The following is a 288,358-nucleotide window of genomic DNA, read 5'->3' on the forward strand; positions in this document are numbered from 1 at the left end:
ACTAAGTACAACCCCTTTGAACCATGCGCCCGGTGCTCGGACCCTTTTTTCCACCTTAAAACTAAGCCCTCAACGCACCTGCGCCAGGTGCTTCACACCGTGCGCTTAGATCAGCGGTGTCAAACTCAACTTCACTGAGGGCCACAATGAATAAGAATCACATCAAGGGCCAGACATGTTTACTTTATTGATATGCTTTTATTTAATCAAAAAAGTCAAATAACTTTGACTGTATTATTGCATGTGTCATATAGTCTTCTCACTTACAGTTTGGTCGACACAAAGTCCTTAAGAAGTCAGGAAAAAGTTCCTCAGCCATTATAGGAAAAAAAGCGCCCCAAAACGTCGAAAAAAGTGACAAAAACGTTGGCAAAAGTGACAACAACGTCGGAAAAAGTTACAAATCGTCAAAAAAAGAGAGACAACGTCAGAAAAAGCGAGGGGCTGGATTTGGTCCACGGGCCTTGAGTTTGACACATGTGGCTTAGATTGTTAAAATAGGGCCCATAGAGTTGGCTTCTTGAGGCTGCTAGAGGTTTATGTAAAACCAAGAAAGGAGATCACACGACTCTGCCTTTAGCATCCCTGAATTAGTTTACAGTTTCTTTTCAAGATCAATTTTTAAATTGTATAATTGAAGTCAAAATTGAACACCCTCATCATTTAAGGCTTTTAATTATGAATGAACACAGTCACCAAACTGAAGTATTTTTGTATCTAATAATTCATGACTAAGTGCTATTAGTGAGCACACTTTACAGTGACTGTATGTGTTTGTTAATTAGCTCCCTGTTTGCTGGCTGAGTTGTGCGCTTTAAGCGGTTTGGACGGACGCCGTGGTCCTTGTCTCCTGGTGTGGGTGTGACATGTGGGGGTGGGCATGGGGGCGAGCAGGGGCTTTGGGGCCTGGTTGGGGGGCAGCACGTGGACTCCTTTACGGGACAGGAGGCCAATCTCTCTCCTGAGGGCCTCAGCCTGCTGCGCTTGTATTTTCACCAGCCCCTGGAGCCTCTGGATCTCCTCCTGGTCCGCACGTCTCCTGTAGTCCTGGAACTGTTTGCCCTGGATACACACAAACAGACATCTAGAAAGGCATGCGGTATACAGATGGAAACAGACATTTATGTTCATACACCGCAATATTCACAAATGATACTTCACTCTGTTGTGTGCACATAAATAAAGGGAGGCAGGCTAAAGTGCTGACATTATTTTATGTTTTAAAGTGCTCATATTATGCTTTTTGGCTTTTTTTCCCTTTCCTTTATTGTGTTCTATATCTTTTTTGTGCATGTTATAGGTTTACAAAGTGAAAAAGCCCAAAGTCCCCCCCCCAAAGGGACTTACCATCTCAAACAGAAAACACTGTTCACAAACTGCTCCAAACAGCTCTATTGTAGTCCAGCCTTTACTTCAGAGACAAACGTGGTCACTTTGTAACACACGTTCTAATGCTCGCCTAGCTGCTAGCGTGGCACGCCCTCATACTCTGCTTCTGACTGGCTAGTAGTCCTTACCTTGCTACTGAGCATGTGCGACTCCCAACAAAGATGGAACAGAAGTGTGATGTCTCACTCTGTAGCTAAAACAGAGAGCTCAACACACAGGGTGAAAAGAGGAGCTGCAGCAATGTGCAGTACAACAAAAATAAGATGTTTTTTGACAATTAAACCATGTAAACCTATTCTGATATAACCTCTAAATACAATTATGGACCTGAAAATGACCATAATATGAGCACTTTAATATATCGTTGCTGCCGGGTAAAAAAAAAAAAAAAAAAACGTTTTTCAGGGAATGAAAAAGGCAAATTTAAAAACATTTTATTGAGCTATTTACCTCAGATGAAGTCAGATGAAAACGCCTCGTCACTGTTTAAATATTTGTGTCATGTGAAAGGTGTCACATGCAGTGCTGAACCTGCGGAAAATCCTCTCCAGCCCTGCAGCTCTGCAGAGCCTTTAAGCTTTCTTTGGTTTTACAGCACAGTTTTAATTGGTTCAGTCCCAGCCCTTTCTTCAACCTCAACCAACAGAAGGCAGCTCTAAAACCACTGTACACTAACTGCTCAGCACCAAACAGCAGACACAGACACAGTTAGAGAAAAGCTGGGAAAGAAAATGGAACATTTAGGAGCCAGACATTTTCCTCAGGAGTTGGTGAAGATCAAACTAGAGTTAGAAGAAAAACTTGTGCTCTCAGATGGACACAAACATTAATCACATGGATGCTAATGTTGCCCTATGTCTGCTGGATGTGTCAATGGCTTTGCAATAACAACTTAATAAGGTGATATGTCAGAGTGTGTCTGTTGCAGTAGTTCTTCTACCCCATAGAGGCTAAATAATCCAGGTAGATTGATTCTATTGGTAACTGAGATTCTGTGTGAACAGAGGTTTAGCCCTGCTGCTTATCGGAATCGGATTTAAAAAAAAAGATACCCACATTAAATTGTAACTTTGGTATGTTTCAACCTCAATTTTTCCATGTTTTTGTGTCTAAGTGACTAATGGGAACAACATTTCTTTTAAATTAACAAGCTGCAATGTAACATTATTGGGCAAATGCACACCTTCAATTTACGTCTACTAAAAGTGCTGTTTTTGCCACTGACATTATGGAAAGGATCCCTACAGAGATAGACATTTTTGTTAGAGTAAACTCACCAGACTCCATGTAAATAAACAGTTCTTTTTTGCGTGTATAGAGCCAGCATATTTTCACAAGAAAATGGGTGAATTATGTTTTTATTTCAACCAAACCAGAGTGATGTTTGTTGGAACAGTGGGGACGAACCAAGACGGCTTTTGATGGTTTTATTTTGTTTTTGTCGACTTTAAATTAAGTGTGTTTTACGATGATAAAACTCACCAGACTCCATGTCTGGTGAGTTTTGCGATAGTGATTTTGGGGATGTTTCATGTTAAACAAAAAAGGATCTTACTCTTTAACAGAAAGCACAACTTCTGTAGGGATCCTTTCCATAATGTTGTCAGACAGACATGAGCATGTCAGTGGTAAAAAGAAGCACTTTTAGTGGATGGAAATTAAAAGGTGTGCAATTGCCATACAACATAACATTGCAGCTTGTTTAGCCGCTGTTTCCTTTTAACGTGGATCCCAGCTTTGATCAATATTACATAAATTGTAATTGTTGCACAGAAATTACCATTTTCTTTTGCCTAGAGTTGAGCTTATGCTCCAGTTCCTTTTTCTGGTCGAAGAGGTTCGTCATGTGGCGGAGACGCTCTGTGTTACACCTGGTCACCTCCATCAGAGCCTGGCGCGCCTCTTCTACCTTCGCCTGAATATCACACACACGTGTACACACACACACACACACACACACACACACACACACACACACAAAACCACAAAAAGATCAATAATCGTAACCAATCTAAGTTGTTCTTAAAAATGACACAGGGGATCAGAACAAAACAAGGCAGAGATACAGATATCTCACATGTCACGCAAAAGCGCACACAGATTTGCAAAACACACACACACACACACACACACACACACAACACACACACACACACACACACACACACACACACACACACACACACACACACACACACACACACACACACACACACACACACACACACACACACACACACACACACACACACACACACACACACAGGTCAGCGTACATCCCACTGTTTGATTTCCTTGGCGTACGCAGCCTCACGGACGAGTTTTTCCTGCTTGAGCTCCTCCATGGTCCTGTTCCCTGACAGCGTCTGCAGAGCCTCCAGATTCACCGGCCTCCCGAACTTCATCCTCATCTGCTCGTTGCACACCTTCTCCAGCACTACAGCAACACACAGACCAGTATCGAAGAATGTTACCTCCTGGCAATAATCATTCCTGGGGGCATTTGAACTTTTACTCTCTCTTCAACTCTCTTTTTACCTGTTTAAAGTCCCACTCAGACTCACAATTGCAACCTATTAAGAACTCAGCAGCCAGATTGGTATATTAACTAAGTCTAGGAGGTTCTTTCATATTAACTCCAATTTTAGCATCACTGACTGCAGTGGTTTATTTATTTCAGGTTTATTTGTCAGGGACAATGCTCACTAATAATAATACATAAAAGTAAAATGTACCAGAATTAGCCTAGAGGTTATTTTACATCCGCTGTCCCTGGACTGGTGGTAAGAGGTCACCCTAAAATGAGATTAAACGATTAAGCTATCAATAATACATAGAGATTTGGGGGGGGGGGGTTTAACACTAACAAGGCCGTGTATCCGTGTCACATTATCATTAGGGGCTGATCCCCCCTAAAGGTGTGATCATAGAATCGCCCCTGGTTTTTGGTTACGGCCCCTCGGCTTTAGAACAGCCTTCCTCTCAGTGGGACACCGTCTGACTCCACTGCAGCTTTTACACCAAGTGCCTCCTTAAAACTCATTTTCACAAGATGGCCTACACTTAAGCATGTCTTGTATCCAGTGGTGAAATGTAACTTAAGTACATTTACTCAACTACTGTATATAAGTACACATTTGAGGTACTTGCACTTTGCTTGGGTCTTTTCTTTTCATGCCACTTTCTACTTCTACTCCGCTAAATTTCAGAGAGAAATGTTGTACTTTTTACTCCGCTACATTCATCTGACAGCTTTAGTTACTAGTTACTTTACAGATTGAGATTTTTGCGCACAAAACACATGCAGTTTATAAAATATGATGTTTTATTATGAATTAAATTACTCAACAATAGCCAATTAAACACTTAGTTGATTGACAGAACTGTTTGGATTGTTTTACTTGTAACAGAGTATTTTTGCAGTGTGGTATAAGTACTTTTAAAAAAGATTTTTATAGTGGCATTTTAGGCCTTTATTAGATAGAACAGCTTTAGACATGAAAGGGGAGAAAGCGAGAGGGGAAATGACGTGCAGTAAAGGGCCGCAGGCCAGAATCAAACCGTGACCACTGCGTCGAGGACTTAGCCTCTGTACACGGATGCACGCTCTACCAGGTGAGCTACCCAGCCACCCTGGTATAAGTACTTTTACTTGAGTAAAGGATCTGAATACTTCTTCCACCACTGCTTTTATTCCATTCCATCGCAACACTGCGTATTTCCTCTTTTTGCTACTTTTTTAATGGTGTTTTGTATTATCATTTTAGTATTTTTAGATGCATGTTTCTTTTATTGACATTCTATCTTGCACTGTCACTGTTTTATGAAGTGCTGCTTGAAATGTGTGCTCTCATGTTCTAATTGTTGTATGTCATGGGGAGGGGGGCTTATATGGGTTTCTGATTCCTAATTAATATCCTGTAAATCTTTAAATCTGGAAAGCACTTTGTGCTTAATGCTTGAAAAGTGCTATATAAATAAAATGATTATTTTTAATAATTTCACACGTATCTAACATATGGCCAGAGCTTTCAGGTCAAGCTGGACGGGAGTTCTTGGAGTTCTTCTAGGCCCAGGTTTTGGCCTGTGCGGGTCTTACCCTGGATTTGGGCGACCATGTCCTTGCGGTCGTGGATGAGCCTGACGTGCTGCTGGCGGGCCTGAATGTACAGATCTCTCTGATGGCTCTTCTCCGCCTGCAGCTGCCTGATGCGCTCCCGCAGCCTGTTCAGCTCCTTCATGTCCAGCACCAACACCGGGCTCAGGTCACACGGCACCGAGCCGTTAGCGATGAACTCAATCTGGTGGACCAACGGAGAGGGTGGAAGGAAGAGAAGACTAATCACAGGAGGAGATCAAATGAGAGCATTTACCGAGTGACGTCAAACTTCTATAGTACCTGATAACCCTTGTGTTATATTTGGGTCAAATTTGACCCTTTTAAAAAAATGTCTATATCAGAAATATGAGTTTCTTACCTAATTTTAATTGCCCAGAAAATAACATAATGATTCCATACAACGCGCTTCACAAGTAGAACAAATGATCGGATCTCTACTTATATGGAATTTTGGGTGTTTTATAAAAAATTTTAGCATTTGAAAAAAAATAGTAAATGTTTTGAAACTGTGTCCCAATTGAACGTTGACATACCAGTCCTTTAATATTAGTCTAAATAATTCATAATGTCTGATTTTTTAACAAAAAAATTTCCTATAAATGAGGTTTTATTGACCATGAATTCCAAAAATATGTGTAAAACTAGTAATAAATTGGTGTTAGTGGTCTATATACATGGAAGTGAAAAGAAGTGTAAAACGTCCAAAAAAGCATCAAAAACATTGAAAAAAGCACCAAAAGTGAAAAAAAAGACTAAACGTCAGAAAAAGTGTTGATTTTCAGTTTTGACCCAGGAGGACGACAAGCAGCACATAACTCTGCCATAATGATAATAAACTTGAATGTGAGATTGAGTTTTTATTTTCAAATTGAAGAAAAAAACAAGTTAAACTTGAAAATGAAATTGTAATAGAGCTGCGAAACGAACAACAGAAAATTAATTGGCAACTGTTTTGATAATCACTTAATTGTTTAAATAATTTTGAAAACAAAAATGCCAAAAGAAATGACTAGTTCTAGCTTCTCAATTCGTAGATTTTCTTAGTCCTCTATTTATTAAACTAAGTCAGGGAAAGCAAACTTTTTGATTATGTCAAACTGGGCATATGGAAATTGCAATGGGGCATTTTTTTTTTACTATTTTCTGACATTCTGGAACAAACAATTATTTCGTTAAAAACAAAAAAAAATAGGAATCAAAAGTGAAACTAATTGTCAGTTGCAGCTCTAAATTGGAAAGTGGACTTTTATTTAGAATTTTAGTTCTGATTTTAGCTAATTTCTAATGAAAATCAAATGTTCTTCCTTAGTCAATTTCATAATGGCAGAATTCTTCCAGGCCTCTTAATTGAAATGCTGGGTATTGGGCACCAATCACAGAAGACAATTCCACTGCTCTTGTTTCTGGCCAGGGTTGCCATGTATGCCTAATATTAGCAAATGTGGGCTTGTTTTGCTTGGGATATGCCCGAAAGTAAAGGTAGGGTGGTATGGTTGCAGGTTAGGCATCATTTTTACCTGTCAATTTACCATGCTTTCTTTGGGCTTGTACTTTGTGTCTGGCTCTGGCACAGGACCACCTCCAATGAAATATAGTGGCTGTTAATGAATGGCTGTTCACGAAATATAATGGCTAAGGCAGTGTTGGTAAAACAAGATGCCCACTGTGCGAGAGGTTTTAAATGTTCTTGATGATTATAATAATATCAGCAAGCTAAATATTGCTTTATTTCACATCAGGGTTATCTTGGTCATACTGCACTGACAACCATCAAAGTTACCAACATGTGCTTATAAATCTGTTGACTAGAACTTTAGTTCTACCTCACACTACCTTTAGTCAACCTCCACAGTTTTGGTCTGTTCACGTGATGCTAGTCTCACTTTGCAAGACCTTCCTCCACAGCGCTGCAAAGGAGGGTCTGGCTAGTCCACACAGCATTCCGGGATGGGAGAAAAACTGTGGTTTATTTGCATTTCTTTAAACCAATCACAATTGTGCACAGAGCCACGGTGCCTCTGCAAAATAGCCTCAGGAAGGAACATGTTTTGGTGGAACGTGTACGTTCAAAAGTTGTTTTAGTTGTGCAACAGAAAACTCAGATTGGACAGATAGTCTAGCTAGCTGTCTGGATTTACCCTGCAGAGATCTGAGGAGCAGTTAACCATAGTCCTCATAAATCTACCAGAGTTTAGAATTCCAACATAAAGAAAACAAAGGGAAACGGACATCTGGCCGAAAAGAGTAACATCCGGCGGAATTTACGGCAGCAACGGAGCAATCCTGGAAGTGGAACGTCGTGGATATAGACTAACCTGATGCAGTCTAATAGGAACCACCACATCCAGCTCATTCATTTTCTGCTGTTTCTCCCTGTTCACCAACTCCAAGTCGTCCTCTGCTGCCTTCCGACTGCTCTTCACCAACTTCTCCTGCAGAGCCAAGCAGAAACACACACACACACACGCACGCGCACACACACCAGGATGTGAGTGACAAAAACAGCACACGACAACAGGAAAACAAGTCAGATGAGATGAGGCGAAGACGCAGAAAACAAAAGCAGAGTGTGACCTTCTTGACGAGGGTGTCACACTCTCTCTTCAGCGCTTCAGCACTCTTCCTCTCCTCCGCTAGCAGTTCCTCCAGGTCCAGCCGACGCTCACGCAGCTGCACTGTGTTCTCAAACAACTCTGGCTCACAGCCTGAAAGAGACACACACACACACACACACACACACACACACACACACACACACACACACACACACACACACACACACACACACACACACACACACACACACACACACACACACACACACACACACACACACACACACACACACACACACACACACACACAGTTATAGCCAAAGCTAAAGTCGAAGCCTGTAAATGCAAGGAGTTACTGCAAGTCTACTGGAGAATGGAGGAAAAAACTAAATAAAAGTGACCACTGCGACCTCTAGCTCACCCCGTGAGAGCGTGCGCCCCATGTACGTAGGCTCTGCATGTAGAGTCCTCTGCAGCGGCCCGGGGTGTCATCGCTCTCCCACCTTTCCTGTCTATCCACTGTCACTTCCAAATAAAGGGATAAGCCCTAAAAAATTATCTTAAAAAAAAAAAAAAAGTAACCACTGCGTCATGGTTGACGTCCTGCTGGACAGGTACGGGGGGAGGGGGAGGGAGGGGTGAATGGTGTGTGTATTTGCAGATCTGTGTGTGGGTGGAGCCTCAATGTCAATGTCAACTCTAGCTGGCTTTTCAACATTACCAACCCTGCCTTTAATGTGGCCAATAATATATACAGGTGATTTGGACAGCACACCAATAAATACTTTTTATTGCCACATGGAAGTTTTGGGCAAGAAGCCCTTCTTCAGCGTGTTTTTCTCAACCTGAAGAGTTTTGCGCAAAACATCTATGTTCCAATAAAAAAAGTGTTACTTGGAGAGCTGTCCAAATTAAAAAATAATTCCCAGCACAAGACTGACCTGGAGGGCAAACATTGTTGTCCAGAGCAGCTCCTCCCTCCTCTGTGCTGTCATAGTCATCATCATCATCCCACTCATCGTCGTCATCAGAGTCTTCGTCGCTGTTCTCCTCTTCTTCTGCAAACACACGTTTAGATAATAAGGGAGACATTGATATACGCCTGCCACAGCATCGCACAATCACGCTTCCTGTCCCGCTCACCGCCACCTTCCTTCTGCTCCTTCTTCTTAACACGTTTGACCTTCTTCTTGAAGACTTTGGTCAGAAAGTCTTCAAACTTGTTTTCTTCGCCCAGCGAAGCGTGGAAGGCGGCGATCAGAGCCTTCTCTCTCTCCTGCAGCTTGGCGATGTCTCCCCGCCTCAGTTCCAGTTGTTCATTATACTCCTCCAGCTTAGACTGTGAGGAGAGAAAGGGGATGAGGAACGATACGATACAACTTTATTGTCAGCCAGGGCTGAAATTCTTTTTGCACCCCTGGGTAACTCATATAAAAGAGGACATAGACATACAGTATCTCACAAAAGTGAGTACACCCCTCACATTTTAATAAATATTTCATTATATCTTTTAATGGGACAACACTGAAGAAATGATACTTTGCTACAATGTAAAGTATTAAGTTTACAGCTTGTATAACAGTGTAAATGTGCTGTCCCCTCAAGATAACTCAACATACAGCCATTAATGTCTAAAGCGCTGGCAACAAAAGTCAGTCCACCCCTATGTTAAATTCCCATAGAGGCTGGCAGATGTTTATTTTTAAAGGCCAGTTATTTCATGGATCCAGGATACTATGCATCCTGATAAAGTTCCCTTGGCCTTTGGAATTAAAATAGCCCCCCATCATCACATACCCTTCACCATACCTAGAGATTGGCATGGTTTTAAGTCAGTTAGCCTAATAGCTGCATTTGCATTGAGAGATGATTTTATGGAAAGTAGCCCATGCCAATCTCTAGGTATGGTGAAGGGCATGTGATGATGGGGGGCTATTTTAAGTCCAAAGGCCAAGGGAACTTTATCAGGATGCATAGTATCCTGGATCCATAAAATAACTGGCCTTTAAAAATAAACATCTGCCTGCCTCTATGGGAATTTTAACATAGGGGTGTACTGACTTTTGTTGCCAGCGCTTTAGACATTAATGGCTGTATGTTGAGTTATTTTGAGGGGACAGCACATTTACACTGTTATACAAGCTGTAAACGTAATACTTTACATTGTAGCAAAGTGTAATTTCTTCAGTGTTGTCCCCTTAAAAGTACTCACTTTTGTGAGATACTGTACATACAGATAGATATAAGATGAATAACACCAAAAAACATTCATGAAACATTACCACAAATGACATAAACACCCAAGTAAGGAAACAAAGCATACATGTACAACAATTAATCCTGGACAAGAAACCAAGCATTTTTCATCATTGTCCACTATTACATAAACACAGATTACTCAACTGGGAAAACATGGTCAAATATTCAAATCTATGTCTTGTCTATAAAATTATTCACGGTTTATCATCCACTCCTCTCCACTAGTTTGTCAACATCTCGAACAGCTGATCACAGCAGAACCAGAGGTGCAGCGAGGGGAGATTGTATCATTCCATTCGGGAAAAGTGGATTTGGAAAAACTGCTTTTTCTGTTCGAGCAGCTACTGAGTGGGACCTCACCCCAATAACCATCAGAAATCTAAACACATACAGTACATTCAAGATCCAGTTAAAGAAATGGCTCATTGATAATCAGAGCTGTCAACATTACCATTAACTTCTTGACCTGCTCTCGCTTCCCCCTGCTGGCTTCTTGCCTGGTGTGTTCATGTCTTTGTCTGATTGTTAGTCTGCTATGTTTCTATTGTACATTTTAGCTTAATAGTACTTTTTACTAAATGTATTGTAATTGTTATATTGTTATGTAAATATGTTATTTTACCTTTTAAGGTGACTTTTACCATCTGTCTAGGGACTGCAGATGAAAAATAGCCTTCTGGCTAGCTCTGGCATAATGACAGAAATGTTTATTAATATGCACTGTCCCTGTAATAAAATAAATAAAAAAAAAAAAAAAGAAAATAACATGAACATACACACAGACAAGGTCTTGGAGACTTGTAAACCTGAATACATATTGCACTGGGTTTAATGTAGCTGATTTAATAATAGGATAGATTGATGTATGAAAGAGTTTTTAAGTCTGATGCGTTTGAAAGAATGAACTCTAAAGCGCCCGTTTGAAGCTGATATTCTCTGTGCAAAACATGTGAGGAGTCATTTGAAATATTCCTGGCCAGTCTGAGCATACTAGTATTGTGAGCTTCCTAAAATGTGCTACAGGTAGTCCTGTAATCTTTGAACAAATTTGAATTTCATCAAATAGCTGTTACCGGTGAGCTGAGGAAGGAAATCCCCTGCAGTGTTACCGTCGCTGCGTTTCATTAGCGTTTCAACATGCCCTCGTTCTGTTCCCCTCAGCCCTTGGTATGATGTAATAGCATACGTACGTCACATGGAGGCCACTCACACGGAGAGCAGAGGGACAGTGGGCGGGGGAGTGAAATGAAACGCACCTGCCTTTGTTCACTTTCAGCCCAAACTATACGGATCGACCGGGAGTTGTAGGCTTAGCGCTACTGCGTCAAGTGCGTTTTATTTTCCATCTTATTTCCATCAATTATGGCAATCTATCCCCGTTTTTATGTTCATTCTATGTCTGCTTATGTCATGCAACTTCTTTATTGTAAGGCATTTCTTGTATGAAAGGCGCTATACAAATATTGTTTATAAAAAGTATTGTTACTGCTTTTTACACATCATAAACACCTGCAGCCTCTTTTAAATGAGGCTTGGTAATCAGCTGCATGAGTTTGTGATTTAGAAAGTTTGCGGCCCGTATCATCATTAATCATATTATCACTTATGTCTTGCAAAAACTGAATTTCTTCCATGCATTTAGAGATAATGCTGGAAATAAAGAAATCCCACCTACTATCTATCTAGTAGATAAAAAGCATAAAGTAGATATTAACTGACATTAGTTTTATTACATTACAATATCAGGCACATAAACTCTCTCCCACCGTGATGCTTTTCTCCTCCTTGATGCGTGCGCTGAGATTCTCCTGCAGCTTGTCCTCCCTCCTCTCGAACTCCTTGAGGAGCAGCAGCTCCTGGTAGAGCGTCATCTGGTGGAGGTCGGCCATCTTCAGCTGCCAGTCCAGACGCAGCTTCTGGTGACGCAGCAGCAGCAGCTCGGCGTCAAACTGACACACACAACTCTCCATCTGAAGATTACAGAAACACATCCACAGATTACACGGTATAGTGTTAAAGCTTTAGTGAGTAACATTTTGATATTAATGAACGTCCGTTACATTCAAGCCATTGCCAAATGAGTTGATACAAAGCTAATTAAGACCACCAGCTCCACACAACTCTCTCTGTATTCCTCAGTATGGCTATGTTCAGAAGATTGTGTCGTTCTGACGACTTTCCTGCCTAGCGCTACCTAAGACGAAAGCGATTGGTTCAAAGAAATAAACCAGAGCACGTTTTTCTCCCATCCCGGAATGCTGCGTGGACTAGCCAGACCTTCCTTCGCAGCGCTGCGGAGGAAGGTCTGGCTATGTGAGGCTACCTTTTATTTAATCACAGAGTCATCATTCACTGGAAGACAGACCTGCTCCAGCAGAGAGTCCTGCTCGTGCAGCAGTCTGATCTCCTCCTCCCTCTGGAGCTCCTTCTCCAGCTTGCTCAGTTTTGCTTCTTCCTTTTCTTTTTCTTCTCTGGTTAAATATGAAGCTGACAGACCTGGAGTCCCTTCCTCTCCTCTCTCCTCTTCTTCTTCTTCTTCTTCCTCTTTCCCGTCCTCTCCTTCCATCTCTTTCTCCAGCTGCTCCAATAAACTTGTGGCTCCCTCCTGCTCCTCTTGCTCCATGTTCTTGAGCCTGTTTGAAAATAAAAAAAAAGTCAATATGTGTCTTTAAAAATATGCCATCAGCAGCTAATCAAAACATTCTGAGGTTCAAGTTCAGTATAAGAACACATTTTTACAGCTCCTTTCATTATTTTATAAACCAAAATAAAACCGTAACAGTGCAGCAACACATATACAGTGATGGTAACAATCAGTGTGTTAACATGCGCACCAGTGTTTTCCCTAGCTTTGTGGAGGACTTAGGTGCACGTATTTGGCGGGGGGGTTAGGCAAGAAAATGTTAGGTTTTTCAATAAAAAAAAAAAATTAGTCATTTCCCCTATACATTTTGTGTCTCTTTTGGGGATTTTGCGTCTCTTTTTCACATAATTTCGGACGATATTATCAGCATATCTGTGTCTAAAACGTTTGAAAAACTAGAGCACATAATAACTAAATAACTCTCAAAAAGCTTAAAGCTCTAGTGCGCATGTTTTTTAATCCTCCGTGTCCTCCTTGGCTACTAGCAACTGCATGGAGGAAGGCTTGTATCAGGTGGACGCACCAACAGGGTTGTTGTCATTACTTAGAATTCCTCATGAGGGGCGACAGAAACTACGCATTATAGCTTTAAAGACAAAACTTGCTAAAGAAGTCCAACGAAAATCAGTATTACATCTTAGAAAAATTAATTTGGCTTAGGTGGATCCCAAAACAGCTCGGGTGCTGCACCTAAACCTTACAATGTCAGGAAAAAACCCTCAGCAGTAACCGCGGTATGGTCTTACCCTGGTTAAATGAATAACCGGGTTACGCCAGTTCTCCCCGTATACATGAGCAGGAAAGAATGGGAAGAATGACGAGAGTAAGGCTTGGCGTATGGTAGCCGCTGTGTTCCCGGTGCGAGGTGTGCGAGCCATAAAGTGACGTCACCACGGCTTGTCGTTTCCAGCACGAAGGCCCCCGCGAGCTGTCGCGGCGCGTGCACCTCTGAAACTTTTGTAACTATGTGCCCACTGCGTGCGCTGTGCTTTCAGTTCAACATGGTCGGCTGGGAAGAGCAGGGTTCGCCTCTACAAAAATCTGTGTGATTCTTCATTTGTTGAAAAGAATTCTGGTACAGGATATAAAATCCTCTATTCCAGACTCAAGCAACACAAAACAAATATATACTGTATATTCACATTTTAACATGTTGTTTTCATAAAACATTCATTCCATGATTGAAATTTTCTAACAATTGATAAATAAATTACATAAATTACTGACAAGCTTCATAATTATGTTAGAAATTTAGGAGTTATCTTTGATCAGGATATATCCTTTAATGCCAATCTAAAACAAACCTCAAGAACAGCCTTTTTTCATCTTCGTAACATTGCCAAAATTAGGAATATCCTGTCTCAAAACGACGCTGAAAAACTAGTCCATGCATTTGTTACTTCCAGGCTGGACTATTGTAATTCCCTACTGTCAGGTTGCTCAAATAAGTCTCTTAAGACTCTCCAGCTGATCCAGAATGCTGCAGCGCGTGTTCTCACAAGAACTAAGAAAAGAGATCATATTTCTCCTGTATTAGCTTCTCTGCATTGGCTTCCTGTTGAATCCAGGATTGAGTTTAAAGTCCTTCTCTTGACCTACAAAGCTCTAAATGGTCTAGCACCATCATATCTAGAAGAGCTCCTAATACCCTATTGTCCCACTAGAGCACTGCGCTCCCAGAATGCAGAGTTACTGGTGGTACCTAGAGTCTCTAAAAGTAGAATGGGAGCTAGAGCCTTCAGTTATCAGGCTCCTCTCCTATGGAACCAGCTCCCGATCTGGGTTCGGGGGGGACGAAACTGTCACCTCATTCAAGAATGAACTTAAAACTCTCCTATTTGATAAAGCTTATAGTTAGGGAGTGAGGAGTTTGCAGTGTTCACCTAACTGGCCCAACTGCTTCTCTTCATAATTGTTAGTTTAATAATACATAACAAAGTAGAGGGGGTCAGGCCAGCCAAGCCAGATCCGGCAGGGGGAGAATTCTAAGCCCGAAAAAGCTACCTCTCCTTATGACCTGTCTCTCTTAGTTACCTGTTATATTTACGCTGTTATAGTTCTAGACTGCCGGGGACTTCCTTCCTTTGACACACTGAGCTGCTCTCTCTCTCCCTTTCTATTACTGTTACTATTACTATTACTATTTGTGTGCAGCCCGTCCCAGAAATGCTTGTTACTAATCCTAGCTTCTGGGAGTTTACTCCCCGAGTCCTTATGCTTTTTCCCCAGCGTATTTCCTTGGAGAACGTTGGCACCAAGACCCTGGTCGCAGCTGTCGCCGTCGTCCTGCTGAGCACTCCCTGCTGAGCTCAGCGACCCCCCTTCAATGCCATGCTGCGTCCTGCTGAACCCTGCAGCTCCCGCTACATCCAGTCACTGTTCCATTATTAATGTGACTACTATCGCCACTGTTCATCACACCCCCAACCGCACGTCAGACAACGCGCTACCAAGAGCCTGGGTCTGTCCGAGGTTTCTTCCCAAGAGGGAGTTTTTCCTCGCCACTGTCGCACTGCTTGCTCTTGAGGGAATTACTGGAATTGTTGGAATTGTTGGGGCTTTGTAAATTATAGAGTGTGGTCTAGACCTACTCTATCTGTAAAGTGTCTCGAGATAACTTATGTTATGATTTGATACTATAAATAAAATTGAATTGAATTAATTATACATTACACCTTTTGACAGGCAAAATGCATCCAACCTATTCTTAAAGGAATACGCCACCATTTGTTGAAATAGGGCTTATCACGGTCTACCCTGGCTGTAGATAGGTGGGCCAACGCATTTTTTGTCTCAGTGCAAGTAATTAGGTTGTTTTTTTGTCTTTTGTTGGCTCACTTTTACTCACAACATGCTAACCGGCAGCATATGATTCCATTCACTACGCTAAGCTAACTAGCGGTGGTGCTGCTGGTGTTGCAGCGGACTAAAACTATTTCAACAAACGGTGGCCTATCCCTTTAAAGGAGTTATCTAGGTCTGTTTATTCTCTTTGTCTGGGAAAGCACTTCCTTCCTTTGACACACTGAGCTGCTCTCTCCTCTCCCTTTCTATTACCATTTGTGTGCATCCCGTCCCAGAAATGCTTGTTATTAATCCTAGCTTCTGGGGAGTATAGCTTTTATCATCCAGATAGACTACTTTGTGTGTGTGTTTGTGTGTGTGTGTGGTTTTTTTTTTTTAAAGGAATCCAAAAGCCTACATAAAAATAAAGGGTCTGCCAGATTTGTGCATTCATATACATAATTTGGGAAAAATGACCTTTGTTCCCTCAGATGCCGATATCGCTCCAGGGTAGCGTGGCTGTACCCCAGCCTCTTCTCTGGGGTTTCCTCGGGCAGTATGGTGGGCAGGGTGGGTTTAGGGCGGTGATGAATGGCCGCCAAACGCTGCTGGACCTTCTGGACCTGCTGAGCCTGAGCGTGCAACTGAGACACCAGGCGAACCTTGGAGTCCCGCAAGATTACGATCCGTCTATTCATCTCAGTCTGCTTCTCACGCGTCTAGAGGGAGGGAGTCATGAAATGAATCTGCTATGCATGCAACTAATGTTCTTTCAATCATACATGAATCTAGTGAGTATTTGTATTAGTCGGTTAAAAGGCGCAGTAAGCGATGCTGCTCAAAGATTGTCGATATTTGAACTCAGCTGCCAAACAAATATAACACATAAGCTCCGCCACCCAGATTCACGGACATAACATAATGCAACTCCTGGCCGGGAGGTACATTCACATGCTCTCTCCCTGCCATCAACTGACGCCGCCTGTTGCTGATTGGCTGGAATAGTGTTTTGTGGCATGTGCTCTCCTTTCTGTTTGTTTTCCATTTACAGAGCTAGGGCTGTGTAGGCACACCAGATTTTTTTGTCAGCGCACGCAGAAATAGAGAGCTAGGTGACAGTGATTCACTGTATTTGACAAAAAGTGTATTATTGGATTAGCATCACTTACTGCACCTTTAATGCTTTCTGGAAGAAGTTCATGCTGTGAATGAGCTAAGATCTGTGCGTGTGCGTGTGCGTGTGTGTGTGTGTGTGTGTGTGTGTGTGAGAGAGAGTACATTTTCCTCCAGGCCTATCAGCTGCGCTCTCTTCCTCTCAGCGTTCACCCTCAGGTGTTTCGGCACCGTGAAGTCTTTGGCTGACTTTAGTTTTAAGTCTCCAATGTTCTCTTTGGCTTCGCGGATGGCCTGCACATCCTGCGGATCCTCGCAGTTCTCGTCTGGCTTCTCTGCGTAACTGAGACACAACAATCCATCACAGTTCAGGTCAACGGCTCGGTTTTTGCACCTGAGACCCCTAGCGGCAGAGATGGGAAGTAACGAAGTACAAATACTTCGTTACTGTACTTAAGTAGATTTTTCGGATATTTCTACTTTACTTTACTATTTTTTTTTGTGGCGACTTTTTACTTTTACTCCTTACATTTTAACACGAATATCGGTACTTTCTACTCCTTACATTTTAAAAATTGGCTCGTTACTTTAGTTTTGTACAAGAGGTCGTAATGTCGGAGAATAGGCGCGGACACGCGCCTCAAACCGCGAGCGGGCGGCCCTACACAGAAAAAAGTGAGAAAAAAGAAAAAGACTGCTGTCCGGAGGATAATCAGTTGAGATCGTGTGTGTAACGGCCTTTGAGAACTCTAAGTCGTATAACTTATGTTGTCAGTTAATGTAAGCCTGTTGTTGTATTGGTCTATAGTTCCTGCACAGTTAAAGTAGGTTAGTTAGTGATTTAGTTGTTTGTGTTCTTCACCTGTTAGCTAGGTTTCACGTTGCTACACGCAACGTCATTCCCAAGCATCAAAAGAGAGAAGTTGTCCGTGTTTTACAGACACACCTGGGGGGGGGGGGGCGAAGTTTGAAACCAGCATCAGCTTTAAATACGGTCCTAATCTAGTCCTCACTAGCAAATTTCAAATAATTTCACTGGAGTTACCGTTATTATTTTTCACGTGATCAATACTGAATTCAATCTAATTGGATGGGAATATACTGTAGACTACGTTGCATGTAACGCACCACTACAAGACGACTCGACAGATTCGGCCGCATTCTGCATTCATTTGCAACAAATAATTGCAGCATGATGGTGGTAACGTTAGCACTAGTAGTATGGACGGCGACATGATTGAAAATGAAGAAAACGGAGATCCCAGAGATTAGGCAGACAAGCAGCAAGACATTCCCAATCATCCCTGGCCTTATCTGAGAGAGATGTTTGAGATAGGCTAGGAGGCATCAGGTATGACTCCTGGCCAATGTGCTGTGTAACTCTAAAAGTATGGGGAACTTCTTAATTAATCTATGTTTAGTAATTCATATTGTATCCTTTATTTTCTTTCTATATTTGAGCACACACACATACATGTAGATTCCTTTACATGTTAAGGGGACGATTAAAAAAGAGAAACTGGATCTGTGAATTCTCACAGAATCACAATTGAATTTGAATTGAATCTTATTAAGCTGGAGTCCCAGTCTCTGTCACAATAATCATATATGTGATGTTTGGCAGACATCCATTTAAAATGTAGACAATGGCATATAAAGAGCCTGGTTTTTATGTCCACTGAAGTTTCTCAGCTTGCACTCTAGTAACGTGTGTGGTCCAGGTAGCTTTGCATAAAAAGTGGTTGTCATTCGCAAGGCTACTTTTACTTTTATACTTTAAGTACATTTCAAAGCCTGTACTTTGTTACTTTTACTTAAGTAAAGAAGTTAAATCAGTACTTCTACTTTTACCAGAGTATTTTTTAACACAAGTATCTGTACTTCTACTTAAGTACGGGAAGTGAGTACTTTTGCCATCTCTGCCTAGCGGGTTACTCTGGCACTGCATTTTCAGGAAACAGGAAACCAACCATAAAACAAAATGGAGAATGCCATGTAAATCTAGTTAGAGCCCAGAGGACCGAGGTGAGGTTGTTGGACATGACACTCACAGTTGGGCCCATTCCTTCTTCCTCTTCTCTATCTTGGCTCGAGCTTGTTCAGCTTTCTCTGCAGCCTTTCGGAGCCTCTCGACCTGCCGATCCGCCAGCTTTATCCCCGCTGGACGAGCCGGCGGGGGGCGCAGCACCTCCTCTTCTGGAGAAGACAAACAAGTGATAGGTTGAACATAGAGACAGAGCCCATTGCGTCATAACTCTGAAAGCCACTCCCACCGGAGAGGAAAACAACTCCTCGCTCTCCATTGACTTGTATTAACGGTTTCTTCAGGTTTGACCAAGTCAAATTTAAAGTGCTCATATTATGCTTTTTGGCTTTTTCCCTTGCATTGTGTTATATATCTTTTTTGTGCATGTTATACAGTACAGGCCAAAAGTTTGGACACACCTTCTCATTCAATGCGTTTTCTTTATTTTCATGACTATTTACATTGTACATTCTCACTGAAGGCATCAAAACTATGAATGAACACATATGGAATTATGTACTTAACAACAAAGTGTGAAATAACTGAAATTTATTTATATTTTAGATTCCTCAAAGTAGCCACCCTTTGCTTTTTTGATAGCGCTGCAAACCCTTGGTGTTCTCTCAATGAGCTTCATGAGGTAGTCACCTGAAATGGTTTTCACTTCACAGGTGTGCCTTGTCAGGGTTAATTAGTCCATCAGTTGTGTTGTGCAGAAGTGCAGCCCTAATGGACAACTGTTAGAATTCATATTATGGCAAGAAACAATCAGCTAAGTAAAGAGAAACGAGTGGCCATCATTATTTTAACAAATGAAGGTCAGTCAGTCCGGAAAATTGCGAAAACTTTGAATGTGCCACCAAAGTTTTTATAAACTGCCGACTGGAAAAACTGAGCTTTTATTAGGACAAAAGTGAATACAGACGTGAGGAATCATCAGGGAGAGACTGTGGGATCCTAAGCTAACGATATGTTCAACGTTATTTGCAGCAAGCATTTTTGTTACAAAGTCAACTATGTCTGTAAGTAAGGCTCACACACGTGACGTCGAACATTCATTAGGTTAGAGTTTTGTCTTCATAAAAGCTCAGTTTTTTCGGGTCGGCAGCTTAAAAAACTTAAGTTATGGTTTCTCTACATTGTTGATAGTAAACATCACCACACAGCAGCTTTTAGGCATTTTTCTATTGTTTGCTAGCAGGCGGAATTGATGAGGATGAACCTTCACGCAATACAAGTAAATTGAGATTGAGTTGTTTTCCCTTTCGATGGGGGCAGGACTTAAATGCGCTCTGTCTCTATGTCTTTGACAGGTGAAACAAACGCAAAACCACTTTCCTACCTTCTAATACGCTGCTGTCTTTTACAGGCTCGGCTCTGGATTTTCTGTGTTCTGGTGCAGCAGCTTCGTCTTCGTCAGGCCAGCCGGGTCTGTGATGTCTGAGACCGGTTGAAGGTCTGGCGAGCGCCGGCAGACGGTAGGTGGACACTCTGTGGTCGCTGCGGATAGCGACCACAGTGACCACGTTGGCCTCCAGAGAGTCCTTGAACCTGAGAACAAACACTAGAGGTGAGGGCTTCAGTCCGGGGGATGGTTCACTTTACCTGCCACATGGACAACACGCCTCTAGTGACAGACTGTGCACAGATAAGAGTCAGTATAGTCAAGGTCAGACATTTTAGGGGACATAAACATAAGAAAAACTCATATTTGAGTGGCGAGGATCTTTAGCTAAAACATGTGCAGTAACTAGAAAAAAACTAATACTTATTTACCAAAGTCTTAATATAGACAAGTTTCAAAATAGCAGTATCCAAGCATTAACAGACAATAATGATCAATTATTATTAACTGTATTTCGGCTATGATACAGCAAGTATGCTTTGTGTGTGTGTCATCAGTACCAGTCCTGTAGTTTGCGGAGTGCTATGCTGCTGCGCTCCTCCTCCCAGGCCATCTGCTTTCTGACCTCCCTCACCCGCTGGGCCTTCACCCTCTCGGCCTGCTCCCTGAAACGCTGATCCAGCTGCAGCTCCTACACACACACACACACACACACACACACACACACACACACACACACACACACACACACACACACACACACACACACACACACACACACTTGGGTACATTGCACTGACATGCATAAGTTTCCTGATATAACAGTTTTCCCATAGGTTTGCGGAAGGCTTACGTGCACGTATTTGACGAAGGGGTTACGGGGAAAAAAACATATGCAATTTTGGATCATTTTGGAGCGTTATTATTAACATATCTGTGTCTAAAACGTTGGAAAAGCTAGAGCAGATAATAAATAAATAACACTGATAAAGCTTCAAGACAAAGCTTTCTAAAGAAGTCCAACTACAATCATTAGATCTGAGGAAAAGTCTTTTAGTCACGTTCATTCGGCTTAGGTGCTGCCCAAAACGGCTCGGGTGCTGCACCTAAACCTTACAGTGGTGGGGAAAACCCTGGTATCTGAGGTTTAACTTAAACCGGATGCAGAACTGGTTCAACTAAGGTTCAGGTTCAGTATAACTACAGTCATTAGATCTGAGAAAAGTAATTTAGTTAGTTTTGATGCTCACACTGATTTTACATTCATTCGGCTAAAGGGGTGCCCAAAACGCCTTGGGTGCTGCGCCTAAGCCTTATAACGGTAGGGAAAACTCTGTTCTAATATGCCTAAACCTAACCCTTACCGTCAGCACTTAAGTAACCTAGTTGCAGTTGGCTTTCTACAGTAAACATATCAACAAGAAACACATTTCCACAGCTGGGAAAGGGGACCCTCTACTGTTTCCCCCCGCTAGATTTGCAGATGAGGACAGATAATGACATGTCAGGATGCTTTCTTGTTTTTAAATAATTCCATCCACTGAGTATTTAACAAACTATTTGTGCCAATTGAACAGACCAATAGAGGCATATCTGATATTAGTCAGCCTGTGATGACAGTTGCTAAGGACAGCTGGTTCTGAAGGGCAGAACTAGTTCTGTAATCGCAATTATTTTACATAATCATCATTTCTTTGTTTAACCGCAATGAATTGCTAACGTTAGCTAAGGTCCTGAAGGGTATGGCTGTTGATCCTAATTGTCGGTTTGATGTTCATTTAAAAACCAAAATAGGTTTTATGATAATAAAGAGGCGTGGTATAACATATATAGGCATATTTTTACTTTTTTATTTTATCTGATTGAAACAGACCTATTCTCTGTCGAAATATATTGTTAATCGAAATCATTTCTGAGACAATTAATTGTGCAGTCAAATTTTAAATTGTTACAGCTCTAGTCAGGACGCTGTGTCTTGTTTCTGGTGTGAATTTTGAGAAGCAGAAACAGAAGCTGCAATGTCAAACCACATGAACTGTCATACCAGATGACAGTGGATGACGGAGGTGTGTGTGTGTGTGTGTGTGTGTGTGTGTGTGTGTGTGTGTGTGTGTGTGTGTGTGTGTGTGTGTGTGTGTGTGTGTGTGTGTGTGTGTGTGTGTGTGTGTGTGTGTGTGTGTGTGTGTGTGTGTGTGTGTGTGTGTCTGTACCACAGGTTTCAGGCGAACTTGCTCCGGCAGACTCTGGTTGACAGTCAGCAGCTGTTTAAACTTCTTTTGGAGCTCAGCCAGCTTCTTCTGCTTCGCCACAATCTTCAGCTCGGCCTCTCGACGCAGACGGTCATTCTCCAGCTTCTGCTTAGCAGTCTCAATGCTGGAGGGAGACAGCAGGGTGGGGGCAGGGGTTGGAAAGTCAGATGAGATAGAACTTGAGTTTGATTTTCTTAAGTTACAGTGACACCTAAATATATTTCTAAAATCTATTATAATTAGTGGCACAGAAAAAAAAAAGACAGATACACATAAGACACAAATAGAGTGACAGGGAAAAAGAGGAGGACCAAATTATCCATAAACAGATTATTCAAGCTCACCTGTAGGCTGCTGGGTCCTCAATGTCCTGGGCCAACGCCTCATTCTCAAGACCCACCTGTGTAAAACGTGTAAAATAAAAAAGATATTACTTTTACAAGCAACCATGCATTTGGCTTCCCTGCACCATACCTTCTATAAGTTTTTTTGCTCCCAAAAAGTTTCTAAATCATGTGCTAAACACATTTTTTAACAATCAACATCTTACAATCTGTACAACATACAACACCCTCCATCCTTGGAGCCCCGATTTGGATCTAAAACAAACAGACAAACAAGACTAAAGGCCGTTTTATGGTTCTGCGGAGGCTCCACGCAGAGCTTTCGCCGTAGCCTACATAAGTGGCATGATGTTTATACTTGTGCGCTGGTGTGTGCGTCGAGCCGGCATGTGTGTGTGTGTGTGTGTGGGGAGTGTGTGAGTGAGGGAGAAGTGACAGAGTGATGGCGATTAGCTTCGGAGCGAGTAGCGACTCTAGAGTCATAGTGAGAGGAACAAAGTGTCTCAACTGTTCTTTCTGACCACGGTGGGAAATCTGTAGCAGGAAAAGTTAACCCTCTCCTTGAGCTCATGTTGTTAATGGAGAAGGAGAACCAGGAAATGAGTCAGGGGGGAAACGCAACGCTACCAAGCCACGGCCGAGCGACGTGTAGTTACATTTCGAGAGGTACACGTCAGGCTACGGCGTAGGGTCCCGCGTTGAAAAAAATGAATGTCTACAAAATGTCTGAATTGGCAGACCGACTGATTGACTTTGTCATCCATAGAGCCCCCGCTGCATAAAGAGTTAATAAAATGCTGACCCTGGGTGAAGGAACCCTGGCCCTCGTTCTCTGCAGGCCTTTCTGCAGCTCCTCTGGAGGAAGCAGGCTGAAGGAGAAGATGTTCCCGTCATCTCCCACCGTCAGCACAAAAAGGTCGTCATGGCTACAGCGGATGTGCCGCAGGGGTCCGTACTGGTTGTCGTGGACACTGAGAGCCCAGTAGGCCTGCATGGAGGTGAGGCTGTGGTCAGCGGGCTGCAGAGGGAAAACCCTGATGGAGCCGGAGTGCATGCCGCAGAGCAGCAGCTGCCTGTTGGAGCTACAAACAACAGGAGGGGAACTTATACAGGGAACATGATTGTGTTTTCTGGCTTTATTTCACACTCCTTCTCCTTCTTCACAATATTCTGCACTAGGCGTATTTATTACTCTGTGTCACCTCTTACTGTGCAATATGCCATTTCTATTAATCTCATCAGTATATCTGTATTTATTTTAACTTTTTTACCTGTCTGTATATAATAAGGGTGTTTATAATGTATATATTACTGTTATTTTTTTATATTTCTTATAATACTTCTTGTATATTTGTCCTTTGTCTATTTAATGTGTATTTGTCTTATTCTGATGTGTGTGATTTTTTTTTTTGAGCTTCTGTAACAAGGGCATTTCCCCAGTTTGGGATCAATAAAGTATATCTTATCTTAAGTTATATTATCTTGAGGTAAATTTTTGTGTTATTTTTATTTTGAAGATTTTTTCTGTGCTGACTCTTGGTAGATTTAAGCTGCATGAAATGATTTTTGCACACTCTGCAACTCCAAAACAAGCTGGCAGACACACAGCCCTGACCTTCTAATGTTATGACGGCTAACATTTAAGCACACTGTTTTTTACACATCCAGCAGACACAGAGCAACATTACAGTTTCATCTGATTGGTGTTGTGTTTGTGTCCAAATGATGCACGTAGTCCAATAGCCACCGTCCTTTTAACACTGTTTTGGTCTAAACCAACTCCTGTGATAAATTTCTGGCTCTTTCTTCACCAGTTATTCAATAACTGTTGTCTGTCTGCTCTTCGGTGCTGAGCAGGGGTTCCGCCATCCATTCCGACATACCCCCACTCCGATAATTAGACGTCAACGTCGGCACCGTTTTCAAATGTCCCACCACTCCGACAATTTTTGTTTCCATTAGGGTTAGGGTTAGGGAATAGCAGCATGTCGGACTGGCAGCATGTAACCCTGAGCAGGGGTTGATAAGAGAACCAGCCAGCTGTAAAACCCAAACAATGAGCTATAAAAAAAAGGGCAAAAAAGCTCAGCAGCGCCCCAAAGTTAGTGAGAATTATCTGTGCGTTCAGCACTACGAACTCCATTTTTCACATTGCATTCTGTCATTTGATTCATTGTTGATATACAGAATACTGATTTGTAAGTTTCTACCTGAAGGCGATGGAGCGAATGGGGTCGTTGTCTGTGCTGTGGACAGGCAGGAAGTCAAAGGGCTCATCCTGCCGCTGGTCCGGATCCTGGTCCTGCTTCTCAGAGAACTTACAGTGGTACAGGAAACCTGAGTCATAGCCACCCTGCACCAGAGAGAAGAGAGATAAGTGGATTCAGTCTTTAAGTAAAGAATTGTCCAAAAGTCATCTTAGATTGTTTCTGTCATTAAAGGACAAATCCGGCGCAAAATCAACCTAGGGGTTAATAACTGATGACTAACTTTATAAGCTAATTAGCGGTTTGGGCTAAAACTGGTCACATTCAATTAGCATGAAAACATATCCCAGAGAACGGTTGACTCTGTAATCATGTCTTATTAACCTCTAGGTTCATTTTGCGCCGGATTCGTCATTTAAGTGTTATGATTAGTCTTGTTTTTAATAAAGTGTTGGGCTGGGTATTGTTTGAGCAATTTCTGATAAAAGTTTTGAAACTATACCTGTGTTTTGGTACCGGTACACTGTATGATTCGGGAGTGGATTACAAATAGCATTTTGGCTACACAAGTTATCAGACCAAGTAGAACTGCATGTGCTCTAGTCTGGAACAGCTGGTGTTGAGTAAGGAAATACAATCATGCAGCATGTGGTGTTAAAGGACTCTTAAATGTTTGTCTTTTGATCCAGTCGCACTCTTTGTAGAGTTTCCGGGCCATGTTTCTCTCATCTCTCATCTCTCTAGCCACTATCTCATCCAAATTTTGTTTTTCCTCAGTTTCTTTATTTTTTTTTCCCACAAGGACCAACTCTCATGGTGATTATCTATTTATAAATGTGTAATTGTGGCCTACCTAATGCTTAGTGTAATGTCTCTGTATTTAGTCAGTTGTGTGTGAATTTTTATGAAATCAGGAATTGTCGGATGACAATAACAAATGAATACTTTTGATATTGGACATTTATCGGGATGTAAAAAAGTAGTTGTGTTCCATGCCCGGCAATGATAAAGCGTGGGTTCTCACTTTTTTATACTGATCGATTAACAAATTGACTGCTTCAGTTGATTATAGTGTGTGTGTGTGTGTGTTTGTGTTTGTGTGTGTGTGTGTGTGTGTGTGTGTGTGTGTCTGTGTGTTTCTGTGTACCATGGAGAGCCAGAATTGGCCAGGCTGTGAGTAGAAGCCACAGTAGAGAGGACTGGGAGACTCGGGGATGTAGATAGAGGGCAACTCTTCCTCTTCCTCCTCTTCTTCTTCCTCTGGCTCTATGTCCGGATTCTTTGATTGTTTCAACCTCTCTTCTCTTTCTTTCTTCTTCTTCTCCTTTGCGGCTTGACGTCTTGCGATTTCCGCCTCTCTCTGAAAAACACAAACACACAAATGAAATTCCAAATGGTCTGAAACCGACATGGAGTTAGTTATTCACAATGAACATGCAGATTTGCTTTTAAATAACCTTTAAGACAGCAGGAAATGAAGGAAAGATAAATACTTAAATGAGACCAGAGAGATAGGCCACAGAGAGAAGTAAGGCTGGGTATTCGGTACCGGTACCGATACAAACACTTTGACTTCGATACCGGTTCCTAAACAATCTTTTTTTGACACTAATTTTAAAAAACAAAAAGAAATTACAACATTACACATAACCGCAGTTAGTTTTTCCTGCGTGCCAATCACCAGAATAATTAGATCTTGGTAGAATCATGCTGAGTGCTTATTGGCTCACTGACACTGATGAGATTTACTGGGCAATTATATCGACATTGATATACAAGACTAGATATCGTCTTACATTTTTGATATCGTAATATCGTGATATGACACAAGTGTTGTCTTTTCCTGCTTTTAAAGGCTGCATTACAGTGAAGTGATGTCATTTTCTGAACTTATCAGAGTTACTAGCTGTTTTATTATTTGCCTTTACCCACTTAGTCATTGCATCCATGTTATTGATGATTATTTATAAAAAATCTCATTGTGTTAATATTTTGTGAAAGAACCAATAGTCAAACATGCAATATCCAACATCGACATTTGATTTTTTTCCATATCGCCCAGCTCCACTAAAAAGTATCGGATTCGGTACCCAGCCCTACAGAGAAAACATCAGGTGTAAATATGATGTAGATTACAAACAAAACATGCAGTGTAATGTAAGACAGCAGTAAAAGGCTACAAACTAAAGCTGAGAAAGGGAAAGCCCAGACCTTGATTTGTGATTTGATGCTCCTGAACCTGAAAGATCTGCTGGACAGGTCCGGCAGCTGGAAGGTATTGGTCGGCCTCTCAGCCTCTGGATCAGGGCTCTGCACTTCGACCACGTGACCGCTCTGACACAGGATGAGCAGCCTGTTTTCACTCTGGGTAAAATCATGAAAGAAGTCGGTTGAATCAATAAGGTTCCATCGCAGAGAGTATTTTGGGTGCAGGTGGGTGTCGGAGACCAAACATACGTGGGAATGAGGTGACCACTCCAGCGCCTGCACCGGCCCGGGAACGCTGACGAAGCCGATGGGGTTGTATTTTTCCCCGACGGTGAAGAAGAACACAGTGCTGTCGGAGCTCTGAGCAGGAGGGTGGAGGCGAGAGGTCAGAAAGAACAGAATAGAATAGAATGCCTTCTATACACATGTACCAAGAGATTAAAAGCAACTCCTTTTCCAGTGCCAACTAATATCAAAAGTATTAGATATTAAATATTGCACAGAAGGTGGGTAGAAGAAAGTCCGGGGGTTAGGGGGTTAGACTGTGAAGTAGAGCTGGGCAATATATCGATATTATATCGATATCGTGATACGAGACTAGATATCATCTTAGATTTTGGATATCGTAATAACGTGATATGACATAAGTGTTGTCTTTTACTGGATTTAAAGGCTGCGTTACAGTAAAGTGATGTACATTTTCTGAACTTACCAGACTGTTCTAGCTACTCTATTATTTGCCCTTTCCCCACTTAGACATTATGTCCACATTACAGATGATTATTTATCTTAAATCTAAGTGTGAAGATATTTTGTTAGAGCACCAATTGTCAATCCTACAATATCGCCTCAATATCGATATCGAGGTATTTGGTCAAGAATATCGTGATATCTGATTGTCTCCATATCGCTCAGCCCTACTGTGAAGTTGAGACTAATAGCAAAAAAGGAGAAAAATAACTAAACTATGGATTAATAACGTGTCTATAGAAACTTCTCAAACCACTCCTGTGGCATAATTAACATCTCACAGTTCTAAACACGACACCAGCTCACAGGATAGGTTCAAGTATTCCCATACTAAGATATTCACACCAAAGTAAGCAGGTGGTTTATTCCCCTTGGTTTGTATTGTGTCTTTTAAAGTAAAGACGAGTTGTGGTGTTTCTGTCGAAATTTCGCTGTCAGAAATAAGCGAGTAGAAAAATGAAATCCATGTGTGTTTAATGACATTATGAGATTGAGGATGAGGCAATAGCAAGAGTTGTAGTCATTTTTTCTGTACCTCGTGAATTATATTCATCATTACCACAGGCTGAGATCACCTGTATCAACAAAAACTGTCAGACTAAGGTGGAACAGGAACAGAAATAACTTCTTTTTCCCTCATATACAAAAAAAATTGATGTGTGATTGTGCATATCTGTAATTTGTTCTCAGGTCTCTGTTCTAAAATAAGATCTAACTGTAATCTTATGGAGACTTTCTCCTGAAAAATAAAGGTTAACTACCAAAGGACAAACTTCGAGAGTCCAGGCTGACCAAAGCTGCCGTCTTTAACGAAGGAGCAAAATACCAACCTTACAGAGCCACCTTTCTAGTCCACAGGCAGTGAGTGTTCATACTGAAAACATAGCGATTTGAAAAAAGATAGATTTTTAGGTATTCTTTCAAACCTTTAAGCCTATTTAAAAACATACATTTTCCAAAATCAGGTGTTTTCTTGGGAAACCTCTTACCCCCGTGGCTAAGATCTCTCCATTTCGCTCATACGCAACAGCAGTTACAGGGGCATTATGGGGTTTGAAGGCCTGATTGAGGCGTAGCATGGCGTCTCCTTTGGGGCTGCGCCCGCTGACCATGTGCAGCCTCTGAGGGTCGTACAGCTCCAGCAACCGGACCACCCCGTCCTCGAAGCCCGTCACCAGTAAACTACCACTCTGGTTCACCTGAAGACAAACACCAGAGCCTCAGGGCTTAATTGTTCTGTCAGTACACATAATATTATAGATGATACATTTTTTTACACTGACACACTTACCACAGGTGGAGCCCAGCCGAGAGCAGTTCCACCCTGATTGAAGCGAGTGGTGGTCAGCTCTTTTTTTGCCAGGAAGTCAAAAACTCTGACTGAACCTGGAGAGCAGGGCCAGACGCAGACAGAGTTACTGTTATGGTGTGTGTGTGTGTGTGTGTGTGTGTGTGTGTGTGTGTGTGTGTGTGTGTGTGTGTGTGTGTGTGTGTGTGTGTGTGTAGGTGTGGCACTCACGGTCTAGAGCGGCCGTGGCCATCAGGTGAGATTTCCTGGACGCGTCCATGGCCTGGATCGGCCCGGCGTGGAAGGTAAACAGGCACTCTGGATCAGGAGTCTGCACACACAGACAACTGATATTTCACTTGAACACTTGCCCAATTATTCATGATACAATACGGTTTGCACTATAGTTTTCCATTAGGACTAGACAATGTTACCTAGATCACTATAAACATGTATTCACCTCAATAAGAATACACGTAATAACTTTATACCTTTCTCGGCTCACCTCTGATTCCAATTAAAGATTCTGGATGTCGGGACAGTGGACCAATTGGCTGACTGAATTATTGGTGAGATGTTATTGGTAGTTAAAGGCATTTTTAGTTTAATTATATGGGAAACAGGCAATTTATTAATAGATAATTTGCTTCATGAGTAGATTTAGGTCAGTAAGAGTTTCATTACATTGGTAATTAAATAAATGAGGCTCATTATACAACCCTATTTTCCAGTGGCTTTGTGCAGTGTTTTGTTCAGCACAGAAGACACTGGAAGGGCAGCCAACCTCTGTACTGAGCCAGAGGACAGCTGGCTCCAACAGGAAAGTGATGTTGAAAAAATAATATATGCATGGCAGGGTTTTTCATTCCATTATAAGAATTAAGGATTTTGGGCACCACCTAAGCCGAATTAATGTAAAAATGAATGCGAGCATCAAAACTAACTAAATGCCTTCTATCAGATTTAATGATTGTAGTCCTTCCCCCAGTAGACTTCTTATTATCTGCTCTAGCTTTTCCAACATTTTAGACACAGATATGTCAATAATAACGGTCCAAAATGAGCTGATATTGAATCTTTTTTTTATTGAAAAACGTAACAATTTCTTGAACGGAGGACCCCTAAACTCCCCGCAACATATGTACACCTGAGTTTATACACAAACCTGGGGAAAACTCTGCATGGTATACATTGTTGTTGTTATACCCTAGTCTTGCTTTGCCAGACCCTCCTCCAAAAGCGGGCTGAAGGAGGGTCTGGCTACTCCACATAGCATTCGGGGATGGGAGGGAAACGTGCTCTGGTTTAATGGCATTTCTTTCAACCATTCACAATCGTCATGGACGGTGCTAAACTCCACACAGACCCGCTGCAAAATAGTCGTGCGAGAGAGAACTCAGATTGGACAGATAGTCTAGCTAGCTGTCTGGATTAACTCTGCAGAGATCTGAGGAGCAGTTAACCGTAGTCACCTCACAAATCCACTGAATTTAAAATTTCAACACAAAGGAAGCTGAAGGAAATGGAAAATACATGCATCCGGCGGAATTTCCTGCGGCACCGGAGCAATCCCGGAAGTGGAACGTCAAGGATATAGACTTTAAAAAAAGGTGAAGATCAGTGGTAACTACTTTTTAGTTAGATTTTTTTTCCTCACACACCCAAAAGATGTTGTGGTCCCGCTGCAGGAAACACTGTTCGGTCAGTTCACAGTAAAAAAAGGTGTTGTTGATCACAGTGGAGAAAATCTTCCGATTACACAAGATGCAGAGAAAAACCCAAAGAAGCTGCTGATTATACATAGTAAGTAAAAAACCAAGAATAGATTTCTATCCAGTATAGTTGAATTATTTATTTTTTTATCTGATAGTTATCTGATATGTATCTATATATTTATATATGGGATGTTTTCCCTGTTTTAATGATCAAAATAAACACAGATAAAGTCCTTCGTTTTGGAAGATGATGCACAACGCTCAGGAAAAGCTCATATAAGGACCCTGATTTAACATTTTCTGTCAACAAACTGTGTGTTTTGTCTTTAAAATAATGATAATATTATATCAATAAGTTCTACATACTGTAGATGTATGAAGGTAAAATCAATGATTGTGTATAGAACATTTGTGCACTTCACTGTGATTTGAAGAGTTTTCTGTTTTACATCAATCACAGAATTATCCAAGTGTTGAGAGTGACACCACAGCTAGCCAAGTATGGAGTACATGGCATCATGCAAAACTTATACAAAGTATAACGTACACTAGGGCTGCAATCGCAATTTTTTTGAAATATGGACTTGGACGCTCAATACCCGAATTACTAGCCTGACGTCATCATACTCAGATTCTAGTCAGAATAGGAGTCTGATACTGCTCCATTGGGCTGTGATTATGGGGCTTGTTTCAACCGAACCAGGAAATAAAAGGCCTCTGCGCTCAATTGGATAGACCTACAACCAATCAGAGCAACGGAGTATGTGACGTACGTTGAGCGATCTCCACATCGCAATTCTCCAGCAGCAGCCATCTTTGTTGTAAACAAATTCAACCCAAGCGCTCTTTGGTGACGGGGTTGATTACGTTACTGTTGATCATCTGTCTATCATCGTATAAAGCCCGCCCTGAAAATTTGTTTGGTCCAAACAGCTCTGGTTCGAGCATAGTTGCTCCACACCGGATCAAGTTCAGACCGAACTTCACGACCTCAAATGTTGTGGGCGGGGCTAAGTTCGGCTGCCATCCAGGCTACCAAATCACAGGAGGGGCGCAATGTTTGTTAAAGGCAAAATATTGTATGTATCAAACCATTCTAAATATAATATTGTGGTGCTGCAGAGATGTCTCGGCCTACAAATCCTATCCTGCAGACTAAAGAAAAAAAACTTTGTTTGGTTCAGATCCTCGCACTAATCACTTTAATTTTGAATATTTTTTCAATGAAAATGAGAATAATGACAGAAAGATGATCATTCCCTCCAATATCGTGAATCATATCGCAATCGCAATATCAGTCAAAATAATCGCAATTCGATATTTCCTTCCCATCGTGCAGCCCTAACGTACGCATGACATAAATATTAAACAAACAGTCAGTGTGAGATACTCACCGTGTAGGTGAATGAGAGATCCAGTTTCCAGATGGCTCCGTTGGAATCCTACAAGACGAAAACCATAACAGAGAGATGCGTTTTGATCGAGGTGAGGCTGGATCACGTACTACAAATGTTTTTGTGACCTTTGACCCTTTTGCCCTCTGACCTGAGCAAACCAGACGCAGGACTCGGGCAGGGAGCTCTTCACCAGAGACGAGAGGCAGACGTTGTGTCCGACCACCATCTCATTCATGGGCTCCAGCTCAAACCTGCTGCCGTCGCTGTTACTGTCGGCGCTGTCGATGCTCTCAAAGTCCCAGCCCTGTGTGTGTGTGTGTGTGTGTGTGTGTGGGGGGCGGGGGTTACAAAGCCATACTGATTATAAAACTGATAACAGGAAATCTCTATTACGATCATCATTCCTGCTCCATAAGGTTTATTACAAATGCCAACACGGGTCAATTAAGTTTTCAAAAACCTAAAATCAATTAGGATCTTCTGATTGGAACCTGATGCCAACCCACAGTAAATACATACAAATGCACACACATATATACACACATACAAAGAGCAAGTAAAACATATTTTAGAAAATAAATAATAATAAAACTTTTATATAGCGCTTTTCAAAGTCCTCAAAGATGCTTTACATTGTAGGATACAAGTAAAAATATGAAGATAAACAGGAAAAGAATGAGAATGGTGATGCCTATTTTGAGATTATATATATATATCAGCTCCACACAACTCTCTCTGTATTTCTCAGTATGGCTGAGAAAATGGTGTCGTCCGGTGACTTTGTTGCGAAGATAATGACCTCTTCTGAAGAGTCCATCATGTTTTTTTAATCCTCTGTGTCCTCCTTGGCTACTAGTAACTGCGTGAAGGAGGGGTGGGGGTAAGGCTTGTATCATGTGTATCATGTGGATGCACCAATACTTTTGTTGTCATTACTTAGAATTCCTCATGGGGGGGAGACAGAAACTACACGCTATAGCTTTAATGGAGTGGAGTAAAAAGTACAATATTTCTCTCTGAAATGTAGAAGTAGAAGAAAGTGGCATGAAAAGAAAAGACTCAAGTAAAGTACAAGTACCTCAAATTTGTACTTAAGTACAGTACTTAGTTACATTCCCCCACTGCAGACACATTTTGATGTTATAAAGTTGTATTACTGCCAATATCTTACCCGGACCGCACCATCAGAGCCAATCGTCATCAGCTGTCCATCCTCCAGGGCAAACGGCTGGACCATCCCAGCGTGGCACTTTTGCCCCCCCTTACGGCACATCTCCACCTTGATGGCATTCCCGTCCCACAGCAGCAAGTTGCCCCAGTCTGTGCCGGACACCACCTAACAGGAGGACACAAAGAGTGACGAGGGTCAGAGGTAACTATTTGTTTTCTTGAGTGTAACAGAGGATTTTTGGAAAACTAAATATTTTGGAGATTGAACGTTTGACTTTGCAAACAGCAGCTGACAAAAACAATCTCACAACAAAGTCCACCCTGTAGCTGTCCTGACTGAAGCTTCCAATCGTATCACACAATCTTCATCAATTTATGCTCAAACAAGCCTGACAGCTCCAGAACAGCTACTGGGTGAGATTGTTTTTGTCAGAAATATAACAATAAAAAAGACAATGATTATATTGTGTGTTATTTCACTTTTTCCAAACCTTAAAGCCTAGATTTGACTATGACTATGGTCTATGATGTATGTTTAAAGTCATTTTGTTGCCATAAACGCATCATTCATGATGTCAGATTTTTGGAGGGATCAGTCATCGGACCAAACGTGGCAGTAAACTCCAAGTCATGTTCCATACATTCCCAGGCCGTCCTGACCTGTCAGAACAGCAGGGAACACACCTTTCCATCAGGAAGTTCCACATAGCCCTCAACATCAGTCGCTGCAGTTTTCCCAAAATGTCCCATCAGCCCTTGCAATTTAAGACCTGTGAATGTGCTGGCCATTTTCCAGAACCTGATAGAAAGAAGGAGGTAAGGTATAAACAGAAATATTCAATATCAGTGTAAGGGAATAATTCAACTTCTGATGTCTGAAGTCATTTTAATTGCAGGGCTTTAAGAGGGTTAAAGGGTTTTAGGAGGACTGAGTGTAGGGCTGGGTATCGCCAATGCCCGAATCGATTCAGTCCCAATTCGATTACATTTCCGATTCAATCAATTAGGTTAGGGAAATTTCAGTTACAATACTAATTTTACTTAGATATAAAAGAGATAATCAGAGAACTCATGCTGTAAATTGTAAAAGCAAGAAGCAACCCTCAAATATTTTTTATAATGCACCAGGTTACTGTAATGTTTACATGAAGAATTGACCCCCGAACAGGTGAAAGGGCATATATTAAAAGATCAATTTCTGGGTTTAATGAATCAATATCAGATCACTCAACAAAGATGGATTTTAATTGGAGAATCGATTATTTGAACCCAGCCCTAATTCAGTGTGTCCTTTACTTGATGTGTCCAGATCCTGATGATGTGAGCTGTCCTGGGTTGTACGGGGAGAAGCTGACTCTGTAGACCTCCTGAGAAACGGCCTTGCAGCTCAGCATCACTTCCTCCTTCCTCCAATTCCACAGAGACAGCATGTAGTCGGGTGTGCTCCCCACGCTGGCCAGCAGGCTCCCGTCGCGGTTAAAATCCACAAAGCTGTACGCCCGCTCCGTACCGCCTTACAAACATGAAGGTAAAAACATGAGCATCAATAAAAAAAACATTTTTTATTGAAAAACATTTGAAAAAGGTATGACTCAATGCATCTTGGTCCCATTTTACCTCTGAGGACGCTGAACGGTTGTAACGAGGGATATTCATATACTATGATCTTGGGCTGGATTCCCTTCTCTGCTACAACAAAGTACGTCTTGCTAGGGTGTGCCTTCTCACACACACACACACACACACACACACACACACACACACACACACACACACACACACACACACACACACACACACACACACACACACACACACACACACACACACACACACACAAAAAGATGATAACAGCACAGCATGGGTTGCAAAATGGTTACCTGGTGGTGCTAATAAGTTTATGAACCCATGCTAAAGTTGACTAAAAAGAGGAATAAAAAAATCATCTTTTGGAAATAGATCTTAATGCCTTAATTAAACAAATTAGGAAAAATCCAACCTTTAAGAACACCAATTTTCTTTGTGATTGAATAATGTATCGTACATAAATAAATGTTCTTCCTTAAAATACAGGGGGCATAAGTTTACACACTCCTATGTTAAATTCCCATAGAGGCAGGCAGATTTTTATTTTTAAAGGCCAATTATTTCATGGATCCAGGATACTATGCATCCTGATAAAGTTCCCTTGGCCTTTGGAATTCAAATAGCCCCCCATCATCACATACCCCTCACCATACCTAGAGATTGGCATGGTTTTATTTCAGTTAGCCTAATAGCTGGTTTGATTTGCATTGAGAGATGATTTTATGGAAAGTACCCCATGCCACTCTCTAGGTATGGTGAAGGCTATGTGATGATGTGGGGCTATTTTAATTCCATCATTATTTATTGGAGTGAGCTAATAATTCATAAAATCCAGAAATTGATCTTTTAATATATGCCCTTTCACCATGGATGTATAAGTGAAAAGTAGTTTAAACTAACTTTTTGGGGATCAATTCTTAATGTAAACATTACAGCAACCTGGTGCATTATGAAAAATATTTGAGGGTTGCTTCTTGCTTGTACAATTTACAGCATGAGTTCTCTGAGTATCTCTTTTATATCCAAGCAAAATTGCTATTGTAACTGAAATTTCCCCTAACCTAATTGATGTAGAATGCAATCGTAAATGTATTCGAACCTTGTGAATCGGAATCAAATATATTGGGGATACCCAGCCCTAGTACAGTTATCTGTCTGTTTATCCATCTCATCAGTGTTTCCTGCACTCAGTCACAGACGGACTGGACACTCAAGAGTGACTCTTCACTTAAATGACGTGTTGGTCACCTATCTTACCGTGATGGAGCCAATTCCTCCTCCGCTGCAGGAGCGGAGGTATCTCTGCTCCTTGGTGGAAATGTCCAGCAGGACGAGCAGGTTACCTGCTATAAAGATCAGAGTTGTGTCATCCAGCAGCTGCAGGTTCCCCCTGCGCCTACTGTCGTAGCCAAAGGAGTGACTGAATGCAGGACGGGTTAAGGATGAAGATCAGATTCCCGTGCTTATTTGCTAAGTATGATGAGAGAAAATGTTAGAGATGGTGGTGTTAAAATGTTTCTCATTGAAACACATTTATAAGGATACGAGAGGAACAGGAGGTTCTCTGGGATTTCAGAGTCTGGTGTGATGAAGGGTCTGGAGTGAATATCCTCATACTTGTAGTATGTGTCTGCAGAGAGCTGCTTGTTTGATCCCTCCTCAGCCTGCTGCTGTATCTCAGAGTGTTCACCATCATGTCCTGTGAGGGAGGAAACGTTTGACAGCAGCTTTCAGGCACCAGCGATTTCACTTCAACTGCTTGTACCGCTACACATCAACTGACAGTTTCACTGCTTTCATTTCTTATTCTTTAAATAACGTCAACTGAGAGTTCATCTACTTTAAGAGAGTACACTCCACCCAGTGGTGTAGTCTACGTGATACGCAGGTATACGCAGCATACTCACTAAGAAAGCTCCAGGATTTCCAAATACCCACTTAAAAATGTGCAATGATATTTTTGACATATTTTGAATTTTCATGTTTTTTTTTCTTTGCATAGGCTAAATAAAGTTTTTTTAGCTGTGAATTGGTGCATGAAAGTGTATCAAAATACAGGAAATGAAGTCTTTGACGCTCAAAATGTCCCTGGGGGAGGACAGCCCCCCCCCCCAAAAAAAATGATGTCCCTTACATATACATATACAGTACAGTATATCCACTACAATACATAAGACTACACCACTGACTCCACCTGACATCTCAACTTTAAATGCTTAGTTACACTTCTACTAACGTTTTATTCACTTTATTCATAATCTCATAATTAAATTGGAATCATGTCAGTTATTGCGACTGCGTAACCACAGCATTTCATTAACTTAGCTAACGTCAATTAAACTTTTTTTTTTTTAAATGCCCTTTTTGTTGTTGTAATGTAGCTATGCTAATTCGTTTTATATGTTGTTAACGTTATGGTCTCCAGAGAATCTGAACCTGAAGGCCTTTAGCCTCACGCTAGGTGTGATTACAGTTAATGGTTACCTTGCCTACCTTCGCATCAGCGTGACAGTTAACGTTAAATCTAGCTAGCTAGCTAGCTACATCAACTTAATCAAACACTGACGTTACCTTCGGTGTTTTCCTGTGAAGCTGTCGGTGTGCTCTCAGTCTGTTCACCAACACAAATAGTGTTTTCTTCCGACATTCCTGCTGTTAAACCATCTGCTGCTCTGTTATTTATTTTTTTATCTGTAAAATAAAGAGGGTATATACATATTCAAAGGTATTTCCAACTTGACCAAACTGACGTTAAACAAAGTAAAATACAGCGTTAGCAAATATATTTTCACACCATCTTAATTTGGTAATTTTCTGACTCCGCAAGTCCGTTTTAGTTTGGTGGCGTTGCCAGGCAACAAGGAAAGTCACCTGCAACTAGCCTGCTGCTGGTTAATGTAGTTCTAAACCCTTTTTTTCACTACGTTTTACGGCAGCGTAGGTTCAGTTTGATTGGACGTTTTGTGCCGTAAACCGTGTTGGTTTACAGAACGCATGGGACGAGCGTGTGTATCTGAAATGTAAGTTACACCAGTAGAAATGTTTTATACCTTGTTATTGTTTGCGTTAACAGTACGGATAAACTACAGAATCACGCGGCGTTATCGATAGTATACCGGTAATCAGATTTGTTGACATATATAGCTATGCTATTATCGTTAGCTTCGGCAAAAGTACCCAAACCCTTTAACGTTATCCGAGCGAAAGAAGCGACAACACAGTCTAAAACTAGGCAGTTTGGAGTAAATGTGCATCATTAAAATGTAAAATGATGTTACAATGATACAATGTGCTTAGCTAGCTAAGTATGAAACGTGTGAGTTAGTCGTGAAACGCAGTTTCTTCATAGTTCTGAGTGTTCACATTAGCTTATTTATTTCTGGGTGACGCTAGTGAGCTAACGTTAGTAACGTTAGACACAGGTATTTACTTGTTTGTAACGTTAGTCTGACTCTTTTCCTACTGCCTCTTATTGTAAAAACGTATTATTTCAGTTTAAAATCGACTAGCTAAATGATACATTTAACGGATTAAAAGAACATTTCCCTCTGAATTGAATTAAAAAAAATATATGTGGAAAACGTCAGTTAACGTTACTTAGAAATACCATAAGTTAGTATATGTAACGGTACGTGATGACGGACTTACTTTTGAAACAAACTGCTGTTTTGTGATTTTGGCATATACTGAACAAAATTATAAACGCAACACTTTTGTTTGTGCCCCCTTTTTCATGAGCTGAACTCAAAGATCTAAGACTTTTTCTGTACATAAAAGTCAGGTCGAGAGAGAGAGAGAGAGAGAGGGCTGAACCCTAACCCCACTCTAACTCCCTACATACTGGTCAAATCAAATCAGAATTTCCTGCAAGCTTTGTCCAAATCAGACACTTAAAAAAGACCCGATGCTATATGACATATGACACACCAAATAGGCCTGGAAATATGTGGGACTTTGGTACCGTGCAAAGAAAAACTCCTGCACTCTGTCTGACTTGCAAAAAATATATAAAGTTTTAATAATAGGAGACCTTTTTAGACCATCTTCAGGCAAAAATATATTTTTCTGTACTTTGCTATGTGACATTTTTTGGAGCCCAGATTTCTGATTACTTGTATGTCTCTTTTTCTGCTGTTGTCCGCATCTCCATTTCTCTCTGGGACGCACGTTAGAATGGAGGCTAAATCCAAAAAACCCTTTTCCCCTAAAGGTGGAAAGAAGTTTACACAGAAAGGAAAAGGTAAGATGCCGTTCACCTTAACCAGCTATGTACACAGTTACCTTCAACCAGGTTTGTAATTGGCAGGTCTCACTCTGTCCATAGATTCCATAGGGACCAAACTTGGTGGAAAACCAGGCGGTAAGCCAGGTGGTAAAAAGCCCTTCAAATCGTACAACAGCGCAGAGAGGAAGGGCAGACCGGAGAAGGGTGGAGATGGCGCCAAGCGAGGACAAAAGTTTGCTTTCTCCAAAGACGGGGAGGGCCCGCAGAAGAGAAAGATGCCATTTAAAGGGAAAAATACAGAAGCAGAGGGTGGAGGTGAGAAAAAACTGCAAGTGGATTTTTGCCTTCCCAGAAGCTGTAAGATTGTGGTTTTGCATAATTTTAGTCTTTTGAACCAGTTACGGTTCTCACTCACAGTCCCCTTCTCGTGTCTATTCTCGTCTTGGCTTCACATTTGGCCCTCATTAAGTGCTACATGTTGCACGTCAATGAACAGTGCAGGGGCGCCCTGGTAGCTCACCTGGTTGAGCGTGCGCAGGGGTTTGAGTCCGACCCGCTGCCCTTTGCTGCATGTCATTCCCTCTCTCTCCCCTTTCCTGCCTTTAGCTGTCCTGTCAAATAAAGGCCAAAAAATGCCCCCCAAAAAACGGTTTAACCAGCATCGCAAAATCAACTTGCGCAATAAACACATTGCGAAAGGCTTCAACGTATCGCGAAAGACACTCACTCACTGTAAAGGCTGTTTTATACTTCTGCGTAAGATCTACGCCGTAGGTACGTGTGTAGGTACGTGGAGAGCTGCGTCGTAGTCTGACGAGCACCTCTCGAAAAATGTAACTACATGTCGCGGCGACGCTCGGCCGTGGCTTGGTAGCGTTGCATTTCCCCCGGCTCATTTCCTGGTTCTTCTTTTTCATAAACAACATGAAATCAAGGAGAGGGTTAACTTTTCCTGCACTATGACTTTAGAGTCACAACTTGCTCCGAAGACTATCCCCGTCACGCTCTCACTTTCTCCCTCGCTCTACCACACACTCCCCACACACACACACACGCACGCCGGCTTGACGCACACACTAGCGCACAAGTATAAACATCAGGCTACTTATGTAGACTATGGCGAAAGCTCTCCGTGAAACTGAAAGCAGCAGAAATGCAGAACTGAGTACACTTTAATATGTTTATTTATCGCAAGTAATACTGCGATATTCAACAGCGTAATCGCATATTTTCCTCATATCGCGCAGCCCTACGACACGGCTAGTTAGTTCAAGTTGCAAGGAACAATTACAGTCAATACACAGTATACATGTAGTACAAATACAGCTTGAAATACTATATAAACTTGAAAAACATGAACAGGGGCTTGTGATTGGTTGCCTGTTTCGCTGCTCTGCCCCCGCCTGGATTCAGCTGGAATCCTTTTCTTGATCAATAACCACTCAAGTGTCAAAACATGGTAAGGAATTGCTGTGTGCATGTGTGTATGTTTGTGCGCGCGATCAGGTCCGGTGGCTAAGAAAATGAAGAAAGGCGAGTTCAAGCCAAAGACGGAGCTGACGGAGGAGGAGCTGAAGAAGAACAGGCAGCAGAGGAAGAAGGATCTGAAGAGCAGCAGACAGCAGGCGGAGAGGAAGGACATGTTTCAGATCATCTGTCAGTGCAAACGTGTGTGGGGAGACCTCAGGAGGTACACAAACACACTCTCTCTCTCACACACACACACGCACACACACACACACACAAAGTTAGAGTTGAAACCTTAACCCCACCCTTCTTTTAACAAGGCCACTGTGTTGACTGGGGGTGGGAGGGGTGGCCAGGGCCACGTTCACACACGTAAAAAAAAAAAAAACTGAAATGGGGGTGCAGTGAACCCCATTACGATGAGTTTACGTCTCTGCTGATTGGGTACCACCTGTGACACACCCACCAAACGAGAGAGAACTCATTCTAAAGCCGTTGCACATCTTTTCACACCGTCCCTGGGAAGCGGGTCGCTCAACCCGGAAACCGCAACAAAAACGGTTTGAGATTGAACTTGCCCCTATTGGTAAAAAAGTTGTTGCCGGCTCAACTTTAGCTGTCAAACGTTATCCAAGTAAACGTAGTAGTATAATTTATTATTATTATTTTGGTAGTGGCCAGTGTAGGAGTAGCCTGGTCCTACCAGACTCTGGTACATTCCATTTGTCCAGAGAGTCTGGCCTCTCTCCATTGACAAGTGTTAACTTCCTTGAAGGCGGGTACTCTGTTGAAGTTTAAAACTATTGGATCTGCCCAGAGCCACTCTGGGTCTGCCATAACCAATCGCTAACGTTTGGTCGTGACGTCGGCTTAGCATCGCTAGCGTTAGCCTTAGCCGACTCCTTCACCACTAACGGAGCGAGCTGGAAAATCAAATCTTTTCCTGAACCCCGTGGGAGGGCCACAACATCATGGCCACCAACACAACTCAGCAAAGATTGTTCTTGCTCAAGCTTTTAACTTCTGGATATTCGGCAGCGTTGCCACAACGGACCGAATGGCTTCGCTCGCATCTTTCTCCGCCGCCATTACGGAACTACAACTCAAACTAGCGCCGGACCTCAACGTCAATTCAACGTCCGTTCGCTGATTGGACCGGTAAAGACTGGCCGGAGAAAACCCGCGAATATACCGCAAACCCAGACGGTGTACTGAAGGAAAAGGAAAATTGAATGGAAGTACGTAGGAGGGCGGAGCCAGGCTAGTGTAGGAGCTGCTCAGAGCTAAAATCTCTGCTGCAGACAAAGGAGAGATGACACCGGGCCCTGATGGCAACTAAATTATGTTGCATGAGTTCTTAAACAAGGGGTGTACATAATAATATTACAGCTGTAGAATATCTGTTATGATTTGACAAAATTGAATTGAACTAAGAAAAAGACATCGAATTGCATTGACCGATCAAACACATGCAAGCCCACATTCCTGGTAGATGCAACGTGAATGTCGCTGCCTGCTCACTGACAGGTGTGTGTGTGTGTGTGTGTGTGTGTGTGTGTGTGTGTGTGTGTGTGTGTGTGTGTGTGTGTGTGTGTGTGTGTGTGTGTGTGTGTGTGTGTGTGTGTGTGTGTGTGTGTGTGTGTGTGTGTGTGTGTGTGTGTGTGTGTGTGTGTGTGTGTGTGTGTGTGAACAGGAAGAAATGCGAAAACGAATTGAAGCAGAAACTGATGAAGGAGCTTCATGATCTGATTCGCGGGAAGATCAAACAGGTGAGTCTCAATCCACCTCTTCATCGGTTTACTGCAGCTTTGTTATTTTGTTTATTTGACATAGAGCATCAGCTTTGGGTCGTAAACAAGACACCCTTTCCCTCCATCTGGAAGTGGTGCGTACAAAAAAAAAACAGTGTGGGACATGAATGTCTTAAGATTTTCTATGGATGCATTTTTTGAAATCCAGCTGCCATTCAACCAGGGCATTTTCACTTAAACAGCTGCAAATGTACCAATAGAAAGGGTTTATTTATATAAGTATCTTATCTTTAAAGAATATGTCTGGTTTATTACAACTTGGGCATTGTTTTCCCAGGTTTGGCCCATCAGTTCTATCAGTAGTAATAACATTGGACTCATCAAGTTAATCGCTGTGATTTAAAGACACAAGAGACACCATTAATGTTCCGAAGCAGACATTGTTGTAATGTTGTACTGTGTACGGGATAATATGAGGTGAAAATAGAGCTATATCTTGTGTTTTGGCGTATTGTTATGACATTGTGTGGACTGTCGTTTCTGACTGCTCTCCTGCCTCCAGATGGCGTTTGCTCACGACTCGGTGCGCGTGCTGCAGTGTTTCATCCAGTTCGGCAGCCACGAGCAGAGACAGGAAGTGTTCGAGGAGCTCAAAGGTGAGCACACGTGTTTTCCTCTTTCCATTTGCTGCCTTTGTAACTTTACTGTCACTGTGTCTGTCGACGTCTCTGTGATTCCCATGTGTTCACACCATAAGACAAACTGAAGATGGTTGTTCTGGTTTGAAAACAAACTGTGAGGGCTTATGGGTAGATAGAGACATAGAGAATGTGCGAAAAATGTCCAGTATCCTAAAAGGTTAAACTTGCTTGTTAGCTGTACACACTGCAGGCAATCTACTGGCTTTTTAAACTAACATATCCATATCCAGTATCTAGTGTCTGTGAAAGGAAACAGAATTTTCATACATGCTGTCATTACTATAATATAATCCGGAACTAGAAGGGCACCGCCAAGGCCAATAGTCCAGTCTTCTATGATATGCAAATCTGCAACTGCAACCACTATATATGTCTGGATATATTTCCAAAACTATAAGGACCAGTTTTTCCATTGCCAATTTATTTAGCCCCCTTCAGGACAGGCTAGCATGACATGAAAGCAATACCTTCTATCAAGCTTCAAGGAGTTGCCCGCTACAGCGAGTTAATGACGGCCGAGATCGCCAGCAGTCCCGCGGGTCTCAGAGGGCTATGGTTATGTTGTGATCCACTATTCATCAGAGGAACCAGCAGTCAGGACCACTATTAAAGCTATAGTGTGTAGTTTCTGTCTCCCCCATGAGGAATTCTTAGTACCGTAATGACAACAAAACTGTGGGCGCGGTGACCTGTAGTCTTTGTGCCCTCGGCGTGGTGACCTGTAGCCTTTGTGCCCTCGGCGCGGTGACCTGTAGTCTCTGTGCCCTCGGCGCGGTGACCTGTAGTCTCTGTGCCCTCGGCGCGGTGACCTGTAGTCTCTGTGCCCTACGAGTCGAGCAGCTAATTAACCTGCATTAACTGTTGTTGCTTTGCTGTCTACCGCAGATGACATCATCGAGTTGTGTAAGTCGCAGTATGGCAAACACGTGGTGAAAAAAATGCTGATGTACGGGTGAGTAGGCTCCGATTTTCGTTCTTTCTGCATATTTAAATCAGGCTTGGATCAGATTTGGCCATTTTAAGTCGTGTGTGATTTGTGTTCATGTCTTTCCTCCGCAGGAACAAGGAGCTGGTGGCGGTGGTGATGCAAACGTTTAAAGGCCACGTGCGGCCGATGCTTCGCCACGCCGCCGCCTCGTCCATCATCGAGTACGCATACAACGACAAAGCTGTGCTCGCACAGAGACTCATGCTCACTGAGGGGCTGTACGGGAACACCTTCACTGTCTGCAAGGTACACACACACACACACACACACCTGCGTGCCATAGCATTGGGCTGCTTCCAGATATTACTATACACCATGGTACAGTATACGATAATGTTGATGGTATCAGTGGCGTCCATATTGGATAAACTGTGGTTATGTTTGTGGAATATCTGCGACGCACCGATTGGCTGTTAACCTCTCTCTGCCCGTGTGTCCAGTCGACTGTGTGCAACACCATCGAAAAGGTTGCTGAGGCGAACCCGGACAAGCTGAAAAACATCATCGACGAGATGAAGCAGATTCTCACCCCCATGGCCCAGAAGTAAGACCGGAAAATCAAATCAGTGATCCGATAAGAACTGAAGTGAAATGAAATATAAGCAGCTGACCGCAAAAATAAAACTACAATTAAAACGTTGTTGATCCGTGCAGGGAAATAGGTTTACTTAATATGTTATCAGCTTTAGTTTAAGAGTAACCAGAGTCAATGATGAAGCTTTAAAGTCATTTATGCAGCAAAACGACAAACTTTATCGGCTCCCAGGTTCTTAAATGAGAGGATTTTCTGCTTTGCTGTGATTCATATCATTGTAAATTAAATCTCTTTGTCAATATTTGATAGAAATAATAATGGTTAGTTACAGCTCTGCGTTAGGGTAAAGAAATAGAGAACAAAACAACATCATGTTAAAGGTGCCCTGCCATACAAAACCGTTTTTACCTGTATTTTTTTTAAATATGTTGGGTCCATATGTGTTTGTGTTATGTGGTGAATGTGAAAATTAACATTACTATTCATTAGTTCGCCCAGTTGGGCTGGGTAAAGGATTCTGACTCTCATTGGCTAGCTGTTAGCCAATCAGATTCAAACAGCTTAGCTTGTTGAACATTAATGAGAACTGGCACAAATCGTCTTCCTGTAGGCTTTCTATACCACGCTAGAATGGCTTGAAACAAGGTAACCAAGGCATTTCTTCCACACAAAAAATTTAAGTCCATGGTAGAACTTCAGACATTACCACAAAGTAATGAAATACTTGTGGCAGGGCACATTTAATTGCAAGCAAAATAGCACCAACAAGGAAGAGAAGACAAAATGCCCACAGTAGAGGATAAGAATAATGTGGTCCATGTTACTTTTGTTATTTAACATTTGCTTTAAGTTTAGAACATATTTGAAAGCTGCTGGAAAGCTTCGATTGCGTTCATACGTTTTTCAAAAAAGTTTACTTGAGGTTTCTCAGCCGCAAAGTTGAGTTATTTCTTTCTTGGATGAGTTAAAGGTAATGAGAAACTCTGAATATACAGTATATATGCAGTTTTATTTCATTTAGTTCCTTTCCTCCCCCTTTTCCTTATCTAATTTGATGTAATTCATGTAATTTTTTCACTTACTTTGATAGTATTTTATAAATATGTAGAGTTGAAACCTTGTAACTGCAACCTTTGTTCTGTTTCAGAGAACAAGTGATCAAACACTCTCTGGTCCACAAAGTCTTCCTGGACTTCTTCCTGTTTGCGCCGGACAAACCGAGAACGGTAAGCAGCTCTTTGACATCTCACACAATGTTGCCAATATTTGAAAAGCAGCACGTTTCTCTAGAAATGCTTATATAAAAAAACAAAATGCATCAAACGAAAATCAAAGAAGTAAAGGAAGATAAACATCAGCAGACATTCAAGCTGCGAAGAAGACAAATATTACACGTTCATAGGAGCGCAAAATCATTTCAAAATAAAAGATTGATTAAAAGTGTATTTAGTGCTGGCTGCATTAACCATTTGTATTTGTTGTGATGTGAGCAGGAGATGATCGAGTCCATCAGAGAGGCGGTTGTCTACATGGCTCACACACACGACGGGGCCCGAGTGGCGATGCACTGTCTGTGGCACGGGACGGCCAAGGTGAGTTATTAATGTCCAGAACGCATCGATTACAGGACTACATCAACGGCAGTGAACACTAATCTATTGTCAGAAACACGGAAGCAATATCAAATATACAAAAAAAAATACCAATATCAAAATTATAAACAGCGATTGGGCGGGGGGGCGGACCAAAGTCCCGCCCATACACCCGCCTGACCAATCATGACGTTTCACCCCGTTTTTTACAACGTCAAATAATTCATAAAAAAACTAACTTATCAGAAAAGTGAACACTTGAACAAACATCAACCTAATAAGAACTACCTAAAATGACAGAAACCATCTTCGGGAGAAATGTATTTTAAAGTTTATTTGACAATGTATTTTTTATTTTTTGGCCCATGTCCCATCTGCTAACATTGAGAGGCGGGGGGGTTGTCTGTACTGTATAGACTCATACAGTCTATGCATCAACCCGTTTGCTACATACAGTACATCATCATCTGTGTAACATGAAATGTCTTCACTAAGTGCGTGTCCTAAATACTGCCTATATATTTTCTAATGTTACGGACAGAAAATTCAGTGAACACACTCTGTATGTGGGTCATTTACAGATATTAAACAACAAATTGTGAGACTATATGCAGAATATTATTAATTAAGATTTAGAAGATCGGCAGGAAATGAAAGTGTTGAAGTAAAATAAATGTTTTTTTCCCCCCCGTCTTTCAGGACAGAAAGGTCATCATCAAAACCATGAAGACCTACATGGTGAAGTTTGCCACGGTGAGTTCTCAACGCTGCTCCACTCTTTCATTCTAGAAACAAGCTGTCAAAACTTGATCAGCTCATTGGTTTTAAACAGTGATTATTTACCAGGAGAACCGAGGTTCAGTGTTTACCTTTTGTTGGTGTTCAGACCAGCGGAGAACACATGTAGAAATATCTGATCTCAATCATCAGCATACCTGCCAACACTCCCGTTTTTCCCGGGTTTCTCCCGGATTTTGAAAACCAAATGTTGGCAGGTCTGGTCATCAGTCCAGACCTGATTAGATAACCGGAACTCTTCAAGTCTCTTCTAAACTCCCTCCTCCCACTGACCGACTGGCTGTTTGTCCACAGGGAGAGTTTGGTCACCTGGTTCTTCTGGCCATGTTCGACTGTGTGGACGACACCAAGCTGGTCAAACAGGCCGTACTCTCGGTGAGTCTGACGCCATGTGCTTTTAATGACGCCTCACGAGACTCTATGATTATCCTGATTATTGAAACAGTGACTGCACTTTAGTCAAACCCAAGTACGACGTGAACGACAAGTTTAAAAGAAGCTGCCAGGTTGTGATTAAGAGTTTGGCGATGCAGAGATGATGTGGTTCTTGTTTAAAAAAAATCTCGTCTCCCCTGTTTCCCACCTGTGCAGGAGATCCTGTCATCTCTGGAGGAGGTCATCGGTAACAAGTACGGTAAGAAGGTGCTGCTGTACCTGCTGAGCCCCAGAGACCCCGCTCACCTGCTGCCCGAGATCATCAAGGTGCTGGAGCAAGGAGACGGGAACGCACACAGGTAACAGCCGTGGGGGGGTTGTAACAGCCGTGGGGGGGTTGTAACAGCCGTGGGTGGGTTGTAACAGCCGTGGGTGGGTTGTAACAGCCGGGTGTGTGGGTAGACTTGATCCTTCACACAAGGTTACTGTAAAATATGAATGGGTAACGAACAACTTGTGTAAAAATATATAAATGATTATTTCAAAATGTTATAACGGTTTCTTTAGAGTGCATTTTTATTTCAAAATTTTCCCAATGACACTTTTTATTCATGATGTCACTTTTCCTGACAGTGGAGTTCTCTCTAAGCTGCAGGGCCTCATCCTCGCAGCCAATCACACGCCTCCTGCTGTTTTTAAGTTAGCAAGCGCAACAACTGCTACCAAATAAGCCTCTCGACAGCAGACAGTTTGACTTGTCATAGAAGGAAAAGCACTTCTCCAGTGCTAATTTATAACGAACCGCTTCCCAATGGAAGGAAGTCAGTTGAATGGCGAGTGACGTGAATGATGAGAAACGATTGGAGGCCGCGATGAGCCCCAGTGACATCAGTGCTGTGTTCCTCTCGTCAGTAAAAAGGACATGGCGCTTCGGAGGAAGGAGCTGCTGGAAGTCGTCTCCCCCCCACTGCTGGAGCATCTCCGTGACAACGCCGCCGCCATGGTGATGGACAAGGCGTCCAGCGTCACCGTTAGTGACATCCTGGCGTCGGCCTGTGGGGACCTGCGGCCCGCCATGACGGCCGTGGCTCAGCTGGCCAACCAGGAGTTGGTGCCAGGAGGGACCAACGGACAGGTAGTGTGTGTGTGTGTGTGTGTGTGTGTGTGTGTGTGTGTGTGTGTGTGTGTGTGTGTGTGTGTGTGTGTGTGTGTGTGTGTGTGTGTGTGTGTGTGTGTGTGTGGGGTGTAGTGTGATTTATGGTTCTGCGGAGGCTCCATGCAGAGCTTTCGCCGTGGCCTGAAGTTTATGTTTGTGCGTCGATCTAGTAGCATGGCTGGCGTGTGTGGTAGAGTGTGTGGTAGAGTGAGTGAGAGAGTGACGGGGATTAGCTTCAGAGCGAGTAGTGACTCTAGAGTCATAGTGAGAGAAACAAAGTGTCTCCCCTGTTCTTTCTGACCACGGTGGGAAATCTGGAGCAGGAGAAGTTAACCCTCTCCTTGATTTCCTGTTTATGGCGAAGGAGAACCAGCAACGCTGCAACGCTACGGGGAAGGGCCCGGCCTCTCCACGTACCTACGCACGAAGCATAAATCACGCTTTAGTGGGATAGCTACCAGAAAAGCCAATCCTGGCAGCGGGTTTTCTCACAAACATATAATCCAACAAAATGGCGGTGCTGCTGTTGTTCATTGTGAGTTTTTGCTTGTGCTGCAGCTTCACATGGCGGAGCATCCAGCAGGACACCTGGTGCTGAAATGGCTCATGGAGCAGGACATGACGCTGGCAGAGGCCGGCAAGGAAGGTAAACAATAAAACACACATACACACGCACACATACTTCTTGTAATTTGGCTTCAGACTGCCGGGCGAGATGGAGATAATTAGCTTCTTAAAGCACTACACTGGCCAGAACATTCATTTCAGGTTGCATAAAGTTTAAATCACAGAGGAACATTTTCTTAAATAAAGCATGCTATGAAAAAGAATTTATAGAGACTTGAAGTCACTGAAAAACTTTGTTTTCTGGTGCACTGAAGACAATCACAAAAAATAACGCCATGTACTTCATGTTGGGCAACTGGGAGAGAAAATAGAATCAAATAATGGTAAAAACAGGGCGTTGCTGCCACAAATGATTGTGATTACCGGTATGTGAGAGTGCAAAATGATGGCCACAGGAGGGCGCCAACTGCACCAAAGACAGTTGACCCATGGCCCAGCCTTCCACCAAAATTGCATTGAAATCCGTGAAGTTTTTAAGACAAAGGGGGACCGTAACTTTCTCGGGCTAAATATAAGTTCAAATATTGATAACTTGAGCATTTTCTTCTGTTCCCCTGGCTCTCTCTCTCTCCCCCTTCCTTCTCCCTGGCCCCCTCAGAGCGGTTCAGCAGAATACTGGTGGACACCGTGGGAACAGACAAGCTGAAGAGCTGGGTCAAAGTCAACAGAGGAGCCATGGTGCTCTGCAGGTCAGTACACACATGGTCTCGGTCACGGCGTCTGAGATTTCTCACAACAATAAAAAATTACATTTACAAACGTCAACAGAAATGAAGTTCTTCCCACAACGTGCCTGTCAACAGTGTTAATAGGAACTATTTCTCTCGGTCTGTGGATTATTGTTGAGTGATTCAAAACTGCCCGCACCACAAATTAACTCCATTGCAATTGGGTTAAGGCAGAAACGTCAGACAGATAAAACCAGAACTATCTGCATGGATTGATGCCACTAGAGGGAAGGGAGACAGTAGGCTATATTTCTGTGTGCAGATCACAGTGGACACAGGGATGGATCAGAAAGAATATCCCACATTATAGGTGGGCGTTGTACAATCACGGCCAATCACTTTCACACAGGACTACAGCAGTTCAAATATACTGCCAAGAGCAGGTGGGGACTCTTTCACGCATTCAGTTCAGTTTGACTCTTTTACATGCTGACAAATAAAAAAAAATGAAAGTCTTTTGGCGAATTTCAACCCGAACAACCTCGATTGCATCCTGTCACAGCCACATGCCTTACCTAACGTCTAGGCCTGCGGCTGTGTGAGAGGAAACGGAAACCCGACAAACAAGCCGGTGTTCATGCTAGGCTGAAGGCTAACCAAAGCAGACGAGCTCTCCGGACACCAAACTAGAATACATTTTTTACACACTTTTGTTCCTCTGTGTCCTGTATATAGATTGATCACAATTAAAGTCTCAGTTGGCTACGGTAAACAGAATATCACTGCATGCGCATCTGCATTGGCAGAACAGCCAATAGGAAGGCTCTCTCTCTCCGAGATGACCTGTGATTGGCCAAATAAAACTTCTGCACCTCCTTCTTGGCTCTGTTTCCAGGCGCAGAAGTTTTATCTCATACCACTATTATTACAATATGCTAAAGGATTATTGTGGATTTGTTTTGCCCAACGAGACCATAAATGAAGTGCCTCCCCAAGCTTCAGGTTGTAGTTGATACTGTGTAGAGTAATTCATTAAAATGACAAGTTTGATGGGCACGGAGGTCTGACGCTGGCCGCACTAATCAGCGGGTCAGACATCATCACTCCAGTGGGAAACTGCAGATAACTTCAGATGGCTTTAAAGGTCCCATGGCACGAAAATTTCCCTTTTTATGGAGGTTTTTTTAACATTAATATGAGTTCCCCCAGCCTGCCTATGGTCCCCCAGTGGCTAGAAATGGTGATAGGTGTAAACCGAGCCCTGGGTATCCTGCTCTGCCTTTGAGAAAATGAAAGCTCAGATGGGCCGATCTGGAATCTTCTCCTTATGAGGTCATAAGGAGCAAGGTTACCTCCCCTTTCTCTGCTTTGCCCGCCCAGAGAATTTGGCCCACCCATGAGAGAGAGACATCATGGCTTTCAAACAAGCAAAGTGGCAGTTGGTCAAGGCCACACCCCCACCCTCCACCTTGCCCCCCCCTCTCTCCTCCTCAATAGCTAAAGACACAGAAATGGCACATCCTAAGGAAAGCTAAAAAAAGTGTGCTGAGTTGCAGAGCAGTTCTGCACAACATGACCCCAACATGTGGGTGAACTGACCCCTTAACCCTTGTGTTGTCCTTCGGGTCCCAGTGACCCGAAGGACAACACAAGGATTATGTACTTCCGTTTACTTTGTTGAGAATTGCTCTCTAAACAAGGGTTAATACAGCACCTTAGTTCTTGTTTGTACAGCATTTTGGTCAGCTTAAACTATGTTTAAATGTGTTCTAGAAATAAACTTTACTTACTTTACAAGAAACAGGGTTTAGAGAGCAATTCTCAACAAAGTAAACGGAAGTACATAACCCTTGTGTTGTCCTTCGGGTCACTGGGACCTGAAGGACAACACAAGGGTTAACAACCAAATCAAATGTCTAAGCCATGACCTCATTTGAGCTGCACTGTTTAAAGGTTACAAGGGACATAAACGGTTAACATTTTAAATAGCTGAATGTAAGTATGAAAAAAAAAATAATCATATTGGTCCCAATCTGACCTTTGTGTAATCTTTCCCTTTTTGTTTTTTGTGTGCAGCCTCCTGAACAGCTGTGACAAGTCGGTGGCAGCAGAGGTGAAGGCGGCGCTGGAGTCCATCAAACCGGAGCTCAGCAGCATCAGCAACACCAACAAAGGGGCGGAAATCCTGCTGGAGAACCTGAACAAGTAGAGACTTTGGATTTCAAACAGACTGGTGATGTTAAACTCATCACTTCCCATGCAGCAGTGGGCAGTTTTTTTGTTTGTTTTTTCTTCCAGAAAACGCCTACACGACTGAGCGTTTGCAGCTGCCGGCGGAAAACTTTTTCACAAAGTGGATACAACCTTGGAGCACCCGTTGTTGGACGTGAATTTGTGTGAAAATGTTGACTATTGTATCTGTGAATGATGAAATAAAGGTGTTTGGAGGAACGAGGCGATGCTTCAAGAAAACAGATGCCACAGCAACAATGCAACATAATGTAAACATACAACATACTTAGTTTTTTCTATCACTTGTCAAGCTGCTGTCAATGGAAGCATTTCTTTCACATTAAAAGCTTGCGTGGCGAAAGGAAAAACTAGGCCCTTGGAGCCGCTGAAGGCTTTTAAAGTGAAACATCTGCAGGAAGTGCTGAGTTTTATTGACATCCACTCAACACCAAATGGAAAAAAAAACCAACTTCAGTCGATAAATAATGAATTATAAAAAAGTATTTCAGTTAGAGGGGAGAGAAGAGAACCTGAGAGCAGCCGACTTGTGAATGTGACATGACTCTGTTGGATTATTCAACAGCGACATTATTTTTACAGGAACAGTGTCCTTGTGGCTCAGTACCAAACAGACCGACAGGTATATCTCAAAACCGTCTCTATGGCAACATACAACCTGAAGGCTTTCTTGTGTTGATTTGAGTGAACCAGGGGCCGTTTCTAGATGTCCAGTAGTCCTGAATGTTCGTGCCATCCTCGTTTCAGATTTTTCCTTTTTTTTTACCTTTTATCCCTGTATCAGCTGAAAAGAAAGTGTTTGCATATTAAAGATTATTGGAAGTACTTAATTGCATGATCTCGTGCTTTAGACCAGATGGGGAGCAATTAAAAATGTTGACAGTTTTCTAACTCAGCAAACATTAAAAGTCCAGGGCTGTCGCTATTACAATGATATGATTACATTTTCATTTTTATTATTCCGTGCACATAGTGTCTGACATTTGATTTAAATGCGAAGATAGGAACCACTATCACATCTGTCTGTCAAATAAGAAGCTACAGGAGGCAGCTTAGAGGCTGGAAGGGAGGGGAACAGTCTGCTTCTGTCCAAATACACACACCTCTAAATAGGGCTGGGCGATACGGAGAAAATCAGATATCACGATATTCTTGACCAAATACCTCAATATCGATATTGCAGCGATATTCTAGGGTTGACAATTGGTGCTCTAACAAACTATCTTCACACTTAGATTTAAGATAAACAATCATCAGTGTTGTAGATATGTCTAAGTGGGGAAAAGGCAAATAATAGAACAGCTAGAACAGTCTGGTAAGTTCAGAAAAGTACATCACTTTACTGTAATACAGCACTTCTGTCTTATCACGACATTATGATATCCAAAATCTTAGACAATATCTAGTCTCATATCAAGATATCGATATAATATCGATATATTGCCCAGCCCTACCTCTAAAGCTCACTGATTACCTTTCTGTATTTTTGTTAAATCTGTAATAAATGCCATCTTAAAGGTGCCGTAGGTAGGATTGGGAGAATCCAGGATTTAGCCAAATAAATTGAACATCAACAACTTCTCAGTCCCTCCCCCCCCTTTCTGCTAAAGCCTAAAACTCCTCAGCCTGTCAGCCCCTCCACCCACAAGGGAGAATGAATGCGTGTGCATGAGCAGTAATTGACAGGCAGTTAGACGACCCCCCTGGCCCTGATTGGTGCATCTGAACAGGAAGCGGTGGATTTTTGCAAATCACACTACAGGCTGTAGGTGGTGCCAGAGGAGCTGAATTTATTTTTATTTTTTATTACCTGCTTCATGTAGTTCTACTGGAACATAGGGTCAGTTTCAGCAAATATGACAGAAAGTTAGCTTTATAAGTCTTACCTACTGCACCTTTAAGATATGCTTTTTTTTGGTTCTGTCTTTGGATAACATTTTAACCAGGAAGTAACATATTGTTTATTACAGCAGAGCTGACAACTGCTAAAACTACTGATCGGCTGACACTGATGATTTAGTGTAATCAGCAGACCCAAACGGAATCTGCAGATTATACAGTTCTCAATATGAAAATCTGGAGAATTTAGTAGACAGTTTTTCTGCTTAGGATGAAGATGTGTTAAAGTTTGGAGTTTTTATTTATTTGTTTAAAATCTGCAGAGTTCTGCGTCCACAGATTCCGTGTGGCTCTGGTAACCACTTCTGCACCCGCACACACCACACACACACACACACACACACACACACACACACACACACACACACACACACACACACACACACACACACACACACACACACACACACACACACACACACACACACACACACACACACACACACACACACACACACACACACACAGCAGCTTTATGTCGACATGATAAAGAGACATAGGTTTATTATAAGAGAGAAACGCATGGGGAAGATAAACCGGTCAAATATCCATCGTCCATATGTCAGGTCTTCAATTTATGATTTATTTCTGAAACCTGGATTACTTGTGAGCTTTAGAGATTAATGGACGGATGGACTAGTGGATGGAGGAAGAGTAGAGGTCGGTGACGATGACAGCATGGACAGCTTTAGTATACAACTACGGTATGTAGATTAAAGAGTGTGTAAGATAGCATTTTGGCAAATAAATAAAATAAAGAAAAAAATGTACCAACATTATATATATATATATATTAGGGCCGCAACTAACGATTATTTTCATAGTCGATTAATATGTCGATTACTTTCTCGATTAATCGATTAGTTTGGTCTATATACAGAGTTTCCCAAAGCCCAAGATGACGTCCTCAAATGTCTTGTTCTGTCCACGACTCAAAGCTATTCAGTTTACTGTCACAGAGGAGAGAAGAAACTAGAACATGTTCACATTTAAATGGTCCCATGGCATGAACATTTCACTTTATGAGATTTTTTTAACATTAATAGGAGTTCCCCCAGTCTGCCTATGGTCCCCCAGTGGCTAGAAATGGTGATGGGTGTAAACCGAGCCCTGGGTATCCTGCTCTGCCTTTGAGAAAATGAAAGCTCAGATGGGCCGATCTGGAATCTTCTCCTTATGAGGTCATAAGGGGCAAGGTTACCTCCCCTTTCTCTGCTTTCCCCACCCAGAGAATTTGGCCCACCCATGAGAGAGAGAGAGAGAGAGAGAGATATCATGGCTTGCAAACAAGCAAAGTGCCAGTTGGTCAAGGCCACACCCCCACCCTCCACCTTGCCCCCCCTCTCTCCCTCCTCCTCATTAGCATTTAAAGCTACAGACACAGAAATGGCACATCCTATGGAAAGCTCATTGTGGGACTGGCTCTAGTGGCTGTAATTCTGCACCAAGGCTGAATTTCGGGAAAGAGAATTCAGATACAGTATTAGGGGACCACTAAGGTCTATATAAAAGAGACTTCAGATACAGTATTAGGGACCACTAAGGTCTATATAAAAGAGACTTCAGATACAGTATTAGGGACCACTAAGGTCTATATAAAAGAGACTTCAGATACAGTATTAGGGACCACTAAGGTCTATATAAAAGAGACTTCAGATACAGTATTAGGGGACCACTAAGGTCTATATAAAAGAGACTTCAGATACAGTATTAGGGACCACTAAGGTCTATATAAAAGCATCCAAAGAGCACCATGTCATGGGACCTTTAAAGCTATAGTGCGTAGTTTCTGTCTCCCCCATGAGGAATTCTAAGTAATGACAACAAAATGTTTGGTGCATCCAAATGATACAAGCCTTCCGTGATCGCGCTTCACCCCCCACCCTTCCTCAATGCATTTGCTAGTAGCCAAGGAGGACACGGAGGATTAAAAAAACATGGACTCTTCAGAAAAGGTAGTTATCTTCACTCGAGTTTCTGCGTGTGAAAGTCGCCTGGACGCCACGATCTCCTGAACACAGCCATACTGAGAAATCCAGAGAGAGTTGTGTGGAGCTGATAGTCTTAATTAGCTTTGTAGCAACTCGTTTGGCAACGGCTTGAATGTTAACGGACGTTCAATATTCTAAAAAAGTTACGCACTAAAGCTTTAAGAAGCTGGAATCTGAATTTGCAGAATCTTTGCAGCTCTAACCAACATTTGTCCCCCTCCCCTCCAACCTACTCCCAACCCACCCCACTGATTCGGAGGGTGTTTCCCTATGCAGTGCATGCTGGGATAGGCTTAACAGCAACGCACAGGTATGTAGGATGGATGGATCTGATGGGTGAAAGGATGCATTTTCAAATTTCTCTTCCGCAGAAATACAGTCCTGACCTTGGAGTTACATTTTTTTTAATCTCAAAAGTGTCTTAACTGAGGTCTAGACAGTTAGAGATTTCTCAGCAGGTAACTGGTTCAAACCGCCATGTCTGCTGCAGTCTGATTCTGCCACAGGGTTGTGCCAGGTTCATTTCACATCCCTTCCTGTCCCTCCTGCCTTTCCAGACACATCTTACACATCTACGACCCGGCTCACTGCAGCCGGGATGTCCTCGGCTGAGCGGCATCCTCGCAGCACTCGGCCCACTTCCTGGCCGCCCTCCTGGCGAAGTGCACCTTCCCGCGGGCCTTGGTGACGGCGGCGTACTCGTGGGACTTGAGCTTGGTGTAATAGTCGGAGAACTTGTTGTAGAGGATGGAGATGGGCATGCCGTTGAGGATGACGCCGAAGGAGATGCAGGCGAAGGCGAAGATGCGGCCCAGGTTGGTCTCGGGGAGCATGTCGCCGTAGCCCACGGTGGAAATACTCACCTGAAGGAGGAAAGACACACAGAGGAAGACAGAACATTCTAAATATAAGGACTGGATGAGATGTTGAGGACGTGATCATTTCTCTATATCAAATATATGATCCTATTCTGATTCAGTCAAAGGAAATGCAAAGCATTTGTTACCACAGTTAGCGCGGACAGCAGTCATTCATCTCAAATACGTACGAATTCTGGGATCTGTGTATTATTAATACCGTACTTGCTGTTACCACCAGTGACTCACCAGGAATCACTTGACCCACTAAATGTGTGGCGGTGTCTGCATCTTCAAAGACCCTGCTCTCTGCCTGGATTTTCTTTCGTCAGCAAAGAGCCTTAGGGCCCCACATGGGTGTGTAACCCATATAATCAATAATATAATAAAAATAGAGGGAGGCAGGCGAGTACAGCCCGATCCGGTTGGGGAGAGTTCTAGCCCGACCAGGCTCCTCTCCTTAACCTGTCTCTCTTAATTATGCTGTTATAGTTTTAGACTGCCGGGGGACTTCCTTAGACACACTGAGCTTCTTGGTCCTCTCCCTTTCTATTTGCGTGCACCCATATCCCAGAAATGCTTGTTACTAACCTAAGTCGGAGTCCTTATGTTTTGTTTTTGCCCAGCATACTTCCTTGGATTAGGGCAGCACCAAAATCTGCTGCGTCCTGCTGCATCCTGCTACGCTCTGCGGTGCCCTCCAGTGTCCTGCTACGTCCTGCTGTATCCTGCTACGTCCTGCTAGGCTCTGCTGTGCCACGCTGCATCCTGTAACGCCCTGCAGTGCCCTGCTACGCCATGAACTACTACGACTACTATTTCTAGTCACTGTTCCATTAGCTTTATTGTGACTATTATTGCCGTTGTTCATCACACCCCCAACTGGAACCGTCAGACACCGCCTACCAAGAGCCTGGGTCTTTGTAAATTATTGAGTGTGGTCTAGACCTACTCTATCTGTAAAGTGTCCTGAGATAACTAGTTATGATTTGATACTATAAATAACATTGAATTAATTGTGATCTTATGATGCTAGCCAACATTAGAATCAGTCATATCCCATGTAATTCACCTGGACCAAATAGGTTTCACAAAGGGCCGATATTCATTTAACTAAGTTGGCACGCTTATTCAGTCCAATATCTCAACGTTACCATTCTGAAACGGTCTGGACCTGCAACTGGTCGTACCTCTTCCAAGGGTCTTGGGGTGGCCCAAGGCAGACAAAATAGTCCTGTAACATCATGGAACCATACAGCCTGACCGCTGCCCGGTACGGTGCCTGTCCCCCGTTAGCTGCAGCGGTAAATCTCAATATTAACAGAAAGTAACCTCAAGGCAGAGAGTTCACGTCACAGCTACTTGTCTAAACTGAGTATACCGACTGCTGTATTTTGGAAAACTCCATTGGCTGAAGGTGATGTACACAGAAAGTGTTGGGCGCAGAGAACAGGTAGAAAACAGACAGAAAGCAGTTTAAAGTTTATTAACAGTTTGTTTGACTCACAGCAGCCCACCACCATGCGTGTGGGATGGAGGTGAAGTTGGTGTTGTAAACGTCATGCTCCACAGTGTACACCATGGCTGAAAACACGAAGATGCCCATGGCGATGAAGAGCAGTAAACAGCCCACCTGCACACACAAACACATTTTATTTTGTATAACTGTGAGGCGTCTTAGATTCATTAGTATGTATCCATACGCACAGGTTTTTCAGGCATTTAAACTCTTTCTTCATCGTTCCTCCTATACATTTCATCTAATTCTTACTAGATTTGGTGCCTACTTGAACCAGAGACTGTTTAGAATCGAGAAGCCCCACCTCAGAGTAGTTTCCTGTATCTGTGTCACATGGGTTTCTCTACGGCCACGCCTCTTTATTAGAGTAGCGGCAGGTCCTGAGTGAATTGATTCCAACTGGAGAAGTGAACGTGAACACAGATTATGATCAATTCTTTTGACCCATAGTCACCAAATTAAATATTGGACCCACAAACCTCCCAACATTCTGAACACTAAAATGGCATTTTTAAAAAAAAATTTTTTTATAGACGGCCAAATCAGGAGAGAATTAACTTGTCGAGATCTGTTTCTGTCTCAGGACTGAACTCTCGCGAGATCTGGCAACACAAATACACTAACATCAACTAACTTTAGCAAACGCCCTGACAAAATTAATTTTCGTAAGGCTAAATATGTCTTTTAGCTGTGTAAATACTAATGTTAGTGAAAAAAAGTATTCATAAATTATGCAAATATAACTTTTCTTCCATCCACAAGACGTTCACTACACTTTCAGACGAGGCCAGGAAGACAGGAAGTGTGTACCGTTTCTTTCATTTCACAGAGTGTAGTCTATATGCACGACGTTCCACTTCTGGGATCGCTCCGGTGCCGCTGGAGATCCCGCCGGATGTCCCTCTTTGATGTCACGCTTTGTGTTGTAATTTTAAACTCCGGTGGATTTCTGAGGACTATGGTTAACTGCTCCTCACATCTCTGCAGGGGAAATCCAGACAGCTAGCTAGACTATCTGTCCGATCTGAGTTCTGTTGCACGACTAAAACTACTTTCAAACAAGTTCCTTCCCGAGGCTATTTTGCATAGGCACCGTGGCTCCGTCCGGCGCTAAGCACCACCCAAGACGATTGTGATTGGTTTGAAGAAATGCCAATAAACCAGAGCACGTCTTTCTTCTATCCAGGAATGTTGTGTGGACTAGGCATGGGCCGGTAAGAGATTCTGACGGTACAATAACCTTAGGCGAAAATATCAGTATTGCGGTATTGCAGTTACAGCTTTAAAATGTATTATTTTGAAATGTCTGGGTAAAAAAACAACTACTTTTTCCCCAATTGAACACAATATATTTTATTTTAAAACACACTGCACAGTGGCAGGCAGAGGGATTTCTAAACTGCACTTTCTGTCCTTGAAGACAAAAACAGCTAATATCACGGTAAGAACATAAGAACGGTGTCACGGAAAATTGTAGTGGGTTTGAAACCGTGACTTTTATATATATCACGGTATACCTTCAAATCGGTAACCGGCCCATGCCAAGTGTGGACTAGCCAGACCTTCCCCAGCTGCGCTGTGGAGGAAGGTCTGGCAATGCGAAACTACGCAGCGTGTAATGCGCAATCTTTAGTTATAGAAAATCTTTGCTTGAACCCAAGTATGAAAAAGTAATCCCTCTGTTCTCAGCTGTAGTTACAGTCAGATCTAGAGCTGTAATCGGGCCTTAAAAGTTTGGCCCGACAAGGCCCGAGCCCGACAGAATTCGGCCGAGCCCGACAAGTACATTTTGATTAACAGCTTTTTAAAAGCCCGAACCCGTTTACAGCCCGACATTATTGCACATTACAAATGTGCGCACGCACACAGCTCTTTTGCCTTTTGTAAAGAATGAGTCATTTATAAATTTTTTAACATCACGTATTCATGACTAACGTAGGCTATAGGCCACTTGGAAGTTGGAACAAAGAAATAAAATAAGTCCTCCAGAGGCCAGCCTCCGTTTCACCTCCTCAGCATCCACTTCCACGCTAATCGGAACGCATCACCTGACTGCTCATTTACCGCGCAACCCGGAGCGCAAGCCCGAGCCCAGTCCGAGCCCAGTCCGAGGCCGTGTAAAATGATAGAAATTAAGACCGGCAAAGATCTTCAGCTCTAGTCAGACCTGCTGGTAGCACTGTCTCAGTGTGAAGCCGAACGCTCTGAGGCCTGTCGAGTGGCGAGCCAGCTTCAAGATCCTGAAGATTCGCATCAGACGCATGATCCTCAGGACCTGACCCACCTACAGAGAAGACAAAAAAAAAAAACACAGAAGAAAAACCAATGGATATGGGTGAGACCAAATCTATCCAATCATCTCATGCTAACCTCTCCCATCAGCCCCCCTCGTACCTTCCCGACACGCGCCACGGTCTCAATGTCCCCCGAGTGGAGGTGCATGTCCTGGTCCTCGAAGCACTCCAGCACCATCTGCAGGTAGTGCGGCAGGATGGCCACCAGGTCGACGGTGTTCAGCATGCTGCGTCCAAAACACTTGAGGTCGGGGGTGGACACCAGGCGCAGCAGGTACTCCAGGGTGAAGAAGGTGATGCAGAACGACTCCACGTACTCGCCGTAGAATCTGCCGCTGAGCTGGCCCGACGCCGTCTGGAAAAAAAAAATAATAGGAATTATAAAAAAAAAAAAAGTGGACTGCTGGATGAACTACTTGCTTTCTTGTACTGTTTATTTTCTTTGACATTTATGGTATGATTAGTGAGATGTCCTTAACTGTTTATGGAATATAATATTTTAACTGGGACTTTCTATGATGCCTGTTTATGTTGTATTCTTCTCTCTCTTTTTTTTTATATTTTATGTTTTTACACATTTGCTTTGGATTTCTTTGTTATATCAAATGCAAATTAATCTATGAATATAGAAGACATTCTAAACATAAAAATAAATCCTGTGTAAGTTTGCTTGCATTTAATGCCGTACTGCTCCGATCGCATTTGCTCTCTTACCCTGTGATGTGGAAATTCTAATACAATCTAAAATAAGGCTTCGGTCAACAAAGTCTTTTAAGAACTTATTCTTTGCGCAAAGCAGGTTCCGTTCATCAGGAGAGTCCGAGAGAAATGTAGCAGCATCCTTATGTAGTTTCTACAAGGCTGTGTGAGGGTGAGATCTGGTCGAAACCAGTTCTGAAATTTGTGAGAGAGACTCAAGCAATAACACTTAAAAACAAGTCAGTCAGATATGCAATTTTCTATCACACCTGCACACCCGCACACCTACACTCACACCCCCACACCCACCCACACACACCTACACCCACACACCTTGTACTGCATCTCCTCCACGGTGTTGAGCGTCATGGCGACCAGCGAGACCAGCACGAACATGGAGGAGGCGACGCCCATCAGCTTAGCGGTGACCGAGGAGAAGGGCTTCTCCATCAGGTTCCAGATCATCTTTCGGGCCGTCCCGAAGGCCAAGCCATCAAATAACACCTCGTTCTCCTCCATCTCCAGCTGGTGTCATCCAGGGGGCAGAAATACATCCCAGTCACACAATAGAAACAGAAGAAACATTATTGTTCATGGCAACAACAAAAAATTACATTTTAAAAAGTGGACAACTATGGAAATGAAAGGATTGTTTTTTTTTTTTTTCTAAAATATGTAACTTTTATTCAGGATAAAACACAAAAACAAAACAGAATACTTTTTAAGTGTAAAATGATACAGTAGTCTATGTAAAAAATAAAAAGTTTACATAGTCTATGTAAAAGTATGTATTTAAGCAATGAATGAGAGTTAAAGGTTTATGAAAAATTCTCATTTTAAATGAAGACAGCGCAAAACAAACTACAACCAATTGAATTCATTGCTCGTAGGAAACTGTTGGGTCTTTGTAAATTATAGAGTGTGGTCTAGACCTACTGTGTGTCCTGAGAGAACTACTGGTGTGATTTAACACTATAAATAAAATTTTATTGAACTGAATAGAAGCAAAAACTAAATGTCAAGAACACAACGGGGAAGAAGTTGGTACAACAAACAGAGTGTGAGTGGCGTCAGAGTGGGACCTCTGTGACGGAAACATCTGTCTAAATCTGTGCCAAGAAAAAGCTTATTCTGTGCTCTCCATCTGTTAAGACGGCGACGCGGCGCAGTGATTTATAATGTAGGTCAGCCAGCAGATTACTAACTTAATCAAGGTACAAAAACAAAAACATAAACTGCTGAACCACTGAGGCTAGAAGGGGGTGACTTCTTGATATCCTATTTGCAGCATGTATAAAGATATAGAGCCTGGAGGGGGAGAGTAAGCTAATAATTAGTGTGTACAAAACACCAATTCATTACATAGTTCAAGTTGCGCTTCTTTGGATTGTCTGCGGTAACTGGGACACTGATTTTATGTTTTTATTTTAAAATTTAAATTTTTCAATGACCGCACTACACTAATAATTTCCATTCACATTCATTGTTTTGGGGTGGAGGCAGGACTCTCAAAACCTGAATAAATAAAACCAAAACTATATGCATTGATAGGTGACACTAGAGGTAAGTGACAAAAATAGATTTTTTTTTAATCTTTTAAATAAACATGATTAATGCAGGAGGAGCTTACTTTGACTATTATCATTTTCTCTGATGGTGTTATACTTTCAGCCAGTGGTTCTCAACCTTTTCGAATCGCGACCCCCCCACAGAATAATAAGGTTATTGTGGAATCTATACCAGTCTGCAGGATTTCTTTTCACCCAAGGACTCCACCCACTGTTTAGCACTCCTTTAAGTTGAGTGGAGGAATCGTCTGGCCATCAGTGGGAATGAAAACCTGCAGACTGTTGGCCCTCCATTGCACATGGTTGGTCACCCTTGCTCTATTGTAGTTTCATATCTATGGTTTAGCATCATGATCACTGATAAAAAGCAGTGAGCAGATTGTTGACTGTAACTAATGCTGAGTTTAAGATGTCACTATCTGATAATGTCACAAACTTTATTGCTTCACGAAAAAGGCTCTCCACCCAGGAGACGGCCATTCACCAGAACACCACGTGAGTTTTTGCTGACAAATGTCGACATGTCAACAAATGGAACCAGGCTATCTTCTGCAAGTCTCCAGAGGTACAGGCTCCTCTACGTCCCCTTACAAAACAATGGGAAGACGCACACTGCCGACCCACCTCTGCTATCAGCTGCTTCTGTATTTTCAGTTGCTCGTTCAGCTCGTCCTGCCGCTCTTCAAAGGAGATGCGGCAGCAGCGTTGGCTGTTTTTGATTCTGACGCCCCAGTAGTTAATCTCCTCCAGGAAGCTGTGAGGACACAGCTCGTCTTTAATGCACAACACTCCAGTTCTGATGGAGAGGACAGAGATAGGAGGAAGGGGTCTGGAATTATTTCAAGAAGTCATATAAAGAAGAGCGAATCTCATTTCTTCTTTCATTTTGCAAAGTATGTTGTATGTATGTAACCTGTAGAAGTTGAATATGTTATGGAAGACTTTAGGGTCCCGGTCGAAGAAGAACTCGTTGCTCTGGACGATGTAGTCGTCGCACAGATCCAACTTCCTCCTGTGGTCTGTGTACGTGGCCAACTGGCCGATCCTTGTCTTCGGATACCTGGCAGCTAACCTGTAGGGCAAGTGGTACACCTGGGGAAGAGGAAAACAGAAGACAAGAAAGTTAAATATAAGGTAAACCAAAAAATTTAACCATTTTGAGAATGAACACACTAGGAGGCTTTTAAAATGTTTATCGATGTGTAAAGCATTTGCGACCAAGACAAATGTCTCTATGGGGGACAATGAAGTATATGGAATTTGTATCCAGCATGGTGCACTGGGGGTCCGGGCCTGTCCACTAAGTCAACTGTGCCCGCCCTGGACCATAGACTGTAGAAAATATGGATGTAGTCTCTGTGACGTCACCCAGAGGTTTCTGAAGAGCAAAAAAATTAAGCACAAAGTGGGCGGGTCCCGTGGCTCGAGCTGTCACCATCTTCAGTGCTTGACGGGGGGCTAATCCAAAAATGGGCAAAGAGTTTAACTTCGCTATAGACACCAAAATCGTTTTTTGCACTAGGCTGTAAACATGTAATTCTGCTGTAAAGTTGGGCATTTTAACAAGGGTTTCTATGGCGATTGATTCCCTTTTGGAGCCAGCATCAAGTGGCCAATCGAACTGCAGTTTTTCGGCACTTCTGCATCGGATTCACTTTTTGGCACTAGAGGTTGCCCCCTGCCCTGGACCAGCCACCGTCCCCGAACTAACTAAATGTAATTGGTATCACACACACACACACACACACACACACACACACACACACAGTGTTGCCAATGTGCCGACTATCTCACTAGACTTTGCGACTTTTCAGAACCTTTTTTTGTGACTTGCTAATGGTGATCCCAGTCAGCTGCTGCGGTTCCTCTGGCAGCAGCACACCCTGTCTCCCTCCATCTCCTCTCTCGCCGTGTGCGTGACAGGCAGGAGTGAGTTACTACGGTAACGGGCAACGGTGTCGCTAGGTCATTTTGTCAGGCCTTACGTGCTGAGTGCATAAAAAGCGGCAAACCAAATGCCTTGCCCACAGTTTTGTGTCTGCCGCCGGGTCTGTTCGTATCCATAGATCGTTTTGTATCGTGTGGAACAGCAGCTATAAAAGCAGAAATTAAAACTGCAGCTGTAACACACATTGCCAGCAGGTGGCACAAAAATAAAAAATGACAGGAGCTATTTCTTTCTTTGCCTGTAGAAGGCAACATCAACATCTGTACTGGAAATTCTAGAGCCTGTTAAATGCACACGAGTGAGTTTGTGTGCGAGTTGCAATAAATGTAGTCTCGCTTTGCCAGACCTTCCTCCACAGCGTTGCGGAGGAAGGTCTGGCTAGTCCACACAGCATTCCGGGATGGGAGAAAAACGTGCTCTGGTTTATTGGTATTTCTATAAACCAATCACAATAGTCATGGCCGGCGCTAAGCACCAGACGGAGCCACGGTGCCGCTGCAAAATAGCCTCGGGAAGGAACTTGTTGCGTTGTTTTAGTCGTGCAACAGAAAACTCTGATTGGACAGACAGTCTAGCTAGCTGTCTGGATTTACCCTGCAGAGATCTGAGGAGCAGCTAACCATAGTCCTCAGAAATCCAGAGTTTAGAACGCCGACACAAAGAAAGTGGAAGGTAACGGACATCCGGCCCGAAAAGAGTGAAATCCAGCAGAATTTCTGTCGGCACCGGAGCAATCTCGGAAGTGGAACGTCGTGGATACAGACTACAATAAAAGGTGGTGTCAGTCTGGTTTTCAACATATGTAATTAAGCAGTATGTTCATGGTAGAAGATGAGTAAAGTTACCGTTCCTCCAACGTTGATGTTGAGAGTAAAGTGTTTGGTTGGAGAGAGCAGCAGGTGGGAAGGAGACCCCGGGAGTCGATCTTCCTCCTCCTCGATTTCATACTCCGCATAAATATCATAGATGTCTCTGCTCAGATCCTTCAATAATAACACAAAAAAACGTTAAGTTGATGATGCATTGAGCATTTTTAAGGTGAGCTATTATGCTAATTCAGGTTCATACTTGTATTTTGTGTTTCTACTAGAACATGTTTACATGCTTTAATATTCAAAAAAAAATGTTCTTCCTAATATTTCCCATGGCTGCTGCACCTGTATCACCCTCTGTCTGAGATGCTCTGTTGGATACCCCCCTCCACCCCAGTCTGCTCTGACTGATTGTCTCCTTAAATTAGTCTGTTAATCAGAAAATGTGAAGGTGAATTTGCTGCTTTTCTCTGTTTAATAGCATTGTGGATTGAATATCTTTGGGCTATAAATGAAAAGAAATCAAGCTTGGGCTCTGCAACATTAATCAATAATGAAAATATTTGGAATTAGCAGTACTACAAATATTCTACTTTCTTACCAATGAACAGTAAAACTGTGTTGACTTTGAAACAGAGTTCTGTGATTCATCTAGTCACACGTCAATAACAATAAAATAGTCTTCCGTTTTGAACATTTTGCTTAGAGGATTTACCACGTAAATGTATTCAAGTTTAACTTGACAGAGGGACGTGATTTTTTCCTCTCGCATCAGAAAACAAAATCCTGTCTAGTGAAGAGCAGAGGAATTTAGAGAAAGACTGGAACATATGAAAAGAAACAACATACAACTATGAGTAAATAAAGTGTCTGACCTGCATGGAGTTCCATGGCTTGACAAAGGTGTTCGTAAAGTCCAGATAGTCGGCCGGTTCTTGGACGGCTTCGGTCCAGCTGCCGATCTTGTAGCTGGGGAACAAACTCCTGCTGCGGGCTCTGAGGTGGGTCAGCATGGTCCGCGTATGGTATGCGTATATGAACCGAAAATCAATTAACCTGCAAATAGAGACATGCTGGCAGCTCCAACACCACCTAAATCTCAGCAACACACTGGAACAGCTGGAATCTCTCTCTCTCTCTCTCTCTCTCTCTCTCTCTCTCTCTCTGTAGAAAGTGACTCTCGTCCTCTAATGCAGCTGGCTGAGATGATCTGGGTGCTTAAAGTTTTAAATACCGTTATCCTCTTTCCATTTCATTCATCCTTTGATCTCTCCCTTTCTCTCTCTCTCTCCTCCCACTTAACTCCAACATATAACTTTACCAATCTGGTTACTTGGTTACGGACTGGACAACATAGTTTGCAAGCAATGTCTAATATATCAAAATTATTTTTAATAATTTATTTTTCCTGCATCAGATCCCAGACAGGTCATGAAATAAAGGAACATTACTAAGAGTCTACAGCCATGGTAGTGAGTCTGCGAGGCTGTACTGGCAGAATGGGCCTTTGAGCTAAATGCTAATGTCAGCATGCTAACATGCTGATCCGTAACAGGTAATGTTTATTATGGTCCCCGTTTAGTTGAGTGTGTTAGCATTCCAACATTTGCTTTTAAAAAAAAAAAAAAAAAAAAAGCATGTTTGTGCGACATTAATTGGTGAAATTGGGATTAGTCCACTTTGTCCTGAATATCTGCGTGTGCGCTCCCATTTTAGTTTTGGTTATTCAACGTTGGAACTTCTTTGGTTTAGTGCCACTGGAAAGGTCCTAAAAGACATCCTATGTTGTATACCATGCTGCTCTTTTATTATTATTATTATTATTATTATTATTATTATTATTTCTATTTTAATGCATGATTATCTCACGCAGTATTTGTGATTGCGGTCATGTGTGTATTTTTTTCTTTCTTTATGTTCTAAAAACCTAATAAAATGTTGATTTAAAAAAATAAATAAATACTGGAAAGGTTCATCCTCTCAAATACCTATACACTACACTATAATACAATAATACTATATTAAAAAAACACAAATGAAAGGGCCCCTGGTTAGCTCACCTGGTAGAGCGGGCGCCCATATACATACGTTTACTCTTCGACGCAGCGGCCGCAGGTTCGACTCCGACCAGCGGCCCTTTGCTGCAGGTCATTCTCTCCCCTTTCAAGTCTAAGCTGTCCTATCCAAATAAAGGCCTACAAAGGCCCAAAAAATAATCTCTAAAAAAAAAAAAAGAAATTTGAATGGTAATATAGAGGAAGACTGACAGCTCTAATATAAAAGTGTATATACACACACACACACTTTTTTTATACACACATGCATGTGCATACACATACGTACAGTGGGGCAAAAAAGTATTTAGTCAGCCACCAATTGTGCAAGTTCTCCCACTTAAAAAGATGAGAGAGGCCTGTAATATTAATCATAGGTACACTTCAACTATGAGAGACAAAATGAGAAAAAAAAAAAATCCAGAAAATCACATTGTAGGATTTTTAATGAATTAATTGGTAAATTCCTCGGTAAAATAAGCATTTGGTCACCTACAAACAAGCAAGATTTCTGGCTCTCACAGACCTGTAACTTCTTCTGTAAGAGGCTCCTCTGTCCTCCACTTGTTATCCGGATTAATGGCACCGGTTTGAACTTATCAGTATAAAAGACACCTGTCCACCACCTCAAACAGTCACACTCCAAACTCCACTATGGCCAAGACCAAAGAGCTGTCAAAGGACACCAGAAACAAAATTGCAGACCTGCACCAGGCTGGGAAGACTGAATCTGCAATAGGTAAGCAGCTTGGTGTGAAGAAATCAACTGTGGGAGCAATTATTAGAAAATGGAAGACATAGAAGACCACTGATAATCTCCCTTAATCTGGGGCTCCACGCAAGATCTCACCCCGTGGGGTCAAAATGATCGCAAGAACGGTGAGCAAAAATCCCAGAACCACACGGGGGGGGACCTAGTGAATGACCTGCAGAGAGCTGGGACCAAAGTAACAAAGGCTACCATCAGTAACACACCACGCCGCCAGGGACTTAAATCCTGCAGTGCCAGACGTGTCCCCCTGCTTAAGCCAGTACATGTCCAGGCCCGTCGGAAGTTTGCTAGAGAGCATTTGGATGATCCAGAAGAGGATTGGGAGAATGTGATATGGTCAGATGAAACCAAAATAGAACTTTTTGGTAAAAACTCAACTCGTTGTGTTTGGAGGAGAAAGAATTCTGAGTTGCATCCAAAGAACACCATACCTACTGTGAAGCATGGGGGTGGAAACATCATGCTTTGGGGCTGTTTTTCTGCAAAGGGACCAGGACGACTGATCCGTGTAAAGGAAAGAATGAATGGGGCCATGTATCGTGAGATTTTGAGTGAAAACCTCCTTCCATCAGCAAGGGCATTGAAGATGAAACGTGGCTGGGTCTTTCAGCATGACAATGATCCCAAACACACCACCCGGTCAACGAAGGAGTGGCTTCGTAAGAAGCATTTCAAGGTCCTGGAGTGGCCTAGCCAGTCTCCAGATCTCAACCCCATAGAAAATCTTTGGAGGGAGTTGAAAGTCCGGTTTCTTACCCGCGACAGACCCCCCAAAACATCACTGCTCTAGAGGAGATCTGCATGGAGGAATGGGCCAAAATACCAGCAACAGTGTGTGAAAACCTTGTGAAGACTTACGGAAAACGTTTGACCTCTGTCATTGCCAACAAAGGGTATATAACAAAGTATTGAGATGAACTTTTGTCATTGACCAAATACTTATTTTCCACCATAATTTGCAAATAAATTCATTAAAAGTGAAATGTGATTTTCTGGATTTTTTTTCTCATTTTGTCTCTCATAGTTGAAGTGTACCTATGATGAAAATTACAATGGGGAAATGCAGAACAAATGGTGCTGGAATATTATGTTATTAATGTAACAGGTTGCTTATATATCCGAAGTAGGTTACATGTTTAAATTACGTTTTTAACACTATTAAATATAATAATTAACTGAACGGTGGCTGCTTGGTGTTACAGGGTTATTGAACAGATCTTGATCCTGACACTAGTGACGGCCTGCGGGGAGAAACCGTTCCTGTGTCTGAGTGTTCTGTGGCATCTACCTTCAGGGGAGAAGCTGAAACAGGTTGTGTCCAGGGTGGGATGGGTCTGAAGAAGTGTAGGTCCTGCCTGTTTCCTGACTCTGGAGGGGTATAAGTCCTGAATGGAGGGCAGATAGGCGGATTATCAGTTTATGGTTAGGTAACTTCTGGCTTTGTTTGCGTATGTAAAACAATACTGGAAAGCCAGCAAGACACTTCCCGTGAAATGTATGCATTTTACATATAACAATTATTAAAGACTGGGGTATACAGCTTCATTTATTTTGGTTAAATTTGACGTCAAGTGGTTCAATCTTGCTTTGTTGTTGAAGTTCTTTTTAAAACGTAGATGAGGCAGACTGCCGCAGTCCTTTCTTTCCATGTAACTTAGAGCCACACATCTGACCTCTGTTTTAATCCAAGTGCGTGTTTGACGTATATGTCCCACTGATGATAACTCAAGTATTCAGATAAGTGGAGATTAATCCTTTCTGCAGTTAAACTGGGATAATGAACTGATGGAGCCCCGACTCGTTCCAAATAAAACGACTTAACAGCTCTCCTACCGTCTCAACCCACTTCACAAACACTCCTCCTGTTCATCCTTCAGCTGACCGTGACGAGTCAGGATGGGGGATTTTATTTTTGATTTTTTGGAGGTTTCAGCTGTATTAGCTACATGAGTTTGATACCCGACAGTGGCTTTTGCCATTGTTTCACGTCTTGCTCTATCCTGCTCTCTTAAACCGATCCTTGAGAAGCGGGGGTGCAGCTTGTTTGAATTAGTTGAATTTTTCCTCGACTCGTCCTTGCCAGTCTCTGAACCTTAGTCACACTTCTTAACAACTTAAGACTCCATATTGTAAAGAGTCTTGATTAAAAAGCAGATTTAGGTGCTATATAAACACTGGCTCATAACCCATATTCAGAAACCTTGCCTTTAAACGAGCCGTCAGGACTTCTGTGCAGTTGTGATGTCACAATTATATAATCAGTCAACATTTATATAGCACTTTACAGCAACCAGCAGGCATCCAAAGTGCTTTACATCAAGAACCAAGAATAAAACATACAATAAAAACAAAGAGAAAACACACACACACACACACATCTCCATCTATCTATTTATATCAAGATCTAACCATATACAAAGTAGATCAAAGTAGGTTCACGTGGCACAACAGTAAAATATTTGCACATTGATGCATCAATATTAATGATCTAATCAAGTACGGTGCCTGACCAAAGTCTTGTCGCTTATCTAAGTTGTAGGAACAACAAATAATAACTTGACTTATAGTTGATCAATTGGAATCAGAAATGGCTTACATGAAAGGCAAATGCTTCTGGATTATTTTATTATACCAAAATAAAGTCTTGTATCATTCATTGAGTTTTATCATTGAATTAGGACAGGAAGGTCAGATTTGGCTTGGACAAAAGTCTTGTCGTGTCTTTAAAAGATTCAACCAATCACAGATTAGAGCTTCACCTGTGACAAAGACTGTAATCAACACATTCCCAGGTGTGTATAAAAAGAAGTCCAGCACACCAGACCTTCATGTGAAGTGCAACCTGACTTTTCACACTATGCCAAAGATTCAACCACAGACCAAAGTGCTGATCATCAACAGCCTGAAGACAAAGTCTGCTGCTGAGGTGGCAGACATCTTCAATGTCTCCAAACGTCAAGTGGAGAGGATAAGAAAAAGATTTGAAGAAACTGGTGAAGTTCATGACAAGGCCAGGTCAGGCAGACCCCGTAAGACAACTGTTCGAGAGGACAGTCTGTTGCTTGCTTCGACAGTCCAGGGCCAGCCCTTTCTCTGGGCTGGCCACCAGAAATCCCTGTATCTATAAGAACAGTTCGTGGAATTCTCTCATGCAGTGGTCTCCATGGCCGAATTAGTGCTCACAAACTAGCATTAAACAAAAAAAATAAAATTGTTGCATTTGCAAAGGCCCACAGCTTGGTGAAAGGACGGACAGTGGAAAAGTGGCAGGTTGATTTTTTCTGATGAATCATCCATTGAACTGCATCCCACTTGCCGCAAATACTGCAGAAGACCTGTTGGAACCCGCATGGACTCAAGATTCACCCAGAAAACAGTCAAGTTTGGTGGAGGAAAAAAAAAAAAAAAAAAAAGAAATCATGGTTTACATCCAGTATGGGGGCCTGCGAGAGATCTGCAGAGTGGATGGCAACATCAACAGCCCGAAGTATCAACAAATTCTTGCTGCCCATTACATTCCAAACCACAAGAGAGGGCAAATTCTTCAGCAGGATGGCGTTCCTCGTCATTCTTCAGCCTCCACATCAAAGATCCTGAAAGCGAAGTAGGTCAAGGTGCTCCAGGATTGGCCAGCCCAGTCACCAGACATGAATATTATTGAGCATGTCTGGGGTAAGATGGAGGAGGAGGCTTGGAAGATGAAACCAAAGACTCTTGATGAACTCTGGGAGTCCTGCAAGACTGCTTTCTTTGCTATTCCAGATGACTTCATCAATAAGTTATTTGAGTCATTGCCGAGACATATGGATGTAATCCTCCAAGCTTGTTTTCTTTTTCCCCAAGGCACCATGACTTTACATATGCTCTGATGTTATTGTAGCAAGTTTGTGTATTCAAAATAAAGTATAATTTCTACTGTACATTACTGTATTTTTTGTACGAGACAAGACTTTTGTCCAAGCCAAATCTGACCTGTCCCAATTCAATTATAAAAACTCAATGAATGATACAAGACTTTATTTTGGTATAATAAGCATAATCCAGAAGACTGCCTTTCAAATAAGCCATTTCTGATTCCAATTGATCAACTACAAGTCATTTTTTGTTCCTACAACTTAGATAAGAGACAAGACTTGTCAGGCACTGTAATATCTCAGCCACAAGAGCCCTTTTATGTACATTTTGCAGATAATACTTCTGTACTTTTACTTTAGGATTTTAAATGCAGGGCTTTTAATTTTAGATTGCTGTATTGGTTCCCTTTTTATGAAGTAAAGAACCTGTGTTCTTCACCTATGAGAGCATTGTCATGTTGAAGTTGGAATTACCATAGTCTAAATATCACTGGATTCTGTGGAACCAAGGGGCCTAGACCATGAAAACAGTCCCAGACCAAAGCTACATGTTCTAGTATGTAGACACCCCTGTTCATAGGGGATCCTCGCATGCATTCGAGAAAAGACAGGACGCCGTGTTTTGAACAACGTTGTGGACTAGGTTTTATTTCTCAAGTGGTCCAATCAGTTTCTTCACAGATACAGAGTTTTAGTTGTAATAGTATCCCCCTCACTGTACAAGGCTAGAAAAAGTTCACAGCAACAGCACACAAACCTACAAAATAGTTTTACCAAATTGAGTTGCGTTTTTCTTCCCGTTTTCAGCTTCTCTTTCTTGTTAAATACTTCTGATCTTTAACCCTGGTACGATGCCCAACCATAGCAAAAATGTATTTCAAGTCAAATGTATACAATCTTATTTACACGGAGGAACATTTGATCAAAGTGCATTGAAGAGAGTCCTGATTGACGGTCATGTCTGAGGGATGATGAGTAAATATTTACAATGTATACAAATGCTGTCACCATAATTATGCTTACCCAGCTTATTATAACAATAATAACAATAATAATAATAATAATAACAATAACAACAATAATAACAACAATGCACTGGCTGAAAAAACAGCTTGTAAGAATGCACTCCAGGAGGTACCATTGCAAAGAAAACAAATTAAATAAAATTAGCAAATAAAAGAAATTTCATCTTAGATATTGCTGCCCAAAACATGATCGAACATAAATATTAACACATCTGAGCCTGTTGGATCAGAGGAGGCAAGACAATAAAGTTTGGTTTATATTTTGCCCATGAACGCCTCACTTCCTGATGACCCTTGACCCCTCTGTACTCTGAATAATAATCTAAAAGTAGTCTCACGCTGTCTTTAACACACGTCACGTCGGATGCTGAGAGCTCAGATCCCGTTTTAAATCCTGTCCAGCAGAGTCGATCTGTTTGGATTGAAACGTACGCCGTCCTCTTGTCAGTTTGAGCACACAAAGCCGAGTAAGAGGTGATCAAATTAAGGAAATTCACAGTTTCTTTCATCCCTTGTGAAAAGATGGCGGACTCCTTTAGAAGAGCGAGGCAAAAGAAAAGAAAAGCTGTGGTCCGAAAAATAAGAAGGACCAAAAGGAAAAGAAATCCTGAACACTTTGGACGTACCAAGTGAAAAGAGTTATGGACACATAATTCATTGTAGTATTCACATAATAACATTTCCTCAAGTCATCCTCTCTAAAAAGGTAATGACATAATGCACTTCAGAAGGCATGTGGTCGTACTGTAAGGGCTGCTGCTGCTGCTACGGACAACCGTCGGCATGCGCCAAGCAACGCTCCGGCAATCATGATAAATCGTCATCTGTGCTCACTATCGAAATCTGGAGACAGAGAGAGGGAGGGGGAGGAGAGAAAGAGGTTTTATTTTGAGTTGACTGAAGACTGGAGGCAGGGAGAAACCGCTAGCCTGGCTCTTTCCAACGTCAGCACACCGCTACCAACACCGCCAACATTCATTTAGCAACGCGCTGCATCTCCTGGGTTACACATGCAAACAAAAAGGGAAATGTAAAAAAGCGTTCCGTTTGCTGCAGCTGGGAGTTTAACAGCAGAGGTGAGTGTCCCTCTCGTGGCTCTGGCCGGGTTTAGGTTAATCTCTTTAATCTGTGTACAGAGAGATGGGCTCTGTGGACGGCCCACAGTGCACCAAGGATTACTAAAGGCCACAAGGTCAGGGTGAGACGAGAGCTCATTGACATTCAGTCTCCATCCCGTGTCAGGATGAAATTAATTTAAACTGCATGGCTGCTCAGAAACTCTACAGCACCAGATTGATTTTTTTTTTTTTTTTTTTTGTGTGTGTGTAGCACTTTGTGCATTCCAGTTCACATATTCTCTACTGAGAATTATTGATGGGAGACGAGTGTTTTGGGATGAGCACATCCAGCCTCTGAGGTTGTTTGTCGACTATTCTTACCCATGATGCTCTATGCTCAGGTGGTTTGGTCGTTTACTCACCGCAGGGTAGGTGTGACCCACGTTGGCGCCGTGCCGGGTGATGTCGATGTTGAGGTCTTCTTCTGTGGTCTTCAGGTAGACGGGGTTGTCAAAGTTCATGCTCTTCTGGTTCCTCAGCTGCCAGTTTCTCCACATCAGGTAGCCGCCAGCCGCCGCCATCGCCAGCAGCACTGAGCGGGGGGGACACACACAAAGGGACACAAACTGTCAGATCATCCAGTATCAGGGCAGATAGGCTGTAGCTCCCACACGTGTATTAAGGTGTACTTGTGTGTTTCTATGCAGCCCATTAATTATTTTGGGGGGGGTAACCATTTAAAAAAAAATTCCATGCCTAAAAATTCATAGTTGCTGCCCTCAAATTACAAATCATTTCCTCAATGAATTCATTCCCTAAGTTTAGTCACCCTGTTTTTGGTTTTACACCCTTGCTTCAGTCATACTTTCTTGAAAAATATTTTGTCACAGCTAAACTGCCATTTTACCATTATAAATAACTAAAGGAACCAGTGGATCCAGTTATATTATTTGAAACTTTGATGTTAGTACAACTACAACGTTTACTGTATGTGATAGTGGTGTTTGGAATATATGACACACACACACACACACCCCACCCCCCCCCCGGTTCCTAAAGATATTTTTCCAGTGAAAGGAAGATTTTAGAAAGAATTCCCACTCAACCCTATTTACAAGGACACAAATTACTGCATGAATGCACCTACAGTATGATTAACTTTAGACCTATTACTTATTTGAGGTAACCGAGCCATGGCTGATGGATCTGTGTGAGCGAGCGAGCGAGCGAGCGAGCTACGTACAGACAGGAAGTATGGCCCAGGCAGCAGCAGATCCTCTGGCTGTGGAGTTCACCTGGATGGATGTGCTCATGGCTTCTGAAAAAAACAAAACCACAGGTCAACACTTTAAACCTCTACTTGTTTGAGAACGCACACACATTTCAACATGTTGAAAAGGGAAGAAGGTTTAGTCACAAGTTTGACTGGCATATTCTGAGATGGGCCTGAGAGGGATGGAGGCCAGGGAGGAGAGTGGGGTTGGGCGGGTCAAGAAGATGGCTGGTTTGGGTGCTGGAGCATTACTACGAAGTGCTGATCTAAAATGCCTCAAGGCAAGGGACGTCTCTATTGAGGGATACTGGCCATAATGATCGCAAACTAAGCGGATTCAAAATAAAATGCCAAATGTTAAAAAAAGAGCAAACCTAATAAAAACAGTTCTGGGTACAAACACTTGTTTCATTCTGGGAAAATGTCAGCTGCTGTAAATCTGATCTAAACTCATTTATACATCGTGCCAGGATATTGAAGTTGTGAATTTGACATTTGCTCCAAACTTAAACGTTGGTACAGCACTCCGTAAAGAACAGTCTTTTTTTCCCCTGGATCGTCGTAATCATCCAGTCTCCGGGTGTTCATGCAGCAGGCTGCAGGGTTTTGGTGTCAGCGACGAGTGAGTGACATGACTGGCAAACAGCTTGGCTGAAATCAGCAGCTGAGACTTCAGGACAAATAAACTGTTAAGTTGTGTTCTTCCCGCCAGCCTGTCTGCTGCCAAAAGGCTTGGCGATGTAATCGACATGCCTCTCAGCCAAGAAAAGGATCGAGAGACAGAGGAGCTGGCCAAACAATGTCAACAATTAACTGTACAAATACACCATACATTCTACTTCCACAATGATTTAGGCATCCACCTGCTTACACAAGTTTTAAAAATGGGTCTCTTCTCTAACCTTTAACTATAGTATCAGGACTTGATTGGACACAGAGACCCCTAGTGGTCTTTGCCAAGTTCACAGACCTTGCATCAGCAAGTCTCACAGTAATACAACTATCACACTCTTAACTAGAGCCATAGTGGAACTCTCGCTGATCCAGAACAGTTTTGGTGATTTGGGACACTTTCTTGTTGCTACCACTAGGTGCTGCTCCTGGGCTGCGCTTGCAGACAAACCTCTGCCAGCACAGAGTTGGGTGCTAAACTGTGGTTTGATATGCACACAACCTTTCCTCACCAGCCCACCCTAAAGTAACTAAAGACCAAAAAGTGAAATGGTCAACACACTGTGGAGATGCATCCACTACAGCGTTCCATGTGTGGAGAGAAGTGAGCAGACAGCTTTTATCAACATTCTGGCATGAACACAAAACAGAGGGTCCAACTAACTGAATAAAAGTCATGAGAACAAATGCTATAATCAGACACAAACAAGATCTCATCAGCAAACTTGGTCTGTGCTCCTTGTGTTGCTGATTAGAGTCCCTGTTGCTGATTAGAGTCCCTGTTTCTATGTGGAGCTCCTTCACCGACTGCATTTTTCAGAGGATTAGGACAGAGTGAGCAAACACTTCATTCTAAATCACATTTCGACCTTCTGAGTCAGAGGTTGATCAACATGCAGCTGAAGTCAAGCCAGAAATCTGACCTAAGACGGACAAAGCCCATACATGGGTTAGGCCCAACTAAATACCATGCACAAAATCAATTAATGAAAATGTGGTATCAGCCTCCCGGTTTAGATTCTGGTCTCACCTCAGGGGCTCAGCAGGTGTGATAAAAGCAAAAAAAAAAAAAAACTGAAATGTACTGAATTCACAACATAGAATACAGAACTATACTGCAATACCAGCACACAGCCGGTGTTCATTTTGTCTTTGGAAACATTAAAACATGAATTGTGATTAAATCCAAAGCGAAAGATATAGAAAGTAAGAAAGGAAACACATTTGTGCAGTGAGAAAGAAAGTAAATCTCAAAACCCCACCCCCCCCAAAAACAAAACAAGGCAAACCATAGCCTCAGCACAGAATCCGTTACTAGAAATCAAATCATCACACCAGTAAAGCAAGATTTCTTACAGCCATATGCAGCACTTTGGAGTTTTGGCTACTACAGTTCCATCATTCTTTGGGTGATGAAATCATGAAGTATAATGTTTAGTGGCACCGTTTGTTGCCTAAATAACAGACCAGAGGACAGCTGGAATGGAATTACTGATTGAAAACCTCAGGCTACTTATTAGAAGTGCACCAAGGCCTATAAACACATCTGAATGTAACTGTCAACTAACACCAAAGCACAGCCAGAAGCCATCATTAAAGATAGGTTGGACAGGAAAAAGACAGGAAAAAGGCATTCGACCCAGAAGGTTAAAAATCTCGATAAAGGCACGGTGGACACAAGTGATTTTACAGTTTAATTTAGGCAGTAGATTTAAGAAAGAAAAAGAAAAGAAAAAAGGACTGATTCAAGAGTAAATGTGCCAAAGAAAAAGCCAAATAAACTAAGGCTGCAGCCAAAAACAATAAAAGACAGATGTCCGATGAAAAGCACCTCCTGAATCCACAGTAAGGGAGGAAAACCGTAAATGTTATTTCATTTTTGAACAAAGCCCAACATGCTTTAGAGAGAGTCAAAGACTGCAGCGGTGCAGCCAACAGCCAATGGTTTTACCTGTGGGGGGCTGTATCAAGGCTTTTCCATCCTCCTTTGAGGGACCTTTGGTAGAATGTTCTGTCACAGAGAGGGCCAAGAGTCATCCTTTTGAAAACAAAAACAGGCTACAGAACTTGTCCCATTTTTAAACTGCACACACGAAAGTAGGCCTTCTTTGAAAATAGACCAGATCTCAGGAGACTAAACTAGTAAATAAATGCTTGATGAAAGCAGGATCCATTTTGTATAGTTGGAAAGAAGCAATAACTAAGCCAAGACAAACAAACCAACAGTCATTGACACCATTGGCAACACACACAAACAGCAGCAGCGTTACAGATTGACATGAAGACAATCCTTCTGGTTCCACAGTTAACAATCAAGCCAGATGTACACAAAAGCTGGAAAAGTAAGAAAACGACATTCCGAACCAACTCAATATGTGTAAAGCCACATCACACAGTAAACTGTATTGATCACAACGCCGCTATCAGTTTCTGTACAACCAGGACAGACGGCTGCAGCAACAATAAAATCCTTTCAGGCGATTCAATGCAGCATTGATTAGCAGAGGCAGCGCAGTGAGGCTGCGTTTACTGTAAAATCCAAGGGCAGTTAGGTCTCCTGTGTAGGAGTTGGAAAGGCTTACTGCTACAGGTAAATACCTACTGACAACCAATACAACAGCAAGCACAGTCTGAACAGACTAAAACAGTTTCCACAGCCTTCACCTACAGGACACTATTGTGCGTCATTGCACTCCTATAACATTGTCGGACGCACACTGGACTTTTAAAAGACAAAAAAGATCAAAATTTATTCAGCAGAAGCAGTAATTTAACTCCTAACTTAACAACAGACATCACTTGAGGCAAGTTATCAGACTTCACCAGGTCCTCTGGAGCCACAAAGTGTTATATTCCCCCCCCCACATACACAGTAGTGCTCCCCTTAACTTCAATTTGAAGTTATTTTTTATACCAACACTGAGAACTGACACCTTCTACTTACCACCTTACACGGTGGTAAGTTGCTAGCACTGTCCCCACACAGCAAGGGGTCTTTCTGTGTGGAGTTTGTATGTTTGTCTTGTGCCTGCATGTTTCCTTCCAGATGCTCAGTGTGAATGGGTCCTCCTTTTTGGGTCAGCCCTGTGATTGACTGGTGACGAAGGGCGTACCACCCAATGTCAGCGGGGATCAGCTCCAGCCAGCCCAGCCCCGGTTGTCAGAAACACAATCTGACAATGACTGTGTGAGACAATGGCCAAGGTTTGAAGCCCTCCTTTCTCATTCTCCTCATAATCTATTTGTCATTTTTCATCCGTATAGCCTTTGAGAACAGACAGTCCAAAAAGTGTGTGCCGCTTATTATACATTTATACAATTCATCATATTAAGAGTACAAAGACAAGTAAAACACAACATTCTCATAGGAAAAAACAGGGCGGCTGCAAGATGCAGCAAGGTTATGATGGCAGGCTTTTCGCCCTGCCTTTGAGAGAGAGAGAGTGAAAAATATCACTGGATACCAGACTGCTGAAAGCTAAAACTAAATAAAGCAAATAAGGATTGGAAGTCATTTGTATTTGATTAGCATTTTTGATTCAGAATTGAGCTTTAAGATATGGACAAACCCTCACTGTGAAAACCTTAATCTAAAACTATAGATAGGTCTGACTAATGATGAATAATAAAAACAAACTGGAGTCCCAACAGCATCCTGTATTTCAGCCTGAGATTGTTCAGCCTGAAGTAAAACACTCTCCAGTTGCCTCTAAAGGCGGTTATATAAATCCCTCACTGGTAGTTTCAGGTTCAACCCTGAAGTGAACGCATTGCTTATTACTTTCTTTTACTAACAAGATTAGAGCCAGTCAAAGCTACAACTGCACAATGCTCTACAGTTCTATTTGTTTCAGCTGCAATGGCTGTAAAATGGGATAAATATGTTAGCTCGAGGTTTAGTAAAGAGCTGCAAGTCTTTTGTCTACAGCCCAACTCTGAGGAAGGTGGAGGAGCATTCAGCAAGTGACAGGCATCCCTCTTTAACCCCTCCCACACTATTCTCACATGTAAACACTAACGCACGCAGATAGAAACAAGTTTGCATTAATCCAAATGCTCAGAAACAACCTGGAACTGCATGCATGCATGCACGTGCGCACACACACAGAAGAGACACACAAGCTGCATGAAATTATGCAGAGGAAAAAAAAAAAATGTCTGGGTGGTACATTCAGTCATCCCAGCGGCTGTAAAGAGCCTGGAGGCCGCCCCAGATTCCCAAACAGGCCGTAAGGAGGAGAGTCAGGCTGCACGGACATTCGCTATATAAAAGGCCATTACATTTCTGTAGACGAGGCAGGCTGTAAAACTTGATACAGAGCTGGCAGACTTTTATTGGCGTACAGAGTTCATCTCATCCTACCACCCTTGCTGTATCTGGGAAATTTAACGATTCAAACAGAACTGGTTGTTGTGGTAAAATAGAAATGGAGATTTGGGAAATTACATTAAACCACTGGTTGCAGAGACTGAACAAACCTGGTCAAACTAAAGCATCAGCTAACTGTGCAGCTCTACTTTATAATTCAGGACAAAGGGACAAAGAGGTGGGCGGGTTTTTTTTTCTCAGTACAACCTTGGCTACTGCAAAATAAGCTCCAGGTTATAAATAGTTGTAATGATACTTTAAATGCAGTAAGTACTCTCAGAATTTTCCCTGTACATCAGGATAGTCCAAATTAATTTACAATAGAGAAACTCTGAAATTACTTATTCCACCAATATACAACATGAGCCTGACAAACCCATTTGAGGCAGATATAAATGGAGCAGGAAAAACAAACAAAAAAAGACAGGCTGCACAAGTGGTCAAGAAACTCTGGAAACAGACCCCCAGTTCTCACTAGAAAATCAAGGAAAGTAAAGAACAGAAGTCTTAAAGAAAACCGAACAGGCTAACTAGGCAGACTTTCATTCAGGAAGGCAGGAGGACGGAGCAGAGCGTTGCTTGGGAGATGTTCCAGTACTTTGTGTACACCAGCGTCTCGGTCTAAAGTTTGAGTCCAATTAGGAGAGTATGTGCACAGAATTCAGCTGTCAGGTTCCTATCCAATGCTGCTTGAGTATAAAAAAAAAAGGCTAATCTGTGTGAGCGCAGAAAGGAGCTGGGCTGCTAAAGACAAAAACAACTGGAGCAGAGTAGATCGGGGGGAGCAGCATTTCCCCCACAACCTTTTCACAGGAAAGAAAAAGAGACTGATGGAGGGCAGAGTTGCAGTTTGGTGCAAAAATAATGGCGAAGACATGTCCGCAAATATTAAAAAAGTTTAAATTTGAGAAATTATTTGCACTTCTCAAACTGAAACGAAAGAGAGTCAAACAGCTTGAGGATAAGGGCAAATAATTTCTTCAGTTTAAACATTTTCAATATTTGCGGACATGTCTTTGCCATAATTTTGCACCACCTCGAGCTAATTTTGACCGCACACAGATGAGAGGAAAAAAGAGAAACTGGAGGAATATACCAGAACGTTAGTTTCTGGTAGGTTAGAGAACAAATTTGACACGTTGAGCTCCCCAAGGGTCCATTCTTGGTGACAAAGATTTACATGACATCCCCCATGGACTACGATCCCATACAATCACTAAGCATGTGGATTAAATGCATTGACTGGATGGGCCAACATTTTATCCAGTTAATCAGGATAAAATTGAAATAATTGGTTTTGCTACCACAGAGGACACCTCTGTCGTCACACTGTACTTTTGGTCTGGGGCTGTTTTTCATGGTTTGGGCTCAGCCACTTATGTTCAGTGGAAGGAAATCTTAATGCTACTGTATGCAACTATAATTTTGGACAAAGGTGTGCGTCTAACTTTGTGACATAAGTTTGGGGAAGGCCCTTTCCCGTTTCAACATGACAGTCACTGTACAAAAAAAAAAAAAAAAACACGGTCCATTTAGAAATGGTTTTCTCCCAGTTTGGTGTGGAAGAAGTTGACTATCCTGCACAGAGCCCTGACCTCAATCATCCAAACACCTTTGGGATGACCTGGAGAGCAGACTGTGAGCCAAGCCAGCTACAGGGAGCAAGTCCCTGCAGCCAGGTTCAATAATCTTGTGGAAAGCCTTGCCAGAATGTGGACCTGTCAGGCAGCAGATGAATAGCCATGGTTTGGGAATCACATGATCAACTATCAAATATATGGTAGGTGTTCAGCTGCATAATCTCAGCTGCTATGGTACCAACTGTCACAACCGACTCATGAGTACAGAGATTGGAGGCTGTTCAGACTAGGACTGAACCCAACAGGCAAAAACAAAGCAGAGGGCAGCGTTGCCCTAAGCCATTAAAAAAATAAATAAATAAAAAAAAGGAGTGGAAGAAGGATCAATCTCGGGAACCCACACAACTCAGCTGTCAGGATGAGACCACAAAGACACTTTCTAAACAAAGAGGAAGGAGACAGCACTGCAGCTGAGATGTGCAGTAGCATGGTGTTGAGGCTTGCCAAAGAGACTGAAAAGAAGAAAAAAAAAAAACTGGATCAAAACACTAACTGACTCAGCTACTGTTCAGCTGTCAGACTACTAACACAAACAGACAGCTGGGTTTGTGGCTGGCATGGATACAGATAGTCAAGACTCGCAGAGGGAACACTAACACCAAGGAAACATGTTTGAGCAGCTGAGAAGCAGAGGAAAAAGGGAGGGAGTGACAAAACTCTTTAAAAGCCAGTTCCACCCAAAGAATTAAGATGAATTAATTTGGTTTCTTAGAATTGATTCCGTTTTGGGGGATCCCCTGTGAAAGCCCAGCTCTCTTTAGCCTTTTCTTTTTAATCAATTCTTTAAGAAGAGGCCCATTTGAGGCAGGCAGCACAGTAAAGGGAAGATGAAGTAGGGAGGAATGCACAGGATGGTCTTGCAGTATGTCTCCAGCAATTGAAATGCACATTAACACGATTGACAGCTACAGGTTTACCATCCGTTTGGTGGTTTAACCAGACCCATTTGTGTAAAAATGTCCAGATTTGCCCCTATATACACGGTCATAATTCTCTATGGATTATAATCATGTTTCAGCTAAAAATAGCCAAACAAGCAAGATGACACAGGATCCGTAGAAGAACATTTCATTCTTATTTGGTGTAAATTCTTGTAAACATTACTATTTTTAATAACGTTAAAAAGGACTCTTTGTAAAGCATTAGTTCTCTGGGAATCTTATTCATATCCAAGAAAAAAAATAAAAAAATAAAATAAAAAAGTATTGTAAATAAAACATGCCTAACTAAATCGATTCGGGAAATCAGTGGTGATAACCAAAATTAATGGGATGAGAAATGATGTATTGAAAATTAGCGCTTGCACGTTGCAAATGTGTGCTCCTGGTTCAGGTGTAAACATGACATGAACACATGCAACTAAATAAATCAGTTTCACCACTGTGGTGCTGTGACTCACCAGGTCTGCAGCGTAAGCCGTCAGCAGCCAGCTCCTGTCCCTCTGGACACACACAGGTGTATTTGGGGGAGTGTTTGTTGATTTGCGGCGCAGGCAGACACATGTAGCTACAGCCTCCGTTTGCACCTTTCTCTGCACACCAGTTAGGACCTGCACACAAGAGTCAGTAGCTCTGAGTACTTTGACAAACACACATGGAAAATGTGCAATCAAGTTGTAGCACAGAAATCATTCATCCCATCTAACTATAAATCAAGGTGTGTGTGTGTGTGTGGCAGTACAGCAGCGGGGGCAGGGAGCTACATCCCCCTAGAAGGCTCATAGATGGCGGTTCACCGGCTCTGCTTTGAACCCCGGTCTCCTGGGTCAAAGTCCTGAGTTGCTGGACCCATCCACCAACCCAACCTGCCTCCTTACGCCGCCTTCACACTGGCACTTGAAATCAGCTCCGTAATACGCAAAGCGCCACCAGTGGACGTCGTACTACACCGTTGAAAGCGTCGGAAGAAGATGGCGGAGAGACTAGAACGACCCGTTCTGTTAGTGTCCGAATGTCCAATTCTCTATGACCTCTCATCTGAGGGCTATAGAGAAATAAACCGAAAGGCTGCTGCGTGGAGAAAAGTTGCCCAGGATGTTGACATGTCAGGTCGGTTAAATGTGATATAGCGGTATAACGTCAATAGTTCGATGTCTGTTGCTAACCAACTTAGCCATAGCATGCAAGTATCCTATGCATCGTTTCTGCACCTTAGAACTTTTCTTATACTGCAAAATCAAAATCGATTACATAACATATCGTTATGAAATAATTTATTTTATTAAAAGTTAAGAATTCAAATTTGTTTCAGTACCATAGCAACGCTAACTTCTGCTCTGATTGTCCGATAGGAACCGTCCGTTGCCGGTGTTACACCGTAAGCTGTGACCCATCAGGAAGTGTGACCGCAGAGGGCGCTGTTGCACATCGTCTGCTCGTGTGTGCTAGACAATGGAGGGCGAAGAAGAGCGCGTACGCAAACGGAGTAAACATTAATACATTACGTCCACGGATGCGAGCTGTATGATTATTCGCGATTTGTTATTGCTTCCTAAGGAGAAAAAGTAAACCGCTGTTTATCTGAAAGTAAATAAAATATATTAAGGTACATTTTCTCTGAAATTTATCTAAACGTATTTCTTTGTGACTTACATTTGTAATAAGCACATTGGCTAAGTTGTCATAATGTGTGACCCCACCGTAACTGCTTAATAAAGGAGTCAAACTTCATAATATTTTCTGGTATTGTTATGTCATGTCTTCACACTAATCTGGACCCATGTTTTCTTATTTGGAGTCATCACAGAGCCAGCATCTCAGAGGTCACCATATATGACAAGTAGCAGCTGTCAGAATGTGTGACCCCACTGTAACTGCTGAATTAATGAGTCAAACTTCAAAATATTGTTTGGGGTTTTTATATCATGTCTTCACATTACTCTGGACACATATTTTCTTATTTGGAGTCATCACAGAGCCAGTATCTCAGAGGTCACCATTTATGACAAGTAGCAGCCGTCAGAATGTGTGACCTTACTGTAACTGCTTAATTAAGGAGTCAAACTTCATAATATTTTCTGGTGTTGTTATATCATGTCTTCACACTAATCTGGACCCATATTTTCTTATTTGGAGTCATCACAGAGCCAGTATCTCAGAGGTTCAGGGCTCGATGTTTTTTCTTCCTTTCGTTTTTTTTTTTACTCCGTAACGGATGGGATTTATAATGTAGCGAAATACAATCCTTCACTCAAAATGTAATCAAGTACATTTTAAAATACCGATTTTAAAAACTACTTAAATATACACAAAAAAAACTACTCAATACAGTAACGTGAGTAAATGTATTTAGTTACTTTCCACCTCTACTTGTCATATATGGTGACCTCTGAGATACTGGCTCTGTGATGACTCCAAATAAGAAAATATGTGTCCAGAGTAATGTGAAGACATGATATAACAACCCCAAACAATATTTTGAAGTTTGACTCATTTATTAAGCAGTTACAGTGGGGTCATACACTACAATACAATCATACAGCTCGCATCCGTGGACGTAATGTATTAATGTTTACTCCGTTTGCGTACGCGCTCTTCTTCGCCCTCCATTGTCTAGCACACACGAGCAGACGATGTGCAACAGCGCCCTCTGCGGTCACACTTCCTGATGGGTCACAGCTTACGGTGTAACACCGGTCGTAAGAGTTACATTTTTTTAACGCGTCATGATGACCAACGGACACGATTCTTTTCACACCGCACTTGTTCGGACCCATTCGCATGGGGTCTGCGAATCTCCATAGGAAATAAATGGCTTCCGGTCATTTCGCAGCCATATCTACTGTGCCAATGTGAAGGCGGCGTCACATGTAGATTTCGGTCTCCCCTTTGAGTATTGTAGATGTGGTTGTATTATTTTTCACATCAACGCAGCAAAGAAAGTGGCTGGTAGATTTTGGAATCCACCAGCCACAATAGCAGGTGAACAAAAAAAATAATTTCTATCCCTGCTACCTGGATGTGTGACGGCTAGACGAAAAAAAAAAAAAAAAAAAAGGGCCATGCCGAATCAATAGATGAGCCTGTACATGTAGTTAAATCGAACACATTACTGTACACTGCTGAGAATACAGCAGTTGTCGGCTGTTACATCAGCTATCTGGCTATGAATAGTGTGCGAGGGGCTGCGTGCGTTTTTGCTTCGATAGAGATTAATGCAGCGCTACAGAGATGGAGAGGGTCGATGTGTTGATAGCCCATCAGCAATAACAAAAAGATGCAGATGCTGTCGGGCGGCGGACTTGCCGGTTAGCGTATGCCTAAAATGCCCAGAGGTGCTAGTGTTAAGTCAGTGCTGAGCAAGCTAATCTCTCACAATGCACGAGAACGTCTTCGCCAACCTCTTTTGCTTTGTTTGTCACATATTTGTTTACACATACATTTTTTTTTAAATCTGGGCAGTCAGACAGACATGCAGGACTTTAAGATGTGTGATCGGGTCTAGACCACCACGCGCTGTTGCTATCCAAAATAAAGAAAAACAAAGTGAAACAAGAAGATTTCAATGGCAGAGGAAAGAGCTCAAAATTGAAATGTGTAAGAAAGAAGCCGGGTTTGAAAGTTCACTTTAACCTTGGAAACAGCAGTCGCAATTAAAAAGGTCCACTTAGTAGCTTGTGTTCAATTGTATCACATAGCCTTTTTGCTCAGTTGGTATGAAATTGTAAATGCTAAAACTCAAAGCTTAAAAGTTGAACTTTCAAGTTTAAATCAGCAAACTCCAACTGATAGCTAGCGGACAACATTGTTTTGTCACAAAGCAAAAAACCATTTGCCCTTTCCTTCCATAAATCAGTGGCTAGTAGACCTGTGTAAATTATGGCTGCATGATTAAAGCTAAAATGATAATCCTCATTAGTACTCCCTGTACCTGAATCATGTGTAATTACAGTCATTTCTGATTAACTCTCTCCATTAACCTTCATTAAGTAACTGCAGCTACTGTTAAAAAAAAAAAGTCTGCAACGTCAGCTATCACTTGAGGTTGCGGTGATGTCACTTAGCCTACGGGACTGATGAATAGGATTTTCTGGCTCAACAACCATTCCACAACAACGTCCATCCTTTCCTCTCGCCTCTCTGCTCGCTTCCCGTCCCAGCAGCTTCTTACCCGACAGCTGGATCAGCTCATGGTACACTATGATGTCCTGGGGGTCATTCAGGTTGCTGGCCAGCGTCACCACGTCCGAGCCCGAGAACTTGTTTGCGCCAAAGATTGCTTGTTTTTCGCCATCCGTCCAGAAGACTCTATCCTGGAGAGAGGACAGAAAAAAATAAAAAATAAAAAATACAGCTTACATTCCAATTAATAGCTAAAAGCTTGAGTAACCACAATGCTGAAGCCGTCTCTATAGAAAAAAATTAACAGACAAGGATAAAGTGCACTAGGGCTGCCCCCTCTAAATTAATTGAGTAATTGGCCATTTTGGTCTTAAGTCAACTAAGATTTATTTCGTCAGATAGTCATTTTCTTATGCTTTTTCATGCTGAACATGAATGGTGCGTCACATCCGGCATTGCCCACATTCAGCACAAGTATTGCCTCGGCAGGCAATGGTCACTCGCCTGCATTCACGCATGTGTGACCATGCTTTAAAATCAAAAGTATTGTTGCCGTGGTAACTTGTAGCAGTTTGAAGTATTCCGATAAAAAATTTTGATAGACAACTGCAACCTAGTCAGAAACAAGAAGTTTCAGTGGTATTTATTATATTATGCAAATACAATATAATCAAATCTTTCTTCAGTAATAAATACTTTCAAAGATATTGATCTTCCACTAACTCGCATAGCCTTTTCCCTGCAAATTATATTTCCTATCTGAACAACAGAGTGAGGAGGAGATTGAGCAGAGTTTCACCAATATTGTCTTTAAAAAAAAAAAAAAAAAAAAAAAAGGTCCTTTCAAAAATATTTGAGTCGGATGTTCGGTCAGATGGTAGATGGGGATGGAAAGACTACATCACAAATTCAGCCAACTGTGTGCCAGGACCATGTGTGTGGTGTTCCTGCACTGCGTACGTTGCAGGGACCACCTGTCGGTCAAATCCACGTCTCCACTTGGATTTTCTGCCGATTGAGATTGCGCTCCGTTTTGGTCTCTTCAGCCTTGGCGGCTTTCACTGCTCATGTTAACACGTTAATCCTGTTCTTCTCAGGTTTATCACCAAAAACACGGAACTTCCTGAGGAGCAGAGGATTTTTCCCATGAAGCAGCGCCAATGCTGCATGAGATGAGAGCACTGAACCTTAAACGCTTCATGGACTCATTAGTTAGATCACACTTCTATCATCTGGAAAGAGTAAGACGCAAAAATGGCTTTAACAGTTACTAATTGTTACAACCATAAACCGTAACAATGGGCCTCATTCACCAACCGTTCTTACGAAGAAATGTGTTCTTAAACCCTTCTTAAGAACTTTTTAACGAAGATTCTGGCATTCACTAATGTTTTCTTAACTTGGATTTGTTCTTAGCTAAGAACAAAATGTACGAACACTGAAAAGCACTCTTACGCACATTTGAGTGATGGCAATTTGCTCCAAATGATTGCTTACTGCATTTTATTTAATTCTACAGTCGTTTACAATGATAGTATTGTATTGTAATGCAATTCTGATAATTTGTTGAAAAAAATATAGTATGCAAAAAAAACACTAACACTGCAATTTACATCAGCAATTAAACTGATTAAATCTTGCGTTATTTGGTGATTGATCGCTATTTATAGGGCCAAAATGCAGTGGTAGAATGTAACAAATTCGTCCTAACTGTACTTAAGTAAATTTTTCACGTATCTGTACTTTACTTATAGACTCAATAGTGCATAGCCTACTTTTGACTTTTACTTTGTTACATTTTGCAGCAATTATCTATACTTTCTACTCCACTACATTTCTACAATGTTCCGTTACATTTTCTGATCAGTTTCCCCCCTGCCAAAACGTCTTCCTGACCATCACACGTTTGTCTCACCAGTGAAGTTTGGTTGCCGTAGATACTGTATATATGGGGCACCGCTGATCCAAGCCGGCTCCGGTGCTCCAGAGCCCGGGCACAGCGCCGCTGACCCTCGGTAATACAGCCCCGGTAAAAGTGAAAATGAAAACGTTTGTTTTTATTATTCCCGTTTTTAAATCAAAGTTGCTATATCTATTTCTCTCCACAGCGTCGTTTACTCCTCCGCCAGGCTGCGTAAGACGCGTTCATATCTTATTTATTTGGCTGGACCTCTTCACATCCCCCCATTTGCGCTGCTTCACACACTTTATTTGCTTACTTGCATGGTTAAAGAAAATAAAATACATCCATGAATAAAACCAACCGCATTCCGATTCTAACAACACATTTCCGTTTTATGCTGGTTAGGATGAGAACTTTTTTTAAAAGCCAGGCCTTGTTTGTGGTAGTGGACACCTTCTACTTTTACTAAAGTAAATATGTCTCTGGTTATTTGTACTTTTATTTAAGTACTGAGATTCAGTACTTCCTCCACCGCGGCTCCAACAATCTCCGAAAACCTGTCTTCCTGGAGGTGCACAGGAAGTGTCATGTCCTTATATGGGAATTTGCGGGGCGTTTTCTTATGCTAATTAGGAACAACTGGCACGCGCTTTCAGTTACGAAGACGTGGGATTCATCAATCCTAAGAACACCGATGCGAACAATTCTGCTGTTTAAGAACACGTCATGAATCCAGCGTAGACTTTTCTTAGGAACTTTCTTAAGAACATATTTAAGAGAAAACTTAGGAAGATATTGGTGAATGAGGCCCATTGTGCACTAGGCAGTGTTCAGACATGAGCTGCATCTTAAGCACAAGCGTCTGCATGTGAATAAATGTCATCCGTCTGAGTGAGAGCGAGTTAGCAGTTGAGTGAGTGGGTGTAGGTGAGAGAGACCGCGAGAGAGCCACATGTCCATGATTCTATAATCCAGATAGATCACATGTAAGAAAGACCTATACATGCATATACTATAAGAAGACTACAGGTTTTAACCAGCAGATATCATTGTTGATACTTGATATTAAAAAACTATAGTTTTCAGATACAAGGAGTGATCCACTAGCCTGGATGCCAGCCGAACTTAGCCCCGCCCACAACATTTGAGGTCGGGAAGTACGGTCTGGACTTGATCCGTTGTGGAGCAACTATGCTCGAACCAGAGCTGTTTGGACCAATCAAATTGTCAGGGCGGGCTTTATACGATGGACAGATTATCAACAGTAACGTAATCAACCACGTCACCAAAGAGTGCTTGGGTTGAATTGGTTTACAACAAAGATGGCTGCTGCTGGAGAATTGAGGTGTGGAGATTCCGCCATTGTGTCAGTTATAGAAGATATCGACAGCGCATTCATTTAAAAAGAGGAACAGAGTACCGCAATCAAGGCATTTGTCGAAAGATGTTTTTGCAGTCCTTCCTACGGGATACGGCAAAGTTTAATTTATCACACGTCACATACTCCGTTGCTCTGATTGGTTGTAGGTCTATCCAATTGAGCGCAGAGGCATTTTCTTTCCAGGTTTGGTTGAAACATGCCCCATAATCACAGCCCAATGGAGCAGTATCAGACTCCTATTCTGACTAGAATCTGAGTAGGACGACATCAGGCTAGCGATCCACCAAGCGTACTTGCTTTCCATGAATTAATCCCCTCACTAGAAAACAGCTGACAAACTAAACATACTTCAACTTTATTAACTAACTTTATGAGTTTTTTTTAAACATTAATACACATTCCCCCAGTCTGCCTATGGTCCCCCAGTGGCTAGAAATGGTGATAGGTGTAAACCGAGCCCTGGGTATCCTGCTCTGCCTTTGAGAAAATGAAAGCTCAGATGGACCAATCAGGAATCTTCTCCTTATGAGGTCATAAGGAGCAAGGTTACCTCCCCTTTCTCTGCTTTGCCCACCCAGAGAATTTGGCCCACCCATGAGAGAGAGACATCATGGCTTTCAAATGAGCAAAGTGGCAGTTGGTCAAGGCCACACCCCCACCCTCCACCTTGCCCCCCCCCCTCTCTCCTCCTCAATAGCTACAGACACAGAAATGGCACATCCTAAGGAAAGCTCATTGTGGGACTGGCTCTAGTGGCTGTAATTCTGCACCATGGCTGAATTTCAGGAAAGAGACTTCAGATACAGTATTAGGAGACCACTAAGGTCTATATAAAAGAGACTTCAGATACAGTATTAGGTGACCACTAAGGTCTATATAAAAGAGACTTCAGATACAGTATTAGGAGACCACTAAGGTCTATATAAAAGAGACTTCAGATACAGTATTAGGGGACCACTAAGGTCTATATAAAAGAGACTTCAGATACAGTATTAGGAGACCACTAAGGTCTATATAAAAGACTTCAGATACAGTATTAGGAGACCACTAAGGTCTATATAAAAGACTTCAGATACAGTATTAGGGGACCACTAAGGTCTATATAAAAGCATCCAAAGAGCACCATGTCATGGGACCTTTAATGTTTTAAATTTTCCATCAACAGAAAGGAGCACATATTGGAGTAAATGCAGACACTCAACGGACAACCCATAGACTGATTATCGTCACATTTGCAAGGCAGCCAGCAAAATACATTTTGACTATGAGCGCACCAACACAAACTAATTAATCCAAAAAGTTTGCCGTGCTTAATTATACTGCAATCTCTGCAGAAAAGATACGAACGGAAAACAACATTTTGGATTAAAAGGGGGAGGGAGGACGGTAAACACGAAAGTGAGGTGAACTCAAAGTGAGCTGTGAATCTGCACAAAAATTTAGCTCAGCCCCGATTCAGGACAGGCCATGGGACTATAGACATAGAATGATGGTCCTCGATCAGGGCTACCGTTAATTAGTTTTGTTTTACATACGTTGGGGGTCCCGATTCCTGTCGTAAAAGAAACAAATACAATAATTATAATGATCAGAAGACAATTACACAACCCCTTGTCTATATTGACGACGATTCATTTGTCCAGTGACGCCGGATGTCCCTCATTTTCGTCCGGATGTCCGTCACTTTCTGCTTTCTTTGTGTTGGAATTCTAACCTCCGGTGGATTTGTGAGGACTATGGTTAACTGCTCCTCCGATCTCTGCAGGGTAAATCCAGACAGCTAGCTAGACTATCTGTCCAATCTGAGTTTTCTGTTGTACGACTTAAAACTTTAGAACGTACACATGTTCTGTCCAGCGCTTAGCCCAGCCCAAGACGATTGGGATTGGTTTAAAGAAATGCCAATAAAACCGAGCTTGTTTTTCTCCGCAGTGCTGCGGAGGAAGGTCTTGCAATGCGAGACTAGACGACCCCTAAACGATTTTATCTCCAGACTGTCAACACCAACTGACCCAGACTGCGGTTTCCGTCCAACTTGTTTCAATGAGTCAAGACTTAGTGACAATCATAACCTGTGAGCCACCTTTAGTTGGTCAGAAAAAAAAATAAAAAATGAAGAGTTGTGTGTGAAAATGAGAATATAACAGCAGCAGTACCTCAAAAACTGTGAGAGCGAAGGGATGAGCCAGGTAGTCCGGAGACTGGAGTATTTTCTTCCGGTTGTCTCCGTTCAGGTCAACACTACAGAGCATGTGCAGCTTAGAGTCAACCCAGTACAACCGGCCTTTGATCAGATCTGGGGGATGAGAAGAGGTGAGAAATGGAGATGGAAGAAATAACAGAAGAATGGATAATAAATGGGAACAAAGGAAAGGAGTGATACAAGGGAGAAGAATAAAAGTGTTGACAGAAGAAATGAGAACAGGGAGTTAAGGAATAGGGGGATGAAAGAATGCAGAAGAGTACAGAAAGAAGATGAAGCATGGCAGGATGAGACAAGGAGAGAAAAGAAATTGAAATCAATACAACATTTCATTAAGGACAAATCAATGGCTTTTCTACGGTGTGGGGGATGCAAGCACAGGAAGAGAAAAGAGACCGAACAAAGGAGAGAATTTCATTATAAAATATGATCTGGTCAGGTGTTGAATAAAAAGAAAAAACTTTTATTTCAGGAACAGGCACAACATTTAATTGGCAGATTAAATGTAAACACCGCAACAAAATGTGTTTGTGTATAAGCTGAAAGACAAGAAGAAGGAAAAACTAACAGAGTGTGTGCGTGTGTGCGAGATCCTACCCAGGGAGATTCCATTAGGCCACTGGATATCCGTCGCCACTAGAACCTGTCTGTCCACTCCGTTCATACCAGATTTCTCAATCTTGGCTGGCTCGCCCCAGTCAGACCAGTACAGGAACCTACAGGACACACACACACACACACACACACATTGTCAGATGGAAATTAAAGGTTTTCACCTGAAATCAAAACGAGCTTTCCACCCACCCAGACAGCGGATCTACAGCGATGGATGCCGGTTCTTTGAGGCCTCTGTTGAACAGAACTTTCTGCTTGGTTCCGTTGAAGTTGGCTACAGAAATGGTTTTGGTGCCGAGATCAGACCAGTACAAGTGCTTATAGATCCAGTCCACGGCGATTCCCACAGGAGTCTGGATGTTGTCTATCACTTTGCTGTGGATGCCGACTTCCCCTCGTTTGTCCAGCACAGTGCTGAGGAGAAAAAAAGATTAAAAAAAGCGCAGACCATGTCACTAAAATTTTAGATTCATATCATCTATCAAGACCGACAAACATGAATCAGTTGAATCTTCACATGGCCACATTAGTTTAACTAACATTTTTTCAGAAAACAATGCAGGGCAAAGTCTTAACCAATCTTGCCTCAAAAAGTCTGATATGAAAAAAGTTGGATATGTCTAACTTTGCTATCACAACAGCAAACTCCTGTAAATCTCAGGCAAATATGGATGCCTTACTTCAGGCAAAGTTAGTGGTTCAGATAAATATACCCAGACTTTAGCTTAATGCTAACATTAAGGTTTAAACTCACTAACGTTTAAAACATTAGCATGCTAACATTTGCTAATCAGCACTAAACAGAGTCCAGCTGAGGACGATGGTAATTTCAGTTTTGCTGGTATTTGGCAATTTAAAATGACCCGATGATGGCACTAGATGAAAAGTCAGGGGGATTACCAAAGTGATTACAAATCCTCCTGAGGGGGCCACAGCTGCGTGTACCAAATTTCATGACAAGCTCTAAAATATGTTGAGACCTGCTGGTGGCATTACAGGAAATGTCAGGGGATCACCAAGGCCAGTAGGAATCTCTCTGCAGACAACGGATTTAAAAATAGCATCTTAATCCATCCAGTAGTTATTTCAGGCTGGACCAAATCGGTGGACCACCTGACCAACATTGCCATCCCGAGAGCCATGCCGCTAGCATGGCTAAAAATAAAATCAGGATTCATGCTGTGGGAAGCACGGGCATGTACTCAACATCATAGTGACCCGTCCAGAGAGTTTTTACTCTGAACTTAGCGATGCACTTTTCAACTAACAAAATTGACATCTGTGGAACCACACCACTAGTATGGCTACAAGACAGCTACATGGTTTTGTTTCAAGTTAAAAAAAGGGACGCCAAGGTTAGATGCACTTTGAAAGAATGATCACTGAGTTGTTTTGAAGTTGCTCAGGAGCTAACCGGTCTTTATACTGACAATTATGTGTCACTGCTTTCATGCAGCCACCATGTTTCTATCATGTTAGAAAACGTGAAAATCTACTTGAATGACAAAGTGGAATCGTCTGATTGAAATGTCAAATCAGAGGAGACTCCGTGTTAGTGGTGTTCCTTCACATGCTCCCGTGTGGTGTGTGTAATCTACCTATAAATGGCCCTCTGGCCCACGTCAGCCCAGAAGATCAGCTGCTGGTTAAAGTCGGCATCCAGAGCCACTGTGTTCCTCTGCTGCTCCACAATCTGAGTGTACTCCTTCCTCTCCAGACCCAGGCGACGGATGTCACGGCGGTTGGTGAAGATCAGGGAGGGCTCCTTACCTGAGGACAGGGAAGGCTTGGTTTATAGCTCACATCTTCACACTGTACATCAGGTTGCTCGGTTCCACCTGCTGATGCTGGACCATTTCAAAACTTAAAAAAAAAAGGTTTTATCAAATGGTCAACACTTTGTTAAAGAGAGTGGGCTCTTCTTTTTGAGTCTTTATGTCACTCAGAATCTGAACAGAGCAACCCAATGTCTGAATATTAATATAGTGTGATAGAAGAGGAATTATGTTGTAAATAAGTTTATAGGATTGGATCAAGGACAAATCAATAGGAAAAAAACAACTTTCAGGCTCAAGGATACAATGATGGTCTTTGTCAACTGGCAACACAATAAAGTCCTTTTACTGCAGAAACAATCAGACTGCATGTGATCACCAGACTAGAGAATGGCATCCCCACCTCGAGCCTCTGATATTTGAATGGTTATCATTTATTGATAACTTTAATGGATAGTTTAAGTTTTTTTTTTTTTTTTTTTTTATAAAACAAATTAAGATTCTTCTGGCATCTTTTGTTTTAACTTACCCAGCTCTAGCTGTACAAGTGTGACTTTCTGTTCACTTTACTTATGTACTTGCCCATGTTTACAAAGCTGCTTTTTATGATTGTATCCATTAATTCTCAGGTAAAAAACTGATTTCAGTGTCCATACGGACAGTGGTTCAACCTGCCAGGTAGGTTAAAAATAGCACTGAAATCAGAATTTTGGCAGATTCAGAAAAACTGGATTTTCATTTCAAGGAGCCTGTTTAAGTATTGAGCTGAAAGACGACCCACCACTATTTAAACTTTACTTCATCTCTGACCAGAGCTGTAATTTAATCTTAAAGGGGTGATAGAATGATTATATAGGGCACGTGTCAAACTCAAGCCCCGCCGGCCAAATCCGGCCCATCGCACAGTCTGATCCGGCCCGCATATCAATTTAGGTTCACAATATATTTTGGCCCACCTAGTCGTGCGCCAAACCAAAAACATGGGAAACTGTTTTTCAACTTGCAATTACACAACACTCAAAGCAGAATTTGGCAAATTTGCAGACTTTGAGACACAGAAATTCCCCCAGAACCAGAGAGTTTACATATTGAGGCTGTGAAAGAGCTTGTTGTGGGTCAGCTGTGTGGTAGCCTACTTAGAAAATGTAATCATTGTTTGGCTCGATTTGCCAAATTCCAGGACGACTTTGGAACTTTTTTGCTCACTTTTTCAGGGCTTTATGTGGACCAAACTGTAAGTGAGAAGACTATGATACATGCAATGATTGAGTCAAAGATATTTTACTTTTTCTATGAAATAAAAGCATGTCAATAAACTCTACATGTCTGGCCCTTTGTGAGATTCTCTTTTTCCAGTGTGGCCCTAAGTGAAGTTGAGTTTGACACCCCTGATATAGGGTATTTCACAGTGTTCCTTAAGGTCTCCTAATAGGGTATGTAACATTGGTTTGGCCCTTATGCATCCCTGTGTAATGGCTCTATTTGGAACGACCGCTTTTCTTCCAAATATGGTATGCTCATGAATATTTAGATGAGCTGCGCGCTGATTGGTCACACACACACACACACACACACACACACACACACACACACACACACACACACACACACACACACACACACACACACACACACACACACACACACACACACACACACACACACACACACACACACACACACTGAAGGGGAGAGGCCGACAGGGAAGGCAGCAAACCCGGCCAACTGCCGCCACCTGTCCCAGCAGATTGTGGCGCTCGTAAAGTCCGACATTGTCTTACCAAATTTGCAATTAGCCATCAACTTTCGTGAAACGGCCCATATTTGAGCTTTACATAGTTGATTTCTCGCATAAAAAAGTCTCAGAAGTGAATTTTGTAATGGAATAGCAGAGATCTGCACAACCTAGATTTAGAAGACTAACTGACCTCAGATCAGTTAGTGGACTACGTAAATTTTGGGGTGTTACAAAGATAGAAGGTAGTGCCAAATGAGGAGGAATTGAGAAGCTGACATCAACTTTTAGCAGAGGAAAGAGGTGTCAATGGGATTTTGAAGTTCTAGGAATGTCCTATTTACCCACCAAACTATCACAAGGTAAAATCGGTTTAACACAAACACAAACACCCCTTTAACACAAAAATAGACTTTGGGAGCTTGTGAGTCATGTAAATTAGCACAACAATTCTATGACAACCCATCATTTTCCAAGGCATTTTGGTTAATTGGGTCTTTTTCTACTACGTGTTCATGACTAGAAAGCTGCATTATACTGTACACTCAAATGCCCATTTAGAGAATTCACCCATCTATGCGGATTAATACAACAGCCAAGGTCAAAATGTTCAACCACTTTATATTTTATCTGCCCACATAAATGGGTGGACAAAATATTGGCGGCACCTCTCATTACAACACGCTACAATGCAACAGCCTTTTATCTCTAAATTCAGTCAAGCCAAACAGCCTGACAGTAGCCTGATGTGGTGTGGCTCACTGAGTTTTCTTGAGCAGAAATTAAGTATAAAAGCCTGAGACCTAAAGAAAAAAAAAGTAAACATTTGGTGCCGTTCAATACTTCCCCACTGTGAATCATAAAAGATGAGAGCTGTTACATTTCAGCGAGTTGCACTGTATTCCGGGCTGTTGACTCACCGACAGCCTTGCAGACGCCGGTGGTCGGATCCATCTGGTAGCCGTTGTGGCATTCACACTTGTACCCACCCTTCAGGTTGATGCAGATCTGACTGCAGATGCCGGGGTTCACACACTCATTGATGTCTGCACACAGAGAGACAGACGAAGAGAAGAGGGAGGGATGAGGAAGAGAACACAGGGGGAATACAGCTGGTATGGGACATGTTTAATTAACCAAGCCCGCTCAATGCTTCAATTTGGGTAATCAGATGTTTGCACACTGCTCTGCTACAAACACAAAATACACATTTTTATTTTTTTAAACAATTACTTTTCCCCGGATTGCTATTGCATGAGATTGTAAACCGATGTGAGTTTGGGATACACAAAGTGAAAATTATACCCAACTATAATTGCTGGGTGAGGTTTTGCCAGAATCCTCTTTAGCCAGATGCTCTCATCACAATCAAATGTAAATACACTGATTTTCAGGAGTTTGGTAGTTTTTACCTGGGAGTAGATTAAGCGCCTGTGCAACCAGTGGGGTGCATTCCAGATGGGATTATACACATTTCTCAATGTCCAAAGTGGTGCTTGAGGCCAAGATTGGCTCAATAATGAAACCGTGTCGGCTCAGTACCTCCCTAACATAACCAAGACGATTGCTACTTTTAGAAAAAAAATAAACACATCCAATCCCATTACACACTGAACCCTTTAGAGGCCAGAAGTACACAATAACAACACAGACCAGCCATAAGTCAAACATCTCCGAGTCACAACACCAGCCTACAGTATGTCTGACCTAGCCCGTTGGATTAGAGCTTTCTAAGAAAGACAAACGCAGTAACCCATCTTCAATCTCTCTCCAGTCTTGAGGTTTTATTTTCAAACCATCCAGGACAATAACCTGACAAGGACATTGCGATTTGAGATTCATGTTGAGCCCCATGATGAAACAATTGAGGCGTATGGCTGCCAAGAAACAAAAGTATGTCAGTGAACAACAATAAGTGGTGGGTTTATTTTGTCTCCTGAAAACAAGCCAGAGTCCTAAATATATGGTAATGTTGAAAATGCTGCCAATGTTTAGCTTACACTAAACTGACTAGACTGGGTTCACTGAATCACAGGTCTATGATCAAATAGACTTACAACCTGTAGGAAACTAAATGTAACTGGAAAAGACAAAGCTAATCAGTGTGTATTTACGATTGATGCCAGCTTAAACCTCAATGCTATTTAAAAAAAAAAAAAAAAAAGGGAGTGTTCTGACAATACAATAAAAAAAAATATTTACCAATGCAAATACTTCATCAAATGGCTCGAATGTAAAGGTCACCTACCTCCGCAGGTCTTGTGGTCTATGAGCTGAAGTCCCGGCGTGCAGTCACACTCGAAGCCGATCACCATGTCTTTGCAGATGTGAGAGCAGCCGCCGTTGTTCATGAGACACTCGTTTAGATCTGAAGCACATGAAGGAAACAGGGCTTTGTTGAAGCTATAAGAGCACAGTTCAATCATGCAAGCAAGGCACACAAACTGTAGATTCCAGTCTAAATAGTAATCCTGTCACACTCGCATCAGTTAACTGCTATAAAAAAAAGGCAACAGATTGTTGGTATCATCCAGGAATCGACCGTTTAGACAGGAAGCAACAAGAGAAAAACAAAGCTCACAGTCTGGACTGGCACTACTCAGGATGTTGTGGTTGAATATGCTTACTTTAACCATGAAATATAATTTTTTTTTAAATTTACATTTTGTAATGCTAGTTTGTGTGCCTGGTTAGGTCTGTAAGGTCAAAACAAAAACTAATTTTGACAACGTAGCAGTGAGTTCTTCGATTTCTTTACAAACTTCTACCATTTCTCTTGATGGCCATGTTCTTTGATAAAACCTGGGAAAAACACACGTTCCCTTCCCTCATTCAACAAAGCAGACAGTGCACCAATACTTCAAACAAGATGATCCAGCTCATTAACAACGGTACAACATTACACTTGAAAAAAGTTCTTTTATCTATTAAATTGACCATTAACATGATATGCCAATCTTTTTCTATGATTGAAGTGTAGTACAATTCAGACTCCGACTTTAGTATTCAGATTGTGGCGAGCATATTCACTTTTGCCGAGTTCTTTGATCCATGAAAGAGAATTATTTAGGAGGCACTATTCATTCGCTCACGCTGAAATGCAGGACTCATTAAAGCTGCACAAGGCAGGATTTCATACAAAAACCCACATATTATCAGCATAAATCAATGTGCAACAGAGAGGAACATCATGTAGTTTTACCGTGTTTGCCCAAATTAAAAGATTTTAGGTATGGACACTTTCCTGCCCACAGGAAAAGACATCTGAACTTACTGAAAAGCAATTTGTGACTGAGAGACCTGTCCAGTGAAATCTAAATGTTGGACCTTCTTTTATCGCTTTGGTTTGTGTAAAGCATGTAGAGAATCAGCATTCTGGGAACTCAAGTCCAAATATTTCTAGTTTCAAACACTTTCATGTCGCTGACATTGAAAGCTGCCAGCTGGGGAAGCTCTACAAGCCTTGATAAAAGTGACATTTGCAGATTACAGGAGACAAACACTGTGGGTTGATCACAGCTCGAACTACAAGATCATTCATATTTACGAAGATTCTAGTGCAAACGTAACATACAAAAATCAAACACGTTGATCAATCTACATTTGTTCTGCCACTCGGTTGGGAAGGCTGGGGAAATATTTTAATAATAATCTGTCAAGTGTCATCTAGTGTTTGGCTTTTCCTGTGAAGGCACACCACTCTGCATCTCTTCAGTCTCTTCTCCTTATTAATGTAGGCAGAAGGAAAATATCCTAAATAACTAAAATGTCAAGGGACAGTGTTCCTAAACCTATAACACTACTGTGACTACAAGACTCCAGGAAGCTGCAGACAGTCCCGACTGCAGGGAAGACCAGCTTTGGTTTTGCGTACATGAGTTATGTCTGCTGCTCCGATTCTGAGGCTGCAGCTCATCGTTTAAGTGAAAAGTTCGGTCAGATGAACTATCAGCTCATTTTTTACATAAATTTAACGTTCTATAAAAACATCTTTAACATTTACAAAAAACAGCTGAAAATAACTACATTTCGTCAAACTTGGGGAGACCTAGGCCGTATTCAGAACTGCCTACTACATACTACCAACGAACGCTGTATGCAGACAGACAGTCACTGATTGAGAAAATAAATTCTCCATTATGCATTGGGACCATCCAGGTATTTTGTATACAGTAGATTTTGTCTACATGCTACATTTGGGCCAAAACCACACATATTGCTAGTATAGCAGTAGTAATAAATAGTGTATTTATCACAGAACAGACAAAAATCTGTAGAACCTTGAAAATAAAAAAAAATAAATAAAAATAAAAAAAAATCGACAAATGTAGAGTGTTTCTGGCTTTAGACGAGCGTTAAATTTGATTTTTTGAAGAACTCGATTTTCTTATTCTCTACTTACTGCATTCCTTGATGGGTTCGTCGCTCCAGTCGGGACAGTCTCGGGCCTTGTTGCACACTTTGCTCATCTCGATACACTCCCCACTGCGACACTTGAACTTCTCTGGTCCGTTACACTGGGTCACTGTGGAGAGATTCACACAATTTTACACGTCCCGCTTACAGATTACACATTCTTTATTCCTTACACACAATCAAATTACATTAAAAGCTATCATGATGCTTCATTGCATATAGATTTAACTTCTCTTTTACAGTCCCCTGTATGTGTAACAGCCAAGCTAGTGGCCGCTCGCTGCGACCAGTCATATGCTAAACTAGGCACTTTCCTAATCGATCGTCCTACTCAATACAAAGACGTGTGTAGTATCGATCTTCTCATCACACTCAACTTTCTTGCAAATAGCCACAATTCCAAATTTGTTCAACTATTCCTTTAAGGTTGACATTAAGGAGTCACAACTTTTCAACTCCATATGAACTTCAGGAAGCGAGACTGCAGACCATCTACAGGCTTGAATGTGTGAGAAAATATTGGGTTTTGAGCTTCACCAACATGTTGAAGCTCTTCTCAGTCCTTCAAGATCATCTAATAAAAGTAGCTGACTTTTCAAACCGAATCGTGACAACAATCTCTTTCAGCAGTCTAAAATGAGAACGAGGAACAAACTTGTCACTCGTCAAAGTCAGTTTTATGCTACTGGAGCAAGAACTAATGAAAACAAGACAACCTTGAAAATTCCCTCAGGATAATAATAATAAAAAAAAAAAACAGTTATTTGTAAAGCTGCAAACACAAAGAGCACATACGGTTTTTGCAGTTGACTTCATCTGATCCATCGGCGCAGTCTCTGACGCCGTTACACTGTCTGCTGCCCAGGATACAGTTTCCATCTTCACATTTGAACTGATCCGGAACACACGAGCGTACAGCTACCAAGGACACACACACAAACCTGAGTTACACATGATTTGTGCCAATAACTGGCTCATTCACTTATTGGCAATCTTTAGTATATCCGTGAAAGGATAATAAACCCATTCAAATATAGTTACAAAATTTCAATCTGCCGTGGTACCAAAAATGAATGCTATTAGGACCTTAAAATGCTAAATCTTTTTATGTGTTGATGACAGCTGGTCAATACATACGACAGTTGGCTTCGTCGCTGCCGTCCTTGCAGTCTGGGTCGCCGTCACACCTCCACTTCTTGTGAATACACTCTCCTGAGCGACACTGCATCTCACTGGATGAACACTTGGCAGGCGGCGTCGGGTGACGGCCGCAACGAGACGGTGACTCATCGGACTGGTCCTGCAGTGGAAAGAGACGATAATTTGATCATGCATCGTCTGAAAAACTACAAGTAAGAGTTACCCCCTTTTATATGTATTGGTTTGGATGGGGGTACGGATGCCATTTTCTAATTTTTAAGAAAATATAGTCCTGTTATAGAGTTAGTAAGTTTTGCTCTGTGTTCACTCGCTGCTGTTCAAGTAGACCAGTTCAAGTAAAAAAAAAAAAAAAACTAATAGCATTTTTGAACACCAGAAGTGTGTGATGTTTAGCTCTGGTATGGCCCTCTGAGTGAAGAGAAATGTGTGGGACAGAACATAAACATACAGATACATAGTAAAGCTCATTATTTCCAAAAGGTGTTTACTTTGATTATACAAGAATCCGAGTTCACGAAGCGAGTTTGTTATTTTTATTTTGCCAGGCACAGTGACTTCCTGGAGTCACTGCACTGAGCCTAAAAAATAAAGAATTTAGGCAGGTGCACTTTATTACCTTCGGTCAGAGCCAGGCTTTGCTAAGCTAACTATCTGCTGGCTGTAGCTACACATTCACCATACAGACCTGAGAGTGGTATGCATCTTCTTGGCTCGCTTTTGGCATGAAAGCTAATTAGCATATTTCCAAAAACATCAAACCTTTCCTTTGTAAAACTGGCAATTTTCATATTTTTGGATGTTATGTCTGTTGGCTATAGCAACATTCTACTCACCATTTCCCTTGAAGACATTTGGGAAACAGACTCCAGCAAGAATGACTTTTATTAGGCAAGCTTCCTACAGCTTTACAAAAACTTTAGTTTTACAGATCTCATACACAGAAAGTAGTCCACAGGAGATTCCTGTAGCTGTTGTACCAAACTTCCCAGCAGCTGTAGAGTAATAAAGCCCAACCGGAGTCTATTTTAATTATCATATAGTGGCAGTTGTTGAAACTGCACAGTGTGTATTTTGCCTTTTTATTTTTGAAAATAGGACGTGCGCATATCCTAGCATTTGCGACTATTTCTCTAGCATACACACAAGCTAAGAAACCACAATCCAGCACGCATGCAATAATCCGACAAGTAAGTCAGCCAACATGTTGACCAGGAAGGGGATCTGCTGTGCTACAGTACCTAACTTCTGTGTTTACTTCTGCTCAAATTAAAGCGTTCAGAGAATTTCTGTTTTGTAAAGCTGTAGCAAGCAGGCTCTCCTTGCCCTGCTCAAATACATTCTTGCTTGACTCAGTTTCCCTAATGCCTACAAGGGAGGTGCTAAGCGGAATGTTATTCTGACCAAATCCAGGTCGACTAATATCAATATTGTCTTTACGACTATTCAAGGAGTTTACAATTCAATATTAGTCTCGTCCACAAGAGGGCAAAATTATTTATTGTTTTTGTATTATGAGAAGAGACCTCCAGTCAATTCTGCCTGCTAGCAAAGGACAGAAAAAGTGCTCATATTATGCTTTTTGGCTTTTTCTTTTTTTAGGGTTTCAGCCCTTGGTTGCATATTGTGGCACTGAGTGTTTTCCCCTCAGTTGGGCGTGGTTTTTAGAGCATGATGCAATGCACTCTGACACACCCACGTTGTTTGATCGACAGGTGATCGAGGGGGGGAGCAGAAAGGGCACAGCTTCAGGACTCTGCTCAGAGGTTTATCCTTTTAATTTGAATCAAAACTGAGCAATCAGACAGAATGGGATCAAGAGGAGCAGCAGGATGAGTTTCTCAAACTTTCATCATTTCAGAAGTCAGCGACTCATGCAGGAACAGATTATTGGAGTGTGAGAATGTGTGGGTTTGTGTGTGTCTGAAGCTCCATAAATGTTAACACTGACTCAGGACTGGCTGGGTGTGAGAGAGCAAGAGAGTGAATAACAATGACCTTCCCATTGAACACAGTACTTTATATATTTGTGGATGGAAGAGTTAGTATCGTTTTTTTTCCTTCATTTTGCTGCGAGGCCGTCAGAGTGATAACCACACAGCCAATTAGCAAGGAACAGGCAAATTGCCGACTCAGTGAACTTCTGCCATGTGAGGAAACGTGTTAGGAGTGTCAGAGAGAGAGAGAGAGAGAGAGAGAGAGAGAGAGAGAGAGAGAGAGAGAGAGAGAGAGAGAGAGAGAGAGAGAGATCAATAACCCCAGGGTGTTGTGAAAATTTAACTTGCAGAACCGGTGTGCATAATGTGTGTGCCCAGGGATATCATACTGGACATTTTATCATAGTAAGGAAAAATCAGCTTAGAAATGAAAAATGTTTGCGACAGAGTGGCAAATCTTTAGACCAGAAAGAGATTGTGAAACTTAACACATTGATTAAAGGCGCTGGTCCACCACATGACATACCCGTAGGCCTGTTGTCACTAGTCGCTTTTTTGAACCCGCCCCACTGCGTTTTTTTGTGCAAGCATGATCGTTTGAAAGACACACGCATGCACACAGGTCTCTCAATTTATAGTTGGCAGGCACATAAATTAAACTCTAGAAACTCATTACATGAAAGACAACAAGAGAAGAAGCAGGTCGATGCTGAAGAAGTGTAGTACAAAGTAGAGAGGTGGCGGATCGGGACAGTGAATTTAATTCCGTAATTCCCAACATTTGGGCAATTTTAAAACGTGCGCTAATGAGAATGACGCCAGTCCAATCTGGTCACAGGCCAGGTTTACTGAGGTTTTAATTTGAAGAGGTGCAGTATTTTGAATTGCAGCAATCCATATCTACCATGCATTATGCAGCAGAGGAGTGGACTTATGCTCCTTTCCATGGCTCAGTGACATCCACTCCCACATCTTGCCATGCCACTCCAATCCAATCAGTGGTTACAGTCAACCATCCAATCAGGATTGTCAGACTTTCTCTGTCCAAATATGCTGCCATTAATAACTGCATGATTCAAAAGGGCATTCAAAAAGGGCATGACTAGAATTCATAAGGACAATTATCCAGGCCAGGTAAAAATGACTTGCCAAACTCCTGCTAAGTCACAGTCTTCTGATGGTGCAGGAATAAAAATCTCTCCAAATTATTTGTCCACAACTTGCAATCAGAATCTGTGCGTATGTGGCATTGTATTGCGTTCATCTTACCTGGCAGTCAACGTCGTCATCACACACCCAGCTGGCCGGGATGCACGATGAGTTTCCACACTGGAACTCACTGGGGCCGCAGGAGGACGGCGCACACTCCACCTCATCGGAACCGTCGCCACAGTCGTCCTCGCCATTACACACAAAGTTCCGGGAGATGCAGCGGCCACTGGCGCATGTGAACTCATTTGGAGCACAGGTGATGTTACCTGGAGGCAGTTGGGGGGGGGGGGGCAGGAAGCAAATAGGAGAGCACTGTGAGGATTAACAGCTCAGTCGCTAAAAGCAACTTGATTACGTGTGCCTCAAGCGTTTTTTCACAAGATTCAAGATCTAAAAGTCCAAATCAGGCTAACTATATTTAAAGGGGTGATAGAATGCAAAACCGATTTTACCCTGTCATAGTTGAATAACAAAAGTTCAGTGGGTAAATAGGACATACATAGAAGCTCAAAATCCCATTGACACCCCTTTACTATGAAAATCTCATATTTTGAAACTGCCGCTGAAAACTGGCGAATCTCAACAAAGCTGGAAGTTGACGTCAACCTCCCAAAAACCGGAACCTTTGTCAGCCCATGGGTGTATTAAGAGAACGGTCACGCCCCAACATTTACATAGGCTACACAACTGACCTGAGATCAGGTAGTCTTCTGAATCTAGCTAGGTCACGCAGATCTCTATTCCATTACAAAATTCACTTCTGAAACTTTTTTTTATGCGAGAAATCAACTATGTAAGGCTCAAATATGGGCCGCTTTACGAAAATGGATGGCTAATTGCAAATTTTGTCCGACTGTGTGTCGGAGTTCAGCGCCGGTGCTGCCTGTGTAGCTGCCTCGCCGCCCGGCCTGCCTTCCTTCACAGGCCCTGGCCTGCTGCGAGGTACTTGGAGCTACGTCACGACTGGCAGCCCACAGCACTCCATAACTGCGCAAAGTCACCGTCTCTTGGGCTAATGACAACCAAATGCCCCTGCCCTGACAGAGCTCCAGGGCCTGCAACTCCCCTCTTCCTGCTAGCTAAATGCCCGGTGTATGTGAGTGAGAGCTCGGTCAGCGAGCTTGTTACGCCAGCAATCTCTTACCACAGGTTTCAGTTAATCTTTTAATGTGTGTAATTATAATGTGTTGAGTTACTTATACAAACGATTGGGGAAATAAATGCCGCTTGTCCGCGAGTCTCATTGTAGCTCTATCAATGAGAGCTAGCTAGCCTCTTAGACTTCCTCTGAAATTCACAAATATTCATTAACTTGAAATCGGACACAGTTGTTAGCTTTATAAGATGTTTAGCTAGATGTTGTATACGTGGCGTGACGAAATTCAAACTGTAAATATACTCTAATTACAACCAAAAATGAAGCTAACTATCCGTGATTTGTAGCTACAAATCTACATCCAGCCGCAGGCTCTATCAATGGGACTCGCGGACAAGCGGCATTTATTTCCCCAATCGTTTGTTTAAATAACTCAACATATTATAATTACACAGATTAAAAGATTAACTGAAACCTGTGGTAAGAGATTGCTGGCGTAACAAGCTCGCTGACCGCGCTCTCACTCACATACACCGGGCATTTAGCTAGCAGGAAGAGGGGAGTTGCAGGCCCTGGAGCTCTGTCAGGGCAGGGGCATTTGGTTGTCATTAGCCCAGAGACTGTGACTTTGCGCAGGTATGGAGTGCTGTGGGCTGCCAGTCGTGACGGAGCTGCAAGTACCTCTGAAATATGAGAGTCTCCCATGTGTTTCTATGTAGTTTGCTCAAACCAATCAGCACGTAGCTCATTCGGAATATTAATGAGCATACCATATTTGGATGAAAAGCTCTTGTTCCAAATAGAGCCATATTCACAGGGTAGTTAAGGGCCTAATAAAATAGCATTCGGGCAATTTTCAGCCCAACCAATGTTACATACCCTATTAGGAGACCTTAAGGAACAGTGTAAAATACCCTATATAATCATTCTATCACCCCTTTAACTTATTCATAAGTGAAGCTAAAGTATGTTGACAGTGTGCAACTTGTGTTATAGTGGAATGTGGATAAATCCGAAAGCAATGCAGTGCCTTAGCTTGCTAACACATAGCTAACATTAGCGTACCAGGCTAACCAGTCCACTCTGGTAGACATAGGTTGCTAAAATAATCATTTGACATCCTTAAAAATATGATTTATTAACAAGCACAAGGTCAAGCCATTTTAAAAGATCATTTAAGTCTTGATCGTTTATCAGACTGGATTAGCAATTTCCGGAAATAACTTTAAATCTAGATAATTCATCCTGTATACAGGTTACAATTTACCCATTTCCAGGACTCAATTCATCCACTACAATTACAAAGTGGGTCACTTTCCAGATGGAAGGCAGGTCATCTCGAAACGGAACTTAATACTCATGATTTAGACATTTGGGCTGCATCTACAGCACGTGCCTTTAACTGCTGCCGCTCATTGGAGTTTTTTTTTTTTTTTAGATGTCCCTGTGTCCTATAACACTACCCATACAGTATTATTTAAGGGGACATAAGGTTGGTATCCCTGTGTGGCAAAAAGTATATGACACTGTTATCTAATTAGTAGGAGTGGGATATCACAATGTCACGATACTATTGCGATTTTAAACATATTGCAATATTCTGCGATATATTGCAATTAACTTTTTTGCAACTTTTCCCAATTTCAAATGATGTCCCCAAAAGGAAGTTGTCAACATCTGTTTTATCTAAAAAAAATAAAAAAAAAAAAAAAAAGATACATTTCGGTTTGTTCATCTCACTTCTATTGTATTGCTGCAAAAATCTGATTGTCAAGCAGACAAACTGACCAACACATACACTCACCTTAAAGATTATTAGGAACACCTGTAAGATTTCTCGTTAATGGGATTATCTAATCAACCAATCACACTGCAGATGCTTCAATGCAATTTGGGGGTGTGTGGTCCAGGTCTAGACAATCTCCTGAAATCCAAACTTAATGTCAGAATGAAAGGTGATCTAAGCAACTTTGTACGTGGCATGGTTGTTGGTGCCAGACGGGCTGGTTTGAGTATTTCCCAATCTGCTCAGTTACTGGGATTTTCACACACCATTTCTAGGGTTTACAAAGAATGGTCTGAAAAAGTAAAAAAATCCAGTATGCGGCAGTCCTGGGGGGCGAAAATGCCTTGTTGATGCTTGAGGTCAGAGGAGAATGAGCCGACTGATTCCAGCTGATAGAAGATCAACTTTCACTCAAATAACCACTCGTTACAACCGAGGTATGCCGCAAAGCATTTGTGAAGCCACAACACGCACAACCTTGAGGCGGATGGGCTACACCAGCAGAAGACCCCACCGGGTAACACTCATCTCCACTAAAAATAGGAAAATGAGGCTACAATTTGCACAAGCTCACCAAAATTGGACAGTTGAAGACTAAAAATGTTGCCTGGTCTGATGAGTCTTGATTTCTGTTGAGACATTCAGATAGCAGACTCAGAATTTGGCGTAAACCGAATGAGAACATTGATCAGTCATGCCTTGTTACCACTCGGCAGGCTGGTGGTGGTTAGTAATGGTGTGGGGGATGTTTTCTTGGCACACTTTAGGCCCCTTAGTACCAATTGGGCATCGTTTAAATGCCACAGTCGACCTGAGCATTGTTTCGGACCATGTCCATCCTTTTATGACCACCATGTACCCATCCTCTGATGGCTACTTCCAGCAGGTTAATGCACCATGTCACAAAGCTCCAATCATTTCAAATTGGTTTCTTGAACATGACAATGAGTTCACTGTACTAAAATGGCCCCACAGTCACCAGATCTCAACCCAATAGAACATCTTTCCCACAAATCTCCATCAACTGCAAGATGCTAGCCTATCAATATGGGCTAACCTTTCTAAAGAATGCTTCCAGCACCTTGTTGAATCAATGCCACCAAGAATTAAGGCAGTTCTGAAGGCGAAGGGTCAAACACGGCATTAGTAGGGTGTTCCTAATAATCCTTTAGGTGAGTGTATATCATAAAAGATTGATACTTGGCCTCAGTGTATCGATACAGTATTGCCACAAAGTGATTTTTTCCCCCCACCCCTACTAATTAGTGGGTTCAGCCATACTCTTTACTAATACTAACAGATGGATACAGTCAAGTAGACATCCATGCAATCTTCATTGACAAACATTTGCAGTAGAATGGGTCACATTGAAGCTCAGTAATGGGATGCCGTCATAGGATAAAACATTTCAAATAAGTCAGTCAATACAGCTGGTAGTGTAGAAAATGGCCATGCATTTGCATTGCCTAGCAGTGACAAACAAGCCTGAGATTACAATGCACAATTCCAAGAATAAATAATGCAAAGCACACTTCAGTTGGACGGTCAAGTATTGGAAACATGTTCACCATTTGACAATCTGAGGAATTGGGTTTGGCAGATGCCAGGACAACAACACCTGCCTAAAGAGCCAACTGTAAATAATGGTAGGAGGAAAAATAATGCTCTGGAACTATGGAGCCCAAACTAATGGAAAAACTGCTCCAATTAAGGGAAATCAAATGCAACAGCATGCAATTACATAGACTAAAATGCACTTCTAACTTCGTGGCAGCAGCTTGTGTTGGACCCTTTTCTGTTTCAACATGACAGAACCCCGTGCACAAAGCCAGGTCAATGAATCGTTTTCCCACTTTGGTGTGGGAACTTGACTGGTCTGCACAGAGCCCTGACCTCAACCCCCATACAACACCAGACCTCATCACCAAACATCAGTGTTGGACGCATTTCCTTCCTTGAGGTTTTTTTTTTTTTTTTTTTTTAAATCCAGCCTTGTTTAGATCCATGTTTCACCCGCGTGCACGTGCGTCCTTGTGCACAAGTAAAGAGTCTGACCCTGGGCCCTTTGTTGCGTGTCATCCCCTCTCTCCCCACTTTCTGTCAATGCTTCATCTCAAGGGGTTATCCTCTTAAATAAACAATTTCAATTTCTTGAGATTTGGATTTACGTTGGCCTGGGGCAGCTCACTTTAATAGGTGTGTGTGCTTTACTACACTGCAGTAAAACATCCTGGTACAAAGAGAGATTACATGAAAAAAAAACAAGACCAATAAAAAAATGTATTCTCCTACTAAGTAGCAGATTTCACGGATTCAAATCAGCTCCCAGTACTCACTCACTCACTACTGGGACGGTATAGTGATTAACATCTTCCATCGTCAGCAGTAATGTCAAGTATAGAAATCCAATTTAATTTTCACTTTTATTTTAATCATTACTCAACTTATCTGTCAATTTGTTTGGCAGATAAGTCTACGTAAATCAGACATTTCCTTCATTTAAAAAAAATAAAATTCTACCGGTATTTCTCATCCAGGCTTGGGGATGCCTCAAGATCCCCCAGGAAGAGCTGCCTTGCTCAGCCTGCTGCCACAGCAACTTTGCCCCTGATAAATGGGAGAAATTGGACTGACGTATAAAATGTACCAGCATGCTACGGGCTGCTTAGCGTTTGTCAGATCCAATTATTTTAGTTTATAGTTTGTCCAGGCAGAGAGTCATGCTCTGCGCAAAAGGCCGTTGGTGTGTTTATGCTGCACAGTGTTTATCCTAAACAGCTGGAGGATGAGAAGTAATTGATACACACATCCATTAAAATGTTTAAGTGCTAGAGCAAGTATAAGACAACAGCTGTTACTATTTCAATCCCTTCTGAAAAGCTGCATCATTGCACTTCTTCAGGTCACAGCAGTCTTGTGTAGACAAATCAGGCAGTTCAATCAGACAGAAGGGTATACAGCTCAGCTGCAAGGAGGCTATGGTTTAAGTATCTTTGGACCACATCGTAGGTCATAGGTCTTTGAGTCCAAGCGCTCAATCAAAATGCAGGACATGATCTGGACAAATGAACAAACCACAGCAGAATGCAAGTAATGAGAGCCAGGCATAATTCAGATAAATCAAAGCTTGATGAATATAAACTGTAAGTGACATAACCCCTGCTGTAAACATGGGAAATGAGCTTTCCCACTGCTTTTACCATTTTGTCATTTGACAGCAACTACCTGGTAATAAACTTTGAAGTCTGACTTTACCCAACCCTAAAAAAAGCATTCAGGTCCTCATCAACTTAAAAGTTTCACCATTTGGGGAGAAGGTGAAGGTTTATTCTTTGTTTTAATACACCTACCTACCTACAGTATATGGGCTCTGGATCCAACGCATGGACAATTAAGTACCGTGGGAAAAATAATTCCTGTTGTTCACATCACTCAAAGATATGCAATAGTCCCTACTCACGGACTACAAAAATCAACAAATTTTTAAATCCAAATCCAGGGATTAACTAAAGTGAGTTAGAAAAGTTAAATTCTACCATGTTGTGTAAGAAAATGAATGTCCTAAACGCTGTGTTCACTTACCACAGTTGACCTCGTCGTCTCCATTGTCACAGTCCTTCTCTCCGTCACATTTCCAGAAGATGGGGATACACTGAGTGGAGCCCGCTCCGCAGCTAAACTCGTTCACACGACACGTCCTCATGTCTGCATGGACAAAAAACCCAAAACACAGTTAGAAATGTATCATTTCATTTCTTGTTTTCTTTGATTCATACCAAACAAATACATTTAAGAGACGCAAGTATTTATTAATGACATATTACAGAAGTGCAAAATGGAGTGGACTTTGGTTATTATGTTGCAGCCAAAAACTGTCCACAAAAGGTTTTTTGGTTCAGATTGGTCCCTTACCTCACAAGTCTTTGCTGGGAATTAATACATTAAAATACAGGTAGCTATATAAATCTCACTGTGACCTCCACATTATTGTGGAGAATGTCGGTCAGTCTGCTGCTGAGAAAACCCTTCATTCTAAGCAGAGTTTGAAGTACAAACTTTGTGTTAAAAAGGAAAATATATAAACAAATAGGTGCAAAATAACTCCTACCTAGACTAAAGTGATCTGAGTGCAGCTGTATCAAATAGTTCAGATTAACAAAAGTGTTCACAGTGGGACGGCCTCTAGCTCAATATGTAGAGCGGGCGCCCCATGTCCTTGGTAGCAGCCAAAGTTAGATTCCGACCTGCGGCCCTTCTCTCGCCACCCTTTCCTGTCTATCTGATCTAATAAAAGCCTAAAAAGCCCCCAAAAAAAAATCTAATATATATTTCTAATCATCAGGTTTTTATTTTACAAAAGACATCTGCATATTGGGACTTCAAGGCCACGTTCAAGCCTTACCAATTCTGATTTACAGCTAAGATCCATCTTGGGATTTCTTGTTCACACGTACTTCAAAACATATCCCAGGTCAATTTTACAGCAGCCACAACGACCACGGCTGCTGTGCCTGCTCAGTTTGGCCTTATGCCCCTCTAAAATGATATGCCCTGCGGCCACAGTGGCCTTGATGCCCTGCTGGCACTACTCGAGCCAATTTTGCGTTAACACCTCTGCCTCCTTCCGGTAAATACTGTTTAGTGTCTTTTGTCGAGACAAAGAAATATGCATCCTTTGTCTGTCTCTTTCTTTCTTTCAAAAAAACATATCATGTATGCGGTGATCAGGAAGACAGCAGGGCCAAAAATAACAAGTGACAATAACAGACTTCTTTTGTGTTGGAAATAGTGAGCCCATCTTGTCATTTCATATATCAGTCAGCTGGAGGTTAAACGCTCAATCTTCCTGCATCATTAATATCCACTTTTTTTAATCTCCGCATACACATTTACTCCAAACTGCTTGTTTCCATAAAATGTCAGCTTCAAGACCCGGCTTATCTCTGCAATCTTCCACTGTGGAGGGAGATAAGCCGTGTGCCACAGAAAATCGGACTGTGCTGTGATAAGAGCTGCTCAGTGGCGCAGTAAATCAAGGTGAATTGAAAAGTGGCTCGTACAGCTGAACACAGTTAATTATGGTCTATGAGGATGTAGTTTTGTCGATAGGCCAGGTAACAATATGCTGCCGTATTTCTGAATCCAGTTTTATACGTTATGCATTTCTCAGCATCACCTTCAGGTCAATGTATGACTATTAGGTTGTTGATCATATAAACGCAAATTCATTTTAACACAGATTTTAGTCCAATAAAAATAAAAAAAAAATAAAAAAAACACTAGAACTGCAAGCAGTTATAACGGGGCCCAAGCCTCCAAAGCCAGTCGTCCCCGACGCCCTGGGGAGCTGCCCCAGTCGCCCCCGATGACCCGGGAAGCTGCGCCAATGTGGGACCTGAAGCATTACGTAGGGGGGGCAAACGTTGGTGAATATCAAGAGGTTTGATGCACGAGGTCTGCTCTACTCTGCCGTTGCAAATGTAGTGGTTAACAGTTCACCTCCATGCATATACAGACTACCTTTAACAATTCTCTACTATAAACAAACTTCTTAACCCCCCTGACCACAGGGGACAGCAGAGAGAAATGAGAGTGACTGAGAGGGTGGAGGGGGGTAGGCAGGTGTGGTGGTTGAAGGAGCAGGGGAGGTGGTCAGGTTGTTGTAAATGGTGTCATAGGCACCGATTGACGCGGCCGACACGAACACACGCGTCTCTTAACTCAATAATAAAGCCGTAAAAGTAGGCTTTCAACTCAGGACAGCGCCACTTCTCACAAATACAGATAGGATTGGAGAGGAGAAGTTTAACTGAGACGTAACCGCGATAAGCTTCGTGGGAAATTAAGAATCAATGCCACCGACATAACCAATCACACTATGACAGACTCTCCACTTAGCACCAACTGCAATGTTTAATTGCACGGTATCAGCGTATATGAATGGTTTTGATTTTGGATTGAAAAAGTGGGAGAAAAGAGTTACATTTGTCCACTGTGAAGGTTGTAGAAACTTTGTGGGTTAGGAAGTTTCTTTATTGTAGAACACCAGGGGAGCACGCGAAAGCGAAAACCAAAACGTAACGGTAGGAGGTAAACATCAGTAAATATTGAGAAGCGTGAGCTGCAAGGTCTTTGATACATTCCCCTTGCAAATATTCCATTAACACTGATTAACAGGGCAAAACACTTATACGTTGATTATAGCGCCCACTAATGGCCGATCTTTGCCAAATTTGGTACAAATCCTCAGAGCAGCATGCCCAACGAGCAACACATCTACAGTTCTATATATTTTGAGTGATCCAGTGCAAAAATAAACTTATAACTATATTGAACATTATAACTCATAATGGACAAACTATTAACATTTCTTACACAGTGTATCAATCCTGGATGTAACAGTATGGATTAATTTCACAAAGACACGAAAAACTCTGGACTTCTAGGCTGGATGCAAAACCTGTAAGGGCTAGGAAGACAAAAAAACATCAGCAGAAAGGGGAAATGGTTAGCTTTTAGCTCCAAAAGACCCCAAGTTTCGACTATTTATAATTATGAACTTATAAAGTTATGAATCAGTAATCAATAAGTGCCATTGGACGTTGTATACAACATACTCAACCTCAGAAGGGGTTAAAAGGCCCAAACAGGTATATGTTGACTATAGCACCCCCTAATGGCCGATCTTCACTAAATTTGGTACAGAGCCTCAGGGCTACATGCCGAACGAGCATCACAAGTTTTATGTGGATTGCTTTTACTGTGGCAGAGATATTGCAATTGCAAATTTCCCATTTAAATGCATTGAGTTATTTGCCGAAACAAATAAACGTTGCTCATAGCGCCCTCTAAAGGCCCATCTTCGCCAAATTTGGTACAGTGCATCATAGTGGGATACTGAATAAGCATATCAAGTTATTTGCTGATAACATTTAATTTGGCAGAGATAGGATATGTGTGCGATAGCTAGCTAGGAAAATTTGGTTGTAATCAAATGCGCATACTTTAACATAGCACAATTCTTTGCATAATTTTAGGTCAAGTCTGTCTGGAGATACTATCTACGACGTTTCGTGCAGATCGGTCGCACGGCCTAGGACAAGTTCGAAAAAGCTGGTTTTGCGAAAAAAGTTTTAAGCGGAAATGGGCGTGACCTATATCAGGTAATTCAGCGTGATTCAAGGAACACGTACATGTAATAATTTCTAATGTGCGATGTGTAATGTGGGAGTTAAGGACAAAAAAAAAAAAAAAAAAATAGCGCCACCTAGTGGTCCACATGTATAATTTTTGGTAGGTGTGGTCCATGGCCCATTGTCCATCTGCCCTGTAAGTTTAAAGTTATTCACATTAGCGTAAGTGGTATATCTAGACTTGGGTCCCTTTGGGTCCCATAGGCCACGCACACGTTGACCCCTCAGTACCCCACTTTAGGGTTGGCCTCAGGATTGGCCCTAGATGGTACCCATCAAATTTTGTAAAAAAATCGGATGAGCCGTTCATGAGATACACTCTTGAACAAAATGTTAAGACCGGGGGAAACATTGCAAGTTTTCCACATTTCGCGCTGGTGGATCATAACCGGGTTATAAGTACTGCTTCAAAATGCCAAAAGAAGAAACCAGAGCAAGAGACAAAAAATAGAGAGTAGGCAATTTATTGAAAACTGCATTTAAACTCAAAACAGGACTCAGTAGGGAGTAGCCCCAACTGTTCTCAGGAGGCTGCTGGGAACGTTGCTCCATGTGGTGAAGATGGCTTCACGAAGGGCATCCACGGTCTGGAACTGATGTCCATTTTTGTAAACTTCCCTTGCCATCCATCCCCAAATGTTCTCAATGGGATTAAGATCAGGGGAACACACACACACTGGTCCAAAAGAGCAACGCTATTCTCCTGGAAGAAGTCCTTCGTCAGGCGGGCGGTGTGAATTGCAGTCCTGTTGAAAGACCCAGTCATTACCGCACAGACGGGGGCCCTCAGTCAAGAGGGATGCCCGCTGCAACATGTCCACATAGCCAGTTGCCGTTTGACGCCCCTAGACAACCTGAAGCTCCATTTCCCCATTGAAGGAAAAAGCACCCCAAATCATGATGGAGCCTCCTCCACTGTGCCGCGTAGAAAACATCTCCAGTGGGATCTCCTTCTCCTGCCAGTAAAGTTGAAAGCCATCAGGACCGTCCAGGTTAAATTTTTTCTCGTCAGAGCATAAAACTTTCTTCCACCTTTCAATGTCCCATGTTTGGTGCTCCCTTGCAAATTCCAAACGGGCAAGTTTGTGGCGTGGGAGGAGACGTGGCTTTGTAGACATTTTTTGTTCTTGAAGCCCTTCTCTCGCAGATGACGTCTTATGGTTATTGGGCTACAGTCAGCATGAGTAAGGGCCTTAATTTGGGTCGAGGATCGACCTGCGTCTTCACGGACAACCCGTCGGATCGTGCGGCTCAGTGCAGGTTAAATTTTTTTGGGTCTACCACTTCACTTTTTTGTCCCATAACTCTCAGGATCTTTTAAGAAATGTAAAATGACTGTCTTACTGTGTCCAACCTTGGCAGCGATGGCGTGTTGCGAGAGGCCTTGCTTGTGCAGCTCAACAATGCTGCCACGTTCAAAGAGAGAAAGCCTTTTTGCCTTTGCCATCAGGAGATCATGACAGTGTGACTGCCTGAAGAACAATGACACGACAGCCATATTTTTGTGGAGATTTTACCTTTTAATGCCTATGATCTTAAACTTTTGATCAGCTGATAAACAGCCTGTTTGAGTTTAAATGCAGTTTTCAATAAATTGCCTACTCTCTATTTTTTGTCTCTTGCTCTGGTTTCTTCTTTTGGCATTTTGAAGCAGTACTTACAACCCGGTTATGATCCACTAGCACGAAATGCGGAAAACTTGCAATGTTTCCCCCGGTCTTAACACTTTGTTCAAGAGTGTATAAACTTTTTTTTACTTGTAGCGCCCCCTAATGACCAATTTTTGTAAAACGCGTGGGGGACCTTCAGAGGTTCATGGCAAAGAAGAATCTAAAGTTTGGCCTTGACAGCATTTATTTTGGCCAAGATATGGCAAAGTTGGTGTTTTCATAGTTAGCTACACAAATTAGTTTGTGCGTTATATGCGCATATTGTATCTTATAAACATTCTTTCCATAACTTAGTCAGGTCAGTCTGGAGATGCTACGGTCCAAGTTTCGTGCTGATTGGTCGCACAGTCTAGGAGGAGTTCAAAAAAGTAATTTTTTGATAAATCATGATTTTTCACGCATAAAAGTCTAGGCGGAAATGGGCGTGACCTATATCACGTGATTCAGTTGGATCCAGTGAAAGCAAAGATGTATGGTTTTTGGTTGGAAGTACGGTGTGGGAGTTATAGGGCCAAATGTGTTTTTTCTGCTATAGCGCCACCTAGTGGTGGAAATGGGTCAATTTCTGCACCTGAGGTCCTTGCGGAGTTTTGGACCAGTCCTGAAAATGGCAACCCCCCACCATATACGGTTTAGGCTGCAGTCTGAGTTTTAGGCAGATAAGAAGAATAATCAGTAGAAAAACAATAGGGTTCCCACGCTCCACTGGAGATGTGAACCGCGTTGCCTTGCAACACGTGGTTCCCATGCCCCCTCGGGCTTGGACCCCTAAAAATCATGTTCAGTTATGATTGATCATGAAGCCCAGTACTGTACAGTTTGGATTTATCAGTGAAGTGTATGAACCACCCTGCGGACTTAGTCTCTGATCAGGTCCAACAGGATTGAATGTGCGCCGGCAGGTCCAAATTATAAACATCTGCTGCATGAAATTTCTGGATCCTCACTGCACTACATTTAACTGTAAAGCAATATCCCCAGAACCATTCATCTGATCTATTTCACACTTGGCAGGTGTATTGCTGGTGTGACAATGGCAGGCTTTGTGTTGACTTTGGTGCAGTTTGGACACGTTCAACACATTCCACATTACTACACTGAATAACCAAGCAAACAGCTGTACAGCAGCGGGGGCTGCACTTCACAGCTCAGGCAGACTAAAGGCCCTGACACGCCGTCACTACTGACACGTGCAGCAGAGGGATCGTAGGCTCTTTCGGTTCTGCTGCTTGAATTCAGTTTTAGGAAAAGGACCGTGCAAATTAATAAAATGCATGATATAACAAAAAGGTTAAAAATGCCAGAATTAGCCAAAGGGCACCGAACAGAACACGTAGCTACGGTTTTCCTTGTGATTTTTTTTCATTTTAAGTGAAAAAAAAAAAAAAAAACACTGGGTGTAACAAAATCAACAGTGTGAGCCTCTGTAAATGAAACTCAGATGGTCAGCTAAAACCCAGCTTGTAATTTGAGTTAATAGAGAACTGAAATCTTTTTTTTGTAAATCAATGATCAAGTTAATAGAAGCTGCAGCTCACTTCCTTAATTCATCGCTGATGCAATACAACTGACGTAAACACAACGACAGCACCTTTACAGAGAAATTTCCAGGAGACGTTTACTTACACACACACACACACACACACACACACACACACACACACACACACACACACACACACACACACACACACACACACACACACACACACACACACACACACACACACACACACACACACACACACACACACACACACACACACACACACACACACACACACACACACACACACACACACTTTAGATTCCATTCCCAGCTGCCAAGTCATGTGTAACAGCTGGTCAAACAGTACAGTGATATAACCGCTATAGTAGCTGGGCTGAACAGCACGTACACCACTGCGGGCGGACACACACGACCTTTTCTTGACCGACAGACTTCCTTGTGGAAAAATGTGCAGACAGGTTGTCCACAATTTACATAAGACCCATTTGAACTTGATAAATTACCCAAATAATTGATTGGTTATGAAAATAAGAGTTCGGCATTCATACTTTTATACGAATACAAAAATACTAGGTTTGTAATAATTTCTGCTTCAAACGTTTTATTTAAAACAGTTTAAAGCATAAATAATTCAATAATTATTAATTAGTGTATGGTTAATGTTATAGTTAATCCATTTTCATTGTCCAACACAGGGTTGCACAGTTCAGACCAAAGATTCACTAAGCTCTTTTTAGAACATTGCAGCCAGGCGTGTTTGTACCTTGGCGCACTGCTATTATGATGACGGATTTGCTAAGCAGGAAGGAGAGAAGAAACCGATCCGCTCGTGCGTGAAGTGAAAGCACGCGATCAGATCATACAGTACTATTTCACAATGTAATATTTTTATTTTTAATCTATTGCATGTTTGTGTGCTGCTGCGCGTGTGTCCCTGTGTGTAACAAGCATAGTGTGCGCGTTCTGTGCACGAGCCTTGGCACATTTTACTAATGCGCTGTTAAAATAACTATGAAATGCTGCGTTATTGACTTTAGACCAGGTTTTTGTTGGTCACTTCCCGCTGCCTCAAGATAATACTCCAAGAATGCACCTGAACACACCTCCCTGTAAGACCAGCACGCCCATCGGGGCAAGGATGGGCACAGGTGCATTTGCCATTTAAACAACGTGGGCGTTTGATGGTTTTAAACTAGCAAAATACACTTGCGTTGTGCTTTGCACTGCGCCGGGTGCAAGATAGGGCCTGTAGTGTGGTTCTTTTCTGCCAGAGGTAAAGAACTTATTTTTGCATTGTTTAAGTTTCAGTACTCCTGCGGTGTTGACACACTGCAGCAAAAGCCAAAAGCTCTGTGTGTACACCCACAGACACGCACACATGCCTAGCAAATAGCACTTCAAACGATGAGATGAAGTGTGGCTAGCTATCAGGTTCTATATTACATTCAGTGTCTGGCTCAAGAATTGGTTGAATTAGATTTCTTATTCTTTTCTATCTATTCTCTAACTAAAAAAGGCGTGTTCATGTGTAATGGATTAATTTTGTTGTCTTTTCTTCAGTTTCTGTGAGACACTGCTCAGATTATCCTTTAACTTTTACTGGATAGGATAACCATCGTCACCAGTTTTATCTCCTAGTATGAGTATCCAGGGTTTTTCCTGCACAGAGGAATTTTTGGCACCTCCCAAAGAGATTTGAGCTAGCCCCAAAAGGAAAATGACCAGCACCAACATGAAAAAAAATAAATAAAAAAATAAAACACAGCAATTCAAATCCTTTCTAAATGTGTTTAAGAGCAATTTACCAAAAAAATGTTACACAAAGAAGAACAAACTTGAATATGAGCGCTAATCTCCGTTATATCTCCAGAGTTGGGCTGATTTATTTAAATATCACAAGTTAATTAACTTTTAATACATTTAATTAAAAAATGTTTTTAACCAGTTTTGTTAATTGGGCTTCTATTTACTCAAGCATAATATACATTTGTTTATAATATACACATTTGTTTATATTGTCAGAAATAACAGGAGAATGCATAGATTTCTGCCAAATAAGGTAACAACTCATTGTTTTTACTGTACGCGGACCGATCATGCTCACTGCGTAGCTTGTGTTTTTTTTTTTTTTTTTTGCTCTTCTTCATCCTCCACTGACGGTGGTTTCATCGAGGTACTTTGTGCTTGAAGTTGGGAATAGACCCAAGGTTCAGCATTTACACACAGTACCGTGGATGAAAGACACACGCTTTATTTATTTGACTTAAGTGAAAAATGCTTTAAGTATTCAGGAAGCAATAAATATCAAACCAACATGCACTGGATGAAGTGCCTTCATTTTTCCTGTGATGTTTATCCCTGTACCTGAGAAAAGCTATAGTCCGTTTGTTTTTTACAACACAGTAAAGGCTGCGCAGACGAGATATTCTCATTAAAGACGACTTCAGGATAAACACTTTCCATCTTTGATTTCAACAAGCACCTTGGCAAGGCCTCACATCACAGTTCTACTGTATAAAGCAGCTCTCCTTAGTTCCATTTAAACAACTTGTCTGTTTGACAGGGCTGCTCCTGGGGGACCCCCCTCCCCCTGCCACACACTGCTTTTAAGTGCCACTGAATTTCTGCAACAGTGAGATAAGAAATCTCTACTATGCACTTTGATTCAGGGAATCAGACCTGACTGAGAAAGTATACACACCTACAAGTGTTCTAGTCGGTCGTAAAAGGCTAAAAAAGAAGAATGCCTCACAGAATGCAAGAATGGCTCTTCATCTCCATGCACACTGGCCGCAATAGGCCTCTTGCTTTACTGCACATCTACGGCAAGGGCTTGTTCACCTGGAACGCCCAAAACGCAAGCAGGTCTACAATAGCCAACAACAGCTAATGCTAGTGCTTGTTATAGCCAAACTGTCTAAGGTTATAGCGGACCTCTGCCAAACCAGCATAAGTTAACTTTATCCAGCCCGGCTCTATGTGAAAAAACAACGGCAGAGAGAAACCGACCCAACTTAAAAGATGCTTGTTTGGGAGTTCCAGGTAAACTCATTAAGACATTACGGTATGCTAGCTGTGTGGTGATGGCAGGTTCTGTGGCTGTGGGTCCAGACCCTTACTATAAACGTCCACTTACTAGCCCTTTCAGCAGCTTTCAACCGAATTTCTTGGTTTTAATCAGCGAATAGAAAGCCATGACCAAAGAACTGCAGTTTGGTCAACTGACCGCTCCAAAAGCCACTGTAAAATGGAATCTTTGAAAAGATTACTGCAACAGGATCATCAAGAAAGAATTTGCATACTCAAAGTAGGCCGTTTTAACTGTACAGCAAATATTGATGCAGGGTTAACATTGAACCAAAGACTGTCCACTTCATGTCTGTCGGGCTTATTCAAGACAAACACTATGAGCTAATTTAACCGTAATGAGATTCATGACAGCCTAGGCATTTATATACTACCCACCACTAGTAATAAAATAAGCGTGGGGACTTCTGTATAGAGGCTCATTGTGTCTGTGGCATCTTCGTCATCCCATAGCAGCAGCAAGCAAACACCCAATTGTCAGCTCCAAAACCAAGCAATTGCCCTCTCAAAGCAATTAGCCAACCTTTTCCTTACATGATATATGGATTGGAGTAACTGCTTTTAGATCAGTATGGACTAGCCACGTATTGCTGAGACTGTAGTAATGAACACTGTCTGACCACCTGCGGAACACGTGCACAAGTCCCAATTTCATACTTTAATGTTCATTATGAACTACCTTGTTGTTAATCTGAATTTACTCCTCTGAATACACCCATGGGAGAACCTGCCCTTGGTGCACAGTCACCTGAGCTCCGACTGAGTGTTGTGTCCACACACACCTATTTACATGAAGTCTGTGTGCAACCATTTGTTTCTCATGGAGATAGTCATGATTATCACTGACCTTGTGGAAAGCATAGAAAACCCCCGAGGGAAGGGCATGCAGAGGAGACGTCAAGCCTGACCAGAGATGAGAAAGTTTCTGTGTGTGACATTACTCCCTTTTCCCTATAAAAAGACTAGACAGTCACTTTCTGTACTTATGCTGAAGTGCTGTAAGCTGACTACTTGCTGCAAGTAAACAAACTTAAAAGGGAAACTTCACCGATTAGCATTAAGCTTTGTATCAGTAGAAACCTGGTAGTATTTTTGAATGACCATGCTTCCCTCCCTCATGTCCCCCTGAGAGGGGAGATCTCTGTATTGTGGGTCTGGAAAAAAGCCTCAGATGATGCAAAATGACGATTTTTGCGTCATCTGAGGTTTTTTTGCCCAGAGGCAAAAGACTACAGCCTGTATTAGGAGCCACTTCCGCATAGCCCAAAGGGGGTTGGACTGTCGGCTTTTTCCGGAGATTGCCGAGGAAAAAACGAGTGTCAGCCATCTTGAATCCTCGCTTAGCTTCTCAGCAGGAGCAGAAACTGTTCATCCCGACAGAAATTTTAGAACAACAATTATGTGCATTCAAACTACCGCACACGTGTACCACCGGGATACATTGGAACACATCGGAGAATATGCAGGACACTTTATTACAGACGCAATACTCCACACACTACGCGAGCTTTGCCTGCACGGAGACCAGCGGTGGTGCTCGATTCCTGTGGCCGGTAAAGTGACCTGCCGCGGGCAGCGCCGTGAACGAGTGTGCCGGTGGAAAGCTAACGCTAGCCAGCCATCTGTTCACCAATCCTGCTTGCAAGTGTCCGCTCATTAAACAAACTGGACTACATCCAACTTCAACGAAACTCCCAACGTGAGTTCAGAGACTGCTGTGCTGTGTTTTTGTTGTTGTGGAAATATTGCTGTGGACAATGCAGCCTGCTGCTCTGTCACCGGGTAAGACTACTAGTGGAGGTGGGTTGTGTTACCCCAGACTGCCTGTTGCAGAAATGGGGTGATTTGTATCCAAGTAACTGCTAACTGCTGGTGGTGTTTGTGACTGTAAAATGCCGACAATTCTAGCTACATCCCACGCAAATGTACGGCTGTGTTTATACTCTATGTTTATACCACAGCCCACCAAGAGCTAATGCTAGTAGCTATGTGTTAGCCTTCTTTTATTACATGGCTTGGTTGAATTCTAATGTAGAATGCGGTCTGTTATTTCTTGATAACAGACCGTTGCTAAGGATAACACACCGTTGCCATGCATAGCAGAGCGTTGCCATGGACACAGTTCTGTTCACTCTGGAGCCATCAATCCGCTGAAAGAAGTCCGGATAATGTATCAGCTGTGGCCAAAAAAAGCATGTTTTAAATGTTTAACACCACTTGAGTCACGGTGAAACGTTTTTTCGTGTATATGGTTGAAATGACAATAAAACACTTGTTGAGTTGATCGTCTCACTGTCTGTAAAGGGTAGGCGTGGCTTGGGAGTGGCCTCATACAGCAGCAAAGCAAGTGCATTCTGGGATTTGGTGTCTTTCATCCATATGAGCCAAAAACACATTTTCTGGCTCATCTCGGCCTAGAAGGCACCAATTTCAATCTTCTTTTCACATTTCTACTACACTAGTGACCCAATTTAAAGATATATTCAGCTTTCCAGTGGTGAAATTTCCCTTTAAGAGAACTCCAGTGATTTTGTCCATTCTATGATAAATAATTATCTAAGTTGATTTAAAAAAAGGATAATATTTAAGATATTCTATATTGTTCTCAGTCACAAATCCAATGAAAACACAATACAATGAATGAATGTGTAAGTAAAAAATGAAAAAGAAAGGCAATATATTCAACCTGCTACTGATGACATTCGTACCATTACCCAACCCAAAAGCATACTGTACATTTTTAGAAGCCAGGAAAAAAATAAAAAATAAAAAAAATAAAAATAAGAAAAGGGAAAAGGGAAAATAAAATTGACAAAAATGTTTTTTTTTTTGCTTAATAGTCTAGGATGGACTTGGTAATAGAATAGGAATTTAATACCTTTTCACAAAAAAACAAAAACAAAAAAAAGGGAAGATTCCTCTGACATCTCCCAACCACAAACACAGTACTGAAATATCTGATATGTCTGTGTTACTGCAGAACAATAACTTTAACCAAGATTAAGTAGACAAAAAAGGCCTGAAATAACCAAGTTCCTAACAAGTAGTCTACTGTATATCCACGGCGATCCACTTCTGGAATTACATACCATAATTTACATCATACCGAAATAAATAAAACTCAGTGACTGCTTCACAGGTATAGGAAATCAATGCAAAACCTAAGTTTCCAAGTTCATCTTGGGAAGCAGTAATATATCTTAATACAATGCATATCATCAGTTTCCATTATGAAAAACTCTGAACAAAAATCTGACTTATAAACCTGTGGGAGATATGTCGGAGAGGAAACGTTCTACTCACGGCAGATTTCTACGCTTTCGTCGGACCCATCCTCGCAGTCAGGCTCCCCATCACAGTGCCATCGCTTCGGGACACATTGGCCGTTGCGACAAACAAAGTCCACCTCCACACAAGTCTTTCTAACTGGAGTGGGAGAGAAAAGAGATGGATTCATTATACATTTAAGAGGAGACATAGATGGGCTCCTTTAATGAAAAATCTATCAAAGAAATAGAAGCCAATAGGGAGAGAAGGAAAAAATAAAGAAATACTCCCACACCTCATGAATATGAAATGCAGTTCATCCAACCGAGCCTCTTTCTTTATCAGGTGAAAAGGTTGCAAGTTTACCATTTGTTGCCTTCGGATTAAACAAAGCTCAAACTCCACATTTTGCATTGAAAATGCAAAAAAGTATCCTCTGGAGATTTGACCGATACATTAATTTTCCATCAAAGGAGGAAGATGGAAAACACACCTTACAGATAAAAAGGGAAATTAAACTCCAGTCCTCACCATGAGGTAGATCCATTTGATGGGAATTCTTGCTTTACAAAAGGACGCTGCGTCGAGGAGTAAACTTCTATATATGGGGGCCCGCTCTACCAGGTGAGCTAACCAGGGGCCTCCATGTTGCATTTGAAAATAATCTAGTCCTGAGCACCTCCCAGGTTTACAGGACTATAGAAAAAAAAAAGACCAATTTTGATATACTTTACATTACTCTTACACCGTAATCATGGAATTGTTTTACATACATTACATAAAATTTGTCCTGATTTATTTTAGAATTTTATGCAACGTATATGCAAAAATATCATGCACAGCTGTCAGAAACGTGTTCGTTTACACGTACCCATGTATATATGCCATCAATGCAGTCACGAGCATGCCAAACCTGTAGGTGGCGGTGTACCGAGAAGCTCAAGCCCACGTTAGCCAATCAGAATCCCGAAAATAGCAACAGCAACGAATCACTTCCTCTTTCTCAGCTGCCTAAACCTCAGTTTGTCTCAGTTTACGTGCAAACGAAGATTTCAAAAATCTCCACTCTGGTCAGAGTTTTTAGAAAGACTCGGTTTCAGAGGCAAATTCTCCGTTTGTATGTAAGCGAAGGGTACAAACGAAGGGAAATGTCTCCGTTTGTAAAAATAACCATGTATGTGTAAACAGGGTCTTAGAACCTTGAGACAACAATGATTTGACTGGCTGTGGATGTAAACTCAACATCCTCCATGTTTACCTTGTCTGGATAAATGTAGTATAATGTATTTTTTTCACAGCACTAATTACTCAAAGAGCATAATCCCTTCCATTTCTGGCAGGCTTTTATTTTGAAAATCAGCAGTGTTGAGCTTCATTGCACTAACTGCTGTGAAAATGTACATTATATTGAATATAGTATGTGAGCCATTAGAGTACAGGGAATTCATCCGTTACCATCTTCAATTTCAGGATATTATATGTATTAATATCTTGGGGGTCTTCAGGTTATTTGTATTTTTTTCCCTTAGATCGCCCTCCCGTACAATCAGCTGTTCTTTTTCTCCCCCTCCTTCCCTTCTCTTGTTCCATCCTTCTCCCAGTCTCCTATGACCCAGATAGATGAGAAATATAAGAAAATGGAAAGAGCTGAAATGTATTTGACACGCACACCACACACACCACACACACACCTCTGTCGTATGACTCGTATCCATATTTAGCTCTGCTCTATCTGCAACCTTCAAATCACCAGGTCACTCTGTCCCAAGGGATGCTGGGAAGTCTCTGGTGGGGCCAAGCTAACATGGTGGGGTTTGAATGTCATGTGACATCTATGTGCGTACATGTGCAGTAGTGAGAACATGCAATCTATTCTATACAGTCTGTGGGCAAAACGTAGGACTTTCAACCCAGAAAAGAGTGTTCCTTGGGAGGGTTTTAATCCTAAACTTAACTAGTCGTTTTGGCCTAAACGTTAGGTTGTCACTGCATAACACTCACTTTTTGTCACCTAAACATAACCGTAACGTCCACCGAAACAACCGGCAGCTCGCGGTGCCCTGTACCCGGCTCAAAGCCCCTCTATATGTATGGAACACAGATCAACTATGATCCGGAATTTGGAAACCATCTACCTTCCTACCTAATTATTATTTCACCGATGCTGCCTAACTGAACACAAACATTCCCTTGCAGTGATCAGTCTCTGTTTTTTCCTACAAGTTGTGCATATGTATGCGTTTCAAGTGGTCTTCGTAATGCAGGTAGGTGTGTGTGTGTGTGTGTGTGTGTGTGTGTGTGTGTGTGTGTGTGTGTGTGTGTGTATCTCACCACAGGAGTTCTCATCACTGCCGTCGGTGCAGTCCTCGTCTCCGTCACACTGCCAGACTGACGGGATGCAGCGACCGTTTCCACACTGAAACTGGCTGGCCTCACATTCCGTCTTAGTACCTACCGAGGAAGAGACACACAGAGGGGGTATGAGGCAAAAACTGAAGTGATTCTGGTCCCATAAATCATTTGTGGAGCTACAAATTTGCTTTTTGTTTAGTCCTAGCAACATTCCCTGCAGTGCTGAAATTTAGTAACAAATTGCATTGAAATTACAGCAGAACTAGCTGGCACGCAGCAGATCCCCAGCAACCACTTAGCCACTGTGGAGATATGCCAGCTCCACATGTTGGATTTCCACAGAAAGTTGAGTTCTTCTTGCTTCACATTTTTAACAACTGTACCTCTGCTACTAGGCCTGGGTACTGTAGAATAATGTTCTTACCATTTGAAGATAAATATAATTTAAAAGGTTTCCATAAGAGACCAAATGTGTTTTGGTGTATGCTTATTGCACAGAGTTGTGTGCTGTCAGAGACCGTGGTTCCCCAAACAAAGGCAACGGACGCACAGATGGTTTAGCTTAAGATATTAACATATAAGATAGTTAGGGTCACAGTGGCCTCGAGCAAAGTACATTGAGTAATAATGACAATGAGGACGAGACATAATACAGTGGCCGCCACCCTGGCGGGTGTTGTGTGAAGATAGCAGTCCCGGTGCGGAAGAAGAAGATGGGGCCCAAGAAAGAAAGTATAAGAGATGAGGGGAAGAACAGATCGGGGCTCACGAGGTCTGACAGTCTAGAGATCCGTGGACCGGCTCTGGCTTTTTGTCCGTTACTACGGAAACTTTAGTCTCTGCGTGCCTTGTGATCCCACAAATCTGTGTATTGAAACTCTGATGCTTGACTGATTAATAGAATGTATCTGACTTTCTTATCGTCTTATTTGGCTCTTGCTTAGGACCAATGTAATTCCAATTTAAACCAATGCGCGGGGATATATTAGGTCTTTTATTTGGAGACAGACACATTGTCCTAAACGGGAAGAGGAGGGAAATCCCCAACAGTACCGAATTCAATACCTTTTAGGCACCAACCGTGGCTCTAAAGCACGTGTCAAACTCAAGGCCCGCGAGCCAAATCCGGCCCCTTGCAAATTTTAAACCGGCCCGCATATCAAGTTGGGTTCACAATAGATTTTGGCCCGTCTAGATGTGCGCCATACCAAAAAGACGGGAAACTCAAACTGTAATCACGTGACACTCAAAACACAATTTGGCAGATGTGCCGACTTTGAGAAATTCCCACACAACCAGTGAGTTTGCTTATTCAGGCCTCTGAAACAGATTGTTATATAAAAAAAATAAAAATGAATAATTGTTTTGCTTGCTTTCCTAAACCCTTGCTAAACTGCTAAGGAACCTTTTTGCTGACTAAGGGCCCTATCTTGTACCCGGCGCAGCGCAGTGCAGAGCCCGACCCAAGTGTCTTTGCTAGTTTGAGACAGACGCAGTTGTCAATTTCCCGTCCAGCGCCTGTGTCGTTTAAATGGCAAATGCACCGGCGCCCATCTGTGGCCCATGGTCTGACAGGGAGGTGTGTTCAGGTGAATTCTTGGCGTGTTGCTATCTTGAGGCAGCGGAAAGTGATCATGCCATTGACCAACAAAAACCTGGTCTAAAGTCAACACAGCATTTCATTGTTATTTAACAGCGCAAATATTTCTCACACACACACACACACACACACACACACACACACACACACACACACTTCGTGCCATATATGAGCAGATCAGTTTCTTCTGAAAAATCCCTCGTAATGTGTAATTTCTTTGTTTAAAAACATGGTATCAAAAAAAAAAAAAAACATATCGTTTAGGAACGGGTATCGAAGTCACGGTACTGGTACCGAATATTTTTAAATGATACCCAGCCCTTTCTGCTACACTTCAACATTCAGAGATTGCAGTGAAACATTCCATCCAGCTCCACTTGTGCATGTCACTGCTCATACTGGCTGTTGATCTAAACAGCTCTATAAATAGGAGAGAAAACCCTTCCTCCAATAATAGTGTGTTTGAGCACTTGAGACGCACACTGCTGATGTCTGAACTGAAACCCTGTATTTGCATTTGCAACTGAAGAAGCGACTTCAATATTTTAGTGAAATATGCCTCAGTGTCCTAAGTGTCCTGAATGTCTACAGGGCAACATCTGTTCAACGGTCGCCTGAACAACATCAGATGTACTGAGGTAGAGGAAAAAGATGGAACCTAGGAGGATTTTTTTGTCCATTATTCATAACCATGTAAAACCAAATGCCTAACTTTTAATTTGATTAAATTATGTGGCTAATAGCTCACTGACTTTAGAAAATTAAAAAGAATGGTACCAACAACAGCAATCCAGACAATCCCATTTCTTAAAATAGGCCAAAAGCCAAATTGATTTTAGGTGCACTATAGTATTAAAAGCTGCAGTAAGATCCAGTCCGAGAAGCACCAAGGTGGAATCTTAGCAAATATTTAACAACTAAATAATTTTTAAAGATTTGTTTTTGGCTTGTATTTAATTAGGACAGGTATACATCAAACAGGAAAGGAGGAGGAGAGAGAGAGGGGGGATAACATGCAGCAAGGGGCTGTGAGTTGCAATCAAACCTGTTTTAGTAGGTCTACCATACCATATCTCTCAGTTGTGTAACGGACCATAGTTAATTCGTGTTCCGTACGGATCAACTCAACATTACAGATTCGGAATGCGTGTAAACCGCTGATTAATGCAGGGTTTCTTTTAGGATTTTTTTTTTAGCAGTGGGGCCAGGTCCGAACACCCCCCACTCTCCCAATGAAACGGAACTGACACTTCGCTGCAACAAAAACAAATTTATTCACCTCTGTATACACACACACACACACACACACAATGAGGCATATTTTCAGTTGTGATTGAACTGTATTTTTTTGAGTTACTATATAGGCCAACTTTGATCTTGACATATAGGCTAGGCTAAGCATTCTGTAGCAAATAAACCCACTATTCATTACATTATCTTAATGCAGTGTGACTACTTCAGGATGTAAATAATGCACCTAAAATACAAACGTGAGCAAGGGCGCTCAGCAATCGCTATTGAATCAACAGCCACATGCAATTTAGCTAGCAGGTGAAGAATACAAACAACGAAAATCACCAGTTAACAATGAACTGACAACATAGGTTATACGACTTACAGTTCTTAAAACACACACACACGCACACACACTTTCCTTTCTCCCTTTTTCTGTGGAGTGCATGCGTGTCTGCGCTATTTTCCAACATGCACTCCAACAATGCAGCCCCATTTCTGATACCATGGGGGGCAGAAATGTTGCCGTGGGGGGCCGCCACGGTCAGATCAACAGAGGAAACACTGTAATGGCAAAGATTAACCATAATAAGTGTAACAAAATGTTTACTGTTGCCATTACTTAAAAGTAGGCTGCTAAATCTCTACAGAGGGAATGTGAAAAGACATTACAGGCAAAGCAATTTTCATGTTAAAATCAGTCATGGCTACTGGAGGAGCGGAAGAACTCAAAAAACCATGACGGAGTCTACCGAGCTCGGATGTATCAGTGGCAGTCAGTGGTTGAGTTCCCCAAGAATAGGGGGCTTTGAGCCAGGTACATGGCACCGCGCGCTGCCGGCCCTTAACTTTAGACACCAAAACGACTCCAATAGCTTCAGCAGGTGAGCTACCCTGCACCCCAGATCTTTTACCACTTAAGCTAAGTGCAGTTTCAGTGGAGCAATAGGCCTTGAAAGCAGATTGAAAATGTTAATTACTTTTGAATGTTGACTGAAAGTTGCTGAGACGCAACTTTTGAAAAGAATGGAAGGTTAGAAACTAGTCTATTTAGAAACCTTGGCTCAAGGTGTGGTGTGTTTTTTTTTAATTATTAAGTAGAGGTTTAACCACAGCATTCTTAAAGCTAGGAGTCATAAATTGACAATGTTCAGCATTGTAGGTCCACAGGATGCCAGAGAGCTTTAAAAAGTGTAGCCGGTTGGTGGTCAAGGAGGAAGGTAGTTGGTTTAAAAGCAAACAGCAGCTTAGACGTTTAAGAACCCCTAAATGTGTAAGAACAGAGCTTTTGGGATTCAACCCAGGAAATAAATAAATCAATAAATAAATAAACAACAGACCTCAGGGAGGACAGGATGAATGACTGGCATGAATAATAGTTATTTTATTGACATTTTAGATGTTTCCAATGAGACATTCATGAGTTTATATAGTGACTTGTTTTAAACCATACTGTTGCTGCTCTATGAACATCATTCTGCCTAGTTACATTTAAAATATTCAATTCTAATCAACCAGGCTGACATGGGAAATGTATAGCCAATATGCACACTATCAATATTTGTTTAATTATCGTAAATCATATGGTCAGCCCAATGTTATGGCAGATATTTATCATAGTGCAGGCCTAATACTCGGGGGACTCAATATATTAATGGTAAGCAACCATAAACCAATCTTATCGAGACCAAACTGAAGAATTCAATCATTTATCAGCAAAGCTTTGTTAGACAGTGATCGGATACTTATAAAAACAAGGGTCTTACATTATTATTATTATTATTATTATTATTATTATTATTTTAGTGTAGGGATACCATTTTGTTTGGTAGGACTTTTATCAAGTGCTTTATGGTAGTAGGGATGATAATTTGATATTTAGGTTACACTTTACTTGAAGATATCTAAATCAGAGGGACATGAAACTTTCATGAACGTGGAATAAACATTGATGACATAATGCTTCTTTTAGTAAGTGTCATTCAGTTTTTTCATGACAAGTTATGGTTAGGGTTCATGTGTCTTGACAGTGTCATGTCACTCTTACGTAGATACCTTAAAATAAAATGTTAGATATTTGGGATTCACAGATTTATCATCAACTAGTACAGTGCCCGGCCGACTGCTTGGCCTCCTGTATCGCTGCTTGTAGCCTTCTCCAGAACCACTGTACCCCAAAATAACTTACAGAAGGACCCAAAGCAACATGGCACTCCACCGTATACTACTCACTCACTGTGTACTTCTACTTCAGAGGGAAACATTGTAGTACTAGATTTACCTGAGAGAAATGTTAGTTAGTTTGCAGATTCAGATTTTACTCTTATATCAAAATATCCAACAAAAAATATCTAAAAATGTGGCGTAATCACAGACATTTGCCTCCATTGCAGTGTGCCATGTGTCACCTATTGGGTCCGTTATGAGAGCCAATCAGAAAAAAAAAAAAAAGCATTAATCAACCACCGGAACCGGACCAAGTACAGAGACTGGCCCACATTGGACTGGTAAAGATGGGTCAGCCATACGGAGGAAGACTGCTCTCTTTGTCCGGTCAGCTCCAAGATGGTATTATTTTCTGCGATCTGCTTAAGTGGTGAATTGACAGCTCAGAGCAGCTTCCTACGATAGTGTGTCTGGCTACTGTTTTATAGCTGTGTCGGCAAAAAATGCCTTTTTAGTGAGTTTCCTCTTAGCGGAATGCTCCGAGTGAATTTATGATGGGCTTTAATTGTGAAGGGTAAACACGGAACAGCCAGCATTATGGCAGCGTTTTTTTTTTCTCTCAACCTTTACTGTGCGGTCGTTTAGTTTTATTTACAGTTTATTAATGTCCAATGCTGTCCAAACTAGTTCACAGGATACCTAGGAAACCAAGTGTGAAGTAGATCGGATGAACGGTTCATGAGATATTCGAAAGACAAAGCGTCTCAGCAGCATTATGCACTTAGGTCAAAGTATCTGCATTTGATTCTCATTTGGTAAGTTGAAGCTGTTCATATTTTCTGTTCTCATGTGCTGTGGAAATAAGTGAAACTACGGTGGAAACAAAACTGCCCAAGATTCGATTCAACAAGAAACATTTGTAGTACAAAGTAGCGCATGCGGTGCAGTCTGTCGTACTGGAGGTAGTGACCGCTCCAGGTCTTTAAATAACACTGTCTGACCTTGACGATTGCTTTAGTCTAGAGGACTGGGGGTCTGTCCAGGTCGGTAAATTGAGCACACTGATAACCGAAGCCCAAAAGAGGTCGCACATATCGCTTTGCCACTGAGTGGTCAACTACTTTTCATAAATTTGATTTTTTTTTATTTATTTTTTTTAGGGCAATTGCCAAAATAGATAAAAACCATTTTGGGCTAAAAGGGATTGCAGGGATTTTTCAGAATGAAAAAACAAGGTCTCCAAGAACTGCATTTAGTCACTGAAATGCCATTATGAAGGGAGCCGTTTTAAGTGGGTCAGCAGCTCCTTAAGGGAGAGAGAAACATCGTGGTTTGATTTGAACCTGGAGGAGCTTCAGGCCTTTGACTGAAGCAGCAACACGCAGCTGAAGACCTGCATGACTGAAGTTGTGCCAACGTTAACAAATCTGTGGTTCTACAGACTGTACCTACAGTCAAGAAGTCATCTTTAACAATTTTTTATAACCGATTAATAGTTTGTCATTCATCAAGCATAAACATCTGGTTTCAGCTTTATAAATGTGATTAAACGCAACTGTAAACCGAACATATTTGGCCTTTGTTTGGTATGCCTGATACGAGCCCACTAAGTCCTCCGCACAGGAGGAGGTAAATGAACAGCCAAAAGCCTGCCAAGACTACAGATGTACTTGCAGTCCCGTTACAGAATATAGAATACGCTGACGACCTTTCATCCACAGTAGCGTTTCAATCACCACAATCAAAGCTTAACGGATCACAGCGTACGTACCTGAATTTGAATCAGAACAAAATCAGCAAATCAACCCATCAAACAAATAACCACTGACATACAGACCGATAATAGGGAGGCCGACAAAACATTTCTTCAAGAACCTCCGCAGAGCGCTGCAACTAACAACTATTTTGATTAGCGATCAATCTGTAGATCATTACTTCAAAAGTAACAGACAAATACCTTCAGTCTGTTCTCTCCGTTTTGTGATGGATCATCGTTAGATTGATCAATAGTTAGCTCTAGAACAGCGTTATCAGATCCCCTAGCTTGATCAAACCGCTTTAAAATAGCTGCATCAGGAGCCAGGCAACACTGAACCTTCACAAAGCAGATTTAAAAAAAAAAAAAAAATTATTTCTGTCCATTAAGTTTGTTTTTAAATTAATCTGAAATTAGGTCGGAGACGCTGGACACGTGTGTGTGTGTGTGTGTGTGTGTGTGTGTGTGTGTGTGTGTGTGTGTGTGTGTGTGTGTGTGTGTGTGTGTGTGTGTGTGTGCGCTCCACCAGGAAATTGTGAGCATCAGAGACTTTGTTTCCTGCATTCTGATAATTTCTTTGACACCAATTTCAAATTTGGAAACATCTTTATGTCAAGGAAAACTTTGGTGGAAATTCTGGTGGCACGTAATTAAAAATATAATAATGGAATATTATGTAGAAAGGGGGCTTATGCATCCAGGACCTGGGCCCGGATCCGACGACACTTCATTACACATTAATAAAAAAGGGCTTGACTGTAACTTACATGAGGTAACCACTTTTACTGTTGTAGCTTATTTGTACAATAATACAATCCTGTTGTTAATACATAACATTATGAAGTGTTGGTGTAAGATTTCTATTTTGAAATGAACTCCATTCATCAATAAATGGTCAGTGATGTTGAATATACATTAGTGTAATGGACCACCCCTACAGTTCGACATGCATGTCATAGTGTGAAATACAGTTTTACTGCAGCAGAGAAGGAGCGGGACGACGGCACCTCTGGAGCTCGTTTAGGTAGTCAGGGCAATGCAACTGTGGTTACACTTTTCATGTGTACTCCTGTACAGTTCCCATCAGGTGTTAAAACCAACTGTAACATAACATGAAATATGACTACTATTTAAAAACGCGGCTATGAGACGGTTCTAACCGGTTATGAAACCGTCTCAATGGAATACTGATGCCAGACAGCAGCGGCTCCTTGCTGCGCCGCTGGTCAGCCCGACTCTGCACGGTAAAACTGAGATCCCATTAGCGCTAGCTTAACAGCAAAGCGTTCAGGTCTAGTCAAAACAGAGCAGCTTAGCTGGCTTATCAGCACCAGCCGCAAAGTGTAAAATATAGCGGCTGTGGATGAGAGGGAGGCTGACTGCTGAAAAATCAGACCTTTTGGCGCTCGTGATTTTCCGGTGGCGCTGAGAGTTTTTCCACTAAACCAACTTCCACATGAATGCATAACAGCATGGCCATTCTACAAATTGCATGCAATTGTTGACCTTGCGCAGCATTTCCTATTAGGGCTGGGCGATATGGAGAAAATCAAGTATGACTATATTTTTGTCCCAGTACCTTGATATCGCGGCGATGTTGTAGGGTTGACATTTGGTGCTTTAACAAAAATATTCACACAAAGAGATTTGTGATAAATAATGTGTATTTAATGAGTAAGAGGTTAAAGACAAATAATAGAACAGAGAGAACATTCAGGTAAGGACATCGCTTTCCTGGAATGCAGCCTTTAACAGAAAAACATATATAGAAAAGCCAAAAGTAGCCAACACGCACCAGTCATCATCATGAGTTGTTACATCAGGGAAATATTTCACAAGTCCTGACTCATCCATCAGCCTGACCCAGTGATTACTGCTGACGCACTTTTAATGCTGACGGCGCGAGAATGATCATACAAAGAGAGCCTCAGGCGCCCGGTGACGGCTCAGTCCTGTGTTGATCAAAAACAATATCACCATGTGAAGCACAGAAGTATCATAAAGGTGCCGCAGGGTTTTTGAGATAAAACAAATCTCAGATATTCAGCAGTTCATTTTGCTGAGTCCATCCATCAATGTCCCCCCATGTTTGTTTTTGCAATTCACAAGGAGTGCTACAGAGCTGCGCTATTATGAAACCACAGTTTTGGGACCAATACCAAAGCCATATGTGTTAAGATGGCAGGTTAGGGGCGGCCTCTAGCTCACCCAGTAAGAGCGTTCGCCCCATGTTGGCTGAGTCCTGCAGCGGCGAAGGGTTCGAATGAGACCTGCTGCCCTTTGCTGCGTGTCATTCCCCATCTCTTTCCCCCTTTCAGATCTATCCACTGTCTAATAAAAAAGGGAAAAAGCCCCAAAAAACAAAATAGATGGCAGGTTAAGCTGTGACTGATTCAAGTCTGTTCAATACCTACAGCAACGATTAGGGCTGCACGATATGAGCAAAATATGCGATAGCATGAAAATTTCCTTTTATGGGAGGTTTTTTTAACCTTAATATGGAGTTCCCCCAGCCTGCCTATGGTCCCCCAGTGGCTAGAAATGGTGATAGGTGTACACCGAGCCCTGGGTATCCTGCTCTGCCTTTGTGGAAAAAAAAAAAGCTCAGATGGGCCAATCTGGAATATTCCCTTTATGACATCATAAGGGGAAAGGTTACCTCCCCTTTCTCTGCTTTGCCCACCCAGAGAATTTGGCCCACCCATGAGAAAGAGACTTCAGATACAGTATTAGGGGACCACTAAGGCCTATATAAAAAGCATCCAAAAAGCAGCATGTCATAGGACCTTTAAAATGGAATGTAAAAAGGCAGTTTTCTACTGAGTGTCTTTCGTAATATGGTTATTGCGCCATTTGATATAATGGAATAAATAAAAAAAAAGCGATGTATTGTGCAGCCCTAGTACTAGGACACCCTGTACTGACACATAGGCCTAAAGCTAAAAATCAACTCAAAACATGTTTTGCAAAATGGTTTGCTGTAGTGTTAAAAAAAAAAAAAAAAATACATGATGCAACATGCAAAGCCACTATAACCAAGCACCCCAGTTGCAGGAGAATGATATATTCCTGTGTTTTGGTTCTTTAAGCGTGTATTCTCTGGGGTTACTATTCTAGTGTCTCTTTGACTTACAGTCAGGAGAAGTGCACACCCTGCACTTTGATCCAATCAGCACAATAACAGACTCCAATAGCAACCTCAAGTATATAAACCTGTACAAGAGTATTCTCCTTTTCCCTGAAGTGTCAGACTCAATTTTTAGCTGACACCTGAAGTCGAAACACTCCAAACTGTACACTGCTAGTGATACCACATAATGGCTGAGGAAGCTTTCAGCGGGGGGGGGGGGAAGAGAATGAAAAATGTCGCTGCTTCTATTCCTTCAAAATCCTTTGTGTGCCTTTTTTTGTCGTCGTTTTGCATAAATTATTTTAAGATTAGCTCATGAGGACCCATCAGCTAACTAAGGATTTTGGGAAGCTAGATGCAGCAATATTTAGTAATAGTTGCATAGTACCATTTCAAACTAATTTCAAAAAAAGTTCAAACCTCAGAAACATTAACTAGGTAGAATTTGGGGAATCCAGAACCACATAGAAAACAGCTTTGTGTACTTTATGTGGAGGATGTTTGGATCCATTTTGGCTCGATTTTCTTCATTTCTCGCAGTTGGTCAAACAGCAAGACCGTGACGTCTGATCACAGAAAGCTTCAGAATTACTCTCAAAATATTCTGAGTTTATTGTGAAAGTATTACAACTTTGCAATGTTGCGACTTCTCAAAATATTTGTCATTAAGACTCAAAATAATTCCTAAAATCTGATTTTTGTCCTACAATGACTATTAGGGTTGCTCAATTATGAAAAAAAGAAAAACAAAAATCATAATCAATTATATAACAGGATAACTCTCTGACTTTTGGAAAGATGTTGCATATATTGAAATAAAAAAAAAACTGAAAAGGTTAAAAACAGTAAAAACTAGAACTGTGAAATATCCCTTTATACTTTTCCCATTTGAACATGTTTTTATTCAGAACACAAGACAAAATAAGTATACTAGCAAAACAGTTTCTCAATTATTCTGGTTTTGTGATCATTAGGAGCCAAAATCGTAACCGCGATTAAAATTCCGATAAATTGGACAGCCCTAGACCACCATTTTAAATGTTATGCATGCGTGTGTTGATCATACTGTAGGTATGTTAACTGAAAGAGCAAACTCTTCTTCACTAAAAAAGGCTTGAGTTTGAAATTACAGATTATTCCACAATAATTATTCACCTGCTTGTACTCCCCTTGGTTTTCAAAACACAGACTCAACAGGCGAACCGTCTACATCCCAAAATAATAGATCATTGTGTGCTTTATAAAACGCTGTCACACTGGAGGTCATGGTAATGCAATTTTCCCCAGTAACAGAAACGGTTGCAGTGTACTACTCCTCCCTCTGTCCACCACTCCGCCCACTTCAAGAACCAAGCGCACCCCCACAGCCCACCCCTATAGCTGCAGATCTGGGTCTAGCATGGTATCACAGTAACCGCGGAGGAAAAATACATCCATTTTAATCAGGCCAGCGTTACTGCTGCTGCTCTTGCCGCTATCCAATTTGTGTTACGTCTTGTTCAAATAGGATCACACAACCTCAATCTGTGTGTGCGTGTACATGTGTGTTTGGGTTTCCCGCTGAGAATGAGAAAGAGGTGGGTGTATGCATGTTATGGGGAGTGTGTGCACATTATAAAAAAAAAAAAAAAAAAAAGGACTAGCTTTGATTCACCGATTCCCCCCCAAAGGCCATTTCCCACAGTAGGTAGGAATTCGAGAGACTGATCTGTGTAAGACACAGGCAGCCAACACCGCTCTCTGCCTCTCTGAGCGGTTACATAATTTAGCTTGTGCTGAAATGTGATTTAGCCTGCGTGCAAACTACTGCTGAAATGATTGTAACTGCATTAATAAAAAAACTATGTACCTGGGGCAAGAAAGGTCCTACAGTTCTATCTCCAACTCCGATAACAAAATCCTTGGATTGTAGCCAATCTTCTAAGCAGCCCATAAGGTGGGGGAAAAGAAACGACATTAGGCAAGTGCAAAGTAACTAAATAATCACAATTTAACTTGACCAAGAAGGGACTCTTCAATTTACAGTAAACAGGGTTTACCCTATACCACTATAAGGCGTAGCACCGAAGCCGTTTTGGGCACCACCTAAGCTGAATAAATGTAACCTAAATACTTCTCTCTAATGGTTGTAGTTTGTCCCCAGTGGACTTCTTTAGCAAGTTTTGTCTTTAAGCTTTTTGAGTGTTAATTTGTATAATCTGTCTATTTTTCAGTTTTAGAAACCAATATGGTAATAACAATGGTCCAAAATTATGTGAAATTGCATTTGTTTTTTTTATTTAAAAAAATAAATAGAAATGGGACCCCTAAACCCCCTGCCAAACAAGTGCACCTAAGTCTTCCACAAATAGAGAAAAACACTGGTAAATACAAACCAAGTATTTTTCACTAAGCGATAGATATTCTTGGATCAGGGCTCCATTTGGCAACATTTAATATAACCTTTAGGATGTGAAATAAAATATCGATATCGTGATATGAGACTAGATATCGTAACACGGCATAAGTGCTGTCTTGTCCTGGCTTTAAAGGCTGCATTACAGTAAAGTGATGTCATTTTCTGAACTTACCAGACTGTTGTAGCTGTTCTATTATTTGCCTTTACCCACATTACTGATGATTATTTATCAAAAATCTCATTGTGTAAATATTTTGAGAAAGCACAAACAGTCCACACTACAATATTGTTGCGGTATCAATATTGAGGTATTTGGCCACAAATATTGTGATATTTGATTTTCTCCATATCGCCCAGCCCTATGTGAAATACTGCAATTAATTAGTTGATCAAATAAAAAAACTAAACACTTTTCTATAACTAAATCATCAAGCTAAAGCACCCAACATTTGCTGCTTTCAGAATCCCAAATGTGAATATCTATGTAGGGCTGCACCAACAATTACTAGTCATAGCGTCTTCCAATTACTTGTTTATCTCAAAACAATAAAAGGGCCAAAATCCAAAAACATAATATAAAAACAGAGGATGTCAGCAAAACTTCATCTTTTTTTTTTTTTTTAGATAGATTACCACCACCAGTTTAGTAGCCTAATAACTTAACCTTGGCCACTCTGCTCATAATTAGGCCCTCATTGGGTTCACCTGCGGTCGGTAATTGGCCGGTCACTCCTCACCTGCTGCTGCTCATACCCGGTTTTATCGCTCATACATCGGTCCACTGTAACCCCTTTTTTCTTCTCCCTGCCACCCCACTCCCGCTGTCGGTTTCCACTTCAGGACTTAAATAAATAAATACATAAATTACCAACCTCGCTGGGGGTGGTGTGACAGCAAAAGAAAGTGAACGAGAAATCAGGACACGCACAACCACCAAAACAGTACAATAGCCGGGCGTTTATTTCTGAAGGACTGCGTGTTTTCAGGGGCGAAATTAACGTTAATTGACCGCAGGGCTAATTGGCCAGGAATGAGTGGCGACAAGCAGTGCTGTACAGCAGGCAACACAAACCACACGGGCCTCTCCATCCCCCCCCTTTCATTTCCAGAGACAGATATTGAGCTGAAACACTCAAGCTACATGCATTACGAATTTAAGGACGTAACACATTCCTTATAAATAAAATTAAAAGCACGCACAAGGCAGAAAATGACTAATTCCAGCCCCCGAATTATGTTATTTAAGGAGGTGTCTATGCTAAGAAGAAGAGCCAGGTTCATTAGCCCAAGGTGTAGCCAAGCACGGTCATTCCCTCAAAAAAGGAGCAGCCAAGACAGGTGTACAGTTCGGTAATGTTAGCTAACCTCACAGGACACACAGTGCGTGTTTCCCAACACGCACACACAAACACACACACACACACGAACAAATACACACACAGAGGACTCGAGACTTACCGTGGACGTTAATGCAGTGCTGGAGACATATTAGCATGAGCAGCAGGAGGATCCCCGGTGCGGACGTGACCATCTCTTGCAGTGTACGCACGGTTGCTAGCTGAACGCTCGCGGGCTGCATCTCTGCCCTGCCTGCCTGCCTTTTCTGCTGGCTCGCGCTGGCCTGCTTCTACTTTGATTCTGCCGGTTCACGCGCAAACCACACATACAGACAACAGACACGAGCGCTCATACACAGAGCAGAACCGAACACCACAGCCGCTCCTGCCGAAGCCACCGACCGATCAGCAGCACAGAACCGTGCCCGAAAGAGGAGCAATGAGAAATAAAAACGGAGGCGGCCGCAGCGCAGACCACGCGCCTTTTGAGCTCGTTCCTACACACACGCGCAGTGGGGGCCGTTCGGGCTCCCGTTCACTCCTCTCGAGCTGATATCCATTTCCTAAAGTTGACGGTAACGAGCGGTCCCCGGTAACCGGTCTGTTAGTGGTGCTACACAGAGCCCGTCACAGCTGAGGAGGATTTCTCTTCCTCCCTCAGGAGTTCTTGGAACATTGTTAACCCTTCACCATCCGCATAAATGATAGACAAGAAGTAGATCTTATTTACACACAAATCTCAATTAAATAGGAGAAATTAGCCTATGTATAATTAGAGTTACGCAATTCTATCTATATTTCGTGGTTATTTATTTTATCAATAGATAAATAGTATCTATCTATCTGTCTATCTATCGACTTACAGTTTATTTATCAATTACTCTGGACCAGTTGCAAAATATAACCAGGGAATGATTAACTTGTGTTCGACCCAGCACATTTCTTTAGTTCCAGATTTTCCTTCTATAGCTATCACTACAGTCTAATTTAAAATATATATATATATCACTCCTTCACCTTCAGCCACAAAGGGGCAAAGAGTGCAATACCTTGGTTTGTGTTGATCGGCTCATGTGGAAATCTGTAGCAGCAATTAGGCTACTGTACTGCAATTGCACACTAAAGCTCCACCAGTAGAAAAGTAGTTTTCTGAACATAACCTGTCTTTACTAAACAGTGGCCACTATGACCATAAGTGTTAATTACAGGACAGTGTCCCACTTAATTTCCATACATTTCCCAAGATTCTCTGACTTTCCTGTCAAACAGGACTTGCGGCCACATAATCAGGGGGACCTTGACACTTTGGCATACTCTGTGTGAGGACGTTTTCACTCTTTCTGGTAGATAAGCTGAAGACCTTGGAGATGCCTCATCCTCATAATAAGCACGGATCTGAACTGGTCTTGGCCGTCACAGACACTTGCCTGCCCCTCAGGCGTGCTTTCTTTAAGGCGTGGGTATCATATAAAGTTGAGACAAGTTTAAGAAGAATTTAAAGGGATAAGCCACCGTTTGTTGAAATAGGGCTTATCACAGTCTCCCCCTAGCTGTAGATAGGTGGGCCAACGCATTTTTTGTGCATGCATTGTTTTAGTCCGGTGCAGCACCGGCAGCGCCGCCGCTAGTTAGCTTAGCGTAGTGAATGGAATCCTATGTTGCCGGTTAGCATGTTGTGAGTAAAAGTGAGCCAACAAAAGACAAAAAAACAACCTAATTACTTGCACTGAGACAAAAAATGCGTTGGCCCACCTATCTACAGCCAGGGTAGACCGTGATAAGCCCTATTTCAACAAATGGTGGCGTATTCCTTTAAGTTTTTTTTTTGGTGGAGACTACCAATGTGTGCTGTCCATACTTAATGCTTCTCTGATGTCAGATTTGTTTTGTTAAAATAAACATATTACAGTAAGGACAACCGAGGTGGATTGAGTTTTATTCTATTATTCATCAAAGTGAAGATTGGACAAAACATTTCTTTTATCAGGTATTATATATTTTTATCCAAATAGGAAAAATCACAATTACCTAAGCTCATCATTCTAAATGTCAAAATTAGCCTACATCAGAAGAGAAGCTAGAAGAGAGGCAAGGGGTGGCACTGGCCACCCCTGAAATATGATTGCCCCCCCGGTACCCCACCCAATCCATTGGGCTAGAGTGCTGTCAATCTAACAATTGTGGTTTCCATTGGAAAGTACTGTCACTTGGCTTCTTGTTCTGTCAATTTCCCCAGCCCTTGTCACATGACCAATTCATGATGACTATCCAAAGTTCTGATACCACTGAACAGCACTCAAATCTTTTCTTTTTTTTTTAAAGTGGCAGACTAAGTCTATACAAAATGTGCATTGTATTCTGATATACAATTTATTTAAAATGAAAACAAGTGATGTTTCATTCAGCAGAATTGCATTATGTTCTATCCTATCCAATATTTCCTATATTTCTAAGCAGATTTTCTATGCTATATTCTGATAAAATGCCACCTCCCCCTCCCCCCCCCCTGACTGATTATTGGTCCCCCTGTGCCACCCCACTTAAAAAAATTCCCGGAATCGCCCCTGGCCTACAGAAGATGATGCGATTTTGGCAAGTAAAGGATTACAGTAGCTACCAGTTTAAAAAACGTGTTTAGTTTGGTATTATTGAGTAGAAAAAACAACATTCACTCCGCTTGCTTTGTCTCCTTTGTGGAGAAGGGAATTAAATCCCCCCCAGAAGGTCCATTTCCAGAAGAACAAAGAAAATTCCCAAACACTTGTCACCTCTGCATCGGTGTGTTCGGTCGACGTTTCGATCACGAGGATCTTTCTCAAGACAAATGTTCTTGTGACTGAAACGTCAACCCAATAAACTAGCGCAGAGGTGAACAAAAATGTGTTTTTGGCTTTCATTGCAAATCATTTTGTAAGAGCAGATGTCTCATAGAGTGAATACCAAATCTTGGAACCAAAACTCAGCTCTTACATGTTCTTTCCTCAGTCTGTCTGATGCTATTTCTCCACCATTTTGATCACCAGGCCTTTGGATTTTCCAGAGGGCTGCGTGCTGCCAGCTTTCATAGGCTCTCATCAGTTCTTATCAGAGGATTGAACCTCATCTTCAGCGATGGCTGATGGCTGCTGATACACCCCAAGGCTCAGTCTGTCCCAGATTTTTACATGCCCTGAAAAAAAACACACACAAACCACTGTACAAAAAAAAAATACAAAGTGTCTCCGTCTCTCTATGACTGTTCTCTTTCTTGCAGTCACCTCCAAACACACACAACCACACAATTGCAGATCTAACGGTTGAAAAATCCAGTCTCTTATGAAAATCAACTGTGGAAAATCATTATTTGAAGGGCTCCCAAGCAGGAACCTAACCCGTGAAGATTACTCTTATTTCACTTGATAATTTGCTCTATAACTGCTGGAAATAATTAGAGCTTTGAAGAAACAATAAGTAGAGGTTTTTTTTTATCGTCCCATGGCAGAGAATTGTCACAATATATTTGCAGGGGCGATGCGGCTGTTGATCAGATACAGTAAAAAACACACCAGAATTGAGTGAAATCAACCAATCTTTAATCATTAAATAACAAAAGAGAGCACGGTGTGGGTGTGTGTTGCTACAGGTAAAAAGGAGACAATGAAATACAATCCAAAACGTTTCTGTCATAGATCCATAAGTTTGAAGGCCGATCAGACACCGACACACTGCGAAAGTGGTTAATAATGCTGTTTATAATGACAGAATTTTACAACTCTGAAAAGTTATAACAGAAGCAATCATTTGTATTCTCCTTGGTTGTGATTGGCAGGTAAACAGTAAAGTTACCGTTACAAAGTAATCTACCAGGAACATGTGTTTGCACACATTTGACCAAAGCAGTGCATTCCGGATGAAGCTGCTTTGCGCTAAACCTGTTTGAGTCGTGACTCACTCGGATCTTTCACCCAAGTCTTTACATTGACTCATAAGTCGCGAGTCTCTAGTATCATTAACTCGGATCAGTTGAATCCTACTACAATTCAATCTAAAATGATAACAGCGCCACTCACAAACCTCTTGCAACATTAGCTACTACTAGTCCTAGCCATCTTAGCTGCCAAAAGCTGTATAACTTACAATTTCGTAGGCAACCGCAATCCCACAAGTCAACTCAAGCGACTGAGTGAGCAGAGAGACAGTCCGAGATAACAGGTTATAGGAACGTCCCGACCCGCAGACTCAGAGCCAGAAACATTGCAAGCTCGCAGACCATGGCTCACTCGGGAACTCATGAGTTGTCGATGACCCATGAGTTGTCGATGACCCATGAGTTGTCGATGACCCATGAGTTGTCGAGGACCCATGAGTTGTCGATGACCCATGAGTTGTCGAGGACCCATGAGTTGTCGAGGACTCATGAGTTGTCGAGGACCCATGAGTTGTCGATGACCCATGAGTTGTCGAGGACCCATGAGTTGTCGAGGACTCATGAGTTGTCGATGACGACCCGTGAGTTGTCGATGACAACCCGTGAGTTGTCGAGGACCCATGAGTTGTTGACGACTCGTGAGTTGTCGAGGACCCATGAGTTGTTGACGACTCGTGAGTTGTCGACGACTCGTGAGTTGTCGACGACTCGTGAGTTGTCGACGACTCGTGAGTTGTCGATAACTCATGAGTTCTCGCGTGTGCATCTGTTTTAGGCGAGCGAGTGAGCGAGCTCAGGGTAAAACAAATCTACAACAAAAGCCATTCTTTCACTTCTGAAATAACATACAATGTTCTGCACTTAGCCTATGCCTACTGTAGGTTTGGTGTATAAATGTAGTATGTTAAAATGCAATTAGGTCGAGCAGACATTGCAAGCAAAATGAACCTTATAATAACATGTGTACCGAGTCGACCGTTCTCTGGGATATGTTTTCATGTTAATCAAATGTGTCTCTAGCTTGAAACAAGCTAGCGCGAACTGCTGATTAGCTTATAACGCTAGTCTTCGGGGCAGAGGGTAGCATAATGAGGGTCCCTACACGTAAACCGAAGCATTTAGAACGTTGTAAGTGTACAGACAGTTTATTAAAAAGATAATTTATAAAGACAGTAGCGTTCACGTATACAAGCAGGCTCTATCTTGGGAAAACAGTCATGACCAGTCGAACGACGAACGCCGTGCAACCAGTAACCAGAAACATAGCTCAAACACGGCGTTCGTCTTTCGACTGATCATTTGCGCCGGAATTGTTCTTTAAGGAGTATATTTAGGTTGCAGATTTATTTTTGCACTTACATCAACAACTGAAGAGCTTTTTACACTGCACTTATCCTGTTAGCCTGGGGCTCAAAAAGCTTTCACACTGGCACACTCCTGGCACATTCCAAAGTGGGCTAACCCTGACTTTAGCCTAGGACTGGCTGGCCTTGCTCCGGAGCAGGGTTAGCCCAGAGTTTGCGGGATTATCCCATGAAAACCAACTAAACCCAGGGCTAAAAGTTGCCAGTGTTAAATGGGGCGAATCAAACAATGGAATTCTAGAATGTTAACATTAGTTACATGTTCCAACGGACATTTAACCCAGGGCTAGTGAAAGTGCAGCGTGAATCGCCATGGGACCTTAATTCGTAATAAATATGAGCGGGAGTGAATGGGGATAGACTAATTCTTTTTTTCACCATTTGAATTGAGCCATGAGTTACACATATGATGTTCATCAGTTTAAAAGATAATTTTGCAAGTCAAGAAAGTCTCAGTTTATTGTTAAACTGTTGAAGTATAAGACTGTGAAAATACGTAATTAGAACACTTCAAAGTCGCATGGATGACTGAAGCTACGACGTCTGTGTGTATCGTACCGGGGATGTAACGTTACTCACACGAGCAGAGGATCTTGCTCGTTTTTACGCTTCTCTGCTGATAACACTACACTGGATAAAACACATCAGGTACGATGACGTTACATGTATCGTGGAACAGCGCTAAGCCAGCTAGCTAGCCAGCTAGCTAGCTAGCTAGCAAGGCGACGTAAATTGTGTTAGATGAGAGATGTAGTTCACTGAGCGCAAAACTAAGTGGTCATACGACAAACCTACGACAAACTGAGACTTTCTTAAGTTGAAAAATGTATCTTTAAATTGGCAAACATCATATTTGTAATCCATGGCTCAATTCAAACGGGATCGAAAAATAATTTGCCTCTCCCCGTTCACTACCATGCATATTTTCTTTTCCAAATTAAGGTCCCATGAGATCCACCGGAAGGGTAAGGACTTCGCCTCTCTATAGCTCTGGGCTTGGGTTAACCCTGGGTTAACAATGTGTGTGGGGACTAAAGTAAGTTACCCCAGGGTCAACTAAGTATAGCCCTGGGTTAAGAATATGCAATGTGAAACCACCTAGGGTGGCTTAAACTAACCAAAAGGACACAGTGGCTGAAAAGAGGCACCTGGCCTCTAACTTTAGGGTCCTGTTAGAGTACAGAGATACCATGGTTTAAAAATACTTTCAAATAAATAATAATAAAAAACAGTGCACGCCACTGTGACTGTAACCAGTCTGCGTTGGCTGCAAGCTGATTGGTTGCTTTTGAGAAGCTTAAAGGTCCAGTGTGTAACATGTTTAGTTGTTCATTATCAAAATCTGTATTGCCCGTTCACGAACTTGTCCTTTTTCATGAATATTTACCACCACCATCAATTCCAAGAATTCCTTTTGGCTTGGAATTTTACATTTGCATTCACATAAACTGGGGTAGACGCTTCATATTCATGCGGCATCTTGAAATACGTTAGCTGGTAAGGGACATACAGGACATACTGCTCCGCATTTTGCGTTTTTTTGCTGTCACATGATAAACTCACAGGTGCTGCTAATGGGTATCGTAGCTTCCCGGCCCCGGCAAGTTTGAAGAAGGAAAACATGGAGGACCACACGTATTCAAAATCCAGATTTCAGGAACAGGAGTCCTCTTCTTCGCCCAGAAAAAAAAATATTGAAAAGAGCGAGAGACCGGCTTTTTGAAGCGTGAAGGCTACCGTAGCTGTAATACGTACTTTGAACGGCGTGGCGCGAGAGAGTTGATTGCGATATGTGATCTCAACGCTAGATGGGAGAAATTCCCACACATTGGACCTTTAAAGATCCCCATGGCATGACAATTTCACTTTGTGAGGTTTTTGAACATTAATATGCGTTCCCCCAGCCTGCCTATGGTCCCCCAGTGGCTAGAAATGGTGATAGGTGTAAACCGAGCCCTGGGTATCCTGCTCTGCCTTTGAGAAAATGAAAGCTCAGATGGGCCGATCTGGAATCTCGCTTGTTATGAGGTCATAACAAGCGAGGTTACCGCCCCTTTCTCTGCTTTGCTCGCCCAGAGAATTTGGCCAACCCACGAGAAAAGTGGCAGTTGGTCAAGGCCACACCCCCCCCCTCCACCTTGCCCCGCCCTCTCTCCTCCTCAATAGCTACAGACACAGAAATGGCACATCCTAAGGAAAGCTCATTGTGGGACTGGCTCTAGTGGCTGTAATTCTGCACCATGGCTGAATTTCGGGAAAGAGACTTCAGATACAGTATTAGGGGACCACTAAGGCCTATATAAAAGAGACTTCAGATACAGTATTAGGGGACCACTAAGGCCTATATAAAAGAGACTTCAGATACAGTATTAGGGGACCACTAAGGTCTATATAAAAGAGACTTCAGATACAGTATTAGGGGACCACTAAGGTCTATATAAAAGAGACTTCAGATACAGTATTAGGGGACCACTAAGGCCTATATAAAAGAGACTTCAGATACAGTATTAGGGGACCACTAAGGTCTATATAAAAGAGACTTCAGATACAGTATTAGGGGACCACTAAGGCCTATATAAAAGAGACTTCAGATACAGTATTAGGGGACCACTAAGGTCTATATAAAAGAGACTTAAGATACAGTATTAGGGGACCACTAAGGTCTATATAAAAGAGACTTCAGATACAGTATTAGGGGACCACTAAGGCCTATATAAAAGAGACTTCAGATACAGTATTAGGGGACCACTAAGGTCTATATAAAAGCCTCCAAAGAGCACCATGTCATGGGACCTTTAATAATTTTTTGCGCAGTCAAGAATCTCTAATTAAACATGGCAGATAGATGTCCCTCACCCAAGGTGAACATTAACAGTACCAGATGGCTCCATTTATGCCACTTCACCCCCACGTCCATGTTAACCTGTAAATGTTGTGGCAGTTTTCCAAGGTTTTCCCTAGATAAAAAAAAAAAATATATATATATATATATATATATATATATATATATATATATATATACTGTGTTATGCAGTCAGCAAGGGGTTCCTGTCTTTGCAAAGGACCAGTGCAACATATATGAGAGTTAAGACTTTATCTGAAATGACTACATGTTGTTAAACTTGTCCTTGCTCACAGCAGGACAGCAGAGAGAAATGTTAGGTAAGTGGAATTCAGCTCCAGATGGATAAAAAAAACAACCAAAAAAATGTCTCTGTATGTTGAAATCCAGCTGAGAAGCGACATTTATAAGGCAGAGAATTGCAACCAGCCTACAGATATCAACACTTCCTCAGACCAAACAGTTTTATCCTCATCTCACCAGGAAGCTCTTAGCACCGGCTGAAGGCAGATAATAATCGTGCCCAAATCTGGGCCAGGATTCTGTAGAGGTTTGTAGCCAAAGGGGGGAGTTACTTTATCCCTCTGCGTAGGAGAGCTGGTAGACCGCTCTCTTCAGTACTTTCTTTTTTATTTCCTCTACTTCTTAGCCCTTTGAGAAAGTGGCAGAGAAGGGAGAGGTGGTTCCGCTGTGATTTAGTACCACCAAAATGAGCTATAACCTTGTGAAAAAAACACTGAATGGTACACCCAAAAAAAAAAATCAGTTATAAAAAACACAGTGACCGTGGAATGAAGCATAATGAAAATGTCTGTCATAAAGAGAAATATACACATATATCTATGAAGATGGGATGGGTGGATCACAGTTAGTTTGCTTAGTCATTCATTACACTGTTTCTTGGTCAGTCTGGAGCAATTGGTACATAAGGGTGGTTCAGCACCACAGACAGCGACACGTCAAGTCTTTGAGAAGCGAGGAGCGGAATTTTGTTTTTGTTTTTACGTGACAGCGAGAGAATGTCGACGTGATTATGTTCACATGATCACCAATCAGCCGGCACAGCTGGTTAATTAATTAGGGGCGTCGAAATGAATGGTCGCATCGATGCCATCGCGATGCGGACCTCGGCCATTCTGCATCCACGCGGTGACCGACCATAGTCGATTATAACTGCCCACTGATGTTGCTTGTTGATTTTTCCACTCGCTGCTTTTTTTTATTGTTTTTTATTATTTTCTTTTTCTTTTGTCCGTTGTGTTCAGACTCCGCTACATTCAGGATGTCTTTCTCAAGAGCAGATACAATAAAAAAAAAAAAGGGTTTTCATTTTCATTTCATATATGGCCGACGGCTTGAATTTGTCCATGAAAACCATGTGTGGTAATATAACAATATTGAGGTGACGCATCGTGAGCCATCGTGATATTGAATCGATTTGAATCGTTGACAGGATAATGGTAATCAAAATGAATCGTGAGACCAGTGAAGATTCACACCCCTTTTATTTTATAGATATTATAGCTATTTTAAACTATTTGTTCTTATATTGTATCCTACTATTATTTCATGTATATTGTATCCTTTTACTTCATGTATATTCTGTATGTGTGATGCGTGTCTGATACTTTTGCTGCTGCAACACCGGAATTTCCCATTTTTTTGGGATCAATAAAAATCTATCTATCTATCTATCTATCTATCTATCTATCTATCTATCTATCTATCTATCTACTACCTACCTACCTACCTACCTATCTATCTACCTATCTATCTACCTACCTATCTATCTACCTATCTATCTATCTACCTACCTACCTATCTACCTATCTATCTACCTACCTATCTACCTACCTATCTATCTACCTACCTACCTATCTATCTACCTACCTATCTATCTACCTATCTACCTATCTATCTACCTATCTATCTATCTATCTACCTACCTACCTACCTATCTATCTACCTACCTACCTACCTATCTATCTACCTACCTATCTATCTATCTACCTACCTACCTACCTATCTACCTATCTATCTACCTATCTATCTATCTATCTATCTATCTATCTATCTATCTATCTATCTATCTATCTATCTATCTATCAGCTGTTGTTTCCTGACTGCAAGGATGCGTCTTTGTCTTGCCCCGTGCCAATTCAGATACCTCAACTCAGATTATCCGCATGTCAGTTAATCGTACGTCCTGACTCCCGACCCGGAGCGTCAAAAAAGGGACGCCACGAGTCCTGTCCGAGAACGCCTGTGTGTCGCTAAAGGAGACTTTTTGCGTCAATAACAAACACCAAAAGGCACCCGACCAAGCGTCGCTTTTTGACGCGACGGGAGTGAGAACGTGTTGACATGACGCCAGCCTTCGGCGCACCGAAAAAAACCCCCAAAAAACATGATGGAAGCTTTAGAAGAGGTACTTATTTTCACTCGAGCTTCTGCACGCGAATGTCGCCAGACGACACCAGTTTCCTGAACACAACCGTACTGAGAAGTCCAGAGAGAGATGTGTGGAGCTGAGTCTTAATTAGCTTTGTAGCAACTCGTTTGGCAATGGCTTGAACGTTAACGGATGTTCATTAATATAAAATAGCTGCGCACTATAGCTTGAATCAAATTATTAATATAGCATTTTTACATTGGGTGAATTTCTAGTATTGTCTTCCTCGAGTTTGTGCGTTATGATGCTCAAACCTGTAACTTCTTTACAGGCCAGTCGGTAAGCTCAAAAGTTTAGATACAGAAATTTAACAAAAGGCAACCAACAGGAGGCTCTGAGTAATCCTTTATACAGTCTCAACATATATTTCTGTAGAAAACAATATTTTTACATTTTTACAGTACATACAGCATTTACATATAAATATAGTGATTTACAGCATTAAAGTCAGTGGTGTACAAACTGTATATGTCAACATTTTTTTGCAATTGAGAAACAAATCAAATTTGAGTTTCTTCATGTTCAGTTTGGCATTTAGCACCATTTTATGGTCTGGTTTTTTTTTTTCTTAATAAGTGAGATGTTTTTACCCTCCATGGACCCACAAGAAAAAAAGTCCTTTGCATAAATCACAAATTAGTTTTTGGACTCTGCACTTGGACAAGAAAAGATGTGCATGTGTCCTGCGAACTAAATAGGTTACACAGAGATAACAGAGGTACAAAGTCTGGGCGAGAGGCTGAAGATTTGTGTAATATTTGAAGACGTTGCTGCCCTCTCAATTATGACTTCTGAGGTTCGGGGTATATGCGTCTGTTTGGGATGACACAAGTCTGTGTGGTTTGGTCCTGAAACTGGTCCGATTTGGGGCACATGATGAGAATATAAGAGACAACAGGTCCATCCCAATACCCTAATTATTGGAAGACTTAAGCGCTTGCCATGCGCCACCAATTAGTAGGACAGTTATTATTATTGTCCCATCACAGCTTCAAAAGAAAAAAAAAAGGTAATGTGTTTCCAAAAAAAACAAAAACCCCCCCCCCCCCTTGTTGTTTTTTGTGGAAAGATCATATTTTTTTTTTTATGGTTTAAAAAAAAAAAAAAACAAAAAAAATATATTTTTTTTTTTTTTTTTTTTTTTATTTAAAATAAAAATATTTTTTTATAAAATATTAAATTTTTTTTTTTTATTTTTTTTATTTATTTTTTTTAAAAAAATAAAAAAAAATTTATAAATATAAAAAAAATAATAAAAATTAAAAAAATATATATTTTTTTTTTTTTTTTTTTTTTTTTTTTTTGTAATTTGGAAAAAAAAATTTTTTCCCTTTATTCCCCAATCCCCCCCCCTCCTTTTATTTTTAAAAAATTATTTAAAAAAAAAAAAAAATTTTTTTTTAGAAATTCCTTTTCTTAAAATAAGCCAGAAATCATTCAAAAGATTGTTTTTTCAGTTCAGGTGCAGTTGAAATGAGGGACTTGGCTTCTCCCAAGTATAGAGAGTGGCCATTGGGACGGACCCAAACACATGGCAGAGACAGAATCTCAGGATCCTACGTGAAGCTGGATTGGATTTTTGGAATTTGGTGTCACAGCGCCCCTCTGTGGACAAAATACATCGCATGCATCTGACCACACTGGCTCTGGGATTGGGCTTCATCACTACACCATCATTTCACATGTTCCTGTTAACCCTGTGTCTTCAGACGGCATAAAGCAGCAGGACCGTTTCAAAAGGGGAATCAAAAATTCCATTATGTTATTTCCATGGCCTGGGATAGGTTAGTCGATACGTGTGAACATGAGCTACTCTCTCTCAAAGCCAAAAAACCAGAGGAGGTGTCAAACTTGTGATGTCATCAAGTATAATGTCTGGAACTGCTCCATAAACAACAAACAGGAGACTTTGATTTTGTTCTCTGTTTTTTTTTTTTTTTACCCAAATGAGCTTATTCGGTTTTATAACACGGCTTTTTGAATACTCGATTCTGATTGGTCAGTTATTCTACAGTCTGTTATTTCTGTATAGCAGACCACTGCTATAAAAAACAGCAATGGACAGCTGTGGTCGCAGTTCATACACAGATCATACACTCTGGAAGACCATTTTCAAATCAATAAAATCACTTTTACATCAATGTTTTCTGTTAAATTATTGATTTCATTAGTATGTAGCCATGTAATAATTGGGATAATGTAGATAATGTAGTTTGAGAACAGCAACACACAGAGAATGGAAGCGGAGGGGCCAAGTCTGGCTTTATCCTTTCAGACTACCAACAGGGTGATGCAGGACTTGAATCAGCCTGTAGTTAACAATGACCCACTCGCTCTACGTTACCCATTGCGTAATGTTCTCATCTACCCATATACTTGATGTCAACACAAATTCCACTTTTAGCATTATGTCTTTGGACTATCTTAGACCTTAGGAATAACATGTATGAAGTTTGGAAATGGGCGTAGTTCCCCTTTTAAGATTTCTGGTCCAGAGAGTTTGATAGATTTTAGAACGGGTTTATCTCTGTCAAAACTAAAATATTCCCTTAATAATTGACCTGTACTTTACACGTTTACAGTAGCGGATTTTGTCAGTGCACAAAAGATGACGATGGCTTGCTGTGTTAAGATATGATTCTACAGTGAGTTAAAGTGCTCATATTATACTCATTTTCAGGTTCATAATTGTATTTAGAGGTTGTACCAGAATAGCTTAACATGGTTTAAATTTTAAAAAAACACCATATTTTTGTTGTACTGCACATTGCTGCGTCTCCTCTTGTCACCCTGTGTGTTGAGCTCTCTGTTTTAGCTACAGAGTGAGGCATCTCACTTCTGTTCCATCTTTGTTCGGAGTCGCACATGCTCAGTAGCTAGGTAAGGACTGCTAGCTTGTCAGTTGCAGAGTATGAGGGCGTGCCCTGACAGTAGCTAGGTAAGGACTACTAGCCAGTCAGAAGCAGAGTATGAGGCCACGCTAGCAGCTAGGCGAGCATTATAACGTGTGTTACAAAGTGACGCACGTTTGTCTCTGAAGTAAAGGCTGGACTACAATAGAACTGTTTGGAGCAGTTTGTGAGATGGTAAGTCCCTTTGGGGTGGACTTTGGCCTTTTTCACTTTGTAAACCTATAACGTGCACAAAAAATATATATAACACAATAAAGTAAAGGGTAAAAAGCCCAAAAGCATAATATGAGCACTTTAAATAATGTTCCATTAACTGTTAATTGCTAATGGTTTTTTTCTTCTTCGTCTTGTTATTACAGTTGACATAAGTTGCACACACAACACCATGGTGTCCGAGCAGTCAGAAAGTTACTGTCCTTGCTGTTTAACCTGAAGCTTTGCTGTGCATTCTGGTGCAACCGCAGATCTTTCCCACTGAACAGTGAGCGGTACGATCCGCTATTTCGTCTGCGCGAGCGAGATTATTTCCACGTGTCGTTGACGGAGACGCATCCTGACGCTGCGTTCTGCTTCCGATCGACTGTGTTGATCAGAAGCCCTTTGTGTAGGGCTTCTGCAGGCAGAGCGAGCCGTGGTGAGGAAGCGGATGGCTGTAGTAGTGTTCGATCACAGCTGCCAGGGTGGGGAAGGTGAATTCGTTGTCCAGAAACACACAGTCCGCCTGGCAAAAAAAAAATTTAAATAAACACCCACAGCGAAAAGGAGACTTTAATAATGTAAATGTTACATTTAGGGCTGCACAATATGTCGTTTTTTTTTTTTTAGCGTCATCGCGATATCAACTGGCGCAATAAACACACCGCGAAAAGGCTGCGACATATCGCGATAGACACTTTTAATGGTGCCTTTTATATTTAATTTACTGTTGAATTTGAATTTGATAAAAAAAGAATGTTGGAAATGATTTCCTTTGATTTGTTTTAAATTCAACAAGCCATTTGTTGTATTTTAGAAGAATAATGAAAGCAGCAGAAATGCAGAACTGAATACATTTCAATATTTGTTTATTTATCGCAAGTGATACAGTTATCGTGATATTCAACAATGTTATCGCATATTTTTCTCATATCGTGCAGCCTTAGTTACATTGTCATGTCTACACATACATAATTATAACTGTATACTGTATATAAATAAGTCAAAGAACGCCAGAGAGGCCTCTTACCTCTTCAAACAGTCGGTAGTTTCTGGCTTTGGCTATACTGATATCCCACACCACCAGCACCTGGAAAAAACACCAAATGATTTTATTAGGACCTATTTGTCAGTAACAGGTGTTTTGACTTTAATGCCATGCTAGATATCAGAACAATAGATAGTCTGTTTCCTCTTTCTGCCTATCTGTAATGACCTTTTGGGAATATACAGTAAACTACAGGGGTGATTAAATGAGGAAGTGATAATTACTAGTCCTACAATTTGATATATTACACAGTACAGTACATGCAAGTAGGTTTATTTGTCTAAGAAAAATAATAAGGCTCCTTGAGGCAGTATTATAGCTGAGTGATATTTTCATTTAGAGAACTGGGTTTAAGTTCTCTGTGTCTACGATGACATACATGAGCTCAGTATTTATTTCGTACAGAGCGAGCTGAGGGTAGAGCAATTAATATACGCAATATTAATTTTCTGTATATTTTCTGTAGAGAACACTGAGCCGGAGTTTAACTGTTCAGCGTCTCTAAATACACTCTAAGAGGAGAAGCCTGTGAGTAATTCACCAAGTGTCATTCAAACAGCACAAAGGGTCTACAGCCATGCTAACGGCGCTGTGACGCTGTACTTAGACACAATGCTGAATGCTAAAATGAGCATGCTAACATGCTCACAATGACAACACGCTGATGATTAGCAGGTATAAAGTTATGTTCACCAGATTAGTTTAGCGTGTAAGCATCACCATTTGCTACACACAATATAATTGAGTAGTAGCTGGTGCTAGTGTTAGGACTGTAGAGACAGAGCACATTTGAAACAATTCATGGCTCTCCATTGACTTGTATTGCGTGGAGGTGCCTCTGTGTCAATTCCGTCTGCTAGCAAACAACAGGAAAATGTCTAAAAGCTGCTGTGTGGTGGAATTCACTACCGACATGGTAAATAACCCATTACTCTTGTTTTTAAGCTGACTGAACCGAACCTTTTATGAAGACAAAAGTTGATACAGGTGTAAGGAATCAGGAGAATGAATGGAAAGACTGGGATTCTCACCATAACATAACGACATGCCCATGCTACGTGTTCAGCAAGCATTTTGTTACCAAGTCAAATATCCAAATGACAGTTTTAAGCTAACTATATATCCGTAAGTCAAGCTAAAACGTTTTCTACACAGTCTGCAACTTGTGTTATAGTGTTATGTTTGGAGGTGCCTTAGCTTGCTAACACATAGCTAACATTAGCTTACTAACAGCTAAGTTGTCCTCTTTGGTAGACGTAGGTTCCTAAAATACTCCTTTGACATGCTTAAATCTGATGTTTTTAGCTAGCTACCGGCATGTAGCTAGCTAGATATGTTTTTTGGCATTTTAGGCCTTTATTTTCATAGGACAGATGAAGACATGAAAGTGGAGAGAGAGAGGAGGAAAGCAAAGGGCTACAGGGCGGAGTCGAACCCACAGCCGCTGCGTCGAGGAGTAAACCTCTATATACGGGCGCCTGCTCTACCAGGTGAGCTACCCAGGCGCCCCAGGCAGGCACTTTTCTTGCCGTGGGGAATGCGTGGGATTTCCCCCCATTCTGGTCTACATATCCCTGCCTCTGCTGAATAATTTTTATCCCCCGTGGGAAAAATTTTTTACGTGTATGTGCGTCTATATATGGGCGCCTGCTCTACCAGGTGAGCTACCCAGGCAGGCACTTTTCTAGTGTTTCAGCCCTTGCATATTGTGGCACCGATTGTTTTCCCCTCCCAAGGGCGTGGTTTTCAGAGTATGACGCGTTGCACTCCGTCTCTATGTAGCGACACTCATTTCTGCAGTGGACAGGAAACCTTTTCATAATTTTCTAACCCCTAACCTAGCAACCTCTTTTTTTTTTTTTTTACCTTTGATGTTTTGGTTCCTGAGTTCCTGATGGCGTACAGTCCATCCTGTGGAGGGACGGGGCTCTCTCTGAACAACCTGCACAGGTGACAGGTTATCAATAGGGGCACATACTGTGAAAACATTATCACTGGCTACATATTGTGTCTTTTATTTCAGATTACTTCATCGCTATGAACTGTGATGAAGTTGCCGCTGCACATAAGAAAGACTGAACCAGAATACATATAGCAACTACTACGCGTCTACCTCACAAATAAAGGAAATAAAGGCAACATCGAAAAAATTAATTGCATGCAATACAGCACTAGAGGGCAGAAATGTTTTGCAAAGTAGCAGAGCTGTGGCCTGCAGAAGGAACATTTCAGTTATTCAACTCTATATTACAAAAAAAGGGCATCCTTCTTACTTTTCCACGAAGCTGGATTCAGTCGTATCAATGAACACGGAGTCTGGCAGCTGCATCTGCAGATAGAAACACCTGGTTAAACACAATGTGTTTATTGAAGCACTGATATTGGCTCAAATATAGGTCATTAAGATACTGAGATTTAGAAATGCACAAAATTCAGTTTGAGGAATTGAATTGTTTCTCAAAGATTTTGTAGTTTGTAGTTAAGTTACAGGTATCCATTTTAGCCCTGTCTTCGGCAATCTCAGCGACCTCTCACGTGGTTTTCTTGTAATGCCACAAGAATTGAATCCAGGTACACCTGGGTTGCACCAGCTATGGGTAAATTCAAACGCAGACTAGTTTAAACGTAAGTTCTAACTTAGGACGGAGTTTGCGCGCTACTAACATTTTTAACGGTCGCACCAGTTGAAATAGTTCCAACGTAGTCCTAAGTTACAACCTAAATCTTACACCTTGCCCTTGGTACAGTATGTGTAAAGTTTGTTGTCCTGGCGCATTTTTCCCGAGCGGAGATGCTGCAAATTACCGACCTGCTGGCAGCTGAATTACAACATGACATGGACAGAAACGGGGCACTCAGTCCTTCTCTACAAGTGTGTCTGCCGCTACAGTATGTTGCTACAGAAACATTTCAAAACCTGGGTGGTGATTCAATTCAAGCGCATAAATCCACTGTGTGTTGCAATAAGAGCAGTCGCTCTTTCGTTATGTCAGCGCTTTAGCGATTATGTAATGTTTCCAACTAATCATGAGCAACAAAACGTGACTCGTCAGAAGCTCTACCAGATTTGCCGGTTTCCCCTGCCATACTTGGTCGTGTAGTTCGCTCACTCGATTCACGCCCGGATTGTACGTTGATGCTGACCTTAATAAAACAAATGCTGTGATAAATGTGATCAAATGGCCAGGGGCCAAGCATGACAGCTTCATCCTTAAGCAGTGCCTCTGGGTATCCCCTGAGAAAATGGCTCATCACCCCATACCTAAACCCAGCAAGTTGTGTAGTTGGGGCACCTTCCCGTAAACAGGACAACAGTCTGGGACAAAAATATCTTGTGGAATGAGCCGTATTTGACTTAGAGTCTTGTAGCCTGCATGCGGGATAAAGAATCTATACAGGATGTGTTTGAGAGGCCCGTAGTGAAAGCCGGTGTCAGTTGTCACATCACTTCGGTCTCTCTTACGTTCTCGTAGTCCTCGTCGGAGTCGTCTCCTCCGCTGTGTTTGGACGAGTCTCGTTTCCTCCTGAACTCTGTGGGCGTCTCGTCTCCCAGCGAACGGAAGCTCTGGCCGTCTGGAGATGCTCTTCTGGGGGGGAAAAGAAAGCCTTTAGTGCTGCTGCTTCAACCAGAGTCACCTTTTGTGTTATACACCGGTGTTATTATGTGTTCTTTGAAGTCGACTTACTGAAGTGGTGTGCCCGACTGCTTGGACTTGGCTGCAGGCAGCGGGGGTTTCAATGTTGGCAGAGGAGGTTTAGGTACCGGCGGCTTATTTAGTAGTCCAGCTTTAAGTAGAGGAGAGAGTGGAGGGTGACCAGGCAGTGGCGGGTGACCGGGGGGCGGCTTATTGTGTGACGGGGCGTCTGACATCACAGGTCTGAGGTTAGCCCCTCCAACGTTTAACTGAGGAGGTAGGCTCGGCTTGCTGCGGTGGTTGCTCGTCTCCCAGTGGTGGTTGCTGCCCATTGATTGGCTCCCCAAAGCATTAAGGGAGCGGTGGGCGGGACCATTTAGGACCATCCTGCTCTCTAATTGGTCACAGATGGGCAGAGTTGCGGGGGTCTGGACCGATAAGGCCGGCACAGGCCTCCAGTCTCTCTTATCGTTCCCAGGCCCCCCCGCTGATGCCACCCGGCCTTGAAGAGTTTTCTTTGCGTTGGGGGGAGGAGGAGGCGGCGGGGTGGGGGAAATGGACCTGTGCAGGTGGGGGGCAAAGGGCAGGGGAGGGGGTGGTCCTTTGTTGGGGTCCTTCAGTATGGAGGGAGGGGGGACACAGGGCGGGGGTTTTTTGGGGAGCGGGCTGGTCGGGATTCTGTGTAGAGGTGGGACGGCAGGAGGCGGGCCTTTGTGGAAACCTGGACTGGAGTCTTGACGGAGCTGGGATGCTGCCGGCACTGGGGGAGGGGGGTAGGTGGGGGGCGGCCCCGCGGGTCGACCTGAAGAGGTAAAATTTTTTTTTAAATCAGACTTGTTTGTTTTGGTTAAAGTATTTTTTTGTAAATGTTTGTTTCCCTAAATGTTTACTGCACTCTGATTTTCCCTATATGTCCACAATAGCTACTGGTAGAGTGTCAACAGACTATCAAAATAAAGTGTTACCGTATGTATATTATATTATGTGCATAACTGCACATTTTATGCATCTGAGGCTTAATACATTTCCAATTTTTTATAGATTTTCCTTTAAAAATGTGCCGATTGTTTAAATAAGTGGTTATCTTTCCTGTTTTACGGTGAACAAGGTCCGCTGGTGGCGATCAGAATACACTTCAACTAATACCAACTAGTGTGAATCTTTCAATACATACATGTTAAATCAACGTTGTTGTTTTTTTACAGTCACACAGTATTTTTGCTAATTGATTTTCATTTAAATATTAAAATGTTTATTTAAAATCAAATCTTCACACATTTCTTAATAGGCCTACTCACATAAACTATTGGATGTGTTGAAAAAAAAAAAAAAAAAAAATAGAAACTGAAAATTACCAAAATATCCAAAAACACGTGTGGGTGTTTTTATAAGTACAAGTGCACTTCCAGTTGCAGTTCTCTTTATTGTCCTCGCTTCCTTCAACCATATTATTTCCCTCTAGCTGTCGCTTTCACCTCAGCTTGTAGTCCATTTACAGGGAAGTCCCAGTGCGTGTGAGAGGTAGTGCGACACTGTGGCTTCTGTGTCTCCACACGTGACCTTTGACCTCACTACTATCAGTTCTTATGTCAGAGAGTCAGGCGCTACAGTGTGTATGTGTGGTGGGTTGCGTCACCTGTCGATGTCGGCGAACAGTCGCCGTCTGGCTTCAAATAGTCTGGCTCATCGTCATCGTCGTCATCATCCTCCCCGTAATCTACACCCAGAAAGAAGAGATACCACAGTGTAAGAACACGCAAGTAGAACGGGTGGGTTACGTGTCTGCAGGGTGCGATTTGCTGTGGGGGATGCGTGGGATTTACCCCCTTTCTGGTCTACATATCCCTGCCTCTGCGAAAAAAAATGTATTCCCCCCGCTCCTCAGCGTGATCATCTACTTCACCAATAGCGTAGACCATATATTAATTATATAACTAAAATAGAAGTCAGTCCCTCCAGAAAAACGCGATTATGCGATCGCATAATTCAATGCATAATCAGCCAAAGTCTGCATATTTATGCGGGGGCCGCATTTTTTCAAGTACGCCGCACTTTCGCCTCATAAATTGCCATTTTCCGCACAAAATATGCGGGGCTTGCATGATTTCATAATCCCCACATTTTCGTTGCAAAAAAAGTCACATATATCTTAGCCAAAAGTTGAAAAGTTTTGGGGCCATGTGGTGGAGTTAAGCCAGAAAAAGTGAGCGTCATGCGGCAATGACAATTAAGTTTAGGCACAAAAACGACTAGTTAAGTTTAGGAAAAAGATCGTGGTTTGGATTAAAAACACTCCCGAGGAATGAACGAGCGTTTCCTGGGTGAAAGCATTTGTGTTTTTTGCCGCATAGTTAAAGCGCTGTGTTTTATGTTGACACCACGTTGTGCTACTTCATTTTGAGATTATTTGCCATTGAATATTGAAGTGTGAAGTGTTTTGGCATGGCCGGCCGAGTGGCACTATATCCATGATATTGGATTTGGAATGGGGATTTAATTCTTGCATGATCTGTTTTGTTGTGCATTATCAAAAAAACATCCCCCTCCTGCTTTCTTCACGAATCGCACCCTGCGGGTATGTACTGTATTCATTAAGGTGGTCTCACCGTCTTCTGCGTTATTGAAGGGGTGCTTAATATCCATGGGCTTCTCAATGGAGCCATAGAAACTGTCGGCATCTGACTCTGAGTCACTATGGCAACAAAGAAAATGTTATCATTAATACATAATATTAAAAAAAAATATACATCAAGTGTGAGTGGATTTTATGAAATGTTCTGCAGGATGTAGATATATGAATAGCCGCTAGTCTGCTCTCAAAACTAGCTGTTATTGCTATAAGCTAGCCAGTTAGCTTAGCTTCCATCTATAGCCGCAAAGATGAATCGATAAATTGTTAACTATTAAATGAATCGGCAGCTATTTTGATAATCAGTTAATTGGTTTGAGTCATTTCTTTTTTCTAAATTCTCTGATTCCAGCATGATAAATGTGAACATGTTCTAGTTTCTTCTCTCCTCTGGGACAGCGAACTGAACATCTTTGAGTTGTGGACAAAACAAGACATTTGAGGACGTCATCTAGGGCTTTAGGGAAACGCTGATTGACAATTTATAGACCAAACTAATCAATTAATCGAGAAAACAATCAACATTTTTATTCTTTCTTATGGTATTCATTATGTCATTTACTATCCCAATTTGCCAGCTAGCCAAAAGCTAACATCTAATACAATCACTTTTTGGCTTCTATTTACTGTATTGTTCTGTTCTGTTTAGTTTTATCTAGCTCTTTTCAGTTCAATTGTGCTTTGGGTCTTATATCATATATAGTTGATGCTTTTATAATATCAAGACAACTATTATTCGTATATTAAATACTTTCCGTATCACACATGGTACGACAGTTAAGAGTCTAGAGTGTGTCGTTACCTTGAAATCTGGGGATCTTTTCTGTCGTTATAGTGATCTATCTCCCTTCGCAGGTATCGCATCCATTTCTGTAAAAACAAAACAATAGGTAATATGGAGAATTTTGGCAATTGAGAGGACAATGTGTGACTTTTGCACCCTACAGCCTGTGAGCCAATAATAGCTCATATAGGGCTAAAAAACACTATTGAAACTAATTGAAATTCATTGTATAAGATGGAAAAATTCCATGTGTGAAATGGCATAAAAAATTTGTAATATTAGTTATTAATAATTATATTATTATTAAAAAGGCATAACAGTTATGTGAGCTACTACGCACACACGCACGCACACACGCACAGGTTTGTGGCACTATCTTTGTGGGGACCTGTCATTGACATAATGCATTCCCTAGCCCCTTACCCTAACCTTAACCATCACAACTAAATGCCTAACCTTAACCCTTACCCTAACCTTAACCATCACAACTAAATGCCTAACCTTAACCCTTACCCTAACCTTAACCATCACAACTAAATACCTAACCTTAACCCTTACCCTCACCCTAACCATAACCTAATTCTATCCCTAATCCTAAAACCAAGTCTTAACCCTCAAACAGCCCTTTAAACTTGTGGGGTCCAGCATTTTGGCCCCACAAAGCTGTTGGGACCCCACAAGTATACTGGACCCCCCCACACACACACACACACACACACACACACTGTATATATGAGTACATGTGTGGTTGTCCTCACCCTCCTCTCGTCCTCGCTGGCTGCAGAGAAAAACCACGTCCTGTGTTTCTTACTGAAGTGGACGATCTTAAAAGGAAAGACATTACTGGACGTTGTCTCCTCTGCTGCTCTCATCACTCTGTGGAGGAGGAGAAATGTGGGAAGAAATATTTCTATCTACGAAGGAAAATATGCTAATTTCAACTCTGTTTATGAGCCTGAATCCATCCTTGTAAGACAAGAATTTCAGAACTACCCTAATGAAGTACCTCTACTGGTGGCAGTCTGTCCCGTAGCTAGGGCTGGGTATCGTTCAAAGATTTTTGATACCGGTGGCGATACCAATACAGTGACTTCGATACCGGTTCCTAAACTTTTTTTTCGATACCAATTTTATAAAATCCATTTTAACAAAACAAAGACATTATGGTACCAACTGCTGAACTTTTGTTTTCTTATTGGAGTAGCTTATTTTTGGAGTGAGAATGAGTTCTGAAAGCCAGATCTCATCACATGGTGATGTTATCGGATTCTTATCAGAGACTGTATATGAAGACGGATGATATAAAGACGGATGATGCCATCTCTACTTCCCCCCCACTGTATAAGAGTGAAGCCAAAATATCCCAGATACGGGCGCTGCCGTCTTGTGATTTTGGAGCCAGAGTGTGCCCAGTAGTGATCAGGCGGTGGAGCCAATCGCAAGACAATCGCAGCTTTCAATCATGAAGTTTCACCCTGGTTTTATAGCATTAAATAACTAATAAAACTCAAACTTATCCCAACACTTTAACAAACACCAGCATGATCAAAACTACCTTAAATGATAGAACCAATCTTTGTGAAAAATCTATTTGACGTGTACTTTAAAGGTGCTGTAGGTAGGATTGGGAAGATCCAGGACTTAGCTAAAAAATTTGAACATCAACAACTTCTCAGTCCCTCCCCCCTTTCTGCTAAAGCCCAAAACGGTCTCCTAAGCCCCTCTCCCCACAAGGGAGAATGAATGCGTGTGCATGAACAGCGATTGACACACAGTTAGACGACCCCCCTGGCCCTGATTGGTGCATCTGAACAGGGAGCGGTGGATTTTAGCAAATCGCACTACAGGCTGTAGGTGGTGCCAGAGGAGCCGGATTTTGGTGGATTACCTGCTTCATGTAGTTCTACTGGAACATAGGGTCAGTTTCAGCAAATATGACAGAAAGTTAGTTTTATAAGTCTTACCTACTGCACCTTTAATTTTTTAGTTTGGCCCATGTCCCATCCGCTAACATGGAGCGGTTTTTATGACCTATACTGCAGCCAGCCACCGGGGTGGGCGATCAGGATGTTTTGGCTTCACTTACACAGTCTATGCATCAACCCCTGGTTGTTATCAATACACCTATGCTATATTAGTCATTTTGTGCTATGACAGGGTACAATGTTATGTATTACTTTCCTACAACATTACCGATTAAGGACTGTCAGCAGCTGAAGAATTTTCACTGACCTGTTGTAGCCGTTGAGAGAGAACGCCCCCTGTGGTGCAGGAGAGGTACTGCTCTTAAAGTAGTAAACGCAGCCCTTATGGATGATGATGTACCTCAGTGGCCCTGTAAGACACGCAACAGATATTAAAAACATTTCCATCCATCCATCCACCTGTGTGATAAAATTGAACATGGTATGACTGAGGTGCAAAAGTTGCTGGCTCAATAAATGAATGCAAAAAAAAAATAACTGTAGAATACAATACATTGTCAGATCTTCTGCTCATTGTGTCCACCCACACTTAATTTTTTCAACATGAACTCACATTTCAACAGGCTGAACTGGCTGCCTCCCTTCTTGTGGAGGTATCCTGAAGTGGAAACTCCTCCCGGCATGGTGAGGAGGTTCTGAGCCCCGATGGCTCGCATCGGCACCGGCCAGCACATCTCCAGAGATGACATGGTTCTACCAGAGGGGAAGAAACAGGAGACGTTGATATCACTATAGCATCGTTGTGTGACAGATCACCTCAGGAGTCGCACAAGATCATAGAAATGTAGGCTTGAATCCCAGAGGAAACAACAGCAACTCTGTTCTCGTGGAGAAGTTAGTTTTGTGGATAAAAGAAGGCAAATCAAATATTTGAAGATCCAGAAAGAATTCAAACCCATAACCACTCTTACCAAAACTTACCAAACTTGCTTCCTAACCAGCTATGCTTTTAGTTTGTGGGATACATTTTATTTAAAGAAGTAGTAGTTCTTAGTAGTAGTAGTAGTTCCTAAAAAAAAAGAAGTCAGAACCTCAAAATGAGCCCTATCTTACAATGTCTTTTAAAAAATGTATCTGCACCTGGATTTGGGTTAGCAGTAAAATATATCTTGTTCCTCAGTAAGCTTTAAATATAAAAAGTACAAACTCAACACAAACTAACTCTGCTTCAAAACACAGCATTACTGTCCATATAGGGGGGCATTTGTAATCCCTGTGTTTCACTAGACTACTAGTGTCATTGGTACATTGGTATCAATACAACTATGATATCATATATATAATAAATAGGCCTATATGACATTTTGGCCCCCACCTCTCGTCCACCCTCGCGCTCAGCTCTGGCACCCCGCAAGGCTGCGTGCTGAGCCCACTACTGTACTCACTTTATACACATGATGACTGCACAGGAATCCATTCCTCCAACTCTTGTTATTAAATTTAGCGGGACTCATCTCGGGAGAGGATGAGTCGGCCTACCAAAACGAGGTTCAGAAACTGTTGGTGTGGTGTCCCGACGACAACCTTGACGCAAAATACAAAACTCCCCCAAAATAACTCATCCTAGAGTTCAGGAAGTGCAGAGCTGATCCCCCCCACACTCCCATCTTCAGAAATGGAGACTGTGTGCAAACAGTTCACAGTTTTTAAATTCCTGGGAATCCACACAACAGGAGATATCGCTCCTGGTCTCCCAACACCACAGCTGCTGTCAAAAAGGCCCAGCAGGGTCTGCACTCCCTGCGAGTTCCAGTATCAGATATGTGGAAAGCTGCTGGCAGCCTCCTACCACTCTGCAATAGAGAACATCACAACATACTGCCTCACAGCGTGGTATGCTGGCTGCTCAGCAGCAGACAAAAAAAGCACTTCAGAGGGTCCTCAACACTGCACAGAAAAATCACCGGCTGCCCTCGCGCCTCACTCCAGGACATTGTAAACACCGGCTACCTTTCCGAAGCAAAACACGTCATTAAAGACTGTAGTTGTCAACCCTGGCCACCATCTCTTTGAATTCCTGCCATCAGGGAGACGCTACAGGTCCATCAGAACATAAACCACCAGACTAATGAACAGTTTTTTTGCCTAAGGCCATCCACACTCTAAATCTACACTCATAATGCATTTTATTATTGTTCTTACATTCATTTTCTGTGTAGTGTTATATTATTATTAAAATCTGTGCTATATATTTATTTATTATCACAACCTGACTGCCGTTTTATGATGAATGTTGGTTGTTGAATGAATTTTCTTCTTTTTATCTTCTAAACACGGATGTGTGCAATATAATATAGTTTCTTTTAAGCACCACTGGGAGGGGCATTTGCAATTTTGTTGATTCATTGTCAAATCATGACAATAAAGGCTTCTTATCGTATCTTGTAATATAGATATTTGTGCTATGACAAGGTGCAAACTTATACTTATACTGTATACCTCCTTACAGGCCCCTGTGAGGCTGTGCCATATTATTTCAGGCTGTCCCACATGGGAAAACTGGGATTGAAACTGGAAATGTTTGGTTGTTAATTTAAAGTCCTCAACCCAAGATCACGCCGTCAGACACATTCAGACCCAACACAACCTGCTTGAAAATTTAGGACCAAATTCTCACATTGCAACTTCTGCGACCGTGCCCACATAATCTCTCTCTCCCTCTCAAAAACAAAACAAAAAAGGAGGTTATGGTAACTATGGTTAACTGCTCCTCAGATCTCTGCAGGGTAAATCCAGACAGCTAGCTAGACTATCTGTCCAATCTGAGTTTTCTGTTGCACGACTAAAACGACTTTTGAACGTACACATACGTTCCACCAAAACAAGTTCCTTCCCGAGGCTATTTTGCAGCGGCATCGCAGCGTTTCACGGTGCTTTGCACCGCCCAAGACAATTGTGATTGGTTTAAATAAATGTCAATAAACCAGCGGGGAGCGTGCCTATGTTCCCACAGCCCTATGTTCCCACATTTCTAAGATTTTTTTCCCAAAATTAGGCCCTATGTTCCCACATTTCTAAGATTCTTTTTCAAATATAGGCTCTATGTTCCCACAGTTGCCACATTTCTAAGATTTTTTTCTCCAAAATTAGGCCCTATTTTCCCACATTTCTAAGATTTCTTTTTCAAAAGTAGGCCATATGTTGCCACAGTTCCCACATTTCTAAGATTGTTTTCCAAAATTAGGCCCTATGTTCGCCTAACCCCTAACCCTAACACTAACCCTTGAAGGGAAATGTAGGAACGCAAGACCTAATTTTGAAAATGTCCTAGAAATGTGGGAACATTGGGCCTAATTTTCATGTTGGTGGTAAACATATGGCTGTGGGACCATTGGGATGTAGGAACATAGGGCTGACCCCAACCAGAGCACGTTTTTCTCCCATCCCGGAATGCTGTGTGGACTAGCCAGACCCTCCTCCGCAGCGCCGCGGTGGAGAAAGGTCTGGCAAAGCGAGACTAAGGGAAGGGTATTGGCAGGAGTTCCTATGCACGTCTTTATGGTGGGAGGAAACCAGAGCACCTGGAGGAAACCCACAGAAACTCGGGGAGAAGAGGCACACTCCACACAGAAAGACCCTGCCTGGGGATCCAAACCAGTACTTAGCAGTGCCTACTTGCTGTGAGGAAGCAGTGCTAACCACTGAGCCACCATGCAAGATCTTATGATATACAGTTCATGGAGGATCCACTCATCAGGGGTTTGAACTGTATGGGGTGCGCAGTGGTGGAAGAAGTATTCAGATCCTTTACTTCAGGCAAAGTACTAATACCACACTGGAAAAATACTCTGTTACAAGTAAAAATCCTGCATTGACAATGTTACTTAAGTAAAAGTATGTAAGTATCATCAGGAAAATGTACTTAAAAGTAATAAAAGTAAAAGTACTCAATGCCCAAAAATTCACACATTTTAGAAACTGGAAAACGATCCAAACCGTTGTGTGTTGATCATTTCAGCTGGACTTGTAGGCCGATATATTGTCGGGTAGTTTAATTTGTAATAAAACATCATATTTAATAAACTACATGTTTCGTGTGCAAAAAAATATGAATTTGTAAAGTAACTAGTAACTAAAGCTGTCAGATGAATGTAGTGGAGTAAAAAGTACAACATTTTTCTGTGAAATGTAGCGGAGTAGAAGTACAAAATGGTATTAAAAAGTAGTACCTCAAATTTGTACTTATAAGTACAGTACTTGAGTAAATGTACTTAGTTACATTCCACCACTGGGTGTGTGTATTCACTACACATGCTTATCATGAACACAACGTTGTGGCATGCAGTTGAGTTTCCAGAATTCCAGTCGTCATTATTATAAATGGATAAAGTGATTGGACGGATGGAGGTAGCCTGAATCAGAAAAAGGATTTATTGGCTGATGCTATGGACAGTTACTTCATATCACTCAGTCTCCAAACTCTTTTTTTTTTTTCTTTAGAAAGTCATCCTGACCTGCTCAGGCGTTGCCTACCTCCTGTTGAGCCTCCGGGTGATGCTCTGAACAGCAGCGCTGTCCCTCAGCAGGCTGACTGCGGAGGCTAACACTGTGGACGCTAACGGCGGCAGCAGGTCCATGACAGACTCCAAAAACTCCTTCTCTTTCTCTCCTCAGTGGGTTCACTGTTGCGTCTCATCTGATCCGAACTGAGAAGGGGTTTTTGTCTGTCTGCTTCTCTGCCTCCTCTGATCCCACTCCCTTTTCATTTCTCTCTCTGATGATCTCTCTTTCGCTCTCTCTCTCTCTCTGGCTGCCTTTGATGATGTTTATCTCTCTCGCCCTCCCTCGCACATAGCACACATTGAAACGGAGATAGCGCAGCCTACTTAGGCGTTCAAGGCTTTGTGTGTGTGTGTGTGTGTGTGAGTGACGGAGATATCAGTAGTCAACATAAACATCCCAAGTGAAGTTCTTCATCCTCTAATGTGTTTTTGTGTCATTTCCAGTCTATCAACAGCATCATCGGCTGACCTCAGAGGAAGAAGGGAGGATGTGTGCGTGTGTGTGTGTGTGTGTGTGTGTGTGTGTGTGTGTGCGTGCTTAGGAATAATGAACCCAATATTTACAAGGACTTTTTACCAAAAACCACTCCATTTCCCAGAGATAAAACCCTGCAGGAATGGTTGTCTACGCAGTGTACTGAAACTAATCTGCCTCTCCACCTGTTGTATGTGTGAAGGGACCTTGACATGCAGTGACTGGCAGGTTGTTAGCTTGCTATCTGACAGTTGAAGAGCTGCTTTGATTGACTAAGGCCAGGAAGTGTGTTAGTTTGCCAGCTATAGTAACTCACCGCCTAGCCCTGTTGTCACTTCGTCACCAAGCTTCCAGCACGAGCGGATGAACTCTACAGCGCTGCTCTAATATGAAGAGTGCTGACTTAAATGTAGCTGAATGTGCAATAAATGTCATGCCAAATAAGGCATCTGTTCTTTAACCCTGCTCAAAGAAATTCAACCAAACACTTTCATTTTAAAGCTGTAGTTCGTAGTTTCTGTCGCCCCCCCCGTGAATTCTAAGTAATGACACAACACTGTCGGCGCGTCCACATGACACAAGCCTTCGGTGATCGTGTGCCACCCCCCACCCCTCCTCCACGCAGTTACTTGTAGCCAAGGGGGACACGGAGGATAAAAAAATAGCTTTAAATAAAAAAATAGCTTTAAATAAAAAAATAGCTTTAAATTGTACCTATAGTAACCCTGTTGGCAAAAACAGGCGACGTTGAGTCAGGCTTCAAGAATTGAAAAAGAACAATAGAGAGAGAGAGAAAAAGAAGGAGGGCGTGAGAACGGAAAGATGATAAAAAAAAAAAGAATGAAGGCAAAAAACCTCCCTGATGTAATAAATAACTAGGGTGGAGCTGCTGCTAGTTTCTGACCCCTGGGTGACCTGTGGTTTGTGTGTGTGTTATCATGCGGTTTGTATGCTGATAACCAGCGCACGCAGGCCACACACACACACACACACACACACACACACACACACACACACACACACACACTTAAGTTACAGGTATGAATTTTAGTCCTGTCTTCGGTAATCTCAGTGACCTCTCAAATGGTTTTCTGTCATAGACAATCTGTCATAATGTCACTGAGTTTTTAGTCACAGACTAACCAGCGAATGCAGGCCACAACACACACACACACACACACACACACACACACACACACACACACAGATAAACTGTGTCTTTTAACACTGAAGCAACATGATGACACTGGCTGCACTCAACATTTTCCTGTTTTCTAGAGGAAGTGGCCTGCAACTCTATACGTTTCAGCATTGGTCCCTTTTCCACAGATAGAGGAAAAAGATGTGCTCGGGTGACAGAACAGGCAGACACACAAGGGACAGCCTTTATCTGTTTTTTCCACCCAACAGTTGCCCTGATAGTTGTAAATGATGAAAGTTGTGATTTGTATGATGTTACAACTATCTATTACCAAAGAGGAAATGTTGAAAAGTTACAAAATGACAAATATGACACACTAATATCAAAATTGTTGTAACTCAAAACATAGCTCTGCGCTTTGTCGTCACACTGAACTTTTGGGGCAATAAAAGAAATATTTTGTTAATAAAAAAAAAATTTCAGGAAAATTATACAAAACTAACAAATGAAAGAAAAACAGCAGAGAGGCAACAGGGAATGAGATCCAGGGGATTGACTCGGTTTGCTGAAATGCGTTCTTGTGCCAGATGAGGGACTTCCTCCACTCAGAGGAAATAATGAATGAAACGGTGAAATGAGAACTTTCTCTGTCGGTAGGGTTACAGAATACAGTCTAGTACATCGATGTCGCGTTTTAAGAGAATAAAAGTGCGTCGAGGCTTTGAGCCCTCTCGCCCTTCTAGTTTATCGAAAGTTCCCCATCCTGAACTCTGCAGAGGTTTATGAGCCAGAGATGCTAATCAGAGAGCAGCAGAGTTTGTCCGGAAGGGAAGCACAGGAGCTGAACACATACCAGACTCATTCAAACATATTTCCTCCCTAGACACATACACACACAAACACACACAACGTCAAACAATGTCTGGCTTCAACGGGGATTTAAAGTCCCCTTCATATTTTAGATTGGAAGTTCAGTGGCTGTAGAGCGGACACAACTAAATGTAACAGGAACAGACAAAAAAAACGTTTAAAAGTTTAGATGACTGACAGGTGTTGGGGGTGGGAATTTAACCAACATAAGGTCATAATCCTCTGTTTTTTTTTTTTAATAATAAAATAAACTGTGATCATCTGAACCAATGAAGGGGATACAGGACAAATGTGAATACAGCAAAGGAAGCTGCTACACTACAGAAATCCTAACAACACACGCTGACAACAGGTCCCCACCCCTCAGGTTCTAGTCTCGCTTTGCAAGACCTTCCTCCACAGCGCTGCGGAGGAGGTTTCTGGCTAGTCCACACAGCCTTCCGGGATGGGAGAACAACGTGCTCTGGTATTATTGGCATTTCTTTAAATTAATCACAATCGTCTTTGGCGGCGCCAAGACGGACGGAGCCACGGCTCTGCAAAACAGCCTCGGGAAGGAACTTGTTTTGGTGGAACACGTGTACGTTCAAAGGTTGTTTTAGCCGTGCAACAGAAAACTCCGATTGGACAGATAGTCTAGCTAGCTGTCTGGATTTACCCTGCAGAGATCTGAGGAGCAGTTAACCATACTACTCATAAATCCACTGAGATTTAGAACGCCAACACAAAGGAAGCGGAAGGTACAAAGGGCCGAAAAGAGGGGCATCTAGCGGAATTTCCAGCGGCGACGGAGCAATCCCCGGAAGTGGAACGTCGTGGATACAGACTACTCCGATCCTATCTGAGAGGCTACGTCTGCAGAAGTTCTTTACAACCCAAGCGTGATACATCAGTTTTCTGACTGCTGTTGTGTAGTGAAAAATCATGTGTCTCTTCTGAGTTTGCAAACCTCTTATCTATAAGTCTGTAAAGCTGTCTCTTACAGCGAACAATGGACTGACCACAGAAACAGAAACTAGTGCAAACTGTGAGATAGAAAACCCCTGATGAATCATGTCGCAGGACATATTCCTGTTGAATTTCCCCATTACAACATGACAGCGGCAAGTTACATTACGTGTCACTCAGCTGGCACTTTGATCCAAAGCGACTTACAACTGCTATATATGTCAGAGGTCGCATGCCTCTGGAGCAACTAGGGGTTAAGTGTCTTGCTCAGGGACACATTGGTTGATGTATCGCAGTGGGAATCCAACCCAGAGCTCCCCACCAAAGGCATGTGTCATATCCACTGCGCCATCACCACCCCCATTCTAACTTTAAGCTCTAATTTAAGGACGTTTACATCCATATTGTACACAGTCTATACACAGTTTAATATTTGGTGTCAGTGGCTGTCTTAAGTCTGTGACCTATAGACAACAGCACGCGCTTCCCTGCTGTTGTTCTGTCAGGCCTGGACTGTAGCCTGCATCACATCCTGCTGGTTTTGGGAGGCGTTGTGCCTTTAGTCTGCCAAATTGGTCATTTGCGGTCACATATTGTGGAAAAACTGGGTGAAATTAGATTGAAAAGGACATTTTGTACAAACAAACAAACCTGATCTTTTTGGAAGCATATTATATTCAAATACTGTCATGTTCTTTTACCATCAAAACATGTACAGTAGTGATGGGTACCCCGAATAGAGTCTGCAGTTTTTCCTTAAAAGTAGTAGCTCAGATTTTTTTGAAGTGGAATTGTATGAGGTACTTTACAGGGTCCAAAATTAGCACCACCTAACAGCCAAATGCCGGTAAAATATGTAAGTGGCTGGTAGATTTGCTTCACCAACCAGCCAAAAAAAACAAACGTACTCTATTGAGCGGCTGGTAAAATTTGATCATTCACTAGCCAGTTGAGTGGTGGACAAAAAAGTTAATTTTGGTACTTATTTATAGTCGGTGTATTAGCTACAGTAGATGGCGGTCTGCACAAACCCAGTTTGGAAAAGCAGACAGGAGTACCGGCACAGAAGCAAAGCAATGTACTGCTGTGGATGGGGGCAGAAGCTAAACGTATTTTAGCCTACCTTGGAGAAAAATCTAAATTAGTTTAGGTGTACGCTATATTTAGAATTTTTTTCACCGCTTTACCTTGCTGTCAGACAGCCCTGTCCCACTAGGAACTGAAACCGTTATCTATACTCCGTTTAAAGCCACCAGACTCCATTGAAGAAAAAAACCCCCAATATTTTACCTCACAGAACACACAGGAGTTGCTGGTCTACCGCTGGCCTGCATCGGTTTTGGTTGTTCGTGTTATTGTGTGCCTAACGTGAATCCGAACTTACCCTTAAAGGACAAATACGGTGCAAAATGAACCTAGGGGTAAATAACACGTGTACTGAGTCGACCGTTCTCTGGGACATGTTTTCATGCTAATCGAATGTGATCAGTTTTAGCGCAATCCGCTAATTAGCTTATAACGCTAGTCGTCGGGGCACGAGGAAAGTAAAAAGAAATCGCTATTTCTATACCAGTAACAAGGCTCAAAATAGCACCACACTTCTACAGTAGCATAATGAGGGTCCCTACATGTAAACCGAAGCATTGAGAACTTTGTAAGTGTACAGACAGTTTATTAAAAAGATGGTTTAAAAAGACATTATACATGCGGGCGACGAACGCCGTGTAACCAGTAACCAGTAGGGGTTAAATCAATACAGCATAGTATCGCGATATTTTTCGTGGCAATAGTGTATCGATACACAGACGCCAAGTATCGATCTTTTATTATATATGTGTTGGTCAGTCTGTCTGCTTGACAATCCCATATTGCAACATTTAAAATTGAAGTGAGATGAACAAACAGAGAAAAGTATCTTTTTCGATAAAACAGATGTTGACAACATTTTCCTTTGGGGACATCATTTGAAATTGCGAACAATTTGAAGTTGGAAAAAAGGTAATACATTGCAGTATATCGCAGAATATTGCAATATGTTTAAAATCGCAATAATATCGTATCGTGAGGCCTCTGGTGATTCTCACCCCTAGTAACCAGTAACATAGCTCAAGCACGGCATTCGTCGTTCGACTGGCCGGATTTGTCCTTTAAAAACACCAAAGTCATACAATAACATAAACAAACTAACCGATTGAGGCAGCGGTAGCCTAGCAACTCCCGTGTCCTGGTGGTAAAAAAAGTATTTTTTTGTCTGAGATTCTGATGGCTTAGAAGATTGAGGCTTCAGTGCCCTGTGGTAAAAAGCTGCCTGACAGTAAAGCAGTGAAAATATTCTGAATATAACTTACACTTAAACTAATGTCCATTTTTTTTGGGCGGGCCTAAATAATACACTGACTATGCATAAGTAACTCATACATGCCCACTTAAAGCTATAATGTGCAATTATTTTATATTAATGGACATCTGTTACATTCAAGCCATTGCCAAATGAGTTGCTACAAAGCTAATTAAGACTATCAGCTCCACACAACTCTCTCTGTATATCTCAGCATGGCTATGTTTACAAAATGGAGTAGTCCAGCGACTTTCTCGCGCGCAGCAGCTTGAGTGATGCGTTTTAGCAACGTTCAGCATTGGAGACGATAAGGACATACAAATTACAAGATAATAACCTCTTCTGAAGAGTCCATCATGTTTTTATTTTAATCCTCCTTGATTTGTAGGGATAAACACTACAAGCAACTGCGTGGAGGAGGGGCGCAATCACCAAAGGCTTGCGTCATGTGGATGCACCAACAGTGTTATTGTCATTACTTAAAGATTCCTCACGGGGGCGACAGAAACTACGCACCGTAGCTTTAAGAAAATCCAAACGGTCCCATAGACAACCTCCACTAATCAGGGGATTAGGACAGCCTGTGCGTGTGTGCCCGCAAAGGCAAAACCCGGGGTGAAAAAAGTCCACTAAACACAGACTGCAACTGAAAAGCATCATCATAAACAAGACAATGTGAATACTAAAGAACATAAGCAGATTTCTTGCTAAGTCTGAAATGACCGGTTTTTTTGTGAAGCCTATTAATAAACAGACAGACCATTAATCAGCAGATGCGTTGGCATGAAAATGGAGCAAACTCCACATCCACTGATGAAGACTGAATGAAAATTGGAAGTGGAGCGCATAGAATCTCCCAACTGCCGTAGGGTTTTTCACACACTTGTATTCTGTTGAGCTGTTCTGTTTGGCAGCATGGCCTAATTGTTTGTACTTAGTTATTTGTGGGCCAAAATATATTTCAATTGACATGTGTACATGCTACCTCAACATCTGCAATGCTATGACACAGATTACAACAGCTGCCAGGTGTGCGGCTAACCAATGACCTTTCTGTACTATGAGGAAAGTGTGTGTTTTAGGCTCAGACCTGATCATCAAGCACCCACTGCGTCCCGGAAACACACATGCAATCACACGACCACGAGCAGATGGAAAGGTCGTAGGTGAACTGCTGTCCGAGCTGCAGCACCACGCAGAGAAGTGTCTGTCCTGCCCAGGATCAGAGGCTGTCATACAGAGCTTCCTGTTCCCCTTGACGACTGACCACAACGGTTCCTCCACTGCTTTTGTGTACGTACAGTAGGTGTGAACGCATGAATAGAAACTGATAGTAGTATTTTCACAGAGGTTTATGTGAACTGATCAGTTTATTTGTCCAGGCGAATGATTAACAGGGCTGTGACGGATCGTTGCACAATGTAAACATTAAAAGGAAAACCAAGTCAACAAGTTAAAACGATGACTTTGAATTTTTGGTATGGTATTGAAAATGCCAATATTGATATTATTATTATTGTTGCAAATGATTTCAGCCTGTGGTAGTGACACAGATCATTCACAAATCAAGACATGGACCAAGTAGGTTGAGAAACTGTGTCTGCCAACATTTGGAAAGAATCAAGACAAAATTGCATCTCCGGTGTGCAAGAAGCAACAGTTTGGACGCAGTTATGACCATGGTCAGGGATTAACTTTAATTTGTATGGGTACCTGGTAGGGATCGACCGATACTGGTTTTCATTGCCGATAGACAGATATTTGGAGCCAATATGCAATATATAAAAAACTATACGGAAAGCTGAGTTTGTTCTGAACATATCGATATAAAACACATGGGGGATTGGTTTTACGCAAATACCCTAAAAGGTAAATTTAAAAGGTCCCATGGCATGAAAATTTCACTTTATGAGGCCACACCCCCACCCTCCACCTTGCCCCCCCCCCCTCCACGGATAAGGTCTATATAAAAGAGACTTCAGATACAGTATTAGGGGACCACTATGGTCTATATAAAAGAGACTTCAGATACAGTATTAGGGGACCACTAAGGCCTATATAAAAGAGACTTCAGATACAGTATTAGGGGACCACTAAGGCCTATATAAAAGCATCCAAAGAGCACCATGTCATGGGACATTTAAGAAGATATGTGAAAATGCCCTTAGACCTCAGAGGATTAAGTCAGACTCAGTGGTGAGTGGAACCGAATCAGAGGGACAGACACAGAGCTGTAGCCAAGCCAAAGTAGCGCACTTTTCGACTTTTCAACTTTATCGGTTATCAGGCAAATTAAACACCGTTACAGATAATCTGCAAACTGACAAAAAAACAGCCCGATAATTGACAAGGGCCGATAATCTGTCTATTCCTAGTACCTGGTGCTGCTGGTGTCATCTGAGTGGTGGAAATTAACACACAAGATTTACACATATTGTTGCTGGTTCCTTATCAAAAAAACAAAAAACAGAACAGAAAGTTAACTTAATACTTGACGCACACACACCTGCAACAGTGGACTTAATGAAAGCTGAAAAACCAGGTCCTCTTTCTCTACCTTTGGCTTTTCCTATGCATCATCACTTCCTGTGTCCAAATATGGCCATTACACTACACAGGAATTGTCACACTTCTATAACTGCTACAGGAAGGAATTTTCTCAGTCTAAGAGAGAGAGAGAGAGACAGACAGACAGACAGACAGACAGGCACACACGCACACGCACACACACACACACACTACAAAGAAAATGAAATCATACTGTATGAGTTACTGTATTACTTAGAAAGAGAGATATGTATAAAGAGGAAGAGAGAGGTAGAGAGAGAATCAGAGGCAGCAAGAGAGAGCGACAGCATTAAGATTTTGCCCTGACTGTATGCCCACCCCTCCCCCCCCCCCGACATGGGGTCGAGAATGAGAACACATTTCCTGTAAATGCTCCCTTTTCTCTTCTCTGTCTCAAGACAAAAACCATGCTGAGGAATTACCGTGGCAACTGACAGGTGACGTGACTGGAGCACCAGCGTCGGGTGCTTATCTCTACTGGAAAATAAAATGTGTCTCTGAGGAGAAAGACACCAGACAGCCATGACTTATGTCTGATGCCTGCGTCATGCTTTGTGTAGATATTCAAGTGTTTGCTGCATATGTAAACCAAACCAAACATCCATTTGTGACATTGGCACTTTGTATTTTACTGACTGATTTGGTCACACAGCGTTCTCAATTCAAAATCTTTGGAAAAATGACCACGGATGTCAACTTTCTGCCCAAAATGACAGAAAAGTTTGCCTCTCTAGTGGGAACCAAACCTGTGAACTCCCCCAATGTGATTTCGCCCTTCTCCTAGTTACCCTGCTGCTTACATCTCAGACATGGTTTCTGAACTTCAGATAACAAGTCCCTTTGGATTAAACTGGGCAGAACAAGGCAAAAATTAAGACTGTATTCACAAATTGACTAGCATCTGAAATATCAAAAAAAAATAGGACGTGACCTACTGCACAACCTACTTGTGTGCGTAATAATGTTCTTTGCAATGTGGTTACGTCATATCCAGCCTCTGTATTCAGGCCTCATTCACAGTGATGTGACCAAGTTATCTTTGCTCAAGTCCCAAGTAAGTCTCATGTCATTTGGTCCAAGTCTCGAGCAAGTCTCCTGTTATTCTTTAAGTGCAAGTCAAGTCACAGGTTACGTCAAGCCAAGTCAAGTCCTTTAGTTAAGGCAAGTCAAGCACTCTAACCTGTAGTATCCGGTCTTTATAAAGAGAAAGGTATTAGTAGCCCATCTAATAAAATGATTGGCTAGTTTGTATAACTAGTACAAAAGAAGTATGACAGTGAATTTAGTGAAATTAATGTAATCAAAAGCCAAAACAAATGAGTATTGATTTATTTCATATTCCTTCCCTATCACTTTTTAAACTACAGACTACAACATCACACATTATAACATTCTACAACTTGGTGCATCTACAAACCTCAATTCCAATGAAGTTGGGACGTTGTGTAAAATGTAAAAAAATAAATAAAAAAATTACAGAATACAATGATTTGCAAATCCTTTTTAACCTATATTCAATTGAATGCACTACAGAGACAAGATATTTAATGTTCAAACTGATTCAAACTTTGTTGTTTTGCAAATATTCACTCATTTTGAATTTGATGCCTGCAACACATCCAAAAAGAAAAACACTTAATAAGCATTTGGGAACTGAGGACACTAATTGTTGAAGCTTTATAGGTGGAATTCTTTCACTATCTCGCTTGACGTACGACTTCAGTTGCTTAACAGTCCGGGGTCTCCGTTGTTGTATTTTACGCTTCATAAAATGCAGGCAGGCCAGTCTAGTACTCGCACTCTTTTACTACGAAGTCACTCTGTTAACACGTGCAGAATGTGGCTTGGCCCTGTCTTGCTGAAATAAATAGGGACGTCCCTGAAAAAGACGTTGCTTGGATGGCAGCATATGTTGCTCCAAAACCTGTATGTACCTTTCAGCATTAATGGTGCCTTCACAGCTGTGCAAGTTGCCCATGCCATGGTCACTAACACATCCCCATACAATCACAGCTGCTGGCTTTTGAACTTTGCGCTGATAACAGGGATTGAAGGTCACGGGCATTCAATGTTGGTTTTCGGCCTTGCTGCTTACGTGCAGAGATTTCTTCAGATTCCGGTGAACCTCGCCCCATCCATGCTTGTAAACGACTGAGCCTTTTTGGGATGCTCCTTTCATACCCTATCATGACCAATTAACCTGTTCACCTGTAGAATGTTCCAAACAGGTGTTTTTTGAGCATTTCTCAACTTTCCCAGTCTTTTATTGCCCCTGTCCCAGCTTTTTTGGAACGTGTTGCAGGCATCAAATTCAAAATGAGTGAATATTTGCAAAAAATAAAAAAAACGTTTATCAGTTTGAACCTTAAATATCTTGTCTTTGTAGGGTATTCAATTGAATACAGGTTGGAAAGGATTTGCAAATCACTGTATACAAAACGTCCCAACTTCATTGGAATTGGGATTTGTATATTTATTTGACAGATCGAGCTCTTTGGGTAGGTATATGGATTTCTTATTCCCACCTTGTTAAAGTGGGGAATAAGTGGTAAACTACACATTCATCACAGTCATCACTGGTATAGTGTTTGGTAGAGTTTTTACATTTTTTTCTTTTAGATACTGCACCTAACAGCACTTTAAGGTCTCGAGTCAACTTATAAGTCCTAGCTGGGTCTCATGTCATTTATTTTTTGTCAGGTCAACAAAACGGTGACTCCAGTCTATTCGAGTCCAAGTCACCAAGTCTCAAGTCTACATCTCTGCTCATTCAATATAACGTGTTTGCCTCTCTGCTCTGCTGCAGTAGATCAATGATGCCTATTACACCTCCATTCTCTTCTTCTTGCAGTATGACACAAGCAGTGTGTCATACTGCTTGGCTGCACAGAGACAGTGTGTAGACAGTACAATCTGGGTATTGCTCTTCAGCCTGCTTGAAATACAATGCACATTGCTTATGAATATTTTGAGATATTTGAAAGCTGTCAAAATGCCTCTACATCGAATGGGTCATGAGAAAATGCGTACGACATCCTATATCAGGCTCAAGTTGTTGTAAAACTGATCACTTAACCAAGACAGGTAAGGCCAACCTCGAGTCAACTTATCTGGGAGCACATACATACATTTAGTCACAAAAAGTCGACAGCCGAGACGAGACGGACAACGAAAGGTGAAGTCAACAAGACAAAGTGTGCCAGGCTCACGGAAAAAACCAAGATAGAGTTTGAACTTACATGACGTCCCTGTGTTCCCGAGTACATATCCTGGTGCTGGGCTTGCAGCTCCGCGCAAACGACTTGTTCTTCCTCATGGACAGGGCGGACATGTCGGTGGACATGAGGGTGGCAGCACGGCGCAATGTACCACCATACTTTTCAGCCGCGTGGACCGACGGAGGACGGATGTACGCTTGGATGGAGAGCAGAATCGTATAAAGACACGGATTCGAGATTTAAGGGGTGGTTCGATTTGGAAGGAAGAAAAGCAAGGATAGATAAATGAAGAAAAAAAAAAAAAGATGGAGTAAAAGATGAAAATAGTGACTTCAAATAGACCGGGAGATAGAACAATCAGTCGTGTTAGTTAGGAAGTCTGTTGGCGCTCTGAACCCCTAATACATTGCCAGTGGTTTCCCTGACGGGGGCCTCTTCCTCCAGCCCAGGCTTCTCATTGGTCGACCGGCTGCGACATGTTCCTTCCTGCTTTCTCAGAGCTGGTATGTGGTTGGCTGCAGGATACAACCCACACCGCTCCACACACACACACACACACACACACACACACACACACACACACACACACACACACACACACACACACACACACACACACTCCCCCACACATCTCGAACACTCGGACACAAAGGACCTGAGAAAGAGGCTTTGGGACTTTCCATCCCCTAAAATGGAACAATACAGAGGTCAAGTACACAGACACACACACACACACACACACACATATATGTAAATATATATAAGATCTGAAACATAGCTGTTCCTGTGAGGTTGCAGGATTCTTTCTAGTTCCAGTTATAGATCTTCAACAGGCGGTCTGGGGCCCCTAGGGGGTCCTCAGAGTCACTGCAGGTGGGGCCACCAAATTCTTATCAATTTTTGAAAGTTTTTTCAAAAATGAATATGTCTTAACATAATCTCAACATATTATTAGCAAATATAAATCCCCACTGATGATAGGCTTACTGGCCAATATTGTAGGTAAGGTAGTCACTAAGATAGCCACACACATATACAGTAAATTGTAAAGATTCACTGTGCCACATGTTTTGATGATTTATAAAATCATGCCAATAATTATTATTTTAATAGCTTAGTATTCTATAGGGTATAAAGGCTTTAGGCCACCCTACATGTTATTGTAGGCCCGGTTTAATATGTTATATAACTTAATTTTATACAATATATGTAGTAGGGGGTCCCTGATCCGTCTCTCTTTCAATTAAGGGGTCCTTGGCTTAAAAAATTTGAAAAACTTGGTCTGCTTCAACTTTAAGTTCTTTTAAATCACGGCTTAAAACGTTTCTGTGATCTTGCACCAGAACTGTTGCATGGGCTATGCGAAGTGTGCGACCACACAGGGGCCTCACGCCTCTAGGAGCCTCGCACCTGGCCTGGAATCCTGCAGTTTTTTTTTTCATGACTTGACCCAACATGCTTATGAAATGAAATTCATGTGCTTTATACTGTATAAAAAAAGCTTTATTAGTTCATGTAATCCCTGCAGTGTCTAAATGCAGCAGGTAAATCCGAAGCCTCAGCACAGTGCCATTATGCACGGCCTTTCACTGGCTTTACCTTCATTTAGTCTATATCGACGACGTTTTACTTCTGGGATTATTCAGGTGCTGCCGGAAATTCCGTCAGATGTCCCTTCTTTTTTGGCCACATGTCCGTTACCTTTAGCTTTCTTTGTGTTGGAATTTTAAACTGGATTTCTGAGGACTATGGTTAACTGCTCCTCAGATCTCTGCAGGGTAAATCCAGACAGCTAGCTAGACTATCTGTCCAATCGGAGTTTTCTGTTGCACGACTAAAACAACCTTTAAATGTACACATGTCCCACCAAAACAAGTTCCTTCCCGAGGCTATTTTGCAGAGGCGCCGTCACTGTGTCATGGGCCAAGATGATTGTGATTGGTTTAAAGAAATGCCAATAAACCAGAGCACGTTTTTTCCCATCCCGCATTGCTGTGTGGACTAGCCAGAGTGCAGCGTTGTGGAGGAAGGTCTGGCAATGCGAGACTAACCATTAAATCGCCTGAAAATGACACCAGGCTGCTATTGTATAACCATACAGACCTCTATACCAGAGATCTTCAACATGGGGTCCGGGAACCCTAGGGGGTCCTCAGGAGTTACTGCCAGAGGGGGGCCACCAAATTATTGTTAATTTTTAGTTTTTACATTATTTTCAAACACTTAAGTGTCTCAACATGTATCCAAAACATTATTAGCTAAATTAAATTGGCCTATTTGTGAAAAAAAAAAAGCCAAGGACCCCTTAATTGAAAGAGAGACGGATCAGGGACCCCCTACTACATATATTGTATAAAATTAAGTTATATAACATATTAAACCGGGCCAACAATAACATGTAGGGTGGCCTAAAGCCTTATACCCTATAGAATACTAAGCTATTAAAATAATAAGGTATCCACAGATAAAGTTTATCCTAAGGATTCACTGTACCACATTTATGTTTAGTATGAAAACATGATTCATAAAATCATGCCAACAATTATTTTTTAATAGCTTATTATTCTGCACTAAAAAGGTATGTATAAAGGCTCTAGACCACCCTACATGTCATTGTAGGCCCAGTTTAATATGCAACTTAATTTTAAACAGTAATGTAGGGGGTCCCTGATCCATCTCTCTCAGTTAAGGGGTCCTTGGCTTAAAAAACGTTGAAGACCCCTGGTCTACACACATTCGATTGGTACTTATAACTGGATATTCTGCTTTTCGGTTAACAGGGCTCATCATAGCCTCTTTTCCAACTTTCTTTTTAACAAAAGTACAATCTGGTGTCTTATCCTTGAAATAGATTGCAGTACAAACGCTGTGTAAGATTAATTGCTAAACTATGTGACCATTTCCGAGGTGAGATACATTAGAGTCATTGCCTAGTAACGGGGACGCTGGCGAGATTGACGCCGCTCTGTCTGGCTTGTTTACTTTCAGTAATTTTACTCTTTTTCGCAAATGCATTGATCATTTTGTTTGATTTTCATACTCCGTTCATTAGCAAAGTTCAATGGTTATATATAGCTACGCATTTTGTCATTTTTCTCCGCTGTATTTTGTTTTATACGGGGTTGGAGTCTGACGTGATGCCTGATGACTCAACTTCGCTCTGCTCAACATCCGCTCATTGACAGGCAAGGGACATCTCATCCAGGACTTCACCTCCGATCGTAAGCTAGACTTTCTTTGTTTAACCGAGACATGGCAACAGCCCGACGGCTTTTCTCAGCTGACTGAATCCACTCCTAGTGGGGTTGTTTACATCTGTCAACCCCGTGGCTCCGGCCGGGGAGGAGGTCTTGCCATAATGAACTGCGAGAAGTAGAAAGTCTCGCCGGTGTCTGTGCCTGTCTCCAGCTCGTTTGAACCTGCTGTCAGGTCCCACTCCAACCATCAATCAGTTCTTCCAGAAAAATGCAGAGTTTTTTTCTGATTGTTGCGGGCAAAAATCCTTGATTATGCGGCACGTTTTCTTAAAAAATGCAATGTAATATGCGGGATATTTATGCAATTTTATGCAATGAAATTGCGGGAACTTGCAAAAACTGCGGTTTGATGAAAAAGAGAAAAAAAAGTGATTCCCCAACACCCTGCTTTTGATGATGTTCACGTCGCGGAATAACGTCACTTCATAACGTCACTTCATAACGTCACTTCATAACGTCACTTCATAACGTCACTTCATAACGTCACTTCATAACGTCACTTCATAACGTCACTTCATAACGTCACTTCATAACGTCACTTCATAACGTCACTTCAAAACGTCACTTCATAACGTCACTTCAAAACGTCACTTCATAACGTCACTTCATAACGTCACTTCATAACGTCACTTCATAACGTCACTTCAAAACGTCACTTCATAACGTCACTTCATAACGTCACTTCAAAACGTCACTTCATAACGTCACTTCATAACGTCACTTCATAACGTCACTTCAAAACGTCACTTCATAACGTCACTTCAAAACGTCACTTCAAAACGTCACTTCATAACGTCACTTCATAACGTCACTTCATAACGTCACTTCAAAACGTCACTTCATAACGTCACTTCATAACGTCACTTCATAACGTCACTTCAAAACGTCACTTCAAAACGTCACTTCATAACGTCACTTCATAACGTCACTTCATAACGTCACTTCATAACGTCACTTCAAAACGTCACTTCATAACGTCACTTCATAACGTCACACCAAAACGTCACTTCATAGCGACGTCACTTCATAACGTCACTTCATAACGTCACTTCAAAACGTCACTTCATAACGTAACTTCATAACGTCACTTCAACGCGTCACTTCAAAACGTCACTTCATAACGTCACTTCATAACGTCACTTCAAAACACCACGTCACTACAAAACGTCACTTCAAAACGTCACTTCGCCAACGTCACTTCGCCAAAATCACTTCATAACGTCACTTCATAACGCGTCACTTCAAAACGTCACTTCGCCAACGTCACTTCATAACGTCACTTCAAAACGTCACTTCATAACGTCACTTCATAACGTCACTTCATAACGTCACTTCATAACGTCACTTCATAACGTCACTTCAAAACGTCACTTCATAACGTCACTTCATAACGTCACTTCATAACGTCACTTCATAACGTCACTTCATAACGTCACTTCATAACGTTCCCATGGCAACAGGGAAAAATGGCTGCTCCTGTGTGAATACAGGAGCAGCCATATAGACATATAGCCATATAGACATTTTTTGTAAACGCAACATTTTTCAACTTTCTGCTAAGATATTATGTGACTTTTTTGCAACGAAAATGCGGGGATTATGAAATCATGCAAGCCCCGCATATTTTGCGCGGAAATCGGCAATTTATGCGGCGCAAGTGCGGCGTATTTGAACATAAATATGCGGACTTTGGCTGATTATGCATTGAATTATGCGATTGCATAATCGCGTTTTTCTGGAAGGACTGATCAATGCTACTGTCTATCGCCCCCCTAAACCGAACAGTGAATTTTTAAATGACTTTGCTGCTTTTCTCACCCGCTTATCCTCTCTCTCATCAAACATAATACTGCTGGGCGATTTCAATATCCACATGGACAATATCAATCTGCCTCTCACCAAAGACTTCACCTCCTGCTTAGAGAGTTTTGGATGTCAGCAACACACCACTTTCCCCACACACTCCAAAGGACATATTCTGGACTTAATCAGCTGCTCTGGTGTCACCCCTTCTGACCTTACAGCTGATGAACTCCCCATAACTGACCACCTTCTCCTCTCATTTACAGTGAAACTCACTCTCTCCATCTCTAAAATACCACGCCTTATTTCATTTCGGAATATAAAGAATATCAACCCCGCCACTCTCATGTCAAGTATCCACTCCTCCTGCCCAGGGTGCGAACTACGGGGGAGCTAGGGGGAGCTCGGCTCCCCTTAATAAGACATGGGCTCCCCTGAAAACGTGATTTGTGAAATTTTGGGGGGTCTCTAAAAATATTGACAATGTGTCATTTTGACGTGCAATTTCAGTTTTGTGTAATGTGATCAACGTGGATTATAATGTGTAAAACTGCAAAAATATAATTCATGCGTGATGGTGATTTAAACCCATTTCACTTCAATAAAGAAAACTATACATGTTATTCTTGTTATGAGCATCAAGGCGTGGCGACGCTGCGGTGCAAATCCAACTCATGTTTAGTAGGCTACATGTTAACTCAAAGATTTGTAGAAAAAATATAAACATTGGAGGCCATTAATCGGTGCGCAAAGTCCTTGAAATACATTCTGCAGTAAGCATCATATAGCCATGGCAAAAAGAAAACAAGGCAGTTTAATTAATTTTGGTTTTACTAAGAAACTGTGTAGCGATGTTAATAGCACGACTAATTCACCTGCTGCAAGCCCTGTTAGCACACCTCCCACCGGGGTGACAACGAAAGAAGAAGAAGAAATAATGTCCTCTCTGGCTGAAGATGATCCTAACCCCTCTCGCTCCTCTCCAGTTAAACTGGAACAGCCAGCAGTGGAGAGCCTGGAAGAGCTATGGTCTAATTGAACGGAGGAATTCTGGTATTCTTCTTATTGTTTATATATTTGTGGGTGGCTGTTTGCCCTATCTATTCCTGTCGATAAAGTATGATAGGGTAAATCCTGTATAGTGCATACACTTGTAGCTGTTATGTATCTTTGTAAGTCATTGTAAGTTGGCCACGGTATAGTTCGAACACTGCTCCTGCCTCCCTGCCACTCACAATCTATCCACCCCCGATGAGCTGGTCTCTCATTGCAACACTGGACTCCATAATATTCTTAATTCCCTTGCTCCGTTAAAAAACAGATCTGTTTCTTTTTCCATCTCTGCCCCTTGGTTCACCCCCTGATCTTCGTCTCATGAAAGCCAAAGGTCGGCAACTTGAACGTCTTCATAGAAAAACTGGTCTCACTATTCACAAAGAAATGTACAATAACCACATCTTACGTTATAAGTACTCCATTGCTAGCACCAAAACCCACTACTACTGGTATAATCACTGCCAACAAAGCAAACTCCAAGTCCCTGTTTTCCCTATTTAACAATATCACCCAACCCCAGGACTTTCTCCCCCCTCACTTGTATACAACCTCCTTCTGCAACTCCATTATCCACCAAATCCACTTTATCCGAAACCAGCAGTTTTCCTCTCACTATTGATAACACCCTACCCCAGGGTTAAGAGTCTGGGTGTCATCCTTTCAACCACACATCAATAACATTACCCGGTCTGCCTACTTCCACCTACGAAATATCAATCGCCTCCGCCCCTCCCTTACCTACGGTGGCCGGGAAGTGCAATGCAACATTACAAAGAATGAAACACTTTTACATTTTGGAAAACAAATTTACATTTTGGAAAACAAATTTACATTTTGGAAAACAAAATAACATTTTAGAAAACAAATTTACATTTTAGAAAACAAATTTACATTTTGGAAAACAAAATAACATTTTAGAAAACAAATTTACATTTTAGAAAACAAATTTACATTTTCGAAAACAAATTAACAAGATGCAAAACCCTTTTACCAGTCCCGAAACAAATTTACAAATGACAGATTCTTCACGGAAAGGGAATGTACCACATACCGGAAGTGATGAGGTTTTGTATACATGTCGCCTTGACTACGGCAGTTATGGATCGAATGCGTCAATAGAGCCGCCATCTTGGAACAGGGGAGGCACTGCCTTATATACTGTCTATGGGCCGTCCTTAATGCATCAGCGTCAATGTAGGCAAAGGTCTAACGGAAATAAAATCACTATAAATCGTCAAAATCTCATGCGATGTTCTAGTTTTTTTTAAACAAAAAGACAAAGAGACTAATTAATGTGTTAATACAAAGAATATTTATTATAATCAGTTCACAGATATGAGTACAAACGGAAACTTCACCCTTCTGAACTAAGAGGTTCTGCTTCAAAGTGAAGTTTAAACAGACTGAAATGTCCAGGCTCACTCCCCCACTAATGATTCATTTATTTCTGCATGTATTTATTTATTTAACGAGACTTTAAGTTCCGTGTTTAGGTAGATCCACAGTCCGAGTCCCGCCAGACTCCCTTTAGGAAACCTGTGATTTAAACTTCAGCAGGCTGTGACAGTCCGCTCCGTTTAGTCCTGGATCTGATTCTCCCGGGCTTCCCTTCCCTCCAGCGGGCCCAGCAATACGGCCTGGGTCTCCAGCTGCGTGGTGTCGGTTTTGGCTCCCAGGAATGGGCAGTGAGCTCCAGGTCCTGCAGCTGCAGACGGACTCAGCTGCCCCCTGCTGTAGCTTCGATCCGCCGCGGCTGTCGATCACGTTCCCTGTTTTTCCAATGTTTCCGTCAGGTCCGCGTCATATAAAAACTCCAAACACCGACCACACGTAAAGTCACCATAAACTTCATTCACGCCATATACTCACTCACAACAACACAAATTGACTGCGCTCACCAACAACACCGCATCACTTCCGGTATGTGGTACATTCCCTTTCCGTGAAGAATCTGTCATTTGTAAATTTGTTTCGGGACTGGTAAAAGTGTTTTGCATCTTGTTAATTTGTTTTCTAAAATGTAAATTTGTTTTCGAAAATGTAAATTTGTTTTCGAAAATGTAAATTTGTTTTCTAAAATGTTATTTTGTTTTCGAAAATGTAAATTTGTTTTCTAAAACGTAAATTTGTTTTCGAAAATGTTATTTTGTTTTCCAAAATGTAAATTTGTTTTCTAAAACGTAAATTTGTTTTCCAAAATGTTATTTTGTTTTCCAAAATGTAAATTTGTTTTCGAAAATGTTATTTTGTTTTCCAAAATGTAAATTTGTTTTCTAAAATGTTATTTTGTTTTCCAAAATGTAAATTTGTTTTCCAAAATGTAAATTTGTTTTCCAAAATGTAAATTTGTCTCGAGCTTTGTAAAAGTGTTTCATTCTTTGTAATGTTGCATTGCACTTCCCGGCCACCGTACTTACCCCCCCACACTGCCGCCATCCTTGTCCACAGTCTCGTCACTTCCCGTCTGGATTAGTGCAACTCTCTCCTCTTCAGTCTCCCTCACAAATCCCTTCGTAAACTTCAACCGGTACAGAATTCAGCTGCCCGCATCATAACCTGAACCCCCTCCATCCACCACATCACCCCTGTCCTCTCAACAGCTCCACTGGCTCCCGGGTCCAGTTCCGTATCCAATTCAAAGTCCTCCTGTTTACATTCAAGGCCATCCACAACCCCCCCCCCATATTTGTCTTATCTCCTCCAGGTTCAACACATTCTCACACCCAACTCGTAAAATAAGGACGTTCGGTCAGGAGCCTTTCTCGTTCTTATTTGACGTTAAAAGTCTCCTTTAGCGTCTCATGTAAACGTGCTTGGTCGCCACTATTGCCGTCCCTTTTTCGTCCGGGAAAGGACGCCTCAAAAGCCGGGAAACAAAACAAAACGCCACACGCGGGGCGCGAACCCGAGTCTCCTGAGCGAAAGTCCGATGTTTTACCCATCCGCCACCCCAACCACCATCCTTACCCAGCAATTTCCCCTTACATACCACTCGCTAAAGCTCATCCAACTGCGGCTCTCCCCAGCACGTTACACAAATACGCCGAAGGGTGCCTTTTTCGTCGCATCACACGCTGATCGTTATTATAGTAACTACCTGATGGTTGCTCTAAACCACCCAGACATTTCCTGAGGAAAAGCTTTCTGTTTGCTGAGCTTTCTTCATCACGTTTAACTGTGATTGGCACGGCTGTTTCAGAGCGATATAACCATTAATGTGACAGAGTATCGAATAAAAAATAATGCTCACAAAACCTGCTGATCTACTGTTTATTGACATTCACCATCAGTCCTATTGGTTGTCGCGCTGCTGCACATACACAAACCAAAATAGAGGCTGAGCATGGAAACACCCACGCACTCTGTGCACCTAAAAATACCGCATTACACTTAGCATTTATTTACAAAATTTAAATTGGGAAATTTTAAACATAGGGTGCCATGCATGCTTTTGCACCTCCCCCCCCCATAAATCTGAAACTAAAATAGCCATGTGGGTGTTACAGTGATTCATGCATATGCATGTCAATGAGCAGCCACTCACACCTGCACACAAAACACATGTAGTTTATAAAAAAGTTTTATTATCAATTTAACTACCCAACAATACATAGGTTTACAAGTCCAGCTGAGATGACTAAATGATTAAAGACTTTTTTTTCCCCTTTCTTTTTTGTCTTTAAGTATATTTTCATGGTGATACTTACATACTTTTACTTAAGTAACGTTTTCAATGCAGGACTTTTACTTGTAACAGAGTATTTTTACATAGTGGTATTAGTACTTTTACTGAAGTAAAGGATCTGAATACTTCTTCCACCACTGGTCATGAGGCTGGCAGACCAGTGGTGTTACACTCAATTCCTAGCAGACTGCCAGCATGAAGAATCTCTGAGACCCAACAGCAAGTCCAGTTTGTTGTTTTAATGACCTAACTGGACATTGTGCTTACTGTAAGTAAGTAGTAAGTAAAGTTAATTTATATAGCACTTATCACAGAGTCACAAAGTCATTTACAGGCTAAATACATACATTAAAACAAATCGACTGTGTGTGTGTGCAAGCACGCGTGCATGCAATGCTAGTATCTATCTATCTATCTATCTATCTATCTATTTGCAATTTTGTAAAGCAACTCAGTTAGTTGCTGCTTTGTATAATGTGATCTGACCTCTGTTACAAACTACAATGAACAACTCAGCAGCATAACGTCTAATTTTGGTTCCAAGACCTCGAACCGCTGTCTCAGCTAAAACTCATGTGTTAAAGTTAGAATTTGAAACCAACTAAAGAGCAGGTTTTATTGCTACTTCTGCTGCTGCTCAGTTGCATCACCAGGTTTAAGATAAAGTGTCAGAGACTATATCACACAGCATACAGTCCTCTGTACTCAGCAACACTTAACAGATTAGGTCTATGGGTCTAAGCAGGCACCATGCAGCATTAGAATGAAACATGATCGAGTGGTAGAAACTGTAGTCCTCATGATAGAGTTTTAGCCCTGAAATTTATTGTTACTTTAAATTTCAGTGTCCTTTCAGTGCGATTCAGCAATTTATCTGAACACAACTATGTAATAGAAACACCAAGTAGAAAAGAAAGTCCACTCAGGTGTGTCGTGCCAATCTTTTGCAGCCTTAATTATGCTTGGTAAGAGGGTATTTATGGTGAAATTGATTGAGGTGCCTTAGAATTGCCTCATACAATGTGAGGCATCTTGTGATCTTTTACATGATGATGCTATTTTGATGAGTCGACTCAACAATCGCGTTTAGAAAAGTTTAATAATTTACGTTGTTTGAAAGACAGATGAACTGATCAGTCTGAAGTTATCCTTCTTTTCTTTTAGATTCCCCAACATGCATATGACTAGCCAGGTGGGTGTGGATCAGGTGGGTACTGCAGAATATGAACCTGTCTGCAATCTTTAAAAAAAAAAAAGAGTCTATGTTAAGTCAATCCTGAGTGTACCTTTTTTATTGGGGTCAAGCTCCCAATCAAAGAGGCACACATTCGTTTACAGTTACAGTATTGTATCTAGATGATGTGGCGGTCTATGATAACATGATCATCTTGAGCACACACAGTTTCACACACAGTTTGCTTTGCACCTGACTGATAGTCAACTTGGTCACATGCAAGTTTGCAAAAGCCTTTGTTGTTTTTTTGCAAGGTGGTTGACCGAACTGAGGCTTGATCGGTAAATGCTAAAGAAGAAGCTTGTGCCCAGTACTTTCTGCATCCTGTCTTAATCATCCCGTTCAACTCCAATTGGATTTCATTAGAGGGGCTTTACTTGACATTCAGAACATTAATATAGCATCAAACAAGTATTTGTTATGTAAAGATGTAGTGTAAGTAAGTAATGGCATCCTGATCAGAGAATGTCACACTCCTTCTGTGTGTGTATGTGTAATTCGAGCTACTCTGTTCTTTGTTTTGATAGCCGGTCCGGCTGCGCGTAAGATTGGTGCTGGAGATGGAGGGGGTTGAGCTGTCTGTCAGTTATTTTCCAAAAATGTTAACTTTCATCAGTGAAATGTATCCATATTTCAAAAAGAAGTGCTTGCCCACATTTGGGCATTACATCTTTTTTTATGTAAGTCAAGTCTAGAGTGGTTATTCAGATCAAAAGAGGAAACTACAATGTCCAAATCAGCAATTTATGAGGCTATTTTTTAAAACTTTACATTCTTGTCAAGTACACCTGTATAAAATCTTAGAAAATAGAACTACATCAAAAAAGAAAATGTTTTTGCAGATCCTTATAGCGGAAAAAAATAGTTATTTATATAGTAGTATGACGCAAAAGGACCTCAGGCTACTGTTATTTTGGAATTAAACTTTTGAGCGTGTAACTGCAATTACTGACAAGCATGCGGGTTAACCACAGGAAATGCCGCTGCAGCTGAACATAGATTGAACTAATGATGTTCAGTGAAGATTTAGTTAAGATTACAGATTCTACATACAGTAAGAGCCCACCAAGAACATTTGCACCGCAGTGCTGTAACACACAGCAGAGACACAATGAAGTGCATGGTGTGACTTATGAGAGTCACATTAGTGAGGACTACTGGATTCCGATTACAGTGAGTCATCTGCCCAGTCTCCAACCACAAGGCCTTTGTTTGTTAGCAAGCAACATAACCAGACTGAGTCAAAGCAAAACCGGGCTGGCCTGACACACTCCTCATGCATCAGGTTACTGCCCGTACTGTATCCAATCAATTAAGTGACTGCCTACTACTACTGTCCATTCTTCCATCTTAAACTTTGACCCTCTCAGTGTATGTTTTCACTTCATCAAAGTTGATTGGAACATTTTGGTCACCTAGAAATGTCGTCTTCAGAGTTCTTCCAACCGAACTAGCTAGCTAGCGCTTGCGTTAGCAGAGGCCTGTACTACGAATCAAGATCAACATGCCCTGGATTTATTTCAGTTACCCAGCTTCTCCTAACCTAACAACCGCGGTCCTGCGTAACCCGTGTCACGACGGTGGTTATCAACTAGTTCAGTCAACCATCAGGGTTTCCCAATCTAGCCACGCCCGCGTTCACATAAAAGATGCAGTGTTTGCACAGCACTACCAATCGCAAACATCTACCAGAGCCGCATATTTTACATAAGAAGAACAAACTATGATTCTACATAAATATGAAGAACACAGACACAGTTTTACAGGCAAAACGCAATACAGTCACTGCTTCCTAAAACAGGAAGGAAAGCTGGCAAAAAATTGCAGACACTGTAGATGCGTAAATCACAACGCTTATCAATATCACTTCCCCCATCAGTCAGGCACAAGATCTAACCATGATAACACTTGTGCTTTCCATAAACTGCTGTTGCTTTAGTCTATTATTTCAGTTGCAACCCTGGCAGTGGGAAGCGATCGTGAGAGCAAATAAAAAAATATAAAAACATAATTCAAACCGATGTGCGCATTGGCAACACACGGCTCAACAAGCCGACAAATAGCCTATACGCAATAACCTGCTCCCGAGCAGGTTAGGCGTTCAGCATAAGTTACCACGGCGATTGAACCCTGTAACAAGTAATCCACCGTCGTAATACACAAAAACCTTGGGTTGAACCTGAAGTTACCTTGTTAACACCAAATCTTGCTTTGTAGTACAAGCCTCTGGTCACTTAAAGGAGAACTCCGGCCAAGTTTTACGTTAATCTTGACCGCTATAAATACGCTAGTACAGTAGATAGAAAAGAAAAACAAGCTGAATCGGTGCTAGTAACACGGAGCTGCTGCAGCTACATGTAGAGCTCCAACTTAGCTAAAACGGCAGTTGTGGGGACATGATCTAAAGAGTGCCTTTATATAAATACAATTCAAATGTCTGTGCAACATGAACAGGGCCCTTACGTGACAACAAGATGCGTTTTCAACTCAGACATCCTGCCGGTAGCTAGCTCGCCCTGCTAGCTGACATGCTTGCTTCTCCCCGCCTTCGTCGCCTGCCGCGGCCGACAACGGGAGGAAAGGCAGAGAACCATGTTTCTGTGGATAAAACATCAATCCTCTTGGCTTCTCCATGTTTACAGTTGTGTTCCACAAGTACATGTGGAGGTTCATTAGCCCTACCTGTGGAAAGAACCTACAGCATAACAGCAGGACTAGCTGGAGAGCTACATTATGATGACACTGTTGCACACACGGATAGAAAGCAACATGCACTTGACGGCTGAAAGATCCACATCTAACACATTTGAACAGAGACAAGGGCTATGATCTCCATCCCAACACAGTACACAACTACTTGTTATTGTGTGTCTTATATTTCACACTTTGAAACGGATGGAAGCTCAGAAAGCTAGTAAGTGGACTCGTGAGTTTGGATTGTGTTGTAACACACACACACACAAGTTCCCAAAGGCCAAAATGAACTTATACGCTCAAAACTACTTTTGTATTAAGAACAGTCCTAGGGTTTATGACTTAATCAACTCCTTTATATTAGTGCAGTAGTGTTTAATGAGTTAAATCCAACTCTACATATAGTTTACCACTTAACATTCCCTTTAAAAAAAAAAACAATTAAAAAAAAAAAAAAAAAAAAAAAACCGGTGCATACCATATAAATCAGAAGTCGTGTGAAGTCGTGTTTAAACAAGAGTAAACAAAGTTTATTATCTTCTTACCGCAAACTACCCAATAAAAAGCAATTAAAGAGTGAAAAACACTGTGTCCCCAGTGCTACCACCAGCATAGCTTAGCATGGCAACAAACAAGCTTTACAAATCTTTATCAACTGTATAAATAAGGATATTTTGTGACATCAACATATATCAAAGTATTGCGTGTGTTCAAAAATATAAAATAATCTGATGGTCAAAGCTAAACCCCTTCACTAGTGATTATCCAGTCATATCTTAGCAACCTAGGCACGGTAGGCCTGTCAAACCGCTAATTAGCTTATAATGCTAGTTGCCAGGGCACTGGCAACTAGCATTAACAAGAAATCGCTATTTCTACACCACTAACAAGGCTCAAAATAGCACCACACTTCCACGGTAGCATAATGAGGGTCCCTACATGTAATCTGAAGCATTGAGAACTTTGTAAGTGTACAGACAGTTTATTAAAAAGATGGTTTAGAAAGACAGTACCTTTCACGTATACAGGCGGGCGCCATCTTGGGAAAACAGTCATGTCCAGTTGAACGACGAACGCCGTGCAACCAGTAACATAGCTCAAGCACGGCGTTCGTCGTTCGACTGGTCGAAACTGTTAAAAATCACAGTCAGAGCATCCAACCAACTCACAGAGCTAACATTAAGTAAGCTAGCTAGCTAGCTAGCTGCTGACAAATTGATCTGGTAATGATTTACCACTTTTTTTATATTAAGAATATACTACCACCAAACAAAATTTAATAGGGTTGGGTAACATTCACATTTAAACTGATATCAGAACTTCTCAAACTTGTCAATCTCAACTTTGTTATTCTTTGCTGGAGATTACAGCGCTGATTTATCACCGTCAGTCCGCATCCACAAAACCAACACCCACACCACCTGACACACATCTAGCTAGTGATGTTAACGAAACAGCTACCTGCTCGTACTGAGGACGTCTGGCACGCTGTAAAAAATGTGTATGAGAAGCAAGAATTAACGTTACACTATTGGATATTATATATTTGTCTAACTTATAACCATGGCTTATTAACATTAACAGATCAATTACCTCAGCTCTCCAGAACTGGGATCGCCAGTCATCTTTGAAAAGCGCTATTTGTCAAGCTACTGTAGCTGTATTTGGCTGGACCATAGGAACGCAGAAGCTAAGGGTTTCGTCATATATACGTGGGGGTGGTTTCATCTAAAATAGGTTGGAAAAAACAATAGGAGCGGTATAGCAACTAGGCAGACAGGGCTACGCCAGTTTTTCCCACACATAGACCAATGTGTGGCGGTGCGCCTCACTATCAACACCGGTCGCCGCACATTGCGTTTCGTTATTAATTTCTTTTTTTAAAACGCTATTTAAAACACGTTCTTCTGCATTTCCTTTCCCTGCTCTCCTCCGTCTCTCTGTCACTTGTGTCTCGCTCACACACACACACACACACACACACACACACACACCCGCACACACACACACACACACACACACACACACACACACACACACACACACACACACACACACACTTCCTCCCACCGTGCAGCTTTTGCTGTTTTTACCCCCAGCTGTGAATCAAATAAACTTATTATAAGTAATGTTATGTCATTTTTTTTACTCTTACACTCAATGTTTGCTGCTTCAATCCAGATGAGTATTGAAAAGTATTTTCCACGACTGAAAAAGGCACGAGTTGAGGATGAGGACCAGCCTGAACCGGAGCTATCAGTCTGAGCTGAACAGTCCGACAAGTGGAATTAGTTATGTTATTAATTTGTTTTACAGTTTTTTCAGGCTTCAACTAGTGAAAGACAGGGTCAGGGAGAGAAAGAGATAGATTCGTTAGGCATTAAAGTAGGAAACTTCCAAGTGCGTGTCCTCAGTTTTTGATACTTGATTGTTACGAAAATAAGTAACCCCCCAATTTATTATTTCTGTACGACAGCAGTTTGTAAAGCAATTTGAGAATCAAAATGTCATGATACAGATCGGCTGAGTAGGTGACGGCGCAGTGGATGTGACACATGCCTTTGGTGTGGGAGATCTGGGTTCAATTCCCACTGCGATACATCAACCAACGTGTCCCTGAGCAAGACACTTAACCCATAGTTGGTCCAGAGACAGTACAGTATAGCAATTGTGAGTTGCTTTGGATAATAAAGTCTCAGCTAAATGACATTTAATGTAATATTACATAATTGCCATGCCTTACACTTCATTGCATAGGAACTTTTACTAGCTGGTTTCATTGGTGTAGCTTTTCTTTCCGGATCCATGTATTGGTCCATTAAAACCAACAAAAACAGAATATGAAATATAACAGCATATAAACAGAAAACGTTATCTAAATGACTTGCATATCTATAGCGTGTGAGTGTGTAGAGGGAATGCTACACACAGCAAGTGTTAAAACAATCCTAGCAGCAGTGCAGCTATCCTTTCAAATAAAAGCACACAACTTGGATAAAGTCTTGTTAAAAAGTTTTCATTAAACTCACCCATGGAGTGCTGTGTCAGCTGTGTAGCTCCTCTGTCTGTGTTTGTGTCATCAGTGGTTTGAGCCCTGCAGAACTGCGCTTCAGCCCGGTTCACTTCCTGGCGTGGCGCTTCAGAGCTACTGTATGAAGTGTCATGACACCCTCCCTTCAACCACAAGAGAAACTGACTGCAGCTCTCATACAAACACAGACAGGCAGACATACAGCACTGTTTTATGGTGTAACATTAACCTTATTTTGCAGCATGTTGAGTCAGGCTGCTTGAATGAAGAAAGAAATGAAGAAATGACAAAACTGTGAGAACATGTAGAGTATGTGTGTATACATGTATCAAGTTTCTCTGGCTGTATGCCTGCAGCCAGAACATCATGACCAACTTCCCCCTTTACATTGTCGACGGACCACTCCTAGCATCTGGTCAGCAATTATGTCGTGAATAAACAAGAAGACAGCAAAAAAGAAAGTGGCATGAAAAGAAAAGACTCAAGTACAAGTACCTCAAGTGTGTACTAAAGAACAGTACTTGGGTAAATGTACTTCCATTCCACCATGGTACTTTCCACAGGTCACATTAACTTCTCCTTACATCATCATTTTCATGACAAGAATACTATTAATATGCTGAGAAACTCCATGCAGAAACACACATACTTGTATCTGGAGTATCTCTAAAATACAGTCTGGTTGGTGATGTTTTATTTTAAAGTGCCCATATTATGCTCATTTTCAGGTTCATAATTGTATTTTGAGGTTGTACCAGAATAGGTTTACATGGTTTAATTTTCAAAAAACACTATATTTTTTGTTGTACTGCACATTGCTGCAGCTCCTCTTTTCACCATGTGTGTTCAGGGCTCTGTTTTAGCTACAGAGTGAGACATCTTACTTCTGTATCATCTTTGTCGACACTCGCACATGCTCAGTAGCTAGGTAAGGATCATATCAGCTAGCTAGCTGTTTCCATAGACAGTGAAAGAAAGGCCGTTTCTCGAACTTCGGTCAGTTACAAGACAGGATTAGCTGGGAGACTTCTAAACGAGGGCGCACTTCCAACTTTGCGTGGAATACCTGCAGAACAGGGACATGTAAGTAGTTCTTTTGTAGATTATGGTGAACTAGTGTGCGCTGTAGCAGTGTTTTGCTAGTGTAGTGTCTTTAGATACTACACTAGCATGCTAGCGCTAGCATTCTAGCGGTTCACCACCTCATTTCGGCTACTGACGTAGAAAGCCGTGCAGATTTTGAACAGCTCACCCGGAGACTGAAGGCAGAAGACATTCAGAAACCGTATCTCACTCAGAACAGCATAGATGGGTTTTTTTTCAAAGTTTGTATGCGTGTGGAAGCACCCAAGACACAAAATAACACCCGAAATCCCAGAAAAAGTGTTTTTTTTCATAATATAAAAAAGTGCTGATGCTTTTAACACTCTCATCCCGCTAGTTTTAATTTTTTAGCTCCCCATCCTTGACTCTGCAGAGGTTTATGAGCCAGATATGCTAATTAGAGAGCAGCAGAGTCAGGAATGGAAGCACAGGAGCTGCACACATACCAGACTCATTCAAACATATTTCCGCCCTGGATGGACACACACACACACACACACACACACACACACGCATGCATGCACGCACACACACACACACACACACACACACACACACACACACACACACACACACACACACACACACACACACACACACACACACACACACACACACTTTGGTGTTTATGTAAATGTGCAAAACCGAAATGGCTGACTGCCAAATCCTGTCAGTAAACAAAACTTGTTTGAGTCTCAAACTGCCTCCGATTGGGCACCTGGGTAGCTCACCTGGTGGAGAGGGCGCCCATATGTAGAGGTTTACTCCTCGACGCGGCGGCCGCAGGTTCGACTCTGACCTGCGGCCCTTTGCTGCATGTCATTCCCCCTCTCTCTCCCCTTTCAGGTCTAAGCTGTCCTATACAAATAAAGGCCTAAAATTCCCAAAAACATAATCTTAAAAAAAAAAAACTGCCTCCGATTTTCGACTAGCTCGGGCCCCTGCGCACACACACACAAGTTGTGAGTTGTGTTTGGTGTCTGAAAAGCATCAATGCAAAAGAGTAGTAGTGTCTGCTCCCTGTTGTATTATATAACATTACAGAATAGCGATTTGTTGTAGATGTGTTGCTATTCTTACATCCTTTGTTGCTGGGTTAAAAATGTGAATTTTGCCCTGAACGTGGCACTACAGGGTCATGAGGTCATCAAAGTCAGTCTGGTTCATCCCTCTGGAGGGCGTGTATGTGAACTGTTCCTTTAGGGAGCAACTGATATTAAATAGCACGTTTTTTTGTTTTCTACTCTGATACACTGTATAACTCACGTCTTGTGTTCCCCTTTGAGAAATAAAAACAGGAAACAACCTTTTTAAATTTTAAGGGGCTTACACTCGACATTCAGAACATTAATATAGCAGCAAACATCTTGAATATTGTGGTTACTGTGTCATCTTTTCTGGATTTTTGTCTGGGTGGGATATGCTCATGTTACAAATTGTATGTTTTGTGTGTTGTGTTAAAAATAGATACAAAAATTATTAATCACAGACAAAATATGGCAGCAAACAACCCGAGCTTCTCTATTTTTTGGTTGTAGCATGTGGCTGTAAAAGATGTTTGGTATTTCTCATATTGGGGATTGGTCTATGTGAGAACTGTGTGGAGGCAATCACAGCCCACTGTTTTTCCCCCCCAGCATTTCAGGTACAGTCCCTTAAGGTACCCTGTGGTAATATGAAATACAAAGGCATGCATTCAGTAATCTGTAGGGGAATGTTTTAACAGTAACCCTCCCAACACTGCGTGCAAGACTCTGAACAGAAAAAGAAAAATGTTTTCCCATTTTGCTAATTTTGTTATTTTTTTTAAATAACATTTGTTCTTGTCTTCTTGTGTATAGCCTGATGATATACGACACAGCTTTAGTGTTGTGGTAGTGGTGTCGACGTAAGAAATCTGACTCTGAACTGTAAAACAATCATCTGCAAAACAATGGAAGGGCTCCCAATAACCGGTTGTGTTGACCATAAATCTGGCTTCAGGCCGGCTTCTTTTTGTCTGTTTGTGTGAAAAGGCAGACACATCCTTCTGTAGCATGTATGGTGTTTAATTTGCGTCAGTCTAGAATTTGAACATCAATCACTTGACAGGAAGAGTATACTGACTGTGGCTTGTCTTTGTCAGTGCACAGGGAATCATCGCAATGACCGTATGGAAACGACAGTGAATGAAACGGAGCTCTCCTCCACCGCAGCTGGTCTGCCTGCCTGCATCATCTGTGTAGTCTGGACTTTGTGCTGGCTTGGAGAACTTGGATAATAGTGCGACAAGCTAAACTCTCTTAACAAAAACTAGAGCTAGTGTCTGTACACACAGAGCAAACCCCTTTTTTAACTTTCACTTAAACCCATATTTAACAGCACACACACTGATTTGAAGCCAAAATGAGAGATTTAAATACCTTTACTTGGATGAGCCAACATGTGGGGATACAGACTTGCTGGGTTTTAAACTTGTGCCTTCGGTAGCTGCCTGGATTAAAAGAAAGCCAGAGACTTTTAGAGAAAACCATAGACACGCCCATACAGCATGGTGACCACAGCTGTTTCAGAAATGTTGGAGCAATTAAAAGAGGATAAAAATGGCAAAAAGTAAGAGCAAAGTACACTTCAAAATCTTATTCATAATCTCACCTGCAGTCACAAATGTGTGTTCTGGTTGGGCTTATCTTGTTTTCTTTGTGGGAAGTAGCGACTGTATAGCACTACTGATGATCCCTTTCAAATGTTGTGGTTTGTGACCGGTTTAATTTTTGTTCCTCCATTTCAAAAATAGCATCCCAGCTACACAACAGAACCAGCCTGACCGACCAGAGTAGACACAGCACATGGAATTACAACCAGTCATTATATTTTTCTACAGCTCTGCAGTAATATCTGCCAGTCTACGCCACTATAAGAACCTCGCTGCCTCAGAATTGCTTACCCACAATCCTCTTAGTTTTATTTAGTTTCCCCATCTTTGGTGCAAAAATCTCTCTGCTGTGGCACCGAGCCTCGATGGGAGAGCAAGTGTGTGCACACTTGGACCTACTTTCGTCCTCACTCAGGCAAATTTCAAATATGCACACAATACCTACCTTTTACTGGGACAACTGAATAGAACAGAGCCGTCGTTAATGTTACTAGTAACACCTGTGCTTTTCCTACTATGACAAGTCAAAATGTCTGCTGTAAAAAAAGACCTAACAACGCACAGAATTTGGACAGTCTGTCAGCCAATACAGTCTTTAATGACTTTTAAGGTTTATTATAAGAGGCCGTCATAATAATATGATACAGTGTCCCAACCATGTGGACATTTGCCACAGTGAATCTGTCACCTCAGTTACTGCAGATATAGCTACTGTATGTATTCTGTTAACGGTCATGTCCATATGAAGTCCCGAAAGTCTCTGTTGTAGTTTCCCACTCTGAGTGTTCAAATCGACTGCCATGGGAATGAGGTCAGTGTCTGCCACCACTTGCTTCCTGTTTTGTGAGTCATATGGGCACCACTGGTAATGTGATAAAGGTTTCTTAGATTTGATTAAACAATATTCAAATATTGCTTGTTGCTTGAAAATATGTGGGAGTTACCATGCAATGACTGATTTGCATGTTGCAGTTTTTTTCTGAAAAAGGGACTCTGGGAGATAGACATAAGAAAGGTGTGGGTGGGTGTACATGCAAACGTGGTGGGTATGTGGGGAGGTGGGTGGTATGTTAAAGGTACTCAAGGTAGGAGAACTGATGGGTAAATAAACTGCTCAGGTTACTCATATGTTTAGGGACTGCCTTTGTACAATATATATATGATGGTACAATTTAATATTTAAGCATCACTTTTTCAGTCATACTATAAAAGCTTTTTCTAAATAATTTTGACCTCCTGTATTTTCTGTGCTGTAGGGTATGTCGAGGCAGATTTTGTTTAATTCGCTTTAACTGAAAAACTCTAAAATGTTCTTGTTTGCAGATTTTACAAAATGGCTAGTTAACTCAGATGCTAGAAATTCTGTTGTTGTTTTTGCAAATTCTTGCAGCACAAAGACAGCAATACCTATAAATAGAGAAAGTCAAAGAAGTAAATAGGATATAGGCTATATAAAAAAAATATAAAATATAACTATACAAGGAGACAAGAATTACAATGTAGCGGTACTAGACTAGACCGAACAGTAAACCAGGATTATTGTTAAATATGAAGGAATTTGCTCCTTATCAGGATCACTTTGAAGAAGTTACCAGTCTCGTATAAAGTACTTGAAAGCAATACTTGAGTAAAAGTATCTTACAAGAAAATGAGCTTGGTAGAAGTTAAAGTCACCTTTTAGAATATTATTTGAGTAAAAGTCTTAAAATATATTATATTTACTTACTTAACTATCAAAAGTAATTTTCTGATATTAAATGGACTTATGTTATTTACTTATGTTTTTTTATGTTGGCGGCAGAGCCTGCAGCAGATGCTTCCATGAGGCTATCAGTTATTATGCTTCCTCCTCTTCTTCTTTAGTTTTGGTCTATGGTTTTGGCGCCTGGCAACAAACAGGCATTATGCACAAACTGGAACGGAACGTGCATTAAGTTGCAATCTATGATTAGCCAAACCTGCTTTTTTGCAGTCTTAACATATTTCTTATGAATTTATTTTGCAGTAACAAAGTAATGATCATGATTAGAGGAAATGTAGTGGAGTTAAAGTACACATTTTATTTAGGAAATGTAGTGGAGTAAAAGTAACAATTTCCAGAAATATAAATAACAAAGTAAAGTACAGATGGGAGAAAATTGTACTTAAGTACAGTAACAAAGTATTTGTACTTTGTCACATGGAGTTCCACAGGGATTAGTCCTTGGGCCGCTTTTGTTTTGTGTGCACCCTGCCTCCTGGTCACATCTTCAAAAAAATATTACATAAAGTATCATTACTACACTAAGAACATAAATCTATCTTCCTGTAAATGCAAATGACTTGCAGCTTGTGAAAAAAGAGAACCGCTTGTCAGAAGTCCATGATTTTTATCAACTTCCTATATTTGAGTACTCAGAAGATAAAAGTTGCTTGTTTGTTCAGGCAGACATATAACATAACATGTTATGGGTGTTTCTATTAATGTTGATGACTTAACAATGTATGAGAGCTACACAGTCAAGTCAATGAATCCTCCCATAAACAACATTTAACAGTTCTCAATGTAAAGTCTTTCAGATGGATTAAGTTAAAGAAAGACGAGTAGAAAATTGAATGGAAAGTTAAAGCTATTTTAGTAAGCATCATTGTGCCCTTTTGAACCAGCATCAGCAGTCAAGGATGGAGTAAAGGAAAAATTGACAGGATGTTTTTAAAATCACCTTCAGTTTTCAAGCATTTTCACATGGCTGTAAATGATGACACCTGAATCAGTTTCACAAGTGGTTTTCAAATTTTAAAGTTATATATAGTGCTGACTCGGTTTTTTGAAGATCATTTCTGTGGGTGGGGGGAGACAGGCTAAAATATGTATATGTGTTTCCTTATAAACAAGAATACATACAGCACCAAAATAACCACGGAACTGTTGACTTCCTGTGCTTGAATAACTAATTCAAAAATGCCTGCACTGTCACATTCTGACCATTGAGGCATTTATCGATCTGTCCATTGTTCCATAGGAACATATGTTCATTCATACATGCATATGCTTAACTGATCATTCGTTAATGATTAACCACTCGGTGTATCACTTTATCTCCAGGTACGCACAATACTTAACTAATGGTAGTGAATGCTTAACTAATCATTCGTTAATGATTAACCACTCGGTGTATCACTTTATCTCCAGGTATGCACAATGCTTAACTAATGGTAGTGAATGCTTAACTTATCATTCGTTAATGATATGATCAGTATAATGCATCACTTTATTTGCAGGTACGCACAATGCTTCAGTTATGGTAATTAATGTTTAGGTAATCATTCGTTAATAAGTAGCAGCCAACTAAGGATCAATCCTTCTTTGGTCTTTAACTACCGCTCAACAGCGCACGAAACCCAGGGTGGCAGGATTAAAGCATGACCTGCTGTCAGGATCCTGCTGTGACTGACTGCTTTTGTGCCACTCTGGTGGCCATTTTGTATATTGTGTTGTGTTTTGTGCTTGTTGCGGTTTCCCATGTGCTCTGTGGTTACCTGTCTGTCATGTGTCTTTGTCTCCGCCCATCTCCTTATATGGTCTGCACTTCCTGTCTTGTTAGTTTCCCTCCGTTTCTGCTCTCACCTGTTCCCAATTATTGTCTTGTTGGTCTTGTCCAGTCACCTGTCTTCCTGTTAATTGGTCTGTGTGAACACCTACACCTGCTGTTCCTCTGTCCTTGGTCGGTTTGTCTCTCTGAGTCCTGTTCGTTTGTAAGTTTGTAAGTTGTAGAGTCAGAATAAAGCATGTTTGTCTGAACTTCTGCCTGGAAGAGTCTTGCATTTGGGTCCTCCTGCTGAATCGTGACACCTGCAGCAGCATACAATTACTTTTAAGCCTTCAACAATGACGATGTTACAGAATATACCTTGTTTGTCAATGTAAATGTTTTGTGAATGAGAATCATCCTGTATCACGTCTATTCTTTTTATTAATATGACTCCCATGAACAGATTTCCTAATGATTCATTAATACAGTAACAGTAACTAATAATTAGTGCTTCAATCACAGTCAATAATTAACTACTCATTAACTAACCATTCGGTCTTCATTCATTTAACAGTAACTACCAGTCTGTTTATCAGTAACTAATCATTAGTCCTTGAATCACAGTCAATCAGTAACTACTCAATAACTAACCATTCGTTCTTCGTTCATTTAACAGTAACTACCAGTCTGTTTAACAGTAACTAATAATTAGTGCTTCAATCACAGTCAATCAGTAACTACTCATTAACTAACCATTCGGTCTTCATTCATTTAACAGTAACTACCAGTCTGTTTATCAGTAACTAATCATTAGTCCTTGAATCACAGTCAATCAGTAACTACTCAATAACTAACCATTCGTTCTTCGTTCATTTAACAGTAACTACCAGTCTGTTTAACAGTAACTAATAATTAGTGCTTCAATCACAGTCAATCAGTAACTACTCATTAACTAACCATTCGGTCTTCATTCATTTAACAGTAACTACCAGTCTGTTTAACAGTAACTAATAATTAGTGCTCGAATCACAGTCAATCAGTAACTACTCATTAACTAACCATTCGTTCCTCATTCGTTAATCATTAACTACCTACTTTTTTGTGTACCTTATTGTAAATTGTTACCAAATAATGTTGTTGATGGGCGAGTTAAGGGGTCGCGGCTAGCTCAGTCTAGAGAGGACTTAACTGAGAGAAGAGAGCTTTAGTGAATTATGGTGAATTTATGACCTGGGCTGTTCAGGTGTTGAATTTTCATGGACTTAGTAGTTTTTTCTTTGCTTACAAAGTACTAATGCTGAATGACACACACGCAAGTGGAACCGAGGCTTTACAGGAAGTGACATCAGAACTTTGGCTCTATATCTGAATCACTGAACAAATTGGAGACGTAGGTTGTGTAGGGGGCTTTTCATTTCTGTGCAAAAACGTGTTCAGCTTGAAATGCATTTTTACACAGAAAAAGGGAGCGTCACCTCGAACCAGATTGAGGTCCATCTTTTAACCCTGGTGTTGTCCTCGGGTCAAATTTGACCCGTTTTCAAAGTTTTTTATATCGGAAATATGGGTTTCTTTCAACTAAAATGCATGCATGTACGTTGCATGCAACCCACAAAACATTCTTCACAGATAAAATGAATGATTACCTATCATCATACCTATTTTTAAATGGTTTTAAAACAGCATTCTGACTAAATGTTGACATAAACCAGTCTGTGATTCAGTCAACATCCTCTGATCTCAACTATTAGTTAAAAATAATTCCTAATATCTGCATTTTTTATAAACTCAAAAATTTGGTATAATGCAATTTAAATTAGGTTCTTTGACCATTAATAAAAAAAGAAAGTTGAAAAGAGGGACAAAAACGGTTGAAAAATGTTGTCCCCGGAAGGAAAACTAGTTCATGGTCGATGGGACAACCTGGCTAAGGAAAGTAACACACCGGTCGCTACTGCCAATGCTCCTACTCACCAACGCCAGATGGATCACACACAAAATGGATATGTATGCTACAAATACACACGGAACTGCTGCGTGAGGATTATCACACAAGCCTGCCTGACACTCCCTCCCGGACAGCAGCTACCAGCTAGCACGGCGAGCTAGCAACCGGCAGGAGGTATGAGTTGAAAGCGCATATTGTTGTCATGTAAGAGTCCTGTTCATGTTGCACAAACATTTTAATTGCATATTGTGTCTGTTAAGAGGCACAAAGGCACTCTTTATGTTATGCCCCCAAAACTACCGGTTTATCTAACTGGGAGCTATGGGCATCCAGTTTGCTAAGACCGATTCTGTCCGTTTTTTTTGCTATCGACAGTACTCACATATTCATAGCGATCAAGATTAACGTAAAAATTGCCCGGAGATCTCCTTTAAGGTGGCTTTGGTTGTTTGTTTCCCCCTAGAGTTTACAGCTTGACAGCTTTAACACCAGCCTAAATGAACTGAACCATCTGATAAATGCATCAGAGTTATTATATATTATACGCAAGTTAGCTGTGAAGGAATGGAGCACAATGATTTTAACTTGGATTCTCCATGAAGGTTAATTTTCGTCCTCGAAAACAACACAACACACAGTTTGTGGTACTGACAGCTGAAAACATGAACACTGAAATTATTTGGTCACTCAAAAGTCATGTTTGTTCATCTTCAGAGCTATCTGTCTTGAAAATGCCACACCACTGTTCACTTTCCTCCATACGTCTGTTGTCTCTTTGGTTGACTTGTTTCTCTTGACACTCTGGTGTCTTGTGGTATAACCATCATCTTTCACTTTTGACTTGCTAGCCTGCTACCACTGTGAACATGTTACAAGACCACCAGCGGCCTCTTCAGCCAATCAATGCAAAGCTCCTCTTCTTCTGTGGTGACCACAGATGGTGTTGTACGTGGTGGCCTTCAGAACATACAGGCCTGAATATAAACTTGTTCTAAACCCACATTTACCCATTTATACTTATCCTGTGACTGTGAACTATACAACACATTAACAACTCCTTTATATTCATTCTACCCTACCAATATTGTGTATTCGTCCTTTAATTGACTATTGCATTTTAGAAAATGCATAGAGCATTCTGGGATTCCAAAGAAGCTGCATAAAAATAAATGCTTGCGTGCAGAGAGCCAGTGTGTCTATTTGTGTGTGTACGTACTGAATGTCAGTGTGTGTTAAAGGGGATGTTGCCGTTTCCCCTGTAGTGACAGTAACAAGCGGCCATCCCACGTGTCACATCGCCACTCCTCCCACGCTTCTCGCAGAGAGGAACACGCAGCGCTATTATTATCACTGACAGGAAACATGTTGAACCACACCAGCGATCTGAGCCGACTATCACTCAGTGCCTTTGTCTCTCGGCCTCTGACTCATCTCTTCCTTTCGGTTGTTTGGCTGATGCTCTGCCCTTCCAGCTCTCTTGCTCTCAGTCTTTCTGCCTCAATAACTTTCTGTTTTCTGAAAGTTTTTTTTTTTTTTCCTTTGTCTTCTTGGTTTCTCTCTAAATGTACCCTGTCTGTCTTTTTTTTGTCTTGGAACTTTTACTGTAACCCGAAAAGCCCCTTGCTTTACTCACTTGCTGTACTTCTAGTGGTATCTAGCCATGCAGACAGTTTGGATTTTTGTTTAGGGTCAAACGCACTGAGAGGGATAACTGATGTGCCTCATTTGACGCTCATCAATTGATGCTCCTACGCGTTAGGCAATCAATTTGAAATTCCAACACCACAGAACCAGCAGTATTCTGGGAAAAGGTCACTTATATGTAGGCAGGCACAAGTTTGTATGTAAGATAGGCAGGAGGGCAACAACTAGGTGCGTGCTGCTGCGTTTATCAGTCATAAAGACAGTATAGAGTCTCAGATATTTCTGCCTGCCTCTCCATTGTTTATGACTGTGACATTGTACTAGACCCGTGCACTGCGGTTTTGAACGGGGGTTAAGGTTTGCTAGCCAACATTAGCTTCACCGGTTGGGTAGCTGACTTGATATTACTAGTGCAGTGCCCGTTGAAAATGTGCCTGTTTGGAACAGGCCGATTGCTTGGCCTGTGGTATCGCTGCTTGTAAAATTCTTCAAAACCAAACTGTACCCCAAAATTACTTACAAACCACTTAATATGCAACTCCACTGTATAGCCTACTACTGACTTACAGTATAGGCTACTTCTTCATCAGAGGAAGACATTGTACTACTAGATTTACCTGACAGAGAACGCTGCAGATTCAGAATGTAAGCACAAACTATCACAATGAAAATAGAATAGAATAGAATAGAATAATAATAATAATAATAATAAATTGAATTTATATAGCGCTTTTCATGGACTCAAAGTCGCTTTACAGGGCAAGGTAGATTATAAAAACATAACAAAACAAAACGAGCAAACAAAACAAGTAGAACAAAACAAGATACAGATGAAAAAGGGAGGGGGGCAGGTGGACTATGGGTAGGCTGAGGTGAAGAGATGGGTCTTGAGGCGGGACTGGAAGATGGTGAGGGACTCAGAGGTCCCGGATCTCTTGGGGGAGGGAGTTCCAGAGCCTGGGAGCTGCTCTGGAGAAGGCTCTGTCCCCAAAACAGCGCGGTTGGACTTTTGGATGGAGAGGGAACCGGCTGAGGTGGATCTGAGGGACCGTGAGGGTTGGTAGGGAGAGGAGGAGGTCAGTGAGGTATGAGGGGGCCCAGATGGTGGAGGGCTTTATAGGTGAGGACCAGGATTTTGTAGGTGATCCGGTGGGAAATGGGAAGCCAGTGGAGTTGTTTTAGGACTGGAGTGATGTGGTGCCAGGATTTGGAGCAGGTAATGAGAGGCGGGGCTGAGTTCTGGACCAGTTGGAGTCGGTTGATGTTGGTAGAGCTGATGACGAGGAGAAGTGAGTTGCAGTAGTCCAGTCGGGAGGAGATGAAGGCGTGAATGAGTCTTTCAGCAGCGGGGGTGTGAGAGAGGGTCTGATTTTGGCGATGTTGCGGAGGTGAAAGAAGGAGGTTTTAATGACTTGACGGATGTGAGGCTCAAAGGGAGAGGGTGGAATCAAAGATAACGCCAAGGTTGGGGCCTGGGGAGATGGGGAGACAATGGTGCCGTCGATGGTGAGAGTGGGGTTATTGGTTTTGCTGAGTGTGGATTTGGAGCCGATCAGAAGGAATTCTGTTTTTCGCTGTTGAGTTTGAGGAAGTTGTGTTGCATCCAGGTTTTAATAGCTGACAGACAGGAGTTGATGTGGGGGAGGGGAGGATTGTGGGGGATTTGGTGCTGAGGTAGATCTGGGTGTCGTCAGCATAGCAGTGGAAGTCCAGGTTGAAGTGGCGGAGTATCTGACCAAGAGGGAGGATGTAGATGATGAAGAGGAGGGGCCAAGTCACGGAGCCTTGGGGAACACCTTGAGTGACTGTGGCTGTGGCAGAGGTGTGGTTGTGGAGAGAGATGAAATGGGATCTGTTGGAAAGGTAGGAGTGGAGCCAGCTGAGTGCAGTACCCGTCGATACCGAGGTCTTTGAGTCTGGTGAGCAGGATGTTATGGCTCACAGTTATCGAAGGCTGCACTCAGGTCGAGGAGGATGAGGATGTTGAGGGAAACGGTGTCAGCAAAGGTGAGGAGGTCGTTAGGACTTTGAGGAGAGCGGTTTCTGTGCTGTGTAGGGGGGCGAAAACCAGATTGGAGAGGTTCGAATAGGTTATTGGCAAGAAGATGGGTTTGTAGTTGTGAGGGACTATGCGTTCCAGGGTTTTAGACAGAAAAGGGGAGGTTGGATATGGGGCGGTAGTTGTTGAGAGAGGAGGGATCCAGACCAGGTTTTTTAAGGATTGGGGTGACAGCGGCAGTTTTGAAAGCAGAGGGGACAGTTCCAAGGGACAGTGAGGAGTTGAAGAGGTTAGTGAGGTAGGGGCATAGGACCGGGAGGCAGGACTTCAGAAGTGGAGTAGGGAGGGGGTCAAGGGAGCAGGTAGTGGGTTTGGAAGAGCTGATGAGTTTGGAGATTTCAGGAGGAGTGACTGGGTTAAACTGGGAGAGGAGGAAGTGTGGAGGAGGGGTCGGGAGGTCTGGAGGGATGGAGAGAGGAGGGTCCAAGGTAGGTGCTGGAGTAGATCCTGGAAGGTCAGATACAGGGGATAGGGATTTGTAAATGAGATTGATTTTGTCAGTGAAAAAGTGGAGGAATGAGTTGCAGAGATCCGGAGTAGAGGTAAGGAGGCTGTTGGTCCGAGGCTTGATGAGGTTGTTCAATGTGGAGAAGAGGGTTCTGGGGTTTTGGCAGGGGTCGGTGAGGATGGTGGAGAGGTAGGCAGATTTGGCAGCAATGAGGGCATCTTTGTAGGCGATGAGATGGGATTTATAGGCTTCATGATGGACTGTGAGGGATGATTTCTTTGTCAGACGTTCAAGTTGGCGGCCAGTTTGTTTCATTTTTCGGAGTGCAGGTGTGTACCAGGGTGAAGAGGTGTTAAAAGTGGCGAGTTTTGTTTTGAGGGGCCGGCGGTGTTGAGGGAGGTAGACAAGGTGGAGTTGAGGTGGTCTGTGAGGTCATCGGGTGAGGTGAGGGTTGAGTCCAGGTGGAGAGTGGTGGAGAGCAGGTCAGAGAGATGGTGGGGATTGATAGATTTGAGGTTGCGGAAGGTGATTTCTCTGAGGAGGCGGGGGCGTGGGGTTGGAGAAGGGATGGTGAACCGTATCAGTTTGTGATCAGAGAGGGGAAAGAGGCATGACACTTTATTGTCCCCGAGGGGAAATTTGTCTTGGACACAGTGCCACATCCGTTGCTTCACAACACAAACAAAATGTAATACAATACAGTAGGATAAAATCAACATAAAGTAAGATCAGCAGAGCGTCCTAAGACACAAGGACACAAAAGAAAGACACACATTACAGCACAACATCCTGAGAATTAACGGTAGGCTAATAATTAAAGTGCAAAGTGCAAAATGGCTGGTGTATTTACTGCACCCTACTCTGCTGGGCTAAGATTTACTACTGGAGTTCAGCAGCTTGACGGAAGTTGGAATAAACAATAACTTTAGTCTGTTTGTTTTACATCTAAAAAAAATCTAATCTAATCTTATAAAGCAAGACGTAGCTGTATATGTGTCCGTGTTAATGTGGAGTAATCAGACATTAGAGAGATTAGAGATTAGAGAGACGTTGTGTCATATGATCGTTAACGAATTTAACACCTCAACAGAGGTGCTCATACAGGTTTAGTGGCTTGACGGTTAACAGTGAAGTAGCCTATGGATTTGATTCGCGGGGATATTTTGGCGACGGTAATGTTATTAGTGTTGTAAGTTAGCAGTAGACTTAATTAACCCGACCCAGGGTGAGTCTGATGAAAACTGATGTGTCTGCCCGGTTCAACTCTTGAGATTTTCTCGCATTGCACAGCACTCTGAAGGAATAATCTCAGAGATTATGTTATGTTCTGCCAGCTCACAGCAATTTAATACAATAGCAGGAAAAGAGTCCCCCCAGCTGTTCTAAAGCGTTCTGCATGTGGCGTCTGCGTGTGATGTGCAGGTTACCTTCCCCCCAAACACGGACACACATATATATACAGCTACGTCTTGCTTTATAAGATTAGATTAGATTTTTTTTATTGATCCCAAAAAAAAGGGAAATAATGGTGTTGCAGCAGCATAAATATCAGACACACAGCACACATACAGAGTATACTTTAAATAATAGGAAACAATATACATTAGATAATAATTGAATACTACACGAGCAATATTGAAAATATATACAATTTGGAAATAAAATGTACAACTGATTCAACAGATACAGATAAAGTCAATGTACAAGTTGGGGAGTAAAAATGTACAACTGTTTCCCTTGTAAAGAAAGGATGTAGATAAACCTATTGTGCAAAGTTGTGCAAGGTGCATTCAGTGCAGTTGTGATGTATAGGAGTCTTATCTCACACTCAGTGATGAAGTGTTAAAAAGTTGTATTGCCTGTGGTAGGAATGATTTCCTGTAGCGGTCCGTGTGACATCGAAGCTGTCGGAGCCTCTTAGAGAAGGTGCTCCTCTGTTGGACCAGTGTGGGGTGGAGCGGGTGGGTGGTCGGGGTTATCCATGATAGATAACAGTTTGTTCAGTGACCTCCTCTCCACCACAGCTTCAAATGTGTCCTGTTTGCTGCCAGCCTTCCTGATCAGTTTCTTCAGTCTGTTTGTGTCGCTGGCTCCGATGCTGCTGCCCCAGCACATGGCGGAGGAGAACAGAGCGCTGGCCACAACACACTGGTAAAACATCGCCAACATTCTGCTGCACACGTTGAAGGATCTCAGATTCCTCAGGAAATAGAGTCTGCTCATAAGATAGATGGCCTGCATCACGCTCTGTCTGCCACTTGTTGTCTGTAGCTGGTTGTGCTTTGCATGTGTGGGATTCTGAAATGTCCTTAAATTCAGGAATTGTCGTTTGTTTATTCAAAGTCAAAGACAGTCCAAAGTAGAGCAACTTTGCACATTGTTGTGGGTCTGAGGTGTATGTCACATTTTAGCTGCCAAAGCTCCACTGCTCTCTGTCTCTGGTCCTCAATGTGAGAGGGGGAGTGGCCAGCGGCTAGTCTTTTACCTATATATTTAATGATATCTTTTGCATTTCTTCAATGTCAAACTTGGCACCGCACTTACTCGTGTCCGTAGCAAGACACCTGTCAAGTTTGAAATCCATCAGACTAACAGTTCGAGAGATATGCGCATAACACACAGACAGACAGACAGACAGCAAGACAGACAGACGTTCCTGCAATTTATAGATCGATAGATTTTACCTGTTGCACCGACGGCCTCTTTCCCGCCATGCCATGTCCCTATTGTCCATATTTTTACAACTTTGTTGTCTGCAGTCATTTATCACAGGTAGCTTTTGGGCTTCATTGATGAGTTTCTACTTGTCCATTCATTTGCTACTAACATTACAGAGACGCCCTTTAGGACCCCACAGAATACTGTTGGCAGCTGCCTGTCAAAAAAAGTTTGGCCCGGCCTCAAAAATAAGAACTCCCCTAAAAACAGGCTAAATATGTATATATATATATTGTCGATTTTTAATCTAGTATTATTATTCTTAATTCATTTCTTTAATAAAGTATTGTCCTCTGGGGAAAAAGCTCTCTCCCAACAGGTACTGCAGCTGCAGAAAAAAACAGTTGTGGTCACTGGGTCCTAATTTGACGCTCCAAAACAGAAACAAGGTCGGCAGAGGTGCATCAAAGCAGTTTGATGCGCCTCATAACACTTTCGGTGCATGTTCAGACATTTCAAACAATAGGTGTACTACAGAATGTGGGCGTCAGGCACTTTCAGTGCGTTTTGGCCTTGATAAATATACGCCTCTGAGGCTTCTGCTGCCATCTGACTACAGTACATACAAATGGATTTTGTCCATGGTGCTCAAAGTATTAAATAAAAAGCACATTACAAAAGCTCAACACCAGAAAAAAAATTTGCATCAACAAAAAACTAAATGTTTTATCAACACACCTAACTTTTAAAGAGCCCCCATTATGCTTTTGGGGATTTTTTACAGTCTTTTAATGTGTTGCATAGTTTTTTGTGTTTGTAATACAGGGCTCTACAGTGCGACCGTTTCACTCGCATTTGCGACTAAAAATAGATGCGTGTGAAATGTAAAATGTATTTCGGGACTTTTGCGACTAACCTAACGTTAGGGTATTTTCATTCTTGCCGTTTTTTGCAGATGTGGGCGCCAGTAGCTCCGGTGAACTTCTCTCCATTTAGTTTTACATGGTCGTCTTTCTGTTTTTACTAGAGCACGTACAGCGTGTCTCAGAGCGGCTGCTCTCGGCTCGTCATTATATTATGTTGCAGCGAGCCTGCTGCCAGCGTTGCAACATAATATAATGACGTATGCGACTCTTCATACCAAGATCATGGACTGTATAAAACACGCATCCCTGAGTTATGAGCCGTTCGACCAAAATGGCCATTTTCCCCTCTCACATTGTTTCTTTAAAGTTTGATTTGAATACTTGTTAGAGGCCTGAAGAGGGAAAACTGTAAAGTATTTGACAAGAGAAAAACAAAAATTAGAAAAAAGCCTGAAAAATAAAAATCCTGTTTTGCAGATTGGAAATTACAGGTTTAGACAACTTGGTTAAGTGAGGGAAAGATGCTGGTGTTGTTTAAACCTGCAATCATTTATTTTTGGTCACTTGGGTCAGCAGAAGCAATCTGTAAACACACCACTGACATAATATCAATCTTCTTAACTTAGGGTTAGAGAAAACTTGTTAGCAAACAGTTGCCAATTTGACGCATGCAGCAAATACAAAGCAAAATTAGCATTCCTTTGGAAATGACACTGATGAGAGCAGTGACAGTAAATCAAACCAAAAAATGAGCTGAAAGACACTATCAAGCTCTGTAAAGCTGAGGGGAACTAACAAGTCAGGGGACCACTTTCTATTGGTTCGTTTTTATTATGAAAATGTTAATTCTAGCAGCTTTGAATATTGTAAAAGTCAATGATGAATGCACGAGACAGGACGGTTTGACTTTGGAATATTTATCTAAAACCACCATTTTGCACTAACCTTAAAGCTGTAGTGTGTAGTTTCTGTCACCCCATTACATTTACATTACATGTCATTTAGCTGATGCTTTGATCCAAAGCGACTTACAATTGCCATATATGTCAGAGGTCGCACACCTCTGGAGCAACTAGGGGTTAAGTGCCTTGCTCAGGGACACATTGGTTGATGTATCACAATGGGAATTGAACCCAGGTCGCCCACACCAAAGGCATGTGTCATATCCACTGCGCCATCACCACCACCCGTGAGGAATTCTAAGTAATGACAACAACACTGTCGCCGCGTCAACATGATACATGTTTATTAACCAGATCCAGTCATATTGTGTATCTTCAGACTGTTCTGTACCTTGGTGCCATGTCATTTCTCCGACGCTCCATTGTTCCGACCTCTCAATAACCCGAAAAATTCCCTTTGGTCCTACAACCCACTAGTCCGACGTCCACCAGCGATATTACGAATCCCACTATGGCCACGCCAAGACCCGCCCTTCAATAGCATTTATTGGCCAGGCGTCATACTTACACAAGGTAACGTAACCCCATTTGTTCAGGTCCTATCCCCTGACCAATCAGCTATCCTAACCTTAACCACTCGATGTCAAATGCCTAACCCCAACCAATCCAGCTGCTTTGTAGGGCGGGTCTTGGCGTGGCCATAGCGGGATTCGTAATTTCACCACCAAAGGGACGTCGGACTAGTGGGCTTGTAGGACCAAAGGGATTTTTTTCGGGTTATTGAGAGGTCGGAACAATGGAGCGTCGGAGAAATGGGCAGACCTCCTGTACCCGCAGGTAGTCAGTAAATGGCATACAGTGGAACAACAAAGTCTTTGAACATTTCAGTTTGGTATTTCATTAGTCGCTCCTCAAACCCTCCAACAATTTTATAAGCCATTTGTAGATTTTTCTTTTTCTTCAGGAGATGTAACATATCTGATAGTAAATTTTCTTTCCAGTGAGTTATCAATGTGGCGGGTCCTTTAAATCATCCAATTGTCCAAAATCTGTAAACATGACTCAACACATTAGATCATACATTTTTCTTGCACGAGTCATTTCAACAACAGTATTACCTCAGATTTATGTTTACAACTTTTAAGAATCAATGGGATTTTGTTACACTGAATAACAGAAAGAAAGAAAAAAGTGACTAAAGGACGTTTTAGAGTGTTTTGTTGTTTTGTAGTTTGAGTTGTTGTTTCAGTGTTTTCTTTCATAAAACCACACCAACCTGCTATATTAGCATTCTTTGCCCCAGCTGGGATTTGATCCAACATTTCCATGTTCTTCATCTCACTTTCCTCTAATGGTCATAACAAGCGGAGAGGGGGAAGAAGATCAGACTGACGGAGGAAACCTTAGTGAAAAAACTTTCCCATAAGTCGAAAAGTCCCCTCACATGTCATGAACTACACACTGTTAAGGAATTCTGGGTTTTGGGTTGAAACATGTTCACAGCATGACAAAGTAAGTGAAGTTATTGTCTTCAGATAGAAACAATTTGTTCCAGTTCCATTTGTTGAGTCCATTCAACCTACATGTCATGTTTGACCAGGTTACTGAAGGCTATTGTGGCAGTGGCTAAAGAGGAAGATGCTTCCCTCTGGTGGCAAATGGAGTAGAAGGCCAAAACAATACAAGGACTTCCCAAGAAGAGTAAAAAATTCCAATCCAGAACTATACAATAGCCTCATCTAGTGGTAAATTACATTTAGTGCAGAGGTGCCCAAATTCTTTCATATGAAGGGCCAAAAATGTATCTGCATGAAAGGCCATGGGCCAAAAAGTAAATGTTGATTTTATGAGAAAATGTATTATATTTTATAGAAAATTAACATTAAAAATCTGAAATAAAATTTTGAAAATAACACTGCTCTTTAATCTGCATTTGTCTCCCATATTACAGAATGTTTACAGTTATTTATCACTTGCAATATTGGGAGACATGAGCCCTGTCCTGGTTTTTCAAAAGTCTTTCAACATTAGGGCTCCAGCTGACTTACTAAATGTTCTTTTATCAGTGGGCCACTGCCTCGACTGCTCCATCTTGACTGGCTGACTTCAAACCAGTGACGTTAGCACAGGAGAGAGAAGAAATGCCGTATTTTTTGTAATTTTTCAAAACTTCCATGCGTAATTTAATAAGGAAGTTTACCAGCACTATGCTTTACATGAATGAAGTACTTTTTAGCTGCACAAAACGAAGTTCCGTAGTCATTACAGTTAGGATTTTACAGCACTATTAAAATAAGAGGAGAATAAGTATGAGCATGTCAAATGTCAAACTTGGCCCGCGGGCCCCAAATTGGGCAGCCTTGATTTAGTGCATACAATATAAATTTATATACTGGGATTCATTCAAAACTTTAATTTGTTTGCAAAAGTAATACATAAATAAATGTTTTTTAAATTTGACTGAAGAGACAATTGTTAATTGCGATTATTTCTGTGACAATTAATTGAACAGCAACATTTTTAATTGTTACAGCTTTAGCAGTAGGGCTGTGTATTGGCAAGAATCTGGCGATACGATACGTATCACGATACATGGGTCACGATTCAATATATTGCAATATATTTTGATACTGTGCGCAATGCGATATATTGCGATTTTTTTAAAGTATAATTTTAGAAAAACTAATATTTAAAAAAATACATGATGTTCATAGAAGTCAAAGAAATTTAACAACAATAAACAATTCAGTACACAGAAAATTAAACTGCCAGTTTGGGATTGTGGTTCACAGGTTCTTAGTGAGCTAATGTTTATATGCTAAAGTAGGTCAAAGTTCAGCCATAGCTACATTGTTAGCTTCTAGCAAAAAGTCAGGCACTGCTAGGCACTGTTAGGCAAGGACACTAGTGGTTTGTCTCAGCATAGCCATCTAGCGGTAGGGGGTTTAAACACAACAAAAAAAAAATCAATAATTCCTTTTTGAAAATCAATACAGTATTGCAAAATACAATATCGCGATACTCAAGTGTATCGATTTTTTCTTACACCCCTATTTAGCAGGATAAGGCAGTAAAACAATACTGGAAAGCCAGGGTGGATGCAAACTACACAATGTGGCAGAGGTGAATGGATGTGATGTGGGACTAATTGGGGGAAATGGGGAACAGGTGAGTAGTTATTGGGGAAAATCAGGTGGAAACTGTAGGACAGGAAGCTGGATCTGGGATGACGTGGAGAGTTAGGGCTAGTGCACACGTACAGAGTATCCTTTTAAATGTAGTTTTTTCTGTACGTTCTGGCCTTTCATCCACGCGCAGACTGCATTTTAGATCACTGGAAATTGATCTTTTGGAATACTCCTGCCAGGGTGAAGAATTTTAGAAATTCCGTTATCAGTGCTGACCTGTAGAATATGTTTGATTAAACCTGAAAGACTTCAGGAGTCAACTGCAGTGCGACATTCACCAAACTATTGTTATTATGACATTACGTTAAATTGATTGCAGGTCATTTACAGCATTAAACTGGAATCCATCGATCTATGCAGTTTTCGAATGCAAGTAAACATACCGTCTCCGCTCCAATGAGATCCATCCATCTCTCCTTATTTCACCCTCTATTTTTTTTTTCCCCTCTTTCTCTCCTCCCCAACAAAAAAAAATTTTTTTCCTAATTTTTTACCCAGTTGCTAAATACTGTTTTTTCTTTTTTTTTTTTTTCTGTCTCTCCTTCTTTTTTTCTCCCCCCCTTTGAAATGGAACAAAGTACAACTAGAAAGCCATCAGTGATAAAAATAGTAGCTTTGTGGAGCCAGTACAGTATCAAATAAAATAGGAAAACCCAATAAAACCCACAAAGAAAAGACAGTATTTCCTCTAATAAAACTTTTACATGCTGAGTTAGTTCTGTAAACACCATTAGCGCGTGACCAAACAACATGCCTGTGTCTAGTGTTAAGCTCCTGCTTACTGCACTGCACGAAGCAGTCAATAATATAAATGACATAATTGTCAATTTACAAATTAACGTGATTGAAAGTAGAGAAAGAATGACTAATAACTGTTGATCTTGTTTGCACAAGCTCTAATCTTCCTTATCGCCAGCTTAGTTGATGTGTTACATTTGATAATATTTTTTTTAAATGCCAGATATTGAACATTAAAACATATCAACGTTAATTAAACTTCACCGCAACCTGTATGAAGTGTGAGGTCTCATCTTTGTCCTAAAGCCAGAATACCACACACAGACACGGTAGTTGTAGCTGACAGAGGCACGTGGCCTTCACCCAAACCCTCCTGGCTGTTAACAGGTCCAGGCTCAGACCTGACATTAAAGAGTGTATATTTAGCTCTCTCTCTCTCTCTCTCTCTCTCTCTCTCTCTCTCTCTCACACACACATTCTCTATACTGCCATGCAAAGCGAAAAGACCGTAACTCAATTATGGTCAAAAATGAGTTATTATTTTCATTTTTGGAACATTAAAAGTCTGCTTTATCATGTGGACAAATTAAAATTTTATTGTTTTGGTGATTAAATTGTGTGTTGTCTTTGCCGTGACTTCAAAAGCCGTAGAGAAGCCAAGGCAGAATACCGTTCAGTAATCAGTTACGGTTCTTTGTCTTTGATTTGTAGCGCTTCAGAATGCTCAAATTGAGTTAAGGTACTCTGCCTTTGTTTTGCTGCCCATTAAAACGAAGTTACTCTTTGCCTCGCTGGAGTTACGGTGTTATGCCTAGGCTATAATACTGTCATGTCAACCCCTGCAGGCAGCATTAAAGGACCTTTGGTTTCACAATGGACTGGAAGTATCACTGCCTAATGAGTAGGGCTGTAACGATACACCAAACCCATGATTCGGTTCGTATCATGATTTTTTACCCACAATTTTGGGGGGGGGGGGGAGAGTTATACTCAGTAAACGTAATACAACTTTTCTTCTGCCACATGGCATCGCTTTGTCAATGATTACATGCCGCTTTGCAACACAGTAATACAACAGAGACCTTATTTATTGATAGTGATTGATTTCAATATCGATCGATCCAACACCAAAGATTCTTTTGTACCTTAAAATAATGTTTCCAAAATCATTTCAGTGGTTCATCAACTCGTTCGAATGAGACATAAGAATAATGGTAATGGTAACAGTAATGGACAATTCCCCTTCCAACCTGTAGGGGGACCGAAGAGGAAAAGTGCTTTGGTTCCTACTATAAAAGGTGCTGGCTGACAAGTAGCTAATGCTAATGCTTGGACTATAACGTTAGCTAATTCTTGGTGGGTAACATAAAATTACGACATCGTTCAACACGCTCAGTTATTTTTAGTATGATTGTTTTGACCAAGGTTAACAACTCTGGGCTAACCCACGAATTCATCAGTAACGTTAACTGTATAGATAGACGACTAATCTAATGGTAATTTGGCCAGCTAGCACACCCCTGTCTGTCTGCCTCACTCCCCCGACGCTGCAAGGCTTCAGTCGGGATGAGAGCTGACAACAGCCCCGGCCCAGGGACACATCCACAGTCAGCCCCCAGCCAGCTAGCAGCCAGCCACTATCATTACAGCAATCCAAACCCGGTCAGCACTTAACTCCGGTGCTAAGGACGCTAACGGCAGTTTACTGAACCGTCGGGAAACAGACCCAGGCATCCGAGTCAGAACAGCGGCCATTCATAACATCACACCTCCATTAAATTTTTCCATTTATTCCCCAAAAGAACCAAGCTGGCCTGCCTTGTTGCACGATCCAAGTTTTCTTAAAACTTGCCGTTTCCAGTGCGTAAAGTTAGCTTGGTCGCTCAGAAGTTCTTGCTGTTCCTCGAATTGGCAGGAGTTCAAAATGTAAACACAGAAAGCAGAAAGTGAGGCCACCCCCAGATGGTCACTCGCGTAATATCGGACCACTATGATGTAGGATTTTAAAATTTAAGTCTTTGAAAATGTCCCATTAAAGCTATATTTTAAATCTTTTTCAGGCTGCTAATTTAAGCTATATTTTAACTCTTTTTCAGGCTGCTCTAAAAATGAAACCTCCTGTTTAGCCAGACTCATTTCACCTCAGAGTGATAGTATCCCACCACCAGACTGTCACTGGGGAAATATCGGACCATTCTGATGTAGGATTTTAAAATTAAAGTCTTTGAAAATGTCCAATTAAAGCTATATTTTAACTATTTTTCAGGCTGGTAATTAAAGCCATATTTTAACTCGATTTCAGGCAGCTCTAAAAACGAAACCTTCTCTTTAGACGGACTCATTAAACCTCAGAGTGATAGTTATGGGCTGAAATATGTGCCACCAGAAACTGAATTTGAATCATTTATATTTGAATTTGAATTGCTAAACTTGAATAATTGCATTGAAAAACTGAATTTGAATCACATAATTTGAAATTGTATTGTTTAATTTGAATCATTGAATTGAAAAACTGAATCTGAATAATATAATTTGAAATTGAATTTATTCGTTTGTAACTGAAGTCCAATAAAATTTGATCATCACTGAAAATTCAACTCTCTATATATCCTCACATTCAGTTCTCACAATTCAGATTCAGTTCTCAAAATTCAATTTCAAGTTACTGAGACAGACATCCGGGTAGTTGGAGGATGAAGGAAGAGCAATCGAGCACAGATCGATAGGTAGAGTTCAGTGGCGCAGATACACAGGACTCCACTTCGGCCAATCAGCACCTACGTTTTGGAGCACAGCCTCGCCTTGACCCAGAGACCCCCAGACTGTCACTTGGGTAATATCGGACCATTCTGATATAGGATTTCAAAATTAAAGGCTTTGAAAATGTCCAATTAAAGCTATATTTTAACTCTTTTTCGGGCTGATCTGAAAACAACAACTAAACCTCCTGTTTAGACGGAATAATTTCCCCTCAGAGTGATAGTACACCACCCCCAGTTTTTCGGGTAATATTGGACCATTCTGATATAGGATTTAAAAATTGTCGACGATCCAGACTATCAGTGTGTAGATTGGAATATTAACACAAGCAGCAGCACATTATAAAAAACCTGCAAGGACCCACACTGGCTGTGTAGCACAACAACACCAAACCATTTCACAGTTGTGCACATAAACATATGTCATTGGTGCCAAGCTGGTAGTATTCTAGATGTATTTGATTGCAAGTGAGCATATTTGTTATCAATAACTAACCAACCATCAAAATATTAATGATATTTAATAAAATTTCAGGAGGGCTAACGTTTGCTATCTCTATCAATAATGTTTCCTATTATTGTCAGGAGGTGAAGCTGGACCTGTCACCAGAACCAAGTGGAATCTGTGGCCCTGTGTATCACTTACCTGTATTTTGTTATTCAATGAATGTTAGCATTTGCACTTTGTTTAGCTAACGTTTGCCAGCAATATCATTTTTGAGACGTGTTCATTTATAGATGAAAACCTGTTAGTATGACACAATCCTTGTGAAAGTGACTACGTTTACATGCACATAATATTCCGTTTTTTGCCGGTTGTTTGCAAGGATTATGAAAATGAATATTCCATTAATATTCTGGTTTCCATGCAGCCTTGCAAAATACGAGTTGGCAGACTTGTTCGACCAATGGGAACACAGCGTCCCTCTTTCATTCCTTCAACCAGGTTCTTGAAAAGTGCTTGATTTGTAATTTAAGACTGCCATGGTATTGGAAGCCTGCCAGGCTTCCAGCATCAGCACTCTGCTAGTGGGGGAGGGGCAGCGCATGGTCTGCACGTGAACTGCAGCGCCTCCAGCATCATAGAGCTGCCTGTGGACGCCTGTCTGTAAATAATGCCGGGAAAAAACTATTGGCAAACGCAGCAGTAAAAACGCAAATATCGGCCGATAAAATCGGTCTATCACTAGTGATAGTGATTTTTGTGCAAAACCTTGTTGATATCCCAGTCTTTAATAATGTTTATAGGTAACTGTGTTTCTCCTTCTTTTCTTTTGGCAATGCATCTCTACCGCAGCCTTGCAAACTGTTGGTTGGTTGGCAACCACCATAACAATGCACAAAGCTTACAGTAAGCCGTAAACAGGCCGCAAAAACCTGATTGAGACGCATATTCCAAATGCGCTGTATAGGCTACATGTCCAAAGAATGCCCCTAAAACCCGAATAATACCGGCATATCCCATGTATTAATCGAGAAAATAGTTGATCAGGAAAAAAGCCTTATTCGGAATACCAAACGGAATAGCCTATGCTGTTTACATGACCTGTATCAAATTTGGAATTATGTCATTTTCGGAATAATGTTGGAATAATAGTGTGTATGTAAACACACCAAGTTGTAAAAAAGACAAAGACAGGGAGCAGCGGTCTTTGTGAGTGATAGCAAATATTACGTTACAGCCTCTCTAGCTTAATCGTCATCATTTATGCGTCAGACCTGCTTATTTGGTCATGTTGTAAAAGCTATCTTGGGCCAAACAGGGGCTTGATCTGTTTGGTGACGGATAACAAGGAAAACAAACATCACATAATGTGTTTTATTATTATTTTGTGGAAGCATTTTTCACTCAAAGGTGAAACAACACAGATATGATTTGGTTTTAAATATATTCGATCGTATTGTTTATCTTGCTGTAATATTATTTCCACACAAGTTTCAGCTTTGTCAGCTCTATATTCTAAATATGAATATGCACGCACATCTTAGAAGGTATCCAGGGCCAACACATTCTCACTCCCATCGCTTAAAATACGGATGCTTGGTCAGGTGCGTTTGGCGTTGTTATTGACGCTAAAGGAGACTTTTAGCGTCAATAACAACGCCAAATCTACACTCGCTTTATCTAAATGCTTTTGGTCGGGACTTTTGACGCAGATAGGTTATAGAAAAGATCGTGGGTCGGCTTATAAAAAGGTACGTTTCCGTGACACGCGGAACAAGAACGGGCCAGTTGGGTTTAGGAAAAGAACGGGACAGTTGGCGCATTTTGCGTCGTATCTGACGCTGACAGCCACTGCCCAAGCGTCCGTATTGAGTTCGGAGTGAGAACAGGTTGCCTGAAATGGTGATAGGTGTAAACTGAGCCCTGGTTATCCTGAGGCCTGTACTACGAAGCAAGATCAACATGTCCTGGATTTCTTTCAGTAATCCGGCTTCACCTAACCTAACAACCGCGGTCCCGCATAACCTGTATTACGACGCTGGTTATCAACTAGTTCAGTCACCTCAGGGTTTCCCAATCTAGCGGCGCGCGCGTTCACATAAAAGAGGCGAGGTTTGCGCACCACGACCAATCGCAAACATCTACCAGAGCAGCATATTTTAAACAAGAAGAGCAAACTATAATTCTACATAAATATGAAGAACACAGACTCGGTTTTACAGGGAACACGCAATAGCCTACAGTCGCTGCTTCCTAAAACAGGAGGACAGCTGGCAAAAAAAAAATAGCCGATGCTGTAGATGTTTAAATCACAACTCCAATATGACTTCCCCCATCAGTCAGGACCAAGATCTGACCATAATTACACTTGTGCTTTCCATAAACTGTCGTTGCTTTAGTCTATTATTTCAGTTGAAACCCTGGCAGTGGGAAGCGATCGTTAGAGCAAATAAAAAAATATAAAAACATAATTCAAACCGATGTGCGCATTGACGACACACGGCTCAAGAAGCCGATATGTAATTCCCTCCCATTAAAATATATATATTTCATAAAAATACCAATCAGGGAATGTTAACGGGGTTGTCAGTCTCTAAATGTTTTAACTTTTATGAGCACATCTCTCTCTCTCTCTCTCTCTCCCTCTCTCTCTCTCTCTGCACCGAGCTCCGCCTGATCTTCTTTAAGAACGGTGACGCCGTTATCAATCAAGTATTGATTGGTCAGTAGGCGGTGCTTTAACACCGGTTGATCTCTAATCTCCAACTTAACCTGCTCCCGACCAGGTTAGGTGTTCAGCATGAGTTACCACGGCGATTGAACCCGATAACAACTAATCCGCCTTCGTAGTACAGAAAATCCTGGGTTGAACCTGAAGTTAGCTCGTTAACGCCAAATCCTGCTTCGTAGTCAGGGCTCGAGAGTGCGACCAATTTGGTCGCAAATGCGACCAAAATTTGTAAGGGTGCGACTAAGATTTTTCCTAGGTCGCATCCGCTGCCTCTCCACTAACGGAGCGATGTTGTTTATAGCGATATGGTTTAATGTTGCGTTACATGACCCATTCCTTCTGGAAAGCCGTGCCTGTGTTTGGATTTGGATCTCTCCTCCGCGCAGCCCCGCCCACATTCACTCACACACCGGCCGGCTCACCTGCAACATGGAGAGACACAGCGCCGCTGGTCCAAACTCCCGACATTTGTCTACAGTTTTAATTGTTATTAACACAGCTGTATATTGTTAAGTATGAGTGGGAAACCTGTATTGGTACCAGCGTTTCCGCTGGTAACTCTGTTACTGCGGCCGCCACGGCGAAAAACACATTATTAAACTAACTTCAGTTCGTTGAGTAATAGCGTGTAAGACGGAGCATGCTGGATCATAGTTCATAAAAATGCAGCGCAGTGACGATCCAGACATTTCATAGCCTACACAAGACGGGTGTAACGCCGCTAATGAGTCAGCCGTCACTCTCTGAGTAGCCTAGCATACGCTTCAGTCCATCGCACTCCCCCTGTCTTTCGGTCGTTCTTTTTTTTTTTTTTTTTTTTTAAGATTTCGGCCTTTATTTTGATAGGAAAGCTGAAGACATGAAGGGGAGAGAGAGGTGGGGGATGAAATGTACAGACATGAAAATCACTCACCCTTCGCGAAATTCGCCGTTTGAAACAAAATAGGTGACCCTCGTGAATCGTGTAGATTTGATGAGAAAATGTTTAAGGGGGAGAGGGGGTGTAAGTACTCGGGCCTGGTGCCGTATGACTATTTTAGAAAAATAAATAAATTAAAAAGTCCACATGGGATTTGTTTTAATGCGCTGGATTTAACCATACTGTCTATGGATTTGACCAATCATCGAACTTCCACCAACCTTCTGCAGCGCATGTTCAAGGAAGACGGCGGGTAGACTAGATGCTTAGGTGCTGTCACAAAGCTTCGGTCCGTGCACTCTGTAATACGAGTACGTTACCGGCAACGACCGCTACCGTTAAGACTGCGACTGTTCCTTTACTGACCGACCGTGATACAAACAATACGTGTGTGCACGTTCATAGCGGATCATGATTTGTAAAAGCTATCTGAAGCCCAAACTGCCTTGACAAAGCTGTCTGTTTGGAATCAGCATGGCAGGTATTTAAACATAACGGCCTTGTCCCAGAGTTTAGACTTCTAGCTATATGAAAAGATAAACAATGCCACGTTTTTAATAAATGTAAATAAAGCAGCTAATATCAGCATGGACAAAATCATGAATGTACTAATTTGCTTTTTTGATGATGACCTGGCCAAAGTAGTAAATTTTAGTTTTCACAATGATTCATTGTAGGATAATGATATTATTACAATATGTAAATCCACATTGACTCTTTATTTAATATATGGTTGGAAGAAGTACAAATGTATCCAAAACTTTTTAGTCTTTAAAAATTATGACTTTTATTATTGTGTAATGTCAGAAGGACTTTAACTGTTTTGCCAGTCAAATTAACTTTAATGAGTGCATATTGAAATATTACACTGTTGGTTGGCAAAAAATGCATCTCAAAATGGATCAGATTGATGCTTTAAAATATGGAATATTTAAAATTTTCTTCTGGGGGGGCATGCCCCCGGACCCCCCTAGAGGGGTAATATCCTTCTCACCTTTTTCACCCCTGACCCGTTTTCATGCCTGTCATATAGGAAAGGGCTGCAGGTCGGACTCAAACCTCTATATTTACCAACTGAGCTATCCGGGGGTGTCTTCTCTCTCTTTTAATCAGTCTGTTATTGTTGTTGAAAGCTTATGAAGGAGCTTTCTCAGGCTATTTATTTTAGATAACTTTCATTTACATGTGTTGCAGCTGTATATTTTCAAACTGGTAAAGAAAACCCTGTCTTTGCATTTTATTTTAATCACAATCTGTTTTAATAAAAGAGCTTGTGAAAAGTGGCTTTGACTTAAAACTGAACATTTAGCCCACTTTGTAAAAAAATACAGAGCTATATATCGTGTATCGCCATTCAGCGTTAAAAAAAAAATTCGGGTGCACCTAAATTTTGTGCTGGTGCACCTAAATAAAAAAAGTTAGGCACACCAGTGCAACCAAGGCAAAAAGTTAGTGTGGAGCCCTGGTAGTACAGGCCTCTGCTCTGCCTTTGAGAAAATGAAAGCTCAGATGGGCCGATCTGGAATCTTCTCCTTATGAGGTCATAAGGAGAGAGGTTACCTCCCCTTTCTCTGCTTTGCCCACACAGAGAATTTGGCCCACCCATGAGAGAGAGAGAGACAGATATCATGGCTTGCAAACAAGCAAAGTGCCAGTTGGTCGAAGCCACACCCCCACCCTCCACCTTGCCCCCCCTCTCTCCCTCCTCCTCATTAGCATTTAAAGCTACAGACACAGAAATGGCACATCCTAAGGAGAGCTCATTGTGGGACTGGCTCTAGTGGCTGTAATTCTGCACCAAGGCTGAATTTCAGGAAAGAGACTTCAGATACAGTATTAGGGGACCACTAAGGTCTATATAAAAGAGACTTCAGATACAGTATTAGGGGACCACTAAGGTCTATATAAAAGAGACTTCAGATACAGTATTAGGGGACCACTAAGGTCTATATAAAAGAGACTTCAGATACAGTATTAGGGGACCACTAAGGTCTATATAAAAGAGACTTCAGATACAGTATTAGGGGACCACTAAGGTCTATATAAAAGAGACTTCAGATACAGTATTAAGGGACCACTAAGGCCTATATAAAAGAGACTTCAGATACAGTATTAGGGGACCACTAAGGCCTCTATAAAAGAGACTTCAGATACAGTATTAGGGGACCACTAAGGTCTATATAAAAGAGACTTCAGATACAGTATTAGGGGACCACTAAGGTCTATATAAAAGAAACTTCAGATACAGTATTAGGGGACCACTAAGGTCTATATAAAAGAGACTTCAGATACAGTATTAGGGGACCACTAAGCTATAAAAGAGACTTCAGATACAGTATTAGGGGACCACTAAGGCCTATATAAAAGAGACTTCAGATACAGTATTAGGGGACCACTAAGGTCTATATGAAAGAGACTTCAGATACAGTATTAGGGGACCACTAAGGTCTATATAAAAGAGACTTCAGATACAGTATTAGGGGACCACTGAGGCCTATGTAAAAGCATCCAAAGAGCAGCATGTCATAGGACCTTTAAACAGTTTTTCACTGCCTGCAAAGAATCACACCTACATTCACAAAATGACTTGTTAAGTTTAAAATAGACTTGTCTGGGAAAGTTATTCTAGCGGCAGACTTTAGTGCATTCACTCACATGATGACGTTCAAAATCATGTAATTACCTGCGATTTTGTAAAAATAGCAAGCAATAACATTAGGTAACGTCGTTAAAAATATGTTTATATAGTGGAGTATTTTTGGAAGTAAACTCTTCCCCCGAGTCTGACCCAAACCTCTGCTGATGACATCAGAACCGCCCACTCACATGAACAAAAGTGAGGATTTCCAATTAATGGAAAACATCTCATCATCTGTGCAGGCCTAAACATGGACAACGTGTTAAAAAATAGACGCTGTCTGTTGTTTCTCTCCATGTTTTCCATTTTGTTTCTCTTCCTTTGTTTGGTACAGATCCTCGCAAAAAAAAAAATCACTCTTCAATCATATTTTTTTTTATATATTTTTCAATGAAAATAAGAATGATACAAAAATGATCATTCCCTCCAATATCGTGAATCATATCGCAATCGCAATATTAGTCAACATAATCGCAATTAGATATTTTCCTAATATCGTGCAGCCCTAACCCCAACTGCGTACCCTTTTCACTCATGGTAGTAATATCACAACAATTAATAACCCACGACTGACTGTCTTCAAAAGTGTAAAACACCATGGCACACAACAATTTGTAACAAACTATTTGTAACACTAATTATTGTACATTTACAAATGTACACCGCCTGCTGGGTAACGACATGCTGGGTACCTCCTATTCCCTTTCAGTCGCAAGCTTTGTATATTTGTTTCCTATCCTACTTTTGATGATAAAAAAGCACAATGGGTCACTAGTAACATTTGGGCACATGAAGTGGTTATATCCTAACTAATCTGATCATTTTTGCTTGTTCACAAACTGTGGTACAACAGCTTACCTATGGCTTCCACACTAACCCTTGCACACTACTGGCTCTGCTTCTGACACTAAATCAATTTTTTTTTTAAATAGTCATACTTATGAGCACAAATCTCCCCTTTTTTACAAAGCTTTCTAATCGGTTTGAACAGTGTGAATCGTCTGGCATCATTGATTAGCCTATCTCAGGGCATTTTTCATATAGAGCATTTCTACACCATACTCTTTATTAATATTAATTCTAGATATTATACTGTAATATACACTCAATGAGCAGTCCTACCTGTCCACTCTGGAGTTATGGGCTCATGGCTGGTTTGGCTCTTCATTGTCATTGTTAGCAGCAAACTGGATAGTGGTTGCTGCTGAGGAGCTACACAAAAAAGTGTGGTTCATAAACATTAAAGGTGGTTTGCAGGCACCGCTGTATTATGTTTTGCGCGGCTGCTATAGCATTTTGTACCGCTGCTAACTAGCTTAGCTTACCTGTCTCACATTCTTCATTTGGCCTTCACTCTAGCTGGTTTTAATGAAAAAGTTGCTCCTTCTTCAGTGGCCGCGTCACTTTCTAGAGCTTCTTGCCTTTTGCATACAGAAATCCTTTGCGCTTTTGTATCGCTTCTTTTTAATGTCTTGTCGCGGTGGCATCCTAACAAGCACCACTGACTGAAGTATACGAGGTGACGGTTTGTTTGGTTGTTTTTTGAGTCAGGTGCGCCCATAGACTGTTAAAGGGGTGATAGAATGATTATATAGGGTATTTCACACTGTTCCTTATGGTCTCCTAATGGGGTATGTAACATTAGTTGGGCTGAAAATGGCCTGGTTGATATTTTATTGGCCCTTATGCATCCCTGTGTTTTGGCCCTATTTGTAACAAGAGCTTTTCTTCCAAATATGGTATGGTCATGAATATTTAGATGAGCTGCGCGCTGCTTGGTTGAGCCTTAGCCCCGCATACACACATAGAGACGCCGCCGCTGATTGGTTGAGCGACTCGCCATACACACGCATTAGAGGTCGTGTGCTAATTGGTTGAGCGAATCTCCAATACACATACATTAGAAACGCGACAGAATCTCATATTCCAGACACTGCAATGTTTCCTTACCAAATTCACTTCTGAGACTTTTTTATGCGAGGAATCAACGATATAAAGCTCAAATATGGGCCGTTTTACGAAAATGGATGGCTAATTGCAAATTTGGTAAAACTGTGTGTCGGAGTTCAGCTGCCTGTGTTAGGCCCCCCCCCTGGCCTGCCTTCCTCCACAGACCCGGCTGCTTGCTGTGAGCTCGATTGAGCTCGGAACGGCTGCTGCAAGCCCACAGCACCTCATACCCCCGCACAAGTCACCGTTTGGGCTGGTGGACTACTACCAAACGCCGCTGCCCTGACAAAGCGCCAGGGCCTGCATCTCCTCTCTTCCTGCTAGCTAAATGGCCCGTGTGTGAGAGCGCGGTCAGCGAGCTTATTACACCAGAATTCTCTAACCAAATGTTACACACGTCACGCCACTTAGCAGTTTGAATTTCGTCACGCCACTTATACAACATATAACTATATGTTTTATAAAGCTAACAACGGTGTCCGATTTCAAGTTAATGAATATTTGTGAGCTGTAAGGGTTTCGTTAGCTGTGACTGTCCCTTCAATCCTATGTGTACAGATTGCGGCTAGTTAGCTTCATTTTTGGTCGTAATTCGAGTATATTTACAGTTTGAATTTCGTCACGCCACTTATACAACATATAACTATATGTTTTATAAAGCTAACAACGGGGGTCGGATTTCAAGTTAATGAATATTTGTGAGCTGTAAGGGTTTCGTTAGCTGCGACTGTCCCTTCAATCCTATGTGTACAGATTGCCGGCTAGTTAGCTTCATTTTTGGTCGTAATGAAGTATATTTACAGTTTGAATTTCGTCACGCCACTTATACAACATCTAACTATATTTTTTATAAAGCTAACAACGGTGTCCGATTTCAAGTTAATGAATATTTGTGAATTCCAGAGGAATTCTAAGAGGAGGCTAGCTAGCTCTCATTGATAGAGCTCCATCCAGCCGCAGGCTCTATCAATGAGACTCATGGACACGGCGCGTTTATTTTCCCAATCGTTTGTTTAAATAACTCAACACATTATAATTACACACATTATAAGATTAACTAGAATCTGTGGTAAGAGAATGCTGGTGCGAAGCTCCCTGGCCGCGCGCTTTCACTCACATACACCGGGCATTTAGCTAGCTAGCAGGAAGAGGGGAGTTGCAGGCCCTGGAGCTCTGTCAGAGCAGCCGGCGTTTGGTAGTAGTCCACCAGCCCAAACGGTCATTCTTGCGCTGGTATGAGGTGCTTTGGGCTGCAGCACGTGCCGGAGCTCAATCGGGCTCACAGCGCCCGGTGTTACACGCGGGTCTGTGGAGGAAGGCAGGCCAGGCGGCCAGGCAGCAACACAGGCAGCACCAGCCTCTGAAGTCCGACACAGTCGGACAAAATTTGCAATTAGACATTAATTTTCGTAAAACGGCCCATATTTGACCTCTAAGTAGTTGATTTCTCGCATAAAAAATTCTCAGAAGTGAATTTAATAGTAAAATAGCATATGAACAATGTATACATTTTCTGAGATCTGCGCGACCTAGATTCAGAAGACTAACTGATCTCAGGTCAGTTGTGTAGCCTATGTAAATGTTGGGGCGTGACCGTTCTCTTAATACACCCATGGGCTGACAAAGGTTCCGGTTTTTGGGAGGTTGACGTCAACTTCCAGCTTTGTTGGGATTCGCCCGTTTTCAGCGGCAGTTTCAAAATATGAAATTTTCATAGTAAAAGGGTGTCAATGGGATTTTGAGCTTCTATGTATGTCCTATTTACCCACCGAACTGTCGTTATTCAACTATGACAGGGTAAAATCGGTTTTGCATTCTATCACCCCTTTAATATTACAGTCTATGGGTGCGCCGCTGTTGCAGGAGTCAAAACCAATGGTCAAAACACGGCACGTTATAATAACCGGACCGGAAGTCCACAGGATACGCTAAGAAAGCTCCAGGATTTCCATATACCCTGTCGGTACACGATCCGTTCCGCCTGCACGATCCGTTCTGCGCATGCGCAATATAATTGTTTTACCGAGGATACGACCTGCATCATCTGTTCCATGCTAGCCTATGGCTAGCCTCCACCGGGAAGCTAACGTTAGTTTAGCTGAAAGCTAATTTGGCTAACCGCTAGCTGACAGCTAGTTTCAGTCTAAAATGACATTAAGTCAAACTTAATGGGAAAAGCAGGCTACAGCTAAATTAAGACTTTACCAATAAAGACAAATATTGAGTGATTGTATTTTAAATGAGCACAAGTAAAGTAGAAGTGATGTAACAGCTGTTATATATGTTAACGTTTATTTTCAAGTTTTATTTTGAGGGTCTTTTAAAGTTATTACAGGCTGTCTCAGCTAGCGGTTAGCCAAATTAGCTGTTAGCTAAGCTAACCATTGACATATATAAAATGGACCAATAGACCCCGTTGCTCTGGACGGAGACCAGTGAAGGCTATTAGAAGCACTTTTCCGGTGATGGCCAGCTTTACTGTGCAGCCTCCAACTGACAGAGACAACGTAAATGTTACGTGAGCAACGTGTCTGAAAGTTGTAAGTCTTCTGGAAGCTGTGCCAAGAGATATCTCAATCATTCCCAATCTTACAGAGACGGAGAGTGTAGGTATATGTAAGGAGATAACATAAGCACAGGCTAATTATTGCTAACTAACATGCTAGTTAACATTATTAATTAAACCTAAACAGCTAACGTAAGTCCAAACTGCCTGCGAGCTTCTCCTGTACTATACGGTAATTCCTCTACTGTGCGACAGTAAGTCACTTGGTTATAACACAATCGTTAGCCTATTTTTACAAAAACGTCTGCTACGGAGCCATAACGTGAGGTACAAGGTAATGGAGCCTTTTATACATTGTCGTGTTTCTTTAGAAATAAACAATGGACAAATAGAGTCTTTAAACGCTTCAGATGTAAAGTTATTCGCAGTCAAGTGACGTAAAAAAAAAATGGTGGTCAGCGGAATGCTAACAGGAGGTGATGGCCAGGTAGCAACAAAATGGCGCCATAGATGGCTCGAGTTCTGAAGCGAAGCTTACCCCCTTGAAACTAACGTGTATATATCTATGAACTAACGTTAGCTTGGATGTCGACCGGAAGCGTGGAACAGATCGTGCAGTGTCGTAAATCCTCGTACAACAGCGCATGCGCAAACATTTTGCAGAACGGATTGCACATGTGCAGAACGGATCGTGCAGGCAGAACGGATCGTGTACCGACATACCCACTTAAAAAGGCCCAATGACACGCAAAAACATACTTTCCATTATATTTTTGATATATTTTGAATTGTCATCTGTGTTTTTCTTCTTCACATAGGCTAAATAAAGGTATTTCCACCCTAAATTGGTGCATAAAAGTGTATCCGAATACAGGAAATGAAGTCGTTGATGCTCAGAACTTCCCTGGGGGAGGACACCCTGACCCCCCACTATGATATGCCCCCCCCCTCCCCCAAATGCAGATTCTGGCCGACAGTAGGCTACAGTATACCCACTACAATACATTAGACTACACCACTGAACCAGACTGCACTCTGTAGTGGGCTGCGTGATAGAGAACAGTGGGCTTCAAAGAATAAATAAATACAAAGAGTGGGCTGCGAGTGCAGGCAGCCTAGGGACAGCATCAATGATATATTTTTAACTATAAAGGGTGATCGTGCCTTCTCCGTTGGGGCCCCAAGACTCTGGAACAAACTTCCCATTCATATTAAGTCCTCCTCTACTGCCGAGATCTTTAAAAATATGGTTTTAAAACACATTTTTATTCTTTGACGTATGATTTAGTTTAGGGACATTTGCATAGAAGTGTGTTGTTTGTATGATGTTCATTGTGTCTATATTTGTATTGTCTTCCTTTGTTTTTATAACATAATATAACTTTGTACAGCACTTTGTTCAGCCTAGGTTGGTTTTTAATGTAATAAATTAACTTGACTTGACTAAATGATTTCAACCTAGTACCATGACTGAACAAACAGACCGGCCCACCGGGAATTCTCCCAAAGCTACCGATTAGCCACCCCGGGCCTGCACCAGGGTATGGTTTGTAATGGTATAATAAAAAAATATATCATTAAAAAACACCCGTGCAACATCAGCATAGCTTTATCCTGCACTGCACAACAAATCTGGTGGAAATTTCAGTGTAACCCAGTGGTGTAGTCTACGTGATACGTAGTATACCCACTAGGAAAAGCTCCAGGATTTCCATATACCCACTTATAAATGCTCAATGACATGCAACAACATACTTTACATCATATTTTTGATATATTTTGAATTGTCTTCTGTTATTTTCTTCTTCACATAGACTAAATAAAGGTATTTCCACCCTAAATTGGTGCATAAAATTGTATACGAATACAGGAAATTAAGTCGTTGATGTTCAAACTTCCTTGGGGGAGGACACCCAGACCCCCCACTATGATATGGCTGCCCCTACCCCCAAAGGCAGATTCTGGCCAATATACAGTACAGTATACCCACTACAATACTTTAGACTACACCACTGGCCTAACCATAGAGGCACAGACAAAAATTATGATGAAATCTGAAGTGATACAGAGCCTTTTTTTCTGTATGATTTCTAAGATTCAAATTATGTTATATTATCCTGGACATTTTTTGCAGAGCTTGGGGAGTTGACGGCACTGCCCTCATCCTCTTTCCTTTACTCCTTCATTCATTGTCCAGTTTTTTTCCTCTGTGTTACAAACAGCATATTTTCAAACCAGAATCCGTACCATTGCCTCAGCCTCTGTGTTCAGAGTCGCAGAGTAAGGTGAAGTAGGCCAGCAGCTCCAGTGAACCACAGAGGCGGGATTCAGGCCACAAATCCAGAGGAGTGCCCATGTACGGTCACTTCCTCCCACAGAAACAGGGCCTCTTGGCTGGGCTCGCAGACTGGGAGTGCCAGCGTCCTCGGCCTGGTGGTCTGTAATTACTGAAGGTTGGTCCAATGAGGGCTGGAGTCTCAGAGAGCCACGTTAGTGTTAGTTCAGAAGTAGAGGAACTTCCGGCAAACATGTTTCAGATTAGAGCTGAAACACACGTGTTAAACATGTAATCACATTTTCACACAGAAACATGAAGACCATGTTTAAGCAAAATATATGCTTAGACTTACCCATGCTCATGTACATATAGAGTACACAGGGCATAGAAAAGTGCATGTACAAACATGCATACACTTTTACATGTTCAGACATGTAAACAAATCCACAAACTGGTTTTATGAATTTGGAATATGAGGTGGTTTTTCAAGAACATATTTATGTTTTTTATGGTTAAAAAGAAATCGCCAAATTTCCCCGTTGTGGGATTGATAAAGGATTATCTAAGTCTCTGTACTCCAGCACATTGACTTTAAGATAAAACAATGCTGTTACATGTGGTTTACAGTGTTGTCAAAATTTTAAATTTAATTTAATGGGGTTAAATTAACATCCTTATGAAATAAACTTTGTAGGAATGATAGCTCTTTTAATAAATTAAAGTTAAAACTAACCAAAATAACATTGTTATTTGGGCTGGGCGATACGGAGAAAATCAGATATCACGATATTCTTGACCAAATACCTTGATATCGATATTGCGGCGATATTCTAGGGTTGACAATTGGTGCTCTAACGAAATATCTTCACACTTAGATTTAAGATAAATAATCATCAGTGTTGTAGATATAATGTCTAAGTGGGTAAAGGCAAATAATAGAACAGCTAGAACAGTCTGGTAAGTTCAGAAAGTACATCACTTTATTGTAATGCAGCCTTTAAAACCAGGAAAAGACAACACTTACGTCATATCACGATATTACGATATCCAAAATCTTAGACGATATCTAGTCTCATATCACGATATCGATATAATATCGATATATTGCCCAGCCCTAATTGTTATTTATTATTTGATGTCCTTTACAATAATGCTGGGAGTCGCCCTTGTGAGACATGGAATATGCAACATTGATGGCTTCATCAAGCTATAAAAGTGTGTCATTTAGACATAGGTGACTGTAAACGGTAATGTTCATGTTCAGACATGACAGCACACTTATTTGAACGCACCAGCCAAAGCTGCATGTCAACAAAGGCTGCGATGATGTTCATGCACTCGATGATCTTTATCACTTATTGTTTGACAACCTGATCACAAGCATGAACAACTTCTCTCAAACCACTACACTCCCTATGGACCTTTTTCAGAGCAGACATTTTTGACTTGTCATAGTAGGAAAAGCACAGGTGAAATTGATAACCTTAACGATGGCCCAGTTCCATCAAGTGTCCCAGTAAGATATTTCAGTGAGTCAGCATACACAATACCAGGACCTCTCCTAAGTGGAATGCAGCCATCAGTAATGGTTTGGAATACACCTGTGCTTTTCCTACTATGACATGTCAACATGTCTGCTGTGAAAAAGGTCTATACAAACAAACTATTAAGGTTCTTGATAAGACATCCATACACCATCATCATCATTGCCATATTCAAAAAATAAATAAATAAATAAATAAATAAATAAATATATATATATATATATATATATATATATATATATATATATATATATATATATATACACCTTTTAAGTTGGGAAAACATGATTGCATATACAGATCTCTATCTTATGTACAAAGTCTTACATGGACTAGCTCCTCCTGTATGGAGCCAGTTTGTGAGCACAGCACCAAGACATTTTAAAATGTATGCCTCTTTTAAACTTAACTTAAAGAAGTGGCTAACAAGTAGTCAGCACTGTCAACATTAGTTTAGGCATTAAAACGTGCTGCCATCTTGTCTCTCCTGCTCTGTCTTGTCTGTGTTCTTTGTGCTCTGCCTGTGTCTGGTTCACCATTGTATAGTTAGGCTATTTGTACGTTGCTTGTTAATGTCCCAGCAATGTTGTTTTTGTGCATGTCCACCAAAATGTAATGTCTAAGCTATTGTGCCTTGTTTTATCATCTGGTCTGACAGTTCAGCTGTGTGCGTACTTGTGTTGAGCTTACCCAACTGTTCTTGTTTTTATGTTGTTGTCTTTTAGCATTAGCATTATCAACCACTTATCATTTTAGTGTGACCTCTTACCACCAGTCCAGGGACAGCGGATGTAAAATAGCCTCTAGGCTAATTCTGGTACATTTTACTTTTATGTATTATTAGTGGGCATTGTCCCTGATAAATAAAACTGAAATAAATAAACAAATGAATCAGATTATACTAAAGCACACCATTAATGTATTACTCCATCCCATAGGGGCTCAACAGTCTTTAATGCTCATTATTCCATATGGGCTGACAGTCACAACACTGTTGGATGCCAGCTACAGGCCAATGTGCAATGCAGCAACGGATGTACATCAATCAGCATTTTGTTGCAATGTATTACTTACTGCAGTGTAATCATTGGATTCCAGCTCACTCCATCTTATAACATCTATCTTCACGGCCTCATCCCTTCCTCTGTTGTGCACGTGTTGCTCATTCAAGTTCCCTCTTTCTCTATGTATCCATTAACATAGTTGGTATATGTCCCGTCTGTGTCTTTCGCTTCATACCACTCCTTTTTTATCTGTTGGTGTCTCTGCCTTTTCATGTCATGTATTTCCATCCCCCAGATCTTTATTGTTCTATTGTGCTATATCTCTTCTCCTGGCTTTTGTACTGTTGTGTGCTAATATATTCTATTCTTTTCTGTGGAGGAAACATCAGTGTGTGAGTCTTGATTTCAGTTGGGGGATCACTTGTCAATCATTTGTCATTATCAAGGCCTCCAACCAACTCTCTCTCAATTGACAACACTGCCAGATCACTAAGCCTTGCCTGGCGCTTGGTGCGCCTGAGCGAAGTATACGAAGAGAGCTTAATGATCTCTCACAGCTGCAGCTACTGACTGGGATGGCAAGGCTCACCTGTAAGATTGTCTTCGCTGATGGGAACATCATGGGATCAAGGAACTTGAACACACTCCGAATGTCTGGGATGGCATCTGGCCCCTTCCTGTTCAAAAAGCTATTCGCCTTCAAGACCTCTACTGGCACTAGTTGGAGGTTGTAATGCGAGGCTAGTTTCTTTAGGGACTGCACGCACAGGAAGATTTCAGAGGCTGGGTGACATGCTTGGATGCCAATCATGACTTCTCTCCCAACACTGGAAAAACGATTATTTAGCTCATTGGTCATTTGATCGATGCAGGGGTAAAAAAAGCCTCTAAATTAGCCCCTAAATTAATAAGCAGGTCTGAGCAGGACATAGAGGATACCTCCACAACAAAGTCTTTCATCCTCTTCTTGTTATGGTTTTGGTTATTTTGGTATTCTGTTTTCTGTTTTGTATTTTGCTCCGTTTCCTGTTTTATTTTGACGGTCTGGTTTTCTGTCTTGTCTTGTCTTGTTTTACTTCCTGTCTTTTGGTTTTTACCTCTCTTGTGATTGCCTGATGTTTTTCACCTGTTTCCCAGCCCTTGTGTCAGCTGCCTCTTGTTACCTCGTTACCCTCTGTATGTAGTCTTTTGCTACGTTTACACGTGGCCGGCTATTTTCATAAACGGACATTTCAACCTCTCCGTTTTCAGAAAAGTGTTCGTTTATATGTACCCGTGTATATAGGCCGTCAATGCCGTCAAGAGCACGCCAGACCTGTAGGTGGCAGTGTAACGAGAAGCTCAAGCCCACATTAGCCAATCAGAATCACGACAATAGCAACAACAGCAACCGATCACGTCCTCTTTCTCTCTCTCGGCTGCCTAAACCTCTGTTTGTCTCAGTTTACATGCAAATGTGCAAATGAAGATTTCCAAAATCTCCACTTTGGCCGGAGTTTTTAGAAATAATCATTTTCTGTGATTAAAAACTGGGTTTTCGTGTAAATGAGAGGCCAAACCGCAGGAAAATATCTGCGTCTTCCCTTCGTGTAAACGGGGCCTTAGTGTTTCCCCTTGTCCTTTGTCAGATCATTGTGTGCCTTGTCACCAGTTTGTATTCCTGTGTGTTTTGGCTCCAGTTTGTTTGTCTTTCCGGTTCGTGTTAGAGTTTCTGTTTTACTTGGACTTTATTTTTGGATTCCTGTTTTTGCCTGCTTGTTTTCCAGGACTCCTTTGGTTTTTGTGCATTTTTGAGTTTATTAAATCATCTAAACAATCCTCAGTTTTCCGCCTCTGCATTTTGGGTCCGCCATTCACCAACCCTCCTTAACACTTCAGTTTCATTCTTAGACAAAGAGAGGTATACTGGATGTTGTTCTCATCATGTTGTCTTGGTCGTGCATTACTTATCATCAGGTATGGGTGCAGAGACAGGCACCCCAGAAATATTAGAAGCTAGAATCTATGACATAACTGCTTGTCAGAATCCTCCCTTTTGCTGTGATCAGTACATGGTCACTGATTATGTCGTCACATTACCTGCATCTGACCTCTTTTGGAATCCGGTGCTTCGAAAAAAAACAATCGATACATCTGCATCTCTTGACTGCTCTATGAGAGTTCAGCAGGTCATTTGTACTTCGGCATCTGTTCTACACCTCTCTCACTTGGTGGATAATTTTCCTCCTTAGTTTTAATAGTGTCCTGTTCTGTGGCGTGCTGTGGAGGAATGGTTCCCTTTAAAGCTATAGTGCGTAGTTTCTTTCGCCCCCGTGAGGAATTCTAAGTAATGACAACACTGTCGGCGCATCCACATGGTACAAGCCTTCCGTGATCGCGCACGTGCCCCTACCACTCCTCGATGCAGTTGCTAGCAACTAAGGAGGACACAGAGGATTAAAAAAAGATGATGGATTCTTCAGAAGAGGTAATTATCTTCACATGAGGTTCTGTGCGGGAAAGTCACCGGACGCCACAATCTTCTCAACACAGCCATACTGAGAAATACAGAGAGAGTTGTGTGGAGCTGATAGGCTTAATTAGCTTTGTAGCAACTCATTTGGCAAAGGCTTGAATGTAACGGACCTTTATTAATATGAAAAAGTTACGCACTAAAGCTTTCAATTTGTGGATTTCACTCTCTTAAACACGCCATTTACCAATGGCTTTGTAAATCTGCCATTGCCATTACTCAACCTCGCACAGCAATTTCTGTGTGGGTCCCCAAGTATATTTTACAACATGCGTGAGTGTTGCTGGACCTGTAAATGTCGTTTTTCACAGAAAACACACCATTTATAACATCAATGCACTCACATTCCAAATATCTGTCATTGGACATGGTTTGAAAACAATGTCTATGCTTTCGGACATTCCCAGGTACCACCGCTTAGCCACGCCCCTCGCAGTCTTATACCGACTTGCAAGTTTAACCAATTTAGGCAATGCATAGACATAACAAATACTATCACTGTCTACTTGTGTAAGAACATGGTTCCTTTTCAAACAGTTGATAGAAAAGGCTTTGAAGACACAATAAAAGCACTGGATCCAAGATACCTCTTATCTGCTGACAAAATTTTGACAAATTGAAATTCCAAAACTATACGGCATTGTCCGAGAGCAAGTGGAGAAAGAGCTCCGTAAGTAAGTACTTACTTTCAAGATATCCAACAGAAAAAAAATCCACATCATTACTATTTCTGTCCTATTGGTAGAACTATGCTGACTGGTCATGGAAGGCACGGTTCAGCACTGTCATGGTGGTCAGTGGTAAATGACAAAGCGTGTATGAGTATTCCTTAGTCTTTTCTGAATCTCAGTGATGCATTTACAACAGGTCTGCACATGTATAAACCTGCCAAACCATGGGACAGTACATAGACCCATTACCTCGGGTGAATGGGGTTACTGCTGTGTCAGTCTCAACTGTATCAGGGGTTTAACATTTCCCAGAACAGATGTCTCTACAGTAGACAGGGGTGAGTTCAGCTCTTAGTCTGGGGGAGGGTTTTATTTAGTCTGAACCCTACAGGAAAAAGAGATGGAAACATTATGTGACGGCGGATATTATTGACCTTGGTCTGCTGTGGTGAAACTACAATGTTCCAAAGACTAATACAAGTGCATCTTAGAAACTTTTTTGCCTCGTGTTGTTTCATGCAGGCTATACAAACGTGGACACAAAAACATATTACTAGAATGTGCATCGCTTTAAATATTGCTGTGACAAGGAATTGTGGGATGGCATCTCCATTTCTTTGGTAAAGGATTCAGTGTACCCTATGCTAAAGAAGATACAGAAGGAAGCATTAAAACACTTTTTTCAGCAGTTGAAATTCGACCAGCTCTTATCATGGCTGCCACTTAACGATAGATACTTGTAGGGCATTTCACTCAGCTAACCTTCCTAAGCAAAAAAGACTATTCCACCGTTTAAGAGTCTAAAGCCACGCTGGCTTCTCTGTTAGGACACAGAGCAGTGCTTTTGAGCTTAAAGCGTGTTTTACAGTAACCACAGCCCAGCTGGCGCGTGCATATGTGACGTCCAACACATTCTCACACCCAACTCGTAAAATAAGGACGTTCGGTCAGGAGCAAAAGAAAAACAACGGGGAAAGGACGCCTCAAAAGCCGGGAAACAAAACGGCACACGCGGGGCGCGAACACCCATCCGCCACCCCAACCACCACCGTTACATACCACTTGCTAAGTCTCATCCAACTGCGGCTCTCCCCAGTACGTTACACAAATACGCCGAAGGGTGCCTTTTTCGTCGCATCAGACGCTGAAGGACACTGACCAAACGTACTTATTTTACGAGTTCGGAATGAGAACGGGTTGTGACGTCATGAAATAGCCGTAACTATTTATACCCGCGCTGGTGGTCGCGACACTAGTTGCAGTCTTCTCCTGAACAGCGGTGGCGCTAATGAGCAAAGGCTACCGACGTTGCTCTTTCTACGGTCTAGAAGAAAAAGATAAACAACGGCAGAAGTGGCAGCAACATTGCCGTCGATGCTTCAATTTGATTCGATGACCTACTTCGTCAGATCGAGCCTTTCATTCACCATAAAAGAGCTCATCTTAACCCAGTAAGTTTACGAGAAGCCCTGTAGTCACTCTGAGAGTCCTGGCATCCGGTTGTCGGCAAACATGTTCAGGCCTCCTGTTTCCGCTTTGTCGCACGTCGCTGAAAAAAAAAAAGAGCGGCTCGCGCGCCATATATTGGACGCGCCAGCAGGATATTACATCATTTTGACGTCATGATGGCCACCTTGGATGCGGCTAGTATAATTCACCTTTAATGCTCACAGCAGCATGCAAACATGATGTATTTCACGAAATAACTAAAACTGTACTAAAAGTACTCAAATATTATAAACTAACTAGCCCGCGAAGATAAGTAGCATGCTAACAGCATGCAAAGCTAATAAGCAGACTGCCTGAGCCACCAATTAGACCAAACAGCAGGTTAAAGCCAATTAGCATGTTAACAGCATGCCACCATATAACCAGACAATCTTCTACACCTACCCATCTTGCCAATTAACAAAGCATGCACTTCTGTCTAACACCATTTGCCAACAGCATACAACAACATGTTGATCCAATAGCATGCTGCTAAATACACCAATCAAACCAAGCAACCTAGCAAGCAACACACAACCAGGCCCCCAAAGAAGTGTGCCGGGCTGTTAAGCAAATCGAACATAGCGGCCAAATGGTGGAATTGCAACTCCCGGGCCATCATGTGATGCTCTCTGGCTCAATATTTGACTTTTTCCCCACAGACTTACATGGTGAAAGAGATGTCTGTAAATCAGTGGATACATTTTTTTTAGCATCACAAACCCCGCGAAATGACTCGTTTCCCTATCAGAATTTGATCCATCCTGTCCAATAACATTTGGAAGGTCTAGAAAAGCCGGAGGGTTAAATAATTGAATCCCCATTCAAGTTAGTGGACTGCTAAACTGGACGTAGCCAGCTCAACCGGCGGAGGTCTCTACTGCGATCATCTGGGTAATTTTTGGCTCCATGATGGCCTAATGCACCACTGAGCAACTCTCATAGTGAATGAAAAGGGCTCCGCCTCAAATACTGGATCCGGGTTCTCATTACACATCCATCCACTCCACACACGTCTGGGCGTCTAGGGCGTCATTAATTCAAATAGAAATGTCTCCTGTTTGATTTCAGATTTTTTCTCAAATGAGAACACAGGACCAATGATTTACAGACCAGACAAATGTGATTTAATTTCTCTTTGACTTGAGCGCCAGTCAAACATACTACATAGCACCACTTCCTGCAAATCTTTTGTCTCAATCTGTCTACGTCTTTGAGCCACTTTATCTGTAAATACCAAATCATTCATCAACTTGCAGAATTCAATCCCACTCTGTGAAGTAATTTTATTTCTTCTCTTTGAAGTAACAGCCTGTCAGACTTCCTGTGTTTCCGTTGGTTTTTACATCAATATATCACGGTTAGCCGTACATATTTTTACCAACCTGAAAGCTGTTTGGCTTCACAGGATGTTTGGCTGGACCAGTCTCATAAGTGACTGAAAACATGAGGTTTATGCGAGGTCACTTGCAGGTCCAGTGGCGACGGCTCCTTCACTTCCTGCATTATTCTAGGATGATGCATACACATACAAGTGTAGGGAGGCCTTATGTGGTCACAACACAAATTCTTGAGGCCAACTGAGCTACACTGGACGCATGATGCGCTTTTAGATGCCGTGATTATGGCTGCTGTGTTTCCTCTGACTTTCAATAGAAAAAGCTTTCAAAACGAAAATGCCAACCCTCAATCTAACTGTACTATGGTATGGAGTCCAAAAAACCACAAGGCATATTTTTATTCATATATCGAGACCTTGAATTATGGTTCAGAATGGATGTAATGCATACTTATTGCTTTCAATATAATATTGCGCAACGGGATATCGCGATAACGATATTGAGTCAATATATCATGCACCCCTAAAGTAGACTCTATTTTTTTACACTTTCAGTCAGTTCAAAGATGAGAAATAAGGATAATGCATTGAGTCAGTAAACCTTGCATGTGACTTTGCGAACCATTTCAGGTTGCAATTTGTTAATATGACAGAAAAGAACATGTTGATTTTGAGAAAAGGCCTGAGGGGCCGAAACATCATCTGAATAAAAAAAAAAGAGAAATGCATATGGAGACAGAGCGTGTGACACCTTTTTCCTGTTTTTAGAGAAAAGAACATGACCTTTCCTTGTCTTGTCTCTGCTTCAGATGTTTTCAAAGAATAAGCTTTGGAATTTACACAGTTTTGGTTGACCAATGACAGTGTTTTATTGGGGGTCTGAAGGCTACATGCAGACAGATCCTTTTAAGAGCTGAAAACCTGAAGAGCCATCTTAAAGCTCTTCCACCAAGCACCTACTAACAACCATAAACATGTTTTACTGGCTGAATGTGGTCTGACAAGGCCTTCCTTCAAACAGTCAATTTTAGAAAGCCCATATTTGTTACGTACACTTTTAATTGTAAATAAGAAAGAAAATATGTCCTTTAAACTTCAACAGTTTGCATGATTTACTAATGTTTTATATCTTTGTAAATGTCTGAGTGACAAACTGTGCGACATTACTGTAGTTTAAAATAGATTCAGTCCTTAAGTTTGGTCTTAATATGGAAAATCATTTTAGACAAAATGTGAACAAAACCTCATAAAACGATATTCATGCAGGCTGTGTTCTGTCTCATTGCACAGAGTAAAGACCCAAGTAACCACAAACACAAACACATAATACCTAGAATGCACATACCAGCATGCGCTCACACACACACACACACACACAAAAATGCACGAAAACTTGCACACATAACGAAGAATAACAACTAAAAATTCACAAAAATACTTTTGATATTTACAGTGTTGGGCATTCTTTTGGGCGCAGACTCATGAAAGAAGATGAGTCTGCTGTCGTGCGTCACTGACCACACAGCTGCCTCACACACACACACACACACACACACACACACACACACACACACACACACACACACACACACACACACGTTGAAAATTGGAGTCGAGAGTAGTAATTCAACTCTTGAGCTAATATATTTATAGAATTTAATTTTAAATTCTAGCGCAATCCCAGAGTGATAACCAATATCTCAGTGTGAATCTTGGGGAACTCGAAGATCTGAAACTAGCTGATGCAAAACATTTACAAATGTAATTGTCACGTTTCACTAGGACAGGAACCCAAAAGCAGACGAGGACAAGGTGAGTAGAATGAGCAAAAAGGTGAGTCTTTATTAGGCTTTGGACGTGGAAGCAGGTGAGTCCAGCAAGTGAGGCAGTGGTGGAAGTGGGTCGGCTGACAGGTACATGCAGATCCAATAATGATGGTGAAGCAGACAGCCCGGGAGAGGTGGAGAGGATTTTCCAGGTCGCAAAACTCGCAGGTCACAGAGGAACAGGCAGATTAGCAATGGCACAACGTTCCAAAAAAACAGCAGAACAAACTTCTCAAACTTACTAACTGATACTCAAGCAAACGTACTGGTGAGGCTAACAATCCGACAGAGAACAGATGTCAGTTCACGGCTTAAATGGTGGAGAGGTGATGATCAGGGCCCGGTGTGCAGATTACAGATGAGACACAGGCGTGAGTGGTTGCAGATCCTCCAGCTTTGCTTCGTTGCCTGGCAACCAGAAAGATTGCGTTCAGGAACTCCTGGAAAACAGACTCATAGGCAGAAACACAGGAACAGAGGCAGAAAATGACCTCAGGGGGCAGGATTCATGACAGTAATATAGTCAAACAATTTGGAAAATGCTTTTTCTAACTTTTTCCAAACTTAGGAAGAAAAATAGGACTTACATTCGATTCCAACAGCTAACAGCTAACATCTGTTTAAGGAGGAGCAACATGAACTGTCTGAACTGTCCAAACAGAAAATAAAAACTGAGTCACTTCGAGGGCAATATAATTAAACTATTAAAGTTTGTCACATGTGACTTTCTCTCACACAAGGTATGACTCCTCACTTGACCTCTGCAAATGCATAAATAATTCCACTTTCTGGGTCCTCTTCTCTCCTGATCTGTGGTTGCCTGTAACTGGTGCAGTTAATAAACTCACATTTTCATAATGCAGAGGGCTGAACAAGGATTTTTAGACAAGAGAAAGTCAGTGAACTGAGTCCGTAATGTCATTTACACACATAAGCCATGTTTCCACACACATTTTTTTTTAATCAAATGAAGTAACATTGAATGAAAAATGCCTTATGGAAGCAGTAAAATTCAACTGAATTTCATGAATATCGACACAAAGTTTGTACATTTGATCTCATCGGATTTTCTCTTAAACGGTAAACGGCTTATGCGATAACCGCTGATGGAAACGTTATTTTATGGTTGCAACCAGGCGTAAAACAAAGAAGTTGGTTTAGGTCATTTCTGCCAAATATTTGCAGACATGGCGGGTGTCGACAAAGACAGATAAAACTGGACGAACAAGGAGAGTCTTTTTTTTAAATTTAATTTTCAAACAAAATATTACGGCTATTTTAGATGGCCAAAATCTAAGAAATTACAACATTATATAGCAAAGTTTTGACAGCATCATTGTTTTCTTATTATATCTTGATATATTGCTATCGGCTGGCACATAATAAGCACTAATACAACATTTTTTTTTTTTAAGATTATTTTTTAGGCTTTTTCCCCTTTATTAGACAGTGGATAGATATGAAAGGTGGAGAGAAATGGGGAATGACACGCAGCAAAGGGCAGCAGGGTGGATTCAAACCCTGCGCCGCTGCAGGACTCAGCCAACATGGGGCGAACGCTCTTACTGGGTGAGCTAGAAGCCGCCCCAACTTGTGCAATATTAATCATTTGTAGGTAGACGGCACGATCCATTTTGGCTAGCAAACTTTGTTCGCAAATGTTAAATGTTGTGCGATTCAGTGCGAAAATGAATGAAAACATGTTAAATGTTTTAAATCTATTCGATATACCAATTTGACCATGTGATGTCATTACGCACAGCTTTTTAATTCGCTTTGAAGTCGATGGATGGAAACTAACTTTCACCGGCTTTATTCACATGAATGTTTTTACTTAACTTCAGATAATTTGATTGACAAGTGGATGGAAACATAGCTACAGACTGTATCAACATGGTTACACTGCAAAAATGATCTAAAGTTTGCTAGCATTATACACCATAAACAACTGGTCATACTAGACCCAGTAAGGCTGCAGCAGATTACACATGGCAGAAGATGTTCTTGCTGTTATTTGGAGATCATGTAAAATCTTACTGCAGGGCAAATTTTGGCAGGTTTCTTGTGACTGTCATGAACACTTAAACATGCGGCCGGGACTTCTAAACTCCATTTGTTTGCAATTAGGCCAAAATGTTTATTTCAGGCCATGAGTATATGACTTTAAAGTGCTCATATTATGCTTTTTGGCGTTTTCCCTTTCCTTTATTGTGTTAGATATCTTTTTGTGCACGTTATAGGTTTACAAAGTGAAAAAGCCCAAAGTCCCCCCCAAAGGGACTTACCATCTCCAACAGAAAACACTGTTCACAAACTGCTCCAAACAGCTCTATTGTAGTCCAGCCTTTACTTCAGAGACAAACGTGGTCACTTAGTCCTCACCTAGTTACTGAGCATGTGCGACTCCCAACAAAGATGGAACAGAAGTGAGATGCCTCACTCTGTAGCTAAAACAGGGAGCTCAACACACAGGGTGAAAAGAGGAGCTGCGGCAATGTGCAGTACAACAAAAATATAGTGTTTTTTGAAAATTAAACCACATAAACCTATTCTGGTACAACCTCTAAATAAAATTATCAACCTGAAAATGAGCATATTATGAGCACTTCAAATAAGCTCACACAGTTGTCCACATTGAAATTGTAACTAAGACTTGTGTGTGTGTGTGCGTGCGTGCGTGTGTGTGTGTGTGTGTGTGTAATGTCTCTCTGCGTGGGGGTTTAATAGCAGATACATTAAATGAAGACGTGGCTGACAGCAACAGGGTTACAGAGGGTTTAGGATCTTGTAAAGATGTAAATAGAATCACTGTCTCAGCACAGAGTTTAAGTAGTGTGTGTGTGTGTGTGTGTGTGTGTCTGTCTAAGTGTTATATTAGATACATCATTATAACAGCTGTGTCATCCTACAGTCATGTGTCTGTGGAAAAAACACATGTTGGGACCATCAGGAATGGAAGGAATACAGAAGTCAAAAGTTAAAGTGCTGTTAATTTGCTGAAATCTTACTCTTTAGATTTTAGGACAAAATCACCCAGCAGGTTCTTTTTCAAAGTAATCGTGTAAAAAAATGCTCCACCTTGTCTTTGCTGGAACAACGTTGCCATGCTGTGGCGGAGGGATGCTCACTAGTTGCTGTGCGTATAGGCTTTATTGGAACACTGTGGTTAATTTTGAGTATTAGCTCACCAAAGCAATTGAAATCCTGGCAAAGACTGAGAAGACATGTACATCCTTCTTGTCCTTTGTATTAAGCCCTATGCACATGCGACTATACCAGAGGGGACCTCATGTGATATAGACATATAGATATATATATTTGTGTTTTGTGGGAATCACACGGGATAAGCAAAGTCTGTATTTTACTCAAATGTACTGACATTATCCCCAGATGTGATGTCAAGGCCCTACGTAACATCTGCTTCCTAAATGACAAGAGCAATGGCTGCTAGGAAGAAAAACAGAGATTTGACGTGTACACTCAGTTTAATAGATGTGATGATGTAATAGGGTGAACCACATTACCAAAAGCAATTTGGTCAAATGATGCACAACCAACACGTTTGGGAAAATATTCACAAAGACCTCTAGTGCCGTACACACCTCCCAGACTATGCTACAGGCTACGCTGGCTCCAATACCAAACAGGTTGGCAAGACCATAGTATTCACAACCCAGTCTCATGGCAGTTCGTGAAATGGTCACGTTATTTAAACTATCGATTCGTATTCACGGGGACGTTTTTCTTGTTTTTTTTGTGGTGGCCAGCACAAAAATGTAAACTAATGTATTTCTAAGGGAAGCATATGTCGTGATCACAGCACAACTTTGGTAGTGAGTAGTAGGAAATGCCGATAATCCGCGTGAGGAGGTTGGTTGGGGTGCTGGATGGGTCAAACAATTCATGACTTTCACCCCGGAGGCCGGGGATTGCGTCCCCTGTGTGGCGTTTTGTTTCCCCGTTGTTTTTTTCCTAAACCCAACCTCCGCCATCCTGTTATTGTCGTGGCCGTCTCCCGGCGTGTGAGGCGTCCTCCCCCGCAGCCGTCTCCCGGGGTAAACCCAACCTCAGTATAAATGTTTCCATTTCGTGCTCGCCACCACGAAAAAAAAGAGAAAAAACTTCCCCGTGAACACGAATCAATAGATAAAAAATAACGTGACAATTTGACGAACTGCTGTGAGACCGTGTTGGTATTCGACATTACTGGCAAGCTTGTAGATGGTAACTGCAATCCTCTTCTCTAAAGGAACTGGATCCAACATGTTTATGGGTTGACGTTTCCAACTGCTATACTTATTATGAATCATATTTCTCTATATCTGTATATTTGTATCAGTGTCTGTGTCCAAACCGGCAGTGACAGAAGCCGCCCACCAAGAGCCTGGGTCTGTCCGAGGTTTCTGCCTAAAAGGAAGTTTTTCCTCGCCACTGTTGCACCAGATGCTTGCTCGTGGGAAATTGTTGAGTCTTTGTAAATTATAGTGTGGTCTAGACCTACTCTATCTGTAAAGTGTCCTGAGATAACTCTTGTTATGACGTAAATAATAACAGAATACAAGGATTTGCAAATCCTTTTCAACCTATACTGTATTTAATTGATTACACTACAAAGACAAGATATCTAATGTTCTAACTGATAAACTTCATTGTTTTTTGTTTTTTTTTCATTTTGAATTTGATGGCTGCAACATGTTCCAAATAAGCTGGGACAGGGGCATGTTTACCGAATGTTACCATGTTTTACGAAGCCATGCTGTTGTAACACGTGCAGAATGTGGCTTGGGACTGTCTTGCTGAAATAAATAGGGACGTCCCTAAAAGAGACATTGCTTGGATGGCAGCATATGTTGCTCCTAAACCTGTATGTACCTTTCAGCATTAATGGTGCCTTCAATGGCACTAACAACCCAACTACAATCATTAGATCTGAGAAAAGAAATTTAATTAGTATTGATGCTCACATTGATTTTGACATTCGGCTAAGGTGGTGCCCAAAACTTATAATAGTAGGGAAAACCCTGGAATCCTTTGGTTTGTTTGTGCACTATTTTGAAGAAATATTGATTGGAAAGTGTTTGGTCACTAGCTATAGGTCTAACGTTACTATAATTAGGCTGCCACATAATAACCGTTGAGCTTGCTGAAAGATAGAAAGTTGCTTCCTGAATTTGCACCCAATATGCTGTCAAAACCTTCCTTTATAATAGCCTCCATAATTTTAGAACGGGAAATAGGCGGAAGAAAGGAATGGAGAAAACAGAAAACCTTGCAAATAAATTGTGACTCCAAATCAACAAGATTCTGATTAGGACGTGACCAATATTATCACCTGACTTCTGTGTTTGAAGAAATACGATCGGTAACTTGCGTTGGAATATTTACTTGAAAATTAAGATAACACAGATTCTGTCGTTGCATCTACGTGATACAAGCAGGGTGCAAACTACGGGGGAGCTAGGGGGAGCTCGGTTCCCCTTAATAAGACATGGGCTCCCCCGAAAACGTGATATGTGAAATTTTGGGGGGGTCTCTAAAAATATTGACAATGTGTAATTTTGACATGCAATTTCAGTTTTGTGTAATGTGATCGTTAAGGATTAATATGTGTAAAATTGCAAAAAATATAATTCTTTCATGCATGATGGCGATTTTTACCTATTTCACTTCAATAAAGATAACTATACATGCTATTCTTGTCATGAGAATCAAGGCGTGGCGGCGCTGTGGTGCAAATTCACCTCATGTTTAGTACATTCGTAGAAAAAAACCGAAACGTTTATCGCGCGCAAAATCCTTGAAATACATTCTGCAGTTAGCATCGTATAGCCATGGCAAAAAGAAAACAAGGGCAAGGCAGTTTAATTAATTTTGGTTTTACGAAGAAACTGTGTAGGGATGACACGACCGATTCACCTGCTGCAAGCCCTGCTGTTGAGGCGGGAGGGAACGAGACGAGAGGACATGACATGGGAGTTAGCACACCTCCTGCCGGGAAGGGGGGCAACGCAAGAAGAAGCTGAAGAAACAATATCCTCTCTGGCTGAAGATGGTGGTTGTAAAAGCTCGTCAGAGGCCGGTCATGACCCTGACCCCTCTTGCTCCTCTCTCCCGTTAAACTGGAACAGCCAGCAGTGGAGAGACTGGAAGAGCCGACATGCATGGCTGTTTGTAAAGGATGGAAGCTTGGGGTGCGTCGCTTGTAGGGACGCAAAAACCCTTCTTCTGTCTGAAAAGGTAACTGGCACACACTTGTCTGAGGAGTGGATAAATGGGGAAGTAAGCAGCACTGCTCAGAACAAGTTGCGAGAAAAAAAAAAATATAAACACAGGGACAGCATTGCACACAAGAGGGCGATTGAAGTGGCATTGATTAAGCAAAAGGAGATTCTGCCAAATAAAGTAATTGAGGTGAATTCCGAATTAATGGAGGAGACCGCAACATCATTCAGGTCCGCCTATATGGTGGCTAAGGAAAGGCTGTCTTACAGAAAGCTCACCCCTTTAATGAAGCTTCAGGAGCTCAATGGCGCAAAGGTGGGAACTGCGCATAAATCAGATCACTCCTGCGCTGAGATTATAGGTCATATTGCACAGCAAATGCGGAAGAAGTTTGTTTCCAATATTCGAGAGCTCAATTCAAAAATTAGAATCACCATTGGACGAGAGCACAGTACATGGTCGTGCCTATCTCGTCGTTTACGTAAGATGTGATGTGAGTGGCAAAGGAGATGTAGAAAATGTTTTTTTAGACATTGTAGAGCTGACGCAGGGCACAGATGCAGAGTCCATTTACAATACGTTAAAACAGGGCCTTCGTACAGCGGGATTAGATGAGGAGTTTTTGGGGAAAAACCTCATCAGCATCGCCACAGATGGAGCTTCAGTTCTCACTGGCAAAAACACTGGAGTCCTTGCAAGGCTTAAGCATAACTTTCCAAACATCCAGTCCATACACTGCTTGGCCCATCGCCTTGAATTGGCTGTCCATGATTCTTTGAAAGTGGTTGCTGGATGTAATCATTTTGAGTTTTTCATTGCCAAGCTGTATTCTCTGTACCACCAGTCTGCAAAGAATGTGAGATTGCTTGAGGAAGCAGCTGCGGATCTAAATATGCAGATTTTGAAAATTGGACAGATATTCACCATCAGATGGGTGGGGAGTAGTTTCAATACTGTAAAGGCTGTCTGGAATAACTACCCTGCGTTAGCGCGCCACTTTAAAATTGCAAGCGAGGATGCATCTCGCAATGACACAGAGAGGAAGAAATTCCTGGCGCTATACAAACACCTCACAAACTCAGGGTTTTTACTTGATTTGGCTTGCATGAAAGACATTGCAGAGTTGCAGGGCCTGTCCCTGAAATGCCAGCAAAGAGATATCACTCTAGTTGATGCCAGTTGCCACATTCTGACTATTGATATACTGAAAGCAATGAAAGCGAGTGGAGGGAAATCCACACAGAAAGCCGAACAGCGCACGTCCCTGGGGCTGTTTAAAGATGTTCAACTGGTTGAGGGCACAGGCAAGATGAAACGAAATCAGCTTTATCAATCTGTGATCGACAATCTCACAAGGCGAATGCCAGAATCAGACCTCCTACAAATGCTAAAACCCCTGGACAAGCGCTATTGGCCACAGGATCGGAATGCTTTGATCCTGTATGGAGAAAACAAAGTACGTGCACTTGCTAAAATGCTTGGGGAACCAGCCAGAGAGGTGGTCGAGACAAGGCACCAGGCAGAAAGCTGGAAAAGATTTGTACGGCGAGTAGAACATACCTTCCTTTCTGCTGTAAATGATACTGACAGCAAGACCCGCAATAGATTGCGTGAAAACAGCCTCTCATCGCTCCTTTTTTTGGACATTATTGGACCCCCAATGGAGAGTTTCGACCCAATTCCCTTTATCACATCTTGGATTAAGGCAGGTCATCGCCCATCCACTTCTTGGATTTCTGGACGAACAGCAAAGGAAGCTGACCCGAGGCCTCTGTGGTCGATTCTGTGTTAAGGTAAGGAATGCTATTCACAATGTGTTGTGGCTGGGTTGTTAAAGGTCTGCGTGACTCTCGATGTTTAAAAAAAAAAAGAAAGTTGGCTCCCCCATAGGCCACCGTATAGTTCGAACACTGGATACAAGCCTTCGGTGATCGCGCTTCCCCCACCCCTCCTCCGGGTAGGACTAAAAAAACATGATGGACTCTTCAGAAGAGATAATTATCTTCGAGTTTCTGCGTGTGAAAGTCGCCAGACGACACAATCTCCTGAACATAACCATACTGAGAGTTGTATGGAGCTGATAGTCTTAATTAGCTTGATAGCAACTCATTTGGCAATGAGTTGAATGTAGAGGACGTTCATTAATATAAAAAAGTCACGCACTAAACCTTTAATATTACATTTTTATAATAGCATTACTCATTATTATTCACATAATCTCTTACTAAATTATTGATCTTTTGATTTACAAAACGCTAATACCATTTATACAATGATCAGTTATAGGCTACATCACTTTCATCACTTGTGTCAAAACTCCTAGCACACACTGTATAAAAGCCTTGGCATTTGATTAATATAATGCATTTATTTATATTATAGGTGGTATATGTAGCTTGGGAAAACCCTGATGAACTTCTGGCAAATTTGAGATTTGCTCTGCAAGTCAGTCTGGCCAAAAGCCCATTCAAGCCCATTTCCAATTTTTCCAAATCAAGGAACCAATCACAACCGTTGAGGCGGGCTTTACACCAATCACAATAGTTGAGGTGGGCTTTACACCAATCACAACAGTTGAGGTGGGCTTTACACCAATCACAACAGTTGAGGCGGGCTTTACACCAATCACAATAGTTGAGGCGGGCTTTACACCAATCACAATAGTTGAGGCGGGCTTTACACCAATCACAATAGTTGAGGCGGGCTTTACACGATGATGATAGCGCAGCGACGGCGAGCAGTTTTTGTTTACATTCAACATGACGGCCACCGAAGTGCAGCAACCCACTGATGCCGCTGTCGCTGCTATGTCACCCGGATCGTTGGTCTGATTGGTTGAAGGACTATGCAATTGCGCCCAGAGGCATATGAGCGGCGTCCGTTGGTGACGCCCCCTTTGGAAATGAGCTGTAAATGAACCTTCCCCAGACCCTTCTCAGTTACAACTGAGAAGGGTCTGGTGTCAACCAGGCTATGGTATATGTAGTATATTCTATGAAAGTATGGTTTTAATGAGTGCGAAGTCAAAGAGAGTGAGAGAGATTTGTTTCTGGAAAAAAAAAAGTGTGTGTGTGTGTGTTTCTTTCACTCCTCATCTCAGACATCTCCAAACACATGACTTGGTAATGATATAAAAACAGGCCCTGCTCTTTTCTCAGCCTCCTCTTCTAGGAATTGACTAAAAGATGTAAACACGCGGGGAGCTCAGCCCACTCACTTTGGTTTCTGAGGGCTGGGTCACAGCTGCTGTTGGGCTTTTGTTCTAAATTCACTACCTTTCTGTCTGTGTGCTTCCGTGGCCACATTACATTACATGTCATTTAGCTGACGCTTTTATCCAAAGGCGACTTACAATTGCTACATACGTCAGAGGCCGCACACCTCTGGAGCAACTAAGGGTTAAGTGTCTTGCTCAGGGACACATTGGTTGATGTATCGCAGTGAGAATTTAACCCAGATCTCCCACACCAAAGGCATGTGTCATATCCACTGTGCCATCCCCATCACCATCACCACCCATGCTAACAGCTGTAACAGGTTTAATAACCACCTTGATGTATTGGGAAATGTCTGCTGCAGATTGTAAAAGTCAGCAGTTTAAAACCAAACTACGGCTCCTAATGAGAAAAAGATGCCACACGGTGCACTCAGAAGAAATGAATAAAAGCGAAACGTAAGGAAACCGGGTAGAATTCAAAGAACAGTAGTTTGAGTCCTTTAACAGACAGCATTGTTGTTGTATATTCTAAAGATACTGAGTGATTGCAGATGTTTGGTTTGGATTTTGCTCATCAGGGTCATTTTTTCAACCACAGCAGGCAGCTGTTTATAGGAAAAAGGCTATGATTAACCCACTGTACACTACCTGCTGTAATGGAAAATTTCTAATCTGTTATACTGTTGCTTAGTCTTTCTTCTGAATCTGCAGTTCCTACTTTTATACAAATGTTTCCAACAATATGTCTAGACAGAATGTTGTGATGTATGCAGGCCCTTTTGACCCTGCTCACACTTTGAGTTGTTTGTCTCTCCTTGATAACCACAGAGCTGGCTCAAATTGGGGTTAGGATTAGAATTTCCGCCACACTGCTCAGCACCAAACGGCAGACGGACACAGTTAGCGACTACTGCAAAATTTGGTATCGATCCGATACCAAGTAAATACAGGGCCAGTATCGCCGATACCGACGCGATACCGATACTTTTTAATAATTAAGCTGGATACATCATCAAATTGCTAAATCTGAACAAATTTTCATGACCTTTTAAGTGGTTTTGTGATTTTTTTTTTCTTTGGATTATTAATAAGTTAACACCCAGGACAGAACTTTCATATGGTTGTATACATTTGTTGTGTTAACACTGTATCTTACAGCCTTTTTACAAATTATAGAGCTTGCCGTTTTCAGCCCGAAAACATAGCCACACAGCACTCCTCTTCCTCTCTGCCATTCTTCTGATCCGTCTCTGTCCTGCTTGTGTGTGTGTGTGCTGCTGGCCGCCGCCACCTGCTGAAAACTGAAACTAAAATATCGATGTCATTACACTGGTATTGGTCAATATCAGTACCAACGTTGGTATCGATATTATCGATATTTGGATCGATCCACCCACTACTACGAGCTGGTGAACATAGTGGAGCATTTATCAGCTAAACAGACAGCTATTTCCCTCAGGACTTTGTGGAGACCTTAAAGGTGCACTACGAGTTTCTTCATGGTTTCAGTGCAATTTCATTTTTGTCTCAAATCGTAGGCATCTCTCCTTGATCCGCTAGCTGCCTGCCCCCTGAACACACTGTGAAAAAGCCCGGTCTCGGGAGACAACACAAGGGTCGTAAACGTCAAACAAACACTAGGGGCACAGGCTGTGCACCAAAATACAACAAACCACTCCAGCCAATCACCGACAAGATGGTTGGGAGAGGGGGTGGGGGTTAGTTACAGTTTAGGGTGACCAAACGTCCTCTTTTGCCCAGACATGTCCACTTTTTACCTACTGTCCGGGGCGTCTGTATTTTTATTTTTTTATAAATTCATGAAAATGTCCGTTTTTCACTGTTTTTCATGGGACCATTAAGCGTGTACTTAAATTGACTGGTGCTTTGCACACAATACTACGGTACTTTGTTGCGTGACGCAATTCCTGAGAGGCTGCTTTGTGGGCTGCTCCGCGACGCGCACATACACAGGGACCAGAGCAGACAGGGACCAGAGCAGAGAGGGACCAGAGCAGACAAGGACTAGAGCAGACAGGGACCAGAGCAGAGAGGGACTAGAGCAGACAAGGACTAGAGCATACAGGGACCAGAGAAGAGAGGGACTAGAGCAGACAAGGACTAGAGCAGACAGGGACCAGAGCAGACAGGGACCAGAGCAGAGAGGGACCAGAGCAGACAAGGACTAGAGCAGACAGGGACCAGAGCAGAGAGGGACCAGAGCAGACAAGGACTAGAGCAGACAGGGACCAGAGCAGAGAGGGACTAGAGCAGACAAGGACTAGAGCATACAGGGACCAGAGAAGAGAGGGACTAGAGCAGACAAGGACTAGAGCAGACAGGGACCAGAGCAGAGAGGGACCAGAGCAGACAAGGACTAGAGCAGACAGGGACCAGAGCAGAGAGGGACCAGAGCAGACAAGGACTAGAGCAGACAGGGACCAGAGCAGAGAGGGACTAGAGCAGACAGCGGAGCAGCATTGCACACAAAATGCCGAAGCGTTTCCTGCTACAGATTTCCCACAGTGGTCAGAAAACACAGGGGAGACAATTTGTTCCTCTCACTATGACTCTAGAGTCGTACTCGCTCACTTCTCCCCCGCTCTATCACCCACTCCCCCAACACACACGCTCGACGTACACACCAGCGCACAAGTATAAACATCAGGCCGTAGACTACGCCGAAAGATACTGCGTGGAGCCTGCGCACAACCATAAAACAAGACTAGTGCAGCTAGTGCAGCTTCACAGTTGAACATAAAAAAAAAATGTTCCACGTACCATCCCGGTCAGGACCGGACAAGTGGGGAGGCGGAGTGCACCGTGTGCAAAGCTGGCACATATGTTTCAGTGTCTTTATTATTTATCTTATTACATTGAAAAGGTATTAAGAGCTATTTTGTATTCATATTTAGAACATTATTTCATATTATTTATTTATTTTAAAAGAGAGCTATTATTTTGTTACAGGCCAATTGTTACAGATTTTATTTTATTTTATTACAGAAGTTATTTTTACACCATTGAGGCATAATAAAGCATGTTCATTCACCTCTGAGAAGCCTTTTATTGGATTTCTCTCGAGGCCGGGCCGAGCGTCCTCTTTTTTGGAAATCAAAATATGGTCACCCTATTACGGTTAGTCAGTAAGTCATGACAGTTATGGAAACATGGGGGGGGGCGAGCTTGCTCTGTTTTGTTTGAAATGTACTTGTAACGTCAGCAGAAGTGACCGTGCAGGAACTCATAGTGCCCCTTTAAGAGAGGGAATATTGGACTGGCGTTCATCAGGAAGTCAGAAACGGGATTTCATGTGAACAGTAATGTTGCCCTCCATGTGCTATGTGTAAATAAGCAACTGTTAGCTAACAAGTTAACTATATAAAATAATAAAGAGGTATAATATGCCATTGTTGTTCACAGCTTGTTTCCCCTTTTCCCAAGTGGCCAAAAATCATTCATTACAGGTTTAAGCTAGGTTTCTGCCAAACTATCAAAGTTCATCCAATCAGATCGAAGCAGACTGAGATGCTTAACATTGAGGAAGCATTTCCAGTTCCCATGGATATGTCTACGTATTGCCTGTGGTGTCAGTTTTAGTTCCCTATTGTCATGAATCCCGCTTCCCTGAGTCTGTTTTCTGGCTGAGTTTCCTGTATTCTGTCCTGGAGTCTGTTTTGCCTGAGTTTCCTGAACTCACCCTTGTCTGGTTGCCTGGCGACTAAGCAATGCGGGAGATCTCTCAACTGCCCACACCTGCATCTCATCAGCTATCTGCACACCTGGTCCTGATCATCACCTCTTCACTTCATAAGCTCTGACCTGACATCCATTCCCTGCCGGATGGTTAGCCATAAACAGTATGCTGTGCCTGCGTATCAGCTCCAGTTTGCTTAAAGTTAGTTTTACCTCCGTTTCCTCTGTCTGCGCTTACTCTCCCGGGATATTCACTCCGCCTCTGCCTGGTTGCCAGTTTCATCAGAAATGGCGTTGGATCCGCTCATTCGCTCCAACCTACTCACCTCCACTGCTCGCTCCGTCACCTGGATTCTCCTGCTTCTATATTGAAATCACTAAATGAATACTCCCCTTTATCCTACTCACCTTGTCCAGGGGTCTCATTTATAAACGTGGCGTACGCACAAAACGGGGCTGAAAATGTGCGTACGCCACTTCCCACGCAACGCTTGTGATTTATAAAAACCAACCTTACGGGAGAATGTGCGGTCCTCTATGCAAACTCTGACCCATGCGTACGCACATTTTGGAGACAAAATAGGAATTGGCATTGATGGTGAGGTGGTGAACTGAAGTCCGACTGCAGAAAGTACACGTGGGAATAACGATTACTCGTAATGCTTAACTCATAATGGTGATCCCGCTGCTGTGGCCACCAAATAATGTTTTGTCGTTCCTCCACCTCCCCTACGAGTATTTCTATCTCAGTGTCTGAGAAGTTGCGCTTTTTCGCTATTTTTCCACCTGTCGCCATGATTCACCGTTACGAAAAAAAACAATTGCATGCCAGTGTCAGTAGGCTCGTTCAAGATGAACTGCGCCTCGCCTGTAAAGGCCTCAAGTCGGACAGTTTCCAGCTGATTCCAGAAGTCTTCAGGATGAACAGGAAGTGACCGAAACAGTGGTGGTCCGATTTAATAAAATGTTATCAGACCCATATATCAGCTCCTACAGTCTCCAGCTGTTTTTATTATGACAGAGTTGCTGTCAAAATGCTCTACATGCGATCTGTTGCTGATTTTAATTAACAACACACTGTAGATGATCTGTAATCTGAACAGATTTAGTCTCTCTGATTTCTAAACATAACTATCAGCCACACAACAGGTGTTCTGTACAGAATCAGCCTTTAAATCAGACAAATCGCAGTTAAAATCCCTCCGATTCCAAATCAATAAAACGTTTATATAAAACGTCATCATGTTGAGTCGATTCTGAACTAATCAGCTGTTCGATCAGCTGAGAGGCCGGCGTTTCCCAGCATGCACTGGGTCCGCCTGCGTCCGCCTGGCTCTTGCAGTTGGTGAAAGGCAACTGCGCTGCCTGCGTCTCAGAACTGCGGCCGCCTTGATCTCGTGAGGTTACCGTTGCCCACGTGTGCATGGCGTCAGAGCAAGTCGGGATCAAGTCGGACACAAATCTAACCGGCATGCATTGGGCGCCGATCGCCGGTGATCGATTCTGCGCAGATCTGGCTCATCTCGAACGAGCCTAATACTATACTGATCAGCATTCATGAGGTGCTTTGCATTGACTATTTATGGTTAAAAATGGGCGGGATAAGAGGCTGATCCACGTAAGCACACTTGTGCGTAATCTGTGATTTATAAAGGGAACATTGCTTACAGGTGTGCGTACACACGGTTTTATAAACCTGACTTTTCTTTTGCGTATGGCATTTTGGGCTTTTGGGCGTACGAACACTTATAGTAAGGATCCTACGCTACAGTTTTATAAATGAGACCCCTGGTCAGCTTCTGGGTTCCGCTCTAGGAAATAGTGACACCTGTTCACTTTTCCCCACTATGAACGCTTCCTGAGCTTTCCGCACATGCCCAATAAACATTGGTTTGCAGGTCCAACAGTGTCCAGGCGTAAAGGTTTCAATTGGGCTACATTTGTTTGGAAGGTTAGCATTTTGTGGATGCGTGGTTGCACCTAACCATTTTTTTTTACCAGCCTTTCAATGAATACATTTCAACGTGTTGTTCGCCGCTGCCACACACTGAAAAATGGTCAGTGGTTGAGCATGAGCACAAAACGAATAAAGCTGCTAATCCCACAGTAAGAAACTTGTGATTTCGGGACTCTGATCTCACAGTGGCACTGTATCAGCTGTGATGCTTTTGCTATTATAATGCTCAGCATCAGATTTGCCACAGTGAAAATATGCCTTTACTACCTCATCGCGGTCAGCTTTACTGCAGATATTACATATAAACACTGTTTATTAGATATTAATGAATTAGCGGGGTCAGGGGCTGGTAGGAAATATCCTGTAAATATTAAAAGTGGTCTGGGTCCAGTTTGGAATAAAAAAGTAAAGCCGTTGAGAACCAAATGTTTATGGGGAGTCAGTGCATGAGGCATGAGTCTATACATAGCTTTCAAATGACGCAAAGCACATAGGTTTTGGAACCCTGAAGTGTTTTGTTTTTCTGGTTTAGTCAGGTCATTTATGACTGTGTTTGAGTATAATAAAGCATAACACTGGATAACATTTTTTTTTTTTTTTTTTCAGTGGAAAAATAACTGCTCTCATGTCCTCTGGCACACATAAAATAAACCCACGCTACCGCTGTTTCTGCCTCAGGGAACCTTCCATCCATCTATCATCTATACAGTATGCTTATCCTGCAGGTCTTGCGGGGGGGTCATTCCAGCTCACGTTGGGCCAGAGGTGTGGTACACCTAAACTGGTTGCTGGTCTATGGCTTATACGTACGACCATTCACATCTACATTTTATTTCCACTGCAATGATATGGGCCTGATGTAGGGATGGGCGGATTCTTTGATACTTACAAGCTACTCATTTGGTATAGATCCCTTTTTAAAATAATATCGATAATAACATTATACAAAACCTGGGTGGCTGCATCACTTCCAAACGTTTTCAGCGCTTTTGTATAAAGTTTGTGCCGAAAACAGCCCTGAAGCTGGCCCTTGTCATAGGCGCCGATTTATGTTTTCCTCCATGGGTGCTTAAGCCTTTAAAAACGACGTTGTAGTCCCAAAATGTTTGCATTTCAGAATGAAAGGAAATGGACAGCGGCCAACATGAACACACAACATTAACTCGATAATAAAGCCGTAAAGTAGGCTGTCTTTCAACTCAGGACAGCGCCACTTCTCACAAATACAGACAGGACTGGAGATGAGAAGTTGAACTGACACGATCAGCTTCGTGGGAAATTAAGAATCAGTGCCACCTGTCTAGTAGTCACTAAATAGGCGTTTTCATCCGAGAGACGCTGTGATTGGTGGATAGGATATGGAGCAGGGGACTGACAGCGACATAACCAATCACACTATGACGGACGCTCCACTTAGCACCAACTGCAATGTTTAATTTTAAATGAATGTAGCCTGCTGGCAGTCTGCCACAAGTGGGTGCTCAGTATTTTCCTTGGGTGCTCGAGTTCCGGAGCACCCACGGTATTGCCGCCTATGGCCCTCGCCCCATGACTGTGGAAATATGTGATGGAACCTAGTGCGCACTGGGCAGCCGCGACCACTTCCCCATCAAACATGTGGAGAGAGAGAGGCGAGAGGGAAAGAATGGTGAAGAAAAGAGAAGTGCAAAAACGGCGGAAAAAAGTGAGGGTGCTGTTGATTTTGAACAATGGCGCAGACGGTAAAGTGTGCGTTTGTGTAAGTGCTATTTTTTGTTAAAAAACACAACACCAGCAACACAAGTAACCTGTTTAAACATCATAAAAAAAATGAACACACCCCCTAAAAAGATTAAGACTGTTATGGTTTCAGCATTTTGCCTTGTGTTTGTTGCTATTTCTGTTGCTTCCTTGTAGATTTCTGTATGTTGTATGTACGTTTTTGTTGGTTATTCTGTATTGTGTAGGTTTTGGTTAAGTCCTGTGTTTTCTGCTCTCCCTTGTGTTGGGTCAAGTTTCTGTGTTTAGTTGATTTCATGTTTTCTGTTTGTGTTCTGTTTCCTGTTTTATTTTGATAGTCTGGTTTTCTGTCTTGTTCAGTTTACTTCCTGTGTTTTCCGGCCTTTGTTGATTTTCCTGCCCCGCCCTGATGTGTTTCACCTGTTGTCTCACCTGTCCCTCATTTGTTCGTTACCTCATGTATTTAGCCTCTGTGTTCCCTTTGTCTCCTGTCAGATCATTTTGCATCCGTTTGTGTCCTTGCCCTGTGTCTTTATCCTGTCGAATGTGTTTTGGAAATCTTCCCTGTGGTTTTTTTGTAAACCTTTTCTCTGGGGACTTTTGGATTTGGGACTTTGCCTTTTGCCTGCCTGCCTCAGTTTGGACTCTGTGTGTTGGCCTTTGCTTTTTGGATCCTTTTGTTGGTTTGCTCCCTGTTTTGTACAAATAAATCCCTGAGCTCCAACCATCACAGGCCTGCCTGCCTCTCTTTCTGCATTTGGGTCCTCTATCTCCACTCCACCACAACAAAGACCTCTTAAAGAAAGTGCAAATGTGCATGTTTTTTTTGTTTTGTTGGTATTTTAATTTTATTCATATATTATATTTAATTATTTATCAGTATTTTCTATAATACTTTAATATTTTCATTTAATTTTACTCATATTTACTTTTGTAATATATTCGTTTTTAATGCACAGTATGTGATCTTTTTTTCTAAAAGACCCTCATTTGAAAAATATCATATACCCATTTAAGAAATTATCGGTATCGATGAAATTGTAACAAAAAGTATCGGTATTGAATTGAAAAAGTTTGGTATCGCTCATCCCTAGCCTGATGACTGATCGCAGCAGGGAGGACAGAGTCGGTTCCATTCTGGGCCAGTTGGCGCTGACAGTTAGGAGAATCTGTAGTATGATTTCAATTTGTCTATGGATCGAGTCTACATTTTGTTCCTGAGTTCGTACCTGGATTTTGTGAATTCGTCCAAATCTCCTGAGATGTATGCCAGTCTGAGTTTTAAGCCTGGGGGGGGGACAGTCTTATTCACCCAAGGCTGAGAGGCTCTAATATTGTTTCAGATACTGTGCGAGGAATCGACTTTCAAACTTGTTTACAAAGCCATTTTATTATAAAATATTGCTAAAGCACCTGCCGCGTTATGTTCAAGAACCAGACCCATTCGGCCTGGTGGAGGGTGTAGACCTGCAGCAGACACAAATTGTTAATGCGCCATCTTCAAAGCTTCATCTATCTGACAGTAATTCTACTTATACAGAAGCTATGGAGCAGTCAACTCACTGCAGGTCTACTGTCTTTCTGCCTGATTTTCCATAACAAACAGAACTGGTGAAAACACAAAGAGGGGGTTTTCCAACAGTAGCTACCACAGTTTATATTGTAGGTTTGGAGAACAATAGATAGGAACCTGTGGCTAACGTAGTGTTTGCCACAATGATACTGTATCAGACACCACAGTGAAGCTGTGTATGACATGAGGCTGGCTTGTTGTTATAAGGGATTAAAATGTTTCAATTACTGTCTAGAACAAACTGCAGACTCAATGTAACCAGGTCGCCGAGATGCACATTCAGCACATTTACCAGAGGACGCCTAAGGACAGCCTCACAGAGCAATAGCCTTGAGTCTTGTGTGACCTGTTAATCACTACATGCTGCAGGATTTCCAAAATATGGCACTGGGGCAGTTAGCTGATTACCTGTGACATTATTGGTGGTGTTTACTCAACCTGTCTCTTCCAAATGGTCAGTGGCTCTTAGCGTCAAACCACCTACAGAGTGTCTCCTCAGATCTCTGCAGGGTAAATCCAGACAGCTAGCTAGACTATCTGTCCAATCGGAGTTTTGTCATGTTCCACCCAAACAAGTTCCTTCCCGAGGCTATTTTGCAGAGGCACTGTTGCTCAATCTCCTCAAGGCGATTGGTTTAAAGAAATGCCAATAAACCAGAGCATGTTTTTCTCCCATCCCGGAATGCTGTGTGGTCTATCCTGACCCTCCTCCGCAGCGCTGTGAAGGAAGGTCTGGTGATGCAAGTTTTTTTTATTTTATTTTTTTTTAACTTCTATTCATGCTTGAAGTCAATGTGGGGCTTTTATTTTGAAAGGAAAGTTTTGTCAACCCATTCTCTTTGGCAAGACTTCTGAGGGCAGTGTTGCCAACTTGTCAACTTTCTTGCTAGATTTAACAGCTTTTCCCTCTAAGCGACTTTATTTCTAAAAACGACGTAATGACATTGTTAAAGGTCCCATGGCATGAAAATTTCACTTATGCATTTCCCCCAGCCTGCCTATGGTCCCCCAGTGGCTAGAAATGGTGATAGGTGTAAACCGAGCCCTGGGTATCCTGCTCTGCCTTTGAGAAAATGAAAGCTCAGATGGGCCGATCTGGAATCTTCTCCTTATGACGTCATAAGGGGAAAGGAGCAACGTTACCTCCCCTTTCTCTGCTTTGCCCGCCCAGAGAATTTGGCCCCCCCATGAGAGAGAGAGACCTCATGACTTTCAAACGACCAAAGTGGCCAGTTAGTCAAGGCCACACCCCCACCTTCCACCTCTCTCCTCCTCAATAGCTACAGACACAGAAATGGCACATCCTAAGGAAAGCTCATTGTGGGACTGGCTCTAGTGGCTGTAATTCTGCACCAAGGCTGAATTTCAGGAAAGTTACTTCAGATACAGTATAAGGGGACCACTAAGGTCTATATAAGAGACTTCAGATACAGTATTAGGGGACCACTAAGGTCTATATAAAAGAGACTTCAGATACAGTATTAGGGGACCACTAAGGTCTATATAAAAGACTTCAGATACAGTATTAGGGGACCACTAAGGTCTATATAAAAGACTTCAGATACAGTATTAGGGGACCACTAAGGTCTATATAAAAGAGACTTCAGATACAGTATTAGGGGACCACTAAGGTCTATATAAAAGAGACTTCAGATACAGTATTAGGGGACCACTAAGGTCTATATAAAAGAGACTTCAGATACAGTATTAGGGGACCACTAAGGTCTATATAAAAGCATCCAAAGAGCACCATGTCATGGGACCTTTTAATATGCAAATGAAAGTATGACGTCATCTTGCAACTTTTAGTGACTTTGGAGCTAGTGCTAGATACCGATATAAAATGCACCCTTTAGCGTCTGTATTAGAAACATCGGGCATAGCAGCAGCTCGATGGCGGTACTATAAAATTACAAACGATGAAGAATGAAAAATGTAGGGAGTAGTATAAAAGACACAGGACTCTTACCCAGGAGACTGGGGTTCGTGTCCCGTGTGTCACTTAAGGTTACTTTTTGTAACCGATCTTTCCCTAACCTTAACTGAGTGGGTTTACTTGTGGTCCCCACCCAGAGTTGTCAAAAAGTGACCAAATGCGTTGAAAAATGATGCCAAAGGAGTAACCAGAGAGTAAAATATCGACGCAGAAGGCATTGCATTATAATTAGTTGAAAGCCTGGCGCCTGGGTAGCTCACCTGGTACAGCGCACGCCCATAAATAGAGGTTTACTCCTCGACGCAGCAGCCTCGGGTTCGACTCCGTCCTGTCGCCCTTTGCTTTATGTCATTTCCCCCCTCTCTCCCCCTTCATGTCCTCAGCTGTCCTACACAAATAAAGGCCTAAAATTGCCCCAAAAAAAAAATTAGTTGAAAGCCCCCTACGTCTGACTGGGACCCTAAAGGAGACTTCTTCTGTCGGTAACGCCATTGGTGCCTGACCAAGCGTTGGTTTTTGACGTGCTGTGAGTGAGACTGTGTTGGTTTAGTGGTGTATTATGTAACGCTAATGACCATGCTCTCAACATAATGAAAAAGTAAATCTTTTTAATTAAAAGGACCATAAAGAAGAAGAAAAGAATCGTCATAAAACCATCAAAACAGAGTTCAGAGTTTCAATTTTTTTCTCCTCTTCTGTCCACCTATTTTCATTTTCCTCTCTTCTTACGTCTTCTCTTCTCATGTCTTCTTCTCCTCTTCTCTTTCCTGCAGTGTGTAACTGTCAGGTCCCATCGGGGAATCTGACCACAACATGACCACAGCCGTCCATCTTCACCGACAAAAATACCCCATGCAGCCCTTCTGCAGCCACACCCTCACTCAAATATAGTAGAGACAACACAGGCGCTTGTGGGGAACTAGGCTGCATTGAGCCAAAAATATATGGAGCTACCAAATAAACCAAAATCTTCTCAGAGATGTAATGACAAAGTAATGAAGCACTCTCTTACCCTGAAATATTTATAGCCAAACTATTGGAATGAAGATTCAAAAACAATACTAAAAAAAGAGGGTTAAATAACCAAAAACATGTGATTGGTCGGGTTCAGGGGTGCCAATAACCTATTAAGCAAAATATGTATCTGTTTTATTGCGTCTTGCCCTGTTAAGGTGCAACAAAACAATGCCAGAGCTTAACTTTATGGCTGTTTTTACTGTGCTGCTTGTTAACCCTTGTGTAGTGTTCGGGTCTGTGGGACCCATTTTCAATGTTTGCTAAAAGAAAAAATTATGCTATTTAGCATTTATTTTAACTCAAACTCATTGGCCTTGGCTCATTTTCTGTGAAGAACATAAAAATAACTTATTTTCAATAACTGCACATGGTACACCCATAATAACTATTATATGAGGTGTTCGGGTCTACTGGACCCGAGTGTATTTAAATGAAGGTGCTATGAAACTGTTGTCTTTCTGCACCTGCTATTCCCACACAAAGTTAAATTTTTACATTTCAAGCACTTTCCCCTGTTTAGTTTAGTTTATTAGTTTATAACGTCGTGGACAGTCCCCTTCAATGAACTATACAGTAAAAGGAGCAACTTTAGCCTCAACGGCTAATTTCCAGCTGTAGTCCCTGGCCAGCTGACAATAGGCAACCTAAAATACAATGGTTAACATATTAACATGAGTTACATTACATCTATAATAACAGCAGGCCTAAACAAAAAAGATCTGTTCTGATTAAGTTCTAAGAAATAAGCACCAATAATGATCAAAAATCTTTCAATTTTTTTATACCTTTTTTATAATTTGAATTTCCTTGTTTTCTCACAAAAAACGAAAATGATCATATGATCATAAATGTGATCTCACAGGGGTAAATGGCAAATATGAAGCATAAATTATGTATATATCATTGGTAATTGAGCTAAAGTAAACATCTATTAAGTATTTTTACATAAATTGTTATGGCTGCATTGATATAAAAGCCTAATAATGTGGTGGGTCCACCAGACCTGGGGACATTTAAGCAGAATACCCCAAAATACTGACCAACACAAGACAACGAACGGTGAACGGTGATGCATGAGCTGAATGTCATTCACATGGTGGTACAACAAGTCAAAGTGCTCTCTGGCACTAGCGCCGCCCACCACAGCAGTCTCTATGGAACGGTGCGAGTCCTTCTTAACCAAATCCAAGTTTTCCATCCAACAACCCTCGAGCATGCTCTCATACACACAGCGGTGACAAAAACACACCACCCTGCTGGGACTGACTGGACCCTGCCAATGTTCTGCATACAATCACTGATGAAAGCTGTTTAGGCTGTACCAAGAATGGGGTAGACATGAGCAGTCCGATGATCAAACTTGTGAAAACAAAAAAAATGTAAATGACCCTTTTTAATATGACTGATAAATTGCAATGTTTCCCCTTTAACTTAGAAATGGCTGAATCGGAAATTCCGCCGGATGTCCCTCATTTCGGCCCGATGTCCGTTAACGTCCTCTTTCTTTATGTTGGCATTCTAAACTCCGGTGGATTTGTGAAGACTATGGTTAACTGCTCCTCAGATCTAGCTAAGTAGACTATCTGTCCAATCTGAGTTTTCTGTTGCCAGCTAACACAACCTTTGAATATCCACCAAAACAAGTTCCTTCCCCAAGGCTATTTTGCAGAGGCACCGTTGCTCCGTCCGGCGCTTAGCGCCGCCCAAGACGAAATCTGAAAACTGAAGCCTGTGCGTCTACCTTACAGACCAGAAGTAATGCGCCAAGACCACTTTTACACCTAGAAATGTCAATCTGTATCTAAATAGCAATATACAGCAATGTAGGATAATAGTAATGTCATTAAAAAAAAGGCAAACAGAAATCGAAAACTTGACCTGCATCTAAGAAATGAAGTGAAAGCTACAACCCTATATAAATATTATATGATGAGATAAGGCTGGATGGTTTGCGGTACCATCTAGTGCTGCTAAGGGTTGGTTAACTTTGATGCAGCCATTAGCTGCAGCGTCCTGCTGCCAGTCGGTCAAAATATAGAACAAAAACATGACTGCGTGACGCAGCGGTAACCGCTCACTGTTTGAAGGCACCATTAGTGCTTCTAACCTCAACACATCACTGGTTCCTCACAGTGACCTTTTTAAAAACAACAGAAACTTGACTATAAAGTGGGTGTTTGATATTCTCCCAGGTCTAAATCATTCGTCCAAATGACGCAGAACAAAAATACCCTGCCCACCCAGCAGTCTGAGATCAATTCCTCCTTGTTGGTGGTCCAGTTCTTCACGTTACATCTACACAGAGCTTGGATACATGTATGGTTCTTGTTACCTCCTCCTGGCTTACAGTCTCCTTTCAGAACTCCTTAATTATTCCCAGTGTGACTTGGTGACTTGTTGACTCACTGGACTGCCAATGCGGGCCAATATTGGCTCATCATCTTCTCAGCATCGCAGTAAAGCTTCCAATGAACTTGTCCATGACAGTTCTCTCCAAGACACTTGCCACATCTGAATCGTTGGTCAACCAGTACATGGACAAACATCATACATTTGGGTGTATATTTTGCCAGGAATCTTGGGTCAAGAACTGTAAACATGTCCTTACTAAACCTCCTTGTTAATTGTTATTCCACAGAGGGCTCAATGGGAACGTGTTGTCCATGACAGACATTGAAAGAGAAATCACAAGATGAGCACCTGTCGTCTGCCTTTTTTTTGTGTCAAACTTAAAAAAAAAAAAAGATTAGGATTAAGCCATTTGTCTATCCCGTAAACTGAAATGACATTACCATCTGATATTATCTGATACTGATAGAGCCACTTTTAAAGCCAAGCTTATGAAAAGTTATGCTTCTCCTGAGTATTCTGAGCAGCTCAACAGGAGCTCTGTTTAGCCTTTTGGCTAAAAGTGATGCATTTTAGATGTTAGATGTACATTTTGAAGATTGTGTTGGTCCTTGATGGTTAACTTTTGTGTTATGGTGATGCTTAAATCAATGATAATTTATGAAGCTGTTGGGCCATTATTCACAGCCAATGTTAACATACATTAACATACAAGTCAGTGCAACATCAGCATGAGTCATAGCCTTCAGAAAACACAATGAAGTTCAAATCAACAACTCTCCGACAGTTTCAACAAAATAAATGGATATTGAAAGATTTACAAAGGTAGCAATTTTTTTTCCGGGGCTGTTGGAATTAAATGCATTATTTGACTGTAACACACATGATAGGTGGCAAACCGCTTTGCGCCGGCTGCTCCAGTGATTTCCTGTGGGGAGAGCGATGCCGCCCAACTATGCGCTGCGCTACCCCTGGCGTCGCGCAGTGTGCTGATTTGCCACTTTGTGCTGCGCTCAAAGTTCAAATTATTTCAACTTTGACCTAGTTGCCGTTGACCTTTCGAAAGTGCAACCAATGAGATAACGGCATGTCCTTACCTAGCAACGGGAAATAGCTTCCTTGCCACCCTTGATGAGGTTTATCTGTGCTGTGCTTTTGCGCTTTGCTTTCTGCGTTTAGCTTTGCGCGCTACCTAGCGGTGCGCAGAGAGCAAATTGCGTCTCATGTGTAGGCGGCTTAAAGGTGTTATCGATATTTTATTCCACGCCGTGCTGGTTAAGCTCTGACCCTGCCTTGCTACTGCATAAGCATCCTAAAGTTGTGCACAGTCAGATAGCATCCACACTCTTAATTTAAACTGTGCACACAAACACAGACCCTCATAACATTTTAATGAGACACATACGTACACAGAAAGGCTGAAGTGATATCATGGTCTTTACCCTCAGTGTAATCTGGTTAAATGTGTTTGTTTTGACGAAGCCTCTGATTTAATATCGGTCTACAAGAGCAGGATTAGCTGCTGGGTCTCATCCCATTCTGATCTAAGCCCACAAGCCTGCAGCTAATTAAACCACAAACTGTCAGGAAGCGGGAGTGAAACTACATGTCTAAAAAAAGTAATTGCTGTGGCGCTTGCTAATGAGTAAGGAACAAACTCTAAAAATGAATAATTAGCATTAAAAATAATTGGTTGTTCTACTTGCTAATGGGTGACATAAGTCTACAAGTCAGCAGCAAAAGAAACCACACAATGGTCTTGCTTCTTGCTAACGCCTGAGAGTAGATTTAAGAACTGAAAGAAGTGAAAAGCTACCATATATTGGTGTTGAGAGCAATAATACCTATAAATGTTATGGGGCACCAGTCTTTCCCTGTTCCTAGTGTGTGTCTTCCCATTTCCCTTGTGTTTCCGTCTGGCTCTCAGTCTGTGAAATGGTGTGTGTCCATTGTCAGCGTCATTTGCCCGCTTCCCATTCATTTCTATGGGAGCTGCCGTGCAATGCATTCTGGTAGCGTCGCGGGGACTTTGGAAAAGCGGGGCGTTGAGTTGCCCGCTCCTCATTTGCATGAAGTTGAATCCAACCAACTTTATGCAAATGAGGAGCGGCCAGCTGAAAATGAAACTGAAGAACTGAAATGTTCATTTTATACAGAGATGGCAAAAGTACTCACTTCTCGTACTCAAGTAGAAGTACAGATACTTGTGTTAAAAAATACTCTGGTAAAAGTAGAAGTACTGATTTAACTTCTTTACTCAAGTAAAAGTAACAAAGTACAGGCTTGGAAAAGTAAAGTAAAAGTAGCCTTGTGAATGACATTTATGCAAAGCTACCTGGACCACACAAATGTTACTAGAGTGGTAGCTGAGAAACTTCAGTAGACATGGAAAACAGGCTTTTTATATGCCATTACCTACATTTTAAATGGATGTCTGCCAATAGGCCTAAAACATCACATATATGATTATTGTGACAGAGACTGGGACTCCAGGTTAATAAAATTCTGACTGAGTAGTAATATATGAATTCAATTGTGATTCTGTGACAATTCACAGATCCAGTTTCTCTTTTTTTAATCTTCCCCTTAACATTTAAAGGAATCTACATGTAACGGTATGTGTGTGTGCTCAAATATGGCATCTGGAAAGAAAATAAAGGATTAAATAGGAATTACTAAACAGACATTAATTAAAAAGTTCCCCATACTTTTAAGACCTACGCAGCACATTCGCCAGCAGTCATTCTTGATGCCGAAACATCTCTCTCTCAGATAAGGCCAAGGATGATTGGGAACGTCTTGCTGCTTGTCTGCTGAATCTCTGGGATCTCTCATGTCGCCATCCATACTACTAGTGCTAACGTTACCACCATCATGCTGCAATGATTTGCCGCAAATGAATGCCGCCGAATCTGTCGAGTCGTCTTGTAGTGGTGCGTCAAGTATATTCCCATCCGATTAGATTGAATTCGGTATTGATGACGTGAAAAATAACGGTAACTCCAATGAAATTATTTGAAACTTGTTAATGAGGACTAGATTAGGACTGTATTTAAATTTGACCATTCTGGTTTCCAACTTTGCCCCAGGTGTGTCTGTTAAAACACGGACGGAGACAACTTCTCTCTTTTGATGCTTTATTAAGATCAAGCAACGTGCAATCTAGCTAACAGGTGAACACAAACAAATCACTAACTAAACCACAGCACAGCTTGAATGCAGCGCATCCGGGCCTTGTGGAATTTTGGGGTAATTGTGTGGTTTATACAGTAGGATTTAGGATATATATTTAAAAAAACATTTAAAAACCTTTTACTGAGCTATTTACCTTGGACGAAGTCAGACATTGCCTCATCACTGTTTAAATATTTGTAATATATTACAATGCATTTGTAAAACAGGTGACAGAAAACAAATCTGTAACTTTGGGAAAATCTATTTCTAATGTACATTATTTGTGTAGTATAAACTACTTTGGCTGGTTGCAGCCTCTCAAATGTCTCATTGTTATATATGAAAGTGAACAGAATATCTTTTGGTTCAGGACTGTACTGTCCGACAAAATAACAGCAACAACATCTCATACACCGTAGCAAGTGGTAGAGGAAAAAAAAAGAGGTGTTGCGCAATGCCTACATCTGTATCTGCGTAGAGCTGAAGTTAACCTAAATCCAGCTCCACCCTAACTATATCCACTGCTATAAATTATATTCTCAGACTACAAAATCAACAAAAGGCATAATATCTTGTCTGAGACGCAGAGATTTTCTGTGTTGATGGTAATGACTGTGACACCAGAATGTAATGCGTCAGTCATCAAGTGGAATACAGAGCTTTACATGGGGCCAGCCTTTACTATGTTTTACTATACACACACACACACACGCACACACACACACACACACACACACACACACACACAAACACACACACACACACACACACAGGTTTTGCTTCAGGCATTATAAGAAGAGGAATGTCTGAGAAAGCTTGTTAGGGAACCACCCTGAGCTCCTCACACAGACAGGTTGACGTATATTTCAGACCTGCAATTCTTACACTGCTCTGCTTCGTGTCTCTGTGCATTAAAGTGACGCAGATTCTGGTGGAGAAAAAAAACAACACAGAAAATATATATATCTCAAATCTGCACCTTCTGCTGGGGCTCTCCAGAGCTGGATATCTTAATGTAGCTGAAGCTCTGCACATGTGTCTAGAGAAAAAAGCTGTTTCTATATTAAGAGGGCTATCATCACAAAAAACCATAAAGTAAGGACGTTAAAATCAGAGCAGTCGTCTGCTGGTGGAAAACAAATGTCGGAGAAGTGGAAATGTATGATGAAAGAGCGTGACAGAGAGTGTTTAAGATCATTTGTTATAAGAGACAATCGGAGCTATTTGATCAAAGGTCTGAAACCTGATTATATATGATTCCTGAAGATGTTCCAAGTTGGAAAATGAAAGTAAGGCAGTCACATTTATTTTTTCAGGCTACAAAGACAATGACCAACACATATGCATGTGTTCCTATCTCGGCATTTTTTTTTTTGTATTCTTGCCACAATCAAATCAAGTCACTTGGTCCAGATTCTTATACATCAGGCCCTTTCACGCACTGTAAACCTGAAATTATCCAGACAAACCCGGCGGAGCTGTATGTAAGAAAGCAAATGTGCCAAATCAGTTGGACTGGACTTCAAATTGTCTTTACCCTGCCAACACCCTTGTACAAAGTCTGGGTAATATCCGGTTAAGCCCAAAGTGTAAGTAATCCCAGCAAACGAGTGGGCGTGTTGATGACGGTTCTATCGGCTCGCACAAAACCAGAAGAAACCATACATCCGCTGGGGAAGAAGGGTGATTTACACAAAGACTTGTGTCTGTAAGAGTCGTAAGGGCCGACGCCAAAATCGTCAGATAACACCTTTGTCACCCCGAACATCCCAAACTGTGTTAAAACAAGCTGGCAGCGTGCTGCGTGTGATGTCTTTCGTGCATGTGGGTCATCACATTTAATTTGCAAGACAGACAGACAGAGATTCCTGCCTTATTAGTCAGATAGATGATACTGTGATAATGCAGGCAGCAGCTCATCTTTCACCACTGCATGACAACATTTACTCCAGTTGGCGGAGCTGCCAACAGGCCCGATGCTCATGTTGTTTTATTTCTAAGGTTCTTGACCTGAGATTACCCTCTCTACTACTGTATGAGACATTCCGGCCTTACAAAAGTTATGAAACACCAGAAGTTTAATGGTCCAACTCTCACTCAGAGCCAGTGCAAACATGCTGGATTTTTCTCTCAGATAAGTATCGTCGCTTTACGCTGCATACACAGCTGTACCAGTCTATATGCAGACTGTACAGTTGGGATTGGCAGGAAACTCAGTGGCCTGGTGTCAGTGCCAGACTTCTGCAGAAAAAAAAGAGCGTATGTAATTAGTCCCAGACAACCTGCCGTAATGTCAGAGTAAAACCAGAGGAGTGGTAAAACTACACTCTGGAACAGAAAAGATCGAGTAGATTATACAGTAGTTACAGTAGCTGGAAATGAAACAATCTACATATTACTTAACAGAAGCACAAACAAAAAAAACTGAAAATAACTTTCGCATATGTGTCTTAAGTGTGAGCTGAGAAAGCTGAACACGATCTCTTGCGAGGGACTTGTGTAGTGACGTTGGCTTTTAAAAATGTAATATGGTCTAAACCTTGAGCATTAGTTTGCTCCATCAAGTCTTTGGAAAAGCTACCTTGGTCTTCTTTTAGAAGCAAGATACAAAAGGTTTGCAGTGGATCACACATAGCCGATTTATGTTTTCCTCCGTGGGTGCAAATAATTTTGCATTTCAGAACCTTAGGAAATGTACAGCAGCCCACACAAACACACACGTCTAATAATTCGATAAAAAAGCCGTAAAGTAGGCTATCTTTCAACTCAGGACAGCGCCACTTCTCACAAATACAGAAAGGATTGGAGATGAGAAGTTTAACTGACACGTAACCGCGATCAGCTTCGTGGGAAATTAAGAATCAAAGTTTTCATCCGAGAGACGCTGTGATTGGCGGATAGGATATGGAGCAGGGGACAACCAATCACACTATGACAGACGCTCCACTTAGCACCAACTGCAATGTTTAATTTTAAATGAATGTAGCCTACTGGCAGTCTGGCACACGTGGTTGCTTGAGCTCCGGAGCACCCATGGTATCGGCGCCTATGACTGTCTGATGTCTGATATCTGAGGAACCCTTTCCTTAACTTGCTCCATGTTTTTAGGCAGGGGTTAAAGTGGGCCGGAACGATCCAGAATGGCATCTGTCAGTTTCATACATCAGTGTTTCCTTGTTTGTTTAAAATAATGCAAAATATTCATTCAAGTGTTTCCCCTATTCATTCTCAGCAGCGCACCACCGTTCAACCCGTTCTCACTCCCAACTCTTCAAAATACGGACGCTTGTCAGCATCAGATACCACGCAAAAAGCGCCCTTCAGCGTGTGAAGAACGCACCGGGCAGAGCAGCAGCTACGCGGCAGGAGACCGGGGTCCGTGTCCCGCGTGTCACTTTACCTAAACCCAACTGTCCCGTTCTTCTTTTCCTAGACCCAACTTTCCCGTTCTTCTTTACCTAAACCCAACTGTCCCGTTCTTCTTTTCCTAGACCCAACTTTCCCGTTCTTCTTTACCTAAACCCAACTGTCCCGTTCTTCTTTACCTAAACACAACTGTCCCGTTTTTCTTTTCCTAGACCCAACTTTCCCAGTCTTGTCCCATATGTCACAGAAACTTCCCTTTCATAAGCCCACCCACGATCTTTTCCTAAACCTAACTGCGTCAAAAGTGACGCCAATAATCCCGACCAAGCGCGTTTAGATAATGCGTGTTTAGATATGACGCTCAAGGAGACTTTTAGCGTCAATACCAACGCTAAATGCACCTGACCAAGCATCTGTATTTTATGCGATGGGAGTGAGAATGTGTTGCGTCTTCAGTCCCTGCACAAGGCAAGTGTCTGTGGGTGGTTCAAATGTCTGTCATAACAGCAGGACAGTTGAGTCTGTTATCTAAACTTGTAAATTTAGTTTAGCAGGTGAAGATCACATTGGCGTGGCCTTCCAGTCACAAACAGGCTAGATAGTGAACGATACGATCCCGCCTAGTTTCTGTTCAAGCCCAAACCGCTATAGCAGTTTATTTAGCCTGAGTCGGTTAAAAACCAGAATTTCCCAAAGTATATATATTTTTTTATTACAAGCTAAAGTCAACTACAATAGTTTTCCCTATGTTTGTGGAACACTTAGGTACACAAATTACATAATAGTATAATACACATATTATATATATATATACACACACACACGCGCACACACACTGAGAGTCATGTCATTCCATGGAAACTTGCTGCAGGCTCCAGGAAGTGAGGCTAAACCAGATACAGGAAGTGAATGGCCACCCAGTCATGGTGGAAACTGGGGGTGGAAGCTAAGAATAGGACAGACCTGTGTGTGTGTGTGTGTGAGACCTGTGGTCTGCAGGAAAAGAATCACATCAGGAAGTGATAAAAACTCTGAAAGAACAATTTTATTTTTCTGTTTTTCAAAAACATGTTTTACTACAAGATGTTTGTCTCCCTCTTGCTCTTATTGGGCATTTTATATTTCATTTGGAACATGAAAACCATGTCTGCATTAAAATCAGCAACAACATCCCACATTAATTGTTTCTTGGGTTGCCAGGTTTGGCCCTCGTCGTGCTCGGTGTTGGAGAGGCGACTGTTTTTATTTAAGAATCCGATTAACTGCAATTGTTACTGAGCGCTGTGTGTTTGTGCTTCCGAGGTCCAACAGTTGGCTGTTATACACCGCGGACGTGCAACCCCAGCCACATAAAGCTGGAGCCTTAGGTCTGTTTCGCAATGTATTTATTTCCTGTCTCAACAACTGCGGCTTATCCAGACTTTGTTTATGGAAGATGCAAAATTCGGGCAGAAATGATCCAAACTGTGGCCGGTTTCACCATTACTTCAGCTCAGTCAGTCAAACAGCAATCAAGTAGATTAGCACTTGGGTTGTTACAGTATGCGAATGGAAAGATCTGGAGAGCTTGTTTTTGCCAAAAGTTTAGTTTTGTTCTTCTGCTTCTCATTTGGGTAATGACATCTGATCATGGGCCATTGCATTTACATAACTTAACATAACATAATAAGTAGTGAGCTGAAACCTGAGACAGTGGTGGAATGTAACTAAGTACATTTACTCAAGTACTGTACTTAAAGGTGCAATATGTAATATTGTATGTAATACTGGCAGCTAGCGGTTAAAATAGTTACTGCACTACCAATTCAAAATACTGGAGAGTCGTTTCCCCCGCCCCCTCCTGCCCAGACTCGAAGTTCACGGGGGTTGCCAGGCTGAGACCGCAGCATTCACAACAACGTTGCTAGACACTTTTCTCACATAGCCAGACATTACTCCACAGCACAGCTGAGTAGCTAACGGTAGATGCTGGCTATATTGACAGTCATAAAAGCCCGTGCTCACGCGGAGCTCTGTAACCAACTGACAGACACACTTTTTCGGCTTAAAATTACAGTATGAACCGCTAAAAACACAACAACCTCACCGTCCTCTCCACACGCCAGTCAGGCACACTTCCTCGGCTTAGAATTACAATACGAAACGCTAAAAATACCACTACCTTACCGACGGAACACACTTCATTGGCTTAGAATTATGGCAAAAATCGCTAAACACACTGCAAACTCACAGTCCTCTCTTTCCGATTTACAGCCCCCCTCTCGTGGCTTAAAATAACTCACCGTTGTCGGCTCCAGCCGCTGACGAGGCTACACGCTGTAAACAGCCGTGGGCTGCTTACCTGGTTCTCCGGTAACGTTAACAGGTAGCAGGGTTAGCATGGCGGCGTTAGCCAGGACCAGTCGGGATCACTTTACTGGCTGTGTCTCAATTGTTTTTGTGAGTAACCAACTCGGGTACTCTAGCTATATAATTCAATGTGAGAACACAAATGTTGAAATGACAAAAAATGCCCGTCCCTAGTGGCTGTGATAAATTAGCCTGAAGCTAATGCTTACCGGTTCAGGAGAAAATAAGCCAACTCTGCATCCTTTTGGGCTCTAAGCTGTCTCCATCTTTCAAATACAAAATTATTTACCAGGGGGTTGTTACGTCTCTGGTCACGCAACTGTTAGAAACATGCTGTTTTCTTTTTTTTAGGTCAGGTAGAATCTATCTCCATTGATCCTGTTTGTTTGTTTGCTGCTTTCATGGCTGTACTACCGTTACAGCTGTAGCGCGCTGGGTTTACGTTTTTACAGGTATATCTGGCAACCCGGCCTGGCTGTCAAACTGGGCCGTTGATAACAACACACAGATCAAAACATAAACATAAATTCCGTCACGGAATGTAAATTTCAAAAAGAAAAAATACTGAAATTAGCATTGTTGTCAGAAAAGATAGTATTTCAGTTTAACATGTTTCCTTAATATCTGATGAGGCATTGGTGTCATTTTTGGATTTATTACAGTACAAATATTACATATTTGACCTTTAACAAATTTGAAGTACCTGTACTTAGGAGTGTAACAATACATTGAACCACGATCCAAAGTAAAAATATCGATACATAGCGTCTGTAAGATTCCCCTTTATTTTAGATTCTCACTTTATATGCATCCTTTTTGTTTTTAATTTAAATGTCTGGAATAGCTCAGTAATAATATTCTCAAATCATATTTTAGTTGCTTTTTTGAGTTGTGGGCATATGATATTGTCTAATATCTATTGCAGGCCCCTGAAATTGAATAAAAATCGTATCGTGACTGACTTTTAAGGTGCCGTTGGTAGGATTGCGAAGATCCAGGACTTAGCCAAAACATTTGAACATCAACAACTTCTCAGTCCCTCCCCCTTTTCCACTAAAGCCCCAAACTGTCTCCTAAGCCCCTACCCCCACAAGGGAGAATGAATGCGTGTGCATGAGCAGTAATTGACACACAGTTAGACCTCCACCCTCCGGCCCTGATTGGTGCATCTGAACAGGGAGCGGTGGATTTTTGCAAATCGCACTACAGGCTGTAGGTGGTGCCAGAGGAGCTGGATTTTTTTTATTTTTTTTTTATTACCTGATTCATGTAGTTCTACTGGAACATAGGGTCAGTTTCAGGAAATATGACAGAAAGTTAGTTTTATAAGTCTTACCTACTGCACCTTTAAGATATCAGAAAATATATTGTTGTCCAAAGAATCTATATAATATTGTATTGTGATAAAACTTGTGATTTGCATGCCTACTTGTACTTTACTTGAGTCTTTCCTTTAATGCCACTGTCTGCTTATACTCCACTACATTTCAGAGAAAAATATTGTACATTTTACTCCACTACATTAATCCGACAGCTTTAGTTACTACACTGAAATAAATAAATCTGAGTGGATGTCAATGTAGCATGAATAAATCTGTGGTACTAAGAATAATAATTAAGTTTGTATCTGTACATGAATTTATCTATAAATTGCCTACGGAGAATTTCATTGCTATTGCCCCAACATAACCACAACTCTTGGGAATACTTACGACAAGCTAACGGTAGGCTAACGTTAGCTGCTGTTGAGTGTAGTGTTGACTAGCGTCACATGCAGCAATGTTTCTGTTGCCTTGTAACGTCGATTTCCAAGCATCATAGAGCAGCGCAGGCATTTAAGTGGCACCGAAATGAGGCAACGAAATCCGCATTGCTATTTGGTCCGGTAGATACCGGTCGTTTAGGCACCAGTGCCATATTAGCACTGGGATCCGGTACACAACCCTAATTAAAGATCTTATGACATGCTTCTTTTTGGATGCTTTTATATAGGCCTCAGTAGTCCCCTAATACTGTATCTGAAGTCTCTTTTATATAGGCCTTAGTGGTCCCCTAATACTGTATCTGAAGTCTCTTTTATATAGACCTTAGTGGTCCCCTAATACTGTATCTGAAGTCTCTTTTATATAGACCTTAGTGGTCACCTAATACTGTATCTGAAGTCTCTTTATAACTTCTTAGTTAGACTAAGTCACGGTAATACGTATCTGAAGTCTCTTTCCCGAAATTCAGACTTGGTGCAGAATTACAGCCACTAGAGCCAGTCCCACAATGAGTTTTCCTTAGGATGTGCCAATTCTGTGTCTGTAGCTATTGAGGAGGAGAGAGGGGGGGCAAGGTGGAGGGTGGGGGTGTGGCCTTGACCAACTGCCATGCTTCACTCATTTGCAAGCGATGATGTCTCCTTTTCATGGGCGGGCCAAATTCTCTGGGCGGGCAAAGTAGAGAAAGGGGAGGTAACCTTTCCCGTAATGATGTCATAAAGGGAAGATTCCAGATCGGCCCATCGGAGCTTTCATTTTCTCAAAGGCAGAGCATGATACCCAGGGCTCGGTTTACACCTATCACCATTTCTAGCCACTGGGGGGCCATAGGCAGGCTGGGGCAACTCATATTAATGTTAAAAAAAATCTGTCATGCCATGGGACCTTTAAGTAAGATTTTTTTATCTCAACTACTAGTTCACACATTATTTTGGACTCCTCTCAGGTCAACCTAGGATGATCTATTTGTATTTGATTATTTGATTTGGTTGTTTAACTCTGACATCTGTACAAAAAGCATCACAATCATAAAGGTGTGTTGTTCAAAAATCACTATTACAAGTTGGCATGAAACAATTCAAAGATTATGTGAAATATGTGTATTTTTTTATCATCTTTCTGTTGTTGTCCTCATAGAAATACAAAAACACAGACACTTGCACTGCACGGACACACACAAACACAGTCTGGGAAAGTCCTTATCATTGCGGGTTAACACTCAGAAAAAAAAGTTCACACTTCTCATTAGTGTCTTGTTCCAATGTCTGCCAGCCAGTGTTCCACCACATTTATAGCCGTGTGTGTGTGTGTGTGTGTGTGTGTGTGTGTGTTGTTCCAGCTCCACCAGCAGCCAGACCACATCTGATCTCTCCCAGCATCCATTAACACTCTCATATATATATTTTACGATAACAGAACTTGATGGGCTAATGCTCTATTAAAGATTAACGCAGCAGTTTATATGAACACAAAAATATCCTGAGGTTGATATTAAAATGAATATTTCCACTCTGAGGCGACCAGTGAACACTGCCCAGTACAAAATGGCATAGTTAGAGACTAGCTGGTGAACACAGTTGAGCATTTAACTGCTAAAAAGCCAGAGTTGTAGTAGTAATAATCTTTGCCTACAAAAACAAGGTACAGTACATTTAATCAAACTATTACTTCCATAACAACTTTACAGCAAATAGTTATATATATATATATATATATATATATATATATATATATATATATATATATATATATATAAGCAACGGCATATCCAATGATCAGTAAAGAAACAGACACACAGACGGACAGACAGACATACAGGGGTGCACACACAGTATGAGGAATGCAATAATATGAACACACATTATGTACACAAAAGACAGAGAGAAAACACTGACAGAAAAACATACAAACTAGAATGCGGATCGGGCCACATTTTTCTGTCCGAGCCCGGCCCGCGTCCGACAGGCATTAAGCTATTTCTGTCCGAGCCCGACCCGAGCCCGACACAGTTAAAATCTCGTTTTTTTTCTCATACTAATGACACATGTACGTTTGTTTGTGTGGAAAGCCTGCTTTTATTAAACAACTGTAGGAAGACATTCGGAAATACCAACAGATGAGCGCATCAGCGCACACGGGGCAACAAGCACATGTTAACACAGGCGCGCACCTACATAATAAGCTTTTTTAAATTTAAAACGTTCAATGCCTTATCGCACTGATGTAACCGAGCCCGACCCGAACCAAAACATAATTTCTAAATATCTGTCTGAACCCGGCCCGGCCCGTTGAGTACTGTCAGGTCGGTTCGGGTATCCATCCTCTAATACAAACACAATTGAATGCATGCACATGGCACACTGAGGCAGATGTGTTACACATACACACACAAACATGGAGGAAAGGATACAAACACACACATATCAGTCCACTTGATGTGTTTCCAGTTGCACTTTGGTCCTTTTTTGGGGACAATTTTATTGAACTATGAAACTACTTTTGTGTTTTTCCAAATAAACGGTTCACACCACTCAGATTGTTTTTTGTTCCCAACGTTGGAAACTGTAGGAGGCCTTCAGGATCCTCGGTGTCCCAGACCAGTCCGTCCTCCACTCATCACGTTTGATGTTTTTACTGTTCATTTTCTTCTTTCATTGGTTGCTGCTGCGGTTTGCCTGAGTTGACATTTTCATCTTCAGGCTGTTTTGTTGTCACTGGTTTCTTCTTCATAACTTCTTTAACCATTTATTTTCTGTTCAGAAACTGACAGAGTTCACTATACTCACTTGGTCAGTAGCCTCGCATTGCCAGACCTTCCTCCACGGTGCTGCAGAGGAGGGTCTGGCTAGTCCACGCAACCATCTGAGATGGGTTTATTGGCATTTCTTTAACCTCTCACAACCGTCGTGGGCGACGCTAAGTCCTAGGCCGAGCTTAGAATGCCAACACAAAGAAAGCGGAAGGTGACGGACATCCGGCCGAAAATGAGGGACATCCGGCAGAATTTCCGGCAGCACCTGAACAATCCCGGAAATTAAAGGTCACCGATATAGACTACTACTGGTCAAATATGCCCACTTGATCAGGACCCATTGGCATCACTTTTTAACGCTTGGGGCGTCATATTTCAACATGCAGGGAAGTCCCGTTGTGAATTCCAACAATTCTCATCCCAACTCGATGCTGCTTTCACATTGGCGTCACTTGTCAACCCACTGGGTAGCCCCGCAAGTCAGACAATGACCCTCCACTGCAGTTGCAGCTTTTTTAAACACAGCGCCGCGGTCGAGCAGGTGCTCTGAGAGCCCGGTGCGTCCCATACAGACGCTGGGAGCCACTGACGAGTTAAGAAGTGAGAAGGGGTTGTCTCACACACACAGATAGACATAGCATTTCTGTCACTGGATGAAAGCAGAAGTATATAACAGCTTTGGCGTTGTTATTGATGCTAAAAGTCTCCTTTAGCGTCATATAAAGCGCTTTATCAACACGCAATTGGTCGGGACTACTGGCGTCACTTTTGACGCAGTTAGGATAAGGAAAAGTTCGTGGGTGGGCTTACGTTTCCATGACACGTGGGAAGAATGGGACGGTTGGGTTTAGGAAAAGAAGAAAACGACGGTTGGGTTTAGGAAAAGAAGAACGGACAGTTGGGTTTAGGAAAGGAAGAACGGACAGTTGGGTTTAGGAAAGGAAGAATTTGATTTGATTTGATTTAATTGTAAGAGAGTGCCCTACACATGACAAAAGGACATCAAATACAATCGAGGATAAAAACACAAAGTCCAAGACTTATTTCCATTGTGGTCCTCAACACACATCAGGACAAGACAAGATACTCAATGACATAACATAAAAACATTTTTCTTAAATATAAATAGTAACTTGCCCTTTAATCTATTCCGCAACCCTCTCTAGTAACCAGACCTTGATGCTCTTTTCAAAAGAGTTCAGGCTGGAAATGACTTTAATATGACGATCTAACTTGTTCCACTGAACTGCCCCCATATAGGCAAATGTTCCTTTCCCTAACACTGTCTTAAATTTATAAGGACACAGGTCAGATATGCTGCCACGAGTATTAATATTGTGTGTGTCCTTTACCTTAGTTAATAGACACGACAAAAAAATTGGGACACTACCAAACAATATTTTCTGAATCATGGTCAGTCTTAACATAGTAACACGAGACTCCACAGGGAGACAAACGACGGTTGGGTTTAGGAAAAGAACGGACGGTTGGGTTTAGGAAACGTGACACTCGGGACACGATCCCCGGTCTCCAGGGTGAAAGTCCTGTGTTGTTTGACCCATCCACCCCCCCAACCAACCTCCCTACGCGGATTTTCGGCCTTTCATACTACTCGCTACCGTAGTCGCTCTTAGCTCTTAGTGCTACGTCATCTTCAGACCCCGTGTAGCTGCTGCTCTGCCCGGTGCGTTCTACAACCACGCTGAAGGGCGCCTTTTTTTTTTTTTCAAGAGACATCTTTAAAACCAAACATTTAAGATTTATAATCTTCAATCCTCAGACAGTGATGGCTCCCATACAAGACTGAGCAGGACGTATCTGCTGTGTTTTTACGTGTGAAATACCTCATGTCTGTCGGTGGAAGAAGAAAGCTTTGATTTGAGCGGTCGAGTAATTGTACGTTTGTGGCCGCGAGGCCTCAGAACTCATCAAGCTGTCAGAGTTCAACATGGATGTACCATCAAAGTGATGACGCGCTGTGTTACTGTAATTAGACTGTCAGTGTGTGTGTGTGTTTGTGTGTTAACCGAATGACTAACGGTGTCGACAGAGTGTGTCTTATGTGTGCTCTAAAATTGTGTTTAATGCATTAAATATTAATGTGACCTCTGTATCTATGCATGTGTTTAAATGTGTTTGTGCAGGCCAGTAGACAAGGGGGGGGTTCGGGTGGTTCGAAACACCCGCCCACCCACACTGCCAAAAGTCCATAGTTTAAGTTTTTTTTGTGTTAAAGATGCAGTAGGTAAGCCTTAAAAAACTAACTTTCTGTCATATTTGCTGAAACTGACCCTATGTTTGAGTAGAACTACATGAAGCAGGTCATTAATGTGTGTCTAACTGCGTGTCAATCACTGCTCACGCACACACATTTCATAGCGGCCTCCCCTCCCCCTTCCCCGCGCACAAGCTGCAGACAACAAAATGTTTGAGGCGTGAGTGCATGCGTGCGTGCATGCGTTTGGACTAAAAAATGTGGTACATGATCTTGGTAAGCAATTGACAAATTGACAAGACTATATATAAAAATTATATATAATAATATTTTCGGTGCATCAAAAAGCGTGCTTGTAAAGATACCAGCAGACATACTAATCCAGTACAAATTAGTGCATAAAAAGTCACCAAATGACAAAAATGAAGTATTTGAACCTCATAATTAAATACAAAATGATGGAAAAACTGCAAAAAAGTTCCCATTTAAAAAAAAATAAAAATAAAGAACATATAGTTGATGTGCAGGCCCAAACATAATCTGCTGATTTATTTACAGTTTTCAGCGGTGATCAAGATTAAAAATCGGTGGAATTTAGCAGATTGTATTTCTGCTTGTGGTGGAGATATGTGATCATTCAAAGTTTAAGTTTTTGTTTTTTTTCTGCGGAATTCTGTTGCGGATTCTGTGTGGCCCGTCATCTCTCTGGTCACCTGCTGAATGTAGGTCCAATATTCACTCCCTTTTAGTTCAAGTTTGGTCTCCACTAATCTCTTTGAACAGATATCTGCATATTAATGCAAAATCTGTTGGCAATGGGACATGATTTTGGTATCTGAAGCGTTCTGGTTTCAGTTTGCCACCCATTTCTTGTCAATGTAATATTGACCAATCTTGTTTTATCATGTCTAACCCTAACCCTAGTCTGTTTGTATATCGACGAAGTTCCACTTCCAGAACTGCTAGAGTGCCGTCGAAACTTCCGCTGGATTTCCCACTTTTCGGCCGGATGTCCGTTACCTTACGCTTTCTTCTTTGTGTTGGCGTTCCAAACCCAGACAGCTAGCTAGACTATCTGTCCAAACTGAGTTTTCTGTTGCACGACTCAAAAAACTTTTGAATGTACACGTTCCACCAGAACAATTTCCTTTCCAAGGCTATTTTGCAGCGGCACCGTGGCTCTGTCCGGCGTGATTGTGATTGGTTAAAAAAAATAAATGCCAATAAACCAGAGCACGTTTTTCTCCCCTCCCAGGATGCTGTGTGGACTAGACAGACCCTCCTCTGTGTGGAGAGCAAAAGAGATGCAACACATTGGCCGAAATGCAATTTTGGAACCCATCAGCTATCGTCTGACGACTATTTAGCTCTTCATAGAGATGTCTGACTCATTTTTGTCAGTATAAAAGTTGTATGTTTTGTTAAGCCAGATTAAGACAGATGTATTCACAACTTTGAGAAGTTTAGAGCCTATGTGAACTGATCCGAACTAAGACTGTTGACTTGTGTTTACTTAGTGTTTGCTACAGTATTTCCAGCATTAGTGAATTTAGCAGAAATGGAACGAACGAAAAATGAGCATCAGGTCAATCATCAAGTGTGTGAATGGCTTTTTAATCATCTTAGTCTAAGAGTCATAAGAGGCACAGATGCAACACATACCTGGTTAACAAGGGACTTCTAGGTGGCAGTAAAGATTATATATTTTGTGTAAAACATTTTGTTTAGCAGCTTTATTTATCAGTGTTACTCTGAATTGGTGAGTCCCTTTGGAGCATAACGTACCAAAACTTAATATGTGAACATACATACAGACACTGGATATCTTAAGTAAACAAGTAACACGGCATTATGTTTGAAATTTCTGGGAGATCAAGTTGGTTTATTTACGTTTGTGGTGTTCATCTATTTGACTTTCTAGATCATCAATCTCAATATGTAGGAATGTGTGTGTCTAATTTAGTATATTATTGCACATAGATGTAAGCAACTCTGCCTCTGCATGTGTGTGTGTGTGTGTGTGTGTACAGTGTATATCATCAGACAGACTTTACGAGCCAATCAAGTTTAATGATTGTGTAGTCTCAATATTGCTGCAAGCGTAAAATCGAAATTACAAGAGAATTCTGAGAATGTGTGTCTGTCTGGATACAACCCACTTAACCCCCTTTTAATTTTTTTTTTCCTAAAAAACCCTCCCTCAGTCAACATTTTGAATCTAAGTCAGCAGGATGTAAAACAAAATAGTTTTCAAGGTATCCAGACAAAATGTGTGAACAACAAACTCGGCAGAGAGTACATCGATACATTACTACTGGCCTGTTAAAAAATGTAGTCAGTGACCTAATCCAGGTATTACAGTATTAAAATAACGTAACTTGATTACTTTTCGTTACTTTTGTATTACCTCAATACCAGTCTCTTTTTGCCAGCCCTTCCTCCACAGCGTTGCGGAGGAGGGTCTGGCTAGTCCACACAGTATTAAGGCTCTTATATACTAGACGCATCCAAGGTGGCGCGCGCCATCGTGATGTCAAAATGACGTAATATCCTGCCGGCTCGCCCGATTTATAGCGCGCGAGCCGAGGTCACGCACGGCTCTTTT

At 41.8% G+C, this 288,358-nt stretch overlaps 5 protein-coding genes and 1 long non-coding RNA gene across 15 annotated transcripts; 2 read left to right on the plus strand and 4 right to left on the minus strand.

The window, feature by feature from the left end:
- Positions 1-658: 658 nt before the first annotated feature.
- Positions 659-38,062, minus strand: LOC120545581 (cilia- and flagella-associated protein 44). 4 transcript variants are annotated; one of them, XM_039780067.1, is made up of 35 exons: positions 37,945-38,062; positions 37,722-37,841; positions 36,696-36,849; positions 36,408-36,570; positions 35,181-35,283; positions 34,860-35,076; positions 34,248-34,362; positions 33,565-33,729; positions 32,542-32,697; positions 32,391-32,438; positions 29,513-29,612; positions 29,285-29,379; positions 28,983-29,192; positions 27,493-27,603; positions 27,247-27,399; positions 26,183-26,395; positions 25,039-25,181; positions 23,631-23,910; positions 22,829-22,884; positions 22,446-22,608; positions 20,796-20,926; positions 20,233-20,441; positions 18,916-19,060; positions 17,030-17,207; positions 16,229-16,470; positions 12,689-12,956; positions 12,090-12,293; positions 9,214-9,403; positions 9,006-9,122; positions 8,084-8,214; positions 7,825-7,941; positions 5,489-5,690; positions 3,666-3,826; positions 3,170-3,304; positions 659-1,062 (listed from the first exon to the last, which is right to left on the minus strand). In XM_039780067.1, exons 2-35 carry the CDS (start codon positions 37,795-37,797, stop codon positions 778-780), a joined length of 5,436 nt encoding a protein of 1,811 aa, XP_039636001.1. In that variant the 5' UTR covers positions 37,798-37,841; positions 37,945-38,062; the 3' UTR covers positions 659-777. The 4 variants fall into 4 exon arrangements, with proteins under 4 accessions (XP_039636001.1, XP_039635999.1, XP_039636000.1 ...); XM_039780065.1 differs by having other exon boundaries at positions 9,208-9,403; XM_039780066.1 differs by lacking the exon at positions 37,945-38,062 and having other exon boundaries at positions 9,208-9,403; positions 37,722-37,906.
- On the plus strand, positions 19,085-22,559 carry LOC120545582. 3 transcript variants are annotated; one of them, XR_005636712.1, is made up of 3 exons: positions 19,085-19,192; positions 20,260-20,368; positions 22,451-22,559. It is a non-coding gene; the product is annotated as an uncharacterized LOC120545582 (long non-coding RNA). The 3 variants fall into 3 exon arrangements; XR_005636711.1 differs by lacking the exon at positions 19,085-19,192 and adding an exon at positions 19,721-19,912; XR_005636713.1 differs by lacking the exon at positions 19,085-19,192 and adding an exon at positions 20,008-20,127.
- A 12-nt stretch (positions 38,063-38,074) lies between the features above and the next one.
- On the plus strand, positions 38,075-53,113 carry pum3 (pumilio RNA-binding family member 3). Its single transcript, XM_039780069.1, has 18 exons — positions 38,075-38,170; positions 39,323-39,390; positions 39,475-39,690; positions 40,882-41,065; positions 42,536-42,611; positions 43,156-43,249; positions 44,180-44,246; positions 44,354-44,528; positions 44,723-44,826; positions 45,965-46,043; positions 46,311-46,409; positions 47,109-47,162; positions 47,502-47,582; positions 47,799-47,941; positions 48,495-48,717; positions 49,297-49,384; positions 49,964-50,054; positions 52,110-53,113. The coding sequence occupies exons 1-18, from the start codon at positions 38,145-38,147 to the stop codon at positions 52,240-52,242; spliced, it is 2,001 nt and encodes a 666-aa protein (XP_039636003.1). The 5' UTR covers positions 38,075-38,144; the 3' UTR covers positions 52,243-53,113.
- A 3,447-nt stretch (positions 53,114-56,560) lies between these two features.
- On the minus strand, positions 56,561-70,082 carry kcnv2a (potassium channel, subfamily V, member 2a). Its single transcript, XM_039779919.1, has 10 exons — positions 69,985-70,082; positions 66,746-66,926; positions 65,904-66,041; positions 64,024-64,202; positions 63,735-63,906; positions 61,876-62,067; positions 60,944-61,198; positions 60,717-60,833; positions 58,538-58,663; positions 56,561-57,036 (listed from the first exon to the last, which is right to left on the minus strand). Exons 2-10 carry the CDS (start codon positions 66,881-66,883, stop codon positions 56,758-56,760), a joined length of 1,596 nt encoding a protein of 531 aa, XP_039635853.1. The 5' UTR covers positions 66,884-66,926; positions 69,985-70,082; the 3' UTR covers positions 56,561-56,757.
- A 3,088-nt stretch (positions 70,083-73,170) lies between these two features.
- On the minus strand, positions 73,171-142,178 carry vldlr (very low density lipoprotein receptor). 3 transcript variants are annotated; one of them, XM_039779920.1, is made up of 20 exons: positions 141,685-142,178; positions 127,923-128,042; positions 125,628-125,750; positions 112,447-112,569; positions 106,040-106,248; positions 102,813-102,975; positions 102,471-102,593; positions 101,662-101,784; positions 99,508-99,627; positions 98,180-98,305; positions 95,348-95,519; positions 93,939-94,163; positions 93,732-93,850; positions 93,088-93,227; positions 87,697-87,838; positions 83,987-84,136; positions 78,530-78,589; positions 75,877-75,951; positions 75,056-75,225; positions 73,171-74,418 (listed from the first exon to the last, which is right to left on the minus strand). In XM_039779920.1, the coding sequence occupies exons 1-20, from the start codon at positions 141,803-141,805 to the stop codon at positions 74,383-74,385; spliced, it is 2,640 nt and encodes an 879-aa protein (XP_039635854.1). In that variant the 5' UTR covers positions 141,806-142,178; the 3' UTR covers positions 73,171-74,382. The 3 variants fall into 3 exon arrangements, with proteins under 3 accessions (XP_039635854.1, XP_039635856.1, XP_039635855.1); XM_039779922.1 differs by lacking the exon at positions 78,530-78,589 and having other exon boundaries at positions 75,877-75,948; positions 141,685-142,177; XM_039779921.1 differs by lacking the exon at positions 78,530-78,589 and having other exon boundaries at positions 141,685-142,176.
- A 13,067-nt stretch (positions 142,179-155,245) lies between these two features.
- On the minus strand, positions 155,246-198,208 carry sh3bp2 (SH3-domain binding protein 2). Of its 3 annotated transcripts, none has more exons than XM_039778810.1 (13): positions 198,135-198,208; positions 165,870-166,009; positions 165,564-165,666; positions 164,090-164,207; positions 163,350-163,417; positions 162,525-162,610; positions 161,555-161,635; positions 159,970-160,720; positions 159,747-159,870; positions 158,557-158,612; positions 158,150-158,225; positions 156,266-156,325; positions 155,246-155,761 (listed from the first exon to the last, which is right to left on the minus strand). In XM_039778810.1, exons 2-13 carry the CDS (start codon positions 166,003-166,005, stop codon positions 155,630-155,632), a joined length of 1,791 nt encoding a protein of 596 aa, XP_039634744.1. In that variant the 5' UTR covers positions 166,006-166,009; positions 198,135-198,208; the 3' UTR covers positions 155,246-155,629. The 3 variants fall into 3 exon arrangements, with proteins under 3 accessions (XP_039634744.1, XP_039634742.1, XP_039634743.1); XM_039778808.1 differs by lacking the exon at positions 198,135-198,208 and adding an exon at positions 181,398-181,783; XM_039778809.1 differs by lacking the exon at positions 198,135-198,208 and adding an exon at positions 169,790-169,992.
- Between the last annotated feature and the right edge of the window lie 90,150 nt (positions 198,209-288,358).

Source organism: Perca fluviatilis, chromosome 17, assembly GCF_010015445.1.
Source record: "Perca fluviatilis chromosome 17, GENO_Pfluv_1.0, whole genome shotgun sequence".
Taxonomy (NCBI): Eukaryota; Metazoa; Chordata; class Actinopteri; order Perciformes; family Percidae; genus Perca; species Perca fluviatilis.

What these genes read in the sequence shown, in the direction of transcription:
- LOC120545581 (XM_039780065.1), bottom strand. Translation starts at nt 37,797, where the DNA reads ATGTCGGAAGAAAACACTATTTGTGTTGGTGAACAGACTGAGAGCACA. An exon ending in CCAGGGTTCCTTCACCCAGG is followed by an intron (nt 22,885 to 23,630) that starts GTCAGCATTTTA and finishes CGTTTTACACAG; the next exon opens with GTGGGTCTTGAGAATGAGGC. An exon ending in GAGGACCCAGCAGCCTACAG is followed by an intron (nt 22,609 to 22,828) that starts GTGAGCTTGAAT and finishes GTCTCCCTCCAG; the next exon opens with CATTGAGACTGCTAAGCAGA.
- pum3 (XM_039780069.1), top strand. Translation starts at nt 38,145, where the DNA reads ATGGGACGAGCGTGTGTATCTGAAAT. An exon ending in CTCACCCCCATGGCCCAGAA is followed by an intron (nt 44,827 to 45,964) that starts GTAAGACCGGAA and finishes GTTCTGTTTCAG; the next exon opens with AGAACAAGTGATCAAACACT. An exon ending in CAGGAGGGACCAACGGACAG is followed by an intron (nt 48,718 to 49,296) that starts GTAGTGTGTGTG and finishes CTTGTGCTGCAG; the next exon opens with CTTCACATGGCGGAGCATCC.
- kcnv2a (XM_039779919.1), bottom strand. Translation starts at nt 66,883, where the DNA reads ATGCTGACCCACCTCAGAGCCCGCAGCAGGAGTTTGTTCCCCAGCTAC. An exon ending in ACATCAACGTTGGAGGAACG is followed by an intron (nt 64,203 to 65,903) that starts GTAACTTTACTC and finishes CCTCTTCCCCAG; the next exon opens with GTGTACCACTTGCCCTACAG. An exon ending in CCGTGGCGCGTGTCGGGAAG is followed by an intron (nt 60,834 to 60,943) that starts GTACGAGGGGGG and finishes TCTTCTCTGTAG; the next exon opens with GTGGGTCAGGTCCTGAGGAT.
- vldlr (XM_039779920.1), bottom strand. Translation starts at nt 141,805, where the DNA reads ATGCAGCCCGCGAGCGTTCAGCTAGCAACCGTGCGTACACTGCAAGAG. An exon ending in AGACGACGAGGTCAACTGTG is followed by an intron (nt 106,249 to 112,446) that starts GTAAGTGAACAC and finishes AACTGCCTCCAG; the next exon opens with GTAACATCACCTGTGCTCCA. An exon ending in GCCTAATGGAATCTCCCTGG is followed by an intron (nt 93,228 to 93,731) that starts GTAGGATCTCGC and finishes CTCATCCCCCAG; the next exon opens with ATCTGATCAAAGGCCGGTTG.
- sh3bp2 (XM_039778808.1), bottom strand. Translation starts at nt 181,501, where the DNA reads ATGTCCACCGACATGTCCGCCCTGTCCATGAGGAAGAACAAGTCGTTT. An exon ending in CCAGCGAGGACGAGAGGAGG is followed by an intron (nt 163,418 to 164,089) that starts GTGAGGACAACC and finishes TTGTTTTTACAG; the next exon opens with AAATGGATGCGATACCTGCG. An exon ending in CAGTCGGGCACACCACTTCA is followed by an intron (nt 159,871 to 159,969) that starts GTAAGTCGACTT and finishes TTTCCCCCCCAG; the next exon opens with AAGAGCATCTCCAGACGGCC.